This window comes from Nomascus leucogenys, chromosome 19 (genome assembly GCF_006542625.1).
Source record: "Nomascus leucogenys isolate Asia chromosome 19, Asia_NLE_v1, whole genome shotgun sequence".
Taxonomy (NCBI): domain Eukaryota; kingdom Metazoa; phylum Chordata; class Mammalia; order Primates; family Hylobatidae; genus Nomascus; species Nomascus leucogenys.
In genome coordinates, this window is record NC_044399.1 from 25,263,820 (window position 1) to 25,552,177 (window position 288,358).

At 43.3% G+C, this 288,358-nt stretch overlaps 2 protein-coding genes and 5 pseudogenes across 3 annotated transcripts; 4 read left to right on the forward strand and 3 right to left on the reverse strand.

Moving 5' to 3' along the window:
* Positions 1–5,590: 5,590 nt before the first annotated feature.
* ASXL2 (ASXL transcriptional regulator 2) lies at positions 5,591–151,851 on the reverse strand. Its single transcript, XM_030799482.1, has 13 exons — positions 151,502–151,851; positions 116,209–116,291; positions 115,584–115,586; positions 75,037–75,145; positions 68,169–68,319; positions 39,558–39,658; positions 36,539–36,665; positions 35,383–35,526; positions 27,317–27,480; positions 23,912–24,008; positions 21,444–21,549; positions 17,656–18,373; positions 5,591–12,369 (listed from the first exon to the last, which is right to left on the reverse strand). Exons 1-13 carry the CDS (start codon positions 151,556–151,558, stop codon positions 9,916–9,918), a joined length of 4,314 nt encoding a protein of 1,437 aa, XP_030655342.1. The 5' UTR covers positions 151,559–151,851; the 3' UTR covers positions 5,591–9,915.
* LOC115831666 lies at positions 36,817–36,987 on the forward strand (annotated as a pseudogene).
* On the reverse strand, positions 79,895–80,666 carry LOC100591119 (annotated as a pseudogene).
* On the forward strand, positions 92,260–93,051 carry LOC100595309 (annotated as a pseudogene). The gene has a single exon (XR_179861.3). The product of XR_179861.3 is annotated as a prostaglandin E synthase 3 pseudogene (transcript).
* LOC115831589 lies at positions 128,061–128,160 on the forward strand (annotated as a pseudogene).
* Positions 151,852–196,934: 45,083 nt separating the features above from the next.
* On the reverse strand, positions 196,935–249,461 carry KIF3C (kinesin family member 3C). The gene is made up of 8 exons (XM_030799913.1): positions 247,337–249,461; positions 223,575–223,676; positions 222,775–222,897; positions 221,503–221,621; positions 219,031–219,147; positions 200,296–200,404; positions 199,648–199,820; positions 196,935–199,414 (listed from the first exon to the last, which is right to left on the reverse strand). Exons 1-8 carry the CDS (start codon positions 248,879–248,881, stop codon positions 199,321–199,323), a joined length of 2,382 nt encoding a protein of 793 aa, XP_030655773.1. The 5' UTR covers positions 248,882–249,461; the 3' UTR covers positions 196,935–199,320.
* Positions 249,462–261,794: 12,333 nt separating this feature from the next.
* On the forward strand, positions 261,795–262,052 carry LOC100595999 (annotated as a pseudogene).
* Positions 262,053–288,358: the final 26,306 nt, after the last annotated feature.

The following is a 288,358-nucleotide window of genomic DNA, read 5'->3' on the forward strand; positions in this document are numbered from 1 at the left end:
GTTCAGAGAAGAAAACGTTTTCTCTATCCACTTGGTTTTCTTTTAAAAAAAAAAAAGGTGGTAAAATACACCTAAAACTTATTAACAATTTTTAAAGCATACAGGTCTGCGGCATTAAGTACATTCACAATGTTGTGCATCCATCACCAGTGTCCGTCTCCAGAACTTTTTCATCTTTCTCAATGGAAATTCTGCACTCATTAAACATTAACTCCCCAATCCTTCCTGCCTCCCCAGCCCCTGATAATCGCATTCTAGTGTCTCCAAGAATTTGGCTAGATACCTGATATAAATGGAATCATACAATGTTTGTCCTTCTGTCTATTTCACTTAGCATGCGTTCAAGGCTTATCCATGTTGTAGCATGACAGCATTTTTGTATAAGGCTAATATTCCATTGTGTATACACACACACACATTTTGTTTATCCATTCATCTGTCAATGAACATTTGAGTTGCTTCTACCTTATGACTGTGAACAATGCTAAAAACATTGACATACAAATGTGTTCAGGTCCCTGCTTCCACTTCTTTGAGGTGTATACCTAGAAATGGAATTGCTGGATCGCATAATTTTTTGAGTATGGTTTAACCACCATACTGTTATCCAAAATGGCTGTATTTAACATTTTCACCAGCAATGCACAAGGCCCTTTGTGCAATTCCAGTCTTTTGCCCATTTTTTGAGTTCTTTATATATTTTCAATATTATCAGATAAATGACTTGCAAATATATATATCCTCCCATTCTGTGGGTTGCTTTTTCACTGTTGATAATGTCCTTTGAAGCACAATTTAAAAATCGTTTATCTATTTTTCTTTTGCTGTCCATGCTTTTGGCATAACATTCAAGAAATCATTGTCAAATCCAATTGTGAAACTCTGTTTTCTTCTAAGACTTTTATAATTTTCCCCGAGTTAATTTTTGTATATTGTGTAAGGGTCCAACTTCATTCTTTTGCATGTGGATATCACATTTTCCCAACACCACTTGTTGAAGACTGCCCCTTTCCCATTGACTGAGCTTGGCGCTCATGTTGAAAATCACTTGGCCATGTATGTGAGCAGTTATTTCTGGGTTATTGTATTCCATTGGTTTATGTCTGTCTTTATGGCAGGACCACACCTTTGTGATGACTGCAGCTTTGTAGTATGGGTTTCCTTTTCATTTCTGAAAGATACACACTGTCTGGTTCATGTTGAATTCTTAAACCCCCTTTGTTTTCTGACAAGATTAGCACTCTCTCTAATACCAACTTTAGTTAGGACCCAGGGACAGCTGTGCACAGAGGACTAGATAACAAGCAGGTAAGCCATTCCACATGGTGTCTGCTTTCTTTGGAAAAGAAAAGGCACAGTCGCTAGAGTAAAACTGTATGCCTTTATTCAACATAGAATGAGTCAGTAAAATACGGTTTGTCTATGTGCAGAAACATACATTCAACTTCGAAGAAGGCAGTTTTTATACGACCAATGAAAGAACAGCCTAAAAGTGAGAGGAAAAAAGACAATAGCGAGGAGCTAAAAGGCAGAGTTTATTTGTCAAAGTGCTAAGGCCTATGCGCACAAAGATTTTGAGTGAATAAGAATTACATAGGGTCATTTCTCCCATTCCGACTTCTCTTAGTGCTGGTGAAGGGTGCGATGCAGTCATAGAATTAAGACAGGTTTTTTTTTTTAAAAAATAGGTCAAAGCACTTAGACAGCTGGGGTTTTTTTTTTTTCCAAATTTCTAGAGTTTCATCTGTTATGTTCTCTAGATCTTTCATGGATTCTAGAAATTTTGTGAATTCTCTGAGAACAAACTTGCTCTTTAATCAGTACTTTATTATTAGAGAATAAATTAAGATGTTTGTCCCAACCTAGAATCTGTCTCCTTATCTAACAAAAGGGTAACCAAATCCAAGACTCTGGAAGCATCTGATTAACTTAAAATGTGTGCAAAGTGATTATATGTAGGTTAGGCTGGGGTCACTACTAAAGAAGTCTCCAAACTACTGAAACTCGCCTGAAAATCTAAAATGAAAAGAACTACTGACTTAGGGTCAAAGCCCAACTCTATTGTAATTTCCAAGCTCTAGGTATCTGAAGATACTAGATTCTGTTTTTTAAAAGAATGTAAAATTTTATGTACGATACTTTCCATAGGAAAGACATAAGCTTTGTGTAAAGTAGTTCTAAAGTATCTTCAGATATTTTGGTAACATTTAATGCACTGCTTTCTATTGGGCTAATTTGAATCTTAAATATTTAAATATTTTGAGAATCCCTGATTAAACTTAACAAAAGTATTGACTCAAGTTGGTCTAATATAGTGTTTAGGAAGCCAAGTTCCATTTCACTTAACAGATGGAGGTGCACAGCCCTAAATCCTGATTAGTGGCAAAAGCCACCATAGTTCAATAGAAAACTATTCCTTATCCCACAGAATGTCTCAAATCAAACTCCAGGTTACACTCATGGCAATTCAACATTACATTAAGTGAATCTAAAATCTTAAAAAGAAATCTTTCAAAAATGGAATAAGCTACTTAATTCAAAGTTTACTTAAATCCATTTAAAACCAAATTCCAGATTATCTTTCTTCTCCCTAAGGCATCCTCTAGGTTTTACAATTAAGAAGAAAATCAGGATTCTTAAAAATTCCCTTTAGGTTCTTTCAGGTTTGAAGAAGCACGAAAAGTGAGGTTGAAGTCACTCTTCAGGAAAACCCACTATTTAGCCACAGCCCATCTCCAAGTTGATCATTTCTGGCTCTTTTCCTGGTTTCGCTTTTCCTTCCTGTTACAAGATCTCCTTCCAGGGAATCCCCTTTTAGGTTAAGACAGAAAGTTACATGGAAGTACAGAGTCTATACAGTCTCTATGAAAAACAAAAACAAAAACAACCCAATCTATTGTTAAAGGTTCCCAAGTATTAGGAAAACTGAGGACACTCATCCTCCTGGTTCCTGGACAGAGTTGAGACTACATTACATAGTAGAATACACCAAATTCTTCTTTGAAAAGCGCTAGAGTCCTGCTGAAGCCCTTTTTAATTCAAGTTGTGACTTAAGAAAAAAAAGGAGCAGCCACTTCTACGTTAGAATAGAAAAGGACACGAAAGTAATTTTATCCATTATGGAGAAAAACTGGGATGCAACAATTCCAAATGAAGAGATACAGTTACTTATCATCTATAAGATGAAAATCATGTTTTAAGAAAAATTCCCTTTAGCTTCTTTAGGTTTGAACAGTGACAGGAAAGCTGCATTATTTACCCAACTGTATTTGAAAGGGTTAGTTTAACAAAACGCTAACTTACTGACCTAAATTAACTACTGACAGAGATTGCTGTTGGTCTGCTTCTAATTTAGATGTTAGAGATTTCTTGAAATTTCTACAGACAACTTTAGCTATTCCAACAACAGTTCTCAAAAAAGGTGCATTTTATTAATATGGCTCCTCATTTCCACACTTTTTTCATCTAGGGACCTTCTTTCTTCATGTATTTGCCACTACTGTGTCCAGTGTCTCAAACACTTCCATTTCGTAACTCATTGAAATTTTCAACACATCTTGGGAAAAAGGTAGTAATACTCCTTGAGCCTAGAACTAGAAACATGCTGTATAGTCACTACTTTAGGAAAACCTTTCTGCAACTTACATGACTATTTTTACCTTTGCATAACCAGCACTTTAGTGCTTAGTGCACAGTAGGTGCTCTATAAATACTTGAATTAGTAAATAACATGATTTGTACATAAAAAGTTAAGACTTCTAAAGACCAGCTGAGGTCAGTCTCAGAAGCAATGAACACGGGTTTCTGACTCTGTCAAGTAAATAAAGGGTAGCTGGGGATCCAGGTTGAAGCTGTCTTGTCTTCCGGTATGTTGCTCTTTCTCCCTCAGCTGCAGACCAACTCTACTTGCAGGCACCATGTCATCACCTGAATATAAATTTATCTTCCCATGAGATAGGAGACCCATCTAAATAATGATAAATATGTACCAGAAATGGGGAGTCAATCTTTGTAAACGGTCATTATGGATTAGTTTGTACACATTTAAACATTTTACCTTCATTCTTATTATATATGGAAATTATGAAGATGCTGATGTCCCCTGAGACTTAAGAAGTTTCCTTTAGAAATAGCACATTTTCGGCCGGGCGCGGTGGCTCATGCTTGTAATCCCAGCACTTTGGGAGGCCGAGGCGGGCGGATCACGAGGTCAGGAGGTCGAGACCACGGTGAAACCCCGTCTCTACTAAAAATACAAAAAAAAAAAATTAGCCGGGCGTGGTGGCGGGCGCCTGTAGTCCCAGCTGCTCGGAGAGGCTGAGGCAGGAGAATGGCGGGAACCCGGGAGGCGGAGCTTGCAGTGAGCCGAGATTGCGCCACTGCACTCCAGCCTGGGCGACAGAGCGAGACTCCGTCTCCAAAAAGAAATAGCACATTTTCAGCTAAGATCTAGACTGCTGTTCTCTTGGAAGGCTGAATTATCTCCAACATCTTGGGATAACCCAGATATTTGACATTCCAGTATTTGAAAAATAAAAACTGTCTTTTAAAAAGCCAATGTAAAGAAAAAAAAAAGCCAGTGTGTCCTTACATTAACTTCCAAAATATATTTTTTCTTTTCAGTGAAAATAACCACAGCTGGGCAATTATGGGAACTAGTGAACTACAATAAAAAGTCAGTTTTATGGGTCATCAAGATACATTCTCAAAAATCTGACCTTAACAATTTTTCTTTTAGGTCATCAATGATTCGATATATTATTCACTTGTTAAAAAATGGGCTATATATTTTTCTTTATAAAGACGATGTAGGCACCAGTTTGCTATCATATCCTAAAATCAAGTATTTACTTTGCAGCCACAAAAAGAGTTCTCGTGGATTAGACAGCAATCTCGGTATCGGCATATAGACAACCTTTCCTACCAACTGGCTCAGACCTCATTTCCATAGCTACCCTTCCTGATCCAGGGGAGTTCAAAATTCAAGTGTCAAATGCTGAAATAGAACCTAATCAAGGCACAGGTGTTCCTCTTCACACTATTCTCCTTGCTCTTTGACCTCTCCAGATTAGACAAGCAGGAAGGACATGACTGGCTATGAAAATCACTTCTGACAGAACTGGGAAACAGAAAAAAAATTTTTTTCTATCATCTTCAAGAAACTATTTCTTCACACTCCCCTAAGGCCTGGAAAGTGGTGGCAGTAAATGTCAACCACTGTGGAGAAAGGAAAACTATTTTTTCCCCCGAGATATTTCCTTACCATTCTTTGATTTAGGAGCAAACAATGGGCACATTCATTAAGCTGCACCGCATTTCTTCATTTTTCCAGTAATGTTAGGGGGTTAGGAGACAAAACAGATTAAGGGAGAAAACATGGAGACAGACAGATAAGGAAAATTTAATCAGTTTTACTTAAATTCCAAAAGAAATACACTACCCTAATTTATCACCAAGTTCCTCATTTTACTCTCTTCCATACAATCTGTGGTAACCATCCCATAGTAGTATAAGGCAGTAACTGAGGACCCTTACCCATGCCACTCTCAGATGTACGTCAAACCTCAAGATTCACCAAAAAACTCCAAGGTTTTTATTTTCACTTTTAATGATCTTTTACTTAATAATAAAATGAAAAATAAGAATATAGGAATACATACAATCTATATACATATATTTATTGCAAATACTTAAAATTCTTATGTAAAATGATTTTCTATATTTGTGAAAAAATATGACTTTTTAAATGGTGTTGACACCAACTTCTCTGTACATACCCTCAATTCCAATGTTAACAATTCCTTTAAAAAGGCAAAAGACACAAAAGTTTAGCATTTACCAAACCAGTCTGTACAAACCTTATAGCCAGAAGGGAAAAAAATAGCTTGTGGTAAATAAGTCAATTTTCTTTTAAAATAAAAAATAAATCCCAAAACTATTCCCCTTATTGCATTTTTCTGAAATAATCTGAGTGTCTTTAGAGTAACTTCCTTTGAAATAATTTGTGCCTTAACAGTGAGGTCCTACATCAAACATACCATATATGAGAAATTCAAAGTCTTCCACTGTCACTTTTTACAGATATTAAAATATATATTACTTAAAATATATTACTGGAAAGCTATTTTTAAAATTGATCTTCAATAGTTGTATCAAATGTAAAGCATTAAAAAAAATAAAGTAACCAAGAATCTACGAAGCTATTGCTTCAACTTTAGGAAATGTTCTACCTACTGTTCTCTTTCAATAGGTTTGTAGGTATTGAAACATGGTAGGAAAGGCCCCTGCCTATCACCATGTTTCTCAAAGTCTCTTTGGACTATTCTATAAATTGAGCTGAAAACTACCCTTGGCCAAGTTACTTACTTAGCACACTGTTGTAATGAGATGGGGAGACTTTTCCCTCCTTGCTATGATGTGAAACCTCTAGGTCAGAGAAAACACTCTGGCACTGCTCACTGATAGTGAATTCTAGAAATAAATAGCAGTGTAATGACCAGACAAGTCTCCCCACTCCTCACCCCGATTATAGCAAATCACTTCACCAGAGAGTTATTTATGGCTCTCTAAGGTGGAGAAAGGCAATAATAAGCAACAGAATGTTAACTGTCAGGTCATTAATATGTATGACTTTGCACCTTCACCTGGAAGGCAATGAGGTCTTCCTTTGGCTATTTAAATCTGAGATAAGCTCTAAAACATGTACATCTGTATGCCTTCACAGCCCAATAAGTATACTCTCTCCACCCCAAGTTTCCCATTTGCCAGCTCTTATTCTTAGAAATGTTACATGAAATACCACAGATAGCTTCAGTATCTTGAGCATAGGGGTTATGGAACAGAAGTAGGACAAACAACTCCAGGCTATTTGGCTTTACTTTCTGTTTAATAGGATGGAGAATTCTAATTCTCCAAAATTATTTAAGATTCAGGGAGACTTCTTTACCAGACAACTTAGAATCTTCATAAACAAGACTGAGGCTATATTATTGATGCTATCTCCTGGGGTGACCTGCAGTACAGGACATCCGAAGGCTGGATAAGGGTGCACGGGAGGCATATGCATCAGGCATAATGCCTGACTAGTCACTGGAAATAATGCCAGGTCATACCCTAAGAATAAGCTCAGCATTTATTAAAACTTTTCAGATTGGGCTGAAAGGTAAAACAACTCAAAAACCTAAGGTAAAGATTGTTTTAAAGGTGCTGCTGGAGTACCATACTAATAAAGGTTTTATTTCTACTGCTTTGTTTTCTAAAAGGCCAGATTTTAATGTGTTTTTTTTTTTTAATTTTTCTGTTCAGCTTTTAAGATGAATGGCTTTCTACTTGAAACCTCTGTGTTGAAACAAACTGATAAATAGACTGGTATTCAAGTTACTACCCAACTAAGAGAATTTAACTGTTCTCTCGTCTGGTCAAGATTGAGGCAGTGTGTCTAGTTGGCAATATCTGTTTTAGGAGTATTCCTAAATGCAAATATTTAGCTGAGTATTATTTGTTAAGATAATCAGTAATGTTTAGGACCTATCTATAAGAGCCTGGGTCAAGATGAAGAGGCACAATATGGTTTGCTCTCTAAACGGACTTAAAAATCTCTGATACCTTTCCTCCTTTCCTAGTTATAGTCTGTTCGTCCTTAAGTTAAGGGAAGCACAGAGGAAAACCTTTCTGACAGGAAAAGGGTAAAGCAGAAAAATCACTTTCATCAATCCAAATTGGTAACTGACATTTAGCATGGAGTCAATTCCAAAACTCTCAACCTCTTCCAGCACGCAGACCAGCCCTCAGCCCTGGCACTAAGGTGGAGTGAAGGGGTAGGGCAGGGAGAGTTCTATTCAGCAACAGGTCTCTTTAAACCCTTCTTGGATTGCCCAACGTATTGAATGTTTGGGAGCACCATTATTTCTGTTTTCTACTGGTTCTTGGCTTGAAAATATACTCCTTATCCCCAATCCTTGTAGCCTTCTTATCTCTTAGCTGTGTGTGTGCTGGAAGAAAGGGGGAAAGATGGACAGACATATTGTTCTGGCTGAAGCTGGAACACAGATATTAATCCTATATTGGCCTTGGGCCACAAAAAAGCCAGAAGTGAAAAGTGAAAAACAGTGAAGCGAGTTTCTTATGGAGCGGAGCAGGGGCTGTGGGAAAGCATCAAAGAGTGTGTGATGTGGGGGTGGGGTGGGCAGTGGTGGGTAGTAGAATGGGGGCAAAACAGAGATTATTATTGCCCATTTTCTCCTAATCTGGAATGTGACTTAACAAGTTTAAACTGTTCTGCATTTTGTAAACATCACATCCTGAATATGAAGGACAAATACAACTGTACTATGTTGCATTAACATTTGTACTTTACATATTCCAAATTAGGAGACTTGAAATCAATATGCAAATGATGCAAATTGACACTCCCCCATTTAATACAAAATTCTGTTAAACTGCAGATTTTAATGTTCCTTAACCATGACCTAAATATTATGTACTCACAAATTCTTCAGTCACTACAGAAGGATTTAAAAACAAAAAAGGAAACAAAAAAGAAAAAGAAACAAAAACAAGCAACCAAAAAACCTTTAGGGCTCATTTTCCTTCCTTTCCCGATGTTCCCTTAGCCATTCACTGAGGCCCCTTTCCATTAGAAATTTCTAGTGCTCAGACAGCAGTAATCCAAACAAGGGCTATATTTTCTAAAACAGGAAAAGTGTCTTGTGTATGTGTGTGCACATACTCGTATGTGTATAGTAAGATATAAGATGATGTCATCCTGTTCAGATGCCTGGGAGGTCAAAAGAGGTTGAACAGAAGGAACAAATGTGGCATTGGTGAGCTTTTCTACCTGCAACAACAGCTGACTATCTAGCACTAGGTTAACAGGTTGGGAGAGAAGAGGAAAAGAGAGGCGACCTTGTTCTAGTGTCAAAATTGTTTTCCAAAGTTCCTTACATTCAATTTAACAGTTTCTGTGGTTTCACTCCCCTTGCTCAGCAAGATGTAGCTCAAATCACCCAATCACTAACACTTTCCTGTTCATTTTATATGAGTATTTCAAAATTGTTAGTTACCACGAATGACTAAGTGTGGGGATAAGGTATTTTTGCTGGAATTGTTGCACTGCACAGCCTGTAACAACACAGGGGGTCCCAGAGAGGCACTCCTTTCACGGACTACATTCACCGTCTCAGGGCAGGGGGTGGGATTAGGGAACAGCAGGGATCCACAAATTCCAAGCAGATTGCTTGGCAACAGTACTAGTAACTAGTAACTAGTACAGTAGAAGCCAAGAACCAAGTCAGGGCTTTCAGAGTCTGAAACACTACCTGTGAAATGAATTCCTTACCAAAAATTTCAATTTAATAAGATTCCATCTAAGGTAAAGGGACTGAGTAAAACCCTGAATCCAAGTCCTGCAAAGGCTGAATAATCTATGAATAACCTGCAGCCAGACTGTCCAGACAAAATCAGTGTGAATGGTCATTTCTTTAGACCATTCCTTCACTTTCCTTTTCCTAGCTTCCTAGGAAATGTCAGAAGGGAGACAGCTTCCTTTTACCATGCTGGCATTAAACTTTTCTCAGTCACAAGTAGTAGAACATAAATCTGAATTCAAAGTAATACATTATTACCTAAACACTTGGAAAAATAATGTTAAACAAAATGTGACATATTTACATGATTTTGTAAGTGCAAACTTGTCACAAATTCACAAAGTCTTGCTTGACTTAGACTTACTATACAAGGTGCTCTTCCTCTAAAATGTAAAAAATCTGTACTTTGTATTCCTGATTAAGTAACATTTGTCTCTGAAGACAACTGAAACCTACTTGTTTATTTCTGTGATTCCAAAAGGACACAAAAAACCCAACTGGTCAACCCTTCCCTTCCCCCTCCTTTACAGTGTATCTCTTTCTAGTCTCATTACCGAACGACAAGGCAGGAGACACACAGTTTGGAGGGGCCAATGCAATCATCATGGCAGAAAGCGCCACAGCCTTTGCACATGATCATGGCTTTTAAGCGGCAGTAACATTTCGAAGGCGTGCCCTCTATGCTGTTCTCTTCAGGGAAGGCCTGAACAGGAATGGTCTGGCCATGGCTGCTGGGATTCATAGCTTGGCTAGCAGGGATGGTAGTGACAGTCACTGAAAATGACATGACATCACCTACATTGCTAGATACCTGGCTACCTGGTACAGCAGAGTTATGGTCCATGTCAGATGAGGTGGAGACATTGATCATGCCTCTGTAGCTTGGCCCTATCTGGGTGGGGCTTCCATACAACTTCGGGGTTTGCAGGGGTGGAAGGAGTAGGGGCTGGTGGGTGGGGCTGTCTGCAGGCAGAGGAAGAATAGTAGAATTGAAAAGCTCGGGGCTGCTACGGATTGTCTTACCTCTCACTGCATGAGCCATCTGCTTCTGTGCTGCCTGAATTAAATCTCTGGCTAGGGTCTTTTCATCAAATGTTTGGCCTCTAGTGAACAGGTAATTCTCCTTACTTAAAGTGGTTTGCTCACTCACTGGTATCTCAGCCTTCACATTCTTGCTAGCTAAGCAATCATTGGTAGACAGAGTTTCCCTGCTGTGGGGTCCTGAACTTGTGTCACCCTTGCCAGCACTCTGGGAAACCTGGGGCTCCTCTTTCACCATGACAGATTCCTGCTCATCACCAGTACTTTCCTCATCAGTGTCATCTTCTTTGCTGCTGCTACTCTCTCCTGTTGCATTTTTACAGTCTGTATATCCCATTTTCAAGGCTTCAGTGGGGCTGCTTAGACAAAAACGGTCTTCAGGGTTTAAAGAATGGGTCCTCCTAAAGCTCTCTGAGCCCCGGCCGTAGGTAGAAATATTCAGTAAGTAGTGCCCTGCCATTGCAGGTTTGGATGTCCTTCTGCCAGCAAAACCCAGCATGAACCTCTGGCTTGTGGAGATGTCTTCCAGCTGGAAACCTGAGTGAGCGAAGTTGAACTGCGAGGGCGGCACAACTGAGAGAAGATTCTGCCTCCGAACCCTCTGAATGAGAGTCTGAAGGATCTGATCTTGGGTTGCTTTACTTAGTCCTTCTTGGTATTGGTGTGCGTCAATGCTGGAGTCCCTCAGCTCCTTAGCTGAAAAGAGCTGAAGGGGCCTTGGAACCTGGGGGAGCTGCTTACTTTGCAAGGTTTTGCCCAGCTGCTGCTGTGTAGCTGGATGGGACTGTCTCTCATTAACTTCCTCTCTGGTGCTATTTTCTGTTGTGTTGGTACCTATGAGCACTCCCATCCCCCTTTCCTCTTTTGTAGTCAGTGGAACCGTTTTCATTTCAACTTTGGTGAGAGGTTTAGGCAGAATTTGCTCCATGGGAACATCTTTGCCTTGAAGCAGCTGAGTCACTAAAGGATTATTAGCAGGGATACTAGAGGTTGGTCTTAAAGTGGGTCCATTCATGTTTAAAGAAGTTCCTGGGGTTTTAAGGCTAGAAGCTGAAGCTGCTGGCAAAATGCTCGAGGGTGGAGCTGATCCAGCAGGTGCTGTAGTTGCACTGACCTGGGGTACAGGAAGCTTTTCTAAAGTGGCTGTGGTCAATAAAGATGTTAAAGGGGAGGGAGTTACAGCCACTGGCACACTAGCATCTGTCTTTGATGAGGCTGAAAGGTTAGGTATATTCTTACTAGGACCTGCTTTGAGCTCAACTGTGCCATCAGCTGCAAAATGAACAGGTGAGGCACCTGAGATTAGAGCAGGACCTGTTGGAGAAGGTGCTTTCTCCTGTCTGCAACTACTGGGCCCTTGTGGATGGCTGAGAGAGGCCACTGTGGCTGTTGCTCTGGTGGGGTTCAGTTTTTCATTATCCAATTTCTCTATGTGGGCTGGTGATGGGACACTTGTGCATGCTCCACTGATGGCAGGTGTTGGAGGCACTGGGGGGGTTTGCTGTAGTTGTGCTCCAGAGACACTATGAGGCTGTGCCTGTCCTGGGGTGGTCTTGGTCTCAGACTGGGGCTGAGTCTCTGGACCACAGGGTAAAAGCTCTCTCGTACCTCCCCTGCTTCCAGTTCCTGCCAGTTCCAGTGTGGGGCCCTTTCCAGTTTCACTGACTCTGTCTGAGCCTGGACTGCCTCCTCTAGCAGTCTGCCCTTCACCACCCTCTCCTGGACCTTGTCCACCCCCTGGGCCAGGTCCTGGAATGGTCCCTCCAACTGAGGCGGCTGCAGCAGCTGCGGCGGCAGCGGCGGCTGCTGCCCTCTGTGCTTTGACCAGTTGGGCTTTTGCTTTGATGTCTGCAAGAGTTCTGGCTCCTGTTCTGTTAGGACTAGTGATGGAGACTGGAAAACGAGCCCTGGGAGAGACCTGCGATGGATGAAACGGCATGGGGGAGATTCTGGAGACCGGGATCTGAAAGAAGTAGAGGGGAAAAAAACAACAGAGCTTAGTTTTCATTTGTAAGAATAACAAAACTTCATTAGCCCTCACATTTTAAAAACAGATGAACACTACAGTACCTGTGACAAACATGGGTAGTCTAAGGCCGAGAGGCCAAACCTTGGAGACAGCAACACTAGTTTGTCTCTAGGGTCCTTACATCCGCTTTTTCTACTGATGCCAAAGACGACTGCTTCCACTCTCACCCCAAATCCCCACACCTCTTTTCCTATCTCAACTCCCTCCTAAGGTCACTATTACAAGTGCTTATTATGATACAAAGCTTTCTATGGTATTTGCCTTTTTAAAAAGTGTATTTATGTTTGAGAAAGAAGAGAAAAGCAAGCAAGCCAGCCACCCATATCACTACTGTCTTTTAGTTCTTAGCTTTACTAGCAAGGTCCAGGGGGAAATACTTGCTCTTCTCTGTTCTACACACACACACACTTGGGCTGGATTATCTCAAATTACACAGGCTTCTAGATAGCACTGGAAGGAAGACAATGTGTGATCTATAGGAGCCCCACCATGCCCATACACATAAAGGAGTATGTACATAATGTTTGCCAGCCATTCTCATCTCTGGCTGGTATTATATTTACTTGTGGAACTTTTAAAATATATATGCTCTGGGTCCTATCCCAAAAAATTACAAATCAGAACCCCCAAGACCCTAGAAATTTTTTTTTTTTTTTAGATAGGGTCTTGCTCTGTCTTCCAGGCTGGAGTGCAGTGGTGTGATCTCAGCTCACTGCAACCTCAGTTCCTGGGTTCAAGTGATTCTTGTGCCTCTGCCACCCGAGTAGCTGGGATTACAGGTGTGGGCCACCACGTCTGGCTAACTTTTGTATTTTTAGTAGAGATAGGGTTTCACCATGTTGGCCAGGCTAGTCTTGAACTCCTGACCTCATGTGATACACCTGCCTCGGCCTCCCAAAGTGCTGGGATTACAGGCATGCGCCACTGCACCCAGCCTGAAAAAGCCTGGCCAACACGGTGACTCCAGAGGGAGCCTTCAGCTCAAAAAAAAAAAAAAAAAAAAAAAAAAGGTTTCTAAAAAGCTACTTGTGAGATTCTGATGTCTATCAGGATTGAAACCATTGATTTTCATCTTTTTTTTTTTTGAGACAGAGTCTCACTCTGTCACCCACGCTGGAGTGCAGTGGCACAATCTCAGCTCACTGCAACCTCTGCCTCCTGGGTTCAAGTGATTCTTGTGGCTCAGCCTCCTGAGTAGCTGGGATTACAGGCGCCTGCCACCAGGCCCAGCTAATTTTTTTGTATTTTTAGTAGAGATGGGGTTTCACCATGTTGGCCAGGATGGTCTCGAACTCCTGACTTCAAGTGATCCACCCACCTCAGCCTCCCAAAGTGCTGGGATTATAGGCGTGGGCCACCACACCTGGCTGAAACCAATGATTTTCATACCATAAAATCATCATGTCTGAAACAAATCTGCCTTCTGTCCTGAACAATACTTTGAAAGCTATTAGAGTTACTAATAATGCAACAAGATGTGGACTCTTCTAGTAACTGGTTGAGTTTAAAGGAGCAAATAACTGTTAAGACGTTCTAAAGCATTTAATTAAAAAAAAAATTAACCCACTAAACCCTAAGAAAATGCATGCCATTTTTCTTAATGTTCTTAAATTAAGAATAATAAAGTCACTAAACATTTTTCATTATTTGCAATACTCATTTCTCAAAAGGTCAGTAGTCCTCAAAAATTGATTCTCTATAATTCAGAAGTTAGAGCCATGGGACTTCGTAACAGGTGTCACAGAGTATATATTTTACATCAGGAAATCTACTTAATCTCTCTAAGAGCTAAATCTATTTCACATCCAATTCGAACAAGCCTAGATAGTATATTTACTCAGCACACAGTATTTTAGAGGCTGCCTACAGTAAGAAAGAAGCAGTTATTGTCCCTTATTTATATCATACGAAAGAAACTGCAGGGGAAAAAAAACGAAAAAAAAAAAAAAGATAAAACTAAAAAAGTAAATACAAGAAAGGTGTTTAGGGGAATTTATATAGGGACAAACAACTTTACATAAGAATACTCATGAGAGTAACACTATACCTAGCATAATACATGGTATCTATCATAATAACACAATCATTAATAACATGTTGAAATCAAATAAGAACAACCATTATAAGTGGTTAAAATGAAAGGTTTCGATATCTAAAAATAAGTTTCAGTTACTTATGTAAATAGCCCTATTACCTGATTATGCAAAATAAATCATATTTCTTTTTAAGTGCAAAACCACTCCAAGTTGTCCAGGCACTGATAACAATTTAATTTACTGAGAAGCCCTACCCTGGGAGAGCAGAGAGATTCAATCCTTTTGTTTTTAAGTGTACAGTCATCCCTTGGTATCCACAGGGGACTGGTTCTAGGACCCCGGAGGACATAAAAATCTGAGGATGCTCAAGTCCTTTATATAAAATGGCACAGTATTTGCAGATAACCTCCACACATCTTCCCATATATTTTAAGTCATCTCTAGATTATTTATAACACCTAACATAATGGAAATGCTATATAAATTGTTACACTTATTCTTAATTTGTATTTAATTTTCTTTTCCAAATATTGCGATAGGTGGTTGGTTGCAAGTATTGCATTAACCTTGAGGATGCGGAACTTGCTGATACAGAGGGCTGACTGTATATGGAATGCATGTGCATGTGTGTGTATATAATTTTTATATACATTTGTATGTATATAAAAGTTGTAACTAAGTTATGACATTTATACTACATTGCAAATTTTGTTTTCTACTACTACACTGTGAATTTTGTTTTCTACTTAAATTTTGTTTAAAAGGTTTTGTTCTGTTATAAATTACATTAAGCTTTGTCTAAGAAAGCAGTATTTGAGATAGGGTCCAAGAGAAGAGAGTTACTAAAGACACTTCTGGAGAAGTCTTTTTTGAAGGAGATGAAGAGGGAGAAGAAAGGAAAAGAATTGAAAAAAGTAAAATTATATTAACTTGGTCACAGTGGATTAAAGTTTCTGTGTAATCCCTCTGGACTAGCAGAAAGCAGACAGAATATGATGTAACCCAGCCTGTTTACAGGTGAGGAAAAAGAAATGATGGGTCTTAGCAACATTTATAGCAAAACCTAAACAGTTACTCAGCTCTCAGGTCTGGAGATAAGCTGTGAATGACATTAAAGAAAAGTTTCTAATATTTTTATAAGAAAGAATAATAAAAGTGATTATAACAAAAATCAGAATCTCTTGTAATGCATGTTAATGGTAGGAAAAAAAAATAAGAAAAAACCCCCATAGATTCTTAAGTGCTGAAATCACCAATCTTAAAGAGCAATGAATTGGCCAGGCTTGGTGGCTCACACCTATAACCCTAGCACTTTGGGAGGCCGAGGCGGGTGGATCTTGAGGTCAGGAGTTCAAGACCAGCCTGGCCAACATGGTGAAACCCCTTTACAAATACTTATTTTAATTATTTGTAAACATATGAAAACTAGCCGGGCGTCGTGGCTTAACATCTGTAATCCTAGCTACTTGGGAGGCTGAGACAGGAGAATCCCTTGAATCCGGGAGGCGGAGGCTGCAGTGAGCCAAGATTGCATCACTGCACTCCAGCCTGGACGACAGAACAAGACTCCATCTTGGGGGGCAAAAAACAAGCAATGAATAAAAAAGTAATAGGAAGTACAGACGGTGGCCCATGCCTGTAATCCCAGCACTGTGGGAGGCAGAGGAGGGCAGATGACTTGAGGTCAGGAGTTTGGGACCAGCCTGACCAACATGGTGAAACCCCATCTCTACTAAAAAATAAAATTACAAAAATTAGCCAGGTGTGGTGGTGCATGCCTGTAATCCCAGCTACTCAGGACGCTGAGGCAGGAGAATCGCTTGAATCTGGGAGGTGGAGACTGCAGTGAGCCAAGATTGTGCCACTGCACTCCAGTCTGGACAACAGAACGAGACTACGTTTAAAAAAAAAAAAAAAATACAATGAGAATGGGTCAAGTTCTGGTAAGTGAATCTTTCCAAGGAATACTTCCTGACAGAACTAATTTTGGTTCACCTAAGTTAAATAAAAAGGGGGAAAAAAGTACTTTTACTAGGCTTATTTTTCCATTTATATCCTAATGAGTAATATTCAGTGCCTTGCCTCTTAAATTCCTTGGTAAGAAAAATAAACACTATTTATTAAATGAATGAACTGCAAGCTGATATTAAGCACAAGCCCAAGTATTAATAAACCTTTAAGATCAGAAGTAAAAATGTGTTTGGGTTTTAAAGGGCATTATATATTAAGACAGTCAAAGATACTACCTGGAAGAATTTGAAAGATTTGACATGCAGCAATACAAGGCTAACTGGAAGTTAATCACATGCTAAGCAGTAGAGCTTACCAAGACTATTCCATCTTACTAGTGTCCCTCAAGTAACCAGTAATGACAGAAGACAGCTACACATATTTCCTCTAACAGGAGGGAGCTAAAGGCAGTTCCTGATTCACAGAACATCAAGTCAGTTATGGTAGCAAGGAAAGGGTAAACTCAAATACCATGGCTCTTGGTACAAAGATAGGATCCTTTGATTACACCAATAGTCTTCTCATGCTTAGTCTCACATTTCTTATTTTGTCATATCAGACAATAATTTTCATGATGGTTATAAGATTTCCATAACTGTCTTAAGCTCAATAATGGTGGTTATTGTTATTACTTTTGCTTATAAAGGGGCCACATTTCCTGGAGGCATGCATTACAGACTACCTGTAAGGGAAATGAAGGAAGCCCAAGACTCTTCTACCCTGGGATTGTGATCAACTCTTCTCTGCAATATCTGCGCAAACCCTGGCCCAAAAAATCTAAGAGGTCCTGAGGAGACAGTAGGACAGCTGGCTGTCAATGTTCTATAGAGGCTGAGAATTATAACTAAGTTTTTGGAAGTCCATTTAAATTATATTTGGTCTAAGATTCTGAGATCAGGTGCCTCTGAGCTCGACTAGTGAGCACAGGAGTGGTTTACATTAGATGCCCAGGTACCTTCCTTATGCAAACATCAGTAAAGACCTGTATGTAGGACTGCAGTTCTAAATGCCCGTCTATCATTTTATTTGTGTAAGACCATAGTTACGTACTTATCAAATATATCCAACTGCTTCTGCATTAAGAACTACCACAATTTACTTGAGATTTAGTAGGTATGACCGAAAACATAGGGTTCAGACCATCTCTGCTTTTCAATTCTCTCCAGTCTCTTACCTTGAGAGGTGGTACTTTTCGCACCTGGACTCTGTCCCCTCTATTGAGAAAGGGCTGTGGTGAGACCTGAAATGGCTGCTGGTGCTGGCGATTCTCAGTGACACGTGGCCTCTTCTCCCAGCTCACAGGGGCCTCTTCTTGGGTTAGGGAAGACTTCCTCTTGAGGCTTTCTGGGCTCTGATCAACAACAGTTGCTAGAGGTTCTTTCATAGTAGTCTCCTGTGGACCCGCTTCTGCTGTGGACTTCACTATTGGTTTTTCAACCCCAGGACTCTTGGGTTTGCTTGGCGATGTAACTAAAGATTCTTGGCTTTCACTTTTGTTATAATTAGAAGCTGTGGTGAGATGGTTCTTCTCAGATTCCTGCTCAGCAGAGGCGACTGGCTTCTGCTCCAAGAGATCCTCATCCTTTGGGCACTTGATGGGAAGAATGCTGCTAAGCTCATGTGTATTGAGAGCTGAGGAGAGCAGGGGCTCTGAAGATGTGGAGAAGTTCGGCTGCACTTCACCTTGGCTTTCACACTCTTCTTTTCTGCCTGGTGATGACATTTGCAATGCTTCTTCTTTACACTCCGACTGGGGGACTACTGGAACTATTCTGATAAGAGAGGCCTCTGATGCAGGCATGGATTTTGGTTGTTCAGCTGGGGTTTTCTTTACTTTGGGATCGCTGGGAGAAGCTGTCAATTTCTTAGAATCTTCAAGGCTCAGGCCAGAACTAAAAAGGGGAAAAAAGAAATATTCCAGTTGAAAAATAGCCCATGTTGTTGAAAGCATTCATTAATAGAGATAATGGAAGATAACAATGCCTAGGAGAACCCCTGACATAGCAGGTATTCATGTATGATCTTCACTATTAGTAGTAGTGAAAGTTCTGGAGTCAGAGCGCCCGGATTCAAATTCTGGCTCTGATACCTACCGTCCGTGTGATATTAAGTAAATGACTAGCCTTCTTTACTTCAGTTTCTTCAATTGTACACTGGGTTTAATTACTTCATAGTGTTGCTATGATAATTAAGTTAATCCATATAAAGTGCTTGCCTAACACATAATGAAAGCTCAGTAATAGTAGTTATTATTACTTTTGTTTATAAAGAGGCCACATTGTCTGGAGGCATGCATCATAGACTACCTGCAAGGGAACTGAAGGAAGCCCAAGACTCTTCCACCCTGGGATTGTGATCAACTCTTTTCTGCAATATCTGTGCAAACCCTGGCCCAAAAAATCTAAGAGGACCTAAGGAGACAGCTGGCTGTCAATGTTCTATAGAGGCTGAGAATTATAGCTGAGTTTTTGGAAAGCCCATTTAAATCCCACTTGGTTTAGCTCTACAATTCTGAGATCGAGTGTCTCTAAGCTATTCTGAGGGTATAGTTCCATTGAGATATCCATAATGTGGCGTGGCTAAAAGCTAGGCTAATCTGTAAAGGTCATTAGTGACTCTTCTTAATGTTTTAGAATACTATACAACATGTAAAATCAATGAGCCTTCTTTGGTGACTTCAAAGAGTCAGTACTGTGCTTCTGAGATGGACTGGCTAGGGACAAAACTGGGCAATAATCAAAAACAGTCTTTCTATAAAAGCTGACAAAAAGTAATAGTTGAAAATAGACCCACAAACTGTTGTAACACTCTATCTGCTTAAGAAGGAGGGAATGGGCCAGGCACAGTGGCTCATGCCTGTAATCCCAGCACTTTGGGAGGTGGGCAGGTCGCTTGAGCACAGGAGTTTGAGACCAGCCTGTGCAACAGGGCAAAACCCCACTTCTACAAAAAATACAATAATTAGCTGGGTGTGGTGGCATGCACCTGGAGTCCCAGCTACTTGGGAGGCTGAGGTGGAAGGACTGCCTAAGCCCAAGAGATTAAGGCTACAGTGAACCGTGATTGTGCCACTGCACTCCAGCCTGGGGGACAGAGTGAGACCCTGTCTTTAAAAAAAAAAAAAAAGAAAGAAAAAAAAAGGAGGGAATGAACAAATATTTGTAGAATTACTGCTACCTGCAATAACAGTCTAAATGTACCAAACATCACTTCTATAGCTCAATGCTCATAACAAAAATATAGAAAAATCAGTTTATAGAACTCTTTTTTTTTCTTGAGACAAGGTCTTGCTTCGTCGCCCAGGCTGGAGTGCAATGGCATAATCTTGGCCACTGCAACCCCTGCCTCCCAGGTTTACACGATTCTCCCACCTGAGCCTGGGTCTACAGGCACGCACCACTAAATCCAGCTAATTTTTTGGTATTTTTTCTAGAGATGTGGTTTTGCCATGTTGCCCAAGTTGGTCTCGAATTCCTGGGCTCAAGTGATCTGCCCACCTTAGCCTCCCAAAGCACTGAGATTACAGGTGTGAGCCACCGCACCTGGCCACAGTTTATGGAACTCTTAATCTCAATAGGAATATTTCCTAAATGACCGTGAAGGAGATGGATAAATACCACTTGGAGACAAGGAAAAGGAGCACTTAGTTTTCAAGCTGTGGTTACGGGTCTCCTTCAGGGCTGCCACTGGTGTGCAGAAGGAAGGAAGGGAGACTAACAAGTAGAAGTCCAGGTGTTCAATCCTATTTCAAACAAAACATCTCCATTACCATCTATTTAAATGTCCCATTACAATTTCATTGTTGGATCTTTCGTTGGGGGGAAGAACTGATTTAGGCTACAGCCTCTTTTAAGCAGAATTTGTATCTTGATTCAGCTATGTACATCTCCCAGAGTGCCTTTTACAGAGGAGACGCTGTTTAATTACAGGTTGGTTCTAATAGTCCACATTACAAAATTCCTAATATTCCTTAGTGATTCAGGATAGCTACATTTTGGGATAATTAACTACTATAAAAAGTGGACAGAACCTCAGTATTCTGGCCGGGAGTGGTGGCTCACACCTGTAATCCCAGCACTTTGGGAGGCCGAGGAGGGCAGATCACCTGAAGTCAGGAGTTCGAGACCAGCCTGGCCAACATGGTGAAACCCCAACTCCACTAAAAATACAAAATTTGTCAGGTGTGGTGGTACATGCCTGTAATCCCAGCTACTCGGGAGGGTGAGGCAGAATTGCTTGAAACCAGGAGGCGGAGGTTGCAGTGAGCCTGAGATTGCGCCACTGTACTAAAGCCTGGGTGACAAGAGTGAAACTCTGTCTCAAAAAAAAAAAAAAGAACTTCAATATTCTTTTATCTTATAAAGTAACCAGAAGAAAAACCAATCTTTTCAAAGAAAGGGACTCTTAATTCAAGGTTTTTTTTAAAAATGTATTTTTTTTTTTTTTTTTGAGATGGAATTTTGCTCTTTTTGCCCAGGCTGGAGTGCAATGGTGCCATCTTGGCTCACCACAACCTCCACCTCCCAAGTAGCTGGGATTACAGGCATGCGCCACCATGCCCAACTAATTTTGTATTTTTTTAGTACAGACGGGGTTTCACCATGTTGGTCAGGCTGGTCTTGAACTCCTGACCTCAGGAGTTCGCCTCGGCCTCCCAAAGTGCTGGGATTATAGGCGTGAACCACCGTGCCCAGCTAAAAAATTTATTTTTAAAGAAGCCATTTCACCTACAATGACAGTTTTAAGGGTAAAGTATGATGAGTAATCTAATTCTGTGAACCCGTGATTCATAATAAGAAAAAAACTTCTTCCTAAAGAAGAATCAGTGAGACAAAAAAACAAAGCAAAACAAAACAGAAGGAAACTGGGGCCTAGATTTTCTGTGAGGGTAATGAGATAAAGCACTACATGACATATATGTAGGAATTAATATTTGGTTTATAGAACCTGTCCTAATATTACCTCTGCCCATAGTAGCTTTCAAAGAATTGTTCTTTCCATGGCTCCACTTTTTTCTCCTTCTCAATCTCTTGTCGAATTCTCACCTGCATCTCAGGTGTAAACTCACCTGCAATGTACCCAAAAAAGGATATTCAATAGAAAAATGCTATTTGCAACACGTAACTATTTATAAATCATGAAAGACTCATGCAGGAATCAGAATACTATCATGTGAAAGTAACAGAAACTCTCTGAACCTCTTCACTGTAAAGGAGGACCTAAATGCCACTAGGTGAAATAAAAATATGTTTGCACACCACTCCAGGTAGCTTTCAGTACTCAGCTGAGGCTGACAGAGCCTTTTCTCTGGGCTTCCCTGTGGTACCTTCCTCACGCTCCAAGCATCACATTCCATACAAATTTATTTTTTCTCTTACCTAGAACTTCCAATTTATTTTCCACTAAAAGAAAAAGTGATGTGCTTTCAATAAACTGTGCCACTGGGCATTTTTACTATTTTAAAGATCAGTTTCTCCAAGGCAACTTAATTTTAGGCTTTTTACCTCTAACTGCATAAATAAAAGCTATGGCCCTAGCATTCGAGATTCCAGTAGAAAGGTAGGGAGTTATTCTGGAGTTGTCAGTTTTCTAACTGTTCCACAAATTGTACCAGGCTAATGCTCTAGCAAGAAGATACTCAACATGCCAAAGACCCAGCTGCTCTGAATATGCCATTTATTTGCATATACTACCAACCACCTCAATCCTTCCCACTCCATCAGCAGAGAACAGTGAATGTGCTTGGTAGGCCATCTTCAAACTTGTGGCTCAGATAGGCTGCTCCCTTTTATACTCTAATACCCAGGACATCAAGGAATAAGAGGTAGAAATGGCAGAATTTGAAGTTTAAGACCTCCTGGGGGTGAGAAGAAGGAGAGGAAAAGTGTTAGAGGACCGTGGACATCACAGTCGTGGGCAAAGGATTGGGAAAAGAGGGATTTGGCTGTCAGAATCCAACCCAGAACTCCTGCTGTTGAGTCTACTGTGTATCTGAAAATGAGGAATAAAATGTACTGAACTCTGTTCACATATATACAGTGTTCCAAGTTGTTGTTCATAAAATATGATCACATGACTATAGGTACAGCAGTCACTTACTTGCATGTTAAAAAAAAAAAAGTAACACTTATAATAATCGCAGTTATCATTGCTGACAGTACCTAGTTACAAAAAAGTGGGGGCTGAGGAAGTAAATCCTTTACCAATTTATTCTTAAAGAAAGGTACCAGTAGAACTGGTATGTTTTAATCTTTCTGGGAAAAAAAAAAAGGAAAGAGAAAAGACCAAAGTAATCAGAGCAAGAGATCCCTTCTACATAGAATTTCTTCTAAAAGAAGAGGATGGGAAAAGCCAACAATTTCAAGAAACAATCTAGATTATATATTAGCTGTTCACTTAACTCTAACTGGTAGGGATCTGACAGAAAATAAACAATGAATAGCATTCCTAATGTGTTCCTTACAAAAGTATATATTTTAAAGTCTCTCACAGTTGTTTTAGGCTATTCTTTGGTATACGACTTTTCAAGTGCTATTTTTTATTCCACGTATACTGAAAAACAGATGTAATAAAAATAATTCAGCCAGTGGTTTTACTTATGTCTGCATATTAGAATCATTTGGGAAAACTTTGAAACAAACAAACAAACAAAACTAACAAAGGTCTGACACTAACCCAGAGCAATAAAAACAAAATCATTGACACTGGTGTCTGCACATCAGGATTTTTAAAAACACCACAGGTGTTTTTCAGCTGTAGAGGTGAAGAACTGCTAGTACTGACAGATACTATATGCAGTGCCCACACACAATCAGTCATTAGAAGCATGGCACACATGGCAGACCAGTGATCATAGTCAGTAATTCTCGGTCATGATCCATACTTACTACAGTGTTCTGACTGCCAATTAACTGTCCATTTCAAATGGCTGAATTTTATATTATATGAAATATACCTTAATGAAGTGATCTTTTAAAAAGCTCTCACTGATTGTTTTTACTGTTAGTTTTATTGAAGCTAGGCAGTAATAAACAGATTATCTCACTGCTTACCAAACTGGGATGCAGAGCACCATAAAGTGACTAATTCTGTACTTTTATTAGGGAGCCTAATACAATTTCAATTCCTAGGCATTAATGTAGAATTGCTGAATCAGAATCTTTAGGAGCAGGGCCCAAAAATCTGTATTTTTTAATTTCTTGGAAGCTTTATGTCACTAAAGAAACATATTGCTGGACTCCATCTGGTGTTAACCTGGTAACATAGGCTCTAGATAAAAGTCTAACAACGTGTTCCACACATGATAGTTAATTCTATCCTATGGAAACATCCTGTCCTTTACCTTCCAAAACTGCTTAATTACCTGATGAGGAAGAGAGGTGCTCCGAGTGCAAACATCACCTGGGAGACACATTAAGTAGAGCACTTACCTTCTGAGAGTCTTTCCTTCCAGCCTTGGGCTGCTGAAGTGAAGAATTCATTGTTAAGGGCTGAGCCATTTAACTTCATTAAACCATCTGGACCAACCTGGGTCAAAGAATAAGCCAAGGAAAGCTTACAAAGAAAGTGAAAGGTATCATGTGGTATTTGACTTTCATTTTATAAAAGAATGTATATATATTTATTTTAATAGAAATATAACTATCTCATACTATGTGCTTATCCAACTCTGTTATTTAATGTAGTATCACTTTGTTCTAAAATATTGCTTTCCTATTTACCTCTCCTCACTCCTTTCTCTCCATTCACATCCATTCCCTAATAATTAAAAATCTACTCACAGAACCACACATATAGTGCTGGAATAACTTGCTATCCACCCAGTAGAAAATAAAGCTGAATCCCAGATTCAGATAATGACCAAAAAAAAAAAAAAAAAAAAAAAAAAAAAAAAAAGAAGGATGGACTAAAAATCTAAATGTAAATTTTAAGTCAAAAACAGTTTTTTGAAGAAAATTAAGAAAATGATTTGGACATCCTTGAGATTGAGGAACTCTTCTTAACCCACTTTACTTTCCACATCCATGTGGTCGACATCATTTCCCCCTGGCTCTACAGCAGAAATTGGTAAACTTTCTGTAAAGGGCTAGACCACAAATACTTTAACTTTGCAGGCCATATGGCTTGATTTCAGCTACTTAACTCCGCCACTGTAGCACAAAAGTAGTTACGGACAATACGAAAACTAACAGGAGTGGCTTTAAGCCAATAAAACTTTATTAATTAGGCAGTCAGCTGGAAATTGCCTAGTGGGCTGTAGTTTGCTGACTGCTGATTCATACTCTAGAGAACTGGTACAAGGGTAATGGTGCTCCTATAAGAGCAGTTTATCCAGTCTCTACTTGAGTATTAACAGTGATAAGCAAGTTACTCCACCAGAAGCCAATCTACTCTGCAGTTTAATCCTCCAACTGTGAAAAAGTTTTTTTAACCCCAAATCTGCTTTCTGTATAACAAAGTGTACCTCTTCCATATCATGGGCCTTCAAATGGGAGAGGTGTTTTGATCCAAACCTATGTTTTTCTCTGGTCTAAATATTTTTCTACTCATCTACTGGATACTCCACACAGTCAAGTACGGCTTCCAACTTTTCATTCTTTAAACACTCTAAATTTCATCTGACAGTAGTCTGTATTTCACTTAATCAAAATTCTATATTCTCTACACATAAGGACAATGTTATTCAGATTACTGTCGGCTCCAACCATGTTAACAACTGAAAAAGACTAGCCAAGTAACCTCCTATTAAGAATACCCCGGCTGGGCGCGGTGGCTCACATCTGTAATCCCAGCACTTTGGGAGGCCGAGGCAGGTGGATCACGAGGTCAGGAGATCGAAAGCACCCTGGCTAACACGGTGAAACCCCGTCTCTACTAAAAATACAAAAAAACACAAAAAACAAAAAACAAAAAACACACACACATACAAAAACTAGCTGGGCGTGGTGGCACACTCCTGTAATCCCAGCCACTCAGGAGGCTGAGGCAGGAGAATTGTTTGAACCCAGGAGGCGGAGGTTGCAGTGAGCCGAGATCGAGCCAATGCACTCCAGCTTGGGTGACAGAGCAAGACTCCATCTCAAAAAAAAAAAAAAAAAAAAGAATACCCCCCAGGATTGCACTCTATGGGAAAATGGACTAGATAACCTCTAAGATCCTTTTTAATTCTAAAATTGTATGTGGCAATCCTCCAGATTTAGAACTTGACAAAGGACATCAGTCAAAAGATAGTTCTGAGGAACCAGCATTAGAATTCCATAAACAGGCCCTCAGTTACGTCCTGTACTAGTATTCCCAGCCTAACAACCCTGAGTCTTTAAAAAAAAAAAAAAAAAAAAAAAAAGATGAGAGCAATCTCCAAGAACTTCAGTCTCCTAACTTGTTCTAACCAAGGACTGGCATCCTCAAAGCTATAATTTCTCCAAGAGTTATGTAGGGAGAGCAGTCACCAAGAAGGACCGGTTTTACTTCTTTGTCCCCACTGCTGTAAGAATACCTCATTTATTTGGGCTCTCTGGACAATGGACTCTGAACTACTTTGACATGTTCTGATTCATAACACTATGAAATTGGTATCAATGCAGTCTAGTAGAAAGATATTTTCAGAATTAGAAAGATTTATTTCAATAAGTCAATTAGCTAGTAATGAATTCTGTAGCTTACTCATTCTGTTATCCTCTTACTACGAACAAGAGAGTATAACTAGTTCTTTTACTGTGTAAACTAAGGAAAACATCTCCCTCTCATCATTTTAATAAACATTCTTAAAGGTTGGGGGTTGGGGAAACCTATCGCATTACTTAGAACACAGTTGAGATTTTTAAAAATCTCAGAAGTGAAGAAAGCTTAAAAAATTGTAATTGTTCTATCTTCCCTTTACAGAGGGAGGAAACAGAAGACCAGAGGGGGAGTGACTTGGTACACTGTTTTCCTTGATGGAAGCCAAAGTCTCAGACCTTTACTTTATTCCTGACCAAGGTAAATCACTAAAGCTCTCTGGTCCCTGCCTTGATGCTTGCCAAACCTTTGGCATTTCTTTTTGCTACTTTTGTTTTTTAAGTATAACTTACATTGGGTTTTAAGTTCTTTATTATGAAAGTAATAAATGTTTCTCTTAGAAAAATGTAACAAAAGAATGCAAACTGCAAACATTCTCAAGTCCACCACTGTTCATATCATGTTGTATTGTCTTTCCAGATGTATTTATCTAGACCCATGTTTTTGGCTTATTCCTGACATTTTCCACTCCACTGAGGCACTGGCCCACATCCTGTTGATACTGGACCAAGACAACTCTTCCTCCTGAAGTTTATGTATTTTTTTTTTTTTTTTTGAGATGGAGTTTCACTCTGTCACTCAGGCTGGTGTCCAGTGGCACCATCTTGGCTCACTGCAATCTCCGCCTCCCAGGTTCAAGTGATTCTCCTGGCTCAGCCTCCCGAGTAGCTGGGATTACAGGCGCCCGCCACCACGCGTGGCTAATTTTTGTATTTTTAGTAGAGATGGGGTTTTGCCATGTTGGCCAGGCTGGTCTTGAACTCCTGACCTCAGGTGATTCGCCCTCCTTGGCCGCCCAAAGTGCTGGGATTACAGGTGTAAGCCACCATGCCTGGCCTCCTCCTCAACTTCATTCTATGGATTCCTACATCCTAATGCAGTCAAAATAATTCTGTAATCTTGAAATTCTGGTAGGAGAATTTTTTTTCTAAGCCTTAAAAAGCCCGCCTATTAAGAAACTTATGTAAAAATATTCTTCTCACTTAGTACCATTAATACCACTTTACAAGTATACATAAACAGCTATTTTTAAAATCTTAAGGAGTTCAGTGACACACCTGTCGATCTACCTCTGGGAGTAGTAAAAGCAGTCGTTGCTGGCAATCTCCAGGAAGGACTGAAAACGTGTGCTTGTTGATCAGGGCTCGCAGATTTGTATTAACCAGAATGGAGTCCGGTGTCTCAACGTCAATGTCGGCACATTTAGTTCTTTTCATCTGTCCTACAAAAACGGAAAAGAATCGTTTGGGCCTCCCTCACAAGTCCTGTTTCTATATAAACTGTAGCTTTCTGTGCAGTATAAAAAATCCACAATTGTAAGCATTTAAATGTCACACTATGAAGAAGGTAACACTTAAGATCCTAGGATTTTCTTCTAAGACTAACAAAACAAGTTTTGTTCATTTATAGAGGATAATACAATGTATCTTCTCTGCATAAATAGAACAAAGTCTGTAAAAATGGGTCTTCTACCATATTAAAACTGCATTTTATGTTTGAGACTAGATTATTTCCCCCTAAAAACTGAGAAAGTTTATGATAAATGATACGAAGAATGTCTAAGAAAGAAAACCCAAATCTACAAATCATACTGACATCCTTTGCCTCTTCTCATGACATTTTTTTTCACTGATTTTAATTTGCATTGGCTAAAAATGTTATGATTTAATAGCCTAGCAGTTTCAGGAAATCTGTCCACAACCAGAAGGTTACAATCTTTCAAAAAACTGAGTACCCAAAGATTAAAATGTAAATAAAAATTTATATATATATATATGAAAGACCAACCTGGAAAAAATATTTGGAAGCCATGACAAAAGGTTGCTATTCTTCATATGAAAACTGCAATTACAAATCAGTAAGAAAAAGACAAATACCACCAAGAGAAAAATAAGCAAAGGAAATTAAAAGGTAATTCAGTTCACTAACCTTAAGTAGATGCTAAGATATTAATATTTTTTAAAATGCAAATTAAACCAATGAACATATTTGTCTATGAAAACGGCAAAATATTGTAATATGGTAATGGGAATATGCAGGGGGAAAAAGCAAAAAGCACTTTCAAATACTGCTGATGGGGCTGAATCACCATAATCTTACAAAAGAAAATCTGACAATATCTAGCAAAATGTTAATATACATAAAACTACAGGACCCAGAAATTCTACATTTTGAATTACTCTCACAAAGCTATACAACCTTTGATGTGGGTACACCCTCTGCCTCCTGGCAGAAGCACAAACAAAAACAAAGGATTTCCCTCAAATTAATCCCACTGGATTCCTACAAACTAAAATCTGGCATTACTACTTCAGAAAGATTACCTGACCAATGAGAAGTTATGCCACTACAAGACAGAATCATTAGAAACTAGAAATAACAGATGGAGACCTAGAAGTACTGAAGCTATCAGATATACAGAATACAGAAGTGCTACGTACAAAATGTTTAAGGAAATAAAGAATGTAATTACAAAAATAAGGACAAAATAATTAGGAATTAATAGACTTAAGAAAATGCGACATCTAGAAATGTAGAATAAAAATTGATGAAATTGATTAAACAGTAGTTTCACAATATTAAAGAGGGTCTACACTATATAGCCAAACAATTTACCCTCAATTTACCCAATTTATACTCTCAGAATATGAGAGAGAAGATAAAATATTTTTAGAGGTTTAGCAAAAACATAAATGACAGAATGAGAGGGTCTAACAAATACCCGACTGAAGATCAAGAATGAGAAAATGAAGAGAATGGAAAAAAGGCAATATTCAAAGAACTGACAGTTGTACATTTACAGCAACTGATGAAAACTACAAACCTAAAGCTCTAGAAGTGGAACATATTCCAAAGAGGACAGAAAGAAATTCACGCATAGACCCAGCATAGTAAAAGTGTTTATCAAAGACAAAGAGAATAGCTTGAAAGCATCCATGAGGAAGGGAACGATCACAAAAAGGAATGTAAGAGGCTGGGCACGGTGGCTCATGCCTGTAATACCAGCACTCTGGGAGGCCGAGGGCGGGCAGATCACAAGGTCAGGAGATCGAGACCATCCTGGCTAACACGGTGAAACACCGTCTCTACTAAAAATAGAAAAATCAGCTGGGCATGGTGGTGCGCGCCTGTAATCCCAGCTACTCGGGAGGCTGAGGCAGGAGAATGGCGTGAACCTGGGAGGCAGAGCTTGCAGTGAGCCGAGATCGCACCATTGCACTCCAGCCTGGGCGACAGAGCCAGACTCCGTCTCAAAAAAAAAAAAAAAAAGAACGAAAGAACAGCAGTAAACTTCTTAACAAAATGGAATTTGGAATAAGGTAGATAATATCTGTAAAATGCTGAGAGAAAATAATCACTAATCTATAAAGGCATGTCCACCAAACTATCCTTCAAAAATGAACATGAAAGGACATTTATAAACAAAAACCGAAGGCGTTCACTACTCAGAAACCTGATATAAATACAGTTCTTATTGTACTTCAGGAAAGAAAATCATTGCAGAATGGGTTGAAATACAATACAGAAAGGTAAACATGTAGATAAATATATGTCCACATTGTTTATATAATAGTATTCTAGTGTCTGATTTGTGAGGTTAAAAACAAAATACAAAAAAAAAAGACAATAATATTTATTTAAGTCCAGATAGAAAAGATTAGCACTGAATTGTTGTATTTCCACTGTTCTGGAGGAAAATCAAGATGGTTACTTTTAAGAATTAAAGACATATCACATGTAACTGAAAAATATATAGAACTATGATATATCAATTTTTTAAAAGTGTGGTACCATTTAAGGAATCACTAACCACTAAAAGAGAAATTGAGTGCATACCAAACTCAGTAGAGAGAAAAAAAAGGCTACAAGAGAATTAATATGAACGTACCAAAAAAAAAAAAATCAGTAAAGCTAAAAAACCTTTTCAGAAGTTTAAAAGAAGAGTAAGAAAGAGGCTGGGAGTGGTGGCCCATGCCTGTAATCCCAGCACTTTGGGAGGCCAAGGAAAGGCGAACAACTTGAGGGCAGGAGCTCAAGACCAGCCTGGCCAACATGGTGAAACCCCATTTCCACTAAAAGTAAAAAATTAGCCGGGCATGGTGGCAGGTCCTTGTAATCCCAGCTACTCAGGAGGCTGAGGCAGAAGAATCACTTGAACCTGGGAGGCAGAGGTTGCAGTGACCCGAGATCGCGCCACTGCACTCCAGCCTGGGTGACAGAGCGAGACTCTTTCTCGAAAAAAAAGAAAAAAAAGAATAAGAAAGGAAACAAGAAACATAGCAATAGGATAAAAAACTATGACTGAGAAACAAGTCCAAATATTAACAAACACAGTAAATGTAAATAAATAAAACTCATCAAATGAGAGCTTGTCATTGGGTTGAAACTAAAACAAAGAAATTTCAGCTAGTTATATGCTATTTAGAGAGAGATTATGTAAAGCACAAGGACACAGAAATGAAGTTATACACCAGGCAAAAAATAACCATAGGGGAGCTGCTATACATTTATTAACATCGAATGAGATACTTTTAGTAAAAACACTTGATGATCGATAAAGGTAAATAAATATTCAATCCATCAGAAAGATTTTAAACATGAAAACATCTAATATAAAATAACTTCAAAACATGTGAAATAAAAACTGAAAGAACAGGGAGAACTGGACAAACCCCCCATTTGGATAGGAGATTTCAACACATCTCTCTCAATTATTAACAAATCAAGCAAACCAGAAACAGCTATTACTCACTAAAAAAGCTGATTTCAGGCTGGGCGCAGTGGCTCAGGCCTGTAATCCCAGCTCAGCACTTTGGGAGGCTGAGGCGGGCAGTATCACGAGGTCAGGAGTTGGAGACCAGCCTGACCAACATGGTGAAACGCTGTCTCTACTAAAAATACAAAAATTAGCCAGGAGTCTTGACGTGCACCTGTAATCCCAGCTACTCAGGAGGCTAAGGCAGGAGAATCGCTTGAACCTGGGAGGCGGAGGTTGCAGTGAGCCAAGATCATACCACTGCACTCCAGCCTGGGTGAAAGAGCAAGACTCCATGTAAAAAAAAAAAGCTGATTTCAGATTAACAAGGTTGATCTAACAAGCCCAGAACTCTGCGTTGAACAACTAGAGTATATTTATAAAATTCAGAATCATTAGGTCAAAAAAAGGAGGTCTCAGTAAATTTTGAGTAATAGTTGTGCAGTAAGAGCAACAACAGCAGCAGCAACTTATATAGGGCTTCCTAAGTGCCAGACACTGTTCTAAGCATTTACATATATTCACTCATTTATTTTTCACACAACCCTATGAAGTAGGTTAACTATTACCACCCCATTTCACAGATGAAGAAAGTGAGGCCCAGATATAACTTGCCCAAATCACATTGTTAAGTTAGTGTAGGAATTTAAACCCAGGCGATTTGATTTTAAAGTCTGTTGTTCATCAGTATGCCACATAGGCATAAGCATCACACAGTCCATGATACCTGACCAGAGGCTTCATAACAAAAAGATAAACAAAAATCCCTACATATTTGGAAATTAACAACAACAAACCAAAAAAACTTCAAAATAACTCCTGGGACAAAGAATAAATTACAATAAAATTTTAAATCTTTTCAAAGTGAATAATAAAAACAGTGTCTAAGAGGTAAATGTTATCTATAAATTCAAATAGTACCTAAAGATACAAAGTAAAAACAAAGGTTTCTACATTCAAACCCAACCTTCCTGTCAGAAATGACATTTTAAATTGGATAACATGAAATCACAATGTACATGTTAATCATACTTGGTTTTTAATTTCACTGAATATCTTGAACATTTTTCAAATTATCACCTACAAATTCATCTTCTTTCTTTTAAAAAAAGCTGCATCACATTCCAATGTATACACCAGGGGTGTCCAATTTTCTGGCTTCCATGGGCCACATTGGAAGAAGAACTGTCGTGGGCCACACATAAAATACACTAACACTAACTAATGAGCTATAACAAAAAGGTAAATAAATAAAAATCACCAAAAAAAAATCTCATAATGTTTTAAGAAAGTTTATAAATTTGTGTTGAGCAGCATTCAAAGCCATCCTGGGCCACATGCAGCCTGTGGTGGGTTGGGCAAACTTGCTATATACCATGATTAATTTAAATGGAATACCACTGATGATAAAGGTAGGTGGCTACCAGTTTTTTAATATAAACAATGTTTGTATTAATATAAACAATGTTGCAATGCCTCTATAAACTTTTGAGAAGCAACAGCTTTGTTTGCTTTTCCCATATAATTAATGGAATTGGACTGTCAGCCTTCCTTGAAAAATTTTTACTATTTATGCATTCATTGTACCTGCACATTGCAGTCAAACTTCAGTTAAAATGTTCACTTCTTAAAAGACTGGGAAGTAGTTGTGAATTATTTTCTACTACTGATTGAACTATGTACCTTAAAGATACTTTTGTGCCTCAAAGTGGTCAGTTTAAGTCCTCTAATTTTAGTAAAGATGACTTACCCAAGTTTTTTCAATTTAGGTTGCCTTAATCTATTATATTATACTTGAAATCTGAGGTATGTTTATTCTTCTGACTGAATCTGGGATGTAAAAATATTTATTATCAATTTTACTGAAGTTAATAAAAATGATACCAATGTCAGCTAGAAAGTATTTTATATAAATTAGCTAATTTAGTTTTATCATTCATGTTTTACACAACTTCTTCCATGTGTTTTGAAAATAGTCATTGTGTGGCTGGGCACGGTGGCTCCTGCCTGTAATCCCAGCACTTTGGGAGGCCGAGGCGGGCAGATCACGAGGTCAGGAGATCAAGACCATCCTGGCTAACGCAGTGAAACCCCGTCTCTACTGAAAATACACAAAAATTAGTCAGGCGTGGTGGCAGGCGCCTGTAGTCCCAGCTACTCGGGAGGCTGAGGCAGGAGAATGGCGTGAACCTGGGAGGCAGAGCTTGCAGTGAGCCGAGATCACGCCACTGCACTCCCTGGGCAACAGAGCGAGACTCCGTCTCAAAAAAAAAAAAAAAAAAGAAAAGAAAATAGTCATTGTGGCTATGTTACAAAAATTTCCACACTATTTCCCTTAATGCTCATTCGCTTGAAAGAAGATGGACTTTTGCTTATTTCTTGGCCATTAGGTCAAACTTAAATAAACAGAAATGGTGCTTTCTTTTTTTATGGTTAATTTTTCCTAGTTTTCCATGGAAGTTAAAAATTCCTGGTCCATAATTTGTCAATTTTGTACCTCTACATTTCTTTTGCAATTTACTAAAATTTTCAATTTTAACTGATTTTAAGTAGAATATGGGCTCCATGAGGAAGAAATATTGCTCTGTTCATCATCATAGCCCTAGGACTCTAAATCTGTGTTTGGCTTATTAGCATTTCTTCTATAGATATTTAATAAATATTTTTATTCTTAGCAGTGAAACTAATGATCAAAGGGCACATTCGGTTTAAATATGTGATATACTACATTAAGAAAAATGTACAATCCCCTCTAGAATCAAACTAAGGTTTTTTGATTTTCTTTTTACAAAGTATTGTTTAAATTAAATTATTGTTAATTCTTTTCTCACACGTAATAGTTTAGATCAGTCTGGAATATGTAAATGAATAAAGAATAAATTTCCCTCAGAATGTGTCAGCACTGCTGCACTTTTAGTTTCCATGTTGCTGCTAAGGATGTCTGTACTCTCAATTCTTGAATCTTTCTATGTGAAGTATTTTTCTTCTTTCTGGAGGCTTTTTGTTACCTTTTCATGACCCTATATGTTTTGAGATCTTTAAAAAAAAACATCCCTTGGCATAGGTTTCTTTTCACTCATATTTCTTAATGCCTGTTACACACTTTTAATCTGGAATTCTGTGGCTTTTTATTCTAAATAATGTTCTTATATTGTTTTTTATCACACTCTGTTCTTCCTTTCTGATAGTCCTACTATGTGAGACATTGTACAACCTAGATTGGTGTTCCAAGTTTCTTACTTTTTCTCTCCTACTGAACCTCTTTTTCACTTTGACAGATTTTTCTAAGAAATTTCTTCAACTTTACTGAAACGTTATCAAGGTGATCTCTGCTTAGCTGGGAACCTATACATTTGCCTGCAGACTTTTTTCTAAGACTATTCAATGTCTTTAGGTACCAATCCACCAATCTCAAGCTGCAACATGATGGGAGGAAGAAGGAAGTAGTGGTGTTAGAAATATGCCTTGTTAGTAGCATTTTGAAAACCAAGGAGGAGAACCCCTATTCAGTATTTACATTTTACTTGATTTTCCAGATTTCAGTACAGTGCCTCCTCATCTGACCCCAGCTATGTTTGATATCCTTGAATTTGGAGTTTCTCTGGTTCAAATTTCACCTCAAAATAAACCACCTGTCTCCTGCTGGGGTAAGGCATCAAACTGCTTCTTACTAACTTTCAAACAAAATTCCCCCCTTCTCTTCTGTAATACATCATATCTTCAATTCTTCAGCCTTCCTGGTGTTCTGCAGCCTTATGTGGCTGGTTTATCCCTGGCAACTGCTCTTCAGCTCAGCGAAAAATTCTATCCAGTTTTCAACTCTCAAAATTTGCTGACACCTCTTGCCCAGCTGTGGTCTCCTTGTTTTCTTCACCTGTATGGATTTGATCTTTTGTATTTCCATATTATCATTTCAGTGGGATTTCAAAAGGAACAGAGAGAAGAAATTTCAGTCTGTCATATATATTTAATTATAAGCCCTTCTATCTTCCTTTACGCAGAAATAAAACACGAATAATGCTGGACAAAGCAACCTGTTGGCAGAAAGGGAAATAAACCACAAAATGACTGATAATAGATCTTTCTCTGAAATAAAATTTGTTAAGAGGAAGACAGGAAGAACATGAATAGTCAAGAGCTCAAAGGTAAACAGGGGATAGCAGAAGAAAGACATACTAAATCAATTCTGTTCCTGTTACTTTTCATTTCTTAACAGTAATTATGTTAGCAACAACAAAACTTATGTCTAATCTTTGCTATGTAACTCAAATCTAAGTTATAAGTACCTAAGCCAGTAGCTGATGAATTTCAAACACGTAGCTGATAAATCATGGCAATAAATACTGAAGTCTTTGTAAGCAAACTTACTGGTATGGAGTCTCTCAGATCTCTGGAATGACTTCTTCCCCAAGCCTAGTAAAGTATTTTCCACTTTAACTGAAGAAGAAAAGCTGGAGTTTGAGTTTTGAGGGCTGCTTGTCTGTCCATCAGATTGCTTTCCTTCCCATGTTGCTAGGAGAAAAAAATACGTAAAGACTGGTAGCACTGAGATTATAGACAGAATCAATTAATCAATCATTCAACATTCACTAAATGAAGTTATGTATGAGGCAGTGTGACCCTCCCTAATGTGTTTTGAGTTTGAAAATTAAAATCAAAGAGTAAAATAAAACCCTGTTTTTCCTCCCAGCATACTATTTGCTTCTAGTGGTAAATTTCCTTTCTCATAAAAATGCAGTTCTGTAAGATTCAGATTGAGTCTGGCAGGCCCATAGAATCAGCTTATGGTATCAAACTGAATTATGTAACACAATACAGAGTCTGTGTCTAGAAAGTTTAGAGTAGAAACAAACAAGCAACCACAACAAAAGATTCAGAGGCCCTACAGACATGTCCAAAAGAAACTCAAAGGTTTTATGTATTCTTAGGAAAACCTGTTATTTTTACAGAAAACTGGCTAAGAGTTTAGTTTGAGCCTCTTGGAAACATCAGATTTTAAGGTTGCTGATTACAGGTTTCCAAACATTTATTAGATTAGACCATCTTGAAAGTCGGTCATTTATTTCCTTCTTATATGCAAATCCCAGTGCTAACATTTTTTTTGGAAACAGTGTCTCACTGTGTCATCCAGGCTGCAGTGCAGTGGTGAGATCAGGGCTAATGGCAGTCTTGACTTTCAGAGCTCAACCAATCTCCTACCTCAGCTTCCCGAGTGGCTGGGGCTACAGGTGTGCACCACATCTGGCTAATTTTGTGTGTTGTTGTTGAGACAGGGTCTCACTATTTTGCCCAGGCTGGTCTTGAACTCCTGGGCTCTGAGTTATTTTTTAATAACTGCATGATTATTTTGCATACAACTTTTCCCATTTATCCTGGAAGGATTTATATTGATGTTTTGGCAGTACAAGGATTGTGTAAGTAAATATAATTTAAAAATAAATGATGTCATAAACAAATTGGGAAAACCAACACAAAAATACTAGGAAAAAGAAACTTCCATTGAAAAACTGCCCAAACTGCCTACCAGGTTTGGCAGGTACAGAGTCACTGGCTGCTTTGACAGTCTTTAGAGAGAGATGCTGGTTGGAGGAGATGGATATGCTTGGCCTGCATTGCTGCTGCTGCTTCTTCTGCTGTTGCTGCTTTAGCGCCTATAAAGATAAAACAGACTATAAGAAACAAAACAAATCAGTTTTTTAGTAATAATATAAATTACTTCTTTTTTAAATGGGAAGAAGCATGCTGATCGTTCAATTTCTTTGAAATCTATCAAAGCAAACAAAAACCTAAATTAAGCTAACTCTCGCTTCTTGGCCTTTTGGCTAAGATCAAGTGTAGTATCTGTTCTTATCAATTTAAATTAAGCCAACTAAACACAAGGCCTAAATGATTCTTAGAGTTTGGATAGTTTTTGCCAGTATCATTCCTTTATATAAATGTGAAAAATAGTCATCAGCATTTTTTGGAACTTAAAAAAATCACTAGGTAAGCCAAAAACTTCCCAGTCTTGTAAAGTAGAGACAGTACATTTTCAATCATTTCTAGAAATGAAATTCTAAGCCTTATAACAAAAAGAGCCCTATCTGCATCAAACCTATGTAGAAATGTAAATATTCAGTTTACACAGGCTTCAGAGGTACAATATTTTTACAAAAGTTTGTAAATAACTACATCAGTTGTCTTGGGTGACAGCAATGAGATCTGTCTCAATTATCAAATTTCAGCAATTTACAGCAATGCAGTAAACAGAGGGGGAAGACTAGACAATACTGGTTCTAATAACAGTGTGGTTCCTTCTGTCTACTTCAGAATATTTTGATTTCTATGAGGTTCTTAATTTATAGGATATACTTGATAATACTATTTAAAATGAACAGAAAAAAAACCAAAAAATACCCAAATTTTAATCACAAAAACACTATGAAGGCAACTTTTAACTTAAGGTTTTCTTTTTTTTAAAAAAAGAAACCATGAAAGTAATTTCAGGAAAAAAACTGAAGTTTGACTTTGCTAGGTTGCCAGTTTCAAGCTTTTAAGACCGTGTAGAAAAGTGTGGAATAACTGGCTACTTCTGGTTTCCTATTCTCTTTTCCCAATACAGTTTCCTCCTGCTTAACGTTTCACACGTATCTCTGGCTATGCTACAGGCACAGTGGCAACAAATGATCTCCTCACTCTAAGTTGCCAATGCAGAAAAGCAACTGAGAGAGCTCTATGTCTCGCTTAGCCTCACCTACATTTATAATAGATGAGGCAGAAGCAAAAGTACATAAAATGGCAGTATTGACTGACCACTGATTATGGCTTATTCTCTCATTCTTTGCAATTAGATCAGAAGATGTTCATAAATTCCTGCAGGTGCAGTCACCAGTATTCATTCCTTGCTTCTCATAGGACCCGTGTAATTTCAGGTTAATGTAAAATTTAATAGAACCACTTGATTGCATCTATTTCTGCTGTGATCGCATACATTCATTTATTTTTTATTATTTAATTTTTGTTTGAGACGGGGTCTTGCTCTGTTGCCCAGGCTGGAGTGCAGTGGCACGATCTCAGCTCACTGCAATCTCCACGTCCTGGGTTCAAATGATTCTCTCATCTCATCCTCCAAAGTAGCTGGGATTACAGGAGGTCTCTGCACTCCTGACCTCAGGTGATCCGCCTGCCTTGGCCTCCCAAAGTGCTAGGATTACAGGCGTGAGTCACTGCACCCAACCAAGTTAAGTATAGTGTAATATTAAAAAATCTAGGCCAGGTGTAGTGGCTCACGCCTGTAATCTCAGCACTTTGGGAGGTCGAGGCAGTTGAATCACTTGAGGTCAGGCGTTCAAGACCAGCCTGACCAACATGGTGAAACCCCGTCTCTGCTAAAAACACAAAAATTAGCCAGGCATGGTGACGGGTGCCTGTAATCCCAGCTACTCGGGAGGCTGAGGCAGGAGAATTGCTTGAACCTGGGAGGCAGAGGTTGCACTAGGCAACAAGAGCGAAACTCCATCTCAAAAAAAAAAAAAAAAAAAAGAAAGAAAAAAGAAAAGAAAATCTAGCTGTGTGTTAGTAGATTAAAAGAGAAAAATCTATGTGATCATCTCAATAAATCCCAAAGAAAACAAACCTGAAAAATTCAATACCTATTCATGAATTTAAAACACATACAAACAAACAAAAGATTCTGAGCAAACTATGAACAAATTAGACACTTTAAAAATGTGATAAAGGGCCGGGCGCGGTGGCTCAAGCCTGTAATCCCAGCACTTTGGGAGGCCGAGGTGGGCAGATCACGAGGTCAGGAGATCGAGACCATCCTGGCTAACACGGTGAAACCCCGTCTCTACTAAAAATACAAAAAATTAGCCGGGCGTGTGGCGGGCACCTGTAGTCTCAGCTACTCGGGAGGCTGAGGCAGGAGAATGGCGTGAACCCAGGAGGCGACGCTTGCAGTGAGCCGAGATCGCGCCACTGCACTCCAGCCCGGGTGACAGAGCAAGACTCCGTCTCAAAAAAAAAAAAAAAAAAAAAAAAAAAAGTGATGAAAAGAGTATCTACCGGCCAGGTGCGGTGGCACACGCCTGTAATCCTAGCACCTTGGGAAGCCAAGGTGGACATATCACAACGTCAAGAGATTGAGACCATCCTGGCCAACATGGTGAAACCCTGTCTCTACTAAAAATACAAAAATTAGCTGGGCGTGGTGGCAGGTGCTTGTAGTCCCAGCTACTTGGGAGGCTGAGGCAGGAGAATCGCTTGAACCTGGGAAGCAGAGGTTGCAGTGAGCTGAGATTGCACCACCATACTCCAGCCTGGCAACTGAGACTCCATCTCAAAAAAAAAAAAAGAAAAAAAAAAGTATCTACCAAAAACTTATATAACATGTGTTACAAAGAGGTGCATAAATTACTAAAACCACATTGGGCTACTGCATGAAAGTTCCACTGGCAAGGGCCCAATGTAAAAAATTTTCAAAAAATATCCGATGACTGCCAGAGGTATGCGTTTTAAATACAGGAAATTCTACTTGATAAATACAGACTAGCAATGCTTACCTGCTTTAGGGCCTTCTTGCTGTGCTTCTGTGATGGAGAAATGACTTTACCTGCTGGAATGGTGGGTGACGGGCAGCCTGACTGCGGGGAGGATGACGATACTAGGGAAAAAAAAATGACAATAAAAGATTTTTGTTAACAGAGATATCAAGCACCATTCCTTCCCCAATCATATGCTGCTACCTGGAGACCTGGAGTAAGAACTATGACCAAACACTTTTGGGAACGATGTACTTTTTGGAGTTTTACTGCAAACAGCCTCCCTTTTCAGTTTTTTTCCTCAGAAAGTTCTAGTGAAGGATGATAGGATGGGGAAGGGATGAGTGTTAGTATTCATTACTTTTCATTTATTACTTTTTCAATAGAATTGACTGAAGAATGACTCATCAAATCAGATAAAATTTAGAAAAGATTCTAGGGCCTTTAAGACAGTATCTATGGTCTCACAGTAAATCTAATGACAACATGATACAGTGGAAGGGCCTTGGGTTGGCAGTTTAAAATAAAGACATTAAGGCCATTCGACCTCAAAACTCTACCATAGTTTTAATCCTTACATTCCTTCATCCTTTAAATCAATAGTTACAGGCTTACCAATGTGAGAGGGCATTTTAAGATTTCTCTATGGAAGCAATTTGAATTTGCATAAGATGTAACCACTCTCTACTTCATCACTAGCTGTTTTATATTGTCTGGCAGAGCTTCGCCAGACCTCAGTGGGTCTTATGTGAACGAGGGTTCTTTAAGAATCTATACCTCTTAAACAGCAAGTAGACATTTATGTTCTATAAAATTAAACAATATGGGAGTAGTGTTTACGATACAGAAATTGCTGATTCAGTACCCTTATTAAAAAAAAAATTATAATCACTACTGCTAGTGATGACTCTTGAAGAATGAATGTTTACTAAAGTCTTCCTCTATTCATAGTAGTTGGACTGAAAAGGCCCAAATAGCAAAATGATATCCCAAGGTAAGGGCAATAAGCTTTAAGATGTCATAAAAGTACATACAAGGCCGTGTGCAGTGGCTCACGCCTCCAATCCCAGCACTTTGGGAGGCCAAGGCAGGCGGATGACCTGAGGTCAGAGTTCAAGAACAGCCTGACCAACATGGAGAAACCACATCTCTACTAAAAATACAAAATTAGCCGGGTGTGGTGGCGTATGCCTGTAATCCCAGCTACTCAGGAGGCTGAGGGAGGAGAATCGCTTGAACCTGGAAGGCAGAAGTTGTGGTGAGGAGATCGTGCCACTGCACTCCAGCCTGGGCAACAAGAGTGAAACTCGGTCTCAAAAAAAAAAAAAAAAAAAAAAAAAGTACATATGTACTGGTAGGTAGCTAGCTACTGGACATAAAAATGTAGAAGCACAGTTCATTGCAGTATGCAAGTTTCGGACTATAGTATTTCAATTTACTTAGATGTCCTAAGAAAGGAATGCACAGTAGATGCATTTAAAGAAGACAGCAGCAAACAATTAAGATGATGACTTGGATGGGCATGGTGGCTAACGCCTGTAATTCCAGTGCTTTGGGAGGCTGAGGCAGGCGGATCAACTGAGGTCAGGGAGTTCAAGACCAGCCTGACCAATATGGTGAAACCCCATCTCTCCTAAAAATACAAAAGTTAGCCGGGTTTGGTGGCACGTGCCTGTAATCCCAGGCTGAGGCAGGAGAATCCCTTGAACCCTGGAGGCGGAGGTTGCAGTGAGCCGAGATCGCACCGTTGCACTCCAGCCTGGGTGACAGAGCAAGAGTCCATCTCAAAAAAAAAAAAAAGATGCTGACATATAGTCATACTTAGTTTAGTTCTGTATCCCAACCTTTATGAAAAAGTATATAATTTATATATGGAAAAGAGCTGATGTACAAAAAGCTTGATGTTTAAAAATGGAGTTGAATAATTCGAGACAGTTCAGCTGCAGAAAGAAATCATAGCCTTGGCTGGGCGCGGTGGCTCACGCCTGTAATCCCAGCACTTTGGGAGGCCGAGGTGGGCAGATTACGAGGTCAGGAGATCGAGACCATCCTGGCTAACACGGTGAAACCCCATCTCTACTAAAAATACAAAAAAATTAGCTGGGTGTGGTGGCGGGCGCTTGTAGTCCCAGCTACTCAGGAGGCTGAAGCAGGAGAATGGCATGAACCTGGGAGGCAGAGCTTTCAGTGAGCCGAGATCACGCCACTGCACTCCAGCCTGGGCGACAGAGACAGACTCCATCTCAAAAAAAAAAAAAAAAAAAATCATAGCCTCAGTATACTTTGATACTGACCAATTTTTTAAAAATAGCTTAAGATAAAATTTATATACTATGCAGCTGGGCATGGTGGCTCACATCTGTAATGCTAGAACTTTGGGAGGCCGAGGCAGGTGGAACACTTGAAGTCAGGAGTTCAAGACCAGCCTGGCCAACATGATGAAACCCCGCCTCTACTAAAATACAAAAATTAGCTGGGTGTGGTGGCACACACCTGTAGTCCCAGCTACTCAGGAGGCTGAGGCAGGAGAATCACTTGAACCTGGGAGGCAGAGGCTGCAGTGAGCTGAGATCATGCCACTGTACTCTAGCCTGGGCAACAGAGTGAGACTCCACCACAAAAGAAAAAAAAAAAAAAATATATATATATATATATATATTTCATATACTATATATCTTGCCTAAAGTATAAAATTTGAGGCCTACTTGAGGGTGGAGGTGGAAGGAGGGTGAGGATCAAAAAACTACCTATCAGGTACTATGCTTATTTCCTGGGTGACAAAGTATTCTGTACACCAAGCCCCCATGACATATAATTTACCTATACAAACAACCTGCACATGTACCCTGAACCTAAAAGTTAAAAAAAAAAAAATATTTAAACATATGTACACAAATCACAAGTGGGTAGCACAAAGAGGCTTTTTATATTTAAATTTTTTTAAAAAGGATATTTTAAGCCCACAGCTACCTTTTTGTGATCCCAGCCGGTCACAATCCTCAAGGATGAGCACTACACTGACATCTAACAACAGAGGTTACTTTTACCTCTTTTACACTTTATATAAATATTGTGCAGCAGGAACTCTTTTGTACATGTCTTTTTACATTCTGTAGGCTGTTTTGAATTTATATGTAGTTTTAATGTTGTGAATCATTCATTAGCATTGAATTCTGTTGTGAAAATATCACACAATTATTCCACTGCTTATGTACATGTGAGTGTTTTTCATCTGTGAATATTAGGAATAGTACTAGTATGTAATTTCTAGAAAATGCATTGGTAACACATAAAAATTTGGGGGTATATATATATAGTAGTGGAATTGTGTTTTATGTTTACATCTCTTCAGTTTTAGGTGATACTGCCAGTTTTCCAAAATGTTTGTACAAAATTTTGAAGCCACTAGCAGTGTATGTTTTCTACATCCTTGCCAACACTTGGTATTTTCTGTCATTTTCGTTTCAATCTCCTGGTTGCTGTGTTTATATCAGGCTTTTCTCAGATTGCTAAGAAAGTTGAACACTTGTTAACATTTTTTTAGTCATTGAATAACCTCTATTTTGAAGACTGTTATTTTATTTTGCGTATCTTCTCGTGGTTTTATTAATAGCTGTCTTTTTCTTGTTGACTTGTGGTAGTTCTTTATATATGCTAGATAGACGTCCTTTTTTAGTTAGTCTTCTGATATGGTTTGGCTCTGTGTCCCCACCCAAATATCATCTTTTTTTTGTTGTTTTGACACGGAGTTTCACTCTTGTCACCCAGACTAGAGTGCAATGGCATGATCTCAGCTCACTACAACCTCTGCTTCCCAGGTTCAAGTGATTCTCCTGCCTCAGCCTCCTGAGTAGCTAGGATTACAGGTGCCCACCACCACGCCCAGCTAATTTTTGTATTTTTAGTAGAGACGGGGTTTCACCATGTTGGCCAGGCTGGTCTCAAACTCCTGACCTCAGGTGATCCACCCACCTCAGCCTCCCAAAGTGCTGGGATTACAGGCACGAGCCACTTCGCTGGGCCCCAAATCTCATCTTGAATTGTAATCCCCACGTGTCAGCGGAGGGACCTGTAATCCCCCGCTTGTTGAAGTAGGAAGGTGACTGGATCATGGGAGCAGCTTCTCCCACATTGTTCTCGTGATAGTGAGTTCTCATGAGATCTGATGGTTTTTTAAAGGCAGTTTTCCCTGCTCCTTCTCGCTTCTCTCTCCTGCTACCATGTGAAGTTGGTTGCTTCCCCTTCGCCTTCTGCCATGATTGTTGTTTCCTGAGGCCTCCCCAGCCATGTGGTACTAACTATGAGTCAATTAAACCTTTTTCCTTTATAAATTACCCAGTCTCAGGTATTTATAGCAGTGTGAAAACAACCTAATACACCCTCTCTCAGTCTCTTTCTCCTCTTTCTGAGAAATACTTAAAATATATTTAAATAATCTCATTTGTTATTTCCCCACTATATTAAATATCTTTTGTTTTATTTAAGGAATCATTCTCTATCTTAAGACCACAAAGATGTTACTCTGTTTTCTTTTAAAAGCATCAAGATTTAGGTTTAAACTTTGGTTTTGCAATCCAGAGTCAATTTGTTGTGTGACTAGTGATTTAATTTTCCCTGGTAAGCTAACAAAATTAAATTTATTCTGAAAATGTTGGGGAAAAAACCATAAAATTCAATGGCTTTCAGTATATTCACGAAGTTGTACAATCATCACCCGTCAAAAAACACCATACATGTTAACTGTTACTTATCTTTTACCCCATCTATGTCCGTGGTCCTAGGTAACCAGTAATCTACTTTCTGTCTCTATAAATTTGCCTCTTAAGGATATTTCATATAATGAAATCATACATTAGTGCTCGTTTATGAATGACTTTTTCAACAAAGAGCTTACTTTTGAAGGCTCATCCATGTTTCAATATGTATGAATACTTTATTCTTTATTGTAAAATAATATTGCATGCCTACGTCACATTTTGTCTATTCATCAGCTGATGAACATTTGGATTATTTCTACTTTTTGGCTATTATGAACAATGTTATGAAGAACATTTGTGTGCAGATCTTTTATGTATGTGCTTTTAGTCTCTTGGGTTCATTCCTAGGAGTGGAATTGCTGGGTCTTACTATAACTCTATGTTTAACTTGAGGAATTGCCAAGCTGTTTTCCAAAATGGATGCACTATTTTTACAATTCCACCAGAAATGTATAAGGCCACTTTCTCCATATCCTTGCCAATGCTTATTATTGTCTGTCTTTTTCACTTGGCCAATGTTTTTAAAGAGACAAAAGTAAAAGTTAAAACTATTAATATTTTCTTAACGTCTTGCAGAAATCTCGAGACTATACATTTCCTCGCCTACCTCAAATACTGCCTGATTACAAACAGAAAATATAAAGCCAGAATAACTCCACTAGAAAATATAATAATTCTACTTTGCAGCCCAGAAAAGTGACAATAAAGCTATCTGCAATTTCCAGGACAAACTGCTTAGAATGTTTACCTTTAAGCCAAACACCCTTTTTAACAAATTAAACCATGGCATTTAACTAAGCCAACCAAAATAAATCGTGAAAATTACAGGACCCACCAGTATAAACATCTCCCAGAGTTGACTTAATGCTAAGTACTGCTCTATGAAACTTAAATACTACTCTAACTTTTAAAATTATTATTATTTTTGAGACAGGGTCTCACTCTGTTGCCCAGGCTGGAGTGCAGTGTCATGATCGCAGTCCACTGCAGCCTTGACTTCCCAGGCTCAAGCAATCTCCTACCTTTGCCTCCTGAGTAGCTGGGACACAGGTATGTGTTATCACATCCAGGTAATTTTTTTTTTAAGTTTTTTTAAAAAGACGGGGTCTTGCTATGTTGTCCAGGCTTGTTCTAACTTTTAAAATATTAAAGACTCAGTATTACAATCAGCAAATAAGACTTAAACATAGGCCTGGCACAGTGGCTCACACCTATAATCCTGGCACTTTGGGAGTCTGAGATGGGAGGATCACTTGAGGCCAGGAGTTCAACACTAGCCTAGGCAACATAGTGAGACCCTGTCTCTAGAAAAAAAAATTTTCTTTTTTTAAATTTATTATTATACTTTAGGTTTTAGGGTACATGTGCACAATGTGCAGGTTTGTTACATATGTATCCATGTGCCACTTTGATTTCCTGCACCCATTAACTCGTCATTTAGCATTAGGTTAATTAGCTGGGCATGGTGGCATAAACTTGTAGTCCCAGCTACTTGGGAGGTTGCACTCGAGCCTAGGGGGTGACAGTATGAGACCCTATCGTTTTTAAAAAAAAAAAAAAAAAAGACTTAAAGATTTAAACTTATTTCTGTTGAGAAACTTATCTCTTATAATTCCTTTTAGTGACTATACTATCTTCAAAGACATATAATTTTATTATTAATAACAGCAGACAAGTATCTTCTATGTGCCTAACACCGTACTAGGTTCATTTTAACAGGAGTTCATTGAACTCTCATAATTACTCTCTCTTAGGGTAGTTTTCTTTCTACCCCTACCTAAACTCCTCAAATTATACTTCTAGAAATAACTAAATAAGACAGTTTGATTGGCATCCTTATGATATTTTTCTATGCAAATAAAAATACAAAGATTTTAAGGCTATATATATTTATATACAAAAATAAATTTCAAAGATACATCTTCATCTGCATATGATGATGGTATTATCTAAGTTTTACATATCAGGAAATTTAATTAGTTTGCCAAAAGATATATAGCCAGTAAGGCGCACAGCCAAGATCTGAACTTCATTTTCAGAGTAATGAATAGGTAACCTATAGCTGGCTGATAATGGTGGCAACCAAAAAGATATGTCCACATTGTAAGCTCCAGAATCTGTGAATGTTACTTTATTTGGGAAAAGAGCCTTGGTAGGTGTAACTGAGTTAAGGATCTTCAGACAAGATCATCCTGGATTATCCAAAGGGATCCTAAAGCCAATGACAAGTCTCTTCATAAGAGACGCATAAGGGAAGACAGATAAAGATGAGAAGGCAATGTGAAGACAGAGGAGAGACCAGAGTAATGTGTTCATAAGGCAAGGAAGTCAGCAAGAAAAAGGCTAGAGAAAGCAAGGAGCAGATTCTCCCCCAGAGCCTCTGTAGGGAGTGCAGACACGCCAGCATCTTGCTTTCAGACTTCTGGCATTCAGAACTGTGAGAATAAATTTGTTTGCTTACGACTCCCACTTTGTGATAACCTGCAACTTCAGAAAACTCATACAATACCTAAAACCAACAAGTTCTCATAGATGTTTATATATGTGAAATATTTAAATCAAATGCAATTATCAAAGATTTGATACTGTACATCAAACTACATATAATGTTTTAAAATATATACTTAGCACCCAAATCATCCCATTTTGACCTAGTGGGAGCTCCTTCAAGTTGTAAACTGTCTTGGGGACATGGCTCCACCCATATGTGACAGCTTTTTTACTACCTGTCACAGAAAGTTGTCCCAGGCAAATCTTGCATAATTTTTGGCCAGACCTGGATCAACTACTTCTCCAACAAGCTCTGACATCTTTAAATTGTAAATGGTATTAAAAGACCACAGTGTGCACACCACACCAGGAGTGCTCACTGTCAATAGGTTACCACTAGTTCTAGAACTTTTCAGTGGCTAGAACAAGAAAAGAAGTCATCGTTTAGAAAAATAAAATGAAATTCATGCTTGGATACCAAATTTGAATTGAAGATCACAGAGCTGTCACTTAACTTTTCTGATTTTTTTTTTTTTTTTTTTGAGATGGAGTCTCCTTCAGTTGCTCAGGCTGGAGTGCAGTGGTGCAATCTTGGCTCACTGTAACCTCTGCCTCCTGGGTTCAATCAATTCTCCTGTCTCAGCCTCCTGAGTAGCTGGGATTACAGGCTCCCGCCACCATGCCCAGCTAATTTTTTTGTATTTTTAGTAGAGACGAGGTTTCGCCATGTTGGCCAGGCTGGTCTTGAACTCCAGACGTCAAGTAATCCACCTGCTTCAGCCTCTCAAAGTGCTGGGATTACAGGCATGAGCCACCATGACCAGCCTGATTTTGTATTTTTATCCTGTTTCTTCCCGCCTAACAATTCTGGTTGCTAATAATATTACTATAAATTATTAATTTGCTTAGTATTATATAGTTTCAAAGACACCATACCAATATAATTATTGAAATTAAGACTACTGAATGCAGTTTAAGATTTGTCTCCTTCAACACCTGTGAAAAGGGGGAAAAAAAAAGGTTTATGTCTTGTCTCCCATACCTAAGCTACATCCCACAATAACTTACCTACGTCATTATGCCACAAATTTGACATACTTGTTTGCTTTCTTATTTCTAGGAAGTACATTAAAAATTTTAAGGCCGGGTGCGGTGGCTCACACTTGTAATCCCAGCACTTTGGGAGGCCGAGGCGGGCGGATCACGAGGTCAGGAGATTGAGACCACGGTGAAACCCCGTCTCTACTAAAAATACAAAAAATTAGCCGGGCGTGGTGGCGGGCGCCTGTAGTCCCAGCTACTTGGAGAGGCTGAGGCAGGAGAATGGCGTGAACCCAGGAGGTGGAGCTTGCAGTGAGCCGAGATCGTGCCACTGCACTCCAGCCTGGGCGACAGAGCGAGACTCCATCTCAAAAAAAAAAAAAAAAAAAAAAAATTTAAATTATGCAACGTTACAAAACATATTACTTTCATATAAGTCTAGCTCTCTTCCTTAACTATATTACTCTATAGAAAATCATTTTAATAGGTTTTTGTTTGTCCTTTCATTTTTATTCATATTTTTCATTTTGTGAAAATACAGTATATATGTTTTAATACTTTTTTTTCCTTTTTAAGACAGTTTCGTTCTTGTTGCCAAGGCTGGAGTGCAATGGCACGATCTTGGCTCGCTGTGACCTCTGCCTCCCAGGTTCAAGCAATTCTTGTGCCTCAGCCTCCTGAGTAGCTGGGATTACAGGTGCCCACCACCACACCCAGCTAACTGTATTTTTAGTAGAGATGGGGTTTCACCATGTTGGCCAGGCTGGTCTGGAACTCCTGATCTCAGGTGATTCGCGAGCATCGGCCTCCCAAACTGCTGGGATTACAGGTGTGAGCCAACATGCCTGGTCTGTTTTAATAATTTTCCTTATTTCTTTAAACAAAAGATCATATACCACTAACTGTCTAGCACTTTGATTTTTTTTTTTTTTTTTTTTAATACAAGGTCTTACTCTGTTGCCCAGGCTGGAGCCACTTTGAGCGAAAAAACTCAATGCATCCTGGAGGATATCCTAGAAGAGAACATGGAACTCTTCTGCATTCCTTTTAATAGTTGCACAGAATTCCACTGTGCATATCGACCGTGATTTCTTCCACCAGATTTTCTTGGTGGGTATATTTTGGGTTGTTTCTGGTCTTTTGTTCTCATGACTACATCTTAACCAGTGGTTCTAAGATGTGGTACCCAGAACAACATCATTACTACCTAAAAATCTATTAGAAATGAAAATTACTGGGTGCAAGCCCAGATCTACTGAATCAGATACTCTGAAGTGAGGCCCAGGAATCTGCACCATACGTTCTCTAGGTGATTCTGATGCAAGCTCGAGTTTGAGAATCATTGATCTTAATCTCTGCCATTTTGTATTTTTGACAGTTTATCTCTGAGGTTGATTCTTAGAAGTGAGTTTGCTAGACTAAAAGATAAACATGTACGCTTCAAGAAGCATCAGAGAAAAAAATTTCTTTATTCTCAGGTTTTAAAAGAAATTCACCCATGTTTGGCCGGGCGTGGTGGCTCATGCCTGTAATCCCAGCACTTTGGGAGGCCGAGGCAGGCGGATCACGAGGTCAGGAGATCTAGACCATCCTGGCTAACACGGTGAAACCCCATCTCTCCTAAAAATACAAAATAGCCTGGGGTGGTGGCGGGCGCCTGTAGTCCCAGCTACTCGGGAGGCTGAGGCAGGAGAATGGTGTGAACTCGGAAGGAGGAGCTTGCAGTGAGCTGAGATGGTGCCACTGCATTCCATCTCAAAAAAAAAGAAAGAAAAGAAAAGAAAAGAAAAAGAAAGAAAGAAAGAAAGAAAGAAAGAAAGAAAGAAAGAAAGAGAAAAAAAGAAATAAAGAAAGAGAAAGAAAGAAAGAAAATTAATTCACCCATGTTTTCCTGTAGTACTTGGTTTCATATTTTACATTTATTATAACTCTAATTTCTTTGGAATTTGTCCTGGAGTGTGAGAAATGAATGCAATTTCATCTTTTTGGGTATTGAGTTGTTTCACCATTTTGTACATATCTTAAAAAAGTAATGCTCGGCCAGGCACGGTGGCTCACGCCTGTAATCCCAACACTTTGAGAGGCCAAGGCGGGTGGAACACCTGAGGTCAGGAGTTTGAGACCAGCCTAGCCAACATGGTGAAACCCCTTCTCTACTAAAAACACAAAATTAACTGGGTATGGTGGTGCATGCCTGTAATCCCAGCTACTTAGGAAGCTGAGGGAGGAGAATCGCTTGAACCCGGGAGGCAGAGGTTGCAGGGAGCCGTGATGGTGCCATTGCACTCCAGCCTGGGCAACAAGAGCAAAACTCTGTCTCAAAAAGAAAAGAAAAAAATAGTGATGCTCAGAATTTTTTTGTTGTTGATGTTGTTACCGCAAATATATTCTTTTTTCATTACTATTTATGCACATGGTGGCTGTTACATATTAATTTTATTTACATCTATTTTTTTACAATCCCAAATTCTCTCTTTTTTTTTTTTAGACACAGGTTCTCATTCTGTCACCCAGCCTTGAATTCCTGGGCTCAAGGTATCCCCGTCTAAGTAACTGGGACTACAGGTACACGCCTGGCTTTTTTTTTTTTTTTTTGAGACAGAGTCATCGCTCTGTCACCTAGGCTGGAGTGCAGTGGCACTATCTCGGCTCATGCAGCCTCCGCCTCCTGGGTTCAAGCGATTCTTCTGCTTCAGCCTCCTGAGCAGCTGGGACTATAGGCGCGTGCCACCATGCCCGGCTAATTTATATTTTTAGTAGAGACGGGGTTTTGCCATATCGGCCAGGCTGTTCTTGAACTCCTGACCTCGTGATCTGCCCTCCTCGGTCTCCCAAAGTGCTAGGATAACAGGCATGAGCCACTGCGCCCAGGCTTATTTTTTTTTTATTTTTTATTTTTTGTAGAGACAGAGTCCTGCTATGTTTGTCCAGGTTGGTCTCAAACTCCTGGCCTCAAGTGATCCTCCTGCCCCACCCTCCCAAAGTGCTGGGACTACGAGCATGGACCACCAGTTCTTTTTAATCAATATTTATCTCCACTGATTCTTTTGTGTTTGTCAGATGCAAAATCATATCATCTGAAAAAAAGAAGTAGTTTTACCTAATCCTTCCTGACTCTTGTCGTCGCTTACTCAAACTAATTTCTCTTGCTTACCTGTGTTGACATAAACAACTCTAGGCCAGGCGCGGTGGCTCACGCCTGTAATCCCAGCACTTTGGGAGGCTGAGACGGGTGGATCATCTGAGGTCACGAGTTTCAGACCAGCCTGGCCAACATGGTGAAGCCCCATCTCTACTAAAAATACAGAAAATTAGCCAGGCGTGGTGACATGCACCTGTAATCCCACCTACTCAGGAAGCTGAGGCAGGAGAATTGCTTGAACCTGGGAGGTGGAGGTTGCAGTGAGCCGAGACGGTGTTGCAGTGTTGCCCACTGCTCTCTAGCCTGGGCAACAGAGGAAGACTCCATCTCAGAAAAAAAAGAAAAGAAAAGAAAACAAAACAAAACACCTCTAACATAATGTTAAATAAGAATGGAGATAGTGGACATCTTGTTCTTGACTCGTTCCGGCTAAAGGATAAGCCACCAGTGTTCCCCCTTAAGACACTGGTTTCTCAACTAAGTTATAATGTTAAAGAGGAATCCACCAATTCTCAATTTTATTGAGCCTAAAATTTATTCAAAGACCTTTTCAGCGAGCACAGAAATATGTTTTTTATTCTAGCTCTGTAACAGTGTTTAAAACATTAAGATTATTATCTTTAAACATATTGGTTGAATTCTGGCTGGGCACGGTGGCTCACGCCTGTAACCCCAGCACTTTGGGAAGCCAAGGTGGGCGGATCACTTGAGGTCAGGAGCTCGAGATTAGCCTGGCCAACATGGTGAAACCCTGTATCTACTAAAAATACAAAAAATTAGCCAGGCATGGTGGTGCACACCTGTAATCCCAGCCACTCGGGAGGCTGAGACAGGAGAATCGCTTGAACCCAGGAGGCGGAAGCTGCAGTGAGCCAAGATTGTACCACTGCACTCCAGCCTGGGGGACAGAATGAGACTCTGTCTCAAAATAAATAAATAAATAAAAATTAAAAAATAAACATATGATTGAATTCCCCTGAAGAACATGTGGGTATAGTGTTCTTTTGAAGGGGAGTTCTAATACAGGTCTACTTCTATGGAAATGTATTTATACTTTCTATCTCTACTGGGTTCAATTTTTGTGCACTGTATTTTCCTAGAAAAGTATCCCATTTCATCTACAAAGTACTGTGAAAAAGTCTAATGGTTTTTTAATTCTGTTTTGAAATTTCAACCTGAATTTATATACTCATGGATTTTTCCTTTAAAAAAAAAAGCAGGTTAACAAAGTTTGTCTATATATTGATTCATTTAAAAACCAACCTTTTCTACCATTTTTCTCTTCTAATTTAGTAATTTCCATTATTTATTTTTATTATAAATTATTTTCTTCAGCTATCTATTAGTTTACTTTATTATTCTTTTTTTTCTAATTTTTAGAGTAGTTTGCTTCTTTTAGTTTGTCCTTACTGACAGGAAGTATTAAGTATTATAAACTGCCTTCCAGACTGGACGCAGTGGCTCACGCCTGTAATCCCAGCACTTTGGGAGGCCAAGGCGGGTGGGATCACTTGAGTTCGAGACCAGCCTGGGCAACATGGCAAAATCTTGTCTACGTAAAACAAAATACATGGCTGGGTGCGGTGGCTCACGACTGTAATCCCAGCACTTTGTGGGGCTGAGGTGGGAGGATCACGAGGTCAAGAGTTCAAGACCAGCCTGGCCAACATGGTGAAACTCTGACTCTACTAAAAATACAGAAATTAGTCGGGCGTGGTGGTGCATGCCTGTAATCCCAGCTACTTGGGAGGCTGAGGCAGGAAAATCACTTGAAACCGGAAGGCAGAGGTTGCAGTGAGCTGAGATCACGCCACTGCACTCCAGCCTGGGCGAAAGAGTGAAACTCCATCTCTAAATAAATAAATAAATACAAAGTTAGCCAGGTGTGGTGGCGTGCTGTAGTCCCAGCTACTTGGGGGGTCTGAGGTAGGAGGATCACCTGAGCCTAAGAAGTTGAGACTGCACTTGAGTTGTGATCACGCCACTGCCTCCAGCCTGGGTGACAGAGTAAGACCCTGTCTCCCAACTAAAAAAAGAAATTAAGAAAGTAGGTGGCATCAAACCCTTGTATATGTAAGCCTCCTTCAGCTTGGGCTGCAAGTCTCACTTAAGGATGATGATTAAAATGTTAACAGAAAGATTATGGCAGCAGAGATGATGACTATACAATATTTTAAAAGATTTCATGGGAATATAATATATTAAATACATTGTATAATGAAGAATGAACTTTACTCCCTGTATTAATTCCCCAGGACTGTCATTTTAAAAAGTACATAACCTAGGTGGCATAAAATAAGACGCTTATTCCTTCACAGTTCTGGAGGCTGAAAATCCAAAACTGATGTGTCAGCAAGGATGGTTCCTTCTGTGAGATAAGCTATTCCATCCCTTTCTCTTAGTTTCTGGTAACATCCAGCAATCTTCGGCATTCCTTGGCTTACAGCAGCATCATTTCAACCTCTTGTCTCCATCGTCACACGGCACTCTCTTCATGTCTCCACATCTTCATATGACCCATCTTATAAAGTCAACAATCTTAGTGGACTAACGACCCACCCTACTACAGTATGACTTCATCTTCACTAATTAACTCTACAATAACTCTGTTTCCCAATAAGCACACATTCTGGGGTACCAGAGGTTATGATTTCAATATATCTTTTTGAAGGGGACACAATTTGAAGCCTAACACTTGCTTTTATTTAGCCTATTTTCCAGAGCTATACAGATGGTGTGAACTTAACACTGTCATTCATTGAATATAAGCTATTATAGTGCTGCCCAGGCTAATAGAATTTTTCCCCAAGTCAAGGAATTATAAGTATTCTCATTTATTCTAACTCATATTCCCATTCATGTACGTGAATTATAGACTTGTGATCTGTATGTTTTACCATATTTATGTTAAATTTAATTAAAAGTAAAATATCCCTGAAAAGGAATATTTCAGCCCAGGTTTCTATCAGGAAATTCTCCCTAACTTTTTTATTTATTTATTTATTTATTTATTTTTTGAGACAGAGTCTCGCTCTGTCTCCCTGGCTGGAGCACAGTGGCACAATCTCAGCTCACTGCAACCTGCGCCTCCCAGCTTCAAGTGATTCTCCTGCCTTGGCCTCTGGAGTAGCTGGGATTACAGGCACCCGCCTCCACATCAGGCTAATTTCTTTATTTTTAGTAGAGATGGGGTTTCACCATGGTGGCCAGGCTGGTCTCAAACTCCTGACCTCAAGTGACTGGCACACTTCCATTTCCCAAAGTGCTGGGATTACAGGAATGAGTCACTGTGCCCAGCCCCCAAACCTTTTAAGGAAGAAAAACAATCTTTTTTTTTTTTTTTTTTTTTTTTTTGAGACAGAGTCTCACTCTGTCCCCAGGCTGGAGTGCAATGATGCAATCTTGGCTCACTGCAACCTCCACCTTCCAGGTTCAAGCAATTCTCCTGCCTCAGCCTCCCAAGTAGCTGGGATTACAGGTGCCCACCACCACGCCTGGCTCATTTTTATAATTTTAGTAGAGATGGGATTTCACCATGTTGGCCAGGCTGAGTCTCAAACTCATAACCTTAGGTGATCCACCCGCCTCAGCCTCCCAAAGTGCTGGGATTATAGGTGTGAGCCACTGCGCCCGGCCTACAAAAACGATCTTAAACAAATTATTTCAGAGAACCAAAACCCAATTACCAATTTTTTTATGATACCAAATTTTAACAGGGACATTATATGGGGAAAACATGCAGGCAAACCTTAAAGTTAAATGCAAACTATGAGCAAATAAAATCTATGATATAGACGATTAATAATATATCACAACTGAGTTGGTTTATCCAAGGAACACAAGGTTGGTTTAACATTTGATACGTAAAATCAATATAATTCACTACAGGAATTATGTACACGAAGGAAAAGCAACTGATAAAATGCAACATCTGTGTATTACAAAATCTCTTAGCAAATTACAAATAAAAGGAAACTAACTTCATATACTAAAAAGTATCTACAAACAACCTACTACTCCACATCATTTTTTTTTTTGAGATGGAGTCTTGCTCTGTCACCAGGCTAGAGTGCAGTAGTGCGATTTTGGCTCACTGGAACCTCCGCCTCCCAGGTTCAAGTGATTCTTCTGCCTCAGCCTCCCAGGTAGCTGGGACTACAGGTGCATGCCACCACGCCCGGCTAATTTTTGTATTTTTAGTAGAGATGGGGTTTCACCGTGTTAGCCAGGATGGTCTTGATCTCCTGATCTTGTGATCCACCTGTCTTGGCCTCTTGAAGTGCTGGGAATACAGGTGTGAGCCACTGCGCCTGGCCCACATCATTCTTAAAACATTATAATATTAAAAGGCTGGGCACTGGTGGCTCACACCTGTAATCCCAGCACTTTGAGAGGCTAAGGCAGGTGGATCACTTGAGGCCAGGAGTTTGAGACCAGCCTGACCAAAATGGTGAAACCCCATCTCTACTAAAAATACAAAAATTAGCTGGGCGTGGTGGCACACACCTGTAATCACAGCTACTCAGGAGGCCAAGGCATGAGAATTTGCTTGAACCCTGGAGGTGGAGGTTGCAGTGAGCCGAGATCACACCACTGCACTTCAGCCTAAGTGACAGAGAGAGACCCTGTCTCAAAAACAAACAAACAAATAAAAATTATAATATTAAAAGCTTTACCTTAAAGGTAGAGAATGAAAAGGATAATTGATAGTACCATGTCTGTTCCACTATTTTCTGTAAGTCCTGGCTGGTACAAAATGGCAAAAAAAAAAAAAAAAAAAAAAAAAAAAAAAAAAAAAAAGAAAAAGAAAATTGCCATTATTCATAAATTACATATTTGTACAAGTAGACAATCCTAAAAATAAAACTATGTATAAACTAACAGATTTTAAAAATTAATTTTGCAATGTTGTTACATCCAGTGTCAATATTCAGAGAGGCAATCCACCACAGGCCCCGAGTGCTGTCGTGTATACACGCGAGGAATGCAAACAACGTTTTAAGTCCCAGAACACTCTTCACCTGAGCCATCTTTCAGGGTTATGTTTGCAGTTGCAGAGCAACCATGAGATGAGGCAATGTCTCTTCCCAGGCAAAATATGCTTGCTTCTGCTAAAAGCAGTGAATCCCTCAAACTAATGTTTCTTGGCTGAGATGCAAACCCACTGCATGAATAGGATACACCTGGGCCTGTATCTCATCACCTGTGAGTTTTGGGGTAAGGGAAAGCTGACACGAAAAGTATGCTGATAGTCATATTGCTTACTCTATCATGGGTAATACAGTACTTTTTCTATGACCCAGGATTCTTGTTTCTTCTGTTAAAATCCATGAGAGGCTAATCTCTTTGTTCACTTACAAATCAGGTAAAATCCTAGACACTTCAAAGACACAGTCAATTTATAAAAACTGTATTTCTATATATCAGCAACACACAATTATAAAGTAAAAAAAAGTTAAAGCCATTCACAACAGAATAAAAAATGTCAAGGAATAAATCTAATAAGAAGCGTGCAAAGACCTGTAAGACAGAAAATACTATGGATAGCATTAATGAACAAAACTGAACTGCAAAAAATGCAGTAATATATTTTTTTAAAAGTCAACAGAACTAAAACTGATCTATAGATTCAACGCAATCCTAACCAAAATCATAGCAGGTTGAGGTGAGAGGGGACATGTGGAAACTGACAAGCTGCTTCTAAAATTTACATGTAGATGAGATCAGTCAGAAAAGCCAAGAAAATATTAAAGAACAAAATGGAAAGAATTAAACTATTAGATACCAGGATTAATAATAAAGCAAAAGTAATTAAAACAGGGTGGTACTGTTACAAGGAAAGATAAAACACAACAGAACAAAGGAAAGTCCAGAAACCAAACCATAACTATATGGTCAATTGACTTATGACATAGAGAACACTGCAATAAAGTAAACGAAGGAAGTCTTCAAAAAAGGGTGCTAGGTGATTAAGATATCCCTACAGGGTGAAAGGAATAAAATGATGATCCTCATCTCACATAATACAAAAAAATTCCACATGGTTTATAGATATAAATGTAAAAGATAAAAGAATAAAGCTATCATTAAAATGTGCACACGCACATGCATATACAGGAAGATAGTTTCCTCTCTGTGTGTATATAGTATTTTCATTGCATAAACATCCACCAGTACCCAAATTCATTTATCCTATCTTTAATGAACATTTAGGTTATTTTTATTTTTTGCCTATTACGATTAATTCTACTTTTTAAAAAAATTTTTTTGTACTCCTTTCTGTTGGGTATATATTCCAGAGTAGAATTAGCTATACTACAGACAGCCAAGCAGTTTTCCAAAGTAGTTGTACTAGTTGTACTAGTTTAAATTCTCACCACCAGTGTATAAGAATCCCGTTATCTCACATGATCACTAGCAGTTGGTACCATCAGTCTTTTTAATTTTGGACTTTGGTGGGTGTGTAATAATATCGCATGTGGTTATAAGTTAGTTGCCTTTCTGTGGTCGCTAATGGAATTGGACTCCTTTTCATTATTAATCATTTTGATATCATCTTTGTGCAACGCTTGTTCTAGTCTTTGCCCATTTTTCTACGAATTCTCTTTTTCTTAGTAACTTGTAGGAGTTCTTCATATATTCCTTTGTTGCATATATTTATTCCAAATAACTTCTCTGTGGCTTGCCTTTTCACTCTCTTAAAGTTATGTTTTGATGAATGCAACTTCTTAATGTACCCAGTATGTTTTTTTCTTTAGAAAATTGCCTAGCTTTATGACTAATCCTGATATATAATAATTCTTTCCATTTTGTTCTTCAATATTTTCTTGGCTTTTCTGACTGATCTCATCTTTATGTAAATTTTAGAAGCAACTTGTCAGTTTCCACATGTCCCCTCTCCCATCAACCTACTATGATTTTGGTTAGGATTGCATTGAATCTATAGATCTATTTTAGTTCTATTGACTTTTTTAAAAAAAATATATTACTGCATTTTCTGCAGGTCAATTTTGTTCATTAATGCTATGGATTTTTCTGAGCTCCCTTCTGGTCACACCCATTGCCCCAAAATAACCACTCTACATAGTTTTAAGAATCTGATATATTTCTACACACCAGAAGATGAATGATTTTTACACACATGCAAATAATGTAATAGCAAAAAATTATTTAAGTATGACTTGATTATATAAGTTTAAAAATTTCTCTGGACATTAGTCTGTTGCAGACATGTCTTGTTTATGCTATTGGAAGTTGTTAAGAGTGGTTATTTTGGAGCAGTGGGTGTGACCAGAAGAGAGCTCAGGGAGAGATACCAGGGCAATATTTTGCTCCTTAGTCTGGTTGATAGTTCATAGTACTGTTCTGTTTGTGAAAATCCAACAAGCTGCATACTTATGTGTACTTTAATGAATACAAGCTGATCATTCCAAATCAGAAAACATGAAATGCCCAAAATAAGAAAATTTTTGAGTGCCAACATGATGCTCAAAGGAAATGTTCATTGGAGGATTCTGGATTTTGAACTTTCTGAATTCGGGATGCTCAACCCAAATAATGCAAATGTTTCAAAATCTGAAAAAATCCAAACTCCAAAACACTTCTGGTTCCAAGCATTTCAGAGAAAAAGTACTTAATCCATATATATTATAATCTAATTTAAAATTTTAAAAATAGGCAAAGTGACCCAAATTGACAGAAATCAGGACGGTGGTTACTTTTGAGAAAGGACCAGTAGTGATTTGGAGATGACAGGATGTTTTCGCAATGCTGATGAAGCATCGTAATAGTTAATTATTTACTAGGGAGATGGGGTTATTTTCTGTTCTGAATTTTAAAAAAAGGGACAAGATCATTTCGTATAGTTTCTCCTTTAAAGATAAAATTTGGCACCCTCTCCCCCTTTTTTAAAGTAAAGCTGAAAAATCATCTAAACTATTGCTGTTCAAATGTCCACAGACTGGTCTGTGACAAGATAAAGTATGAAAGCAAGAACATTTAGGTACTTTCATAGAAATTTGACATTGCTGGGTCATTCCGAGTCCACAATGGACTTGAGGAAAAAAATTGGTCCTTGATGATGAATAATTTGAGAATAAACTAGCTAACTGAGGTGGTGGTGATATGAGTCGCGGTTGCGGGGCGGGGGGGTGGGGGGGCGTGTGAGAAGCGCACGAGCAAGGTTTCCTAGGACTACATCTTAAAAAAAAAAAACAAAAACAGAACTATTAAAAATAAGACCTTGTTTAAAAAGTAAACATAAAAAAAGAAAAAAAGCTGCATTTTAACTATATCAAGACCCTGTTTATAATCTTTTCTCACAAAGTGGCACTTATAGAAAAATAATCCCTCAGACTTCTCTATTACCAGTTTTACTTCAAATGCAACTAATTAATGTCACCAATTAATGTCATCCTACACCAAGGAAGTATTCTACCTTCAACAAATGGTTTTCAAAAGCAAAACAAAAATAAATTTTAGCTTATATACCAGCGATAAGAAATAAATTGAGCTAACTTAAACACTAGTGAGCAGAAAAACAAAAGAAGCTAGTTTATTAACTCAGAAACTTAATGAACAAAAATATGAAACAAATAAAAAAGGGTCAATAAACAGTCTTTTGTCTTTTTTTTTTTTTTTTTGAGACAGGGTCTCTCTCTGTCACTCAGGCTGGAATGCAGTGGCATCATCATAGCTCACTGTGGTCTCAGACTTCTAGGCTTAAGTGATCTTCCTACCTTGGCCTCCCAAAGTGCTGGGACTACAGGTGTGCACCACCAAAACCGGCTGTTTTTTATTTAGAGACAAAGTCCCACCATGTTGCCCAAGGTGGTCTTGAACTACGGGGCTCAAGTCATACTCCTGCCTCGGCCTCCCAAAGTAATGGGATTACAGGTGTGAGCCACCACACCCAGCCTATAAACAGTCTTGATCTTCCTGGTGTCTGGCTATGAAAATTTGGAAGAGTCATTAGTGTCTCCATTCTCTCTCTTATCTATACCTTAATTTTCCTAAGAAACTTTGTGAGGCTGGGTGTGGTGGCCCACACCTGTAATTCCAGCCCTTTGGGAGGCCGAGGCAAGCAGATCACAAGGTCAGGAGTTCGAGACCAGTCTGGCCAACATGGCAAAACCCCGTCTCTACTAAAAATATAAAAATTAGCCAGGCATGGTGGCGGGTGCCTATAATCCCAGCTACTCAGGAGGCTTAGGCAGGAGAATAGCTTGAACCCACAATGGGGAGGTTGCAGTGAGCCGAGATCATGCCATTGCACTCCAGCCTGGGCGACAAGAGCAAGACTCTGTCTCAAAAAAAAAAAAAAAAAAAAAAAAAGAAACTTTGTGCATACCATTATCTTGTAAATAATAAGACTATCACTAAAGGTTAACCATATGATCCAAATTTCTTTCCCTCCACAAATCCCCTCTCCCAGCCACATTTATCTTCTTATGGCTTCCTGAAAACACTATACACATTCCCATCTTCTTGCCTTTATATATGTTTTCTTTCCATAATACACCGTCTTCCCTAGTGATTAAACTCTAGAGAAGAATAGTGTCTTAGAACTTTTATAGCTAATACTTAGTAGTAACCCAGGCAAAGTTAACTTAGTATCCCTTCTCTAATGTGGTCATAACATGATAAATATAAACACATGTGATTTATGAAGTCATGTGCTAGTTATCTACTTACTTTTCTATCCCTCTAGATATGTTGAGACAACTTTAAGGGTGGGGTGACACCTCATTCAAATTTGTTTCCCAAATACCTGGCAAATAATACAAACTGGAGAAGGCATGAGTGTAACAAGTAGTTTCTTTGCTTGTTTATTCATTCATTTCTTGAGACAGGGTCTCGCTCTGTCACCTAGGCTGGAATGCAGTGGTCCCATTATAGAACACTGTAGCCTTGAACTCCTGGGCTTAAGCAATCCTCCTGCCTCAGTCTACCAAGTAGCTGGGACTACAGGCACACACCATCACACTCGGCTAATTTTACTTTTTATTTTTTGTAGAGACAGGAGTCTCACCATATTGCCCAGGCTGGTCTCAAACTCCTGGGCTCAAGTGATTCTCCCACCTTGGCCTCCCAAAGTGCTGGGATTATAGGTGTGAGCCACCACAGCCTGCCTAACAAGTAGTTTAACAGAGATATTACTTTGGTTGTTATAAATAAACTAATGGCTTAAACAACACCTTTCAGGATAACTTTATCCTCCAATATGGACTGCTCAACAGATTAAAACAATTCTTAACAACACATTTTTTTGTCTAGTTAGAAACAAAAATGCTTGCTTCTATATAAACATATAGAAATAAAAGATTAACAAATTCTGATCAAAAGATCAAGTTACTATTATTTGATTTAAAAACAAAAAAACAAAAATCATCACATAAAAGAAACCCAAAGAGTAATCTAGTAAATAATTTTTTTCTTTTTTTTCTTGAGACAGTGTCTCACTTTGTTGCCCAGGCTAGAGTGCAGTGGCGTGATCTTGGCTCACTGCAGCCTCCGAGGCCTCCTGGGTTCAAGTGATTCTCTTGCCTCAGCCTCCCGAGTAGCTGTGATTACAGGCGTGTGCCACCACACCTGGCTAATTTTTGTATTTTTAGTAGAGAAGGGGTTTCACCATGTTGACCAGGCTGGTCTTGAACTCCTTAACTCAGGTGATCCACCCTCCTCGGCCTACCAAAGTACTGGGATTACAGGTGTGAAACACCGCACCCGGCTGATAAATTTTTTTTTTAAGCTTAATATTATTAAGTGTTTTCAGAAAAAACATTTAAAACAAATTTTAGGCCAGGCGTGGTGGCTCACACCTGTAATCCCAGCACTTTGGGAAGCTGAGGCGGGCAGATCACTTGAAGCCAGGAGTTTGAGACCAGCCTGCCCAACATGGCGAAATTCTGGCTTTACTGGTATGGTGGTGCACGCCTGTAGTCCCAGCTACTGGGGAGGCTGTGGCAGGAGAATCGCTTGAACCCGGGAGGCGAGGTTGCAGTGATCCGAGATCATGCCACTGCACTCCAGCCTGGGCGACAGAGCAAGTTTCTGTCTCAAAAAGTAAATAAAATAAATACAACAAAACAAATTTTGGAACTTGAGGCTTATCAGTCAGTTTTACATAGTTCACTGCAGCAGCTTCTCGTTGCTGGATATTTACATACTGCTCACTGAGTTTAAGTCAAAAGGTACATACATACATTATTACAGCATTGAGAATTTTCCATTTCGACGGATGATTATAATGTCGAACAAGGTCAAAAAGATACAGACTATTAATAGTAGATGCATTTGAGTTAAAAGCTTTAGTAAATAATCTCTGACTTAAATTTTTATTTTCTCCCAAAGACATTTAATGGGCCCCTATGAAGTATTAGGGATATATCAGACACTGAAGGATTGATAACAAAATTGAAACTTAAGAACTATATATAGTTGAAGAATTGATTGTTGAAGGATTGATAATAATCAACGTTTCCTAAATGATTTTGATCTTTAGAAACAGTTATGTTTCTCTTGAGGGAGAGTTTTTATTCTAGCAGGTCTTTCTTTAGAGGTAATAGATCCTTTTTAGTTCTAAGTCCCTTCCTCCGACACCAAGTGCAATATACTCCAAACTAGGCAGGCGGTGTTTCCTGATTATATTCAGAGTCCCCTGGCCTAAACGGGAAAGGCCACACCTCAACACTTTCCTTGCTTCTGGGTACTCTAACTATCCAAAGCCCTAACAGTGTAGCCATCTTTAACACAACACAGAGCTAACACCTCCAACTCAGCCACCAATAATAACCTCAGAGGAAAAGAGAAAATCTCCTAAAGGTCTCTCTCCATCTAAGTTAACTTGCCAAAAAAAGTTTTGCCTCCAGTATACTTTTAAAAGGAGACATAATCATACCCATTCAGTAACTTAACACACATATAAATGTTAGAAGGTAGATAGGTTTATGGTATTTTAAATAACTCCAGACACAATATATATCAAATTCCTGATTTAAAGTAGTTCTGAACAAGCAGTAAAATTAACATTAGTTCACACTAGAGGAAACAGTGATTCCTTACAGAGAAAAGGTATACTTTATGTAATTAATTTCATTCTTAAGACACTTTGAAGGCAGACCAAAATCTAACAAAACTTTTTCTATCAGAAGATAAAAATAATAGTCCCACAGTTGCTTCATAATGCAATATTTTATTTTGGGGAAAAAGCAGAGATTTCACTTAGCTATGATCATAAAAAAGCAATATAAATAGTTGATTTTAGTATTCGTTTTTCTGAAGTTATTATTCCATCTTACCTTTATTTGGAATTCCATAAAACTCTTCTCTGAACATTGTGTTTCCTGTCTGAAAACTAGGAACCAAAACTACAAACTTTTAAGTTCTTCCACTTTACATAGAAATCAATAAACTAGTTTTAATATTGGACTGAATTTCAAAGTTCTATTCTCTGTTCCTATTTGGCTAAAAGGTATACATATATCAAGAAAGTTTCTATCGATTTTCAACTAGAAGTATCAGTTTTGCTGTCAGAGCTCTTTATTTTTGTACATAAAAGGAAGTGGGTTTTGATACTATCTCAGTGTTCTTCCTGTCTTACAATGCATTTGAAATAAAGTGATGTCAGATTGAGAGTAAAGGCCTGAAATAAGAAAAAGTAATAGGCACAATTAGCTTGCTTTACCTTTATGGATAATTAAGATTTAGAACTGCTTTGCTGCATGCTCACTGCTGGCTACATGTCTGTCACTTTAATTTGCACTGGACTACAAAAACATCCACAAATACATAATATATACCTACAAATTATATGGTATCTATACCACATGTATGACCCATGAATGACAGATGCATATTCTATGAGAGACTAAATCATTCTCCATAATTGGTAGCTTGGCATTCATTTCTTGAGAATATCAGAGCTGCTTAAACATGAATCACATATGACATCATGCGCACCTCTCACCTCACCTTCCAGACACCACATACCGCCCATTTTCCTCTAGGCTTTATTATAGACTACCTGCAACCAGAAAAGAGCTTTATAGAGCATCTCATCTTATTGTAAACTGAGGACAAATAATCAATATTATAATGATTTCTAGAAAACGAATAAATGGAAAGCAGCTCAAAAACAATTGGACCCAACATTCAATTTGATATTACCTTACTGTTCATGTCCTCTATTATTATGCAGAGTGTGGGGCAAGGTTACGTTATTCATATCTACCTATTCGGCTACTGACAATAGGGTTCTATGGTTATTTCTCGGATCTTCCTACAGCTTAACACATTCACCTCAAATTCTTAGAGACAGCCATTAATAATCATACGTTCAGAGCAAAAGAAACACAGATACAACAGCCACTATTCAAAGAGCAGCATATGTGGCTCTTGAAAAGCAAGGGCCCCAAGTATATTCCCATTTTACAAGACTTGCTTTAATATTGATTTCCCTGTCCCAATCCCATCCAGAAAACATGAATCTCGCTAATTGCTTCCCTTACCTGATGACCTGGCTCGGTTCCTAATCTTAGATCTACAATTCCAAACTTAAAAGGAAAAGCTTAAAATGAGGAGAATCAACACTTGTGAAAAGAAGGGAAAAAATTAAAATTAAAAAAATAAAATGAGGAGAAGCAGGGGATAGACAGAGAGAGCCCTTTCCACTTTTGGCTTCACTTTTTCAAAAATAGGTGCTTAGTGGACCCCAGGGAATGGACGGCCCTGGAATACACCTCCTTTCACTACTGACAGGGATTATTTTAAAACCACATATCAACAATACTAGTCAGAAGCACCCTCTTTGTTTTACTTTCATTCCATTTATTCCTAACAACTGAGGTCTGGGTAGCTCTCTAAGTGGTTATCAACTTAAAGCTAAGATTCTCTGATTACAAAGTTCGCTCAAATTATGTATGTAGTAGCTATAGCAGAGAACAGATGAGGCCATTAATTATCTCAATTCTCTCCAGGAGTAGCAAAAATATTAACAGAGGGATGGTAGTGAATTAGAACTATTTTTCTAATATAGGCATAGTAACCATTCTGAAGGGACTTAAATGAATGAGTCTAGTATTCCAACATAACCTGAGCTTCTAGCTCCAAAGACAACTCACCTATCATTACTCAAATCTAAAAGGATATTCAAGTTAGAAAAAATCTTGAATGTCTGTTTTGCTCTGGAACATAACTATGTCAGTCCTTGCAAAGGAATCATCAAGAGTTGGTTTAAAATTTGCCTTGCCATGTACAGCTAAATTATAAATACTGGGATAAAAAAGATTTGCCCTCTTTGAATAGACTCTGACAACAAGCTACAGAATAATCAGCAGTAATTAGGCAATAATTCATATCCTTAACTGGAAAATCCATTCCAGGGAAGCTGCAGCAACAGACATTATTCCCTAAAGAAAGCTTTTCAGGTGAGCTACGAAGTAGACACCAAACGGAATAAGAGCAAAGACCAGCAGACTAAATTCAGTGTTTGCTAGTAGAAATGAAATGCATACTTTTCCTAAGGAGGGTTGTTAGAGCATTAAATGCTCCAAGTTTAGGCAAGTAAAATAAAAGCACCCTAAAAGGCTATGAATGACTTAAGACCTTAAGAACAAATCCAGGTAAAACCTAGAATGTTGTCTGGTATGGTAGCCACTATCCTCATGTGGCTATTTAAAGTTAAAATAAAATCAAAATTAAATTCCTAATTAGAACTCCACATGTAAATAAGAAAAGAAATCCAGATACAGGTCTCATACCTTTCACAAAAAATTAACTCAAAATGGATCACAGACCTAAACAAAAATGAAAATTTCTAAAACTCTCAGAACACAACATAGAAGAAAATCTAGGGGTTTTAGATACAAGACCAAAGACACAGTTCACAAAAGAAAAAAATTGTACACTAGACTTCATTAAAAATTTCTGATCTGAGAAAGAAACTGCCAAGAAAATAAAAAGACAAGACAGGTGCGGTGGGCTGGACAGGCGCAGTGGCTCATACCTGTAATCCCAGCACTTTGGGAGGCGAAGGCGGGTGGATCACGAGGTCAGGAGTTCAAGACCAGCCTGGCCAACATGGTGAAACCCCCGCCTCTACTAAAAATACAAAAATTAGCTGGGCGTGGTGGCGGGCACCTGTAATCCCAGCAACTCGGGAGGCCAAGGCAGGAGAATCCTTTGAACCCAGGAGGCGGAGGTTGCAGTGAGCCAAGATCGCACCACTGCACTCCAGCCTGGGCAACAGTGTGAGACTATGTCTCAGAACAAAAAAAGACAAGACACAGAAAATATTTGCAAAAGACATACGATAAAGGATTGTTACTCAAAATATACAAAGAACTCTTAAAGCTCAACAATAAGAAAACACACAACCTGATTTTAAAATAAGCCAAACAGCTGATGAGACATCTCACCAAAGAAGATAATGTAGATGGCAAATAAGCAAATGAAAAGGTGCTCCACAACATATGTCATTACGGAAATGCAAATTAAAACAACGAGATACTACTACACACCTATCAGAAAGGCCAAAATCCACAACAATAACCACACTAAATGCTGATGAGGACAAGAAGCAACAGGAACTCTCATCCACTGCTGGTACAAATGCAAAACGCAAAATGATACAGTCACTTTGGTAGATGGTTTGGAAGTTTCTATAAAACTAAACATACTCTTAATCATATGATCCAGCAATCACACTCCTTAGTATTTACCCAAAGGTGCTGAAAACTTATGCACATACAAAATCCGCACATAGATGTTTAAAGCAGCTTTATTCATAATTGCCAAAACTTGGAAGCAACCAAGATGTCCTTCAGTAGGTGAATGGATAAACAAACCATGGCACACCCAGACAATGGAAAGAAATGACCTATTGCAAATGAATACCAGAACAGAAAACCAAATACAGCATGTTCTCACTTATAAGTGGGAGCTAAATGATGAGAATACATGACACACAGAGGGGAACAACACACACTGGGTCCTTTCAGAGGGTGGTGTGGGGGAGGAGGGAGAGAATCAGGAAAAATAACTAGTGGGTACTAGGCTTAATTCCTGGGTGATGAAATAGTCTGCATAACAAACACCCATGGCACAAGTTTACCTATGTAACAAACCTGAACTTGTACCCCTGAACTTAAAATAAAAGTTCAAACAAAAAAGAAATGACTTATCAAGCCATGAAGACACAGAGGAACCTTAAATGCATATTACTGAAGAAAAGCCAATCTGAAAAGGTTCCAACTATATGACATTTTGGAAAAGGTCAAACTATGGAAACAGTAAAAAATCAATGGTTGTCAGGCCAGGCACAGTAGCTCACGCCTGTAATCCCAGCATTTTGGGAGGCCGAGGCGGGTAGATCACCTGAGATAAGGAGTTCGAGACCAGCCTGACCAACATGGTGAAACCCCATCTCTACTAAAAATACAAAATTAGCTGGGCATGGTGGCAGGCGCCTGTAATCCCAGCTACTTAGGAGGCTGAGTCAGGATAATTGCTTGAACCCAGGAGGCAGAAGTTGCAATGAGCTGAGATCACGCCATTGCACTCCAGCCAGGCCACAAGAGTAGAACTCCGTCTCAAAAAAAGTCAGTGGTTGTCAGGGGTTAGGAGGCAGGAAGAGATGAAGAGCTGGGGCACAGAAGACTTGAGGGCAATGAAACTATTCTGATACTATAATGGTGAATACGCGTCATTATACATTTGTTCAAAGCCATAGAATGTACTCTCCCAAGAGTAAATTCTAATGTAAACCAGGGACTATGGGTGATGATGTGTCAATGTAGGTTCATCAGCTGTAACAAATATAGCACTCTGGTGGAGAATGTGGCTAGTGGGGAAGGCTGTGCATGTGGTGGGGGAGGGGTACATGAGAAATCTCTGTACCTTCCTCTCAATTTTGTTGTGAACCTGAAACAGCTCTAAAACAGAAAGCATTTTTATTTTTTAAACTCCTTGGTCATAATAACCATATTTCAAGTGTTCAATAGGCCCATGTAGCTAGTGGCTATTGTGTTGTGCTGGACAGTAAAGATACAAACATCTCCATCATTGCAGAAAACTCTCCTTGACAGGACTGTTATAGAGGGTAAGGGAAAGTGACTGACCTGGAGTCTGGGGAAAGATGAACTACTAACAAGGGCATTTGTCCTACAGCATTTAGTACTTTATTGAAGGATCAGGTGGATTTACCTTTCCTTTTCCACCTGCTCTTTTTTCCCTCCTTGTTGCTGCCACCATCACTGCTGCTGCTGCTGTTCTCAGAACTCTGGGAATCTGACTGACCATCACTGCTTTCTTCTGAACCTTCTGACAGCTCTTTCACCCCATCCGGCACATCTTTCTGAAAATGTAGGCATCCAATTAGGATTAATCATTACCATTTCAGCAAATAGAAATTAAACTTCTGATATGCAATGTTGCAACTTGATTGCACTAAATTTTGTTACTATAGGATTCAGTAGCAGAATCAGCAATATTTTCTGAATTCCTGTCATCTCTTTGAGGCAAATAAGCTAAAGTTTCCAACTACATCCGAAGATAAAAATTATATACAACATTCGTATGCAGGCACAACACAGGCTTAAATTAGACAAAAATTGGGTAGATATGAGTCCAGGTAAATGATTAAATACTCTACATTTTTAAAACTACATAATAATTTTATTGGTTGGGCGTGGTGGCTCATGCCTGTAATGCTAACACTTTGGGTGGCTAAGGCAGTTAGAATGTTTGAGACCAGGAGTTCAAGACCAGCCTGGAAAACATGGTGAAACCCGTCTTTACAAAAAAAAATGCAAAAAAAAAAAAAAATTAGCTGGGCATGGTGGAACAAACACTCCTGTAGTCACAGCTACCTGGGAGGCCAAGGTGGGAGGACTAAGCCCAGGAGTTCGAGACCAACCTGGGCAACATGGTGAAACCCCATCTCTATAAAAAAAAAAATACAAAAATTAGCCAGGTATAGTGGTGTGCACCTGTGGTCCCAGCTACTTAGGAGGCTGAGTTGGGAGGATCACCTGAACCCAGGGAGTTTGAGGCTGCACTGAGCTGTGATTGCACTACTGCACTCCAACATGGGTGATAGAGTGAGATCCTGTCTCAAAAAACTAAATAAAATAATTTCATTAAATACATGTATGTCCATGTGTGTATGTAAGTACCATTATGTACTCCGAATTCAATTACAGAGTAAGAGTCTAGACAGTAAGAGATAGTGCATTATTTCAATCTAATTGGTTCCTGAATATTGGTTAAAGTAGCAAGAATTAAATAAAAAAGAATCTTTTTTTTTTTTTTAAATGAAGGTTCTTCCTGAGACAGAAAAAAAGAAAAAGAAATCATTTAACAAATCATATGAAACTCTTTGGTTTCTGCACTGAGAGCGAATGCTAATCAGAAAGGATAACTACATCAGCTTAGTATGTGAGAGATATAACAGGATAGTTCCAAGACCAAAGACTAGAAAACAAGACTTCCTGGCTTTACTGTCTCCTAATTGTGCAGCCTTGGTTAAAATCTTAACCTTTCATGCTTCAGTTTCCCCATCTATAAGGTGGGGATAATAGTACCTACCTTAAAAGATCATTCTTCAATTAAAAGTTAAATGAGCTGATAAATGTAAAATGCTTAGAATCATGCCCAACATAAGAGGTCAAAAAATATCAGCTACTATGTGTTTACATAATATGTGAAAATACACATGTATGGCTAAACACACTAGTGAGTGTTTGTGGTTTTTTGTTATTTCGGGAGACAGGGTCTCACTCTGTCACCCAGGCTGGAATGCAATAGCACGATCACAGCTCACTGTAGCCTCGACCTCCCAGGCTCAAGCGATCTTCCCACCTCAGCCTCTGGAGTAGCTGGGACTACAGGTGTGTGCCACCATACCCGACTAATTTTTTAAATTTTTTTATAAAGCCGGGGTCCTACTATGTTGCCCAGGCTGGTCCTGGACTTGAACTCCTGAGCTTAAGCAATCCTCTTGCCTTAACCTCCCAAAGTGCTGGGATTACAGGCATGCGCCACTGCGCCTAGCCTGTGAATGTTATTTCTAAGCTATAAAACTATCAGTGGTTCTTTTTACCTCCAATATTTTATTTTCCCACATCGTTTTAATAATCAGATAAAAAATAATTCTGACAGACACGAAAATGTGGCCCTCCTACACAAAACTGACATCCATATGACATTATAGCCAAGACTATAAACTTTGATCTAGTTAAGTTAGCTATTTTTCATTTAAATTTATGTCCTAGTGCCATTTCTCTCTGAGCCGTCTCTTATGTTATACACTTTCTTAAAATACACACCCCATATTTTTCTATTCTTTCCTTCAAAATGCAGGACAGCTTTTATAGAGTTAGTTGTCAGCCAGATATCTTGACTTGTAGGTTCAACAAGTATCTGAAATATAAATATAATTATCTTCTTTTCTTAAAATTTGTGATCCGTACAGGATCAACTGCTCATGCCCCAAATTCTAGAATCATTTCAGCCCCTTTTACCCACTCTAAATGCTACATATTCTATTTATTCCTCTAATGTCCTTTGTCTCCATCTCTTTTACTAGTTTCTTAATTCAGGCCCTGAGTATTTCTTCCAAACAACCATAATCACCTTTCTGACAAATTTTCCTGCTTCACTCTTAAATCTATCCTACCTGAGTTATTCTCTTAAACTTGGAGTTGATTATGCTTTTCTCCTGAAAAACCTGTGACATCTACCACCCCACAACCCATACACAAACTGCTCAGTCAGGTTTTCAAAGGCCTCCAATGTTTGATCTCTACCTAACGTTTACTGCACTGGAATCTTTACCACTTAAGCCCACGCAAAGATTATGGTCTAATCACTCCAATTTACCCTACTTTCAAGTCCACTCTGAATCTTCCCAACTGTGCCCTTGCTTAAGCTATTCCTATGTCCTGGAAGGCCCTTCTTCTTACTACTTATCTGACAAAGTCCAGCTCAACTCTTACAAGTTAACAACAACAAAAAACTTCTACATTCCTTTATTGAAAATTAACTCTTATTTCTCTATATTATCACATTTTTTTAAAAGCAAAGAACATTTTGAGAGTATGCAATTATTTTATGAACTATAATGTGAGCTTCAAGAGATCAGGCGCCACAGCTTAACCCTCTTTACAGTCTCTATAGTGTCCAGCACAGAGGTAATATTGTGATATAGTATGAAATATATATTTGGTTCCTGACTACAGTTCCTGGCCTAGAGCTCTTTTTAGCTGTTATAATTTCCTAAGCAATAGTGTTACTAGTAGAATCTTTTGCTCTTATATTTGGTCTTTGACCCCAGCTTCCGACACAGAGCTCCTAAGACCTCTGCAATTTCCTGAGTAAAAGGAGCATCTGACACAGCTCCTATGTCCGTTGGAATTTCCTGGGTGATAGGAGCATCTTTTCTTCCTCTTGGTGAGCTACTGCATAATCTCAGGATGGGGGTTAGTTTCCAGGGGAACCAACTATGTGACTAGAGGGTTGGAACTTTCACTCACTCCCCAATCTCAGGGAGGGAGGAGGCTGAAGGTGGAGCTGATCACCAATGGCCAATAATTTAATCAGTCGTATGTACTGAAGCTTTCATAAAAACCCGAAGGATTGGGTTCTGAGAGCTTTGAGATTTAGCTGATCACGGCTGGATGCAGTGGTTCACGCCTGCAATCCCAGCACTTTGAGAGGCCAAGGCAGGCAGATCACCTGAGGTCAGGGGTTCGAGACCAGCCTGGTCAACATGGTAAAACCCCATCTCTACTAAAAATACAAAAAAATTGTACCTATAATCCCAGCTACTCCGGAGGCAGAGACAGGAGAATTGCTTGAACCCGGGCGGCAGAGGTTGCAGTGAGCTGAGATTGCACCACTGCAATCCAGCCTGGGCGACAAAGCGAGACTCCATCTCAAAATGAATGAATGAATGAATGAATGATTTAGCTGATCACATGGAGGTTCCTGGAGGGTGGCAAGCCTGGGGAGGGCACACAAGTTCTGTGTACCTTCCTACAAACCTCACACTAAGCATCTTATCCATCTGGCCATTCATCTGTATCTTTTGTAATATCCTTTATAAACATGGGTAAATGTAAGTAAAGCATTTTCCTGAGTTCAGTGAGTCATTCTAGCAAATTAATCAAACCCAAGGAGGGAACCCCAATTATAACCAGACAGTCAGAAGTACAGGTCACAACCTGGGACTTGCGACAGCTGGCATCTGAAGGGGATGGGAGGGTACCAAGCCCTCAACCTGTGGAATCTGACACTGTCTCCAGACAGATAGATAGATATCATCAGAATGGAGTTGAATTACAGCAGTGGTCCCCAACCTTTCTGCATCAGGGACTGGTGTTGTGGAAGACAATTTTTTTCACTGAAGGGTCAGGGAGTGGGGGTAAGGAATGGTTTCAGATGAAACTATTCCACCTCAAATCATCAGGCATTAGATTCTCATACAGAGTGCACGACCTAGATCCCTCACACGTGCAGTTCACAATAGAGTATGCACTCCTATGAGAATCTAATGCCGCCACTGATCCGACAGGAGGCAGAACTCAGGCAGCCATGCTTGCTTGCCCACCAATCACCTCCAGCTATGCAGCCGGGTTCGTTAACGGGCCACAGACTGGAACTCTAATTGTTAAAGGACATCCAGCTGATGTCTGCTGGAGACTTGCTTGGTATGTGAGGAGAAACCTCCACATATCTGGTGTTAGAAGTATTGTACTTAATGGTGTATGAGAATAGGGAAAACACTTTGGGTTTTTTTCCCCCAATCTCTACAATAGAATAGGCATTTAATAAATTTTTTAAACAGTATGGAAGGTCTAGAACAGCTAAAACCAAAAAGAAATACAGAAAAGTTCCATGTGAGAATAAAGCCCTGTAACCCTAGGAAGTTCAACAAAGTATATAAAAAGGAGGCAGGTGGGTAGGTAGGTTAGATCTTTCTAATGTTAGGCTCCACACAACCACTGGGCACAGTGATGACTACAGCTCAAAGCTAAAAAGGTAACACATATATACATGGACACAGTCACTGCCTACCAAGCATTCATTCCCCTTCAGCTGATAAATTTCCTTTGGGGAAAACTCTCTCCTCAACTCACCCGGCTTGAGCAAGCTTAATCTCAACCACATCTACAACTGGCCCATCATTTGACAAGCGTGATAATTCACGTATACTCATGTGGGCGAAACCAAACCAATTAAGCCAAATCAGAATAAAGTCAGAGGCTCATGCTTTAGTTCTTATCTCTCTTCAGACTTACAGCTTGCAGAGTGCAGGTTGGGGGTGAAGTTATATATGACGAGGAGAGACTCTGACTGAGAACGAAGCCAAAAGAAAGTGGAGACACCAAACTCTGATGATGTCAGCTGAACTCCTGGATCCAGCCTGGGTTTCCTTAGAATTTTCAGTTACATAAACTAATAAACTGTCTTACTCAAACTCATTTGAGTTGGTTTTCCTGTTCGTAAGTGAAAAGTTATTGATAAGTAAAGGTCCCTTCTCAGTGCAGGAATTTGAAATTAGCAAGCTTGAAGGCTGGCCACAGTGGCTCACGTCTGTAATCCCATCACTTTGGGAGGCCGAGGCGGGCGGATCACCTGAGGTCAGGAGTTTGAGACCAGCCTGGCCAATATGGTGAAACCCCATCTCTACTAAAAATACAAAAATTAGCTGGGCGTGGTGGTGGGCACCTGTAATCCTAGCTTCTTGAGAGGCTGAGACAGGAGAATCGCTTGAACCCAGGAAGCAGAGGTTGTAGTGAACCAAGACTGCGCCACTGCACTCCAGCCTGGGCAACAGAGCGAGACGGTCAAAAAAAAAAAAAAAAAAAAAGGGAGGGAGGGAGGGAGGGAAGGAAGGAAGGAAGGAAGGAAGGAAGGAAGGAAGGAAGGAAGGAAGGAATTAGCAAGCTTGTTATGTTAGAAAGAATACGGGCTTGGGAATTCAGTCAGATCTGGGTTCCTATACCAGTTCTGATACTATATGGGCAACACTGGGCAAGAAAATCCAATCTTCTGAACTTTGACTTTCTCCATTATAAAAAAGGAATAATAACCACAACTGTGAATTGTGGTAAGAATGAAATGAGAATGTAATGTAAAGCATCTAGGCAGAATGCTCCAAAGAAATAATTATTATACAAATGTTGTGGGGCTCTCCATCATAAAAAAGGAATATTTATCATTTTTACTAGAATTTCAGGTATATAATAGTCTATAGAAAAATATACATGTATTATTTTCCTAATTGTAATCATATTTATTTTTCCTTTTTGTACTTATCTAACAAAACAAACAGCAATAAAAAATTATTAAATGGTATTCACCCCAACTGTGAATTGTGGTAGAGAATGAAATGAGAATGTAATGTAAAGCATCTAGGCAGAATGCTCCAAAGAAACAATTATTATACAAATGTTGTGGGGCTCCTTAAAACACTAGAAGTCATTTTATTTATTTTTTATTTTATTTTATTTTTTTTTATTTTATTTCATTTTTTGAGACAAAGTCTCACTCTGTTGCCCAGGCTGGAGTGCAGTGGCGTGATCTTGGCTCACTGCAACTTCCGCCTCCCGGGTTCAAGCAATTCTCTTGCCTCAGCTCCCGAGTAGCTGGGACTACAGGCACGCGCCGCTACGCCCTGGCTAATTTTTTGCATTTTAGTAGAGGTGGGGTTTCACTGTGTTGCCCAGGCTGGTCACAAACTCCTGAGCTCAGGCAATTTGCCCACCTCGGCCTCCTAAAATGTTGGGATTACAGGCGTGAGCCACCACGCCTGGCCAGAAGTCATTTTAATTTCATTCTTTCAAGATAAGATTATCATCAAGAATAAAAAATAAAGTCACTTCTCTGATCTACCTATAGTTAGTTATAGGTTAGTTTTTAAAAAATGTATTGGTTACAGGTTTCAAAATATTACCTCTTCCTGAAAATAAGCTCTTCAAGAACAGAATTCTGTCCCTATGAGTCAGATATTTATATGTGGTCACTTCCTGTTTTTTCTTTCTAAATGACTTCCCAACAAAATATTTACCTTCAAAGTATATACTCCCATTCTACCTGGAACCTTATAGAAGATGCCCTCTTCACCTCTGGAGTTTGTATGAAGCATAGCATTCAGGCATGCAAGAGGAGAAGTCCCACTGCAAAACAAAGAAGAGATGTGATGAGGAACACAACGATTAATTTCTGTCTCTGAATATCCTAGGTAATACTTACTCAAAATAAATTTAATTAGTCAATACTCCTTTAACTTAAACATATCTTATAAACTATAAAAAGTCTACCAATATAGAAAGGGGCTGCCATGGAGAAAATGGATGTGAAAATCATTCCCATGTATCTACAAAATAGTAATTCCTTAATGCTGATCCAGTATCTAACATTTAAGTCAAGAAAAATACAGAAGTATTACAAACATATTTCGTACACATTCTATTTAGCACAAGCTTTACAAATGTCCAGAGGTAAAATGAAAAGAAAGAACACACACAAACACACACACAGATTCAAATAAACAGTAATAACTCCATTGCATACTGCTGCACCAGACTGAATCTTAATTGTGAAACACACTGCCATTGTCTCTTGTATTCAAACCTATCATGAGATCACTTAAAAAGTTATTAAGTAGGCTTCTGAATATTTATTTTATATGTAGCAACTTGGTTAAATGTTTATTAATTCTAATATATATTTATCATCTTTACTAGAATTTCAGGTATATAATAATCTATAGAAAAATATACATGTATTATTTTCCTAATTGCAATCATATTTCATTTTCTGTTTTTCACTTATCTAACAAACAGCAATAAAAAATTATTAAATGGGTATTCTTGATTTGTCCCTCTGCCTTTTTTTTTTTTTTTTTTTTTTTAAGACAGGGTCTCACTCTGTCACCCAGGATGGAGGACAGTGGCATGAACGTGGCTCACTGCAGCCTCAACCTCTTGGGCTCAAGTATCCTCCCACCTTGGCCTCCCAAAGCGACTGGATTACAGGCGTGAGGCACCATGCCTAGCCTGTGCCTTTCTTAAGAGAACAGCACCAATATTTCACCACTGAGCCTGATGTTGGCTTTTTGTTTAAAATAATTAGTCACATATTAAGAAAGAAAGAGAACTATAAATTAGATGCATGCTTTTTTACATACACCAAATGGAATCATACGCATTAAAGAGTTAGTATAGGCCAGGCGCAGTGACTCACGCCTGTAATCCCAACAGTTTGGGAGGCTGAGGCGGTGGATCACCTGAGGCCAGGAGTTCGAGACCAGCCTGGCCAACATGGCGAAACCCCGTCTCTACTACAAATACAAAAATTAGCCAGGGGTGGTGGCGTGCCTATAATCCTGGCTACTTAGAAGGCTGAGGCAGGAGAATCACTTAAACCTGGAAGGCGGAGGTTGCAACGAGGCAAGATCGCGCCACTGCACTCCAGCCTGGGTGACAGAAGGAGACTCGGTCTCAAAAAAAAAAAAAAAAAAAAAAAAAAAAAAAAAAAAAATTCAGTATAAAATATCAAATTATAAATTGACTAGCATAAAATTAAATAAAATGTTTATCTCTGATAATTAACCTTAATTTTTATATAACAGGAATTATAAAAAGACCAAGAAGTTGGCCCGGACAGCCCAGGGGACACAGTGAAACTCGATTAAAAAAATAAATAAGTAAAAAAAAAAAAAAAACTAGAAGTTGGATAATATTTAAATAAGAGCTTTGAAATAAGAACAGTATTAAAATACAGAACACAAAAGTACAGTAGTAGGAAAAATACTGTTAAAAATCAAATATTAGCAGAAGATTAAGAGCTGTAGTATCAGGTTGGTGCAAAACCACAATTAATTTTGCACCAACCAAATATTTTAAAATAGTGCAATAATACTTGAAGACAATGTTTCTACATCTAAGGAAAATAACAAAATCATTAGATAAAATATCATACTTCACATAGAAAAAATTAGGTAGCAAGCAAACACATAGAAAGTTCATATGGAAGCAATTAAATGGAAACAGTGGTCTGGAGTCTCTGGAGATGTGTGGCATCCTTAAATGGTTTTTAAAAATTTATCACAATACCTGAGGTTTAAGGCAGCTTAACCCCACATTTCCAGCTCTTTTCCCTCTCAGTTATCTGTTGATGCTACTCACTAACCAAAAATAAGCCTACTAGAAGAGGCTGTTGGATTCTTAGTCTATCTAAAGAGTTATCTGCTGGGAAGAGCTGGGACATGAGTCTGCTGTCTCTTGGTACTGTGAAAGTGTCCAGGGTCAAAAATACAGAGAAGGTTTTCACCCCTCAAAACACTGGTGAACAATAACAAAGGAAAGAAAAGCCTTTTGCAGAAGAAACTGTTGAGCATTTCCAAGTTGATTTCCATAGTTACGTTTATCTAATTTGGATTTCCGTTTAAAAATGTATATAATGTAATTCCAATCAGGATCCCAAAGTTTGTATCAAATAAATATATAAAAATTGCCAAGAAATGTCCAGGAAAAAAATGATGGGAGACTTGCTTAAAAAGATATTAACACGTACTCTTAGCCACTATTGTTGAAGTAGTATATTTCTGAGAGAAAAAAAAATCACCAAATGAATACCCTCATAGACTGTTGGTGGAAGAAAACAGAAAATGCCGAAACAGATCATAATTTAAAAGGTATCATTTTATGTTTAGTAGGAAAAACATGAGGTCATGCCATAGTCCTCTGCAGTTTGACTACCTGGCTTCTGTTCCCTCTTCTTTGGAGACAGTACCCAAAAATTTCCTGTGAAACAAAACTTTTCTCACTTTCAGTCATGTGGTTGAGAGGGACTTAATCCCATGCCCAGCCCAGGGGTAAATCCTAACTGGTTTAAATTAATCAGCTTTTACACACACACACACACAACACTCTCCACCCCAAAGAACAGATACACACACACACACACACACCACTCTCCACCCCAAAGAACAGATACACACACACCACTCTCCACCCCAAAGAACAGATACATGACTTAGGGCCAAAAATCTACGGAGCTATTTACTTGGGTATAAGGGGGAAAAAAAACAACCAAAACTTGTTCTCCAGGGAATCTTCAGAAAGGGATCCTTTCTCTTCCCTTGTGTGGTATTAGGAAGCAAGGCCTAAAACATTCAGTCATTGTGTGATCACAAAGGAAAAATCTGGAATTAGAATGGCACAACATACAAGACAGACTGAGGAGTGACACAGCTCGAATCATAAGGAGAAATCCAACACCAAAAGGGGCAGAACTGAGAAAAGTCAGGAAGCAAATTTGTTTTTTTGTTTTTGAGACAGAGTCTCACTCTATCCCCCAGGCTGGAGTGCAATGGTGCAATCTCGGCTCACTGCAACCTTCATCTCCTGGGTTCAAGAGATTCTCATGCTCAGCCTCCCATGTAGCTGGGATTACAGATGCCTGCCACCTCACCCTGGTAATTTTTGTATTTTTAGTAGAGATTGGGTTTTACCATGTCGGCCAGGCTGGTCTTGAACTCCTGACCTCAGGTGATCTGCCCACCTCAGCTTCCCAGTGTGCTGGGATTACAGGTGTGAGCCACTGCGCCTGGCCAAAATTTTTAAAGTAGTATTACTTTTGCCTGTATGCAGCCTTTTTTGTTTTGTTTTTTGGAGGGACCTGTTCTTTATTTCAAAAAGACAGTTGTGTCAATATTTGGTTATCAAAAGAGTTGCACTATTGATTTGTCTTTCTCCCAATTGGCCCCAAAGAGACCACATCGAAGAAGTGTACATTTTAAGCCAATAAGCTGCAGGATGTACACCTAACAGACCTCACTGAAACCTTACCAGAAAATGGGGATTGGGTAGGGAAAGAAACTTTAGAAGATCAGAAAACTGCCAGCCCACACACTGTACAGGCTGTCACAGCCAGACAGGGTGGCCAGGGTGCCGCAAACCCAAAGAAGCAAAGCTTCAAAATAATAAAAAATTTTAAAAGTTTTGTACATAAGCTATTCAAGATTTCTCCGATACAAAGTACAATGAGATAGCACTTTTAGAGAGAGCAGCTTCAAACCCAGAAAAGGATAATGAGATGACTTTCACATGGCTAAATCAGTGGCAAAACATAATCTTTCAGGGAGGGAGGATAGCAATTAAGTGGTCACCTCAACATAAGCGACACACGATCCATTCTGTAGGCAGTTGAGAGGAGGTAGAGATGGGACAAAAACTTAGTTTCAGAGGTCTTACCATTTTAATTTGGTCACTTCTAATGAAAAAAAAAATAGAAATAACGTTGTCCAAAGATATCTTAAAGCTGAAAACCTGAAAAGCACATTTTTGTTTTGTCTTTGTTGTTGTTTGGCTAACTCCTGAAATCACCTTTCTGGTTTGGGGGGTACTTTTTACAGAGCAATGAGGTTTCCCATAGTGGATTCTTTCCCTGGGCTCTGTTTGGCTCTCAGTTAGGCAGGCCTATACCTTTTCCTCTTCTCTATGGAAAGGGCAATATGCATTAAGCTGAAAAGTCACCTTCCAGAAGTGAAAAAGGAATGGATTGCTGCTTCAGAGCTGTGGAATTATTTGGAATGTTTTACAAATGGTTGCTACAAAACAACAAAAAAGGTATTACAAAATGTGTACATCATATCATGCTTTTAAAGGCATTATGCATTGTGCTCACATTCCCTTAAGTGTTGTTCCCAAAGGTGCGCAGCCTCTAGCTCAGCTGGAATCTCCGGGAAGAGGCAGAGACAGTTTAGCGAAAAAGACACACGGGAGGTGGGGGCAGCAAAAGGAGAAAGCAGCCTTCCAGTTAAAGATCAGCCCTCAGTGAAAGGTCAGCTTCGGGCAGGCTGGCCTCAGATGGAATCAGGGTCAGAGGGAGGAGCAGCAGCAGGGTGAGACTGGGGTGCTCTACACCTCATTCAGGTCAAGCAGAGTCTGGTCCAGCATCCTTTGTGTACAGAGTGCTCCCCTTTGGTACATTTTCGGTTTATCTTCCAAGTCATCAGTTGTCTTTTCCAGCTTGGCTACCGATCTCTCAGCAAACTCAGCACAGGTCTCTGCCTCCTTGAGTTTATCAGTAAGACTCTTGATCTCTTCCACATATTTGTCTTCTTTTTGAGAGTACTTTTCTTCAGCATCACTCAGACACTTCAGGTTCTGGTCCATCAGTCTGATCTGGTCATCCATCTCTCGGCAATGGGACTCTGCCAGCTCAGCTCGTTCCTCTGTGAGTTCCAAGTCTCCTTCAATGATCACCAACTTACGAGCCACCTCTTCATACTTCCTATTCTGCAGTGTGTTTAGCTTCTTTGAGTTGGATTTCCTGGAATTCCATCTTTTAAGGTCCAGTTTTCAATAACCTTCCTATCTCTCTCATTCTCATCAGTAGCTTTTTCCACTTCTTCCAGCTTTTGCAGGGCAGTGGCCACATGCTCCTGAGCACAGTCCAGCTCCTCTTCAACCAGCTGGATCCTATGGTTCAAGGAGGCCACCTCAGCCTCAGCCTGTTCCCGGGCGTGCCTTTCTCCCTCAACTTCTCACTGGAGGCACTCAGCTCTCTCCTCTGCATCATCTGCCTGCTGCTGCAGAACCTGGATCTTGTGCTTCACTGCCTCAATAGTGGTGATCCCAGCCATGGTGCCCACCCAGCTACTGCTCACACTCCAGGTCCTGCCTACTCTGCTCAGCGCTGCAGCCGCTTCTCACCATTGTATCAAGTCTTGCCTTGAGCCAGTACTATCTTTGGAATTTTGTTGAGATTTAAGTCACAAGAAGCTGAAAAAGTCCTAAATAAAACAGTTTAATAGTGCTAGAATATCTCATACATCTGGGGGGGGATGTGCACAGAGTATATACAAAAACATATTCCAAATGAATTAAAGGCCAAAGGCAAAATATAAAAGATTAAAAGAAAACAGTATAATCCTCTAGGCACTGTGGCTCATGCCTGTAATCCAAGCACTTTGGGAGGCTGAGGCGGGTGGATCTCTCGAGCCTAGCCTGAGCAACCCGCCTCTACAAAAAATACAAAAATACAAAAAAAAAAAAAAAAAAAAAAAAAAATCAGCCATGCATTGTGGCACACACCTGTAGTACCAGCTACTTTGGAGGCTGAGGCGGGAAGATCACCTGAGCCCAGGAAGTTGAAGCTGCAGTGAGCCACGATCACACCACTGCACTCTAGCCTGGGCAACAGAGTGAGACCATGGCTTAATAAATAAATAAATAAATAACAAAAGAAAACAGTATCACCTAGAAGACAGAGAAAGCTTTCCACAAGAGAGAAAAACCCAAAAACCACCAAAGAAAGAAACATATTGACTGTATAAAATAAAAATTTCTACACAGGAAAAAAAAGCAACAAAACCACAGAAAATATATGAAGCTAGAATAATTAACTGCAAAACATATGGCAGACAAAAGATTAATAGTCCTAAGAAGATATTCTTTTAGGAAAACAAACAGCTCATTAGAAAAAAATGGAAAAAGGACATGAACAAATGATTCATAAACCATAAATGTAAATTACCAATAAAATGTATATAAGAAGCTCAAACTTAATAGTGGTTATAAAAAGGCAAATTAAATCAAGATGCCATTGGTCAGATGGAAAGAAATAAAATGACCCAAGCCATAGTTAACAGTTTTATGCCAATGTCAATTTCCTGGTTTGATATAATATGTATTTATATTTATATTTGTATTTATTTATATTTTTTTGAGATGGAGTCTCACTGTCACCAAGGCTGGAGTACAGTGGTGCGATCTTGGCTCACTGTAACCTCCGCCTCCCGAGTTCAAGCGATTCTCCTGCCTCAGCCTCCCGAGTAGCTGGGATTAGAGGCACACACCACCACACCCAGCTAATTTTTGTATTTTTGGTAGATAGGGTTTCACCATGTTGGCTAGGCTGGTCTTGAACTCCTCCTGACCTCAAGTGATCCACACGCCTCAGCCTCCCAAAGTGCTGGGATTACAGGTGTCAGCCACCACACCTGGCCTGATATTGTACTATATTTACGTAAGATATTACCATTAAAGGAAACCGGATGAAGTGTACATGGGACCCTAGTTACTATTTTTGCAATTTCCTGTGAGTCTATAATTATTAAAAAAAAAAAAAAAAAAAAAAAAAGGCTGGGTGCAGTGGCTCATGTCTGTAATCCCAGCACTTTGAGAGGCCGAGGCAGGTGGATTACCTGAAGGTCAGGAGTTCAAGACCAGCCTGGCCAACATGGTGAAACCCCATTTCTACTAAAAATATAAAAAATTAGCTGGGTATGGTGGCGGGCGCCTGTAATCCCAGCTACTCGGGAGGCTGAGGTAGGAGAATCTCTTGAAACTGGGAGGTGGAAGTTGCAGTGAGCCGAGACCGTGCCATTGCACTCCAGCCTGGGCAAGAACAGTGAAAATTAATCTCCAAACAACAACAACAATAACAAAAAATGGACTGATAAAATCCATTGCTGACAAAGTTATGGGCAAATAGGCACTCTTGTAGACTGTTGAGAGGACAGAAAACTGCTGCCTTTTCCCACATTACTCAATTCTGCCTTAGGAAAGTAATACGGAAATATCCATTAAAACTAAATATATTTGGGACCACTGATGCAACAATCCCACTTGAATCTGTCCTACAAAATCAAGGCCAAAGGACTTAGGGACAAATGTGCAAGGATTTACTCCATCATTGAAAGCATTAGAGCACTGAAAAATGACCTCAAACTCCATTAAGAAGAGAATGTTGACTATGATAATAAAGTAACCAATAGGATAGAAATCAACAACAGCCATGTTGGCAGCTAAAAGAGTGCTAAGTTCCAGGAAGCATTTTGTTTAGTCCTCACAACAATCTATGAGGTGAGCAAAATTATTACACCGTTTTCACAAATGCAGAAACTACAGGTTTTCAATAAGCTGTTCAAGATCATATTATCAATAAATGGTGAAGTCAAGATTCCAGTAACAAGAAGGAAAAGAGAAACAGAACTAGAAAGAGATTACTTTAAAAAGGACATAAAACCAAGAAAAAAAAAAACATCTTCAATAAGCTACCTGGTAAATTTACCCCAATTAATGGTATTCAGTTCCAATATTAAGTAACTACTCTGTTTAGGGCAGTAAACTAGGATTAGTGGATCCACAGAGGGAAGCTTTCTTAGCTCAGAATCTAATAGAGAAGATAGGCAAGGGAGCAAACAGCCACACCACACTGTGACCAGTGCTATTAATATAAACACAGGTCCACAGTCCCTGATCTAAAACACTTAGGCCAAATGTTTCATACATAAGAATTTTTTGGATTTTAAAAAGGTAACATGATATGCCATAAATGATGACACTGCCATGGAGATTAGGGACAGCATCCCATAACCAAACACAATGCAACATATGAATACTCACACTAAGAGGAATAAATAAAGATTATATACAGTCTCATGTCAGTTCAAGAGAACTGTTGTCAAGTGAGTTTGCTGCTAAATGTATGAGGAAACTTAGTTTTTCAACCACTGCGGATACTATAATTATGGGTAAGAGACTGCAAAAGTGTGTACATAAAGTGCTCTAAGTCAGAGAGAAAAAAAAACAGTCTAGTCTGGCTTAGTACTCATAAGAGTAACAACAACAAATAACAACAAAACAATCATTAAAGTGAAACCTATAAAATGAAAGTAAATGGCACACACATCTGGTGAAAAGATGTAGTGAGAATAACTACAAACTGTCGGCCGGGCGCAGTGGCTCACGCCTGTAATCCCAGCACTTTGGGAGGCCGAGGCAGGTAGATCATGAGGTCAGGAGATCGAGACCATCCTGGCTAACACGGTGAAACCCCGTCTCTAGAAAAATACCAAAAATTAGCCGGGTGTGGTGGCGGGTGCCTGTAGTCTCAGCTACTCAGGAGGCTGAGGCAAGAGAATGGCGTGAACCTGGGAGGCGGAGGTTGCAGTGAGCCGAAATCGCGCCACTGCACTCCAGCCTGGGTGACAGAGCGAAGACTCTGTCTCAAAAAAAAAAAAAAAAAAAGAATAACTATAAACTGTCATAATATTTTCCTTGCAAATCTGGATATAATTTTCTTTGAAGGAAACAAAGTTTTGAAAAACCTACAAGATATACAGGACACAGTACCATTTAAAACAAAATTTAGACATGATCTCAGGAAAATACAAAAAGTCAAAGAATCCAGGCAGTTTATTTTTATGAATAATAAAGCAATAGCAGAGAAGCAAAATAGGACACACTACCCATGATGGCTGGAATATGTCTTCATGGGAAGGTAGAGCTCCAGAATTCTATAATTAAATAAAAATGAATGACTTGAAGAAATAAGACATCATCTGCATGGGTGATAAAACCACAGTACTGAGATCAATACAAACTTAAAAGTTCAAGTAAATTCAATAGGGTAAGTACTAACACCCGAAGCAGCTGTAGTAAGAACCACCTTAAAGATTATGTAACTATCACACAACAAGTCAGCTTCTAATTTTTCTTGTCCATGCTCAAGAGATTGGGGTTGAAGAGGTAGGCGTTCTTTCAAGGAAAGGAACAAGTGCAGTGCTATAATTTTATGCGGTAAGCATGTAAGCAAACATACTAATATGTTTTGTACAAAAGGTCCAAAGAACTAAAGTGACTTTGGTCATATTGCCAATGGCCCTTTTTAGTTCTCTCTCTAACAAAAGCTAGCAATAGCTAGTAAGGCTAAGAGAGCAGAAGTCAATAATTGCACTGCTTAGATGAAGCAAATATAGCAATTAATGCAAGGAGTCATCACTGCATGGTAAAAGAGCCAGATTTAATGATTCATACCAATCTGAATACAGACCTGACTGTAGCCTGGGCAAGTCATTTTAAACACGCCTAATTTACTCATCTGCAAAATAGAGGTAATACTGCCTACTGTGTAACTCGATTGTGCAGATCACAGATAATGTACATAAAAAGTATATGTCACAGAGTCAAGATTCAGTAACTACAGCAGTTACTTTACCAACTTACTATCCTACCCTAGTCTGGCAGTGTTCCAGTGTTCCCTATCTCAAGTGATAGGAATCTCACCCTCACATACAACTATTCTCCACTCTGAAGCCATGGTAACCTTTTAAATATAAATATGATCATACTATCTCCTGTCCAGCTTAAAATTCATCCATGATATCATAATGTTCTTAGGATAAAGTACAAAATTATCAAAATAATCTGACCTTGACCAAAATAATCTGACCTTGACCATTCTGCTACACATCCTCTCTGCCAGCCTACTCTACCTTTCTTTTCATTTGGTAATTTAAAATTCTTCTGACTACCTGGCCCAACACTTCTGCTTGCAATGATAACCCTCACCTCCTTTTCTCCTAGCAACCTCCAATTCAACTTTTCGGATTTTAGCCTTAATGTCTCTGGCTAAAAGAAGCCACTTCTATGTTCTATAGAATCCTATACTTCTCTGAAACACATATTTATAACTACATATACTCAAAGGAAAAAATCTGACTCAATTGTGAGCCAGCCAGACTCAGTGATGAGTGATTTTAATGTCTCTGAAAAGTAGAATCTTCCTTCTCTTCTACAATTCAACCCAAAATATCCAGCTCTAAGGCCTGTGAGCAGTCATCTTGCAATTATGACGGATGAGCCTACTGAGAATGGAACAAAATCGAAGGAAGCAGAGCTGAGATACTGATGAAACTGACTGGAGAACTTGGATAAAGTTTTGCCTGTTTTTTTCACTTGCATTAAATGATGAGTTTCCTTCAATGTTTAACCAGTTTACATTGTGTTTCCTGTCATTTACAGCTGGAAGTATCTTAATAGATACAAAGCACCTACATAAAAGCAATCAAATTTACAGAGATAGGAAAGGGAAACAGAAGAACAATACAGGAGAATATTCACAGGTAAACCACTCTCTTCTGTTAACGAGAAAAGATTACCCTTATGAATCAATAATGTATATTACATGATAATGTAAGAGGCAAGATGCTACCCAAATCTGTACAGACTAACCCCAAGTACTCAGATACTCAGCAACATCTAAATTTTTCCTAAATCTTGGCTGGGTGCGGTGGCTCACACCTGTAATCCCAGCACTTTGGAATACCAAGGTGGGCTGATCACTTGAACCCAAGAGGTGGAGGTTTCAGTGAGCCACTGCACTCCACGCTGTGCGACAAAGCAAGCTTCCATCTCAAAAAAAAAAAAAAAAAAAAAAAAAAAAAAAAAAAAAAAAAAAAAAAAGTTAGTATTTTCCTAAATCTTAAGCATCAAGGGTAAAGAAAGAATCGAACCAGGTTCCAGGCGTTAAAAGCCAAAGTGGCAGCTTGAATTAGTGTTTCTATTTCATCATTCACACCATCGTGTAATCTTGGAGTACATTAGAGTAAGTGAAATACATTTCCCTGCCACAATGATGTTGGTCTTGGCCACAAGGCTTGATTTGATCAATGAAATAAGAGACGTGACGGAAGCAGAGGCTAAAATTTCCTTGTTTGGCTGACTCCTGTGATTGCCAAGACAGCCAGATTCCAGCAGAAGAAGAGAACAATCCACAGCCTACAACAAAGTCTAGCTAACAATAACTAAGTCCCAGTTAACCTAAAGACATGAGGAAGAAAAAAAGTATTTGTTGTTAAAAGCCACTGAAATTTTAAGATTATGCAGCAAAATATTAACCAAGAAAGCAAGCACTGTATAATGAAGGAAACATTTGCTTTCTTTGCAATACTCACTGCCAAAAGACAGCAAAAAAAGTTCTTAAGAGTATGAATGAAAAATTTTATATCTAGCCTAGATGGCATTCAAACAAAGAGGCAATAGAAAACATTCTTGGCTGGGTGTGGTGGCTCACGCCTGTAATCCCAACACTTCGGGAGGCCGAGGTTGGCGGATCACCTGAGGTCAGATGTTCGAGGCCAGCCTGGCCAACATGGTGAAATCCAGTCTCTACTAAAAATACAAAAATTAGCCAAGCATGGTGGTAGGCGCCTGTAATCCCAGCTATTTAGGAGGCTAAGGCATGAGAATCACTTGAACCCAGGAGACGGAGGTTGCATTGAGTCAAGATTGCGCCACTGCACTCCAGCCCGGGTGGCAGAGCAAGACTGTCTCAAAACAAACAAACAAAAAAAATTCTTAAGCCCACAAGAACTCAGGGAAAAGATCATTCATAAATGTAAAAATTCTATCTGATGATGAAATCCAGCCAAAAAGAAATGCACCAAAGTAAACAAGGAATGGAGAAACTATTTTTTGGAAAAAAGTGGAATACATTTGCAATTAGGTAACATATAAGAAATGTAAATGTTTTCTACTTTTTTCAACTTTCATTTTTAAAATGACAATACACTTTCATAATTTTTCTATTTTGTTTTTCCTCAACTTCAGAGATCATTTAGGAATTAAAATTACCTCACAGTGAAGAAACTAAAGCCTAGCAACTTCCTTGGTTTCTTCAATTAAATGCAATACACAACGGTTATTCCTACTTAGAAGTTTTTCAGGATATGTTCTTCAGTGTACTTTTTTTTTCACTGATTAATTTAATTTGGGTGGGGGTTATCAGGCATCATTTCTACAAGAAATATTGAAGTAAATAGTCCGGAAATATACAAATAAACTATTAAAACAAGGAAACTTCTGGAAGACAATAGAGCTCTTTTTGAAAATCACTTTGTCACAGGGCATGCTATTAAAAACAAAACAAAAACTAGAACAGCAGGTAAGAGGGGAAATTGAATACAGATGGAAATGAAAGACTTTCACTTAAAAAGACACACTGAATAGCAAGGTACTTGTTCACCAAGTACAAGATGATATACTGACAGAGAGTGAGAACCCCAGATGCCCACAAATACAAAGAAGGGGATGCCTATACATAACATTCAAAGATCAAGAGACAAGCCAAAGATGAAGCTGAGAAAACTAGTGGTTTTAGAATGAGTATATTTAGATCACATCACCAAAACTTTTAATCATTTAAATTACATGGTAATGATTTTTAGGGGGAAAATTAGCTCTTCACTTAAAAAACATTAATATAAAAGCATTTTCAGCATTTTGATGGTAACTTGAAAGTTTGCTACATCAAAGTATATTTTCAAATAGAATTTCAAAGGCTTTGCAAACCTATGATAGAATGGCTCACCTGTTAAAATTTATCTTTCATCTAGAGTATATTTGACAAATGACTTACTATACCTCAAATCCTGTTTAAAAATCCATGCTGGGCCACGCAGTGGCTCACGCCTGTAATCCCAGCACTTTGGGAGGTCGAGACAGGCGGATCACTTGATGTCAGGAGATCGAGATCAGCCTGGCCAAAATGGCGAAACCCCGTCTCTACTAAAAATACAAAAAACTTAGCTGGGCATGGTGGTGGGCACTTGTAATCCCAGCTACTCGGGAGGCTGAGGCAGGAGAATTGCTTGAACCTGGGAGGCAGAGGTTGCAGTAAGCCGAGATCATGTCACTATACTCCAGCCTGGGCAACCGAGTGAGAGCTCATCTCAAAAAAAGGGAAGCCCATGCTAAAGACTTCTCTAAATGCTGTTCTTGGAGGGATTAAATTGCTACTTACCCTAAAGCAATAAATGACTATAGCAGAAATAACCCAAAGAATACGAATCCATGAGGTCATGCTGATAAGAATAAATGAACAAATCAACGAGTGGGGGAGAATTCCTCGCAGTAAAATTCCAACAAAAAAAAAATATATACCAAGAAAGACAGAATTAGAGAATCACCATATGTAGCAACAGTGATAGGAAGTTTCAGGTAAGATTAGTGGATGCTGTGGTAGACAGACCTAAAACAGCTTCCAGTAATCTCTGCTTTGTGGTACTCATGGCCCTACATAATTCCTTCCCCTGTAGTGTAGGTAGGGCCTGTAATCTGCTTCTAATAATCAAAAAAGAACAAAGGTAAAGGGTCTCACATAAGTGACTATTTCACATATGACTGCAGTGTCCTCGCTTGGTGACTCTTTCTTGCTGGCTTTGAGGAAGCATGTGGCCATGATGGGGAAGGCCAGAGAACTCATGACAGCCGCTAGCCAAATGCCAGCTAGGAATCCAGACCCTCAATCTGATAACCCACAAGGATTAAATCTTTCCAACAACCACATGAACTTGGAAGCTGATCATTCCCCAATCAAGTCTTCAGGTAAAAACTCAGCCCTGACCAACGCTCTGCAGCATTGCTGAGGATCAGGTAAAGCCACGCTCAGACTCCTGACACATAGAAACTGAGATAATAAATGCACTGTTTTAAGCTGCTAAATCTGTGATAACATTGTTAAGCAGCAATGGATTAATAACAACATGCTAAAATTAGTGGGCAAAGGTACAATGAGAAACAAGATGTTTACAGAGTCTCAGAGTATCTTTGCCCCAAAATACTTATTAATTACCAAGGGGAAAAATGGTATCTTTACAGTGAAGAAACTTAATAGACATTGCATAAACCGAGTAATCACAGTTAACATCACTAATACTGTGGTACACTGAAATCATGGAATCCAGATATACTGTGGTAAAAATGTCCTATCAATCCTGTGACACTCCTGCCAAAACTGCACAACTTAAATCTAATCATAATTAAACACCAGAAATAAAAATTGAGAAACAATCTGCAAAACAGCTGGCCTGCACTCAAAAAATGTCTAGTCATGAAAGATAAAGACTGAAGTACAATTCTAGATTAAAGAAGAGTAAAGATACATGAAAACTAAATGTGAATACAACATGTGATCCTGGATTAGGACATCAGCGGGAGAATTACCAAATTTGGATAAAGTCTGATTAGATAATATTGTGCCAATGTAGATTTCCTATTAACTATTTCACCCTGTAGTTATATAAAAGAATGTACTTGCCTTTAGATAATATATTCTGAAGTTTGCTTGCTTGACTGACTGACTGACTTATTTATTTATTTAGAGACAGGGTCTTGCTCTGTCCCCCAGGCTAGAGTGCAGTGGTGCAATCATAGCTCACTGCAGCCTTGAACTCCTGGGCTCAAATTTAATTTTCCTGCCTCTGCCTCTAGAGTAGTTGGGACTACAAATGTGTGCCACGACACCTGGCTAATTATTTTATTATTGTATAGAGACGGGCTCGCTTTGTTGCCCAGGCTGGTCTTGAACTCCTGCACTCAAGCAATCCCCCCACCTCAGCTCCCAAAGTGCTGAGATTATAGGTGTGAACCACTGCACCCAGCCTACTCTGAAGTATTTAAAAGTGAATGGGGCATTATGTCTACAATTTATTCTCAGACATCTCAGAAACACAAATTAGATAGATGTTAACATCAGGAGAATCCAGGTAAAGTTTATATAAAAATTCTTTGTACTACCTTTGCAACTTTTCTAAAAGTCTGCAATATATCATATACATAAAATTAGAAGTTAAATAAATGTATATGATTTTTTAAAAAGTAAGTATACGAGAAAAGTCTATACAACAATTTGGACCAATGAAAAGAAAGAAGTACTGATCAATGCTACAAACATGAACTAACCTTAAAATACCACATATTATATGATTCCATTTATATGAATGTCCAGATATGGCCAAACTACAGAGACAGAAAGTAGATTACAGGCTGTCAGGAGGAGCCAGCATTACCCGTATCCAGTATGAGAGATCTCACCGGAGTGATGAAAATATTCTAAAACCGGATTATGGTGATAGTAGCACAACTTAGTAAATTTACTAAAAACCATTAAATTGCATTGAAAATGGGTGGAGTTTCTGGCCTGGTGTGGTGATTCACGCCCAAAATCCTAACACTTTGGGAGGCTAAGGCGGGAGGATCCCTTGAGCCTGGGAATTTGAGACCAGCCTAGGAAACATATGGAGTACTTGTCTCTACAAAAAATGTAAAAATTAAGAAATCAGGCCGGGTGCAGTGGCTCACGCCTGTAATCCTAGCACATTGGGAGGCCTAGGCGGACTGATCACCTGAGGTCAGGGGTTTGAGACCAGCCTGACCAACATGGAGAAATCCCATGGAGAAACCCCGTCTCTACTGAAAATACAAAATTAGCCGGGCATGGTGGCGTATGCCTGTAATCCCAGCTACTCGGGAGGCTGAGGCAGGAGAAGAGCTTGAACCCGGGAGGTGGAGGTTGCAGTGAGCCAAGATCGCGCCATTGCACTCCAGTCTGGGAAACAAGAGCAAGACTCCATCTCAAAAAGAAAAAATCAAAATAAATAAATAAATAAATAGCCAGGTGTAGTGGTGTGTGCCCATATTCCCAACTACTCCAGAAGCTGAGGTGAGAGGATCGCTTGTGCCCAGGAGTTCAAGGCTGCAGTGAGCTATGATTGTACCACTGCACTCCAGCCTGGGTGACAGAGCAAGACCCTGTCAGGAAAGAAAGAAAAAAAGGGGAAAGGGAAAGGAAAGGAAGGAAAAAAAAAAAAAAAAAAAGAAAATGAGGTGGAGTTTGGAGTTTATGGCATGTAAACTACACCTCAATAAAGTTGTTTTTAAAAAAATATGGGGGGCTGGACACGGTGGCTCATGCCTGTAATCCCAGCACTTTGGGAGGCCAAAGGGAGCAGATCACTTGAGGTCAGGAGTTGGAAACCAGCCTGACCAACATGGTGAAACCCCGTTGAAACGTGAGCCACTGCGCCTGGCCTGTTCCCATATTTTCTATGAACACGTATATATTCTCCCAGGGTCAAATAAAACAAAATGTATCCAGAAAACAAAGCACTTGATCACTTGACTAACCAAAGGAAAAGAAAATCATTCCAAACCAAGCACCATAAATATCCACTTATCAAATAAGAAGCAGCAAGAAAATGAAAACACTGGGACAACTTAAGTCTCTCTGCTTTATTTAGAGTGTTCATCTTTCTTCTGTTTCTGGACCTGCACTATGATGGACAGACACTAATGAATGGATTCAATATGGCACAAACTGATCTACCACGTAAAGAGTACAGTAATGCCACTGACACTCCTAGAACATCTCCTGCTTATGATGCAATGAGTTGCAAGTAATTCAGGTTATCTGGCGAACTAAAGATTTAATGGACCGAATCTCACTGGCAAGAAGCCTATCAACATTAATACTAAAAATAGAGTTGGGGAGAAGAATTCATCTTCCACCTTCACACAGAAATTTTGAAAGCCCAAAAATGATAATAAAAGGTAAAAGAAACTTGTAGTTAACTCTTTACTCTGCAAGGTTTTCTCTACATAAAAATATAACAATATGTCCTCGGGCCCCTTTTCCTACACTTTCCTCTTCTCCCCGACCAGAGGGGCGCTCTTTCTGCGCGGTGCATTCTGGGGACCGAGGTGGAGCCCGCCGCTGCCGTCATCGCCTGAGGGGAACGAGAAGAGGCCGCGACCAGGGAGAAAACGCAGAGTCGTCACCGGAGAGAAGTCGACTCCCTAGCAGCAGCCCACGCCAGAGGGCCGCCCACCTACCTGTTCGCCCGTCCCCCTGCCCTGTTCACAATGCAGCCTGCTTCTGCAAAGTGGTACGATCGAAGGGACTATGTCTTCACTGAATTTTGTGTTGAAGACAGTAAGGATGTTAATGTAAATTTTGAAAAATCCAAACTTAAATTCAGTTGTCTCAGAGGAAGTGATAATTTTAAGTATTTAAATGAAGTTGATCTTTTTCACAGTATTGATCCAAATGATTCCAAGCATTAAAAAAACGGACAGATCAATTGTATGCTATTTACAAAAAGGAGAATCTGGCCAGTCATGGCCAAGGTTAACAAAAGGAAGGGCAAAGCTCAACTGGCTTAGTGTGGACTTCAATAATTGGAAAGACTGGGAAGATGATTCAGATGAAGACAGGTCTAATTTTGATCGTTTCTCTGAGATGATGAACAACATGGGTGGTGACGAGGATGCAGATTCACCAGAAGCAGATGGAGCAGGTGATGATTCACAAGACAGTGATGATGAAAAAATGCCAGATCGGGAGTAAGGAATATTGTCATCACCTGGATTTTGGGAAAGAAAAATAACTTCTCTGCAAGATTTCACAATTGAGAGAATTCCTGAGTTGACAGCTCTAAAGGCAGATGCTGTATTTGCCTTTTCAGCCTGTTTGTTTTTTAAAAGACTTCACTAAGGGTTGATATGTACCACTGTATGGGGCAATTTTAAGTCAGCTAAGGCAATAACCTTATGCATGAACATTTCCTAGATTTTCATGAAGCTGTTGAGTGAGGTCCTAGGCAATTGATGCAGCAGTTGTGATAAATTAAAAACATCTCACCTAAGTCTCCTTTTCTTCATAACATAGATACTGACATGATAGGAAGCTCTCAGCTTATGGAAAGAGAACTAAATTTTAGATTATAGAACATGGATTCAAAAATGGCTGGAACAAATTGGCTGACACCTTACTGGTAACCTGCTATTCCTCTGGTGTTATCCTTCAGGATTGTTCCAAGTTTATTTTTCAGGAAATTTACTTCACATTATTCTATGTAAGTGATTACTTGTCAGTATTCCACATGTATCTTAGCTAAAACTAGAGAATGCCCTAATTTAGAAGGTTTTTGAAGCCTATATATTTGGTATTGTTTGACCCTTAGGTGTTTTTACATCTCTTAGCATGGAAGATGAAGAAAGCTGTACATTGTTGTTTAAGAGTCTGTACATTTAGACCAGATTTGTATCTGCACTGTCAGTATGGCAAATGAGTGAAAAATGTTTAATACAGTATTGGATTTATTTCTTTTTTTGATTCAGCTTATACTAGGGCTTAAAACCTCAATTTATGTTCATGACAGTGGGGATTTTTTTTAATATCCACATTCTTTCTAATAAACTGTTGGAAGACTTCTTGGCTGTCCTTTTAAGTGTCTGGCTTACTGTAATTTTTATGTATTTACCACTTACTGGAATGGAGTTTTTATTTTTAATTGAGGAAAAATTTGGGATTATTCCTGTTTGAAAAAAGAGGCTTGCTGTAATGTCACAGGAAACCTTTTTAAAGTGGATCTGTAACAGAATACTGTAGATGCACTTTGCAGCAATTGGAAAAGTGTTGTGATTTGATTGAAATAAAACTAAATGTGTTGTCCTCCTCTAAAATATATATATATAGCAATAATTAGTAGTTATGCTAAAATTAATAATTTGAAACTATGTTTATGTACTGAAAGGATACATTTATAATGCTGTTTTGAACCAAGGGTTTCAATGTAAGAGAAAAAAGATACAAATATAAAATCAAATAATACTAAAACTCCATAAACTCAGGAAAAAAAAATATGGAAAAGAAGCTGTCTTGATTTCTCATTCATTTAATATTTACAAAGGACCTATCATATAGCAACACAGTAGTATGTGCAGGTGATATAAAAGATGAAGTGGAAGTTTCCATAAGAAAGAAGTACTCATTCTTACATTTTAATGTAAAAATAACTGAACTGGAGCTGAGCTGAGCCAAATCACAGTCTCTTTACTAGTGTGCACGTACACACACACACACACACACACACACACACACACTTGCCTCCAGAAAAATACAGCAAATAGGTAGAAGTTTAAAATGTACACTATCTAAAAACTGTTAGCCATATTTGCAATTTTGCTATCAATTCAAGAATCGAACAAAATCAGAAACTCAGGTTTACAGCTTATGTTTTCTAATTTGTCAGTCTCCAACCCTATGGTTTACAAATAACAGTATATTCAACTGTAAATGCAGTAGCACTTGCAGCAAAATTATGACTCTTAATGTTTCCTAATTATGTATTTTTTTAAAAAGAGATCTCTTCCCAAAATTAACTGGTAACTTTTCCTGTAACTAATGATGTCTAATTTCCCCACTGAACATCATGACATTTTCACTATTCTTTCTTTCATTCTTAGTTTCTTTCTGGGGCTCGGAGACACATGTAAATGAAGTCCAGAGTAAAGTTCATTAAGTATACGTGGCCCATCAACTTTCAAAGTTAAAAGTCTCAGCTTTAGCTTGCTTCGTCTTGTCTATAACCCTCCTCATTCTAAAAGCTCTTGCCAAAACTCTAAAACAAGTAAGTTTTACCATTCTGAATCATCACATTGTGAGCAGAAGTTAATAAAAATCATTCTTATCCTTCACTTTCTTAACCACCCATCACTGTCTAGATTTTTAAATTTAACAAGGTAAAATGAACATTAACCTTCCTGAAAAAGTTAAAGGCATACCTCTGCTCATTCTCTTTATCTTAGGCAAATGTTCTCTATTTGTTCTACTAATATAACATGATGGCTGTTTCTCCTACATTAAATTGTGCCCCATTCAAATAAATGCAAAATCCTACAACTTTTTTATTGTGGTAAAATATACATAAAATTTACCATCTTACCTTTCTAAGTGTACAGGTTCAGTAGTGTTAAGTACAGTCACCCTGTTGAGCAACCTTTTCATCTTACAAAATGGAAACTCTACACCCACTAAACAACAACCATCTTCCCCTGCCCACCAGCTCCTGGCAACCACCATTCTCTTTGTCTCTATGAAGTTGATTACTCTAGGTATCTTATATAAGTGGAATCATACAGTATTTTTTATTTTTTGTCTGGCTTATTTCACTTAGTACAATGTCTTCAAGATTCATCCATGCTGCAGCAGGTGTCATTTTCCTTTCTTTTTAAAGCTGAATATTCCATTGAATATATATGCTACATTTTGTTCATCCACCCATCAATGGATATTTGGGTTGTTTTTCCCCTTTGGCTACTGTGAATCATGCTGCTATGAACACTAGTGCTAAAACTATCTGTTAAGTCTCTGCTTTCAATTCTTTTGTGCATATAGGCAGAAGAGGAATTGCTGGGTAAAATAAAATCCTACAACTTTTGATCATTCTTTACTTAATTCTCAGTTTACACAACTCTCTCTCTGTTTTCAACACCTACTAACAAGAATCAGATAAGATATAGGTTGACAAGGGAGCTCCATAGGTGACCTAGTCCATTTACCTACAAGTACTTGTACCCCCTCTAAAGTATCTAAACAGGTAATCCTCCAATGTCTTATACAAGCATACAATGTGGTGGGCAGGCACTATGTCCTCAAGCATTTCCAATTATTCACAAATTCCTTCGTAAGCTAAGCTAAATACTCTTCCTATATGTCTATTTATAAGTCTACCTTTATGATGGAAATCAGTAGTATAATGCTGGGAAAATCTGGGGGGCTCTTTGTTTTCCTCTGCAATGTTTGAATTTTGAAACTGATTTTGCAACAAATTATCTTTGAAAGCGGAGGGGAAAAGTTTGACATTTTTTTATCATTCCAATGACAGTTGTTCGAGTATTTTAAGACTTCATGAAATCCTGAAGTCTACTCCTTTCCAGATTATTTTTGGTGTCCTCACTGGCATTCCGTGCTGCACCCAATCCAAAGAATCTTTAATACAATAAGCTTATATCATCCATCCTCAAAATTCATCAGTGTCTGCCAATATTTGTTATCCCCATTTCAAACCTTTGATAAACAGGTTTAAGGGACATCATTAATTCAACTTATTTGATCCTAGAGATATTCTCCCTTGCAATAACAAGTTACTGCCTAATTCCTACTTTAATCCCCAATCTCTTGTCCATTTTTCCCGTACTCCTTCCTATAAAATAACGGTTGTCAAAACTTGGCCTTAAGGCCACAATGATTAATCATCTTCCCTATTCCTGGCTGAACTATACACAATCTATATTTATCCTTCAAAGCTCAATCCCTTGAACTTCAATAGGATTAAATAATAGACTTTCAAGGTTAAAAAAAAAAAAAGTCATCTAGACCAGACGCTTAAATGCCCTCACTTCAAGTCGATTTTATTTTATTTATTTGTTCATTTATTTAGAGACAGGGTCTCACTCTGTAACGCAGGCTGGCTCAATCATACGGCAGCCTTGAACTCCTAAGCTCAAATGCTCCTTCCACCTCAGCCTCTTGAGTAGCTGAACCACATCTGCATCACCACGAACAGCTAATAATTTTTTTTTTTTTTGGTAGAGATGGGGTCTCCCTATGCTGCCCAAGCTAGTCTCAAACTCCTGGGCTCAAGCAATCATCCCGCTTCACCACCCAAAGTGATTACAGGCATAAGCCACCACACCTGGCCTAAAGTCAATTTTAAATGTAAAGATATAATAAATTTATAGTCAATGTATCTACAATCTTTCATTCACATGATATCCACATAGACATATATCTGTAAACACACACCCACAATCATTATTCACATATGAACTCTCAAAATTTAATACTACATAACTTTAAGATCAAAAATATATTTTTATGGCATACTTACATGCCTTTACAAACAGAACACACAGAACAAAACTGACCTCAATGGCTCACTTACATTGGAAATTTCTAAATTACATTTGGTAATTTAGAAATTACCGAATTAATAAATAGTCTTGGTAGATTTTAGATTTAAATTTAAATTTTTGTATTCCTATACACCTTCAGTAAAACATTTTCCCTTCCCTTGATCATATTACCTGCAATTCCACCAATGATTGATTCATTCAGATTAACAACTAATCTGCTTTTTAAAAAGAAATAATATAAATGTAGCTTTTAACTTTGATTTAAAAAGTAAACATTTGATTCATCCACACTTCAATGAATTTGTTTCTTCATACTGTTTTCCTCCCCAAAACACACCATCAAACAAATGGGAATAAAAGCACTAAAGACATAAGGGAAAGGGTGTGTAGGAAAACTTTTAAACAAGCATCTTGGGGTAAGTAGATCTAGTTGGGGCCCCAAAATGAGAGGTTCTAGGTCAACAGAGCAGCAGATGGGCATAGAACAAATGAGAGTGATCTAGGAATCGCCTAGAGAGGGAGGTCATAGCAATAAAAGATTCCTCGGAAATTTTTTGTTGTTGTTTGCTTTATCTTACCCTTAACACCTAACTATAAACCTTCACTCTATCATCCCATTATTGTCTTCCACTAACATCTTCTAAAATGCATGGCTTTGTCCACTAGCAGTAACAAGTGGGCAAAACAGTTTCAAATGAAAAAAAAAAAAAAAGAAGGAGTCCGGTAATTCTATGTTCTATTTTTAGTAAACAAATGAAATAACAAGGTTCAATATTATCAATATTATTTAGATTAGATAATTACAAACTCCTGGTATAGAAGGGCCTTAGAGAACAATCCAACTTTTCACCTAAAAAGAAATAAAAAACCGTTCATTAAGATCCTTGTCCAGGCCAGCTGGGTGCGGTGGCTCATGCCTGAAATCCCAGCACTTTGGGAGGCCGAGGTGGGCGGATCACCTGAGTCAGGAGTTCGAGACCAGCCTGACCAACATGGAGAGACCCCCGTTTCCACTAAAAATACAAAAAATTAGCCAGGCATGGTGGCGCATGCCTGTAATCCCAGTTGCTCGGGAGGCTGAGGCAAGAGAATCACTTGAACCCAGGAGGTGGAGGTTGCAGTGAGCCAAGATCGCACCATTGCACTCCCTGGGCAACAAAGAGCAAAACTCCATCTCCAAAAAAAAAAAAAAAAAAAGATCCTTGTCTAGGCCAGGCACAGTAGCTCACGCCTATAATCCCAGCACTTTGGGAGACCAAGGTGGGCAGATCACGAGGTCAGGAGTTCAAGACCATCTTGGCTAACATAGTGAAACCCCATCTCTACTAAAAATACAAAAAATTAGCCGGGAGTGGTGGCAGGCACCTGTAATCCCAGCTACTGGGGAGGCTGAGGCAGGAGAACTGCTTGAATCCTGGAGGCGGAGGTTGCAGTGAGCTGAGATCGCGCCACTGCACTCCAGCCCAGGCGACAGTGCGAGACTGTGCCTCAAAAAAAAAAAAAAAAAAAAAAAAAATCCTTGTCCAATCTCCTGAGTGCAGCAGAAACAGCATTTATATTTTAGACTCACAGATGTGGGTTCAAGTTCTATCACTAATTAGATATGTAATTTCTCACTGATTTTATGTGTTTATCTATGAGATAATGATTTCACAAGGCTTATTAAAGATTAAATAGACCATGTGAAATAGACCATCTTAGTCGAGGCCATTTCACTACTGGTTTATTACAGCATCAGGCTTTTCAATCTTGAGAGGAATAGGTAATAAAAAGTAGGCCAGATGTGGCAGTGTACACCTGTAGTACCACCTACTACAGAAGGTATGGTGGGAGAATCACCTGAGCCCAGAAGGTCGACGCTCCAGTGAGCTATGATCACACCACTGCACTCCTGCCTGAGACAAACAGAGAGACAGAGACAGAGACACAGAAAGGGACACACACACACACACACACACACACACACACACACACACAGGAGAGTTTATTATCTGAGGTAAAAGGAGTATTAGTGAGGAAAATAAAATACTTATGAATGAATATAAACTATGGGCATGCTTCTAAAAGAACTCAGCTGGAGAGAGAGAATAAAAATCAACAGATTCAATTAAGTAAACCAAAAGACAGAAATTTTGCAATTTTATACTTTTGTCCTACTTGGTATTCTTGTTGATTTAGCAAACAGAGCTTGGATATCTAAACAGCTAACACTACTTATTACAGTTATTTTCTACTTTGAACCAGAGTTACCAGTCCTGATGTAGCCATTTATACTGAGATTCAGAGTTTTGAAGTAGTTGGTTGACCCATTAATTTTACCAATTCCTGGCATTTCCCAACTAAGAGAAGTAACTTAGTTATAGATCTTAGGAGATTATTAAATGACTTTTGTGGCAAGTTTATGTTCCCTCAAGTCTCAAAAATAAAGACTAGAATAGGGGAGGCCAAATGGCACCAGCAAGTGGGAGAAGATCACAAAAACAGCCCAGCCCAGGAAGCCTCTTTGTCCTTGTGGGCCTGAGACTACAACACCTCCCCCTCTCACAAGATGCTGAGCAGCCAAGTAGCTCAAGCAAAGGGGATCCTGCCAGGAAGCCTGTCTGTCCCCACAGGCTGAAGACTCCCTTTTGTCCACATCTACAGGCAACAGGCAACCTAGCCTGTGAAAATTTCCACCCCCTCAGACAGAAGCCACAGAGATCAATAAGAAGCAGCAGAGGTCAATGGGAGCCTCCGTGGCACCAGGTAAAACAAGCAGACCCAAATACCACTGCAAAGGATCTGAAAATTAAACTGTTATTGGAACCACAATCCACTAAAACAGTCCAGGACCTGCATGGTAAACCTATGTAAGCACAGAGAATGCCAGCTTAAATAAGACTGGACATCTCCTAACATGATAGCCAAAATATCCAGGGTTCAATGGAAAATCGCTATCTGAATCAAAGAAGACAATTAAAGGACGCCAACACTGAGACAGATGTTAAAATTCTAAGAAAAATTTCAGAGTAGGCCGAATGCGGTGGCTCACGCCTATAATCCCAGCACTTTGGGAGGCCGAGGCGGGTGTATCACCTGAGGTCAGGAGTTTGAGGCCAGTCTGACCAGTATGGTGAAACCCCGTCTCTACTAAAAGTACAAAAATTAGCTGGGCATGGTGGCGCATGCCTGTAGTCCCAGCTACTTGGGAGGCTGAGGCAGGATAATTGCTTGAACTCGGGAAGCAGAGGATGCAGTGAGCCGAGATCGCATCATTGCTCTCCAGCCTGGGCGACGGAGCAAGACTCTGCCTCAAAAAAAAAAAAGAAAAAAAAAAGTAACAAATAAAAATTGGAATAGCTCTCAGGAGATCAAGACCACGGTGAAACCCCGTCTCTACTAAAAATACAAAAAATTAGCCGGGCGTGGTGGCGGGCGCCTGTAGTCCCAGCTACTCGGAGAGGCTGAGGCAGGAGAATGGTGTGAACCCAGGAGGCGGAGCTTGCAACGAGCCGAGATTGCGCCACTGCACTCCAGCCTGGGCGACAGAGCGAGACTCCATCTCGGAAAAAAAAAAAAAAAAAAAAAAAAAAATTGGAATAGCTCTCATAAAAATGCTTCAAGAACTACTTAAAATTCTCTTGAAACAAACATATAGAAAATATCAGCAAAGACAGAACTTATAAAAAGAAATCAAATAGAAATTATAAAAACAAAAAATACGTTAAGAAATTTAAAAACTCACCAGATGAAATCAGTAAGAGAGTGGAGACAACAGAGGACAGAATCAGTGAGCTTAAGAACAGGTCAATACAATTTACTCAATGTGAAGAGATGGAAAAAAATAACACCAAAAAAAATTAACAGAATCTCAAGGCATTGTGGGATAATAACAGAAGATTCAACGTTCATATCATCAGCATTCCAGAAAGAAAAGAGAAAGAGAATAGGGTAGAAAGAGTATTCAAAGAATTGGCCAGGCACGGTAGCTCACATTTGTAATCCCAGCACTTTGGAAGGCCAAGGTGGTTGAATCGCTTGAGGTCAGGAGTTCGAGACCAGCCTGGCCAATGCAGTGAAACCCTGTCTCTACTAAATTAGCTGGCTTGGTGGCGCACACCTGTAATCCCAGCTACTCGGGAGGCTGAGGCAGGAGAATTGCTGGATCCTGGGAGGCAGAGGTTGCAGTGAGTAGAGATCACATCACTGCACTCCAGCCTGGATGACAGAGACTCCATCCCAAAAAAAAAAAAAAAAAAAAAAAGAGTATTCAAAGAATTAACAGCCGAAAACTTCTCTTATTTGGTTAAAGAAATAAACACAGGCCGGGCACAATGGCACAGGCCTGTAATCCCAGCACTTTGGGAGGGCAAGGCAGGCAAACTGCTTGAGCTCAGGCATTGTGCTGGGCAACATGGTGAAACCCTGCCTCTACAAAAAATGCAAAAATTAGATAGGCATGGTGGTGCACACCTGTGGTCCCAGCTACTCAGGAGGCTAAGGTGGGAGGACTGCTTGAGCCCAGGAGGCTGAGGCTACAGTGAGCTGAGATCACACCACTGCACTCCAGCCTGGGCAACAAAGTGAGACCCTGTCTCAAAAAACAAAAAACCTGAAGATGTAACAGGATTTAAAAAGAAAAAGAAAAAGTAATAAAGAAAAATGTAGAAATAAACCTACAGATTCAAGAAAACTCAGTGAATCTAAATAGGATAAATCTAAATAAGCCCACCAAGATACATCATAATTAAACTTCTGAAAACTAAATCCAAAGAAAAAGTCCTGAAAGCAGTCAGAGAGAAACAACACATTACTATAGGGAAACATCAATTCAAATGACAATAGATTTCTCACCTAAAACCACATAGGCCAGAAGGAAGTGGCATGACATTTCACTAGTGCTGAATGAAAAGAACTGTCAACTGTGAATTCTGTATCTGATGAACTAGCTTCAGACTAAGTAAAACTAAAAGTAGTTTACTAAGAGAAGTAAAGAACTATTCTTAAAGAATGACTAAAGGAAGTCATTCAACAGAATGGAAATGATAAAAGAAGCAATCCTGTAGCACCAGGAAGAAAAAACAGAAAGAACAGGAATAGGTATATACCACAGACTATGCTTTTCATAAATTTTATAAATCACATTTGATGACTGGAACACAAATGTTAATACCATCTCATACTCAAGAATCTAAATGGAAGTACAGTTTCCACACTTCACTTAGAGTGGTAAAATTATATCAGCAGACTGTGATAAATCACATGTATATATTGTAATACCCAGTTGAAACAGTTAAGAAAGGTATGTAAAGACATACAAAGAAATACAATACTATAAATAAATCAAGACAGAATCCTAAAATACGATCCATGAGGAAGAAAAGCGAAACAGAGGAATGAGAAATAGAGGAAACAAACAGGAAACAAAAAACAAAAAAAAAGGCAAACTCACCTATCAATAATTAAACATAAATGGTGTAAACACACAAATTAAAAGGCAAGGATTGGCAGCATGGGCCAAAAAAAAAATTCTAAACTATATGCAGTTTACAAGAAATTCATTTACAGTTTCAAGGTGTCTTTAAAATTAAACATGCATTTACCACACAACCCAGCAACAGCACTTTCTGTACATTTATCCCAGAGAATGGAAAATGTATGCCCATACAAAAATATTTACACAGATGTTCATAGTTTTATTTTTAATAGCCAAAGCCTGGAAACAATTCAGATATCATGCAATGGATAGTTAGAAACAGTCATACATCCATGTCAAAGACTACTACTCGGCAATAAAAAAGAATGAACTATGAACACAGTAACTTGGAGGACTCTCCAGAGACATACAATGAATGCGGGTTGTGGGGGAGCCAATCCCAGTTGGTTACATACTCTATGATTCCATTAAACACTTGAAATGACAAAATTATAGAAATGTAGGACAGACTAGTATAAGGAAGGCGGGCAAGAGGTACTAGGGAAGTACATGTGATTTTAAAAGGGGAACACAAGGGATATTCGTTGAAAGTATTCTGTATCTTGATTGTGGTGGTAGGTACATGAATCTATACACGTGATAAAACCACATAGCACCCCATACACATACACACACCCGGGTACCAGTAAAACCAGGTGGATTATATCAGAAACAATATTCTGGCTGTGACACTATACTATGGTTTTGTACAATGTTACCATTAGGAGAATCTGCATAAAAGGTTACTTCTTACAACTGCTTATGGCTTACATTTTTCTGTTGTACTTTAATTTTCTATAGTGAGCAATGGACAGCTGTTATTTATTCCTGGCCAATATCCATTCCCTCTTCTTCTGTAAAGAATGCTCAATTTTGGCTGGGCATGGTGGCTCACGCCTGTAATCCCAGCACTTTGGAAGGCTGAGGTGGGCGGATCACTTGAGGCCAGGAGTTTGAGATCGGCCTGACCAACACAGTGAAACCCCATCTCTGCTAAAAATACAAAAAATTAGCTGGGTGTGGTAGCGTGCACCTGTAATCTCAGTTACTCAGGTGGCTGAGGCAGAAAATTGTTTGAACTCAGGAGGCAGAGGTTGCAGTGAGCCGAGATTGCACCACTGCACTCCAGCCTGGGCAACAGAGCAACAGACTCTGTCTCAAAAAAAAAAAAAAAAAAAAATGCTTAATTTTGCTTTGGGGAGCTACGCCCTATCCTACTGGAAATAGTCTTGGTAAGACTGTCCATCAAGATATCTCACCATTCCTGGGCACTGGGCCAACCAAGTTCACTCTTCCCTTAAAGTTTAACCTTGAGCAGAGTAGACAATGACTAATTTAGCCCAGCTGCAGTGTCTTGATGAGACTATGCATTAGTTCTATCTACCTGATCTCTGAAGCTGCCTTCCTTCTAATTTCAGAGCCTGTTTCTTGCCTTGGAGTCTGAGTCTTGCCTCTGCCCCCATATTCTTTAAATCTCATTTTGCTTAAGTTATTCACGTTTGGTTCCTATCATTTGCACTTAAAGAACCCAACCAATGATCAGGCGCGGTGGCTCACGCTTGTAATCCCAGCACTTTGGGAGGCCAAGGCAGGCAGATCACTTGAGGTCAGGAGGTCAAGACCAGCCTGGCCAACATGGTGAAACCCCGTCTCTACTAAAAATACAAAAATTAGCCGGGGGTGGTGGCAGGCGCCTGTAATCCCAGTTACAAGGGAGGCTGAGGCAGAAGAATCACTTGAACCTGGGAGGCAGAGGTTGCAGTGAGCCGAGACCATGCCACTCCACTCCAGCTTGGGTGACAGAGTGAGACTCTGCCTCCAAAAAATAAATAAATAAATAAATAAATAAGAACAAATCAAATATATGCTCCCTTCAAACAAACCTAACACAAAACAAAATTTACCTAGTTTTTTATTTTTTAATTATAATTTTTACTTTGTAAGACCTTAATTAAGCTTTCATCCACAAACTCTTGCTTACAATAAATAGGTTCTTTTTTTCTTTTTTTTTTTTTTTTTTTTTTTTTTTTTTTTTTTTTTTTTGAGACGGAGTCTTGCTCTGTGCCCCAGGCTGGAGTGCAGTGGCGCGATCTCGGCTCACTGCAAGCTCCGCCTCCCGGGTTCACGCCATTCTCCTGCCTCAGCCTCCCGAGTAGCTGGGACTACAGGCGCCCGCCAACACGCCCGGCTAATTTTTTGTATTTTTAGTAGAGACGGGGTTTCACTGTGTTAGCCAGGATGGTCTCGATCTCCTGACCTCGTGATCCGCCCGCCTCGGCCTCCCAAAGTGCTGGGATTACAGGCTTGAGCCACCGCGCCCGGCTCAATAAATAGGTTCTTACAAATGAACTTAATGGACTACAAATATAACTAGAGTTAAAAAGACTAATTAATTAAGCTCTAATTATAACCCAAGCATGCCATGTCCAAGTAACACGAAAATACATGGACATGACTGTTGCCCAAGTCTCACGGGCAATACGACTGTTGCCCTCAGGTCTCACAGGCATGTAACATGGGAACTGCTATAGTGCAGGTGAATCTAAAAGGCCATGCCCACACACAAAAAGCCAATTTAGTAAAGGATCCAGACTAAGATTTTTAACCCATTCTGCCCTGGTTTTAAGTATCATGCCCCTAAAGGATTTACCAATTTTTTTTTTTTTTTTTTTTAGATGGAGTCTTGCTGTGTTGCCCAGGCTAGAGTGCAGGGGCATGATCTTGGCTCACTGCAACCTCCACCTCGCAGGTTCAAGCAATTCTCCTGTCTCAGCCTCCCGAGTAGCTGGGATTACAGGCGCCAGCCACCACACCCAGCTAATTTTTGTATTTTTTAGTAGAGATGCGGTTTCACCATATTGGTCAGGCTAGTCTCGAACTCCTGACTTCAAGTGATCCACCCACCTCGGCCTCCCAAAGTGCTGGGAGTACAGGCGTGAGCCACCATGCCCAGCCGATTTACCAATATTTTATCTAAATTAAGAGCATAGCCGGGAGCAGTGGCTCACGCCTGTAATCCCAGCACTTTGGGAGGCCGAGGCGGGTGGATCACGAGGTCAGGAGATTGAGACCATTCTAGCTAACACTGTGAAACCCCATCTCTACTAAAAATACAAAAAATTAGCTGGGCGTGGTGGTGGGCACCTGTAGTCCCAGCTACTCGGGAGGCTGAGGGAGGAGAAAGGCATGAACCTGGGAGGCGGAGGTTGCAGTGAGCCGAGATCGTGCCACTGCACTCCAGCCTGGGCAACAGAGCAAGACTCCGTCTCAAAAAAAAAAAAAAAAAAAAAAAAAAAGAGCATAAACATACATTTCCAATCTTATAGCCATAAAGCAAATGTTAATATACATGTTTCCAGTCTACTAAATATTTTCATTATTACTCTACAGAATACTTGGCATCCCAATGCTTTTATAAGTCAAATGCTGATTTTAATAAACCTTAATGTAGATTGGATTTCTAAACTTATGATCAAACAATAATTACAAACTGCAAGAACCAAAAAAAGCAACACTTAATGAATAAACATTAACATAGTAATATCGATATTACTTAATTTCCGGACTATTTATTTAGTTTTATAAAGTAAAACTCATGCACCCAAAGGTAAGTTCAATTAAATTTATAAAAGTGTGCTTTATAATTGCATAATACTTCTTTAGAATAAAGTAATACTTCTTACCTTCTGGAGTCAGAATGCAGTTCAGGAAAATGAAAGAAGGAAAAAAAAGCTTTTAATTTTTCTTACAAAGCAACAATACAACCAAAAATTAAACTGTCCCTTCCCATCCCAGCAATATCCGCAATTCCCCAAATTAGCAACCCCCTCATTAATTTCTTCATTAAAATTTACAAATTAGCCAAAAATATCATATCAAAATATGTCTAAAGATACATAAATTTAGCTAAACAGTCTAAACTACTTCAGAAAACAGTTGCAATAATTTGACTATGTAACAGAGTAAAACTGTTAGGGCAGTTAAATGTCGATACAATTAATACTTCCCATTCTTTAATATTCTTCCCATGCATTTCAATTTCAAGGAGCCATCATAATGCCATCAGCTATGGACTTAAGGTTTATTAGCTTCCCTGTGATCCATAATGGAGCTCTTATGGATCTGAATTACAATGGATAAGAATACTCTTTTCTGTCAATATCCAAGCATTTTGTTGTCATTCTTTTCCTTACTAATCCTTCTTGACATCCCTACCAGGTTTGTGGGCTTGAAAGCAGATTGCAACTAACAGATAGGGAAGATGGCTGGGCACAGTGGCTCATGCCGAAGCCAAAGCAGGAGGACTGCTTGAGCCCAAGAGTTCAAGATGAGCCTGAGCAACAAAGTGAGACCTCATTTCTACAAAAAATATTTTTAAAATGTTTAAAAAGAAGAGGAGGAAGATGCAAGCTTAACCACAAAGGTATCCTCCAACCTTAGATATTGTATCAATACAAATAATGTTCTTCATTCTAAAACTAAGCTCTTTCTAATGAAATCACTTCAAGGCAATTCAGCTTAGTAAATAATCAAATGATCTACTCTGCAGGGATAAGGATTTCTGCTGAAAAGTAGTAGAGAATATTGACTTTATTTCCCTTGTTATACAATTTTGCATGTGGAGAGATATGGGAAAAAAATAGGTGCTCTAATTGGTTTTTAGTATAAAGTAAGCTAAGACATATAACCTTAAATACTGTATGAAAGAGATTATCTTCTTCATAAACAAATTAGTACTAATCAGATGTCATTAGGACTCCCCCAGACAAAGAGGTAAAATCTCAGTCTCTAAAATGTTTATTGAGCATAATCTTTGCTGGGTGGTTCCCAGAGTTCTTTACAATCTAGGCAGTTGGCCACACTCATTCATTAGCTATATAACTTACTCACCTATATTAATCTTATAGTGTGAAAGATTCAAACTCACCAAAATTACTAATTATATATCATGAACCCTTGGGATCACTCACGAATGGTCTAATTCATAAAATGCCCAATTTGTGGATAATAAATTCATGAACAAATAATCTTCCTAATTTATTTCCCCTCTTCTATTCATGAATGGAAAGACAAGAAAAACTAGTCAGAGAATAGGGTCTCAAGAACTGAATATTTTACTATTTTTCTCTTCTTTCCTAAAAACTCTATTTCTCTATTAGCTGATAGAAGAGTCAAGATAATACAGTTAATAAGATGAGCAAAGCAGGTTAAGGAAACTCCAAAGAGGGGTGGGGGGGGGCGTGGGAAGCACTAAAGGCAATAGCTACTTCAGAAGGAAGGCATTAAGCCCGACACTTAACGCTATAAAAGCACATCTGTAAACACTAATGGCAGCCACAGCTGATGGAAGGGAAAAACCTATTGCATATCTAGCCTAAGTGTAGTAGTAGTAATGAGTAGTAACAGTAAAGAATTAATAGGCATGGTTTCAAAGAATATTCAGGGTGTGTACTCTGTCAACAGTGTGTAGGCTTAATGTGTAGATTTAATTGTTCTATTTTTTGTAAGCCAGAATATCCAAATTGCACACAACTAGTCTCAAGTTCTTATCTGTTAGATATAAAGTGACATATTCATGCGATAAAATGACTGCAATTTATTTCAGAACAGCCCAGGGTGTAAATACTTTTTATAGTTTATGATGGAGGATGTATACTTTTGTTTTTAGAATTTTTGAAAAGTAAAAATTTATATTTTAAAAAAGCATCTTCAGGCCAGGTACTATGGCTCACATCTGTAATCCCAGCAGTTTGGGAGGCCAAGGTGGGAGGATCCATTAAGCCCAGGAGTTTGAGACCAGCCTGGGCAACATAGAGACCCTGTCTCTACAAAAAATTTAAAAATTAGCCAGGCATGGTGGTGTGTGCCTGTGGTTCCAGCTACTCAGGAGGCTGAGGTGGGAGAATCACTTGAGGCTGGGAGGCTGAGGCTGCAGTGAGCCATGATTAAAAAACAAAACAAAACAAAACAAAACCAAGAGGCGGCCAGGTGCAGTGGCTCATGCCTGTAAACTCAGCACTTTGGGAGGCCGAAGCAGGAGGACCACTTGAGTCCAGGAGTTCAAGACCAGCCTGGGCAACATGGCAAAACGCTGTCTCTACAAAAAAAAAAAAAAAAATTAGCCAAGCACAGTGGCGCACACCTGTGGTCCCAGCTACTTAGGAAGTCAAGGCTGAGGTGAGCCATGATCGTGCCACTGCACTCCAGTCTGGGTGACAGTGAGACTATCTCAAAAAGAAAGAAAGAAAAAGAAAGAAGTTACATTCACTCATGTGTTTAGCTGTACCTGTATATTTGTATGTATTACACAAATATATAATAGCTAATATTTATTCCCCAAAAGGTGGGACAGATTCCCCAGCAGAGGGCTTTTCAGCAAAGCTCTTCTAGTACCTAGTAGGCAGTTTCCTGCGGCCACCTCAGGCTGTGGCACCAATGAACTTTGTCATCCACTGAACTAGACCCCTGCTTTCTTTTTACCTTTGAATAGTTAATCCCTGGTTAATCTGTTAATAACTTCCAGTTAATAACTTTCCTGTTCAAATTACTGTGTACTTTCTGGTCTTCTGATCAGACCCTAAGAACTATAGAAGTGTATAACTCAGAGACTTACACAGAACTCTTAACTTATCAATGCCCAAAATCCCAGAAACGGTTCCATTAAGCTGTGTGTGAGTAGCCATGTGAGCATATTTGGGAGGCTGGAGTTTGAATCACCTCTGACACTCCTGACAAATGGCATAGTTTGTAATGACAAGAAGAAATATGGGCTCAAGTCAGGAGAAACTTAAAAACAAACTGGGGCACTAGGTGCTCTTTGTTTCTCTGCAAATTGTAAAATCGGCATCATCAGACAAAAAGGAAAGCGCTTTTTTAAAAAGGCTATTTTATATACTGATGGCTAATGACAACCATTTTGCCATAACTGTTACTTTGATTCAAGGTAAAATAAAATTCTGAATCATTTCCCTTAGTAACTGAAGTATACCGTCAAAATGTACACAAAAATGGACACATCTCTCTGAATCTTTGGTTTTATTTCTAGCGTCTCAGGAGGGAAACAAAATACCTAACCATTCCTTCAATATTTAGATTCATACAAATGCACAGTATAATCCAGAATCAACACATGAGCTGTAATAATGAGAACAGAGGTTCTTTAAACAAACCCAATAAACAAAATCTCTACCCAATGAATAATATAGATTTTTAAAAAGCAAACTGTCTACAGAAAAACAAATGAGTAAAAGCTTACAAAATTGTTTTAAAGGTTCTAACAGTACTTCAAATTTGGAACAAGCAATTCTGTGTTGAAGAGCTCAACCCTAGGAAACCACTGCCACATTATCATTGGTATTTATGTAACAAACAGAAATTAGGTTATATTTTAGCCACAGAAAATTGAACAAGGAGGTGAGACGTCTCTCAACAAAATTCTTTTTACTATTTTTTATTTTATGAAATAACTGTTTATTGGTAAACAGTATAGGAATTAACTCTTCTCTACTTACAAATGACCAGATATCACAGCTACAGCATTTATCTATAGTATCAATAACTTTTCATGTCTTCTTGTTTTAACTGTTACAAAAAAACTAAGCTAATTTAAAGAACTCCACAATGCCTTTGCTATCGACTCTGACTACTAAGTATAACAGAAACAGTTCTTAACCTCTCCTGGCCTAAGTCGTGTCCTCCCATTTCACCTGAAACATCAAAACTTCTGTCTTTTTTCTTCCCTATTACTCCTATGGGAAATTCTATCTTTTTTTTTTTTTTTTTTTTTTTTAAGAGGCAGGGTCTTGCTTTGTTGCCCAGGGCTGGAGTGCAGTGGCACGATCACGGCTCACTGCAGCCTTGACCTCCTGGGCTCAAGTGATCCTCCTGCCTCAGCCTCCCAGCATATTTGGGAGGCTGGAGTTTGAATCACCTCTGACACTTCCTGAGGTGATTATTATTAATATACGAGGTACTAATAATACCTCATGTATTCATAGGACATCTATTCATGGGACTATAGGCCTGCACTACCATGTTCTCGCTATCTTGTTCAGGCTGGTCTCAAACCCCAGGCCCCAAGTCCCTCAAGTGATCCTCTCGTCTCAGCTTCCCAAAGTGTTGCAGTTACAGGCATGAGCCACCATGCCCAGCTTAAACTATCTTTAAAATTAGTGCATTAATGCATAAAAACAACATAATGGAATACAAAAAGTCACAGATACTGGTGGGGGAAAAATTTAAGGACCTTTTTCTTCCTATATTTTCTAAAATGCTGCTATGCTTTATAGTTATAAACAGGCATTTAATTTAAATATTATAATGCTTTTGTAAAAAAATAAAAAAGGAATTCATGTTTCTAATTAATTCTCAGAGTTCCATACTTCGGGTAGATGATTTCCAATCTTACTTACCACCTAACTTCTTAAAGGGGCTAGTACCTGAATCTTTCACAGCTAGGAGCCAACCACTTCTTTTTAAGTATTTTATTGGTTGGTTGAGGTAAAACCCATGTAACATAAAAGTTACCATTTTAACCGTTTTTAATCAGTGGCATTAAGTACATTAACAATGCTGTGCAACTGTCACCATCATCCATCTTCAGAACGTTTTCAACGTCTCTAACAGAAATTCTGTACTCATTTAACAGAAACTCACTATTCCCCACTACTCCAGTCTGTGGTAACCTCTATTCTACTTTCTCTCTATGAACTTACCTATTTTAGGTATCTCATGGAACTGGAGTCATATATTTGTCTTTTTGGGTCTGGCTTACTTCACTTAGCATAATGTTTTCAAGGTTCATCCATACTATACATGTATCAGAATTTTATACCTTCTTAAGACTGAATAATATTCCACTGTATGCATATATCTTATTTTGTTTATTCATTAATCTGTTCATAAATATTTCAGTTGTTACCACTTTAATAAATTTTAAAATCAAACAAAAATGGTATTGAATAATCTAGGCAAAATTCTTCAAAATGTAGGAGCCAACGGAAAAATATAAAGGGAGAAGAGCTCAAAGTCATGTATTGAGGTCCGAGGAATGAAAATAAAACAGTAAGTAGTCACACACCTTTGAGAAGCTTAGTATGTGTTTCATTCTGTAATCTTTCTAAAAACTTTTAAGAGTGTAAGACTACCAGCCGGGCATGGTGGCTCACGCCTGTAATCCCAGCACTTTGGGAGCCCAAGGCAGGAGGATCACCTGAGTCCAAGAGTTCGAGACCGGCCTGGGCAACATGGCGAAACCCTTGCCTCTACAAAAAAAATACAAAAATTAGCTGGGCATAGTGGCACATGCACCTCTCATCCCAGCTACTCAGGAGGCTGAGGTCATGGGACTGCTTGATCCCAAAAGGACAAGGCTGCAGTAAGGTGAGATTGCACCACTGCACTCCAGCCTAGGTGACAGAGTGAGACCCTGTCTCAGAAAAAAAAGACTACCATTTGCTACATCACAGCAGCAAGAGAATAATCTATAATTATATATGAATATGATCTTCCAACCAATAATACCTCATATACTCATTAACAAGTAGGTTTTAAATACTTGTTATGCATCATATGCTGAGGAGTGGGGAAAGATAATGTCACTGCCTCTGGAGCTACCTTAACATAACGTATAGAGAAACTGTATGATTTTTTTATAACCACAAACATATATAATTTCAAACCTTAGTGCTATGAAGAACACAGAACATGCCAGGCATGGTGGCTCATGCCTGTAATCCCTGCACTTTGGGAGGCCGAGGAGGGAAGATCATTTGAGGTCAGGAGTTCGAGACCAGCCTGGCCAACTTGGTGAAACCCTGTCTCTACTAAAAATACAAAAATTAGCTTTGGGAGGCCGAGGCGGGTGGATCACGAGGTCAGGAGATCGAGACCATCTTGGCTAACACAGTGAAACCCCATCTCTACTAAAAATACAAAAAATTAGCCGGGTGTGGTGGCAGGTGCCTGTAGTCCCAAGTACTTGGGAGGCTGAGGCAGAAGAATGGCGTGAACCCAGGAGGCAGAGCTTGCAGTGAGCCGAGATAGCGTCACTGCACTCCAGCCTGGAGGACAGAGCAAGACCGTCTCAAAAAAAAAAAAAAAAAAAAAAAAAAAATTAGCCAGGCATTGTGGCACGTGCCTGTAGTCCCAGCTACTCCGGAGGCTGAGGCAGAAGAATCACTTGAACCCGGGAGAAAGAGGTTGCAATGAGCTGAGATTGCGCCACTGCCCTCCAGCCTGGGCGACAAGAGCAAAACTCTGTCTCAAAAAAAAAAAAAAAAAGAAAAGAAAAGAACAAAGAACACTACAACAAACTAAAATAGGAAGATATGATCAAGACCAGTAAGCCAATCAAAATTGTCTCTGAAAAAGAGGTACCCAAATGGAGACCTAAAAGACTTAACTGTCCAATAGCTGAGTGAAAGCACATTCCCTGCTAAGGGTGGGTGGTCAGCATGTACTGCTTTGTTGTGCTGTAACTGCATTACCACAACATAGTTTAACCAGGAAAAGCTACTTTCAATTGTCACTATGTAAACCAGAAGCTATCTGATGATTCACATACTTTACTACCTTTTGAAAAAAAACTCTCCCGTTTTTTCCTGCTGTTTTTGTTTTTAATAATCTTTATTTATTTACTATTCCTGCTTGCTCCCTGGAAATGATCATGGTAAGTTTAAAGTCCCAGAGCCTTACTATGTTATAGCTGGATGATACTGACATTAAGACCTCCTGGCCTCAAGTGATCTGCCTGCCTCAGCCTCCTAAAATGCTGGGATTACAGGCGTAAGCCACTGTGCCTAGCCCACAAAAGGTACTTTTAAAAGCTAATTCTTCAAATGTGTGTAGCTAGATAGATAGACAGATAGATGTATATATCTATATATAAGCATATGTGTGTGTGTATGTGTGTGTGTGTATATATATATATATGTTTTTTTTTTTTTTTTTTTTTTGAGACGAAGTCTCGCTCTGTTGCCCAGGCTGGAATACACTGGTGCAATCTCAGCTCACTGCAACCTCCACCTCCCGGGTTCCAGCTATTCTCCTGCATCAGCCATCCAAGTAGCTGGGATTACACGCACACGTCACCACGCCTGGCTAATTTTTTTTTTTTTTTAATAGAGACGGGGTTTTGGCTGGGCACGGTGGCTCACACCTGTAATCCCAGCACTTTGGGAGGCCAAGGTGGGCGGATCACAAGGTCAGGAGATCAAGACCATCTTGGCTAACACGGTGAAACCACGTCTCTAATAAAAATACAAAAAACATTAGCCAGGCATGGTGGCAGGTGCCTGTAGTCCCAGCTACTCGGGAGGCTAAGGCAGGAGAATGGCGTGAACCTGGGAAGCGGAGATTGCAGTGAGCCAAGATGGCACCACTGCACTCCAGCCTGGGTGACACAGTGAGACTCCGTCTCAAAAAAAAAAAAAAAAAAATAGAGACGGGTTTTAACCATGTTGCCCAGGCTGGTCTCAAACTCCCGACCTCAGATGATCCGCCTGCCTCGGCCTCCCAAAGTGCTGGGATTACAGGCGTGAGCCACTGCACCTGGCCTTCAAATGCATTTTAGTGTTTTAATTTTAAAATGTTTACACTCAATTTTTCAGGGATGTGTTATATAAAGTAAGGTAAACTAACAAATTTTACTTTTTCATATCAATGAAGCAAACCTAATTTATTTCAACCTACTGAAGTTTGACTATAAATCAACAAAGAATTTAAACTGCTTTAGAAAGGGAGAGCCAATAAAAAAACTCAACTAGAATTTCACGTCAAAGAAAAGAAAACGAGTGCCCATAGTCCCAGCTTCAAGAGGCAGAGATGGGAGAATCACTTAAGGCCAGGAGTTGAAGGCTGCAGTACACCATGATCATGGCTGTGAACAGCTACTGCACTCGAGGCTGGGCAACACAATGAGACTCCATCTCTTTAAAAAAAAAAAAAAAAGAAAGAAAGAAAAAATGAGAAATAAAATCTAGAACATGCGATGGCTATTCATCAAGAAATACACTGTCCGTTTACAAATATTTGGGCATAGCTTACTGTTTCTCAATGGGAACACTATTGGCACCTGAGATGAAAAACTATTCAATGTGAAGCAACATCCAGCACAATGCAAGACATTTGGCATTCCTGTTACCTGCCCACTAAATGCCATTGTGTTCCCCTACCCCAATCACTGTGATAATCAAAAATAGCCCCCCAAAATTTTAACTCTTTCTCCAAGAGTGTTACACAATGCCACCTATAGTTGAAAACCAGCAGTAGTTTGAAAGCACTGCAAACTTTTCCTATCTTAATGAAAATCTAACATAGACTCCCAAATTTCTGTCTTAATATACAGAGCATAGTTAACATAATTTTAACATTTCTTGATGATAGAGAGTCTTGATTAAGAACATTTACGATTGGCCAGGCATGGTGGCTCACGCCTGCAATTCGAGCACTTTGGGAGGACAAAGCAGGCGGACTGCCTGAGCTCAGGGGTCCGAGAACAGCCTGGGCAAAATGGTGAAACCCTGTCTCTACTAAAAGTACAAAAATTAGGCATGGTGGTGTGTGCCTGTAATCCCAGCTACTCAGGAGGCTGAGGCAGCAGAATTGCTTGAACCCGGGAGGCAGAGTTGCAGTGAGCCAAGATCGTGCCACTGCACTCCAGCTTGGGCAAGAGTCAGACTCTGTCTCAAAAAAAAAAAAAAAAAAAACCACACACACACACACACACACACACACACACATTGACTATTAAGTATTACTGCAAATTTTTTTTTTTTTTTTAAGACAGCATCTTGCTCTGTCACCAAGGCTGGGGTACCATAGCACCTTCTTAGCACTCTGCAGCCTCGAACTCCTGGACTCAAGCAATCCTCCCACCTCAGCCTCCCAAAGAGCTGCGATCACGAGCATGAGCCACCATGCCTGGCCTGCTATTGTAATATAATAAGGTTCTTGGAAATTAAAGTCTATGTTATCTTTGATCCTGTATTAATGGCCCAAGTCTATCATATTTGAACCTGTTAAGACTATTATTTGACATATATACTGCTTTACAGTTCTTTTTTCATTTTATCCTTTTTAGCCAGCATTATTTCTTCTGGGACTATCTGTCCACCTCTAGGACTCTCCCGGTATGAGAGTAATTTTTATCACTAATGACCAAGTTTATTAAATCAAAAAGCCTGAAGTGATAGATGAAAGCTTGAAGATGGCTCCAGGTCTTCCTAAAAATTGAAGTGCATGGGCTTAAAGATAGCTACCCTCTAAGAATTGAACTTACTTCTGGTTTTAAAACTATGTAATGACTTAAAAAATGCCAAAGATCTGACAGCTGATCAGAACAAAGCATTTATTATTAAGTAATTAATCTTCAGGACTAAAGTATACTATTATATACTACCAAATACTCTGATCAAGTATTATAATTATTACTAATAATTAAATAACTCACCTGATTTCTTTTAGTCCTTCTCTCTGGATAACTTGAAGAATTTCTTTATGACTCATGGGTGTATTGGGGTATTTTTCTAAGACCTGAAAAACAAGTATATAATAATAAATTATTTCTTATTTCAAGTTACTATAATTCTATATATATATTTCTTATAATTATGTCTTAAAAGCTAAAATTAATAACCCAATTATTCACTATTAATACATATGCAATTGTTTACTTTCTACCTCCATCCCCACATCCCTTCACTATCTGTGATCTATTGCAAGCACATTAAGATTATCCATTTCCTGGTAAATGTATAGCAAAGCCTAGTAAATCATAGGTGCACAATAAATTCTTAACCAAAACAAGTAAACAATATGATTATAATAAAATTAAAGTAATATATGTGTTCTGGTTCTGGTAAAGACAGAGTAGGCAAAGTCCATTCTGTCTCTCCCACTGAATGCAACTAAAAACCTGGACAGAATGCATGAAGCAGCTATTTGAGGACTCCGAAAATGGTAGCAGGTGGCCTGGGGAGGAAAGCATAACTAGGAGTACCACACTAGTCCAGCAGTGAGTTTCCTGATTTTGTTTCCCTCTGGTAGCTCCTCTGAGCCTGGACTTAAAGGCAGCCCAAAACCCGGAACTGCAGACTAAGTGCAGGCAGAAAGTGCTCCAAGAGAAAAATATTTTTTGGTCTGAGGCATAGTAAAGAGGGCATTTCTAAAGGTTGGATAGAGGGAGAGAAAATTATCTGGGTTTTTCCCCCCTTTTCTTTTTCTCTGCCCTTGCCCCAGGCAATCCCTGGGAGCAGCTGTGGTAATACCAGCAGTGGCTAACCTTGCAAGGGGTCCTACAAGCAGGGGAGGAATTCCCATAATACATCTCGGCCAGGCACAGTGGTTCACGCCTGTAATCTCGGCACTTTGGGAGGCCGAGGTGGACAGATGACTTGAGGTCAGAAGTTCAAGACCAGCCTAGCCAATATGGTGAAACCCCATCTCTACTAAAAATACAAAAATTAGTCAGGCGTGGTGGTGAGTGCCTATAATCCCAGCTACTCAGGAGGCTGAGGCAGGAGAATCACCTGAACCTGGGAGACAGAGGTTGCAGTGAGCTGAGATCATGCCACTGCACTCCATCCTGGGCAACAGAGCAAGACTCCATCTCAAAAAAAGAAAAAAAAAAATTAGCAGGGCATGGTGGTGCAGGCCTGTAATTTTAGCTACTCGGGAGGCTGAGATGTGAGAATAGCTTGAACCTGGGAGGCAGAGGTTGCAGTAAGCTGAGATTGTGCCCCTGCACTACAGCCTGGGCAACAGAGCCTGTCTCAAAAATAGAAATAATGTCTAATATACAATTCTAACTTACTCAACACAGTTAGAGTAAGGAAATCAGCAACTCACAAGAGAAAAAACAAGCTATATACAACAATAAACCCAATGTGACACAGATGTTGGAATTATCAGGCAAAAGTAGCTATTATAACTATGCTTCAAGATGTCTGGTGAATATTCTTGAAACAAATAGCTAAGAGTCTCAACAGATACATATGTATATTTCATATATGTTTTATTTTGTTGTTTACACTTACATTTATATATGAAACAAAAATACAATAACCAGTAATATTTCCAAACATAATACAGCAAGATAAGTGGCAGCCAAAATTCAAATCCAAGTCTTGCACCACTATAGCACACTGTGTCCTGTGTTTGTAACTATTTTCTCATTTGGTCAGTCAGAAAATCCAACACATATTTCTGTGTATCATCTTCCTTGATCTCTCTGCTACATCTGACATTATTAAACTGTTCCCTTTGCAGACATCACCTCCTAGACTTTTCTTTTTCCCCAAAATATTTTTCTCAGTTTTCTTTGTAGATGTCTTTTTCTATGCCCATCCCTCAAATATTTTATAAACATCCATTTACCCCTTTTACTTTTCACTCCACCAAAATTTCCCTGAATAACATTAACTGCACCAAGCTTTCACCAATCACTCACATTTTGATGAATGAAGCGGCAGTCTGTTAAAAAACTATTAAAACCCTGTAAAACTTGGATATCCCATATGCATTTCAAACTTCAGATGTCCAAAGTTAAACTTACTGCCTTCATCCAAGGCCCATACAGAAAACTTTTATTTATTTATTGTCTATATACTAAAACTGTATTAAAGTACTGAAAATAAAAATACACCATGGACCTGGACAAATAGTTCACAAAAGGGTTAATATAACTGGATAATAACTATATGAAAAAGCATTTGCACACTGAAGTACTTACAGATGAAATCACATGATGTCTCGGACTTCAAAAAATATACAAGAAGTTGCGGGTTTAAATATAGCAAGATTGACCACAAACTGATAATTATAGAAGGTAAATGATAAACACAAAGATATTCACTATATTATTGTCCACTTTTGTGTACATATTCAATATCCTATAAACATTTATGAAGCAAATGAAATACAGTATTTGACTTTACTAGCAATCAAATATAATACATTTTAATGTGGGTTTTTTCCTGCCAATTTAAATGGCAAAAACATGGTAATAATAAACACCATGAAATGGCTATGTATGCACACATACATCTGTCCAAGGAGCTAGAAAACTGAAATTAATAAATATTTCTAGAGTGTCATTTCTCTGGCATATCAAATCTTAACTGAAAGGGGACTATTAAATCAATGTCGGAATGAGCCACATTCAACTGAAAATATTTATATTATCCATGGTAATGGTAAAAATTAATACTTTCTAATATATTCTGCAAAACAAGGAATTAAGTTATTTTAATATTTTAATGTGTTTTAAACATCATAAGATGTTAAGATATTAGAAGTGGAGACTGGCTGGGTGCAGTGGCTCACACCTGTAATCCCAGCACTTTGGGAGGCCGAGATGGGTGGATCACAAGGTCAGGAGATGGAGACCATCCTGGCTAACATGGTAAAACCCCGTCTCTACTAAAAATACAAAAAAATTAGCCGGGCGTGGTGGCAGGCGCCTGTAGTCCCAGCTACTCGAGAGGCTGAGGCAGGGAAATGGCGTGAACCCTGGAGGCGGAGCTTGCAGTGAGCCGAGATTGGGCCACGGCACTCCAGCCTGGGCGACAAGAGCAAGACTCCATCTCAAAAATAAACAAATAAATAAATAAATAAAGCGGAGACCAAAAATTATGTCATTTTAATAAGGATTTCACTGATTTCCAAGATGCTCCGTACTTTAATCAAACACAGTAAACCAGTTGGTTAAAACTACTTAAGGAGGCCAGGCACGGTGACTCAGGCCTGTAATCCCAGTACTTTCGTAGGCCAAGGCAGGCAGATCACCTGAAGCCAAGAGTTCAAGACCAGCCTGGCCAACGTGGTGAAACACCGTCTCTACTAAAAATACAAAAATTAACTGAGCATGGTGGCAGGTGCCTGTAGTCCCGGCTACTACGGAGGCTGAGGCAGGAAAACCGTTAGGACCAGGAGGCGGAGGTTACAGTGAGATGAGATCGTGCCACTGCGCTCCAACCTGGATGACAAGAGCGAAACTCCGTCTCAAAAAAAAAAAAAATTTATATATATATATATGGAATATGTATTTTCTTTTAAAAAGTGTTTATCACAAGTTCCTTTAAATGCTAGGCATTTAGAATTAGTTTTTTTTTAGGCCAGGTACAGTGGTTCACACCTGTAATCCCAGCACTTTGGGAGGCCAAGGGGGGCAGATCACTTGAGGCCAGAAGTTCAAGACCAGCCTGGCCAACATGGAGAAACCCTGCCTCTGCTAAAAACACACACAAAAAGCTAGCTGGGTGTGGTGGTGGGTGGGCACCTGTAATCCCAGTTACTCAGGAGGCTGGTTCAAGAATTCAAGAATCGCTTGAACCCAGGAGGCAGAAAAAAAAAGTTTTTTTTTTTGGTTTTTTTTTTTTTTGAGACAGGGTCTCACTGTATTGCCCAGGCTGGAGTGCGGTGGTGCAATCACAGCTCACTGCAACCTCCACCTCCCAGGCTCAAGGTATCCTCCCACCTCAGTCTCTTGAGTAGCTAGGACTATAGGCATGTGCCACCACACCTGGCTAATTTTTGTATTTTTTTGTAGAGACAGGGTTTAGCCATGTTGCCCAGGCCGGTCTCGAACTCCCAGGTTTTTGTACTTTTTGTAGAGATGGGGTTTTGCCATGTTGTCCAGGCTGGTCTCAAATTCCTGGGCTCAACATTCCACCTGCCTCAGCCTCCCAAAGTGCCAGGATTACAGGTGTGAGCTACCATGCCTGGCTTAGAATTAGTTTTAATTTAGAAAAGTATTACACTAAATTTTTTCAGACTACTTAAAGCTATAGTTTGGGGCAGAAAAAAATGTTTTTCAATTAAAGACTTAAATATTACACTTTTAAAACTTTTTATTATGGAAATCTAAAAACATTCACCAAATGAGAGAGAATATTACAATGAACCACCACATACCCATCACCCATTTTCAACAATTATCAACACATGGCCTATCTTGTTTCCTCCGTACCTTCAGCCACCCTCCGTCCACAAACTGGGTTATTCTGAAGCAAGCCTCAGACATTTCATTCATTATTATGGTAGTATACATCCCTGACAACAAGGACTTAAAATTTTTTTTTACACCTCAGAAAATGACTATAATTCCTTAATATCAAATTATTTAGTCAATGTCCCAAATTTACAGGGAAAAACCACTTTTTTAAAACGGTTTGTTCAAATCAATAGACCCACATATACTGCATTTGGCTAACACATGTCTTAAAGTATCTTTTAATCTATGGGTTTCTCTCACTTTTTCTCCCAATTTACTTACAGAAAAAAACTAGTAAACTGTATTGTAGTTACACACATTCTGTATTTTGCTAATCGTATGGTCCTCTGTCCCTTGCATTTCCTGAAAATTAGAATCGAAACCTAGAGGCTTGCTCAGATTCAGATTTTATTTTAGCAAGAAAACTTCATAGGCTTATGGTATACTTCCTACCACACCACATCAGAACACACAAAATATCTATGATCTCTTTTTTGAGATGCTAAGATATATCAGTGGGATAGATGTGGTCTATCTGATCCACTTATTATAAAGTTTCCCATCAGCATTTCAATCTAATTGTCTTAGCAGCCACCGATGATCACTATCTCCATCATTTTATTTACGGGCTGGGAAGTGCTGATAGTCCATTGTTCCTTTTTCATTTATAAGCCAGAGTCCTTTTAAAAATAAATGTTTTCCACTATCTATTTGGTTACCCGAGGTACAATTCATATTTAAAAAGCAGGATAAGGCTGCATGCGGTGGCTCACGCCTGTAATCCCAGCAGGCCAAGGCGGGTGGATCACCTGAGGTCAGGAGTTCGAGACCAGCCTGGCCAACATGGTGAAACCTCATCTCTACTAAAAATACAAAAATTAGCCGGGTGTGGGGGCACAAGTCTGTAATCCCAGCTACTCGGAAGGCTAAGGCAGGAGAATTGCTTGAACCCAGGAGGCGAAAGTTGTAGTGAGACAAGATTGCGCCACTGCACTCCAGCCTGGGCAACAAGAGCAAAACTCCTCCAAAAAAAAAGAAAAGGGCAGGATAAGCAACTTATTTTTGTATTTACTGTTTTCAGAATAATTAGCTGGTTTTCTGGCATGCTCCAAAGGTGATTTGGTTTCTGTTTCAAATACCACTATTAATATTATGAGTATCATTTTACAAAGTAGCATTATGGATTTAAATATATTTTTGTGCTTTAATTACTGTATTTCCTCACTTGTGAATTGGCTATTCATTGGCTATTGTCCACTTATATACCATTTGTGAGAGCTCTCTAATTTACATTAAATATATTAAAACATTTACTGTCACATTTACTATAAACCCTTTCTTCCAGTTTATTCTTCATCTTTTTATCACTATTGATTTTCCATGAAAGTTTTTATTAATTTTATGTATTGTAACTGACTGGTCTTTTCTATTTCTTTAAGTATGTTTACATTTACATGTAGCTTCCCTCCCTTTGATAGCTTAATACTTTTTCTGTATTCGTTTACATTTAACTCTTATAAATTCACATAAGAAAAAGTGCATGGGCCGGGCTCAGTCATGACCAGCCTGGCCAACATGACCAAACCCTGGTTCTACTAAAAATACAAAAATTAGCTGGGTGTGGTGGCACACGCCTGTTATCCCAGCTACGTGGGAGGCTGAGGCACGAGAATCGCTTGACCCTGGGAGGTGGGGGTTGCCATGAGCCAAGATCGTGCCACTGGACTCCAGCCACGGTGACAGAGTGAGACTCTGTCTCCCCCACCAAAAAAAGAAAGAAAATGTGCATGGATAGAAATGAGAAAAATGTGCAGACACACTAGGAAAAAACCAAGAGGGAGAGAATGAGGGAAAAAAACCCTTTCTTGGCCACATATATTACTGAGCAAACATGCTGTATGAACCATTACATTATCTTACCACAAGTGGAAAAGACTACAGTAGTTTTGCAAAACTGTTAGCTTACGTTAACCACAGGAGGGCAGTGTTTACCAAACAAAACCTCATTCCACTGAACTGCTCATGGAACTTTAAAGGACAATTTTTAGAAACTACTTTATGACAATATGAATAACCACTCAGAATAACTAAAATCAACACTACATAGATTTAAAGCTAGATTTTTAAAGGGTGCTTAACATATTTACTTCTTAGCTTGTAGATTCCCAATTCAGTTAATAAAAAGGATTTAAAAATTATATTTTCTGAACACTCAAGAATAACTGAGTTGCCTCTAAGATTCAAGTTTGATTCTAGACTAAATAAGGGGAATATTTCAATTATTGTTACATTATGAGTTCATTCCAGATATACAGATGTGCAGAGTCTGAATTTCGTATAATGTATATGACTGCTACATTTTAAATGTCCAAATAAGTAACATAGTGATCTTTATATAGAGTTCTATCAGTGTTATAAGGCTCATTTACTGCCCAAAAGCTTTAATTAGGGTAACTTGTGCCATACCAGTAAATCAGATCAGCCAATATAGAGTGAGAAGAGATGAGGGCTTCTGCTATAGAACAATATATCAACGTTTAACAGCCAGAGGAAAAAAACTAGGAAATAAACTAAGTGACCAGAGAGATAAGAAGAAAACCAGAAAACACTGGTGTTTCAGAAAAGACAAAAGTATTCTAAGGTTTAGGTGGTCAACAATGTCAAATGCTGCCTAGAAGCTAACACAAATGTATCCCCTGTATTTGTCAACAAAGGGATGTTTAATTAGCTCTGTAAATTCCGATTCCACTTAATGCAGAGGGAAGAAATCAGACGTGAGGGGATTTAGCACTGACTGGGAGTCTAAAGGTAGTAATAGGGGATTAAAACAACTCTTTCTAGGACAATAAAGGAAACAGAAAATGTGGAATTGAGGAATAATTGTTCTGTCAAATGAAGTTTCACTGAACCAGGATAAGGGAGACCCAAATATCCCTGCATATTCCATCTTCCCCCTTTCCACCATGAGAGGCAAGTAATTTCAGATACAGTTTTTGACAAATCCCTCACTATCTGATCCTGAGGTACTAGTTCTGATTTGACACTCAAGAACAAAATGAATTCAGAGGATGTGGTTTCCCTCAGCTACCAGACTCACTATACAAACACTAACCTGAGTTCAGGAGCTCAACACATGAGAGTAACAAGGAACAGGGTATTTAGACAGAAATGTTATCTAACAGAGCCTTTGGAGGAAAGAGGGAAAAAGTCCTTACCTGACTGTTTAGCAGTTATCTATTGATCACTACCTGTGTCCTGAGATGCACTTTTCTGTTCAGCTTCTGTCACGCTAGACTCTCGTGGTTCACTCTACTCTACCTCTCTACTAGCAACTTCCTCATTCTCCACAGTCTTTTAATGTTGGTCTTCTTCAGGATTCTTTTCTCCTCAATGTCTGCTCTCCTTGGACATTTTCATCCTCCCATGCCTTCAAAAATAGCTATGCTCCTATAGCAGCACCCTATACATCCCCAGTACTGCTTATCACAGTGCACTGGTTTTTTGTTTTTGAGACAGGGACTCACTCTGTCGCCCAAGGTGGTGTGCAGTTTCATAGCTGGAGTACATGATCATAGCTCACTGCAGCCTCGAACTCCTGGGCTCATGCAATCCTCCTGCCTCAGCCTCCCAAATAGCTAGGACTACAAGTGTGAGCCACCATGCCCAGCCTTATTCATCTAGTATTACTAGTGCCTATGATATGACACATCTAAAACACTTAATGGTTGGCTGATGGAATTAGGAACATATGTGGCAAGATTAGCTTCAGACACTAGTAAAAATGCCTCTTTTAAAAGGTGAGGGAAAATGCAAATAAATTTACAGATTTGGGCGCAGAAACTTGAGCGTAAAAGTAGCTGAGAATACTTAAATACCAAATCTATGCAGAGAGGCACCTACAGATATACAGAGATTACAGAAGCTGACTTTGTAAGCTCATGGGCATAGTTTACCTAGGGGTCCCTCAATTCTGAACAGCTCTATCAAGTCACTTGGGTTTAGTCTTTCCTAGCTTGGACTCTTTTAATTATCCAAAAAGTCTGGAGGTTATACACACTCCCTAGTTCAAGAAAAAAAGCTCTCAACCAAACTCTCTTCAAACTCTGAAGAGTTAATAACACTAACAGTTAATACTTATCTAGCATTTAACTGCCAAGCACTATTGTAAGTGATTTAGATATATTAGCTTATTTAACCTTTACAATAAACCTAAGAGGTAGATACTATTAGCCCATTTTCTTCAGATGTGAAAACTGAGGTGCAGAGAAATTAAATAACTTGCCTAAGGTTTTGTCAGCTAATTAATGAAAAGAGCCACTGCTGCTGCTGAGTTGTCCAACTTGTCATCAGCAGAATCCAACTCTCAGAACCCTGTTATAATTCCTCAAAAAGAAGAGCCAATCATTTCAGTGGCTCTGAAGGTGACAGCAATTTGTAGCTTAACCTAGCAGGTGCTCCTCGGTGCTTCCACATCTAACGATAAAAGGCAAGTACGGCATATGGCAAAGGCACGATATGGAAAAGAGAAATAGGGGCTTCGATTCCTCAGGAATGATGGCTTCAGGCAAGCAACCTTGATCAGCTGCAGTCTGGCCATGAGTGATGCAAATCTAGACTAGGCAGTGGCAGAGAGAGATGATGAATATCAACATGGCCTTGGAACCAGCTACTGCAGCAGAGACTATGACCTATTCCACTAATCCTCTATAGTAAGCCATTTTAAGAGACAGCTGCCAGCGTCTGTCTTGAGGAATTGATGTCAAGAACAGGCTTACTGTGGAGCACAAGCCATTAAGAAACACACCCAAATAGAAACTTCCAGTGTCCTGCAACATGCATATCCCTCAAGAACCTCCTCAGCTCTGGCAGACAGTGTTTCTCACACACTGCCAGCATGCCACCTTCACTCATGCTGCTCTGTATCTGACATACCTTCCCTACTCCTTTTGACAGCTACCTCAAAGTTTATCTACCACTTAACAAAATAACAAAGACTTTTAAACTGGTAATATTAAATTCTTCAAGAGTTGAGTAAGACAGGCACATACACACTAAACAGTGGAGAGGGTAAAATGATACACCTTTATAGATAGTAATTTGGTAACACGCCAGGCGCAGTGGCTCACATCTGTAATCCCAGCACTTCTTGCAAGGCCGAGGTGGGTGGATTGGTTTGAGCCCAGGAGTTAGAGACCAGCCTGGGAAACATGGTGAAACCCTATCCCTACTAAAAATATAAAAATTAAGCTCACATCTGTAATCTCAGCACTTTGGAAGGCCAAGGCGGGCAGATTCCCTGAGGTCAAGAGTTCGAGACCAGCCTGGCCAACATGACAAAACCCCGTCTCTACTAAAAACACAAAAATAAGCTGGGCGTGGTGGTGCATGCCTGTAATCTCAACTTGGGAAGCTGAGGCAGGAGAATCGCTTGAATCCAGGAGGTGGAGGTTGCAATGAGCTGAGATAATGCCACTGCACTCCAGGCTGGGCGACAGAGTGAGACTCTGTCTCAAATAAATAAATAAAAATATAAAAATTAGCCGGGCATGCTGGCACACACCTGTGGTCCCAGCTACTCAATAGGCTGAGTGGGAGGATTGCTTGATCCCGGGAGGCAGAGGTTGCAGTGAGCCAAGATCGTGCCACTACACTCTAGCCTGGGTGACACAGTGAGACCCTGTCTCAAAAAAAGAAAAAAAAAATTGGTATTAATTTCAAGAGCCTTTCAAAGACTGACACCCTCTTCCCCAGTAACCCTTCTTCTATCAAAGCAAAGTAATAGAAATACATGAGGCCTAGGCACAAAAATGTTACTGCAGTATTATTTGTAACGAAGTTAAAAAAATAATCTAAATAATACCGAATTAAGTTTAAAAAAAATCTAAATAATACCGAATACTAAGATAATCAAGTAATTTAACTCCCCTTCCAAAGAGATCCTTAGTACATGAGCAAAAAGAGAGCACAGCCCTCTTTATCTTTGGGCTCCTCAAATTGGACAATACCCAAAACGTAAGAGAAACCCAGTAAATTATTCCTAAATTGAAAATATATTGTTATTAAAAATGCTTTTAAGGAGCATTTCCAAAGATAAGGAAATGCTTATGAATGCAAAATTGAATACACAATAAGATTTTGATTAAATTTTAAAAACAGACAAGATTAGAAATAAATATACAAATATTAATAACATGACATTAGATCAGAGTGTTAATTTATAATTCAGGCCCACAGTATAAACAGGATTCAGGATTCCATGAACCCCTTTGGAATCAGATATAGTATTTAGTGTTTATATCTTTTTCTGGGGAGAAGATCCATAGTTTTCATCAAGTTCTAAAGGGACGGTGGCGCCTGTAGTCCCAACTACTTGGGAGGCTGAGGCAGGAGAATCGCTTGAACCCGGGAGGCAGAGGTTGCAGTGGGCTGAGATCCCGCCATTGCACTCCAGCCTGGGCAACAAGAGTGAAACTTCATCTAAAAAAAAAAAAAAAAAAAAAAAAAAAAAAAAAAAAAAAAAAAACAAAGAAAAAAGAAAACCTCAAAAACCACAAAGTGTCCCAACTTACTTTCTGATTAAAATGCAAGAAGAGCGGTGGGGTGCGGTGGCTCACGCCTGTAATCCCAGCACTTTGGGAGAGAGCAGTGGGCGGATCACCTGAGGTCAGGAGTTAGAGACCAGCCTGGCCAACATGGTGAAACCTAGTGTCTACTAAAAGTACAAAAATTACCCAGGCGTGGTGGCACGTCCTTGTAGTCCCAGCTACTCGGGAGGCTGAGGCATGAGAATCGCTTGAACCTAGGAGGAGGAGGTTGCAGCGAGCTGAAATTGCGCCACTGAACTCCAGCCTAGGCGACAGTGCGAGACTCTGTCTCAAAAAAAAAAAAAAAAAAAAAAAAAAGGGCAAGAAAACCATAAAAAAAATCCCTTATAATCATTTTTTATCTCTAACCCTAAAAAGTCTTGGATCAAGAAGGAAATCACAATTATGATATCTACCTAAGAGAAGTAAAAGAAAGGTATAATTATGGAAAAGGAAACAATTTATTATTTGTAGATGTCTGATACTCTTAAAATAATTGATCTTTTTACTATAGTTGATTTGAACAAATATCTAAGCACCTACTACAGCTGCATTTCCTAATAAGTCATCCAAAATACGGCTGTACTATGACTACCCAAACTTATACTCTACTATCCTCAATATATGAGCTCCACAAGATTAAGTTAGTCCAATTCCAAGGTCCCTCAAAAATACTTCTCACATATGCCTTTGGTAATGAAGCTATCCTGTTAAAATGCCATTTTTGTGCTCCCTTCTGCAGCACACATACTAAGAACATGCAGAGAAGATCAGCAGGCCCCTGCACAAGGATGACATGCAAATTCATGAAGCATTTTGTATTTTTAAAAATAATAAAAATTTAAAAAATAAAATGCCGTTTTCTCCCCAAACCCATTATTAATGTATAATCTTTTTTAAGGGTCCAGAATGACAGCTATGTCCAGAATGACTGTTCTAAGAGAAAGGCATAATTTTTACTGTTAGTTGTTGTGGGTCCATGGACTCCATAAAGCCTAAGGTAAATTTGTTTTTAGGAGTTTACCTACCATTCAACATTCTTCTGCTAAAAAGGCCCTGATTTCCTTTTGGAGATCCATCCCCTACTCCATTCTCAATCCATACAGTGGAAAGCAACACTAGCAGTAACACATGAAACCCAATTAGCACTTCCCATCCTCTTGACCACAGTAAATAATTTACTAATGGGAAGAAGTCTTAAGTCAAGGGTAAAGGGCAGAATAAGAGAAAAATTAAAACTTTGTTCACTCCAGCAACCACTGGAGTTAAATCTCCATGACGTGAGGCTATTTAGCTAACAGCTTTCTTGCTCCACACAGAGTTTGAGGATCAAATTAACACCCCAAACAAAAAGAGACAGAAACAAGGCCGGGCGCGGTGGCTCACACCTGTAATCCCAGCACTTTGGGAGGCCGAGGCAGGCAGATTGCGAGGTCAGATCGAGACCATTCTGGCTAACACGGTGAGACCCCGTCTCTACTAAAAATACAAAAAATTAGCTGGGCGTGGTGGTGGGCGCCTATAGTCGCAGCTACTCGCGAGGCTGAGGCAGGGAACGGCGTGAACCTGGGAGGAAGAGGTTGCAGTGAGCCAAGATCGTACCACTGCACTCCAGCCTGGTGATGGGGCAAGACTCGGTCTCAAAAAAAAAAAAAAAGAGAGACAAACACAATTTTGATAATGCATTTATTTATTTATTTATTTAGAGACAGAGTCTCGCTCTGTCGGCCAGGCTGCAGTGCAGTGGCGTAATCTCAGCTCACTGCAGTGGCATGATCTCAGCTCACTGCAGCCTCCGTCTCTCAGGTTCAAGCAATTCTCCGACCTCAGCCTCCCACTCGAGTAGCTGGGATTACAGGCATGCGCCACCATACCTAATTTTTGTTTTTTGAGACAGAGTCTCACTTTGTCGCCAGGCTGCAGTGCAGTGGTGCAATCTCGGCTCACTGCAACCCCCGCCTCCTGGGTTCAAGCGATTCTCCTGCCTCAGCCTCCCAAGTAGCTGGGACTACAGGTGCGTGCCACCATGCCCAGCTAATTTTTGTATTTTTATTAGAGATGGGGTTTCACCATGTTAGCCAGACTGGTCTCAAACTCCTAACCTCAGGTGATCCGCCCACCTCAGCCTCCCAAAGTGCTGGGATTACAGGTGTGAGCCACTGCACACCTGGCCTATACTTTTTTTTTTTGACACCAGTGTTTATTTCAGGAAGCAGGTCTGGAAGACCTGGGTCTGTCCAGTGGAGTCCTGGAGCCTCCAGCTTCTCACTTGGCCTTCGGGTTACAGAACTTGTATCCAGCAAAGACAGCCTTGTCCCCAAGAGCCTCCTCGATCCTCAAATGAATTGGCTGTATTTGGCCAGATGCTCCAAGGGGTAGGGGGCGCCAGTCTTGATCTGTCCTGTGCAGAGCCCCACCACAAGGTCAGCAATGAAAATGTCCTCAGTCTCCCCAGAGTGGTGGCTCACCATCACCCCTCAGCCGTTAGAGTGAGCCAGTTTGCATACCTGGATCAATTCGGTCACCGAGCCAATCTGGTTGACCTTCAGCAGCAGACAGCTGCAGGCCTTCTTCTCAAAGGACTGGGCAATCCTCTTGGGGTTGGTGACTGTCAGGTCATCCCCCACAATCTGGATGTCCACCCCTGAGAGGAAGGAGGTCCAAGTGGCCCAGTCATTCTGGTCAAAGGGGTCCTCGATGGAGACGAGTCTAGGTGGCAGCTGGGACAGTGTCCTATACCTCATTTTTAATACTACATAGGCTACAAGTTCTAGAATAATGCCAAATAACAGTAATGATAGCAAGTTTCTTCATCACATGTCTAATTTTTTCATATACTTGTCTCTAGCAATTTACCATCATTGTGTTATTGGCTGTTAGTTTGATTTTTTTGGGGGGGGGTGGGGGGAGATGGGCAGCTTTTCTCAATAAAGCAATTCAAAAAACAAGGCTCTTTCCAATATGTGGTAAGCCATGTGGTGAGCCATGTGGTGAGCCATGGAGTTCTTCTGTATCTAACCCGAAAAGAGAACACATAGAAAAAGCACACCCTATTCTTGAGTACCTTGGCTAGGAAGTGACACGTATTACTTCTGCTCACATTCTACTACAAAAATAGTCACTTGGCACTATCTAGACACAAGAGAGTCTAGAAAATAAAATCTTCATCTGGGTAGCTGGGACAAGGATTGTACCTATACGTACCCATCTTTACATACAGTTTTCATCACTGACCTAGTAATTTAATGAATCAATAATTTTCTAATAACAAAGTAGCTTTGCATTCATGGAATAAACTTCCAATTAATCATGGAGCTACACTGGCTACCTCATCATTCCTAGACTAAGGCAGGCACTCTCCTGCTTCAGAATCTTTGCACTATCTACTCCATCCATGTAGAATGCTCTTTTCCTGGATGTATGCAAAGCTTCACTGCCTTCACATGTTTGGTCAAATGTCAGCTTCTCAGTGAAGCATTCCCTGACTGTTCTATTTAAATTATGAACTACTTCAAAACCAGCCCAGCATTCCCCAGTCATCCAGCTTTCCCTTTCCCCACAGGACTTACCACTAACATACTATACACTGTAATTTACTTATTTACCATGTTGTCCATCTTTCACCCCTACCTACGAATCTGTTAAATTCCATGCAGGCAGGGATTTTTATTTTACTTTATTTATTTATTTTTTTTTTGAGACAGAGTCTGTCTCTGTCACCCAGGCTGAAGTGCAGTGGCGCGGTCTCAGCTTACTGCAATCTCTACCTCCTGGGTTCAAGCAGTTCTGTAGGCAAGGATTTTACTTTTCCTCATTTGTTCACGGCTACATCTACAGATCCTAGAGCAGTGCCTGGCATATAGTAAGTGCTCAATAAATATTTAACTACATTCAATGCTGAATACAATGAATCTCCACATACATGACACTGAGATTTAGTGTTTGCAAATTGATCCTACCCTAAGCCAACCTAAGACAATTACCAAAGAACTGCTCCCTCCATTTGCTTACAGATACAAACAACTGATTCTTTTAAATTGATAATATTTATAATATTTCCCTTGGTCTCGGCCTAAATCTCTTATCCTATATAGCGAAAGCCAGAAAAGGTTTCAGAACAAAATGACAAAATGGCCTCTCCATCACAAACCAGGGTATATTAATTTGGTGCCTTCCTTTATTCCATAGCGGCCATGTCCTCCTCATCTCCATTGTGTCTACATTCCAAAAAAAAAAAAATTTTTTTTTGGACAGGCACAATGGCTCATGCCTGTAATCCCAGCACTTTGGGAGGCCGAGGTGGGCGGATCATGAGGTCAAGAGATGGAGACCATTCTGGCCAACATGGTGAAACCCCATCTCTACTAAAAATATAACAATTAGCCGGGCGTGGTAGTACATGCCTGTACTCTCAGCTACTCATGAGGCTGAGGCAGGAGAATTGCTTGAACCCAGGAGGTGGAGGCTGCAGTGAGCCAAGAACACGCCACTGCACTCCAGCCTGGCGACAGAGCGAGACCCCACCTCAAAAAAAAAAAAAAATTTTAAAGCCTAATATAAAGAGGGAAATTGATAAAGGGAAGAAATGGTGACAAAGTGAACATAAGTAGAAATCTAATTTTTTTTTTTTTTTTTTTGAGATGGAGTTTTGCTCTTTGTTACCCAGGCTAGAGTGCAGTGGTGTGATCGCAGCTCACTGGAACCTCCGTGTCCTGGATTCAAGCGATTCTCCTGTCTCAGCCTCCCGAGTAACTGGGATTACAGGCACCTGCCACCACACCCAACTAATTTTTGTATTTTTAGTAGAGATGGGGTTTCACCATGTTGGCCAGGCTGGTCTCGAACTCCTGACCTCAGGTGATCTGCCTGCCTCGGCCTCCTGTAGTGCTGGGATTACAGGCGTGAGCCACCGTGCCTGGCCTTTTCTTTTTGAGATAGGGTTTTGCTATGTTGCCCAGACTGGTCTTGAATTGCTAGGCTCAAGTGATTCTCCCACCCTAGCCTCCCAAGTAGCTGGGACTGCAGGCACACACCACCACACTCAGCTAAAAAACCTGAATTTTACATGAAAAACTTCAGACTGAAATATATATTTAATTACTTATATTTTATACTTTTCTAACCATTTAAGGCAATATTATTTAATTATAGCTGAACTTCCCAGCTGTCTTATAACTTTTAAGCAAAAAGTGTTAACCTTAAAATATATCCCTTATGTGGCGAAACTGGTGATTTCATACATTGCTGGTGGCATTACAAATAGGTATATACCTTAAATAAAGCAACGTATCAAAGAAGCAAATTACAAGTAACCATATTTCTAATCTCTCCAAAAGAAATACCACAAAATATAGGGATGAGTTCCAATTCTTAAAATGGACTAAGCATATTCCACCCTGTCACTCCCACTGAATGTAGCTATACAACCTGGACAAAACGCAGAGAGGAGCTGAAGACTCTGCAAAGTAAACAGACTTTTCTTAAGCTCACATGGAATATTCACCAAGATGGACTACATTCTGAGCCATAAAACACACCGTAACAAATTAAAAAAAACAAATCATTTAATGTCTGTTCTCAGACTACAGTGGAATTTAACCAGAAATCATTAAGATAGTTGGAAAATCCCTAAATATTTGGAAATTAAACAGTACACTTCTAAATAACACATGGGTCAAATAAGAAATCTCAAAATAAGTTTCAAATATTTTGCCGGGCACGGTGGCTCACCTCTAATCCCAGTACTATGGAAGACCAAAGTGTGCAGATTGCTTGAGCTCAAGAGTTTGAGACCAGCCTGGGCAACATAGCAAAACATTGTCTCTTAAAAATAAAAATAAAAAATGCTCAGGCATGGTGGCTCATACCTGTAATCCCAGCACTTTGGGAGGCCGAGGCAGCCAGATCACCTGAGGTCGGGAGTACTGACCAACATGGAGAAACCCCATCTCTACTAAAAATACAAAATTAGCCGGGGGTTGTGGCGCATGCCTGTAATCCCAGCTACTCCAGAGGCTGAGGCAGAAGAATCACTTGAACCCGGGAGGCAGAGGTTGCAGTGGGCCAAGGTCGCGCCATTGCACTCCAGCCTGGGCAACAAGAGCGAAACTCTGCCTCAAAAATAAAAAAATAAAAAAAAATTGAAATAAATAAAAATATATATGTAACATCAAAGCTTGTGGGATATAGCAAAAGCAGTGCTTAGAGGGAAATTTAAAGACTGAATGCATGTATTAGAAAAAGAGATCTGGCTGGGTGCGGTGGCTCACGCCTGTAATCCCAGCACTTTGGGAAGCCAAGGTGGGCGGATCATGAGGTCAGGAGTTCCGGACCAGCCTGGCCAACATGGTGAAACCCTGTTCCTATTAAAAATACAAAAATGCCAGGCGTGGTGGCACACGCCTGTAATGGTAGCTACTCAGGAGGCTGAGGCAAGAGAATTGCTTGAACCCGGGTGGCAGAGGTTGCAGTGAGCCGAGATCATGCCACTGCACTCCAGCCTGGGTGACAGAGAGAGACTCCATCTCAGAGGAAAAAAAAAAAGATCTATGCTGGGTGTGGTGGCTTATGCCTGTAATCCCAGCACTTTGGGAGGCAAAGGCTGGTGATCACTTGAGCTCAGGAGTTCGAGACCAGCCTGGGCAACGTGGTGAAATCCCGTCCCTACAAAAAAATACAAAAATTAGTCGGGCATGGTGGTGCATGCCTGTAGTCCCAGCTACTTGGGAGGCTGAGGTGGGAGGATTGCTTGAGCCCAGGAGGCAGAGGTTGTAGTGAGCTGAGATCATAACACTGCACTCCAGCCTGGGCGACAGAGAGCTAGACCCTGCCTCCAAAAAAACAAAACACAAAAAGAACTAAAATCAAAACTTAAGCTTCCATTTTTAAAAACTAGAAAAGCAAATTAAATCCAAAGTAACAAATAAGAGAATAAAAATTATAACAGAAAACAATGAAATTGAAAATAAGAAATCAATACAAAAAACTAACAAAACCAAATGCTGCTTCCTGGAAAGACCAATAAAATCAGTAAGCCTCTAGCCAGGCTAAGTAAAAAAGAGAGAAGACACAAATCAGTAGTACCACAAATGAAAGAAGAAATATCACTACAGTTCCCATGAACATTAAAAAAATAAAGAAACTCTGAACAATTCTATGCCCACATACTTAATAACATAGAAGAAAAGGCCAATTCCTTGAAAGACACGATCTGACAAAACTCACACAAGAAAAAACATAATCTGAATAGGCCTATCATCTATTAAAGAAACTGAATTAATCATTAACAACCTTTCAAAACAGAAAGCCTCAGGCCCAGATGGGTTTACTAGTGAACTCTACAAAACACTTAAAGAACTATACCAATTCTCTATAATATCTTCCAGAAAACAGAAACAGAAGGAAGACAAAAAGTACCCAATTACAGTGATTTGATTTTTCAAGTTTATGTTGCTGCAAAAGCCATCCACATTCAGTAGAAACCATACTTGTGATGCTGGGCAGCAGCAGCGAAACCAAGCTACTAGTCAGCCACGTATTTTCAACTTAGGAGATCTTCAATTTACAATAGGCCTCTGGGGACATAACCCTATTATAAATCAAGAAGCATCTGTACTCACTAACTCATTCTATCACGCCAGTATTAAAAGAACGCAAACTACAGACCCATATCTCTCATGAACATAGATGCAAAAATCCTCAACAAAACCCAACAAATCAAACTGAACAAAGTAAATGATAGCAGGCAGACTGGGGAAGATCAGATTCCAAAGTACTGTACTGTATCAGATGGCAGAATGATGAGGGATTTTTTTCCATTTTCCAGCTAATTTAATGTCATATTATTCCCATATTTAAAAAATTCATTTAACTTTTGTGAAACAGAGGAAACTTATGTTACACATTCTCCTAACCAAATTTTAAATATCAGTATTAATAGAGTGAAAAAATGCATTAATCCTAACTTAGAACCAAGTTTCACAAACACTAAAGTGAAGTAAATCTATGTATGTCTAGGACATCAATAAGGAGAGCTAACAAAATGTTTGATTGAATATAATTAAGAAAATACCTAAAACTGATACAAAGTCAAACAAAGAAATTTAGAAATTACAGTGTTTTAAGGCACCGAAAAACCAACGAGCTTCACTTACATTACAATGGCATATATCAGGATATAAACAATTACAAAAGTATGATGGTACATATGATTCCTGATTCCATTCTCCAACCACTTAATCCATCTTTAATACATTAGACTGCCAAGATCTAAATATCCAGTTCCACAAGGGGAAAAATTAGTCAAAAAATACATTTCAAATTAATTTGACAAGTATTTATTAAATGCCTATTATGTGCACATTACACAACAGGTATTAAGGATAAAGAATAATTTGTGGTTTTGTTTGTTTGTTTGTTTTTTGAGACAGAATCCCGCTCTGCCGGCCAGGCTGGAGTGCAGTGGCATGATCTCAGCTCACTGCAACCTCTGCCTCTCAGGTTCAAGTGATTCTCCTGCCTCAGCCTCCCAAGTAGCTGGGATTACAGGTACAAACCACCATGCCCTGCTAATTTTTTTTTTACTTTCAGTAGAGATAGGGTTTCACCGTGTTGGCTACGCTGGTCTCGAACTCCTGACCTCAGGTGATCCGCCTGCCTCAGCCTCCCAAAGTGCTAGGATTACAGGTGTGAGCCATCACGCCCAGCCAAAACATAAGATGTTTAGAAGACATTAATTCTTGCCCTCAAAAAAGCTCTTATTTTGGTAGGAAAGACAGATGGACAAATTCATTACAATACAATATTTTTAAATACAACCAAATTTTAAAATGCAAAGTAAAGCAGCTCACGGACGGGCACAGTGGCTCACGGCTTTAATCCCAGCACTTTGGAAGGCCGAAGCACGCGGATCACAAGGTCAGGAGATCGAGACCATCCTGGCTAACACGGTGAAACCCCATCTCTACTAAAAAATACAAAAAATTAGCCAGACATGGTGGTACGCCCCTGTAGTCCCATCTACTCAGGAGGCTAAGGCAGGAGAATCGCTTGAACCCAGGAGGCAGAGGTTGTAGTGAGCCAAGATCACGCCACTGCACTCCAGCCTGGCAACAGAGCGAGACTCCATCTCCAAAAAAAAAAAAATCTCAGAACAGGAAGTAATTAACTTACCCGGACATGAGTTCTCTGGAACTTAAAATAAAAATAGGGGCCAGGCGCAGTGGCTCACGCCTGTAATCCCAGCACTTTGGGAGGCCGAGGCAGGTGGATCACGAGGTCAGGAGATCAAGACCGTCCTGGCTAACACGGCGAAACCCTGTCTCTACTAAAATATACAAAAAATTAGCCGGGCGTGGTGGCAGGCACCTCTAGTCCCAGCTACTTGGGAGGCTGAGGGAAGAGAATGGCCTGAATCCAGAAGGTGGAGCTTGCAGAGAGCCGAGATCGGGCCACTGTACTCCAGCCTTGGGGACAGAGTGAGACTCTGTCTCAAAAACAAAAACAAAACAAAACAAAAAAACAGGTCGGGTGCAGTGGCTCACACCTGTAATCTCAACACTTTGGGAGGCCGAAGAAAGCAGATCACTTGAGGTCGGGAGTTCGAGACCAGCCTGGCCAACATGGTGAAACTCCATCTCTAATAAAAGTATAAAAATTAGCTGGGTATGGTGGCAGGGGACTGTAATCCCAGCTACTCGGAAGGGAGTGGGGGTTGCAGTGAGCTGAGATCACACCACTGCACGCCAGCCTGGGTGACAGAGCAAGACTCCATCTCAAAAAAAAAAATAAATAAATAAAATAAAATAAAATAAAATAAAAATAGAAGTGAACTCAATTAAGTGAAGAAAGGTGTGGGAATTTCAGAAAAAGTAAGCAACAAAACAGGTATGTCCAGAAGAAATGGCATGTTTCATGAACCACTCGTTAACGGTGGAGCACTGGGCACAAAAGCAGCAACAGTAAAAAAGAACTGAACAGAGGCAAGGGCAAGATCATAATAAAACACTCTTAATGCCAGGCGATACGCCTTCAATTTACCTTACTGGCAGGTGAGGAGTTAGCAAAAAACTAAGAAAGAAACATTACAACGAGACTCGCATTTTAAGATTATTCTAACAAAAACAGGGTGGTCGGATGGATTGGAGAGAGCTTTAATAGACAGGTAATGAAATCCAGTTTTGCAAACTACAGCAACTAAGGCACAGGAATTTGAAACGGAAATGAGAAAAGAGATTTCAAAAATCCATTAAGACTTTTAGGCCGGGCGCAGTGGCTCACGCTTGTAATCCCAGCACTTTGGGAGGCCGAGGTGGGCGAATCACGAGGTCAGGAGATCGAGACCACGGTGAAACCCCGTCTCTACTAAAAATACAAAAAATTAGCCGGGCGTGGTGGCGGGCGCCTGTAGTCCCAGCTACTCGGAGAGGCTGAGGCAGGAGAATGGCGTGAACCCGGGAGGCGGAGCTTGCAGTGAGCTGAGATTGTGCCACTGCACTCCAGCCTGGGTGACAGTGGGAGACTCCGTCTCAAGAAAAAAAAAAAAAAAAAAAAAAAGACTTTTAGTGGCAGGTGACCTTAAAAACACAGATGATGACTCTAGGTTTTTAAATTTTGATAAAAGAAAGGAAAATGAAAGATAAAAGGAAGCACGTGTTTTCAAAAGTTAGATTTAGTTCTGGGCACAGGGTAATCTTTTACTTAATCACAGAAAACAAGTTAAAGTAGTATATCTCAAACTTTAGTACTATTTAAAAGAAAAAAAATCTCAGGGCTTATACTGTACCAGGTTAAGTTACAACATTTTACATTTTATATGAACATACACACAAATGATACTAAATTATACTAGGTATAAATCTCTTAGGCTTATTGCTCTTACACAATTACAAAAATAAAACATTTACAATTTACAATTTTTTTTTTTTTTTGAGACGGAGTTTCGCTCTCATTGCCCAGGCTGGAGTACAATAGTGCGATCTCAGCTCACTGCAACCTCCAACTCCTGGATTCGAGCAATTCTCCTGCCTCAGCCTCCCGAGTACAGGCGCCTGCCACTGCACCTAGCTAATTTTTTGTATTTTGATTAGAGGAGGGGTTTTGCCATGTTGGCCAGGTTGGTCTCGAACTCCTGACCTCAGGTGACCCACTCACCTCAGCCTATAAAAGTGCTGAGATTACAGGTGTGAGCCACCGCACTGGGCTAAAATTTACAATTTAAATCCAATTTAGGCCAGGCATGGTGGCTCATGCTTGTAATGTCAGCACTTTGGGAGGCTGAAGTGGGTGGCTCACTTGAGGCCAGGAGTTCGAGACCAGCCTAGCCAACATGGCAAAACCCCGTCTCCACTAAAATACAAAAAATTGTCCTGGTGTGGTGGCACGCACCTGTAAGTCCCAGCTACTTGGGAGGTAGAAGCACAAAAATTGCTTGAACCCGGGAGGCAGAGATTGCAGTGAGCTGAGATCATGCCACCGCACTCCAGCCTGGATGACAGAGCAAGACTCTGTCTCAAAAACAAAATAAAAATAAAAATGATATAAAAAAAATTTTTTTAATCGAAACATAGGCTGGGCGCAGTGGCTCACGCCTGTAATCCCAGCACTTTGGGAGGTCAAGGCAGGCGGATCACGAGGTCAGGAGATTGAGACCATCCTGGCTAACACGGTGAGACCCCGTCTCTATTAAAAATACAAAAAAAATTAGCCAGGTGTGGTGGCGGGTGCCTGTAGTCCCAGCTACTTGGGAGGCTGAGGCAGGAGAATGGCATGAACCCAGGATGCAGAGCTTGCAGTGAGCCGAGATTGCACCACTGGACTCCAGCCTCGGTGACAGAGTGAGACTCCGTCTCAAAAAAAAAAAAAAAAAATCCAAATACAAAACAATGAGCTTCCATTTTAACTAAAAATTAAACTAACGTTGGACTGTTAACTACATCACAATGGTCTTAACTCCAACTACATGAGACCTGAGATGTGCTCTGTGGACACATGTAACCACATTTTCTTATTCAAACTATGGTGAAACCTTCATTCCATTAATGCACCATGATGACAGCTGTGACCTTTACTTGGTACAAACGCATCATTTCCCTATTGTCTGCCTACTCCATTAAATATGGATACCAAAATCATACAGCAAGTTAAAAATAGACAATTTTTAAGATTGTCATTAAAGCTTAAGACTTCAATTTTCTTTTTCTTTTCTTTTTTTGAGGTGGAGTCTCGCTCTGTCGCCCAGGCTGGAGTTCAGTGGCGCAATCCTGGCTCACTGCAAGCTCCGCCTCCCGGATTCACGCCATTCTCCTGCCTCAGCCTCTCCGAGTAGCTGGGACTACAGGCGCCCGCCACCACGCTCGGCTAATTTTTTATATTTTTAGTAGAGACGGGGTTTCACCGTGGTCTCGATCTCCTGACCTCGTGATTCGCCCGCCTCGGCCTCCCAAAGTGCTGGGATTACAAGCGTGAGCCACCATGCCCGGCCAGTGGCGCCATCTTGACTCACTGCAACCTCCACCTCCCGGGTTCAAGCGATTCTCCTGCCTTAGCCTCCCAAGTAGCTGGGATTACAGATGCATGCCACCACGCCCAGCTTAGTTTTGTATTTTTAGTAGAGACAAGGTTTCACCATGTTGGCCAGGATGGTCTCCGTCTCTTGACCTCGTGAGTCACCCGCCTTGGCCTCGCAAACTGCTGGGATTACAGGCATGAGCCACTGCGCCTGACAAAACTTCAGTTTTCATAGACAATTTTCAGAATCAGCAAATTCCCTATGGGAGGTTTATAAAAAATCTAGTTTGAAAAATCATTTTCATTAAAACTTTGTCATTTACTACCTTTTATCTGCTAGAAAACAGAGCTGAGAAATACATATGAAGCAATACAATACTAAGACTAGGAAATGGTTGCCCCTCTTGTCCCCCACATCTGGTCTCAAGGTATGACTTTCATATTCCAAACCAGTAACAGACAGCTTTTCACCTGGCAAAGTATCCTTAATTTTTATCAGAAATAAATATATGAATATTTACTTTTTTAAAAGAATGTGAGACAGAGTCTTGCTCTGTTGCCCAGGCTGGAGTGCACAGGCGTGATCTCGGCTCACTGCAACCTCCACCACCCAGGTTCAAGTGATTCTCCTGCCTCAACCTCTTGAGTAGCTGGGATTATAGGCACGCGCCACCATGTCCAGCTAATTTTTTTTTTTTTTTTTTTTTTTTTGAGACAGAGTTTCGCTCTTGTTGCCCAGGCTGGAGTGCAATGGCGCAATTTCAGCTCACCGCAACCTCTGCCTCCCAGGTTCAAGCGATTCTCCTGCCTCAGCCTCCCAAGTAGCTGGGATTACAGGCATGCGCCACACCATGCCCGACTAATTTTGTATTTTTAGTAGAGACGGGGTTTCTCCATGTTGGTCAGGCTGGTCTCGAACTACCAACCTCAGGTGATCCGCCCGCCTTGGCCTCCCAAAGAGCTGGGATTACAGGCGTGATCCACCATGCCTGGCCCTAATTTTCGTATTTTTAGTAGAGACAGGTTCTATCCAAAAAAAAAAGAATGAGAATTGTATTGTGCTGTAGAGTATTCCAAGACCTCTTTTATGTGTGGAAGCTTCAGGAGGCTGGCAGAAAAGTAGAAGGCCAGGCGCAGTGGCTCACACTTGTAATCCCAGTGTTTTGGGAGGCCAAAGAACAACAATAGATTGAGGCCTGGAGTTTGAGACCAGCCTGGGCAACATAGTGAGACCCTGCCTCTACAAAAAACAAAACAAAAAAATCTTAAGTAAAGGTGTTGAAAAGCTGCAAGTGGGGTAAGTATAGGTAAAAAAAGGTATGAAATGAGAATGTGAAATGTGAAAGATGACAAAAGAAAGTTATATCTCCTCCCATCAGTCTTTCCTGCCCTCTATAATAAATCCCACAAATGCCTCAATCTGCTTAAAACAGATACATTATTATCTCCTGCCTAAAAATTCTCTATTACTCCTAGAAAATACTTGTCAGCCCAACTTCTATAACCCTCCACATTTTGCCCCAACCGACCTTTTCTGGTTTTGTCTTCCATTATGCTACACAACACTCACAGGTTAATTAGCCATGCATCAAACATAACCTGCATTTTTCAGTCTTTCCTCTTTTCAGCTCTTCCCTCTGCCTGGAATGCCCTTGCCTATCATTCACTTGTAAATACTTTATCCAACATCCTAGAGTACTCAAGTCAAACCTTCTTTGAGACAACCCTGCTCCACCATACTCCCAAATTTTAGTATTACTATTAGATTGCTATTATGCAGCTTCAACAACACAGATTCATTTTATTTATAAGTTTTATTATCATACAGAATAAAACAATACAAATTTATCTCACACTCCCAAGTGTATCAGGATTGTGGGTACAGGTTAGCTGGGTCCTCTACTTAGGATATCATGGTTACATCCGTTTCTTACAAAATTTGTCAGAACCTCTCAAATCAGACAGGAAACTAGTCACTATAAATCAATAGCAAAACATTTAAAATGTTGTGTATCATTTAGAAATAAGTAACTAACACCATTGAACACTTATTTGAAATTCAATATGGCTAAGCCAGCTACTGAATAATTCAAACATCAGTGAGTTAAAGATTAAAGACGACGTGGGCCATCCCAGGCTGTGAACGCCATGAAAGTCCATTCTAGTATCAACTACTAATTAAAGTCAGTAGCCAAGAAATTTTCAAATGAAAAGTCTCTCACAACATAATTTTTGCCAAAAGATGGAACAACTTACTCAGAGGATACTATAATTAGCAAGTTTTACAATGCCCTCTGATGCCCAAGATAAACTAACTACATTCGCATTTACCGTTAACCAATTTTAGTTCTGTCAAGCAAGGTCAGACTTAAGAATTATCACAGATATTTCCCAAGGTCCAAATGTAACTCAAAAGAATCTTTGGAGGCAAATATCTTGGTGTGTCTTAGCATAATTTTCTTTCACAAAGAAAGAGATACTCAACCAGTTTTCATGGCATAATATATTTGACTAGCTTTATTCAAATTATCCTCTCTTAAAAGTAAGAACAGGCTGGCAGCAATGGCTCACACCTGTAATCCCGGCATTTTAGGAGGCCAAGACGAGAGGACTGCTTGAGCCCAGGAATTCAAGACCAGCATGAGCAACATGCTGAAACCTTATCTCTACAAAAAATAGAAAAATTGGCCAGGTGCACTGGCTCACGCCTGTAATCCCAACACTTTGGGAAGCCGAGGTGGGTGGATCACCTCAGGTCAGGAGTTCGAGACCAGCCTGACCAATATTCACCCATCTCTACTAAAATTACAAAAATTAGCAGGGCATGGTGGCGTGTGCCTGTAGTCCCAGCTACTCGGGAGGCTGAGGCGGGAGAATTGCTTGAACCTGGGAGGTGGAGGCTGCAGTGAGCCGAGATTACGCCAGCCTGGGCGACAGAGCAAGACCCTGTTTCAAATAAAAAAGTGAAAAAAATTGTAAATGACCTGTATGTTAAATAATCATGGACCAATTTTTTTTAATGATGGTATATCCAACAACAATAAAATACTAAAAAAAAAAAAAAAAAACCTTGACAAGAATAAGGCATTAGCCTGGCGTGGTGATGCATGTCTGTGGTCCCAGCCACTTGGGAGGCTGAGGTGGACGATAGCTTAAGCCCAGGAGTTTGATGCTGTAGTGCACTATATAGTCTTTAAGATGAAAGAAGCATTCGTTAACTCATAGAAGGTCTTTATTACAGAATCTCCACTCAAGCCACAGTTCACCATGAAAGCTAACAACTCAGATGCATCTTCAGAAGATGTAATACAGCCTGGGTGGGGAACATAGTGAGACCCCATCTGTACAAAAAATAAAAATTTTTATTAATAACCTGGCGGCCAGCGCAGTGGCTCACACCTGTAATCCCAGCACTTCGGGAGGCCAAGGTGGGCGGATCAAGAGGTCAAGAGATTGAGACCATCCTGGCCAACATGGTGAAACCCCATCTCTACTAAAAATACAAAAATTAGCTGGGCATGGTGGTGCATGCCTATAGTCCCAGCTACTCGGGAGGACTGAGGCAGGAGAATCACTTGAACCCAGGAGGCGGAGGTTGCAGTGAGCCAACATTGCGCCAGTGCAGTCTCGCTCTGCCGCCAGCCTCCATTTAAAAAAAAAAAAAAATTAACCTGGCCTGGTGGCACATCCCTGTCGTCCTGGCTACTAAGGAAGCTGAGGCAGGAGGATTGTTTGAGCCCAGGAGGTCAAGGCTTCAGTAAGCCGTGATTGAATGCCACTGCACTCCAGCCTGAGTAGCAGAGCAAGACCCCACCTCAAAAAAGAAAAAAAAGAATAAGGCAGATATTAAATATACAAGTAATGACATGAAAAGATATCCATGATATTCATAAAATACAGAATTTCATGTAAAATAAAGGTATACCTGTTTGTATATACGAGGTAAAAAAATCCAGAAAGCCATATGTAACTATCAACCAGAGTTAATTTCGGTATGGTAAGTAAATATTTTCAATATTTCAGTATGCAGACTTTCACTTAATTCCCATTTTCAGTATACTGACTCATCTAGGATTAACTCTTTACATTTCTACTTGTTTGTTGTTTTTGCAAAAAATAATGAGCCTATATAACTTGAATAGGAAATAAATTTAAAGCAAATAACACTGTTTCTAAATCATATTTAGAGTTCTAAAATTTAGCTCATTCAATAACCTTTTAATAGTAAAAACATAATAAATCACACTGTACTAAAAATACTAAATTAAAAAATATCAAAAACTATGAGGATGGCCTCTATGAGATGTAAAAAGAAAGAATAAAGAAGTAGAGGGGTATTCAGAGTTCTTTTGTAAACAGGACAAAGATAGCAAGTTTAGTTATATCTTCCACACACTGGCTTCCTTGCAGACAGCTTTTGTAGAGGGGGGAAAAAAAATGTCCCACAGCAAAATTGTCCAGCCTTTCAAGAGTAGATAGAATCTGTGGATGGGGAAGCAGAAAGGACTTTTGCAAACCTGAGGTTATTTTCTCAACGCCTTTCAGAATTCTACAAGAGATGCAGGAGTAGCAGCAGCAGCAGCACCACCTTTCATAGAAATTTTTAATTTAAGTGTTCAAAAAAGATTCTGCTTTTCTCCCCCCTTTCAACAAACTAGGAGGCTTGTGGGCTTTCAGGATAGAGGCATAAAAACAGGTCAGAAAAAATTATGAAATTAACACAAAATTTTATTTATTTTGGTTTTTGAGACGGAGTTTCACTCTTGTTGCCCAGGCTGGAGTGCAATGGCATGATCTCGGCTCACTGCAACCTCCGCCTCCCGGGTTCAAGTGATTCTCCTGCCTCAGCCTCCTGAGTAGCTGAGATTACAGGCATGCGCCACCCACACCTGGCTAATTTGAAATTAACACAAAATTTATGCAGGAGAACTTTAAATAATATGGCAAGAAAGAAAGATCAGTCAAGCAAAAAGTGTTACATCAAGTCACCTTGTACTAACAGACTTGCAGAAAGTAACTTCATGAATGTAAATACACAGCTGTTTTGAAAATTATGCATCAGAGCAGTTCCTCAATTTTTTTTGAAAATTAAAGAACTTTTTATTAAACTCTTGGGTGAAAGGAGAAATAAATTATAGAATTTCAGAAAAACAGTGAGTGAAAATTTTGCATAACAGATCTATGGGATAAATGTAAAGCAGAGATCAGAGGAAAATTCACAAGACCAAAGAGCTACATAAATTAAAAATTAGCAGGGTACAGTGGCTCACGCCTGTAATCCCAACACTTTGGGTCCACTGCGAGAGCCCAAGAATTTGAGACCAGGCTGGGCAGCATGGCAAAACCCCATCTCTACAAAAAATACAAAAATAAGCCAGGCATGGTAGTGCGTGCTTGTGGTCCCAGCTACTTGGGAGGCTGAGGCAAGAGGATCCCTTGAGCCTGGGAGGCGGAAGCTGCAGTGAGCTGAGATCGCACCACCGCACTCCAGTCTGGGCAACAGAGCGAGACCCTGTCTCAAGGAAAAAAAAAAAAAATTAAAACTTAAATAAATTCCCAACTCAAATAGTTAGAAAGCTAACAAAGGAAACCAAAACAAAGTCTAAGAGTAAAATTGCAAAGGTATAAGTGAAAACTAATAAGGTCAGAGAACAGAAAAACAATTCATAAACAAAATCTGTTTATTTGGGGGAAAACAAAAGCACCCAACAAAACAGATAAATCACTAGCAAAATTAATAAAGAAGATAGTAATACAAATATACAAAGTAAGCATTAATAAGGGAGAAATAACTATAGAGAGGAAAAATTTTAAATTCTAAGAGATTATTTTCCATAGCTTTAGGCAAATAAATTTGAGAATCTCTATTATATGGATAATTGTTAATGAAAATACAGTTTACTAAAATTGACCCTAGTAGAGAGAGGATGCTTAAGCAAACTAAGTTCCACAGAATAAATAGGCAAAATTATCAAGGAATTAGCTCACCAAAAAGCACTGAGCCCAGACGGTTTCTCAGGAGAATTTTTTTTCCCAGAGGTCTCTATTTATTGGCTCTTGGGGGGTTGTAAGTTCTTTTTTTGTTTTTTTCCCCAACAGTTTCTGGGGAACAGGTGGTGTTTGGTATACATGGGTAAGTTTAATGGTAATTTCTGAGATTTTGGTGCACCCATCACCCAAACAGTGTACACTGTACCCAATGTGTAGCCTTTTATCCCTCATCACCCTCCCACCCTTTCCCCGCCCAGAGTCCCCAAAGTCCATTCCATTATTCTTATTCCTTTGCATCCTCATAGCTTAGCTGTCACAGTTTCTCAATTTTTAGCCCATGCCAGTGCTTTCTCACTAATTTTTATATAATCCATGAGCCAAGAATCTACCCAGTTTTACTTTCTATAATTTGTATTATAAAAATTGGCCAGGTGCAGTAATCTCAACTACTAGGAAGGCTGAGGTGGGAGAATCACTTGAACCCAGGAGGCAGAGGTTGCAGTGAGCCGAGATTGCACCACTGCTCTCCAGAGTGGCAACAGAGTGAGACTCTGTCTCAAAAAATAATAATATTTCCATTTTCTACACTTCCTATATCAAAGTAATTAGCCTTTCTTTAATAGAAATTTTCTATCTTCCATCTTATTTTCTAAAGTTAAATAAAGATAATTAATATTTGATGACATCCTGAGGATTTTAGCAGTGACAAAAGTGACAAAAGTTTTAAGTGACAAAAACTAAAATCTTGTGTACATTCAAAATAATTAACCAATGAATGAAGTCTACATATTAAAAAAAAAAAAAAAAACTTCTTCAGTCTACAAATTATATTCCAAAGATCTACACTACAGGTTATGTTCCTCATCTCTAACACCCACACCTTGCTTCTCCTATTTTTTTTTTTTTTTTTTTTTTTTTTTTACCATTTTCCTCCCAAAAACACACCCAATGTCCCTTAAGTGTATAATCTCTAAAGTCTGCCTCTCCATCCCTCCCACCTACAATCACACACACATTTGTCCTTTCGGGACTCTTTCGCCTTTTAATGCCTTTCTAGCCATGGGTAAGGAGAGAAAAGTCAAAAGGCAAACAAGATCAATAAGATTGCTATTTTCAAAGTTCTGCTTTGCAAAAACTGCCAAAATCCTCAGGATGTCATCAAATATTTAGATGATTCATCTTTTTAATGAGCCTAATTCTGAACATAGTTCTAAAGTCAATGCAGGCAGGGTGCAGTGGCCCACATCTGTAATCCTAATACTTTGGGAGGCCGAGGCAGGCAGATTACTTGAGTCCAGGAGTTCAAGACCAGCCTGGGAATCTTGGTGAGACCCTGTCTCTACAAAAAGTTTAAAAATTAGCTGTGGGTAGGGCCGGGCGCGGTGGCTCACGCCTGTAATCTCAGCACTTTGGGAGGCCGAGGCGGGCGGATCACAAGGTCAGGAGATCGAGACCATCCTGGCTAACACGGTGAAACCCCGTCTCTACTAAAAATACAAAAAATTAGCCGGGTGAGGTGGCGGGCGCCTGTAGTCCCAGCTACGCGGGAGGCTGAGGCAGGAGAATGGCGTGAACCCCGGGGGGCGGAGCCTGCAGTGAGCCAAGATCGCGCCACTGCACTCCAGTGTGGGTGAAAGAGCGAGACTCCTTCTCAAAAAAATAAAAATAAAAATAAAAAATTAGCTGTGGGCCCGGTGCAGTGGCTCACGCTGGTAATCCCATCATGCTGGGAGGCAGAGGTGGGCGGATCACTTGAGTCCAGGTGTTTGAGATCAGCCTGGGCAACATGGCTGGCAAAACCCCATCTCTACAAAAAATTTAAAAATCAGCCAGGTATGGCAGCACATGCCTGTAGTCTCAGCTACTTGGGAAGCTGAGCCAGGATGCTTGAGCCTGGCAGGCAGAAGTTGCAGTGAGCCAAGATCACGCCACTGCATTCCAGCCTGGGCAACCAAATGAGACCCCATCTCACACACAAAAAAAATTAGCTGGGCATGGTGGCACATGTGTGTGGTACTAGCTACTCCATAGGCTAAGGAGGAAGGAGCCCTTGAGCCCAGGAGATGGAAGTTGTAGTGAGCCACGATCACAAGACTGCACTTTATCCTTGCTGACAAAGTGAGTCCCTGGTTCAAAAAATAAAGTCAATGTAAAGGTTCTCAATATCCCTGGTTAGCTACAAGTTTTCAAATTTAAATTGTACTAAACACTACACTACTTATCTCTTGCTCAAATCATTCATTACCACCATCACTACTGCCCTTAAAATTTAAAACATGCAGCTGAGTATGGTGGACCACGCCTATAGTATCAGCACTTTGACAGGCTGAGGCAGGAGGATCACTTGAGCCCAGGAGTTTGAGACCAGCCTGAGCAACACTGGGAGACCCTCTCTCTACAAAAAAAAATCGTTTTAATTAGCTGGGAGTGGTGGCGCACACCTGCAGTCCCAGCTGCTCAGGAGGCTGAGGCGGGAGGATCACTTGAGGGGTTGGCTGAGGTTGCCATGAGCCGCCATCATGGCAGTACACTCCAGCTTGGGCAACAGAGCAAGATCCTGTCTCAAAAAAAGAAAAAGTAAAACATATGAAACTGTTAACTAAATACTAGAATGCTTTTTATAACTAGCATATTTAAATAAGACAAATTTAAGATCAACAGGGAGGCAGTCCAGTGTAGTGAATGCACATTCAAGATCAGGTGAATCACAGCTCCATCACCTTTCTCTGGTGTCCTTAGTTACTGGAGCCAGTGTATACATTTAAGTTCATTTTATCAGCCTTTTGGCATAATCTACTATTATATAATAATTATGAAGCCAAGCACAGTGGCACATGCCTATAGTCCCAGCTACTTGGGAAGCTAGGGCAGGATGATCACTTGAGCCCAGAAGTTCAAGGTTTTAGTGCACCATGATCATACCTGTGAAGCCATTGCACTCTAGCCTGGGCAGCATAGCAAAACGATTCTAAATAAATAAATAAAATTATAATAATAATGATAATAATTATGACTCTATTTTGCTTATAGTAACCTCACTATTTTGCTGATAGTAACCTCACATCAAACCATGTAGCTCTCCCACATAAACACACACACCCCGTATCATCCCAGTATCACATATCTACATTAAATGTGTTGAATATATCTATTGGTATATTATTGGTCAGGAAAACAACCTTATTTTAATAGTACTCTCTAAAACATGATAGCTCTACAATGGAGGTATCAAAAACACATGAAATAAGAAACAGACACTTGCTTCCTTGATGAAACTGTTCCTCGAACACTTGATATCCTAATGCCTAAGAAATAAGTTTAAGCCTTAAAACCTCTTTTCCTATTCCTCTCGATCTAAATACTAGCATTCTTATTTAGGTCAAAGTTACTTTCATTTGTCAACTCACTAATTTTCTGATTTCATTATTCTGCAGTCTGAAATATTACAAATGTACCTTTGCCGGGTCCTTCTTTTATTTTCATCTATTTATCCTAAAAACAAAAATATTTTGGACACCGAGATTTAGTTTAATCCCCTCACTTATAGGTAATAAAATAACCCCCCAAAATTAAGAGTGTTTTCTAGATTTTGGCTACTAGAAAAAGAAAAACTTTACTGTCATCATTCTCTTTCTAAAACACATTTTCACTGAGACTGGGGCTTTATGTATTTGCCAGAATCAAAGAAAAATACCAAGCTACTAATATACTGGTCCCCTCAGGAACTCTACTGATCAAAGTAGTCTCTCCATCTTTTAAATACTATTTTTCACATAGCTAGCTAGGGCATGAAATGAGCTAATATACTAACATAGGAAAAGCTAAGTAGATGCAGACTAATTTTTCCTATTTGTCACAATCTCCCAATGACTATTTCATCAAAGGGATCATAATTCACAAAACACTCCTAAGATTCTAGAAACTTGTGTAATTAGTGCTTTGAGAGGCCAAGGGCAGGAGGACTGCTTGAGCCCAGGAGTGCAAGACTAGCCTAGCCTGGGCAACATAGCAAGACCCTGTCTCTACAAAATATTTTTAATTAAAAAAACAATTTTAAAGACCTTAGGAACTTAAAATTAATTAGCATAAATTAGGGTCCAGGTCTGCTTACCTATAATTAAAATTCATCATGCTTCTTTTATTAACAGAAAGAGGTCTTGAGGTATCCACCAAGTAGAGAGTAAAACAGCCCTCTGTGGGGAAGCAACCTCTACACCTTCAAAAAAAGTATAGGAGTCTTATCTTTTAGAGGGAAACTACTAGTACAGGAAGATATACGAAGATATATTGTAAGTGAAAACACCCAGTAAGTAAAATGTGCTATTATTTCTTAACTTTTTTACATTTCCAACTAAGAGAAATACAAATTGAAGACTCATCAACATCCTAATGCATAAAGTTTACAAAACAAATGCACAAGACTGAATAAACAGTATGACCTAGATTTGGGGAAATAAAGAGACTAGACGGTAATATACCAAATGTTAGCAGATACAGCCGAGGGGTGAAAGAAATGTGATTTTTTTTTTAATGTTCTTCTTTATACTTTTTTATAATTTTCCATATTTCCCCACAGTGAACGTTACTTTTATATTAAAAAACTCATTAAAAAATAAACCATATGGCATCTAATAAGGGTTCACTAAGAAGGGCTACACTGTCGAAGTATTACTGGCATTACTCACCATTAAAGGGGTGAACACCTCTCACTTTCCACTATTAAAATGCCGCTGTTTAATGCCCTATTACTTTTCTGCTGCACCCTCAACGATGGTATGAACTTCACTATCTCCTACCATTTCATTTCTGCATACAACATGCTTTTAATTTTTTCTTCTTAAAATATGGTAAAAGTTTTCACTAATCCTCAATATTCCACTTCTTAAAATCTACCTCTAAATTTCGTCATAACAGAATTAGGGGGAAAAATTGTTTTACCCACTAATTACAACTTCATTAGGCCACCATCACTTTGGCTAGGGTAACGTGAAGGCCGGGTAAACTACACGTCCCACCATGCATTGCTGCCTTGTTCAGAGTAGGTCTCTACGGAAACAGGAAAAAAAAATTCTACAAGTCCCACCTGTTACTTCGTTTCTAAACACCTCCTGCACTTTCGGCTCCAACACCAAACAAAAACAAAAGCCTCGTGATCTCACGTCTGCTCCGGGAGCCAGACAAGCAGGGGGCCCGGGGTCACAGGCACGTCCGCTGTAACGGGTAAATTCTATCCAGCTCCAGCGCTCCCCTCTCCTTTCCGGGGCTGGATGCACGCACAAGCCTTCTCCTATCTGCATCCAATGAGGGCTCTCCAGCCGCACAAGGGAGAAGAACCAGTTACCGTGCAAGCACCACAGACTTCCCCGTGCCGGGGCGGGGGCTACCACAGAGCGGAGTTGATATCGACTCGACCCCAAGAGACAGCCTCAAAACACTGAGAGGACTCGCCGCAGACGCCGAGAGACGCCACGGCCCCGCGGCTATCACGTTCCGCCGGGCGCCTCCATTCCCACAGGGATCGCAACCCCGACACTAACCGCCGCCCTCTCCGCGTGGTTTTGTGCCCCTTCAGCCGGGTCGCTGGGCCAGCGACCTCCCTTTCCCTGCGACTGGCGGGCGACAAGGGAACAAAATCCTCCCGGCCTTCCCCTTCGCTCCCTCCCCCTTACCGTCTTGGCGGCCTCCGCCCAGGTCCTGCCCTTCTTCCTACGTCCCTTTTCCCTCATGTCGGGTCTTGAACTGACTGGGAGGCTCCCGTGTCCGGGCTCCGGCCGCCCTCCCTGCCTGCTGTGCCCTGCGCTGCTTTTCCCGCGGTGCCGGGAAAGTGGGAGAAAAGGGAAGTCAGGCCGGGGGGGCACCCAAGCAGAGGAAGCGGTGGGGGTGGTGCGCGGGGGGGTCTATGGGGCGGCCGGTCCTCCTGCTGCCGTTGCCACTGCTACCGCCGCTGCCATATTGGGTTCTTACTGTACAGGCTGCCGCTACGGTCATGTGACCGCTCCCGCGCGGCCGTCACTACTGTACGCAGCCGGCCGCGCGAACGAGCGCGGGCGCGCCCCCGCCTCCCAAGCCCGGCCGCTGAGCTATCGAGCCGGTGGTTTGCGGTACCTCGCCACGCCCCCACCCTTCCGGTCTCCGCCTCTCCGCAGGAGCATGCGCTCGAAGGAGGCCCCGGCAGTAGCTGGAGTCTGACGCCCGGCGCTCACACCTACAGCGAATATCTGCCTGCGGAAGCGGAACCTGTTCCATCCGGGAGAGCTTACTGAGCGGATCCCGCCTCGTGCGAGGCGCTGCACAGGCTGTGTAGACCTGGGGAGCTGACCTCTTCCGTCAGTGGGTAGCTCCGCCAACTATCACTTTAGATAAGCCCTGCGTTTGTGTTTTCTGATTTATTTGCATCTTTACAGAGGTTATCTTTTTGAAGATAGGCAACAGTTCTCGTCTGCCTATTAACCCCATTCGATAGGCGAAGCAACTGAGATTGAGTGACTTGCCCAGCTCACAAGTCTGGGATGTAGAGAAACCAAAAATCAAATTGCCAGCTCAGAGCCCTTTCCATCTCCCCAGAATGCCTCAAACTTAGCTGACTTTGTTTTTAAGGCCACCAGTAACTGCATCCACGCTTTTACATGTGAAGCTACTCAACAATGACAGAAATGGTGTTTTCTTTATTTCGGTGACCTCAGTCCCTAGCATAGTGCCTGTACATATCAGGGGTCCAGTAAATATTTGCTGAATGATTCACCTATTTCTGTGGTCAGAGACCATGATTTGTAGTATCCATAACAGCCTTCTGAAAGATCCAGAATGTGGCATCTTCTCTTAACATCATCTACGCCTTGATACCTTGCAAAGTAAGAAGAATGTAGTAACACCTGCTGATCTCCCAAATCCACCTGCTTCCAGAAGCTGCTTCCAAACAATCTAGTAAATTTACTATAGTGTGAAATAGGACTGAGGATTGGATTGCCTCTTCGGAGGAAAGACAGGTGAGAGCAATACTTAAAGTTTATGGATGCATTTCAGAAGTTCATGGATTCCCTAAAATTATGAACTATATTTTGTGTGTTATATGTGAATTTTTAAAGAGGATTCATAACTTTTCCTCCATTTTTCAAAAAGGATCTGTTGTGCCAAAAAAAAAAAAAGATATTAAAGGGAGTTTGAGAGTCCATCTAGAAGTATCTAGATACTTATATTTCCGTTCAGTCATGGATCAAACAGCCCATTTCAGCAATTGATATGGATATATTTTCCCAAATGTCTTTGGTAATTCATAGCCCTATGCATTACACAGGTATGTACCACCTCCCGCCAAAGTTTATGTCTGTAGTCTAAGAAGGCCTTCTCGCCGGGTCTGGTGGCTCACGCCTGTAATCCCAGCATTTTTGGAGGCTGAGGTGGTCAGATCACTTATGGCCAAGAGTTCAAGACCAGCCTGGCCAACATGGAGAAACCCCATCTCTACTAAAAATACAAAAATTAGCTGGGCATGGTGGCATGCGCCTGTAATCCCATCTACTTGGGAGGCTGAGGCAGGAAAACCGCTTGAACCTGGGAGGCAGAGGTTGCAGTGAGCCCAGAGATCGTGCCATTACACTCCAGCCTGGGCAACAGAGCAAGACTCTGTCTCAAAAAAGAGAGAGAAAGAAAGAGAGAAGAGAAAAGAAGGTCTTCTCCATCCCTGGCTGTTGAGCTGAGTACAGCTTATCCAGTCCTGTTGTTTGGTCCTGGAGCCCCAGCTGGTTTTCAGACCCTGCTAGGGTCATTATTTTGCATTTCCGGAGCTCTATCCCCAGGTTTGAATTTCAAGGGTGGGGATTGTGATGTTGTGGTTCCTACTTCTTAATATTCCACAGATACAGATAGTTTATTATTATTATAAAAGTATAATTCCCCAGAAAGTATTTTGTCCCCATGTCTATTGATTGAATTTGTTATGTGTATTTGCATCTCTCTCATTATCCCCACCCTCCTTCTGGATTTCCTTAGATAGTCTGTTTCTATTCTCACCCTACTCAAGCCCATCCTACAGGGAATGCCAAATCTATCTTCTTAAAACTCCACCCACTACCCTACTAAGATGTCCTCCCTAAGATATACTCTTGATTGAGTCACAGTTTCTTAGCTTTACAGATACAGTTTCTATAATCAACTTAGTCATCCTTTGATTTATCTCTGGTTACTTCCATCAGCATTTGCCACTCCCCTGAAGACCCCACCTCTACTTTTGCCTCTTCATTTAACTAATAACATTGCTTCATATATCATGTAAAAATTATTGGCCACCAGTTGCAGTCTCACCTTGTCTTCAATCCCTAAATTTACCCATAAGTTCGCGCATTCTAACCTCCTCCTCCTTACCATAGCCTAATCCCTCCTTTAATATACCGTATACGGGACACTATCCCTTCTCATCTTCCTTGGAATGTTATTCCATTTTTTTCATTATTTTCTAGTTCTGATACCCCTCCACCTCCTTTTACAAGCATATTCAAGACACTTCCAGCTTAAAGAAGTCTCTTTACCCTACCACCCTACCATACCAAATTATTTTTCCTCTCTTTCTTGCCCATAAATATCTTGAATGTGTGACCTACACTCACCATCTCCACTTTCACAACTTCCACCCACTCCTCTGCCCTACTAAGTGTAACAATGCTTTACATCTACAAATCAAGGTCTGACTCTTTTGTGGTAAAGTGAATGACCTGCTTTGACAAACTTTAGCTTAGTGTACTGCAGAAAATGAAATCAAGGATTTTTAGACTACAGATATTCAGCCCCAACCCCTTCAAATGCTTTATCTTGGAATCCACATGAGATTTTTATTTTCACAATAAAATTAACTTTGTTTCATCTTTACCAAACTGCTCATTGTAAAAATTCTACAGATCTTCGTTTTGTCTGTGGAAGCAGAGACTGAGCCTTGACTCCTTGTGCAAGTTATGTATTGGAGTGCTCTCAGAAGAAACCTGTAATGGTGTGAGGGAAGCATCATAGAGAAGGGAAGAAGCTGGCCAGGCACAGTGTCTCATGCCTGTAATCTCAGCACTTTGGGAGGCCAAGGTGGGCAGATCACTTGAGGTCAGGAGTTGGAGATCAGCCTGGCCAACGTGGTGAAACATGGTCTCTACCAAAAAATACAAAAGTTAGCCGGGTGTGGTGGCTCAAGGCAGTAGTCCCAGATACTTAGGAGGCTGAGATGGGAGAATCACTGGAACTTGGGAGGTGGAGGTTGCAGTGAGCCGAGATCACACCACCCCACTCCAGCCTGGGCAATAGAGTGAAACCCTGTCTCAAAAAAAAAAAAAAAAAAAAAAAAGAGAGAGAAAGGAAGAAGCTAAGGAAAACCTTGCCTCAGCCTCACAACTTGGTTGAGCATGAATGGCCCCTCGTTAAGTATGTCTCCTCTGTAGAACCAAACTTTTCACTCAGATAAGATATCATCAGGTCTAGACTTGGCAAAGTTTGGGACAGGAAGCGCTAGCAAGCCCATTTGGCCCTCACACAGAAGCTGTTTTATCTTCAACAGTTTTATTATGAATGTGGTATTTTTATCTCCATCTGCTTGTCTCCTCTAGATATCTTTCCATTTTTTGTGAAACTTGGGCAAATTGACACCCTCAAACTCTAACATATAGCATAATTTTAAATAGTTACATAGCATTCGATTGTTTGGATTATGTACAATAATTTTATCTAGTCTCCTATAGTTAACATTTCAGTGCTATTATAAATAATCCTTGTATACAAGGATTGCTACTCAGTTGTGGAAAGAGATCTAAGGAATATTAATTAAAGTGAAAAAGGCAAGGTACAGAATCACATGTATAATAGCGTTCCTTTTGATGAAAAAAATGGGGGAGTAAGATAGACTTTTTTTTTCTTTTTTTTTTTTTTGGCTACAAGTATACAAGCCCCCTTCCCATATTTGGAAATTTCCCACCCACTATAGAAATTGAAAATACCTACCCTCCCTTTTGGGTAGGGCATAGGAACGTGCCCTAGGCTCCACCAATCATTTACTTCTGCCCTAGACATTGAATCGGACATTAGTAATATTCAGGATCAGTGATGTCAGTGATACAAGTTGCAGAGTCTTCAAAAGGCCAACTCTGCAGTGGTATTTTGGCCACTATTACCATTAGTGGTAATTTCCAGGCTAGGATCACTAGATATCCTACAGATTCTGTAAGCCATCTAGTTTTTCTTGTTTGTTTGTTTTGAGGTTGAGTTTCGCTCTTGTCGCCCAGACTAGAGTGCAGTGGTGCAATCTCAGTTCACTGCAACCTCTGCCTCCCGGGTCCAAGTGATTCTCCTGCCTCAGCCTCCTGAGTAGCTGGGATTACAGGCACCCACCACCATGCCTGGCTAGTTGTTTTGTATTTTTAGTAAAGATAAAGAGTTTCACCATGTTGGCCAGGCAGTTCCCGAACTCCTGACCTCAGGTGATCCACCTGCCTTGGCCTCCTAAAGTGCTGGGATTACAAGCGTGAGCTGCCACTGTGCCCGGCCTAAGCCATCTAGTATTAAAAAAAAATTTTTTTTTTGCCTGTTTAAATTAGCCAGAATTGGTTTCTTTTTTCTGTCTTTTTTTCTTTAGCAACTAAGTACCTGGAATAATATATATGGGGGGTGGGGTGTGTGTGTGTACGTGTGTGTATGTGTATCTGTAGTAGATGCTGTGATGTGCCACCTAGCTGCCCTTTCAAGACTGAAGGACTTATTTCCCTAGCTTCTAGGGGTACTGTTGAAGAAAACTACGTTATCCAAGGCCATGCTGCATTCCTGGGACAGCCTGTGTCCAATGACTGATGGATATGGAGAATATAAAGGCCTGGCCCCTCTGCCCCACTGTAGGACAATAACAGTGAGCCATCCCAGTTTCAGAGCTCTCATTGGGGAAGAATGAGGCCTTTGTTGATACTGCATCAGACCTCAAATTCCCCTTCTGCCCAAATTTACTTCCTTCTTCCCCCACAAGTGTTGCTCCTGAGAGAACTCTCCAGTAAGTTTCCTGTACACTGACCTTCATTTTAGAGTCTGCTTCTTGAAAACCCAGTATGTCATCATGGCTTTTATTAGAGTGGGGGCATATGTTGGTCATATGGAGTCCTGGTCCAGCTCTGACTCATAGTAAGTCCATAATTGGGTCCACCTAGTAACTATTTCTCCTGCAGCAGCCAAAAGAGTAAATCAAAACAATATCCCAACTCAGGGAAAATGGCATCCCTAAAGACCTAAAGTATTCAGGGGTCTAGTCCTCACCATGTTTCCATTTAATTCATTCATCTTGCCCCTACAAAAGCCCAGTGGATGCTGAAAGATGACAGTAGACTACCTCGAATTGTATTTTTAGTAGAGACAGGGTTTCACTATGTTGGCCAGGCTGGTCTCAAACTCCTGACCTCAGGTGACCTGCCTGCATCGGCTTCCCAAAGTGCTGGGATTACAGGTGTGAGCCACCACTCCTGGCCATAAAGAGCCCATTTTATTTATTTATTTATTTATTTATTTATTTATTTATGATTAGTAGACTATTTAGGCAGGAATACATATAGTCATTATTGCCAGACTTAAATGTTAAATGTTCCATCCAATTTTCCTTCCCAGATAAGTTTTTCTTTCCTATCTCTGTCAGTTTTGAAAACATAATACCAGAAGAAGAGGGGCCTAAATCCACACAGAGTTCCCAAGAGTGAATTTTTAGGAGTGGGTCTGTAATTAGGATAGACATTTGCTGATCTTGGATAGGGCCAATGAATTAAGGCAGGATCTTCAATGACCCCTCGGCAGTTGCGTTCGTTGTACTGAAGCAGGTATTCTCATTTCAGCCGGGAAAGAGCCCATTTTATAACAAAGAAGATATGACAGTGGACACATGACTTTGGGATCTTCTGGTCCCAGGGGCTTTATTTTTCAAAAAGTATATAATTCTTCAAGTCATATAGCTATCGAAGATACTAATTGAATTTACAGTAGTCAACTGTCATCCTAACTACGCAGAAACTTTTGGCCTGATTGAGCAATGCCATGGCCCACTCATGGCGCACTGAGAAACCAGGGCAGAGATGTACCCTGTGAGGATAGACACCACCCTCAAAAACACATTTAGCCACTCTAAATCAATGACCAACATATGGTGTTTTGTCCCTAATAGGTAGAATACATGGGTCTGGAAACAAAGGGGTGGAAAAAGAAATGGCTCAGCTTTATGCATCCCATCCCCTCAGCTCTGGGCTCTGTGAGTTTAGAAATTCTGATTTCCAAGGGGACTGTTTCCACCAAGAGGCAAAGCAAGAGTCCCACTGAACTTTATGGTTGCTGCCTGAGCACTTCAGACTCCTGTGTCAAAGGACCAGACAACATAAAGAGAAGTCACCACGTTGTCGGAGTAATTGATCCTGATCATCAAGAGGAAGTAGGGGCCATGCATGGTGACTCATCCATGTAATCCCAGAACTTTGGGAGGCCAAGGTGGGCAGATCACTTGAAGTCAGGAGTTCAAGACCTCATGGCCAACATAGTGAAACTCCATCTCTACCAAAAATACAAAAACTAGCCAAGCATGGTGATACATGCCTGTAGTCCTAGCTAGTCAGGAGGCTGAGGTGGGAGGATCACTTCAGCACAGGAGGCAGAGGTTGCAGTGAGCTGAGATTGTGCTACTGCCCTCCCGCCTGGGCAACAGAGCAAGACCCTGTCTCAATACAGAACAAAACAAAAAAACAACAAACGAGGAAGTTCAGATGCTGTTACACAATGGAAGCTGAAAGGACCCTGTTAGCTGTCCTGAAGGGATCCCCTGAAGGGATCCACTTAGCTGTCCCTTAGTACTATCTTACCCAATTTTGTTAGTAAATGGTACATCAGCCATAGCTTTAACAAGGATTGTTGACCAGGCACGGTGGCTCACACCTGTAATCCCAGCACTTTGGGAGGCTGAGGTGGGTGGATTGCTCGAGGTCAGGAGTTCGAGACCAGCCTGGCCAACCTGGTGAAACCCCATCTCTACTAAAAATACAAAAATTAGCTGGGCGTGGTGGCAAGCGCCAGCTAGTTGGGAGGCTGAGGCAAGATAATTGCTTGAGCCCAGGAGGCAGAGGTTGCAGTGAGCCGAGATCGTGCCACTGCACTCCGTGATTGTTAGCAGGTGCTTAGACCCTTTGGGCATGAAAGTCTCGGCTGCATCACCAAGTAGGCCGCCTAGACCAGCAGAGGCACTAACAGGGGAAGAGGAATCTGCATTTGGATAGTAGAGGAGGGAGACAATGAGTAGAGTTGCAACCTTGAGATCAACTGCAGTGGTGGAGGCTGTCTTTCCCCCACTCTCCTCTCCTTATAAACTTCCCTCAGGGGAAGAGGCCCACCAGAATCCAGGAAGAGCTGCTCCCAGAACCCACGCAATAAGTGCTTCCAAGTGGACTATATGTAAAACTCGGATTCACTTCCCATCCTCCCCTTCAGGACTGAAATACTTACTCCCCCAGCTGTTGGGAATTTTCTCTGAGACGTTCCTCAGCTGAAGAGAGCCATTCTGCTCAGGATCACTTCTCAGGGCAGCTTGTATCCAATATGTTGGGGTATAAAGGCCTGGCCACCTCACCTTGACTCAGGATGACCCTGAGGTGCTAGCCTGGCTTCAGAGCTCCCATGGAGTTGGCTGAAACATTTGCTGAAAATGTAGCAGAGTCCAGCTTCTCCATCTGCCCAATCCTGCTTCCTTCACTTCTTCCACAGGTGTTGATCCTGAAGGCACCTCTAATGAACTTCCCACATGCTAGCGTACTCTGCAACCATGCTGGTAGGTACAAATAAAATTTCTGGAAGGATACACAAAATAATATTAAAAGTAAGTATCTAAGGGTAGTGGGACTGGAGTTTGGAATTATGAAAAGAAGACTCTTTCTTTTTTTTTTTTTGATACGGAGTCTCACTCTGTCCCCCAGGCTAGAGTGCAGTTGCACAATCTCTGCTCACTGAAAACTCCACCTCCTGAGTTCAAGTGATTCTTCTGCCTCAGCCTCCCAAGTAGCTGGGGCTACAGGCGCATGCCACCACACCCGGCTAATTTTTTTTGTATTGTTAGTAGAGACGGGGTTTCACCATCTTGGTCAGGTTGGTCTTGAACTCCTGACCTCGTGATCCACCCACCTTGGCCTCCCAAAGTGCTGGGATTACAGGCATGAGCCACCACACCCGACAGTGATGGTCAATTTTGTTATATACTTTTCACCACAATTAAAGGTTTTTTTTAAAAAAAAAAAAAAAAGAAAAAAAACTTTTTAAAGGCCAGATGCAGTGGCTCACGCCTGTAATCCCAGCACTTTGGAAGCCCGAGGTGGGTGGATCACCTGAGGTCAGGAGTTCGAGACCAGCCTGACCAACATGGACAAACCCCATTTCAACTAAAAATACAAAAAATTAGACAGGCGTGGTGGCACATGCCTGTAATCCCAGCTAGTAGTGAGGCTGAGACAGGAGAATCACTTGAACTGGGAGGCAGAGGTTGTGGTAAGTTGAGATCGTGCCATTGTACTCTAGCCTGGGCAACAGGAGTGAAACTCCATCTCAAAACAACAACAACAACAACAAAAACCTTTTTAAACTTTTTTTTTTTTTTTGAGACGGAGTCTCGCTCTGTTGCCCAGGCTGGAGTGCAGTGGCGCAATCTCAGCTCACTGCAAGCTCCGCCTCCCGGGTTCACGCCATTCTCCTGCCTCAGCCTCTCCGAGTAGCTGGGACTACAGGCGCCCGCCACCACGCCCAGCTAATTTTTTTGTATTTTTAGTAGAGACGGGGTTTCACCGTGGTCTCGATCTCTTGACCTCGAGATCCGCCCGCCTCGGCCTCCCAAAGTGCTGGGATTACAAGCGTGAGCCACTGCGCCCAGCCAACATTTTTAAGTATACAGTTGAATAGCATGAAGTATATTCACATTGTTGTACAAAAGATCTCCGGAAGTTTTTCATTTTGCAAAACTGAAACTCTGTATCCATTAAAGAACAACTTTCCATCTTCCCCTCTCCCCAGCCCCTGGTAACTTATATCATTCTATTTTCCATTCCATGAGCAATTTTTTGATCAGTGATTAGTAATGCTTACTTGAGACCTTGACAGTCTTAGAGCCTATTTTGTGAGGGCAACATAGCTCCCATAGAAGTCCATTTTCTCACATTCACAATCAAGATGAAGCACAGTACCTGTTTTGTAGTCTGGCTCCCGTTTGGATTCAAGGCTGGTATCCATTGCCAACATTCAAGATTAGGATGCTATATTACTCACCATTGTCTTTTTAGGTCAGTGAAGAATACCTGGCACAGTGGTCCACAAACTTCTGGATGTCATGGACTAATTAATTCTTTTTTTTTTTTAGTCAGTAGTAGTAATGTGTGCCTGGAGGCCCAGCTACTCAGGAGGCTGAGGTGGGAGGATCTCTTGGGGCTAGGAGTCTGAGGCTGTAGTGCATTATAATCATGGCTGTGAATAGCCACTGCACTCTAGCCTGGGCAACATAGCAAGACTCTGGCTCTAAAAAAAAAAAAGTACACACAAACACAGTTTTTTTTATTTTTTTTATTTTTATTTTTTTGAGATGGAGTCTTGCTCTGTAGCCCAGGCTGGAGTACAGTGGCGCAATCTCGGCTCACTGCAAGCTCTGCCTCCTGGGTTCAGGCCATTCTCCTGCCTCAGCCTCCTGAGTAGCTGGGACTACAGGTGCCCGCCACCACACCCGGCTCATTTTTTGTACTTTTAGTAGAAACGGGGTTTCACCGTGTTAGCCAGGATGGTCTCGATCTCCTGACCTCATGATCCGCCCGCCTCAGCCTCCCAAAGTGCTAGGATTACAGGCGTGAGCCACCGCGCCCGGCCCACAATTTTTTTTAACAGATGGATGACTGACATAAGATGTTCAACTCTTTATTTATATAAGTAAGCATATTTTTTGTTTGGTTTGTTTCATTTTGAGACAGGGTCTCACTCTGTCACCCAGACTGGAATGCAGTAACGTGATCAGAGCTCACTGAAGCCTCGAACTTCTGGGCTAAAGTCATTCTCCCACCTCAGCCTCCCGAGTAGCTGGGACTACAGGTGCATGCCACCACACCCAGCTAATTTTCTAATTTTTTTTGTAGAGATGGAGTCTCACCGTGTTGCCCAGGCTGGTCTCAAAATCCTGGCCTCAAGTGATCCTCCTGCCTCAACCTCCCAAAGTACTGGGATTATAGGTGTGAACTACAGCACCTAGCCAGTAAACACGTTTTAAAAAATTGACTCCTATCTGTGATCTTCATAATTTTAGGAAAGGAAAGACATTTAACAGCAACAAGCTAGAATAAAAGTTAGAAGAACATAAGCTCAGACCAAAAGACAATATGTTGTTTTTTCTCCCCGTCTCTCTCCAATTCTGTCTCATGGCATTGCAAAGACAATTTCTTTTTTAAGGAAAATTCTGTACCCTCACAGATAGTAGAACCAGTATCAATTCCAGGGGGACATTGATTGTTTTAAAAATGTGATATTGGGCTGGGCGCAATGGCTCACACCTGTAATCCCAGCTCTCAGGGAGGCAAGAGGTGGGAGGATAGCTTGAGCCCAGGAGTTTGAGACCTCCCTGGGCAATATAGTGAGACCCCATTCTCCAGAAAATGGAAAAAACAAACAAACAAACAAACGACAAAAATGCGATATTGGACAGGCATGGTGGCTCAAGCCAGTAATCTCAGCACTTTGGGAGGCCGAGGCGGGCAGATCTCCTGATGTCGGGAGTTCGAGACCAGCCTGGCCAGCATGGTAAAACCCTGTCTCTACTAAAAATATAAAAATTAGCCAGGCATGGTGGCAGGCACCTGTAATCCCAGCTACTCGAGAAGCTGAGACAGGAGAATCGCTTGAACCAGGGAGGCAGAGGTTGCAGTGAGCCGAGATCGCGCCACTACACTCCAGCCTGGGCAACAGAGGGAGACTCCATCTTGAAAAAAAAAAAAAAACCAAAAATGCAATATTGGATGTGTGCAATGGCTCACACCAGTAATCTTAGCACTTTGGGAGGGTGAGGCAGACGAATTGCTTGAGCTCAGGAGTTTGAGACTAGCCTCCTATTTAATAATAAATAAATAAGCAATATTAAGTGGCATAGTATGAATATGCCAGAGCACAGGGCTGCTGAGGCCCTCATTAACTCTGCCCTGGCCACAGACTTTAGCTTTGACCAGTTTACCATCTCACTCCCGCCTTAAGTTATGTCATGACCAGGAGACAGGCTGTAGGTGGGCCCCATTCAAAGTCCTTGTATCTGTTCCCCTATGGGTCAATAGCAGTGACCACACAGAGTAAGAGGTGCTAGAATCCAACTTCCTGGGCTGGAATTCCTCCACATGAGTATATTCTACCTACAAAAACTTGGGCAAGCCACTTCTTTCTTCCTTTCTTTTATTTTATTTTATACAGGGTCTCACTCTGTTGCCCAGGCTGGAGTGCTGTGGTGTGAACACAGCTTACTGCAGCCTCGACCTCCTGGCCTCAAGTAATTCTCCCACTTCATAGAGTAGCTATGACCACAGGTGCATGCTACCACACCTGGCTAATTTTTAAATTTTTTGTAGAGACAAGGTCTCATCATGTTGTCCAGGGTGGTCTCAAACTCCTGGGCTCAAGTGATCCTCCCATTTTGGCCTCCCAAAGCACTGAGGTTACAGGCATAAGCCACCACACGTGGCCTTACTTAACTTCTTTAAATCTCAGTTTCTGGCCGGGCGTGGTGGCTCACGCTTGTAATCCCAGCACTTTGAGAGGCCGAGGCGGGCGGATCACCTGAGGTCAGGAGTTCGAGACCAGCCTGGCTAACATGGAGAAACCCCGTCTCTACTAAAACTACAAAATTAGCCGGGCACAGTGGCACATACCTATAATCCCAGCTACTAGGGAGGCTGAGGAAGGAGAATCACTTGAACCTGGGAGGCAGAGGTTGCGGTGAGCCGAGATCGTGCCATTGCACTCCAGCCTGGGCAAAAAAAATAATAAAAATAAATAAATCTCAGTTTCCTCTGCTAAGTTTATTATGACGTCTGGATGAGGTAGTACATGTAAAGTGCCTGGAATAGTGCCTGGTATATTGTACGCCATTGATAAATGTTTGCTATTGTATTTTTGTTGTGGTTGTTGTTGTTTGTTTGTTTTTTGAGACAGAGTCTTGTTCTGTCACCCATGCTAGAGTGCAGTGGCACAGTCTCAGCTCACTGCAACCTCTGCCTCCTGAGTTCAAGCAATTCTCGTGCCTCAGCCTCCCAAGTAGCTGGGATTACAGGCAAGTGCCACCACGCCCAGCTAATTTTTGTATTTTTAGTAGAGATGGAGTTTTGCCATAATGACCAGGCTGGTCTCGAACTCTTGACCTCAGGTGATCTGCCTGCCTCGGCCTTCCAAAGTGCTGGGATTACAGACATGAGCTACTGCGTCCGGCCTGCTATTGTATTTTATACATTATACATGGACGGAAAAGAAGGCAAAAGTAGACCTTCTCTTCTTCTCTCCTGCAGAATGTTTGAATACCTGGCTGTCACCATTTCTCTACTAAACTGTTATCATTCCTCTACTTTTTAATTTTGTATTAATTTTTTCTTTTTAGAGATGGAGTCTTGCTGTGTTGCCCAGACTGGTCTGAAACCTCTGGGCCCAAGCATGCTCCTGCTTCAGCCTGTTGAATACCTGAGATTACAGGCATGTGCCACCAAACCTGGCCATTTTTGTACTAAATGCAACAAGATTTAGCTTACTTGGTGACCTGGCCAGCAGAAGCCTAGAGGAAAAGAGAAGAAAGCAATTAACTACTGAATGCCTGTCATATACCAGACAATTTATATGAGGACATGAAAATTGAGGAACTTCTCAAGAAACATTTCCTTTAGGGACAATTTCTCCCAACTAGTACGATGACCTTGAAATAATCAAATCAAGTCAATTAAACAGATTAATTTAGTATCTTTCAACCTTGAGCCAAATACCAAAGACCAGAAAGGAGTATAAGACTGCAAAGCATTGGCCGGGTGCAGTGGCTCACACCTGTAATCCCAGCACTTTGGGAGGCCAAGGCAGGCGGATCATGAGGTCAGGAGTTCAAGACCAGCCTGACCAACATGGTGAAACCCTGTCTCTACTAAAAATACAAAAATTAGCCAGGCATGGCAGCACGTGCCTATAATCCCAGCTACTCAGGAGGCTGAGGCAGGAGAATGGCTTGAACCCGGGAAGTGCAGGTTGCAGTGAACCAAGATTGTGCCACTGCACTCCAGTCTGGGCAACAGAGTGAGACTCCATCTAAAAAAAAAAAAAAAAAAAAGACTGCAAAGCAGAAGCAGTAGGTGTAGGGACAGTGTCTGCCATGTTCATTATTATATTTGCAGTGCATCTTGTGATACTTGCTTTTTTTTTTTTTTTGAGATCAGTCTCTCCAGCCTGGGCGACAGAGCAGACAAAACCTCTTCTCTACCAAAAACACAAAAATTATCCAAGCATGGTGGCGCATACCTGTAATCCCAGCTACTCGGGTGGCTGAAGCTGGAGAATCGCTTGAACGAGGGAATTAGAGGTTGAGTGAGCTGAGATCACGCCACTGTACTCCAGCCTGGGTGACAAGAGTGAGACTCCATCTCCAAAAAAAAAGAAAAAACAAAAAAAACAAGGTCTCCCTCTGTTGCCCAGGCTGTAGTGCAATCTTGGCTCACTGCAGCCTTGACCTCCCAGGTTCAAGCAACCCTTCCACCTCAGCCTCCCAAGTAGCTTGGGACTACAGGTGTGCACCACCATGCTGGGCTAATTATTGTATTTTTTATAGAAATCTTGTCTCCTTATGTTGCCCAGACCAATCTCGAATTCCTGGGCTCAAGCAGTTGGCCTGCCTCGGCCTCCCAAACAAAGCTCAGGGATTACAGGCGTGAGCCACCACGCCTGGCCTCCTGCATTCTCATTGAATGCTATTGGCAGGCACGAACTAGTCTGCGTCATGGGCATGAAGGGAAAATCAGAGGCTGTCTGAAACTGTACTGTAGTGCAGGTGGCCAAAGTTTCAGAGACTACAGGAAACAGGAGGGAAGGCAGAGGAGTTGGAGGCCAGCCAGGAGCAAGCTGGGAACAGCCAGGCCGTGCTGCTCCTTAGTTACCGCGGGCTTTGTCCTGCCAGATGTTCTCAGCATCTCCTTGGTTTTTGGCCTGCGGAATTTGACTATTCATCCTGAAATTGTCTTACATGCTCTTCACATTCACAAATACTCCTCAGAGGCCAAATCCATTTTAATATAAATGGGGATATAGCCTGGACCTAAATAGAGTTAGGTTTAGCTGAGTGAACTTAAGCAATTTATTTGGATTCTCTGATCTTCAGTTTGGGAATAATTTACTTAATAAACCTTTTTTTTTTTTTTTTTTTTTTTTTTTGAGATGGAGTTGCCCTCTGCAACCTCTGCCTCCCAGGGTTAGGCAATTCTTGTGCTTCAGCTTCCAGGGTAGCTGGAACTACGAACACATGCCACCATGCCTAGCTACTTTTTGTATTTTTAGTAGAGATGGGGGTTTCACCATGTTGGCCAGGCTGGTTTCCACCTCCTGACTCAGGTGATCCACCTTCTCCACCTCCTGACTCAGGTGATCCACCTTCTTCAGCTTCCCAGAGTGCTAGGATTACAGGCATGAGCCACCATGCCTGGCCAATAAATCTTTATTCTTGTATGCCTATTATGTGACAGACTCAGACTTGGGTGTTGAGAATACAGCATTAAATCGGGTAATGGAGGCCCTGCTGTCACGGAGCTTGTTTTTTGGGTTTTTTTTTCTTTTTTTTTTTTTGAGACAGGGTATTGCCCTGTTGCCCAGGCTGGTCTCAAACTCCTGGGCTCAAGTGATCCTCCCCACCTTGGCCTCCCAAAGTGCTAGGATTATAGGCATGAGCCACTGTGCCCAGCCTGTCATGGAGCTTTATTCAAGTAGAGATGAGAGAGAAATAAATAGACAAGACAATATGGGATATTTATAAATGCTAGGAAGACAGTAAAACAAGCTGATGTGAAAGACAATGACTGGGTGGAGGCATCGTTAGATGACAAGAAAAGCCTCTCCGAGAATTTGATATTTGAGCTGAGACAGAAGTAGAGAAGACAAAAAGCAACTAGCCCTGTGAGGATCAGGGTGTGGAGCATTCCAATGAGAGGGAAGGGGAGTTTCAAAAGCCATAAGGCAGAGGAGAGAGTTTGGAATGTCAACAGAACCTAATGAAGATCTAGAATGGAGTGAAGTGGAGAAGGATCTGGGAAGATGTGGGAGAGGTAGGCAGGACTGAGGAAGTGGAGGAGGAGGTGGGAGATTTGCAGAGAGAGAGAATGTGTGAAAAAGTTGCTTTGGAGAATGGAGGAAAGAATGTATTGGGGAAGTGTAGAGGGACTGCTTGGCAGCGTTGACAGTCCTTTTGAGATGTGTGGTCCTGAATTTAAACTAGAACTAATTGGCATAGTAGATGTTCTGAGGATTAGGTAAAATGAACGGGAGGTTTGGATTCATAGTTGATGCTCAAAAATGTTAACTATCATAAGATGTAGAAAATATTAGAATGAAGGAGAGGAAACCAACCCATTTATTTTTGCTACCATTTGCAACTCGGGAAAGGTAGATAACACACTCTGTGTTCTGATCTTAGATTTAAGACTAATGTTTTCTTCTAAAGTAAGATTTTTGCTTCTGGATTTTTATTTTATTTTATTGATTTTTTTTTTTTTTACAGAATCTTGCTCTGTCACCCAGGCTGGAGTGCAGTGATGCAATCTCGGCTTACTGCAATCTCCGCCTCCTGGGTTCAAGCAATTCTCATGCCTCAGCCTCCCAAGTAGTTGGGACCACAGGCACACACTGCTACACCCAGCTTATTTATTTATTTATTTATTTATTTATTTGTTTTTTTAATTTTTGAGACAGAGTCTTGCTCTGTCACCCAGGCTGGAGTGCTGGAGTGCAATGGCACGATCTCAGCTCACTGCAACCTCCACTCACTTGAACCTCCCGGGTTCAAGCACTTTTCCTGCCTCAGCCTCGGACTAGCTGGGATTACAGGCATGTACCACCACGCCCAGGTAATTTTTGTAGTTTTAGTAGAGACGGGGTTTCCCCATGTTAGCCAAGCTTGTCTCAAACTCCTGACCTTGTGATCTGCCCGCCTTGGCCTCCCAAAGTGCTGGGATTGCAGGCATGAGCCACCGCGCCCGGCCTAATTTTTTTGTTGTTGTTTGTTTCTGAAGATGGAGTCTTGCTCTGTCGCCCAGGCTGGAGTGCAGTGGTGTGATCTCGGCTCACTGCAACCTCCACCACCCGGGTTCAAGCAATTCTCCTGCCTCAGCCTCCTGAGTAGCTGGAACTACAGGCGCGTGCCACCATGCCCAGCTAATTTTTGTATTTTTAGTAGAGACGGGGTTTCGCCATATTGGTCATGCTGGTCTCAAACTCCTGACCTCGTGATCCACCCGCCTCGGCCTCCCAAAGTGCTGGGATTACAGGCATGAGCCACTGTGCCCGGCCTTAATTTTTGTATTTTTAGTAGAGACAGGTTTTTGTCATGTTGGCCAGGCTGGTCTTGAACTCCTGGCCTCAAGCAATCCACCCACTTCGGCCTCCCAAAATGCTGGGACTACAGGAGTGAGCCACCTCACCCTGCCTGCTTCTGGATATTTTTAACCTGAGTGTTTTTACATACCTAATGCAAAATGCTGTGATTTTTGTTCTTGTGGTCTTAATAAACTGGAAGTGAATGTCTTTTTTTTCTTTTTTTTTTTTTGAAATAGGGTCTCTCTATGTCACCCAGGCTGGAGTGCAGTGTTGTAACCTTGACTCACGACAACCTCAAAGTCCTAATCTCAAGAGATCCTCCCACTTCAGCCTCCTGAGTAGTTGGGACTACAGTCGTGCACCACCATGCCTGCTAATTTTTCTTTTTTTGAGACGGACTCTCGCTTTGTCTCCCAAGCTAGAGTGCAGTGGCACGATCTCAGCTCACTGCAACTTCTGCCTCCCATGTTTAAGCAATTCTCCTGCATCAGCATCCTGAGTAGCTGGGACTACTGGCGTCCGCCACCACGCCCAGCTAAATTTTGTATTTTTAGTAGAGACAGGGTTTCACCATACTGGCCAGGCTGGTCTTGAACTCCTGACCTTGTGATCCACCTGCCTCGGCCTCCCAAAATGGTGGGATTACAGGCGTGAGCCACCGTGCCCGGCCTTAATTTTTTATAATTTTTGTAGAGACAAGGCATTACTTTGTTGCCCAGACTGGTCTCAAGTTCCCGAGCTCAAGGGATCCTCCCACCTCAGCCTCCCAAAGTGCTGGGATTACAGGCATGAGCCACTGCACCCAGCTTGGAAGTGAATTTCTTTGATCAGTCCTTTGTAGAACTAGTTCCTTGTATTCCAAATATAGGAACTTGTTTCATTTTAGTATATACACAAAATTTGCTTCTCTTTAGCTTTTTCAGTGCTCAGACAAAATAAAGATGTCTGCTGGTAAATTTCTAAGATGTTTTGAAATGTTAATTCACAACATTCGGTACCTGGGAACAACTCTGCAGCCTAGGATATCCCATCTATTACAACTTTAAATATAATCTCCTTCACAATGCAGTAATGGAAAAAAATCACACCTGAGATTTCCTGTAATTTCATCTCACCAATGAGATCTTTTTAGACAAACCCCTTTTTGAACCTCCCTAAGGTTTAATAGCTGTGATATCAGAAAAGCACTTCTTATGGAGCAGAAAAGCAGAATGAATGAGAATTGAACAGAACAGGATCTAGAGAAAGGCTTAAGGATAGGATGTTTTATCACTGGGGACCTGGGGAAGAGGGGCTGGGAGACAGCTAGGTGCTGAGAGGTGAGAATGACAACTGGTTGGCAGGAGGCTAGTGAGGAGTTCAGCAAGGGATAAGTGGGTACGCCAACCAGAGGGCAACAGGCAATGGCAAGGAACCTGAGAGCAAGCAATGCGTGGGATTCTAGGCACAGAGTCTGACAGCAGCGCTTAGACAGTTCCAGAGGTTGAAATGAATAAGGAAGGCCCCCACTGGGCATGGTGGCTCACGCCTGTAATTCCTAGCACTTTGGGAGGCCGAGGCGGGTAAATCACCTGAGGCCAGGAGTTCAAGACCAGCCTGACCAACATGGTGAAACCCTGTGTCTACTAAAAATATAAAAATTAGCTGCCCGTGGTGGCACACGTCGGTAATCCTGGCTACTCAGGAGGCTGAGGCACAAGAATTGCTTGAACCCAGGAGGCAGAGGTTGCAATGAGCCAAGATTGTGCCACTGCACTCCAGCCTGAATGACAAAGGGAGACTCAGTCCCCCCAAAAAAAAAGGTAGGCTCCCAATTTCAGAGTCTCTGATAGCCCCACCTCTGTGTTCTGCAAACTGTTCCCCTAGGTGGTATTGTCTCTCAGAGGCACCATCCACTCCAAAATTCTTGCTTCCTCGCAAAAACCTCCTCTCCATCTCCCCCACCTCCATCCCACATAATATTTATAAATCGGAGAAAAAGAGGTTCTGACGTTGTAGCAAATGCTGCTGTGCCCTGTCGTATCCGCCCAGCACTCGCTGTTTCTATATATGCTGACAGCTTCTTCCTGCAAGTGTCTGGGACTCTCTGCCTGGGAGTTTTCCCGGATCACTGGAGCAGCCTTGACTCATGAGCAGGGCAGACCAGAAAAGCTAGGGTGTTCACGTCCCCAGGAGCGACTGCCAAACAATGATTGACTGGAGTTGGTGTATATTATTAATATATGCATTTCAGTTGCCTATTGCTGGTAACAAACCACTCCAAGATCCTGTGGCTTAAGACACCAACGATTTGTTATTTCTCATGATTCTGTGGGTGGGCTGGGTGGTTCCCCTTTGGTCTTGTCTTGGCTCACTCACGGAGCTGTTGCATTCAACTGCAGAGTGGCTATGCAGAGAGGTCCAAGCTGGTATTGCTCGCATGTCTTGCAGTTGATGCTGGCTGTTGGCTTGGGACTCTTTTTTTTTTCAGACAGAGTCTCGCTCTGTTGCCCAGGCTGGAGTGCAGTGGCACAATCTCGGCTCACAGCAACCTCTAACTCCAGGGTTCAAATGATTCTCCTGTCTCAGCCTCCCAAGTAGCTGGGATTATAGACACATGCCATCACGCCCAGCTAATTTTTGTATTTTTAGGAGAGATAGGGTTTTCCCATGTTGGCCAGGCTGATCTCGAACTCCTGGCCTCCTGGCCTCAAGTGATCCTCCTACCTTGGCCTCCCAAAGTACTGGGATTACAGGCATGAGCCACCACACCCAGCCCACTTTGGTATTCCACCACATTGCCTTTTATCCTTTATGAGGCTAGTCCTGCTTCTTTATGTGGAGATCTGCACATTATCCTTATGTAGAGGCTGCAAGGCATCTCAAGGCCCAGGCTCTGAAGCTGTTAGGATATCACTTCTGCCATTTTTACTGGTGAGAGCAAGTCACAAGAGCATCCCAGAGACTACTTCCATTAACTCACCTCTAGTAATTTTGCTTAGGTATTGTCACTGGCTACCAATTTGAAGAGTCAGTAACAGAATGGACTTAATGTGGGATACAAGTAGATCAGAGTGGAACAAGGTATATTGTACCTTGCACACCTTCCCTTGGCATAGGACTCCTCACTCTCATGCCTTTTTCCTGCCAGCACCTGTAATCCTTTGCCTGTGGCTTTCTATGGCCATAGGTACATTTTTTTTTTTTTTTTTTTTGAGACAGAGTTTTACTCTTGTTGCCCAGGCTGGAGTGCAATGGCACAATCTCGGTTCACCACAACCTCCGCCTCCTGTGATTCTCCTGCCTCAGTCTACCGAGTAGCTGGGACTACAGGCATGCGCCACCATGGCCGGCTGATTTTGCATTTTTAGTAGAGATGGGGTTTCTCCATGTTGGTCAGGCTGGTCTCTAACTCCCAACCTCAGGTGATCCACCTGCCTCGGCCTCCCAAAGTGTTGGGATTACAGGCGTGAGCCACTGCGCCCAGCCAGCCATAGGTACACTTGAGGCAGACTGCAATCACCAAGATGTTAATGTACTCAGAAGGAACTTTCCACCAATAACTAAAAGGAGTTGGTATATAGTAAATACCCCAACTTATTTATTTATTTATTTTTTGAGACAGTGTCTCACTCTGTCCCCCAGTGTAGAGTGCAGTGGCACAATATCAGTTCACTGCAACCTCTGTATCCTGGGTTCAAGCAATTCTCCTGCCTCAGCCTCCTGAGTAGCTGGGATTACAGGTGTGCACCACCACGCCCAGCTAATTTTTTGTATTTTTAGTAGACATGGGGTTTTGCCATGTTGGCCAGGCTGGTCTCGAACTCCTGGTCTCAGGTTATCTGCCCGCCTCAGCTTCCCAAAGTGCTGGGATTACAGGCATGAACCACTGTGCCCAGCCTATATATTTTTTACAGTTTTTAAAAATCCTGTTCTATTTCTTTAGTGATGTAGATTATTAAAAATGGCTCCTAGTAATTTGAACAATAAAATAAATAACTCAAAGTATAAAATAAATATCCACGAGTCCATACTGATATAAATGACTGAATAATAAATAAATGGGAGAAGAGATAAATTTCCTGTGAAAAATAATTCTAGATAATTTATTAGATGATCCTTCACCCTTAAGGAGGTGGAGCATATCTCCCACTGCTTGCGTGGTCTCCTCATAGTGGCTTCTTTCCAAAGAGCACAGTAAAGAAAGTAAAAAAGAATAACTTTCGGCCAGGCACAGTGGCTCACGCCTATAATCTAAGCACTTTGGGAGGCCGAGGCAGGTGAATCACGAGGTCAGGAGTTCGAGACCAGCCTGACCACATGGTGAAACCCCATTTCTACTAAAAATTAGCCGGGCGTGGTGGCAGGTGCCTGTAATTCCAGCTACTCGGAAGGCTGAGGCAGGAGAATTGCTTGAATCTGGGAGGCAGAGATTGCAGTGAGCTGAGATTGCAGCACTGTACTCCAGCCTAGGTGACAGAGCGACATTCTGTCTCAAAAAAAAAAATTACAGTGGAGAAACCTAACAATCACTACCTCAGACAGGTGCCCAAGGTCAACATCAACAGTGGTAAGTCATGTTGATAGTATGTATGTGATGTGATGAAAATGGCACTTTGGGGAAGAAGACCACAGAGGTCTTCTTCCCAAAAACCTATAATGTAATCATGAAAAAAACATCAGCTAAAGCCCAATAGGAAGAACTCTTTTTTTTTTTTTTTTTTTTCCTGGAGTCTCACTCTCTCTCCCAGGCTAGAGGGCAGTTGTGGGGTCTCAGCTCACTGCAACCTCCACCTCCCAAGTTCAAGCAATTCTCCTGCCTCACCCTCCCAAGTAGTTGTGATTACAGGTGCATGCCACCACACCTGGCTAATTTTTTGTATTTTTAGTAGAGATGGGGTTTCACCATGTTGGCCAGGCTGGTCTTGAATTCCTAACCTCAGATGATCCACCCACCTCAGCCTCCCAAAGTGCTGGGATTGTAGGCATGAGCCACCACACCCGGCCAGAAAGATATCTGGCCAGTACCCCTCAAAACTGTGAAGGTCATCAAAAACAAAGAAAGTCTGAGAAACTGTGATAGTCAAAAAGAGCCCAAGGAGATGTGCCAACTATATGGAATGGAATATTCTGAATGGGATCCTGCAACACAAAAATGACATTAGGTAAAATCTAAGGAAATTTGAATAAAGTATGGCCTTTAGTTAATCACAATGTGGTTCATTCATTGTGACAGATACACCATACTAATATAATATGTTAATATAGGGGGACTGAATGTGGCATATGGGAACTATCTGAACTATCTGCACAATTGTTCTGAATATCTAAAACTGTTTAATACATGTATGTTATATATACATATATACATATACATACATTTATTATATATATTTATATTTATATGTTTATATATATATAAAGGATATATATCCTTTTTTTTTTTTCAAGAGATGGGTCTCACTATGTTGCTCAGGCTAGACTCAAACTCCTGGGCTTAAGTGATCCTCACACCTCAACCTCCCAAGTAGCTCAGCCTCATCACTACACCCAGCCTTAAAGTTTTTTTAGAAAGAAAGAAAAATGGCTCCCTGTGTTCGTACTTCTTTATATCTTGCCCTCCTCTCATCAAAAGAGAATCTGTTTTTCTCACTGCTTAAATATAAGCTGGCCTTGTGAATTGGTTTAGCCAATAGAATGTGGTGGAATTGATGTTCTGAGACTCCTAAGTCCGGGTCTTAAAAGGCTTTATAGCTTCCAGTTTCATTCTTGGAAGCCTGCTGCTATGTAAGAAGTCCAGCTAACCTAAGATCACCATGCTGTGAGGAAGTCCAAGCAAGCCGGAGGCAGAGGCCATGGGGAAGCGAGGCACCCCAGCATGTGGCTGAATGTAGTTGTCTGAGTGACTCCAGACAAGACAAGAACCACCTAGGCAACCTACAGAACCATGAGAACTAATGAAGTTTTGGGGGTAGCCTGTCATGCAGCAATAGTTCACTGAAACATTTAGGGAGGAACTTTATTCTGGGAGTTAAAAAGCCTAAATTCAAGCCCCAGAGTAGCTATTAGACCTTGGTGGGTCGGTGGGGGAGGAATGAAAAAAATACTAATCACTAATGTAGAGGTTTGTTATGAGGACTGAATGTGATAAGGCAAATGAAAATGTTTTGTAAACTTCCAAATGTCACACAAATTTAACAGACATTATGGCTGGGCGTGGTGGCTCACGCCTGTAATGCTAGCACTTTGGGAGGCCGAGAGGGTAGATCACCTGAGGTCAGGAGTTCCAGACCAGCCTGGCCAGCATGCTGAAAACCCATCTCTATTAAAAATACAAAAATTAGCCTCGTGTGGTGGTAAACACCTGTAGTCCCAGCTACTTGGGAAGCTGGAGCACAAGAATAGCTTGAACCCGAGAGGCAGAAGTTGTAGTCAGCCAAGATTGTGCCACTGCACTCCAGCCTGGGTGACAGAGCAAGACTCGGTCTCAAAAAAAAAAAAAAAAAAAAAAGAGAGAGAGAGAGACATTAGTAGCAGAAAAGTGTTAATAGTAATTGACCAGGCACTGTGGCTCATGCCTGTTATCCCAGCACTTTGGGAGGCCAAGAGGGTGGATCACTTCAGGCCAGGAATTCGAGACCAGCCTGGCCAACATGGTGAAACACCGTCTCTACTAAAAATAATACAAAAATTAGCTGGGCATGGTGGCTTGTGCCTGTAATCCCAGCTACTCAGGAGGCTCAAGAGGAGAATCGCTTGAACCAGGAGGCAGACGTTGCAGTGAGCCCAGATTGCACCACTGCACTCCAACCTGGGAGACAGAGCAAAACTCTGTCTCAAAAACAAACAAAAAAATGTAATTGAGTCTGGGTGTGGTGGCTCACACCTGTAATCCCAGCACTTTGGGAGGCTGAAGCAGGCAGATCACTGGAGGTCAGGAGTTTGAGACCAGCCTGGCCAGCATGGTGAAACCCCATCTCTACTAAAAATACAAAAATTGGCTGGGCAAAGGCCGGGCATGGTGGCTCACATTTGTAATCCCAGCACTTTGGGAGGCCGAGGCGGGTGGATCACGAGGTCAGGAGATCGAGACCACGGTGAAACCCCGTCTCTACTAAAAATACAAAAAATTAACCGGGCATGGTGGCAGGCGCCTGTAGTCCCAGCTACTTGGAAAGGCTGAGGCAGGATAATGGCATGAACCCGGGAGGCGGAGCTTGCAGTGAGCCGAGATTGCACCACTGCACTCCAGCCTGGGAGACAGAGCAAGACTCCGTCTCAAAAAAAAAAAAAAAAAAAAAATTAGCTGGGCGAAGCAGGAGTATCACTTGAACCTGGGAGGCTGAGGTTGCAGTGAGCCAAGATTGCACCACTACACTCCAGCCTGGGCGACAGAGTGAGACTCTGTCTCAAAGGAAAAAAAAGGTAACTGAGCCAGGCGCGGTGGCTCAGCCTGTATAATCCCAGCACTTTGGGAGGCTGAAGCGGGTGGATCACGAGGTCAGGAGATCGAGACCATCCTGGCTAACACGGTGAAACCCCATCTCTACTAAAAATACAAAAAATTAGCTGGGAGTGGTGGTGGGCACCTGTAGTCCCAGCTACTCAGGAGGCTGAGGCAGGAGAATGGCATGAACCCAGGAGGCGGAGCTTGCAGTGAGCCGAGATTGCGCCACTGCACTCCAGCCTGGGCAACTGAGCAAGACTCTGTCTAAAAAAAAAAAAAAAGGTAATTGATAAGAGAACATTGTATTTCCCCTCTTGTGACTTTTTTTTTTTTTTTTTTTTTTTTTGAGATGGAGTCTCGCTCTGTCGCCAGGCTGGAGTGCAGTGGCGCAATCTCGGCTCACTGCAACCTCCACCTCCCAAGTTCAAGCAATTCTCCTGCCTCAGCCTCCTGAGTAGCTGGGACTACAGGTGCGTGCCACCACACCCGGCTAATTTTTTTGTATTTTTAGTAGAGACGGGGTTTCACCGTGTTAGCCAGGATGGTCTCGATCTCCTGACCTCGTGATCTGCCCGCCTCGGCCTCCCAAAGTGCTGGGATTATAGGTGTGAGCCACCATACCCGGCCACTCCCAGCTAATTTTTTGTATTTTTAGTAGAGACAGGGTTTCACCATATTGGCCAGGATGGTCTCAATCTCTTGACCTCGTGATCCGTCTGACTTGGCCTCCCAAAGTGCTGGGATTACAGGCATGAGCCACCGTGCCTGGCCCCCTCTTGTGACTTTTAACACCAAAGAGATACTCTCTAATGGTGATATTTCCAGTCTCTATGGTGTTAAAGGAAGCTATTTTGGTAGAGAGGGTCTATTCAGAGGCCCCTCAAATTAGCCAAGAGAGGATCATCTATTCTATCTCTAAAGAGCTATCTAATCTATTAGAACTATCTAATAGAACTGTCTAACATTCAGCCTTGCTTACATATTACAGTTTTCCACTGAGGCTTCTTTTGGAGAGAAGCAATGATTATAGTCTATATTCACCTCCTTCCACAGTCCTTTCTTGTTTTGCCTAAATGGTACATCCTAGGCCTAAGAATCAGGAATAAGGAGTTTCCACTCCTCTGTGCTCCACTAGAATTTCCCTGAGGATCCTTCTCTCACTTAGGGCCTATGTCCTAACTATACCTATGTTTGGAAGACCCCCTAGAGATGCTGCTTGCTGGCCTGCCTGAATTCAGTCCTTGTATAGGAATGCCTTGGTTTGATATATGTGTCCCTTCAACATTCATCTATTGGGCCAGGTGTGGTGGCCTACACCTGCAATCCCAGCACTTTGAGAGGCCCAGGTGGGCATATCACTTGAGGTCAGGAGTTTAAGACCAGGCTGGCCAACATGGTGAAACCCTGTCTCTACTAAAAATACAAAAATTAGCCAAGCATGGTGGCACATGCTTGTAGTCCCAGCTACTCAGGAGGCTGAGGCAGGAGAATCGCTTGAACCGGGAAGTGGAGGTCTCAGTGAGTCTAGATTGTGCCCCTGCACTTTAGCCTGGACAACTGAGTGAGACTCTGTTCCCCCCAACACACACACACAAAATTCATATATTGGAACTTAAACCAGTCTGTACTCATTACCCAGTTCCAAAGCTACTCCACTTTTTTAGGTATTTGTTATACTAATGCCCCACTTCTGGAACTGATTTCTGTCTTAGTTCATTTGTGCAGCTAAGACAAAATACTTTAGACTGGGTACTTTATAAAGAACAGAAATTGGCCGGGCGTGGTGGCTCACGCTTGTAATCCCAGCACTTTGGGAGGCCGAGGCGGGCGGATCACGAGGTCAGGAGATCGAGACCACAGTGAAACCCTGTCTCTACTAAAAATACAAAAAAAAAAAAATTAGCCGGGCGTGGTGGCGGGCGCCTGTAGTCCCAGCTACTCGGAGAGGCTGAGGCAGGAGAATGGCGTGAACCCGGGAGGCGGAGCTTGCAGTGAGCCGAGATCGGGCCACTGCACTCCAGCCTGGGTGATAGAGCAAGACTCCGTCTCAAAAAAAAAAAAAAAAAAAGAACAGAAATTTATTTCTTGCAGTTCCAGAGGCTGGGAAGTCCAATGTCAAGGTGTGGCAGGTGTGGCAGGTTCAGTGCCAGGTGAAATCTTCTCTCTCTGCTTTCGATATGGCACCTTGTTGCTGTATCCTCATACAGTAGAAGGTGGAAAGGCAAAAGGGCCTAGGTAGTTCCCGTCAGCCCCTTCATAAGGGTACTAATGGGGCCACCTTAATCACTTCCTATAGGCCTCACCTTTTAATACTATCACATTGAGGTTTAAGGAAACTTTGCACTTCTGCATTTCATCATGCAAGGAGAAAGCAACAAGGCACCATCTTAGGGGCAGAGATTGGGCTCTCACCAAACACTGAACCAGCGGGTGCCTTCATCTTAGACTTCCCAGCCTCCAGAACTGTGAGCAATACATTTCTTTTTTTTTTTTTTCTGAGATGGACTTTCGCTCTTGTTGCCCAGGCTGGAGCGCAATGGCATGATCTCAGCTCACTGCAACCTCTGCCTCCGGGTTCAAACGATTCTCCTGCCTCAGCCTCCCAAGTAGCTGGGATTACAGGCATGTGTCACCACGCCCAGCTAATTCTGTATTTTTAGTAGAGATGGGGTTTCTCCATGTTGGTCAGGCTGGTCTCGAACTCCTGACCTCAGGTGATCCGCCCGCCTCTGCCTCCCAAAGTGCTGGGATACAGGCGTGAGCCACCGTGCCCAGCCTACATTTCTATTATTATTATTATCATCATCATCATCATTATTTGAGACAGGGTCTCTGTTACCCAGGCTGGAGTGCAGTGGTGTTATCTCGGCTTACTGCAACCTCCACTTCCTGGGCTCAAGCCATCCTCTGGAGTACCTGGGACTACAGACACACACGGCACCATGCCCAGCTAATCTTTTGCATTTTTTTGTAGAGATAGGGTTTTTCCATGTTGCCTGAAATTAATAGAAATAGTAATTTCTATTATTTGTAAATTACCCAGTTGATGGTATTTTATTATAACAGCAGGAACAGACTAAGACAGAGAAAGGTCAACCCTGAGGAGGCTGAATTTTATGCCCTCTGTGAGTCTAGGGGTTGGAGCCACAGCTCAGCCCTTATCAAGTATATCTCATCTCTCAGGCTGGCCTTCAGGATTCCTGGGAGATAAACTGGTGCACATTTTGGGGGCCAAGAGCCCCTCCCGTGCAAATCAATAGTGAAAGGCTACTCTTGTGTCTTTGCTTCAAACTGTGGGTAACGCAGTACCCACCAGGAAGCGGGGCTCAGCCTAGGAAAAGCATCAGGTAGCTCACTCAGCTTTTCCCTCCAGCTTGTGTCTGTGAGTGGTGTGATGATCAAATCTAATGACACATCAAAGAAAGCCAGAAAAAAAAAAATGAATGCTTGTTATAATGGTAGCTACTGTTCTAAGCAGTGTTTCTCTTTCTCTTTCTCTCTCAACCCTTTCTTGTTAAAAATTCCAAATATAGGCTGAGCGCGGTGGCTCACACCTATAATCCCAGCACTTTGGGAGGTCAAGGCAGATGGATCACGAGGTCAGCTGTTCGAGACCAGCCTGACCAACATGATGAAATCCCATCTTTACTAAAAATAACAAAAATTAGCCAGGAATGGTGGTGCATGCCTGTAATCTCAGCTACTCAGGAAGCTGAGGCAGGAGAATCGCCTGAACCCGGGAGGCGGAGGTTGCAGTGGGCCGAGATCATACCACTGCACTCCAGCCTGAACAACAGAGTGAGACTCCGTCTCAAAAAAAAAAAAAAAAAAAAAAAAATCCCAACTATATACAGAAGTATAAAAAGTAGTATAATGGACCAGGCACAGTGGCTCACGTCTGTAATCCCACCACTTTGGGAGGTCAAGGCAGGTGGATCACCTGAGGTCAGGAGTTCGAGACCAACCTGGCCAACCCATCTCTACTAAAAATACAAAAATTACCCAGGTGTGGTGGCACGTGCCTGTAGTCCCAGCTACTAGGGAGACTGAAGCAGGAGAATTGCTTGAACCTGGGAGGCAGAAGTTGCAGTGAGCCGAGATTGCACTACCGCACTCCAGCCTAGGCAACAGAGCGAGACTCCATCTCAAAAAAAAAAAAAAAAAATGGTATAGTGACTTCCCATATATCACTACCCAGTTTCTTTTTTTATTTTTTATTTTTAATTAAAAAGTAAACTTTAATGTCAAAAATGCAAACTTGGGGAAGGCAGAAAGATCACACACAAGGCTGTCACTTCACACCTGGATGGCATTACCCAGTTTCAACAAGTATTCATATATTCATGACCACCCTGATTTTATTTTTATCTCTGCCCTCTCCTGCCCCCTCTATATTATATATATGTATGTGTGTATATATATATATTTTTTAGATGGAGTCTCACTCCGTTGCTCAGGGTAGAGTATATATTCTCTGCCTCAGCTTCTCAAGTAGCTGGGATTACAGGCACACACCCAGCTAATTTTGTATTTTTAGTAGAGACAGGGGTTCACCATGTTGACCAGGCTGGTCTCAAACGCCTGACCTCTGGTGATCTGCCTGTCTCAGCCTCCCAAACTGCTGGGATTACAGGAGTGAGCCACCACGCCTGGCCCCCCTCCATATGATATTGAAGCAAATTCCAGATAATCATCATTTTACCCAGAAATAATATTTCAGTATGTATCTCCAAAAGATAAGGACTCTTACAACATAACCACAATGTCATTAACATATCTATTAAAACTAACAATAATTCCTTAATCTCATCAAATAGCCAGTCAGTATTCAAATTTTCCTAATGTGTATATATATAGCTATATATACTATATATATGTGTGTGTGTATGTGTGTATATAAATTCTTCACTTCTCTTAACCATTTTTTGAACCCATCCTTACCCTTTTACATCTCTGTGCTTTTCTTTTCTTTTTTTTTTTTTTTGAGATGGAGTTTTGCTCTTGTTGTCCAGGCTGGAGTGCAATGGCACGATCTCGGCTCACCTCTGCCTCCCAGGTTCAAGCGATTCTCCTGCCTTAGCCCCCCGAGAAGCTGGGATTACAGGCACGCACCACCACGCCCCGCTAATTTTGTATTTTTAGTAGAGATGAGGTTTCTCCATGTTAGTCAGGCTGGTCTTGAACTCCCAACCTCAGGTGATCCGCCCACCTCGGCCTCCCAAAGTGCTGGGATTACAGGCGTGAGCCACTGCGCCCGGCCTATCTCTGTGCTTTTCAATTTGTCATCCCTTCTGCCTAGATTGTCCTTCCTTTCATGCCTAACACAAGACACAGCCTTCCAGATCTGTTCAAGTATCACCTCCTCCAGGAATCTTTCCCTGGCAAAACCCAGGAGTTAGTCATTCCTACAACACTAGCACTCTGCACTCTGCGCTGGGTATTTGTGTACGTGTTTATCTGTTCTCCAGATTGTGAGCTCCTTGGAGACTTGAGCCATATTCTTGTGGCCTTTGAGAACCCCAGGTACCTAGCATGGTGCCTGGCCCACACTATTTGCTTCAAGCCAGTATATTATTTCTAAGGAGGGGCTCCCACAGCCTCTTCCATTGTTCTTGGTGTTGATTTATCCTTTTCTAAAATTCAATGTCTTTTGCAAAGATAATGTCCTCTCCACTTTTCCCATTTGAGCTGGGAGTTGACCCAATGTTTTCAATCTGAAAGCTTTTAGAAGCCACTGGAGGCAGAATTAATTGGTTCAGAGGTGGTGTTTTTGTTGTTGTTTTTTCCTTTTTTAAGATCCCAGGACTGATATAAAGCAGAAAGACTGAGAAAGAGAAAGCCACTTTGTCAGTCAGCAGTCACTCTGGGATTAATGTAGTAAGAGCTGTCCAGAATTTAAAAGAAAAAAAAAATTGTCCTTATCCTGTAATTGAATACAATCCACAAACCTTCTGGTTCTCTGAGGAGGACCTTGGAATGTGCTTGCAGTTTCCAAACTTTAATTAATAACAGTTTAAATCATAGTTTTCAAGTGTTTCTTTTACCTCAGAACCCCTTCCTCAGTTTTATCTGCCTGGAAAATCTGTTATACAGATAAAAGCTCTGGTGGGGCCAGTGGCACATGCCTGTGGTCTCTGCTATTTTTTTTTTTTTTTTTTTTTTTTTTGAGGCAGGGTCTTGCTCTGTCATCCAGGCTGGAGTGCAGTGGGGCCATCTTGGCTCACTGCAACCTCCACCTCCCGGGTTCAAGCGATTCTCCTGCCTCAGCCTCCTGAGTAGCTGGGATTACCGGCGTGAGCCACCACACCTGACAAATGTTTGTGTGTTTGGTAGAGACGGGGTTTCACCATGTTGGCCAGGCTGGTCTCAAACTCCTGACCTTAGGTGATTCGCCCACCTTGGCCTCCCAAAGTGCTGGGATTACCGGTCTGAGCCACCACGCCTGGCCTAGTCTCTGCTATTTCACAGGCTAAGGTGGGAGGATTGCTTGAGCCCAGGAGTTCAAGTTTGAGGCTACAGTGCACTCTGATTGTGCCTGTCAATAACCATTGTACTCCATCCTAGGCAACACAGCCGGACTGTGGTGGAAAGGTGGTAGACAGGTCTCTAGGACTCAGTTTTTTTTTTTTTTTTTTTTTTTGAGACGGAGTCTCGCTCTGTCGCCCAGGCTGGAGTGCACTGGCGCGATCTTGGCTCACTGCAAGCTCCGCCTCCCGGGTTCACGCCATTCTCCTGCCTCAGCCTCTCCGAGTAGCTGGGACTACAGGCGCCCGCCACCACGCCCGGCTAATTTTTTTTGTATTTTTAGTAGAGACGGGGTTTCACCGTGGTCTTGATCTGCTGACCTCGTGATCCACCCGCCTCGGCCTCCCAAAGTGCTGGGATTACACCGTGCCCGGCCGGGACTCAGTTTTATTGGACTGTCTGACAGAGATCCCAGAGCAGTTGCTCAATCATGCATCGGTCTCTCAATTTTCCACCATACAACAATTTATAGAGTGCCTGCTATGTGTGGTGTTGGAGGGACTGTACTGAACAAGACAGATGACTTCAATTTTCTTGGAGTTTACATTCTAGGGCAGCCATGACAGAGAGAAGAAATAATCACTGTAAACCAGTGCTATGGTTTGAATGTGTCTTCCAAAAGTTCGTATGTTGAAAACTTAATTATTATTGTAACAATATTAAGAGGTAGGGCCTTTCAGAGGTGATTATCAGGCCACGAGTGCTCTCCCCTCATGCATGAATTAATGCTATTATTGAGGAAGTGGGTTACTTATCACGGGAGTGGACTCTTGATAAAAAGGAAAAGTTTAGGCCGGGCACGGTGGCTCACGCTTGTAATCCCAGCACTTTGGGAGGCCGAGGCGGGCGGATCATGAGGTCAGGAGATCGAGACCACGGTGAAACCCTGTCTCTACTAAAAATACAAAAAAAAATTAGCCGGGTGTGGTGGTGGGTGCCTGTAGTCCCAGCTACTCGGAGAGGCTGAGGCAGGAGAATGGCGTGGACCTGGGAGGCGGAGCTTGCAGTGAGCCGAGATTGCGCCACTGCACTCCAGCCTAGGCGACAGAGCGAGACTCTGTCTCAAAAAAAAAAAAAAAAAAAAGGTAAAGTTTGGCCCAATTTCTGCACTGTCTGTTTCACATGTTCACTTGCCCTTCTGCCTTCTGCCATGGGGTGACCCTCTTCAAATGCCAGTGCCATGCTTTTGGACTTCCCAGTCTCTAGAACTGTGAGCCACATAAACATCTATTTTTTATAAATTACCCAGTCTGTGGTATTCTGATGTCACAGCAGAAAATGGACTAAGAGTGGCTCATGGCTGTAATCCTAGCACTTGGGGAGGCTGAGGCAGGCAGATCACAAGGTCAGGAGATTGATATCAGCCATGGCCAATATGGTGAAACCCCGTCTCTACTAAAAATACAAAAATTAGGCTGGGCACAGTGGCTCATGCCTGTAATCCCAGCACTTTGGGAAGCCGAGGCGGGCAGATCACGAACGAGGTCAGGAGATCAAGACCATCCTGGTTAACACGGTGAAATCCCGTCTCTACTAAAAATACCAAAAATTAGCCCGGCATGGTGGTGACTACCATGTAGTTCCAGCTACTCAGGAGGCTGAGGCAGGAGAATGGCGTGAACCCGGGAGGCGGAGCTTGCAGTAAGCTGGGATTGCGCCACTGCACTCCCGCCTGGGTGACACAGCGAGACTCCGTCCCCCCCAAAAAAAAAAATTAGCTGGGCGTGGTGGTGTGTGCCTGTAATCCCAGCTACTCGGGAGGCTGAGGCAGCAGAATAGCTTGAACCCAGGAGGCAAAGGTTGCAGGGAGAGAGATCGCACCACTGCACTCCAGCCTGGGCGACCGAGTGAGACTCTGTCTCAAAAAAAAAAAGAAAAGAAAAGAAAAAAGAAAATGGACTAAGAGTGCCAGTGGTTGCCAAACTTTAATTTCCATCAACATCATGTGGAGAGTTTGTTACATACAGATCTTTGGATCCCATGCTCACAATTTCTGATTCAATAGGTCTAGAGTAGGGCCTGAGAATACGCAGTTAGAACAAGTTCCCAGGTGATGCTAATACTGCTGGTCCCAGGACCACACATTGAGAGCTACTAAGGTAAACAATCAAGTAAGTAAAATATCTTCAGACACAGGTAAGTGCTATGCTTTTAGAAAATCAAATAGGGTAACAGAATAGGAAGTGATCTGCTGGTGGATAGCTACTTTAGGTTGGGTAGCCAGGGAAAGACTCTCTGAGAAGGTGACATTTGATCTGAGCAGGCCACCTAAAAATCTGAGGGAAGGGCATTCTATGAAAAGGACATAGCAAGTGGCCGAAGTGTGGTGGCTCACGCCTGTAATCTCAACACTTTGGGAGGCTGAGGCAGGCAGATCACCTGAGGCCAGGAGTTCGAGACTAGCCTGACTAACATGGCAAAACCCCATCTCTACTAAAAATACAAAAATTAGCTGGGCTTGGTGGTGCACGCCTGTAGTCCCAGCTACTCAGGAGGCCGAGGCAGGAGAATCGCTTGAACCCAGGAGGCGGAGGTTGCAGTGAGCTGAGATCATGCCACTGCACTCCAGCCTGAGTGACAGAGCGAGACTCTGTCTCAGAAAAAAAAAAAAGAAAAAAGAAAAAAAAAAAAGCTGGGTGCAGTGGCTCACACCTGTAATCCCAGCACTTTGGAGGCCAGGCAGGCAGATCACAAGGTCAGGAGTTCCAGACCAGCCTGGCCAACATAGTGAAACCCCATCTCTACTAAAAACACAAAAAATTAGCTGGGCATGGTGGCAGGTGCCTGTAATCCCAGATACTCAGGAGGCTGAGGCAGGAGAATTGCTTGAACTTGGGAGGCAGAGGGTGCAGTGAGCCGAGATCTCATCACTGCACTTCAGCCTGGGCAACAGTGTGAGACTCCGTCTCAAAAAAAAAAAAAAAAAAAAAAAGGAAAAGACATAGCAAATGCAAAGGCCCTAAGCAGAAAACAAGCACAGCATATTTAAGAAACAAAATAAGACATTCAAAGTGCCAGGACAGCTGCAGAGGCTTTGATTTGTTTTGTTTTGTTTTTGAGACAGAGTTTTGCTCTTGTTGCCCAGGCTGAAGTACAATGGTACAATCTCGGCTCACTGCAACTTCTACCTCCCGGGTTCAAGCAATTCTCCTGCCTCAGCCTCCTAAGTAGCTGGGATTACAGGCATGTACCACCATACCTAGCTAATTTTGTATTTTTAGTAGAGATGGGGTTTCACCACATTGGTCAGGCTGTTCTCGAACTTCTGACCTCAGGTGATCCATCCGCCTTGGCCTCCCAAGGTGCTGGGATTACAGGCACGAGCCACTGCGCCCAACCACATATTCTGAAGAGCAAAGGGTAACACAAGATTGTCATAGAAAAAGAAAAGGGCCAGGTATGGTGGCTGACACCTGTAATCCCAGCAATTTGGGAGGCCAAGAGAGGAGGGTTGCTTGAAGCCAGGAGTTTGAAGCCAGCCTGGGCAACATAGAGAGACTCTCATCTCTTTTTTCTCTTTTAGATGGAGTTTCACTCTTGTTGCCCAGGCTGGAGTGCAATGGCGCAATCTCAGCTCACTGCAACCTCCAAGAGAGGCAACCCCATCTCTACAAAAGAAAAATTTAAAAATTAGCTGGGTATGATGGCACATGCCTGTAGTCCCAGCTACTTGGGGACTGAAGCAGGAGGATCACTGGAGCCTCCTTGAGCCCAGGAGTTGGGGGCTGCAGTGAGCCGCCATTGCACCACAGCACTCCAGCCTGGGTGACAGAGTGAGACCCTGTCTAAAAGGAAAAAAAAAAAGTAGAAAGAAATCTGATCATGGAAAATCTTGCAGGCCACTATAAAAATTGAGCTTTTAAGGTACAATGTAAGACCACTGGAGGGTTTTAAGCAGGGCACACATATGACCTTATTTTACATTTTATTTATTTATTATTAATTTATTTACTTTTGAGGCAAGGTCTTGCTCTGTTGCCCAGGCTGGAGTAGGGTGGCATAATCACAGCTCACTGTAGCCTCTATCTCCTGGGCTCAAGTGATCCTCCCACCACAGCCTCCTGAGTATCTGGGAATACAGGCACATGCCACCATGCCTGGCTAATTGTTTGTATTTTTTTGTAGAGACAGGGTCTCGCCATGTTGTCCAGGCTGGTCTTGAACTCCTGGGCTCAAGCAATCCTCCTGCCTTGGCCTCCCAAAATGCTCAGATTACAGGCATGAACCATTGTGTTCTTATTTTACTTTTTTTTTTTTTTTTTTTGAAACAGAGTCTTGCTCTGTTGCCCAGGCTAGAGTTCAGTGGCCTGATCTCAGCTCACTGCAACCTCTACCTTCCGGGTTCAAGTGATTCTCCTGCCTCAACCTCCTGAGTAGCTGGGATTACAGGGCCCCCCTCCCCCACCCCAACTGGCTAAGTTTTGTATTTTTTGCAGAGATGGGGTTTCGCCATGTTGGCCAGGCTGGTTTCCAACTCCTGACCTCAAGTGATCCGCCCGCCTCGGCCTTCCAAAGTGCTGAGATTACAGGCATGAGCCACTACACCCGGCTTTATTTTACATTTTAAATATGAATTCTTTGCTATAAAATATCTTTCTGGCTATTGCGTGGAGAGTGTACCATGGAGGATGGTGGTGTTGAGGGTGGCAGGGTGTATGTGAAAACAACCAGAGAAACTGAGAGACCAGTTAGGAGGCTCTTGCAGTGTCCTGGGCAAGATTTGATGAGGGGAGGGGAAGTAGCAATGGACACGGTGAGAAATGGTCAGTTACGCAGCAGTGAGGACTTGCTGATGAAAACAACATTTAGCATAACGTCTTGCACATTGTAGGTATTCAGCTAACAGTCATTGAATGAATGAATGAATGAAGCCCCCTTCCTTTCTGAAATGCATGATTATAATCCTTCACTTTACTGATAAAGTGAAGAATATTGTCAATTATTCTCCAAACTGGATTCCATTGTCTCGTTGGTAACAGTGGTTTTGTATAGATGTGGGTGGGTGGGTGTGCCTGTGTTACTTGAATTTTTTGGGATATAATATTCCCCTCCACCCTCTAGTTCACTTATTAAATACTTCACTCCTACCCTTTCCCTTTTTTTCAGATACAATGCAGGTTTCCAACAGCTTGCTAAGAATTATTTTCCCTTTGTAAAGCAAATTGAGTGGGGGTGGCTCCAGAGCTCGGCAATTCTCTTGGGAGGTGGCAAGGGTTGGTTGGTCTCCAGGGGCTCTGGTTGCTGGGAGAGGTGAATTGTGAGTGCTGGGAGTGACGAGCAACTCTTCCTAGTGCACTGAAGGCTATAAGCAAGTTATTCCTTTAAGACTATTTCAGGGAAGTGTTTTTATTGTTTCCACGGTATTTCATCCCTACTGCAACCAAAGGCAATCAACATATGTGTTTAATTTGACAAGGGGAAAGGGCCACAAACAACTGTAAATTGTCAAAACTGTGGCAGATGACAGTTCTGATCTCTGCAGTAACAAAGATGAGCCAAGCAGCCTGCTTTTGCACATCAAAGGGAGCTGTCACACTGCTCAACTGATGACGCTGGTTAGGTGTGGAAGAAAATATTTCAAACACAAGTCATCTCATCGAAGGCTAGCAAGACGTTTAGAATTCCCTCAGGGAAATAAACCATTGTTTTAGCACAAGTTTCAAAAATTAAACAATAATAAAAGCAGAAAATCTGTTTTTCCTTTGCAGAGATGACATTGAAATCCTTCCACCAGCAGAGATGACATTGAAATCCTTCCACCAGCCAAGAGAGTTCCAAGGTCGGTTTTAACTTGCTTTCCTGCCGGGGCCCTGGAGGTCTGTGGAGCGTAATGAGCCTCCTGCTGAGCCTCTTCTCGGTCTCTCTCAGCCACTGTATTTCTCCCTGCGCATTTCCTTTCTGAATACTGTTTTCTTTCTTTCTTCCTTTCTTTCACAGGGTCTTGCTCTGTCGCCCAGGCTGAAGTGTGGAGGTGCAGTACTGAGGGACCACAGGCGCATGCGCCACCACGTCCGGCTAATTTACTTTTATGTTTTTATAGAGATGGGGGTCTTACCGTGTTGCCCAGTGGTCTCAAACTCCTGGGGCTCATGTGATCCGCCCGCCTCAGCCTCTCAAAGTGCTGGGATTACAGGGGTGAGCCACCGCGCCCGGCCTCGGAATGCCATTTTCTAGGTGATGTCTCAGGATAGGTTTCTCACGTCTTTCTTTATCGCTTTCGTGCAAACCCATTTATTCTCTCTCCCTCTTGTATGTGTATGCTTTATATATCTTAAATAGCACAATATAAACTAGCCAAGTTGCACAACTGAAGTTTTGTGGGTTTTTTTGTCTGTTTTTTTGAGATGGAGTCTTGCTCGCTCTGTTGCCCAGGTTGGAGTGCAAGTGGTGTGATCTCGGCTCACTTCAACCTCTGCCTTCCTGGTTCAAGCAATTCTCCCACCTCAGCCTCCCAAGTAGCTGGAACTATAGGTGCGCACCACTGCGCCCAGCTAATTTTTGTTGTTTTTATTGTTGTTGTTTGAGACGGAGTCTTGCTCTGTCGCCTGGGGTGGAGTGCAGTGGCACCATCTCAGCTCACTGCAACCTCCGCCTCCTGGGTTCAAGTGATTCTCCTGCCTCAGCCTCCTGAGTAGCTGGAATTACAGGTGCACACCACCATTCCCGGCTAATTTCTGTATTTTTAGTAGAGATGGGGTTTCACCATGTTGGTCAGGCTGGTCTCAAACTCCTGACCTCAGGTGATCTGCCCGCCTCGGCCTCCCAAAGTGCTGGGATTACAGCCATGAGCCACTGTGCCTGGCCTAATTTTTTGTATTTTTAGTAGAGGCAGGGTTTCACCATGTTGGCCAGGCTGGACTCGAACTCCTGACCTCAAGTGATCTAAGTGCTGGTGTGAGCCACCGTGCCTGGCCCATAAATTCTTTAACAAATAAGGAGAAGAGAAAGTTGTTGCCAGGCGCTGTGGCTCATGCCTGTAATCCCAACAATTTGGGAGGCTGAGGTGGGCGGAATACCTGAGGCCAGGAGTTCAAGATCAGCCTGGCCAACATGGCAAAACCCTGTCTCTACTAAAAATACAAACTTAGCCAGGTGTGGTGGCCGGTGCCTGTAGTCCCAGCCAGTTGGGAGGCTGAGGCAGGAGAATTGCTTGAACCAGGAGGCAGAGGTTGCAGTGAGCAGAGATCGTGCCACTGCACTCCAGCCTGGGCAACAGAGGGAAACTGTCACTCAAAAAAAAAAAAAAAAAAGAAAGAAAAGAAAAAGTTGTTTCTCACAAGTTAATGCCAATGAATATGTGTAGAAAAAATAATGGAATTTAAAAGCCACCATTTGGCAATCATCATGGCAGTAATTAATTCATGCAAGAAACATCAATGAACGTTAAAACTAGTGGGTGAAATTCAGAGGATGAGTGGGGATATTTACATAGTTTCATAGTATCTCCTCACAAAATGCTTATTAATTAAAAGAGACAAATAGTAACTGTATAATAGGGAATCCTGGCAGACACCATCTTAATCAGGTGCTGAAAGTTAACATTGCCAGTAATGGTTCAAGGCCATGTCATCATGGGCACCTGATGGGATACCATGAAAAGACCACAGCATTAGTTCTGTGCACCACCTGAATCTAATCATAAGGAGACAGTAGACAAACCTGGATTGAAGGATTGTCTACAGGTTAACTAGCCTGTAATACTAAAGAATGTTAAGAGCATTAAGGTCATGAATGGATTGCAGAACTTTATATAGGAGACTAAAGAGATATGACAATTAAGTGCAACCTATGATCCTGGGTTGGATCATTTTGCTGTAAAGGTCATTCTTAGGATAGTTGGCAAAACTTGAATGAGGTCTCTAGATGAAGAGTATATGCAAGTTCTTAGTGCAGTATGATTGTTGCAACTGTTTTGTGAGTTTTATTTATTTATTTATTTGTTCGTTTTTGAGATGGAGTCTCACTCTGTCGCCCAGGCTAGAGTACAGTGGCACGATCTCGGCTCACTGCAACCTCCACCTCCCAGGTTCAAGCGATTCTCCTGCCTCACTCTCCCCAGTAGCTGGGATTACAGGCACGTGCCACCACGCCCAGCTAATTTTTGTATTTTTAGCAGAGACAGGGTTTCACCATGTTGGCCAGGCTGGTCTTGAACTCTTGACCTTGTGATCTGCCCGCCGCAGCCTCCCAAAGTGCTAGGATTACAGGCATGAGCCACTGCACCCAGCCCTGTTCTGTGAGTTTTAAATTATTTTAAAAATAAAATAAACACTCGGCCAGGCGCGGTGGCTCATACCTGGAATCCTAGCACTTTGGGAGGCTGAGGCGGGTGGATTGCCTGAGGTCGGGAGTTTGAGACCAGCCTGGCCAATATGGTAAAACGCAGTCTCTACTAAAAATACAAAAATTATCCGGGTGTGGTGGCAGGAGCCTGTAATCTAAACTACTCCGGAAGCTGAGGCAGGAGAATCGCTTGAACCCGGGAGGTGGAAATTGCAGTGCGCTGAGATTGCGCCATTGCACTCCAGCCTGGGCAACAGAGTGAGACTTCATCTCAGAAAGAATAACAATAAAGTAAAATAAAATAAACACACAACAAAAACCATAAACAGTGTGTCTGACTCATCAGTCCTCATGCCTTCCAGGCCCATCTTGCCTGCTAACCATTTGTGTGACTTTTCAGAATCACTTTCCTTTTCTTGGCCTACTTTTCCTTATTGCAAAATAAAAGCTTTGGATATTAACAAATAATCACTTTAGGCCAGCATGGTAGCTCATGCCTGTCATCCCAGCATTTTGGGAGGCTGAGATGGGCAGATTGCTTGAAGTGAGGAGTTTGAGACCAGCCTGGGCAACATAGCAAGACCCCATCTTTACAAAAAATACAAAAATTAGTTGGGCATGGTGGCATGAACCTCAGTCCCAGCTACTTGGGAGGCTGAGGTAGGAGGATCGCTTGAGCACAGGAGTTGGAGGTTATAGCTATGATCCCTCCACTGCACTCCAGCCTGGGTAACAGAGGGAGACCTTGTCTCAAAATTAATAACAATAATAATCATCATCATCACTTTGGTTTCCTGGCCCAAAGAGGGAAGCACCCCGCCCCTCCCCCCGCCCTGTTGTGAAGAAAGGAAAAGTGGCTGAGCACTGGGGTGACTTAGAGCGGCTTTGTGCCCTCTTTGTGCTCTACTACCCGGGAGCCCAATCCTGCTGTCACACAAACAGCCGGCCCCAGCGCTGGGCCTGTGGAAGAGCAGGCCCGCTGTGAGGATGGCTCTGAATAACCGCTTCCTCGGTTCAAGGGATTCTCCTACCTCAGGGCTGGGACTGAGATTCTCACAGGTTAGTGAGTGTTCATAGAAATCATCTGGAGGGGGTTGGCTGCGGTGGCTCGCGCCTTTAATCCCAGCACTTTGGGAGGCCGAGGCAGACAGTTCACTTTGAGGTCAGGAGTTCGAGACCAGCCTGGCCAACATTGTGAAACCCTGTCTCTACTTAAAAAAATACAAAAATTAGCTGCGCACGGTGTCGCATGCCTGTAATCCTAGCTACTCGGGAGGCTGAGGTAGGAGAATCCCTTGAACCGAGGAAGCGGAGGTTGCAGTGAGCCAAGATCTTACCACTACACTCCAGCCTGTGCAACAAGAGCGAAACTCCATCTCAAAAAAAAAAAAAAAAAAAAGAAATTACCAGCCAGGCGTGGTGGCTCATGCCTGTAATCCCAGCTACCTGGGAGGCTGAGGCTCCTCATGAAGTCAGGAGTTTGAGACCAGCCTGGCCAATATGGTGAAACCCCATCTCTACTAAAAATACAAAAATTAGCCAGGCATGGTAAGGTGAGCCTGTAATCCCAGCTACCGGGGAGGCTGAGGCAGGAGAATTGCTTGACCCCAGGAAGTGGAGGTTGGAGTGAGCCAAGATCGCACGCTGCACTCCAGCCTGGGCAACAGAGTGAGACTACGTCTCAAATAAAAAAAAAAGAAAGAAACAAAAAAAGAAGTCACCTGGAGGTGCTCATTTAAGTTCAAGGTTGCAGTGAGCTATGATTGCACTACTGCACTCCAGTAGTGCACACACAAAAAAGCACTTATCATTATCCAACATGCAATATGTTTTCTTGATTAAAGTCTTTCTCCCAACCCTAGAATGTAGGCACCATGAGGACAGGGACTTTTTTTTTTTTTTTTTTTTTTGAGACAGTCTCAGTCTGTCACCCAGGCTAGAATGTAGCGATCTTGGCTCACTGCAACCTCTGCCTCCTGGGTTCAAGTGATTCTCCTGCCTCAAGCCCCCAAAGTAGCTGGGATTACAGGTGCACGCCACCATGCCCAGCTAATATTTTTGGTATTTTTAGTAGGGATGACGTTTCGTCATGTTGGCTAAGCTGGTCTTGAACTGCTAGCCTCAAGTGATCCACCTGCCTAAGCCTCCCAAAGTGCTGGGATTACAGACATGAGTCACCACACCCAGTCACGGATTGTCTTTTCTGTTCATTGCTGTATTCCCAGCACTTAGAACATTACCTGGAACATATAGGTAGCAAGTGCTTAATAAGTACTTGTCGAATGAATGAATGAATGTGCTTGCAAGAGGTGCGTTTGAGTTCCAGGCAGGAAGAAGAAAACAGAAGAGGAGAAAAGGATGATATCTATATCAGGAAAGCAAAAACTTTTCCAGAAATCCCTAGCAGATTTCTACTTACATCTCCTAGCCAAAACCATGTCACATGGCAACCCATTGCTGTAAAAGAGTCTGGGAATATGAGTATTTTTACCTGGGCACACTGCCCTTCTTGAACAAAATTATCTTTTAAGCAAGGAGGAAGGGAAGAATGGATATTGGAAAGGCAACCTGTAGTGTCTACCAGTGGGTTTATCCTGGACCTGATCAAGCAGAATCTGAGGATGGTAATTTTTTTTTTTTTTTTTGAGATGGAGTTTCACCCTTGTCGCCCAGGCTGGAGTGCAGTGGCACAATCTAGGCTCACTGCAACCTCTGCCTCCTGTATTCAAGCTATTTCCCTGCTTGTAGCTGGGATTATAGGTGCCCACTACCACGTCCGTCTAATTTTTGTATTTTTAATAGAGACCGGGATTTCACCATGTTATCCAGGCTGGTCTCGAACTCCTGATCTCAGGTGATCTGCCTGCCTTGGCCTCCCGAAGTGCTGGGATTACAAGTATGAGCTACCATGCCCAGCCAAGGATAGTAATTTTGATCCAGGTAACTCTTGGACCACATTGTAAGAAAAATGGCCAGGGTAGACTGGGCGCGGTGGCTCACGCCTGTAATCCCAGCACTTTGAGAGGCTGAGGCAGGTGGATCACCTGAGATCAGGAGTTCAAGACCAGCCGGGCCAAAATGGTAAAACTCTGTCTCTACTGAAAAAATACAAAAATTAGCTGGGCGTGGTGGTGGGCACCTGTGATCCTAGCTACTCGGGAGGCTGAGGCAGGAGAATTGCTTGAACCTGGGAGGTGGAGGTTGCAGCAAGCCAAGATAGCACCACTGAACTCCAGCCTGGGTGACAGAGCGAGACTCTTGTCTCAAAAAAGAAAATGAGAAAAGAAAAGAAAAAAGAAAAAAAATGGCCGGGGTAATAAAATGAGCCCAGGTTGAAATTTTCTTTCTTTTTTACTTTTTCTCTCCCTTTTTTGAGATGGTGTCTCGTTATGTTGCCCAGGCTGATCTTGAATTCATGGGCTCAAGTGATCCTCCTGCCTTTAGCCTCCCGAGTAGCTAGGATTTCAGGCGTGTGCCACCATGCCCGGCTTCAGATTAAAATTTTCTAAAGCCATCCTCCTGGGTGATGGACACACTGGCAAAGAACATCTGTTGTGCTGGCTGCCCAGAGCCCATTCGACTCCACTCCTACTTCCATCATCTCTTTTGAGAAATACTTTTATTTCCACCTCATCCCTCCCCCCACATCTGCATGGTTACAGCCTTGGGACTCTTGGAGGTTTTGTTCGTACATCATATTCCCACCCACCTGACCCAAACTGCTAAATCAGAGTCCCATTCCCATAAATTTGGCGTTAGGACCAAGATGCTAACTCTCTCCGGATGGCTGGATCATGTACCCAGAGAGCTGCTAGCAGATGTGTTTCCTACATCACGAACTGGAGCAGCTGAGGACAGAGTGCGAACCCCACACAGAAAGAAGTGTGGTGAAACAGAGAGGGTCTTTGTGGTGTTTGAGTCCCTGGTACTAGGTCATTCCTGAGGCCTGGGTCTGTCCTTGCCTTTGCGTGCCACAGCACGCCTCTGGATCAGGCCAGCTTAAATGATTTTTTGGTGGTGGCCAAGAGTTCTAACTCACACTCACCCCATCCATCCTAAGCCAAGGGGACCAAAGGGTAGTGTTTTCTACACCCCAGCTCTAGGTTCTGAGAACAAAAAGAAGTACCTCTGTGGAGAGCAGGTGTCCAGTTTTGGAGGAAGAAGTGAAACATGGCAGTTTCCTTATCAACGAACTGTCTGTCAACAAAAGACCAAGAGGCCTGGGTCAAGGGAGAGTTTCTACCCCCTGGCTGTTTCTGTGGGGCTCAAGAAAGCCACCTGCAGTACAGGCGATCCCACTGCTAAAGGAGGAGTGAGCGGTTTTGTGTTGTTGTTGTTTTTTTGAGATGGAGTCTCACTCTGTTGCCGAGGCTGGAGTGCAGTGGCACCATGTCAGCTCACTTTTACCTCCGTCTTCTGGTTCAAGCAATTCTCCTGCCTCAGCCTCCCGAGTAGCTGGGATTACAGGCACCCACCACCGTGCCCGGCTAGTTTTTAAAATATTTTTAGTAGAGATGGGGTTTCACCATGTTTGTCAGTCTGGTCTTGAACTCCTGACCTCAGGTGATCCACCCGCCTCAGTCTCCCAAAGTGCCAGGATTACAGGCGTGAACCACTGCGCCTGGCCTGAATGGGTGGTTTTACAATAGGACCTCTAGGCAAGGGTGTGCAGATCTGGTCTAATGCCCAACCTTGCCCATTGAGATAAATCACTCTGTCCTCTGTCCCTGGCTGTCACCACTTGGGAACCATGTATAGTGCCTGTCAGTTTTCCTGAAGTACACATGGGCTAGAGAAGTCGTGTGGCAAAGAGGGCAAAACATGGGTTCTAGAGCCTGCAAGTCCAGCTTCATCACGTACTGGGTCTTTATCCAGTTAGTTAATTTCGCTTACTTCCATCTCTCAGTCACCATAATCTTCTCACTAGGAGAATGAAATGAGTGAGTGTGAGTGTGTGTCTGTGTGTGTAAAGCACCTTACACAATACCTAGCAAATGCCCCCGAAGCAGCAGAGCCACTCCAGCCCTGGAACCCTGTTAGAGATCAGGGCGAGGGCCTGGCACAGAGACAGGACATCCCTCCAAGAAAACTGTCAGTGCCAAAATAGTTGGTTTACTGCCCGATTTTTGCAGCAGACAAACTTCAGTGCTCCCCTAGGAGTCAGGGTTCAAAGCTTTGTGTTTGTTTGTGTTTTTTAGCAGTAACTAATTTTCATTTCCTGTAAGACCTCCACACTACAGAGAGCTAGTGGCTAGAACCCAGCAGGAGGGAAAATAGGTCCTGAGAAGAGAGGATAAGAGAAGCTAGTCTTTCTTTTCTTTTTCTTTTTTTTTTCTGAGACAGAGTTTCGCTCCTGTTGGCCAGGCTGGAGTGCAATGCCACAATCTCAGCTCACCGCAACTTCCGCCTCCTGTGTTCAAGCGATTCTCCTGCCTCAGCCTCCCGAGTAGCTGGGACTACAGGCGTGCGCCACCACGCCTGGCTAATTTTTATATTTTTAGTAGAGACAGAGTTTCACCTTGTTGGCCAGGCTGGTCTCGAACTCCTGACCTCAGGGATCCAACTGCCTCAGTCTCCCAAAGTGCTGGGATTACAGGCATGAGCCACTGCACCCAGCCTAGACTTTCAAGTTACTGTAATTCAGCACCCACCAGGGGCCAGGCACATGTATGTGGTTTACATGCATTCTTTCCTCCTTTAACCCCTTTGGTGGATCAATGAGGGCACAGGAAGTATGACAGTGACAGCTAATCTGGACACCACCGAGGCAGTTCTGAAATCTGCTAGTCGCTCAGAATTAACTGGATGGGGACAATCAGCCTAGAACACAAACAGCTGCTGCCATAGCCCCGGCACAGACTTCCGACTAGTGCCTGGGACCTGCTCCCCAGCCCTATTGGGCAAACAGATCTCCATTTATTAAGCAACCAGTTCTTTTCAAAGTGCTGATAACTGCAGCTGGAATCCATATGCTCTTCTCCTAACTCAGCCTCCAGAGTAGCTGAGATTACAGGTGTGTGCCACCACACCAGGCTAATTTTTGTATATTTAGTAGAGATGGGGTTTCACCATGTTGGCCAGGGTGGTCTCAAACTCCTGACCTCAGGAGATCTGCCCACCTGGGCCTCCCAAAGTGCTGGGATTACATGCGTGAGCCACCACGTCTGGCTGATATACTCTTGAGCCCCTGATGGAAAAACAAGGAAGAGAGAGAAAGGAGAATATGAAAAAGGGAGGGAGTAAAAGTAGGAAGAAACAAAGGGAAGAGAAGTAAGGCAGTCAACTCCGTGACGATACTCATTCCTTTATTGTCAACTGTGTTGATTGGAACAGGGCTGGGGCCTGCAAGCTGCTGGCAGCACCCAGCTGCAGGTGCATTTCAGCTCAACAGAGAGGCCTCCATCCTAAGCCAAGGGGACAGAGGGGAATGTTTTATATATATATATTTATATATTACATATGTCCCGTATAGTCATATGTGTAGAGTGACAAGAATGGGCCACTGCATTGTTAACTGTTGTCCTAAATAAAGACCATAGCAACACACGAGAATTTGGTCCTAATCAAGGCCCTTACTTTGTCAATCAAATATTTGATACACCAAAAGGAAAAGGAGAGAAAGAGAGACAGAGAGACTGAGATCCAGCCACCCCTGGTGGCCCTGTTCCCAGCAGATCTTACGCTGAGTGTAGAGTGTCCCCTGTGGAGGTAAACACGCACACAAACACGCACACACATACACACGTACACAAAACTGCAGGCAGGAGCTCCTCCTCCGACCATACCTTGGGCCCAGCCCTCGGACTGGGGGTGCTGATTTGGGTATATTGTGCTATAAGACTGTGAGGCAGGAGTGACAAGACAATGCAAAGGCGATGTGTCCAAGTGATGAATGGGGTGATACGTGCTGCTTCGTCCACAAACGAGAAAGAGGTCAGTGGGAGAGGCTGCTCAACGCAGCCCTGGAGGTCCCCCTGCGCTCAGGCCACCTGGTGAATTTCTACACACAACTCCTGTCCCAGCCACAGTTGAACCTCTGATCTGAATCCTGAGTCTCAAATAATCTCTTGGGCTCTGATGAAAATTGTGATTTCCTGGAAGGACAGGAGCAAATGGCAACTGGGTGGCTCAACCCTCTAGTCCAGTAATGAAGCAGAAATGACAGTGTCGCTGAGTTAAATCAGACCCAAGCTTGATCCTCAGAGCAGAACTTGAACGATGTAAGAAGGGTTCATTTCCTGAAGGAAAGATAATAACCCCCGCCACCATCTCCCACACCCCCCATTTCAGGCAGATCGGTCAGTCTCACGGTTTCACCCCAACAACAGCACTCTTCATATTCTAGGAACTGGAGACTCGCACTATTAGGGCACTTTGAAATCCTAATTCACTTGCTTGCTTTCATTATTACCTCTTCACCCCTCCACCAAAATATACACTTAAAAAGCCAGTCAATGAACATTACCCATTTTTTTTTTTTTGTAGAAATTTACTTATCACTCGAGATACCTGGAGACATTTTGGGCCATGACAAAGGAAAGTAAAGATTATCCCCCTAGGAACCAATTTGCGTAACTAGTGAATAAAGGATCTATTTTTAACAAAATAACACCTTAAAGATGCGATTCAGAAACAGGGGTAACAGGCAAAGCTGGAAAAGATTGTGCCTGGGCTTCTGTTTCCTGTGACAGATGAAGGGAAAAAGCAATAGATGTTAATATCTTCATTTAGCCAGGGGTAGAATGACAATGACTCCTCCCACTGTGAACGGGGTCTAGGCAGCTGCAGGGAGAAATGATCAAAGCAGGCAGGAGCAGCCTCTTGAAAATTGGGAGTTGCCTTGAGGGCCTGTCGACCAAAATGACCCCTTGGAGGGGACAGAAACAAAGGGATCTGGTGGAGGGACTTCCGTTGATGACTGTTCAAGTTGTCTCAATTGCTGTTCCATTTCCTGCAGGTTCCAAGGTGATGGTAACTAGTTGGTCCACAGTTCCCATCCAAGGTGGACAGGAAGCAGAGTTTGGGAAGCCGTGAGTTCTTGTCAAAGCTGAAGGGCATGAGCTATGTTGGTGAGGTTATTAATGTCCTTGAAAAGGAGCCCAATAGGCTGAATGAGGTTGTCTGAGGCTCAGAAAGTGGAGAGTGGGGCTGTGTCCACAGGGAGCAGATGCCCAACACTGTGAGGATGTCTCTTGTCCTCAGGGAACACCAAGCAGTCTCCTAGTCCCAGAAAGTGCTCAGGGGCTGCTCGCCATCAGTGTGGGAGAAGATGGAGGTTATGCAGTGCGGTGGGTAGAAAAGGGACTGTCTTCTCAGGCACTGGCTACCTTCCCTTCTGGAGGCAGCTGACAGGGGGACAAGCCTGAGATCTGACTGGGGGAGCTCTCAAGTCAGAAGAAAAAGAGGCTATGCAGTGACCACGGTAGGCCCAGACGGCTCAGGCGAGGGCATCTCCCCAACACGAACTGAGCTCCGCGAATAAATAACATGAATTAAATAAAGGAGGCGAAGAAGAGCAGGCAGAGGCACCGTCTGCCAGATTCTCACCCCTGCACACACGCACACGCACATGCACGCACACGCACACGCACCAAGCGGCAGATGAGATGAGCCAGGGTTGGCTGCCCCATCCCAGGAGTCTATTGGATGGGCAGCCTGACGTGATGGTTGTCACTCATGGTCCGCCACTGTTGCAGGGCGCAGAGAAGCAGAGGCCAGGGAGGCATGTGTGGTGGAAGGTGGAGGCCGCTGAGGACTCTGGCACCTGCAGGGGAGATGAGGCAGGCGAAAGAGGAGGTTAGGGAAATGCAGGAGACAGGAAAGTGAGTCCTCTCCTTTGCCCCATCCTGTTGCTGCAGGAAGCCCTCCGACATCCCCAGTCACCCCTTGCCCTTCCTGCCCTTTGGGCACCAGCAAAACCCTCTTTAGCATCCCCCAGCCCCTGCAGTTCCCCTGCCTCCTGGGTCCAGTGCTGCCTTGGACCATGGAGGTACTGACCAGGATCTGGACTTTCGGACTTTAGACGTGGAAGGTCTTTCCAGAAAGCTGTCCAACCGCATGAGCCTCTCCATGTGTAGCGCACGAGGGTCTTGTTCTTGGTCGTGAGAGAATTCCATCTCAAAGACAGCTGGAGGGGACACGTCCAACTCCAGAAACATTATGTTTTCAGCCTGTGGTGGGAATACGATGCCAGGCTTGAGCAGTGCCCGGTCGCTGTGCCTTCTAGGGACTCAGCCAGTCTTGGGTGTAGCAGGGCTGATGAGGTGGTTAGGGGAAGCAGAGGCTGTGAGCATCCCCTCCCATAGGCTCTTTTTTTTTTCTTCCGAGACGGAGTCTCGCTCTGTCGCCCAGGCTGGAGTACAGTGGCGCAATCTCGGCTCACTGCAACCTCCGCCTCCCAGGTTCAAGCAATTCTCCTGCCTCAGCCTCCCAAGTAGCTGGGACTATAGGCACCCATCACCACGCCCGGCTAATTTTTTTATTTTCAGTAGAGCTGGGGATTCACCATGTTGACCAGGCTGGTCTCGAACTCCTGACCTCAGGTGATCCACCCGCCTCGGCCTCCCACAGTGCTGGGATTACAGGTGTGAGCCACCTCGCCCGGCCTCCCTCCCATAGGCTCTTTCTTCCCTCTCCGCTTCTTACCCTGTACCTGGGGTGGGACCCCATTGCCATGGCAACCCGAGCATACTGGCTGATAGGCCTCTTGTAGCCCACTGCAGATGTTGGCCGCTTCTTCATCTGGCTGTTATTGCTGTAGGGAAGAGGCTATATTAGAAAGGATTTCTGTGGAACATGAACAGCAAATGACATCATGAGGACCTAAATATCATTCAGGTAGCCAGGAGGCCCTGCAGAATGCAAGTTCTGGAATTTTCTTCTCCTTGCTCTAATACAGCTTGACAACTGAAGCTAGTGCAGTTGTCCCCCTCATCCGTGGTTTCGCTTTCCACAGCTTCAGTTACTGTGGTCTGAAAATAGGCAAGTACAGTACAATCAGATGTTTCGAGAGACAGACACCACACCTGCATCACTTCTATTAGAGTATATTGTGTTTTTGTTGTTGTTTTGAGATGGAGTCTCACTCTGTCACCCAGGCTGGAGTGCAGTGGCACAATCTCAGCTCGCTGCAGCCTCCACCTCCCAGGTTCAAGCAATTCTCCTGCATCAGCCTCCCGAGTAGCTGGGATTACAGGCGTGCACCACCACACCTGGCTAATTTTACTTTATTTTTTCTTTTTTTTGAGACGAAGTTTTGCTCTTATTGCCCAGGCTGGAGTGCAATGGCATGATCTTGGCTCACCACAACCTCTGCCTCCCGGGTTCAAGTGATTCTTCTGTCTCAGCCTCCCGAGTAGCTCGGATTATAGGCATGTGGCACCACGCCTGGCTGATTTTTTGTATTTTTAGTAGAGACGGGGTTTCTCCATGTTGGTCAGGCTGGTCTCGAACTCCCGACCTCAGGTGATCCACCCACCTCAGCCTCCTAATGTACTGGAATTACAGGTGTGAGCCACTGCGCCTGGCCTAACACCCGGCTAATTTTTGTATTTTTAGTAGAGACGGGGTTTTACCACGTTGGCCAAGCTGGTCTCGAACTCCTGACCTCAAGTGATCTTCCTGCCTTGGCCTCCCAAAGATCTGAGATTATAGGCATGAGCCACTGCACCCGGCCTTATTAGAGTATATTGTTATAATTGTTTTGTCTTATACATCTCATGTACCCCATAAACATACACACCTACTATGTACCCACAACAATTTTAAAAAATTGATAAAATTTAAAATAAACCTCATAGCATATATAGGGTTTGGTACTATCTGCAGTTTCAGGCATCCACTAGAGGTCTTAAAACATATCCCCTGCCAGGTGTGGTGGCTCACACCTGTAATCCCAGCACTTTGGGAGGCCGAGACGGGTATATCACCTGAGGTCAGGAGTTCGAGACCAGCCTGACCAACATGAAGACACCCCATCTCTACTAAAAATACAAAAAATTAGCCGGGCGTGGTGGTGCATGCCTGTAATCCCATCTACTCAGGTGAGTGAGGCAGGAGAATTGCTTGAACCTGGGAGGCGGAGGTTGTGGTGAGCCAAGATCGCGCCATTGCACTCCAGCCTGGGCAACAAGAGCAAAACTCCGTCTCAAAAACAAACAAACAGGCTGGGCGCAGTGGCTCACGCTTGTAATCCCAGCACTTTGGGAGGCCGAGGCGGGCAGATCACGAGGTCAGGAGATCGAGACCACGGTGAAACCCCGTCTCTACTAAAAATACAAAAAATTAGCCGGGCGTGGTGGCGGGCGCCTGTAGTCCCAGCTACTCGGAGAGGCTGAGGCAGGAGAATGGCGTGAACCCCGAAGGTGGAGCTTGCAGTGAGCCGAGATCGCGCCACTGCACTCCAGCCTGGGTGACAGAGCGAGACTCCGTCTGAAAAAACAAACAAACAAACAAACAAAAAACAAAACAAAAAAGTATCCCCCATGGATAAGTGGAGACTACTGTGTAACACAAAGAGGTACATATCAATATTTCTTCACTCCTGTTGCTTTAAATTGTTTCTGCAGTAGAAAGGACTGAAGTAGGATTGAAGGCTGAAATGAAATCCAGTCTCACTTTAGCTTGTAGCTTTATATACTTTTTTTTTTTCAGACAAAGTCTTGCTCTGTCACCCAGGCTGGAGTGCAGTGGTGCCATCTCAGTTCACTGCAACCTCTGCCTCCTGAGTTCAAGCGATTCTTGTGCCTCAGCCTCCTGAGCAGCTGAGATTACAGGCGAACACCACCACATCCTGCTAATTTTTGTATTTTTAGTAGAGGACAGGGTTTCACCATGTTGGCTGGTCTTGAACTCCTGACCTCAAGTGATCTCCCTGCCTTGGCCTCCCAAAGTACTGGGATTACAGACGTGAATCACTGTACCTGGCTGGTTTTTTTTTTTTTTTTTTTTTTGAGTCAGAGTCTCACTGTTACCCAGCCTTCATTGTGGTTTTTTTTTTTTTTTTTGGAAACAGAGTCTCACGCTCTGTCACCAGGCTGGAGTGCTGTGGCACAATCTCGGCTCACTGCAACTTCCAACCCCCTGGTTCAAGTGATTCTCCTGCCTCAGCCTCCCGAATAGCTGGTATTACAGGCGCGTGCCACCACATGCAGCTAATTTTTGTATTTTTAGTAGAGACGGGGTTTCACCATGTTGGCCAGGATGGTCTCGATCTCCTGACCTCGTGATCCGCCCACCTCAGCCTCCCAAAGTGCTGGGATTACAGACATAGGCCACTGCGCCTGGCCGGTAATTTTTAATTTTTAGTAGAGATGGGGGGTTTCACCGTCTTGGCTAGGCTGGTCTCAAACTCCTGACCTCAGGTAATCCTCCTGCCTTGGCCTCCCAAAGTACTGGGATTATAGGCATGAGCCACTCCACCCAGCCTATTTTTCTTCATAGGAGTTAGCATAATAAAATGGTTAAAAACTCAGGCTTGAAATGAAAAGGAACAAAGTTAGAAGCCTCACATTTCTCAGTTTCAAAACTTATTACAAAGCGCCAGGTGTGGTGGCTCATGCCTGTAATCCCAGCACCTTGGGAGACCGAGGCAGGTGGATCACCTGAGGTCAGGAGGTTGAGACCAGCTTGGCCAACATGGTGAAACCCTGTCTCTACTAAAAATACAAAAATTAGCTGGGCGTGGTGGCACACGCCTGTAGTCCCAGCTACTTGGGAGGCTGAGGCAGGAGAATTGCTTGAACCTGGGAGGCAGAGGTTGCAGTAAGCTGAGATCTGGCCACTGCACTCCAGCCTGGGTGACAGAGTGAGACTCCATCTCAAAAACAAAACAAAACTTATTACAAAGCTATAGTAACCAAGGTACTATAGAACTTGCATAAGACGAACATATAGATTAATGAAACAGAACTGAAACTCCAGGGCCAGGCACCATGGGTCACGCCTGTAATCCCAGCGCTTTGGGAGCCCAAGGCAGGTGGATTGCCTGAGCTCAGGAGTTTGAGACCAGCCTGGGCAACACGGTGAAACCCCATCTCTACTAAAATACAAAAAATTAGCCAGGCGTGGCAGCGTGTACCTGTAATTCCAGCTACTTGGGAGGCTGAGACAGGAGAATTGCTTGAATCCGGGAGGCAGAGGTTGCAGTAGGCCGAGATCACGCCATTGCACTCTAGCCTGGGTGACAGAGTGAGACTCTGCAAGACTCCGTCTCAAAAAAAAAAAAAAAAAAGGGCAAAGGATCTCAATAGATATTTCTCAGAAGATCACACCTGTGATCCCACCACTTTGGGAGGCTGAGTCATGTGGATCCCTTGAGCCCAGAAATTTGTGTACAGCCTGGGCAACATAGCAAGACCCTGTCTCTACAAAAAATACAAAAAAAAATTTAGCAGGGTATGGTAGCACACACCTGTAATCCCAGCTACTTGAGAGGCTGAGGTGGGAGGATCACCTGAACCTGGGAGGTCAAGGCTGCAGTGAGCCGTGATCACGTCACTGAACTCCAGCCTGGGTGACAGGGTAAGACCTTGTCTTAAAAGAAAAAAAAAAACCCACAATGGATACCAGTTCAGATCCACTAGGATGACTATAATTTAAAGATGGACAGTAACACATGTTGGTGAGGATGTAGAGAAACTGGAACCCTCATACGCCATTAGTGAGAATGTAAAAAAAAAAAAGTTAAACATAGACTTACCATAAAAACCAGCACTTCCACTACTAGGCATATACTCAAGAGAATTGAAAACGTATTCATATGAAAACTTGTACACAAATGATCATAGCAGCATTATTTATAATAGCCAAAAAGTGGAAATTACCGAAATGTCCACCAACTGATGTGTTGATAAACCAAATGTGGTATATTCATAGAGCGGAATATTACTCATCAATAAAAAGGAATGAAGTACTGATGAGTGTTCCAACATGGACGAACCTTGAAAACATTTTGCTAAGTGAAAGAACTCAGTCACAATGGACTACATATTGTGTGATTCCATTTATATAAGATATCTGGAATAGGTAAAGCCATAGAAACAGAAAGCAGATTGGCGGTTGTCTAGGTCTGGGGAAAGGGGTTTTGGGGAGAATGAGGAGTAACTGCTAATTGGTTCAGGGTTTCTTTTTGGAGTGATGAAAATGTTCTGGAATTAGGCTGGGCGTGGTGGCTCATGCCTATAAACCCAGCACTTCGGGAGGCCGAAGCGGGCAGATCATTTGAGGTCAGGAGTTCGAGACCAGCGTGACCAACATGGTGAAACCCTTTCCCTAATAAAAATACAAAAATTAGCCAGGGGTGGTGGTGCATGCCTGTAATTCCAGCTATTCAGGAGGCTGAGGCAGGAGAATTGCTTGAACCCGGGAGGCAGAGGTTGCAGTGAGCCGAGTCACACCACTGCACTCCAGCCTGGGGGAAAGAGCGAGACTCCATCTCAAAAAAAAAAAAAAGAAAGAAAGAAAATGTTCTGGAATTAGATAGCGGTGACGGTTGTACAACTCTGAATATACTAAAATCCATTATATTATTAAGCAGTAGAGCTAAAAAAAAAAAAATCCACTGAATTGTACACTTTAAAATGGTGAACTTATGATAGGTCAACTACATCTCAATAGAGCTGTTATTTAAACAATGAACAAACAGGCCAGCCTCAGAGACTCATGCTTGTAATCCCCACACTTTGGGAGGCTGAGATGGGAGGATCATTTGAGGCCAGGAGTCTGAGGCTGTAGTGTGCTATGATTGTGCCAATGAATAGCCACTGCACTCCAACCTGGGCTACAGAGCAAAGATCCCAGCTCTAATTAAAAAAAAAAAAAAAAAAAGTTTATGGCCAGGCGCAGGGGCTCATGCCTGTAATCCCAGCACTTTGGGAGGCCGAGGCGGGTGGATCACCTGAGGTCAGGAGTTCGAGACCAGCCTAGCCAACATGGTGAAACCCCGTCTCTACAGAAAATACAAAAATTAGCCGGGCATGGTGGCTCACACCTGTAGTCCCAGCTACTTGGGAAGCTGAGGCATGAGAATCACTTGAACCCGGGAGGCAGAGGTTGCAGTGAGCTGAGATCACACCACTGCACTCCAGCCTGGGCAACAGAGTGAGACTCAGTTTCAAAAAAAAAATTTTTTTTAAATGCATATTCTTTGACCCAAATTTCTCCTCCTAGGAACTTCACTAAGCAAATAATCAGAGGTAAAGATAAAAATTTACATGCAGGAGTATTTGCTGAAGATTTTTTTTTTTCTATAGACAGAGTCTTGCTCTGTCACCCAAGCTGCAGTGTGATGGCAACATCATAGCTCACTGCAGCCTCAAATTCCTGGGCTCAAATAGTCTTCCTGCCTCAGCTTCCTGAGTAGATAGGACTACAGGCAGGTGCCACCACACCTGGCTAATTTTGTTATTTTTTGACAGGGTCTCACTATGTTGCCCAGGCTGGTCTTGAACTCCTTGCCTCAAGCTATCCTTCCACCTCAGCCTCCCAAAGTGCTGGGACTTTAAGTGTGAGCCACTGTGCCTGGCCCTGAAGCATTATTTACAACTGCAAAAAATTAGAAACAACCAAAATGGGGTTGGTTAAATTATTAGGACCCAGTTACATTACTATTCAGTCCTATGAAGGAACTTTATGTAGTCAATAAAATTTTTGTGTGGCTCGGCCGGGTGCAGTGGCTTGGCTCACACCTGTAATCCCAGCACTTTGGGAGGCCAAGGTGGGTGGATCATGAGGTCAGGAGATTGAGACCGTCCTGGCTAACATGGTGAAACCCCGTCTCTACTAAAAAAAAAAAAAAAAAAAAAAAAATTAGCCAGGCATGGTGGCACGCACCTGTAGTCCCAGCTACTCGGGAGGCTGAGACTGCAGAATCGCTTGAACCCAGGAGGCAGAGGTTGCAGTGAGCCAAGATCACACCACTACACTCCAGCCTGGGTGACAGAGTGAGACTCTGTCTCAAAAAACAAAAACAAAAACAAAAAAACCAAACCAAAACAAAAAAATTTGTGTGTGGCTCTACGTAGATGCAGAAAGACTGCCACAATATATTAATAAAAGAGCAAATAAAAAGATGAAGTTTTTGTTTGTATTTTTAAATTTTTTGTAGAGATGGGGTCTCGCTATGCTGTCCAGGCTGGTCTCGAACTCCTGGCCTCAAGTGATCCCCCAGCCTCAGTGCCCCCAAGTGTTGGGATTACAGGCATAAGCCAGCACACCTGGGCAGTTTTAAGGAAACGCGTGTGTGTGTGTCTGCTTAGGAAAAAGTCTAGATATTCAACAAAATGTTGACAGTTGTAATCTTTGAATTGTGTGATTATGGGTGATTTTTATTTTCTCTCTGCCTTTCTGCAATATCTGAAAAAAATTTTTACAATGAATATGTATAACTTTATACTAATTAATTAGTTCAAACATCTACAGGAAATATATATCTGTATGCCTGCCATCCAGTTTTGTCAAGAATGCTGCTGTGAACATTTCTAAAGGTATTTTCATGCTTATATTTAACATTTTCCCTGGAGTATGGATCCAGGAATGGAAGTGTTGCGTTACAGGGTATGTGGATTTTCAGCTTTACTTGATATTGTCAATTGCTTTTCAAAGTGGTTATACTTATGAAAGTTTCCATTGGTCTACATCCTAGAGAGCTCATTGAGTGCTTTTTACTTTCAGCAATTTGGTGAGTGTGATGGATTATTAAAATACTTTTACTACTCTGAACAAAAACAGAAAAAAGAAAGGAAAGAAAACAAGAAAGCTACTTCCACTTTAAAAAATAAAAGAACACAGGTTTTGGAGTAAGGCAGACCTGGGTTTGAATGCTGGCTCTGCCCTTTCAAGCTCTTTCACTTGGGGAAGTGGCTTACTATCTATAAGCCTCAGATACATCATCCCTATCATACAGAATTTCTGAGATTAAACAAGACAAGCACTTAGCACAGTATGCCCGCCACAGGGCTTAACACATGGCAGCTGTGATTATGATTTATTTTCAATTCCACTTGCTAATTTCAAGTGGGGATACAAATAAAATGAGCAAGGATAAAAGTCAAAAGGCGACAGCTGGAAGAGGAGAAGAAACAGGCTGAGTAACTCAAAGCTTAGGACACTCTGTCCTTGAACAGCAGAACAAGCTGTGCAGGGGCCCACAGAACAATGGCTGCCTTCTGCAGCTGGCAGTGATGGGAAATAACCTTCTTGTGGTTTAGTTTATGATGCTGTACCCCATCAGTGGTCCCTGCTGACCCTCTCTATAGATGAAAACAAGGAAAGATAAGGCTCCAGAAGCCCCAGCTGGGTCTGCAGCTAAGCTTACAGGATGCCAGGAGGCGTGCCCGTGAGGAGAGGCAGCCTCAGTGGCAGTGGCAGCAAGGAGACAGTCCTGCTGCAGACGCTGCTGGAAATGCAGAGCCATCCCCTCTAAGAGGGGAGTGGGAAAATTAGGAAAACGGTAACTTATTTGCAACGTGCTTCTACACAGTTCATCTGAACTTAACAATCTCCGGAGGTGTGGATAGAGCAAAGAAGACTGAGGCTCAGGGAGGTGCAGCGCCTCTTGTGTCCAAGGTCATGCAATTAGGGAGAGACTAGGAATCTGAACCTTCCCATATACTCCTTTAAAAATTATTATTATTGGCCAGGAGTGGTGGCTCATGGCACACCTGTAATCCCACGGAGGCAGGTGGATAACCTGAGGTCAGGAGTTTGAGACCAGCCTGGCCAACATGGTGAAACCTTGCCTCTACTAAAAATACAAAAATTAGCTGGGTGGTGGCATGCGCCTGTAGTCCCAGCTATTCAGGATGCTGAGGTGAGAGAATCGCTTCAACCTGGGAGGCGGAGGTTGAGTGAACCAAGACCATGCCACTGCACTCCAGCCTGGGTGACAGAGCGAGACTCTGTCTCAAAAAAAAAATTATTATTATTTTGTGGCTAGGCACAGTGGCTCACACCTGTAATCCCAACACTTTAGGAGGACAAGACAGGTGGATCACCTGAGGTCAGGAGTTCAAGACCAGCCTGGCCAATTTGGTAAAACCCCTTCTCTACCAAAAATACAAAAATTAGCTGAGCATGGCACACACCTGTAACCCCAGCTACTGAGGAGGCTACTCAGAGAATTGCTTGAACCTGGGAGGTGGAGGTTTCGGTGAGCTGAGACCGTGCCACTGCATTTCAGCCTGGACAACAGAGTGAGTCTGAGTCTCAAAAAAAAAAAAAAATTATTTTGTGAAATTTTTGAAGCGGGCAACACCTCATTCTATGCTACAGGGTGGGTGTTCCCCCAATCATCTCTCAGGAGGACACTGGGCCAGAACAGATGGGCCAGTGAGTGCCTTTGAAAGCTCAGGCACTGGGAACAGGACAGAGGGACAGGGCTGGGTGAGCAGAGGATCAGCGCAAATTGGCAGCCTGACCCAATAAAGATGCCAGGGCTATTCTGGGTGGCATGTGGGAGAGAAGGGCTGGGGGAAGGGAGTCTGTAACTGGGGCACCGACCTTCCCATCGGCTCCCTCTTCTGCCCCAGGCCTACTTTCCATGATTGATCCTCTGTAGGAAGCAGGTTTTGGCAGCCCAGAGCTGAGGCCTGGGTCTGCATTTATGCACCCCTCCCTTTAAGCACCCCTCCCAGCAGGGCCCCACAACCACAGTTATCCTGCGTGCAGTACATTTGATGCGTTCTCCTAGGACCCTCCCTCCGTAATTGGCTTACTATCATTTTTTCTCCTTTAATATTAAAAAGTCATCTCTCAGCTCCATCTCAGGGGTTGACGCTATTCTCTTTCCTGGCTGTTTGATCACTTCCTTTCCCCTCTCCTTCCTCTCCTTCCTTCCTGCTTTCCCTCTCTCCTTCCCTTCCTCACTCTGTCACTCAGGCTGGAGTGCTGTGGCAAGATCTTGGCACACTGCAACCTCTGCCTCCCAGATTCAAGTAGCTAGGATTACAGGTAAGAGCCACCATACCTGGCTAATTTTTGTATTTTTAGTAGAGACGGGGTTTTGCCATGTTGGCCAGGCTGGTCTTGAACTCCTGGCCTGAAGTGATCCACCTGCCTTGGCCTCCCAAAGTGCTGGGATTACAGGTGTGAGCCAGCACGGCTGGCCTCCCCCTCTTTTTCTGAAAGCAGGCATCCAACATCATCGGGTGTGTTTCCTTCTAGTTCCTTCCTGTGCATTCAACACTGACAATCGGGCTTTCCTCTTCGATCTGGCTGCTTTGTCCTGGCATCTGTCCACCTTGTTCCACTGCCCTGCTTGTCTGAACTCTCAGCCTTCCCATTTCCCCTCCGTGCTGTCCCCGACCTGCCTGGGAAGCTGCAGCTGCTCCCTGCTTCACACCATCTTCAATTCTCACAGGTCTGTGAAGAAATCCAGGGACTCAACGCAGAGCTAGGAATGTTCTTACTGAGGTGAACTTTGCCTCTGTGACAAAACCAGTTTAACTTTCTTTCCTGATTCTATTTATAGCAAGAAACACTCTCTCTTTAAACCCAGAGGCAGAGCCTGGGTGAGGTGGCTTACACCTGTAAGCCCAGCACTTTTGGGAGGCCCAGGCAGATGGATTACCTGAGGTCAGGAGTTCAAGACCAGCCTGGCCTACATTGAAACCCCACCTCTACTAAAATACAAAAATTAGCTGGGCATGGCGGTGCACCCCTATAATCCCAGCTACTCAGGAGGCTGAGGCACAAGAATCGCTTGAACCTGTGAGGTGGAGGTTGCAGTGAGCCGAGATCATGCCACTGTACTCCAGCCTGGGTGACAGAGTGAAACTCTGTCTCAAAAAAAAAAAAAAAAAAGAAAATCAATCAATAAATAAACCCAGAGGCAGTTTAACAAAAAATCAACATCTAAAACAAAAACATAAAGTCAAACTGCCCTCGTAGGGCACTTCTAAGGGATAGAGGCAGGCCAGTTTCTCCAGAGGCCCCATAATTAGAATATTGGCTTATCAGTATGAGTGCAACTCTTCATTGATCATCTCCTCTGTACCAGGCACAGGCCTGGAACCTTACATTATTTCATTTCAACCTTGACAGTCCTGCAAGGTACATATTGTTATCCCCACTTTACAGATGAAGAAATTTGGGTTCAGAGAGGTTAAAAAAACTTAAGGCCAGGCGCGTGGTGGCTCACGCCTGTAATCCTAGCATTTTAGGAGACCGAGGTAGGCGGATAACCTGAGGTCAGGGGTTTGAGACCAGCCTGGCCAACATGTTGAAACCCCATCTCTACTAAAAATACAAAAATTAGCCAGGCATGGTGGTGTATGCCTGTAATCCCAGCTACTCTGGAGGCTGAGGCAGGAGAATCGCTTGAACCCAGGAGTGGGGGGTTGCAGTGAGCTGAGATCACACCACTGCACTCCAGCCTGGGCGACAGAGTGAGACTCTATCTCAAAAAACAAACAAACAAACAAAAAACAACAAAAAAAACTTACTCAAGGCCACTAGTAAGTGGCAGAGCAGGGGCTAGAATTCGGAATGTTCTTTTTTTTTTTTTTTTTTTGAGTCTTGCTCTCTTGCTCAATCTGGAGTGCAGTGGTGCGATCTCAGCTCACTGCAACCCCCACCTCCCAGGTTCAAGCGATTCTCCTCCTACCTCAGCCTCTGGGTAGCTGGGATTACAGGCACCCACTACCACACCCAGCTAGTTTTTGTATTTTTAGTAGAGATGGGGTTTCACCATGTTGGCCAGGCTGGTCTCAAACTCCTGACCGCAAGTGATCTGCCCGCCTCAGCCTCCCAAAGTGCTGGGATTACAGGCGTGGGCCACTATACCCGGCCAAATTCAGAATGTTCTAACTCCAAAGTCTAGTCTGTCTCTACTGCACCATGATGCCTTTAAAAAGAATCTAGGGGCTGGGCACAGTGGCTCACGCTTGTAACCCAGCACTTTGGGAGGAGTTCACTTGAGCTCAGGAGTTCAAGACCAGCCTATGCAACATAGTGAGACCCCCATCTCTACTAAAAATGAAAACAAATTAGCTGGGTATGCTGGTCCATGTCTGTGCTGTGGTCTAAGCTACTCAGGAAGTTGAAGAAGGAGGATCACTTGAGCCCAGAAGGTCAAGGCTGTAGTGAGCCATGATTGTGCCACTGCACTCCAGCCTGGGCAACAGAGTGAGACCCTGTCTCAAAAAAAGAAAGAAAAGAATCTAGGGTGGCTGGGGTTACAAAGGTCAAAGGGCTAAAGTTACAATGGCATTCTGTGTACCATATACCACAGGGTATGGATACTGTCACATATATAACCCTTTAGAAGACAATTTTGTGGGGCTGACTCACACCTGTAATCCCAGGCTGAGGTGGGTGAACTACTTGACGTCAGGAGTTTGAGACCAGCCTGGGCAACATAGTGAAACCCTGTCTCTATTTAAAAAAAAAAAGAAGAAGACAATTTTACCTAAACACAATTAAAAATAAAGTCTAGGCCAGGTGTGGTGGCTCACGCCTGTAATCTCAATACTTTGGGAGGCTGAGATGGGGGCATCACTTGAGTCCAGGAGTTCAAGACCAGCCTGGGCAATGTAGTGAGACCTCATCTCTAAAATAAATAAAAAATTAGTCAGGCATGGTGGCACAAGCCTGAGGTCCCAGCTACCCAGGAGGCTGAGGTGGGAGGATCACTTGAGCCAAGAAGGTGAGCCAAGATTGTGCCACTGCACTCTAGTCTGGGCAACAGAGTGAGACCTTGTCTCAAAAAATTAAATTAACTGGGTCTGGTGGCATGTACCAGTGGTCCCAGCTACTCAGGGGGCTGAGGTGGGAGGATTGCTTGAGCCTGGGAGGCAGAGGCTTCAGTGAGCCAAGATGATGCCATTGCACTCTAGCTTGGGTGACAGAGTGAGACCCTGTCTCAAAAAAATAGATAAAAATTAAATAAAAATTTAAAATCTAGGTTGGGCACAGTGGCTCATGCCTATAATCCCAGGACTTTGGGAGGCCGAGACAGGCAGATCACCTGTGGTCAGGAGTTCGAGACCAGCCTGGCCAACATGGAGAAACCCTGTCTCTACTAAAAATACAAAAATTAGCTGGGCATGTTGGCTCATGCCTATAATCCCAGCTACTCGGGAGGCTGAGGCAGGAGAATCGTTTGAGCCTGGGAGGCAGAGGTTGCAGTGAGCTGAGATCACGCCATTGCACTCCAGCCTAGGCGACAGTCTATTATGAGAAACTAAAAATTAAAGGTTGTACTTGTAAAATATTTATTGCTAGACCTAGTTGCAAAAAAAAAAATCTTTTTTGAGATGGAGTTTCACTCTTGTTGCCCAGGCTGGAGTGCAATGGCACGATCTTGCCTCACTGCAACCTCTGCCTCCTGGGTTCAAGCGATTCTCCTTCCTCAGCCTCCCGAGTAGCTGAAATTACAGGCATGTGCCACCACACCTGGCTAATTTAGTGTTTTTAGTAGAGACGGAGTTTCTCCATATTGGTCAGGCTGGTCTCGAACTCCCGACATCAGGTGATCTGCCCGCCTTGGCCTTCCAAAGTGCTGGGATTACAGGCGTGAGCCAGCGCGCCAGTGCAAAAATGTTTTTTAAAGTAACTTTAATATTATACAAGATTATGACTGTGGAAGGCACCTCACCTTATATTATTTTATATCCACTAATGGCTACATGGAGATGGTAGAGAAAAAAAAGAAAGGGCTAAACTTCCAAAATAAGTTGATTAGGGATACTTCTCAAGAGTTGCCTGACACCTCCTTATTTGAGAGAGAGGCACCAGTCAGAGGGTGGGGTGGATGCTTAGAGCTGGAGTAGGCGGAGGGAGAATGTTTTTCGAACAGAAGCTTTCTAATGGGACAGCGTGACTTTAGGTAATTTCTTACAAACAGTCTTTTTCCTCTCACTTTGAGCAGCTGTTAGTGTTCTCATCCCCAGAATACCACAGGCCGAAATAAAGCAAAATATTCCACGCTCGAGTTGAACAAATGGAACAACGCCCTGATTAGTTAAATATGCTTTGGAGAGAAATAACTTTTCTGTTTGTTTTTTAGCCCTAATTAAGTGATGTGGCAAGTGGTGGGATCCAATGCTGAAGAAAGGACCTTTTCTCTGGGGAGTGGAGAAGTTTGTTTCACAGCTGCAGCCTCAGACCCCATGGTTCCTGAAATGAGGAAAGCTGCCTTGTTCAAGGACCTCCCTGCCCTCAACCTTCCATGGTGAAATGAGGGACATGGGGCAGATGACCTCAGAGATCCAGGCCAGCAGCTCCCTGCCCCCTACTGTGCCCCACCAGGCTCTCTCTGCTAAGTTAGAATCACAACTGGGATTTCAATTACCGTGGAATTGTTTTTACTTTATTCTAACCATCTTGGCTTTAAAAAGAGTAATTTTACAGACTTGTTTCATATAAAAAATCCTAGAACTGGCCAGGCGTGGTGGCTCACGCCTGTAATACTAGCACTTTGGGAGGCTGAGGTGGGCAGATCACCTGAGGTCGGGAGTTCGAGACCAGCCTGGCCAACATGGAGAAACCCTGTCTCTACTAAAATTACAAAATTAGCCAGGCATGGTGGCACATGCCTGTAATCCCAGCTACTTGGGAGGCTGAGGCAAGAGAATCGCTTGAACCTGGGAGGCAGAGGTAGGGGTGAGCCAAGATCACGCCATTGCACTTTAGCATGGGCAACAAGAGCAAAATTCCATCTAAAAAAAAAAAAAATCCTAGAACCATTTTTTACTTGCCTTTTCTATTTTTGTATTTTTTAAAGTTCTGAAGTAAATATTAAATACTGCAAATTGCAGTCATCAGACATAGCAAAGTGGACAGCTACTCAGGAGGCTGAGGCAGGAGAATGGCTTGAACCCAGGAGGCGGAGCTTGCAGTGAGCCGAGATACCACCACTGCACTCCAGCCTGGGTGACAGAGCGAGACTCTGTCTCAAAAAAAAAAAAGTTATTATAGGTATTACTGTAAAAATTAATTAAAGTATGCTGTTGCTGGGCACGGTGGCTCACGCTTGTAATCCCAGCACTTTGGGAGGCCGAGGCAGGCAGATCACGAGGTCAGGAGATCGAGACCACGGTGAAACCCCATCTGTACTAAATACAAAAAAATTAGCCGGGCGTGGTGGCGGGCGCCTGTAGTCCCAGCTACTCGGAGAGGCTGAGGCAGGAGAATGGCGTGAACCCGGGAGGCGGAGCTTGCAGTGAGCCGAGATTGTGCCACTGCACTCCAGCCTGGGTGACAGAGCAAGACTCCGTCTCAAAAAAATAAAATAAAATAAAGTATGCTGTTTTAAGGTAGCTATTTTAATTTTTTAAATCTGTGAATGGTTTTTTTCAGCATATACAAACCATTTTAACTCTCAAAAAGGAGAAAAGTTTATGTATAAAAAAAGAAAAGATGGTGGAAAGTTCATATCCAATTGTTAGTAAACACTACTACTAGCTAGGTGGAATTTTCATTCTTTCTATGTTTATTTAAATTTTCCATAATGGAGACATTGTTTGCAATTGAAGTAAGGGTTACTTAAAAGGAAGAAAGTAAATTTAAAAAAATTTTTTTAGAGATGAGGTCTCATTCTGTCGCCCAGGCTAGAGTACAGTGGCATGATCCTAGCTTACAATAGCCTGGGCTCAAGCAATCTTTCTGCCTCAGCCCCCAGAGTAGCTGGGATTACAGGCATGAACACCTGGTGGAAGAAAGCAAACTTTTAAAAAACATTTAAGAAAGAATGAGCTGGCCATGGTGGCGACTGCCTGCTGGTTCAAGCTACTTGGGAGGCTGAGTGGGAGGATCACTTGAGCCCAGGAGCTCAAGGCTGCAGTGAGCTGTGATCACACCACTGCACTCTAGCCTGAGTGCAGACAGAGCTAGACTCTGTCTCAAAAATAATACAAATAAATAAATAACATAAATAAGGAGGGGAAGTCCAAGCTGGGTGGGGTGGCTCATGCCTGTGATCCCAACCCTGGGAGGCAGTGGGAGGAGGATCGCTTAAGCCCAGGACTTCACGACCAGCCTAGGCAACAAGGTGAGATCCTGTCTCTACAAAAGATAAAAAATTTAGCTGGTGTGGTGGTGCATGCCTGTGGCCCCAGCTACTCAGGAGGCTGAGGCAGGAGGATCACTTGAGCCCAGGAGCCCGAAGCTGCAGTGAGTTATATACTCCAGCCTGGGTGACAGAGTGAGATCTCAACTCAAGAAAAAAGAAAGCAAGAAAGCAAGCAAGGAAGTAAGGAAGAAAATAAAGAAAGGAAGAAAGAGAAAGAGAGAGAGAAAGAGAAAGAGAAAGGAAGGAAGGAAGGAAGGAAGGAAGGAAGGAAGGAAGGAAGGAAGGAAGGGAAAGAAAAAGGGAAGGAATGAAGGAAGGGAGGGAGGGAGGGGAGGAAATTCATAATCATTACGCAGAAAGCTCATTCTAACTTCAGGTAAAGCACCCGCCATGCTTTGAGTCTGGATCATGTGCTTGAGGCAGTCAAGTCAAAATTGCAGAGTGTTTTGAGAAATGAATAAATTCCTCTGAAGCAAGAAATTGCTAAACTCAAGTCAAAATCCCTTCTCAGTTCCACATTAAAGGAGACCAAAGGGTCATGACAATTAAATGAAATGCATGATTGCAGGTGGGAGGGAGGGAAATCATCATAAAGGACGTTGGCAAATATTTAATATTGCCTATATAATAATATTGTGGCAATACAAAATTTCCTGAATTTGATCATTGCACTGTGGAACACGAATGTTCTCACTCTTCGGAAGTACAGGTAAAAGGTCAAAATGTCTGCAACTTAACCTCAAATGGTTGGGGGAAAGTTAAAGCAAGATATGGCAAAATGTTAATAATCTGGTGAAGGGTATATGAGAATTCTTTATACTATTCTTGCAATTCTTGTTTTCAAAATAAAAAGCTGATGTGGCCAGGCGCAGTGGCTCACGCCTGTAATCCTAGAACTTTGAGAGGACAAGGCAGGCAGATCGCTTCAGCCCAGGAGTTTGAGATCAGCCTGGGTAACATGGCAAAACCCTGTCTCTACAAAAAATACCAAAAAAAGAAAAAAAATTAGCTGGGAGGAGGATCACATGAGCCCGGGGAGGCTGAGGTTGCACTGAGCTGTGATTACACCACTGCACTCCAGCCTGGGTGACAGAGTGAGACCCTGTCTCAAACAACAACAACAAAAGTTAATGCACACCTTCTCAAAGCCTCTCCCATCCCACAACTAGCTGAGCACATTGTTGGCACTACTACATCCAATGTAAAGAAATTCCTTCACCTGCAAACTTCAAACTCAAGAACTTTTCTAAGGACTGGTGTAGTGGCTCATGCCTATAATTCCAGCATTTTGGGAGGCTGAGGCAGGTGGATCACTTGAGCTCAAGAGTTCGAGACCAGCCTGGCCAACATGGTGAAACCCTGTTGAACTCGGGAGGTGGAGGTTGTAAAAATACCAAAAATTAGCCGGGAGTGGTAGCACACACCTGCAATCCCAGCTACTGGGGGCTGAGGCTCGAGAATCGTTTGAACCCAGGAAGCAGAGGTTGCAGTGAGCCAAGATCACACCATTGCACTCCAGCCTGGGCGAAAGAGCAAGTTTCACTGCAACCTCCGCCTCCTGGGTTCAAGTGATTCTCTTGCGTCAGCTTCCCCAAGAGCTGAGATTGCAGGTGCATGCCACCACACCCGGCTAATTTTTTGTATTTTTAGTAGAGATGGGGTTTCACCATGTTGGCCAGGCTGGTCTCGAACTCCTGTCGCCAAGTGATCTACCCGCCTTGGCCTCCCAAAGTGCTGGGATTACAGGCATGAGCCACCACGCCCAGCAGAAAGACCTTTTCTTTTCTTTTTTTTTTTTTTTTTTTGAGACGGAGTCTTGCTCTTGTTGCCCAGGCTGGAGCACAATGGCGTGATCTTGGCTCACTGCAACCTCCACCTCTTGAGTTCAAGCGATTCTCCTGCCTCAGCCTCCCTAGTAGCTGGGATTACAGATGCCTGCCACCACGCCCAGCTAAATTTTTTTGTATTTTTAGTAAAGATGGGGTTTCACTATGCTGGCCAGGCTGGTCTCAAATTCCTGACCTCAGGCCATCCACCTGCCTCAGCCTCCCAAAGTGCTGAGATTACAGACTTAAGCCACCAAGCCTGGCTAGAAAGAACTTTTCTAAGCATAAGATAACCCTTCAGAGTGAAGCCTCGCCAGCATCCAAATCCAGCAAATGTCACTGGAGCAGTGGTTTTCTAGCCTGGCTTCAAATGCAGAATCACAAAACCTAAGACCTGGGATCCTTTAAATCAGACTCTCTGAAGCCCAACTCATAGGTATTCTAGCTGCAGCCAGGGTGGAAAACCTCTGTGATAGCTGATGTACTCTTGAGAATCTCTACCTAGATTGGAAAGGTGGATTGTAGGTGCAAAGTGATACCATTGAAAAGTCCTCTATTCATGTGCTTGCCACTTACAAACTTATGTGGTATCACCTTAAGTAAAATCAGTCTTTAAGAAAGATCAAATAGGCATCTAAGCTATAGTTATTTAAAAAAAAAAAAAAAGAAGAAAAGAAAAGGAAGAAAGGAAAAAAAAAAAACCAAGTAGGCATCTGATGCTTCAGTGAGAAGCTGTAGACCTCTTGCTAGCTTCCCATCCCAGATTTAGGGAGACTCTTGCCCTATTTTAACATTAATATTCTAGAGAGAGCAAAGAATCTCCAGGAAGGTGCACTGGTGTCCAGCCTCCTAAGCACCTCTCTCTACATATTTGCAATTAAGGGCCCATGGTTCAGCCGGGCAAGGCCTCCCTCTGTTGGGATGTTCTTCGTGGCCACCAGCAGAGGGAGCCACACACCCAGCCAATGGCCGCAGCTGCACCCAAGGGCTAGGACGTGGAAACAGGTGGAAATGCTGAATCACCCGGATGAGCGAGCCCACTGAGATTGGATCACAGCTCTATCACATCATGATCTGATTACTTATTTCCCACTGGACTGTGAGCTCGGACCATGTCTAATTTATCTTCTGTCTCCTGAGTCTTGCACAGCCATCCGGCACACAGTAGTGCTTGGCAAATATTAACTGTGGTTGCTATTTCGGGCATCTGACAAATGAATATTCACCAGACCTGGCCAGATGTTAGTATTCGCTAGGATTGTCAAGAGGCTGAGATGCTCTTCCTCCCTCCTGAGATCCCTCACAAGGTATTTTCTGCATCCCAGGCCAATGAGACACTTTTTTTCCCAGAACACCCTTCCATCATAAGAGACCCCTACAAATTAGATCCTGAGAAATTCATCCCCCATCGGCATCCTCCCCATCTTTTCCCCAATCCACAAAACGTCTTGTCTCCCTGCAGGCAGGGCCTCAAGCCCCTCGCCAGCCCCAACCTGGAGTGGACCCACAAGTCCCCCAGCCCAGACAGCTGGGTAAGAGACTCACACGCCAGCTGGCACCAGTGGCTGGAACTTCCACTGCTCCTCCTCACAGTCCAGGAAAAGCCGGTTCATGATCTTGTTCTTCTCCTCCGGGGGGATGAAGTTCTCGATGATTAGGTACCTGGGAGCAGGAATGAAGGAGCGATGGGAAACTGGGTGAGCGAGAGACCACGCGGTGCATGTGAGGGTTGAAGGATTAGAAGCGACAAGCCAAGAGGCAGAGGGGGCCAGGCGAGGTGGCTCACGCCTGTAATCCAGCACTTTGGGAGGCCGAGGCGGGCGGATCACGAGGTCAGGAGATCGAGACCATCCTGGCTAACACGATGAAACACTATCTCTGTCTCTACTAAAAATACAAAAAAAAAATTAGCCGGGCATGGTGGTGGGCGCCTGTGGTCCCAAGCTACTCAGGAGGCTGAGGCAGGAGAATGGTGTGAACCCAGGAGGTGGAGCCTGCAGTGAGCCAAGATCACACCAGTGCACTCCAGACTGGGCGACAGAGCGAGACTCCGTCTCAAAAAAAAAATAAGTTAATTAATTAATGTATTTATTTATTTAAAAAAGAGGCAGAAGCAATGTGGAGGTGGGAAAATCAAAAAGTTAAGGGGAAAGGATCCCTACAGAAATACTGCAGCTTGAAAAATCACTGCTTCTAATAGGTACACAAAAATAGAAAAATGAATAAACACTATTATTTGATAGCACAATAGGCTGACTATAGTCAATAACTTAATTGTATATATATGTGTGTGTGTGTATATATATATATATATATATTTTTTTTTTTTTTTTTTTTTGAAACAGTTTTGCACTTGTTGCCCAGGCTGGAGTGCAGTGGCATGATCTCGGCTCACTGCAACTTCCACCTCCCAAGTTCAAGTGATTCTCCTGCCTCAGCCTCCTGAGTAGCTGGGATTACAGGCACACACCACCACGCCCGGCTAATTTTTGTATTTTTAGTAGAGATGGGGTTTCACCACGTTGGCCAGGCTGGTCTCAAACTCCTGACCTCAGGTGATCCCCCTGCCTCGGCCTCCCAAAGTGCTGGGATTACAGGTATGAGCCTGCCAACTGTATATTTTAAAATAACTTAAAGAGTGTAACTGGATTGTTTGTAACTTGAAGAATAGATGTTTGAGGGGATGGATACCCCATTCTCCATGATGTGCTTAGTTCACATTGCACGCCTGTATCAAAACATCTCATGTGGCCGGACGAGGTGGCTCATGCCTGTAATCCCAGCCCTTTGGGAGGCCGAGGTGGGCAGATCACCTGAGGTCAGGGGTTTGAGACCACCCTGGCCAACATGGCGAAACTCCATCTCTATTAAAAATGCAAACATTAGTCAGGTGTGGTGGCAGGCGCCTGTAGTCCCAGCTACTCAGGAGGCTGAGGCAGAAGGACTGCTTGAACTTGGGAGGTGGAGGTTGCAGTGAGCCAAGACTGCACCACTGCACTCCAGGGTGGATGACAGAGCAATATTCCATCTCCAAAAAAAAAAAAAAATCTAATGTATCCCATAAATATTAATATATACACCTACTATATACACACATTTTTAGAAATAATTTTTAAAACAAATTTTAACATAATTTTTTTTTTTTTTGAGAGGGAGTCCCCGTCTGTCATCTAGGCTGGAGTGCAGTGGCTCCATCTCAGCTCACTGCAAGCTCTGCCTCCCAGGTTGACACCATTCTCCTGCCTCAGCCTCCCGAGTAGCTGGGATTACAGGTGCCCGCCACCATGCCTGGCTAATTTTTTATATTTTTAGTAGAGGCGGGGTTTCTCCATGTTAGCCAGGATGGTCTTGATCTCCTGACCTCGTGATCCGCTGCCTCAGCCTCCCAAAGTGCTGGGATTACAGGCATGAGCCACTGCGCCTGGCCTTTTTTTTTTGAGACGTTGTCTTGCTCTGTCGCCCAGGCTGGAGTGCAGTGGCGCAATCTCGGCTCACTGCCACCTCCACCTCCCAGGTTCAAGCAATTCTGCCTCAGCCTCCTGAGTAGCTGGGATTACAGGCACGCGCCACCATGCCCAGCTAATTTTTGTATTTTTAGTAGAGACGGGGGTTTCACCATGTTGATCAGGCTGGTCTCGAACTCCTGACCTCAGGTGATCCACCCACCTCGGCCTCCCAAAGTGCTGGGATTACAGGTGTAAGCCACTGCGACCGGCCCTAAAAATAATTTAAAAAAAATTTAAAATCACTGCTTCTTATGCAAAGATGGTAGCCTCAGGGCCTTCGGAGTTACTTTTGGCCAGCACCTAGCGTCCATTTTGAGACATTGATCAAATATAGGCAGAGGAGGTAGAAGAAACTCCAGCATGTGGGCCCATCCCTCAGCCCTCAGACGCATTTTTTTCCTAAGGGACTCATGGAAGAGGAGACAGTCAGGATGAGGCCTTAGGGAAGGAGAGGCCTGAGTAATAATGGCTGGCTGTGGGGACCCGGGAGGAAAAGAGCTGCGGGCCCTACTTGAGCTTGAGTTCGCGGGTCTGCTCGTTCTGTGCCTCCTCCAGGTCCTGCCGCACGCGGATGTACTCATCATGCTGGTCCTGGATCTCCGCCTTCACCGCCTGCAGCTTGGCGTAGAGCTGGGTGGGGACAGGTGCCACTCAGAGGCTGCTTGGTGTGGCAGCGAGGCCCCAGTCACCCAGCCTGGGCCGCAGGGCTGCAGGCTCAGAGTCCACCGACTCAGCCCAGGATGAGGCTGGGGGTCCTTTTCTGAACTCCCCGCTGTGCCCAACCCACCACGAATTGGGCTGGGCTATTGAAAGGGGTGCCCCGCCCTCCTACACTGAGGCCTGTGGCCACTGCCTGCCCTTTCTCAGCTGCTATCAGCATCGTAGAATGTTCAAACGGGAGGGGACCCCAGGGACCTTTTGGTCCAATACCCTCCTTTCATTGATGAGGAAGCCAGGCACAGACTTGTTCAAGGTCACACAACCAGCCAATAGAAGAGCCGGAACTAGGACCCAGGGCTCATTTGGAGACCCAGCTCAGGGAGCAGGAAGCCTGAACGAGTTTGGAAGGTGACTCCTCCCACTCCAGTCTCTTCAGGGGCTCTCAAAAGTGGGCTGTGGAGGCAGCATGGCCATCCTGCTCCTCTCCAAAGCCACTGAGGGCTGGGTCCATGGTAACTGCCACAGTGGCAGTGCCTCTGCCAGGCCTGCCCCGGGGCAGCCACATCAGCCACCCCAAAGGGTCTCCAGGTTTTTCCCAGAATCCAAGCTGGAGCTTTGCCGCTTCCTGCCCTAGATCCCCCTCACATGTACATGTCTTTCCCTTGCCACAGGCTTTGCAGGGTCCTGGTGAGCGGCTATTCTCATCCCTTGACATGTCCTTGAGGGCCTTACGCTCCCCGCCTGAGCTTCCCGGGGTCCCAGTCTCCTCCTCAGCCTCCCTGTATTCCCCTGGCCCTGCTTCAGGCCCAGCTATCCCAACTGTGACTCACTGGTGACACTGAACGGGGAAATCACCCAGGACCATGAGGATGGTAACTGGATACTGCAAGCGACAGAGTTTGCAGCCTGTCACAGCCCACCCTGGCCCAGGAGAAAAGGCTCTACTCCACCCCCAGCCCCCGCCTCCTGTCTCCCCCTGTTGTTCACCCCCGAGGCCAAGCCATGTCACTTAGGGGTTCAGCAGTTCCAGCCAAATGGGGAGGAGTCCCTGAAGCACACACCCCTTGGGCAGAGACTGCTGGGCCTCCAGCACACCTTGACCGGTCCTGCTGCAGCGTCTCACCTTCTTGAGTTTCTTGGTTTTGACCTCCACCTCCTGCTGCAGGGACGTGTAGGTGCCCCGGAGCTCCATGGTCTCCTCGTCCCGGAGCATCATCTCCTGCTGCATCTCCCGCTCACGACGTTTCTAGGCCAAGGACGGGCAGTGTGGCTCAAAGGAGCAGTGCATACTCGGGAGGGCCAGGAAAGCTCTGGGGACTGGCTCACTCTGCCTGTCTCGGGACCTGGCTTCACCATGGCCCATGGCCCACATCCACTGCTCCCACCCAATCCTGCAGAGCCCCTGGGAACCCTCCTCTCAGTTCCCAGGGCCATGCCTTTGCCAGGCTCCGCCCCATGTGGATGGAGACTCCAGCCCTAAGAGCTGGCCTACTCCAGGGGCGTTAGTCACACAGATGGAGGCACATCACACTGCCTTCCAAGCTGCCTCACCCTCTCCCCAATAGTGTAATGGTTGATTGGTAAGACCAACAAATTGTGGTTCTTGATGATTTAGGGAACCAGTCATACAGCTGGCAAAGAACTCGCACCACCTTGTGGAAGGCCCAGGAATTAGTACCAGGTGGCTTGTGGAGGCTGATGTTATGGAGAGCTATCACGTCCTCTCGCCCACCAGCTAGCAGTGCCCCTGCCAAAGGGAAGACCCTGGGCTAGTAGACCTGTGGGACCCAGGATGGCATGTCTGAGATTCTCAGCACTGTAATTCCAGAGATCCAGAGTCCACCATGGTTTACGGCCCTGCACCTCCCAGACATGAGCTGCAGGCCACACTCTCCAAGGGGACCTGGCACCTGGAGGCCCTACCTGCTCGGCAATCTCCTGCCTCTTCAGTTCCAACATCTTCTGCTGTTCGTTGGTGTGATCCATGATGTTCCTGCCCCCGATGAGGAGCTTGCTCTCCATGGCCTGGGGACACAGGGGTTGGGAGGTGGGCTTTGCAAAGGGTCCACAACATTGCCAGCTGGAGAGATTTTGCTTCCCTGCTCTGTGGTCCTTCTGGGAGTGGACACAAGATGTGTCCCGGATGGGGCCTGTGGCTTTCAGGGAGAATGGAGTTTTCCCCTCCAGCGTCTCAGGTCCCAGCACAAGGCTCTTATTGTCAGCAGGAACACTAGGGAGGCAGAGAGGGTGCCCCTCGGGGAATCTAGGGCAACTGATCTGTTTGCTTTGGGTACACAGGAAAGGTTGGTTCACCAGGGCTGGGAGGAGGATGGGGGTGGCAACCTAATCCTGGCAACCAGGACCCAGCTGGTGTTGAGGATTAGGAAAGATAAGATACAGTCACCAGGTAGCCCAGCCTTTAGCTAACTGGCTTCCAACTCAGGAAGACAGTTCTCAACACAGGCAGCAGGAAAGGGTCTAAATCTTCAGCTGATGTGGAAAGCAGAAGAAAAGCCAAAGGGAGCAGACTGCACAGCAAGAAGGAACAGCACAGGCCCAGCACAGCAGGAGCTTTGGAGAGGGCCAGGAAGACTTGGTTCTACCCACTCACCTCGAGGCTTTGGGCAAATTATTCCCTTCAGGTCTGTCATCTACAATATTGGAACACCGCCTATGTTCCAGGATGGCTGGCAAACATTTGCTGAGTGCTAAGTATCTATTAGATGCTGAGCTAAGCCTTTAACACCATGGTTTCCATCCTCCCCTAACAGGGACTATTCTCCTCCCCATTTAACAAATGAAGACATTGAGAATGACCAGCCTAAGGCCATGCAGCTATTGAGTAGCAAAGAGGAGAGATTTGAACCTCGCACCCCCAGTCTCACTCTGTGAAAGTCCCTAGTCAGTGCTTTGGAATCTGAAGCTGAAATAATGTCAGATTTGTGTAAACTGTGACTACATAAAATGTATTTTCAAGACGGTGCTGTCGGCAGCCTCTCAAAACCTATTCTGGTTTGGGGGGTGCCTGATTTGAAATTTTAGAAAATGAAAATAAGAAGACGGTGCTGTCCCAGGGTACCCAGCTGTCCTCTGGCTTCATCACGGGCCTCCTGGAAGGTTGAAATCACCTTGAACCAGTGGAAAAAGCTGGCTGCTTCTCTGCTGGAATTGTTTCCAGTGGAAACAGCTGACCTGCCTGAGGGATCTCAAAGCAGGGGGTGTGGTCAGACTTGGGGAGCAGGAGACCACCTGTAAGAGCCACATCACTGGGAACGCAGCCAGACAGGGGTTAACAGTGACTTTCGGGAGGCCAGGGACTGGGCTGTGTGAGGCTTTGTCACCCAAAGACACTGAGCAAGTTGGGCCAGCCAGAGAGGCACGAGCCTCATTCCAGCCCCACACAGCCTCAGAGGCCAAGGCAGGAGGAAGAGGCCTTGAACCCTGGAGGCTGTCCATGCTGCCACTGCAGCCGCCGGCGCTCCTGGTTAATGATCTCCCCCCTTACCCCATCGCCTTGTCACAGAGCTAAACCCATCCTAGGCTCCTCCTTCACACTCCAGTTCAGCATTTGCAGGACCGTGAGAGGGAAGAATCCCTTACACTGCACCCTCAGCGACTCACCTGCCTCGCCTCATCCCTGCCCTGCCTCTCATCCGCTGAATCTGGCCAGTGAGTCGAGGCCATCAAACCTGCTCCTGGGTGTGGCTCCCACCATCCCCCATTTTTCATTCTCACTGATACCTGCTGGCTTCATTGCAGCCCCCACAACTCTTCTGGACCACTGCTGTGGTATCCTCACTGCCTCAGTGTCCCTTTCCACCCCTCTGCCACATGACACCCAGGCGGATCCACTAAAAACACAACTCTGGGCTGGGGACGGTGGCTCACGCCCGTAATCCCAACACTTTGGGAAGCCGAGGTGGGCGGATCACCCGAGGTCAGGAGTTCAAGATCACCCTGACCAACATGGTGAAACCCCAGCTCTACTAAAAATACAAAAATTAGCTGGGCTTGGTGGCATGCACCTGTAGTCCTAGCTACTCAGGAGGCTGAGGCAGGAGAATCGGTTGAACTAGGGAGGAGGAGGCTGCAGTGAGCCGAGATCATGCCATTGCACTCCAGCCTGGGTGACAGAGTGAGACTTCGTCACAAAACAAAACAAACAAAAAAAAAACCCCAGCACAACTCTGAATGCTTGCTCCTTGGCTTCAAACTACTGAATGGACCCTCCATTCCTTGCAGGATGAAACCCAAGGTCAGCTGCAGTGACAGGCCACGGGAGCTGGCCTGGCTTCCCGGTTCCTCTCGCCACTTATGCTCCCCGTGTGCTCTGTACTCCAGCCTCACCAAAAGAATTCCAGCTCCCTGGGGGCCTGGCGCGGTGGCTCATGCCTGTAATCCCGGCACTTTGGGAGGCCAAGGCAGGCGGATCACCTGAGATCGGAAGTTCAAGACCAGCCTGACCAACATGGAGAAACCCCATCTCTACTAAAAATACAAAATTAGCTGGGCATAGTGGCACATGCCTGTAATCCCAGCTACTCAGGAGGCTGAGGCAGGAGAATCGCTTGAACACGGGAGGCTGGAGGTTGTGGTGAGCCGAGATCACGCCATTGTACTCCAGCCTGGGCAACAAGAGCAAAACTCCATCTCAAAAAAGAAAAAAAGAATTCCAGCTCCCTCAATGTGCCATGGCATTTCACAAGCACCTGGGTTCCTCCTCCCACTCCACATCTAACTGGAAAACTGCTACTTATTCTGCAAGACACATCTTAACCATTGGGAAATTTTCCCTGATCCCCTTGAAATTGCTCTTTCGGGCCCCCTCAGTAACCAGGCCATATTCCTACTATTTCTCATAATAGAATTATTATTCATTTACATGCTGTCCACCCTGTGAGCTCCCGCAGGGCAGCAGTCATATCTTACTCATATCTCTGGGTGCCTGGACTTAGCTCAGTGCTTGGCAGATAACAAGTGCTAAAATACGTATTTGATGAACCAAACAGAATCCTTGGGGGTTGTCCCAGAGTGGGTTCCAGGTCCCTTCCTTGGGCTCTCTTTTTTTTTTTGGCAGTGGTGCAATCTTGGCTCACTGCAACCTTCACCTGCCAGGTTCAAGCAATTCTCCTGCCTCAGCCTCCCACGTAGCTGAGACTACAGGCACATGCCACCACACCCAGCTAATTTTTGTATTTTTAGTAGTGATGGGGTTTTGCCACGTTGGCCAGGCTGGTGTCAAACTCCTGACCTCAAGTGATCCGCCCGTCTCGGCCTCCCAAAGTGCTGGAATTACAGGTGTGAGCCACTGCACCGGGCCACCTTGGACTCTTTATCCCAGTTTCTCCTCCTCCCATTCATCAATCCACACTCACTGTCACGGGGCCCAATCATCTGGGCAACCTGGCAGGAGGGGTTGGGTGGGCGTGAGAGAAAAGAGAAGAACCACACGGAGGAGGCCCCTACTGTTGTGGACCATGGATACCTGATCCCCTAACTACTGGCTCACAGGTCTTCAGGAGCCTGCTGTCTGGCCTGGCCTCTGAATCTGGGACACGCTTGTCCATTTCAACCCTGAGACCTTTCATTTTCCCCAGCATTTTATGTGGCTCTAGCATTCTTTATTCTTTGACACCTATAATCAAAAGACACTTGTTCTCAAATTTCACTGCATGTTAGAATCACCTGGGGAGCTTTTTTAAAACTCCAGAGCCAGGTGTGCTGGCTCATGCCCGTGGTCCCCGTTGTTTGGGAGGCTGAGGCGGAGGATCGCTTGAGCCCAGGGGTTCAAGATCAGCTTGGGCAACATAGCAACGCCCCATCTCAAAAATAAATTAGCAAATCAAATAAGAAATTCAGACCTAGTGAATTGAGATCCATATCGTACTGAGATTCCCAGGTAATTTGGATGCACATAAATGTTTGAAAAGGTCTGCTGTAAGGAGCATGCATATTATTAGCACTATCATTTTTCCAGTGAAAGCTCACAGAGGTTATGTAACCCATCCAAGGTCACATCATGGCCCCCTCAGTAACCAGGCCATATTCCTACAATTTTTCACGATAGAATCATTATTCGTTTACATGCTCTCTCGCCTATAAGTTCCCTTAGGACAGCAATCATATCTTACTCATATCTCAGGGTGCCTGGACTTAGCACAGTGCTTGGCAGATAACCATCTGTGAGCTTTCACTGGAAAAATGATAGTTATATGCCTCTCATTAAATTTAAATGGAGATCCAGCTGAGCAGGATGGCTTATGCCTGTAATTGCAGCACTTTGGGAGGCTGAAGTGGTCGGATCCCTTGAGCCCAGGAGTTCAAGACCAGCCCAAGTAACATGGCAAAACCTATCTCTATAAAAAATATAAAAATGGGTCGGGCATGGTGGTGTGGGCCTGTGGTCCCAGCTACTCGGAAGGCTGTGGCAGAAGGATCACTTGAGCCTGGAAGGTTGAGGCTGCAGTGAGCTGAGATCGCGCCAATGCACTTTAGCTTGGGTGACAGTGAGACCCTGTCTCAGAAAAAGAAAGAAAATTAAAAACAAAAAACTTAAATGGAGACCCGGCCCAGGCCTGCCTGGCTCCAAAGCCCAAGCTCTTCTATTGCAGGGGCTGTGGTGACTCCTTTAGGAAGCAGAACCTGCTAAAGGAAATCAACATGTTTCCGGCAAGAGGAAATGGTGTCTGACTGATCTCTGAGAGTTCTTTCAGAATGGGACGGAATAGGTTATTACAGCACATGGGGAAGCCAATGACCAGAAGTCTGGAGGTTAAAGCGCTCCTGGTAAGGTTGCACATTAGAGGTTATTCAAAGTTACATGGGAAGTGAGGAGATGGAGAAAGGGGAAGTGAACTAGGGAAAGGAAACAGAAATAAACAGGTATTTCTCTGGATGGAAAGGTGCTCAAGTGTGAAACAACAGGACTAATCTCTGAAGCTGTGCAAGAAGGAGTGCAAGGGTGAAATATCCAACTTCACAGACACCCCCGAATCCTCCTAGGTGGTAAAGTACAAGAGAATTTCTAGCCTATGTGAGCTGACAAAAAATGGCAGATGAGTGTCAATTACAATTTTACATTTTGGGGAAAAGGAATCCTAACTCTACTAATTAAATGATAGCCATGGGCAATCAGTTATAAGCCCTAAAAAGGGGAGGAGAAGGAGGAGTAACACTCCATTGTTCCCAGAAGACACTGGCTGAATATGCTGCCACAGCTAAAAAAGTCAGTAGTATCTGCCCAGGCACCATCATGAAGGCTTTTTGGAAACAAAACATTATACCCTCATATAAAACCATGATGCGGCTGAATCGGGAGTACTGTGTGTAGTTCTCTTACTGCATCTCCAGAGACATAAAGGAGAGAGAAGATCAAGAGAAGGGAGGCTTAGGCCAGGCGCAGTGGCTCAAGCCTGTAATCCCAGCACTTTGGGAGGCCGAGGCAGGAGAATCGCTTGAACCCGAGGCGGAGGTTGCAGTGAGCTGAGATCGTGCCGCTGCACTCCTGCCTGGGTAACAGAACGAGACTCCATCTCAAAAAAAAAAAAAAGAAAAAAAGAAAAAAAAGGACTCTTTGTTCTGAAAAAGACAAAGAAATTTAAGAGGATACGTCTGGAAATGAAACAATCAAAAGTGGGGATAAAAAGGAAAGATCCAGGCCGGGCGCAGTGGCTCACACCTGTAATCCCAGCACTATGGGAGGCCAAGGCGGGTGGATCACGAGGTCAAGAGATCGAGACCATCCTGGCTAACACAGTGAAACCCCATCTCTACTAAAAACACAAAAAACATTAGCCGGGCGTGGTGGCGGGTGCCTGTAGTCCCAGCTACTCGGGAGGCTAAGGCAGGAGAATGGTGTGAACCTGGGAGGCGGAGCTTGCAGTGAACCGAGATCACGCCACTGCACTCCAGCCTGGGCGACAGAGCCAGACTCTGTCTCAAGAAAAAAAAAAAAAGGAAAGATCCAGGCTTTTCCAATCCATCCTGGCACATAGAGTAAGAGCTCACGCCTTGAGGTTTGACAGCAGCAGTTTTTAGGACAAACGAAAAGGAGTTTTACTGTTTATAGAAGGTAATACATTTGCAAAATTTGTTACTTCAAGAGTTAACCCTGGAGGAAATACTTACCAGTCTATTAAAGAATTCTGGGGACACATTTTTAACCCTTTATTGTCTCTCTCTCCTTTCAGAAAAAAAGAATTGCACAAACATCAAAATCACCATAGAAATAAAATGACAAATGCCACATATTCCCTACCATGGCTACCTGGTTTCTTTCATTTTCCTTGTTTTTGTTTGTTTGTTTGTTTGTTTTTATTTTTTGAGACAGAGTTTCGCTCTTGTTGCCCAGGAGTGCAATGGCATGATCTCGGCTCACCGCAACCTCCACCTCCCGGGTTCAAGTGATTCTCCTGTCTCAGCCTCCCAAGTAGCTGGGATTACAGGCACGCACCACCACACCTGGCTAATTTTGTGTTTTTGTAGAGACGGGGCTTCTCCATATTGGTCAGGCTGGTCTCGAACTCCTGAACTCAGGTGATCTGCCCACCTCAGCCTCCCAAAGTGCTGGGATTACAGGCATGAACCACCGTGCCCGGCCCTTTTTTCACCTCTATGGACATAGTATAAACACAAGCTTATGTCTTGCTATTTCCACTTTACCTAATATATATATACACATACACACACATATATATACACATATACATGTATCTATATACACATGTATATATACGTATATATGAGTATATAGATACATGTGTATATGTATATATACGTATAGATGTGTGTAGATACGCGTGTATATTATATATACATATATATCATATGTATATAGATACATGTATATGTATATATACGTATATATATGTGCGTGTGTGTGTGTGTGTATATATACATATATACTTTTTTTTTTTTTTTGAGACAGAGTCTCACTCTGTCACCCAGGCTGGAGTGCAGTGATGCAGTCTCAGCTCACTGAACCCTCCCGCCTCCCAGGTTCAAATGGTTCTCCTGCCTCGGCCTCCTGAGTAGCTGGGACCCACCACCATGCCTGGCTGATTTTTGTATTTTATTGTAGAGACAGGGTTTTGCCATGTTGCCCAGGCTGGACTCAAGGGATCCACCTGCCTCGGCCTCTCAAAGTGCTGTGATTACAGGTGTGAGCCACCACTCCCAGCCTAATTTTTTGCTTTTTTCGGTGACTTTCTTAGAAATTTCAGGAGAGGACGAAGGGTTATAAACATTTTGTGTATCTTGGAACATATTGTCAATTGTCATTCTAATGACTTAAACTACTGCAAGCAGTAAATAATGGAACCATTTTTATCACAGCATCATAGGCATGAAGTATTATTATTATTATTATTATTTTGAGACAGAGTCTCACTTCATTGCCCAGGCTGGAGTGCAGTGGCACCATCTCGGCTCACTGCAACCTCTGCCTCCCAGGTTCAAGCGATTCAAGTGCCTCAGCCTCCTGAGTAGCTGGGATTACAGACGTGTACCACCACACCTGGCTAATTTTTGTATTTTTAGTAGAGATGGAGTTTCACCATGTTGGCCAGGCTGGTCTCAAACTGCTGACCTTGTGATCCGCCCACCTCGGCCTCCCAAAGCACTGGGATTACAGGCGTGAGCCACCATGCCTGGCTCCGCATGAAGTATTGTTACTTTAAAAATTTGTTATGGCTAGACACAGTGGCTCATACCTGTAATCCCAACACTTTCGGAAACCGAGGCAGGTGCATTGTTTGAGACCAGGAGTTCGAGACTAGCCTGGCCAACATGGCAAACTCTCATCTCTACTAAAAAGACAGAAATTAGCTGGGCATGGTGGCGTGCACCTGTAATCCCAGCTACTCAGGGAGCTGAGGCACAGGAATCGCCAGAGGTTGCAGTGAGCCAAGATCGCACCACTGTACTCCAGCCTGGGCCACAGAGCAAGACTCTATCTCGAAAATAAAATAAATAAAATAAAATAAAAATAAACATTTGTTATAATAATAGATATAAAATCGAGCCTCTGCATTTATTTTATATTCTCCATACCTTTAAGGTGGTCTTGTGGAGGTCTGAGCTTTCCTTTCCCAACATACTCTATATTGTGTTTTTAAAACCTTTTTGGTGATTTTTCTTTTTCCATTAGAGACGGGGTCTTGCTCTGTTGCCCAGGCTGGAATGTAGTGGCATGATCAGAGCTCACTGCAGCCTCCAGCTCCTGGGCTCAAACGATCTTCCCACCTCAGCCTTCTGAGTAGCTGGAACTACAGGCATGTGCCAGCGTGCCCGGCTAATTTTTTTGGTGATTTTCAAGTGAAGAGATGGACCTCAGATTCAAAATGAAATTTTTTGTTTATTCAGCCCCCACCTTCCCCAGCTATCCACACCCAGGCCCAAGTCCTCCTCACTCAAAGGCTACCAACTCACCCAGTTCTTGAAGCCACCCGGACACTATCAGGCATAATTTGAGCTGCCAGTCAGGCCTGGGGTCTGATGTATTAGCCAAGCATGACTGCTGAGTCCCCAAGTTCCAGACCTCCTTCCTCCCTCTTTCCCATTACAGGAGTCTCAAGACCAGCTCCTGGGCTGGTTTCTGCTCATGTGCTTCCATGTTGGATCTCCTCTGTGGACCTAGAACTCTGCTTCACAATCTCTCCTGCGGGCTGGGCCCTGGGCTCCATAAAGAGAATCCCGGACGATGACTAACTGGCCACTATCACTCCACCCGTCTGTCCAATGCCCCTGTGTTTCTCTGCCAGTGCTGCCGGGACCCAGCACAGACGTGGTCTGAATGACAACTGAATTTGCCTTATCAGTCACTGGCCAAGTCTTGCCCACTTGCTCAAACCCACACTCTCAGCCAAGCCTGGCTGACAGACCAGTCTTGTGCTGAGAAGAGGGGGCTGGCTCTGGCATGAAATCTGTGGGTGGGCCTCAGTCCAGGTGCAGGGTCTCTGCTCCCTCCTTCTCCCCAGTCTCACCCCATGCTGTCTGCTTCACTCCCATGCTCGGAAATATGTCACGCATGAGATTCCTTTCTTGGCTTAGAAATAGATTTTTTTCCTTTACTTTTTTATTTCCACATTTGTCTGAGGATACCAGTGGCCATCTCCTCCTTTCTCTCAGAGATCTTGAGCCTTTTCTTTTCTTTTGAGACACTGGATCTCGCTCTGTTGTCCAGGCTGGAGTGCAGTGGTTCACTGCAGCCTGGATGTTCCGGACTCAACAGATCCTCCCACCTAAGCCTCCCAAATAGCCGGGACTACAGCGCATGAGCCACCACACCCGACTAATTTTTTTAGAGATCTCTATGCTTAACCATCACCTATGAGGGCAGGGAGGGACAGGGATGCCTGAAATCCCTGAGCCTAATTCAGTCTAGAATATACCAAGCAGAGGACATGAGAATGTGGAATTCCTAGTCTTCAAGAGAAGTTCCCTGAAGCTCTCAGCCATTCCAGTCAATGCTTCTTTTGTAATATCTCAGAGCAAAAGACTATAGGTGGGTGGGCCTGGGGACAGGACTGGGTTTGGTTCTGCTGATTCTAAACAAGTCCAGTGTAACTAAAAGGCCAGCACAGGCTGTGGGGGTGGAAAAGACAGGGCTGGGAGCTCCAGGGCACCATAGTCTCTCACTTGAGAGATGGATTTGAAGGGCAGGGTAACCAAGGGGACTTTGGGAATCATCAACCCCAACCCCCATGCTTTATGGATGGGAAACTAAGGCCTAGAGGTGGAGTCCTTGAAGCCTGAGTCTCCTAATTAAGGAATCTTTGTCTAGATGCCCTTTTTGTTTGTTTGTTTTTTTAAGACAGAGTTTCATTTTGTCACCCAGGCTGGAGTGCAGTGGCACAATCTCGGCTCATTGCAACCTCTGCCTCCTGGATTCAAGCAATTCTCCTGCCTCAGCCTCCTAAGTAACTGGAACTACAGGTGCCTGCCACCGCGCCCAGCTAGTTTTTGCATTTTTAGTAGAGATGGGGTTTCACCATGTTGGCCAGGCTGGTCTCGAACTCCTGACCTTAAGTGATCCACCCACCTTGGCCTTCCAAAGTGCTGGGATTACAGGCGTGTGCCACCATGCCCCACCTGTCTAGCTGCTCTTATATTGACTATGTGCTTTCCAAATAACTTCCCAATTTGATTAGGGCCCTGATTCCAGGTATCAGAGGCAGGTCAGCTGCTGTGACAACAGCCAGGTCACTACAGGGACAATGCCAGCTTGTAGACACAGCTGGGGATACTCAGAGGCTCACCTTTAACTATTCCAAGAGCAAATGGAGTGCAAAACCAGAGCGGGGAGAAAGGAGGCCCCAGTACTCATAAAGCACTGACGTGGATAGCTAGAATGGAGACAGCCAGGCCCAGCCAGCCACTCTTCTGGGAAGATAGCATCAAGTATGATTTTACAAGGACAGAGAAGCCAAACAGGCTCTGCCCTGCCACTGCCACCTATCTGTGACATTCCGCAGGAGACAGGAGTCTCAGATGCAACTGGCCATGTGCCTCGACGGGGTTAACTCCTTTTTACCTTAATCGTCCTATCTGATGCTCACAAGAACCTTATGAGATAACGGTTATGATCCCCATTTGACACAAAAGAAAACTAAGGCCCAGACAGGCGAAGTGATTTGCTCAAGGTTTGGAGCCAGTAAATGGCAGAGTGATATTTGACCACCACCGCCCTAACCCCAAGTCCAGTGTCCTTTTCTCTGTTCCATGGCTTTCTTCCAGGTTCAGACAGGAAGGCACCTTGGAGAGAAGCAGCATTTGGTATTTGTACCTTTGCCAAGTCAGGAACCATCAGGAAAGCTCAGAGCCTCCTTGCTTTCTCTTTTGGCTGAAATAGGCAGGGCTCTGCTGCTGCTGCTTCTGCCTGTGTGAGACTCTTATGGGGGTCTCTGAGATAAGTGGGTTAGAGCTCTTAACTGTGTGCTGGCAGGGAGGTTGTCAGGATCCCTAGAGTCCCAGAGAGAGGCTAAAAACTCTGGAAAAATATTTGTGGGAAGGGCCCCTGCACAAGTTCTGTGGTGGAATGATATAAAGGGTGGCCGGGTGTGGGAGTCAGGGTGCTCCAGTCCTGCTACACACTCTGCCACTCTCTTTGCTACAAAACCTAGCTCTTCAGCCCTCTGGACTTCCACTTTCTCATCTGTAAAATGGGGAGAATACCTGCTACCTTTCAGGCCTTGGGTAAGAACAGCAAGTTGGGCTGGGTGCAATGGCTCACGCCTGTAATCCCAGCACTTTGGGAGGCTGAAGCAGGCAGATCACTTGAGCCCAGGAGTTCAAGACCAGCCTGGGCAACATAGTGAGACCCCATCTCTACAAAAAATTTATTTTAAAAATTAGCCAGGCGTGGTGTCATGTGCCTGTAGTCCCATCTCTGTAATCCCATCTGCTTGGGAAGCTGAGGTGAAAGGATTCCTTGAGCCCGGGAGATTGAGACTGTAGTGAGCTGAGATTGCACTACTGCATTACTGCCTGGGTGACAGAGTGAGACCCTGTCTCAAAAAACAGAAACAAAACAAAACAACCAGTGAGTTTGAGAATAGATGTGAAAGTGTTGGTAAGTGATAAAGTACACGCAAATGTTAGTCGCTACTCACTGTTTCGGTATCTTACTAGTATTTTACCCACCACTTGCCACAAAGAGCAAAAAACAAAACAACAATCTCAACAGACCCCGCTTCCATCTCTTAGAAAATATAGCCACCCCTTCCTTCACAGACCTATTTCTCCTTTTCCAGCTCCCTGATTGTACATCTTGAGGAGTCAGCAGTAAGGGAAGAAGAAATGAAAGAGACAATGGGGAGGGGATGAAGAGTACCATTTTCAGATGAATAATGCTATTTTCAATGATTTCCTTCCCTGGGAGACAAAAATCAGGAGACTGAGTCTGAGTCTCCGCCTTGGATGGCTCAAAACACAACAAAAATGACGAATGGTTCAAGTGCTAGGAATTTCCTTATCAAGAAGGAAACAATTTGAGATCAGAAAAATATTGGCCAAGGGATGAGGTGAGCTGGACTCCAGTCCCAGCCTTGTACTGGACAAGGCAAGGATGCCCAGAAGTGCCTCAGCTCACCTTGAAGAAAATCAAGAAGGAAACTAATGAGCCCTTCTACTTTAGTGAGAAAACCACGAGCCCCTCAGATCAATGCTTATCTTCACCTTTCCGCCCTATTTCCCTCGCTTATTTGTGGCTTTCTAGAGGGTTTCTCTTCAGCAAATCCAGACAACAGAATGTTCCAGTGTCAGAACTGGATGAACCTAAGGATGTATATAGTGTAGTCTGAGCAGTTTACAGATCAGGTGCAGGGCCCAGAGGGGTTAGGTTCGTGGTCCTGGGTCACACAGACTCTAGGCTCCCAGTCAATGCTGGGTCATTCCTCTCTGTCCTTCACTGTCCTTCATTCAGGCTGGTTTCTAACCCTGGCCTGCTTCCAAGGTGAATCAGCAAATGGTACAGAAAGCAAGGAATCATCCTTTTTTTTTTCTTTTTTGAGATGGAGTCTTGCTCTGTCACCCAGGCTGGAGTGCAGTGGCGTGATCTCGGCTCACCGCAACATCCGCCTTCCGGGTTCAAGTGATTCTCCTGCCTCCGCCTCCTGAGTAGCTAGAATTACAGGCGTGTGCCACCACACCCAGCTAATTTTTGCATTTTTAGTAGAGACAGGGTTTCACCATGTTGGTCAGGCTGGTCTCGAACTCCTGACCTCAGGTGATCTGCCTGCCTCGGCCTCCCAAAGTGCTGGGATTACAGGTGTGAGCCACTGCGTCCAGCCAGGAATCATCTATTGGTCATTCCTTACAGCTCCTGGGAGGGAAAGTGACTTGTCCAAGGTCACAGGATTACCAATAACTGAGTATAATTGAGCATTATTATCAACCCTGGATTTTCCTCAATTATTCATTACCTTTAAGCAAATCTTCTAACTAGGCATTAACATATATCTTTTATATTTCTCCCCCGTCTTTTTTAAACCATAGAACCCTGACAAAGGGCTTTTTCCTTTAAAAAATTCAGATTAGTTTTTGTTTAATTTTTAAAAGTGGGTGATGGGTGCACCAAAATCTCAGAAATCACCTCTAAAGAACGTATCCATGTAACCAAACACCACCTGTTCCCCCAAAACTATTGAAAAAATAAAAAAATAAAGTCCCAGATGATTTTTTAAAGTATTATATGCTTACTGTGAAAAATAAAATAAAAAGGTATAAAGTGAAAAATAAAAATTCCCCTCCATATTAAAATCCCTAGCAATAACCATTATTGTGAGTTCTTATGACTCCTTCCACAAATTTAAAGAATTTAAAGATGAAGTTAACTATACCTACTGATTTATGTCCTTGGCCGTGGTTACTTAAAAAGATTTGTTGGGTTTTTTTTGAGACAGAGTCTCACTCTATCGCCCAGGCAAGTGCAGTGGCATGATCTTGGCTCACTGCAACCTCTGCCTCCTGGATTCGAGTGATCCTCCTGCCTCAGCTGGAGTAGCTGGGACTACAGGCACACGCCATCATGCCCAGCTAATTTTTGTATTTTTGGTAGAGACAGGGTTTCGCTATGTTGGCCAAGATAGTCTTGAATGCCTGGCCTGAAGTGATCTGCCCACCTCGGCCTCCCGAAGTGCTGGGATTACAGGCGTGAGCCACTGCACCCGGCCAAAGATTTGTTGATTATATGAACGAATGGTGCTGGGCTGAGGTTAAAAGCTGGGGGTTTGCATCATACAGAAGGACAAAGATGAGTTAAATATCCCAGGAGACAAGAGTTCCCACTGGGGCTTATTAGTCAGGAATCTGGCATAAATCCTTCCTGTCTGAGCTGGCATTACAGTGTGGAGGTGAAGATCATGGGTTAGGGAGGCAGGCAGACATGGGCTCGTGACTCTGGCCCTACCACTTTCTAGGTGTGGGATCTTGGAATGTTCATCCCTTAATGTGCCTCAGTATCCTCACTAGTCAGATGAAGATTCATGCTACTCTGAGGATGAAGCAAAATGATACACATAAAGAACACATCAGAACACATCAGGCCGGGCGTGGTGGCTCACGCCTGTAATCCCAGCACTTTGGGAGGCTGAGGCAGGTGGATCACCTGAGATCAGGAGTTTGGCGCCAGTCTGGTCAACATGGCAAAACCCTGTCTCTACTAAAAATACAAAAATTAGCCAGGTGTGGTGGTGGGCACCTGTAATCCCAGCTACTCGGGAGGCTGAGACAGAAGAATTGGTTGAACCCGGGAGGTGGAGGTTGCAGTGAGCCAAGATCACGCCATCACACTCCAGCCTGGGAAACAAGAGTGAAACTCTGTCTCAAAAAAAAAAAAAAAGAACACATCAGAGTGGTTGGCATTAAGCATGCATGGAAGAAATGGTAGCTACCATTATTACCATCACTGTTGTTATTTTTCTGCTGGCCCACCTGAAGAAAGGAGAAAGCCTGCATCTACATTAGCTAGTGCTATAGAAATAGCTCAGCCCGGCAGGGCATGGTGGCTCATGCCTGTAATCCCAGCTCTTTGGGAGGCCGAGGTAGGTGGATCACAAGGTCAGGAGATCGAGACCATCCTGGCTAACATGGTGAAATCCTGTCTCTACTAAAATGAAAAAAAAAAAAAGGGCCAGGCACAGTGGCTCATGCCTGTAATCCCAGCACTTTGAGAGGCCAAGGCGGGCAGATCACAAGGTCAGGAGATCGAGACCATCCTGGCTAACATGGTGGAACCCTGTCTCTATTAAAAATACAAAAAATTGGCCTGGCCTGGTGGCGGGCACCTGTAGTCTCAGCTACTCAGGAGTCTGAGGCAGGAGAATGGCCTGAACCCAGGAAGCGGAGCTTGCAGTGAGCTGAGATCGCGCCACTGCACTCCAGCCTGGGTGACAGAGCAAGACTCTGTCTCAAAAAAAAAAAAAAAAAAAATTAGCAGGATGTGGTGGCACACACCTGTAGTCCCAGCTACTTGGGAGGCTGAGGCAGGGGAATCGCTTGAACCCGGGAGGCAGAGCTTGCAGTGAGCTGAGATCATGCCACTGCACTCCAGCCTGGTGACAGAGCGAGACTACATCTCAAAAAAAAAAAAAAAGAAAAAAGAAATAGCTCAGCCCAGGGCCTGGGACTCTTCTGTTGAGTATATCTGGGAGGAAAGTGAGACAACTAGAAAGTAACTTTTTAGTATGAGGTGGAGTTAATGTCTAGGAATTTCTCAGGATATTAAAAATTCTAGATATACCAAACTCCAAGTGTGGGTGTCCTATAAGGTCTGAGCATGAGGGTGTGCCTTGTACAACCTCCAGAGCTGCAGAGCTGGATCTGTGGGAAGAGAGACCATTTTGTTTCATTTTCTTTTTTTGTGAGTTGGGGTCTCGCTCTGTTGTCCAGGCTGGAGTGCAGTGGCAAGATCAAGGCTCACTGAAACCTCGAACTCCTAGGCTCAAGCCATCATTCCATGTCAGCCTCCTGAGTAGCTAGGACTACAGGGTGCACTACCATGCCTAGCTTTTTTTTTTTTCTTTACTTTTTTGTAGAGATGGGGTCTGGCTGTTGTCCAGTCTGGTCTCAAACTCCTGGCCTCAAGCGATCCTCCCACCTCACCCTCCCAACATACTGGGATTTCAGGCATAAGCCACTGCACCTGGGGAAGCATTTCCTTCTTCATTCAAACATGCCACCTGGTTCAGCAGCTCCAGAAGAGGTGCCCCAGACTGGCCAGGCGCAGTGGTCTGGCAGGGAAAAGTGCCCCTCTCTATCTGAATTCCAGGCCTTTCTTCCTAGTCTTCAGAGCACAATGAGAATATTATCAAAGCCACTTCATCAATCTTGTGCTCTGTGGAGGCTGGAAATGACTCAGGGCAGTATGATAATACCCTCCTCCAGCCAACACATAGCATGAGAAACCTAACACTGGACCAAAAGGCCTGCTGAGCCTCTATGTCACTTGAAGCCCAGAATCTCATACAGAAATCCATTAGTGTCATATACTTCCACTATTCAAATCTTTATGTTACAAAATGCCCCCAGGATGCAACGATGCTGTTAACTGACCACACCCACCAGGGATGAGAAGCAACACAAGACACTGCTCTCACCAACACCAAGAGGTCACGGACTGTGACCTGGATCCAAACCCAGCCTGGAGTATGGGTCACTCGTTATCTCAAGGCTTCTTTCAAGGGTCTGATCATACAGGACTCAGCTGATCACGCAGCCCCACAAATCTCAGAGTGTCTGGCATGGGGCTGGTGTCCTTGGGGACATGCGGATGGAACCAGATCAGCTTTGTGGAAGTCTCTGGAGACTAGAGATATCCCTATCTGAAGACTAACATTAAGATCAGGACAGTGGAATGATGCACAGTATTTAACTCCCTCTACTATAGCACTTCCTCTCCCAATCGAGGTTTCTTCTCCCCAAAAACCGTCGTCCAAAGCTTTACCTGCTCTCCCTCCCCGCCTGTTTCTCTTTCCCCTCTTCATTGTCTGCCTCTATTTCTCCCTTGCTTTTCTCCTATTTTCTCTCTCTTTCTCTCTTTTCTTCTTCTCATTGTCTTTGACTCTTCTCTAACTGGTTATGACAGGGAGCTGAAAAACATCCTCTATTACATTATTGCTTGAATTCATACTATATTAAAATTTAAATATTCTGGTCTTAATTTTCAGAAAGCCAAATATTTTCTATTTTGCTGTTTAAAAAATACAATTTTAAACAATTAAGGGCCTTTAAGAGAAAGGGATTCTGAAGATCATCTGGTTCAATGGCTTTTCTGATACATCAAGCCCTTAGTGCACCACTGACATTCTGTCTCTCCTTGAACACTTCCAGGGATGGGAGCCCATGACTTTACTGGGGCATGATTGATGTGTAAAAAGCTGTACATATTTAGGTCAGGCACGGTGCTCATGCCTGTAATCCCAGCACTTTGGGAGGCCAAGGCAGGTGCATCACCTGAGGTCAGGAGCTCAAGACCAGCCCGGACAACATGGTGAAACCCCATCTCTACTGAAAATACAAAACTTAGCCAGGTGTGGTGGCACGCACCTGTAATCCCAGCTACTCGAGAGGCTGAAGCAGAAGAATTGCTTGAACCCGGGAAGCGGAGGTTGCAGTGAGCTAAGATCATCCCACTGTACTCCAGCCTGGGCAACACAGTGAGACTCTGTCTCAAAAAAAAAAAAAAAAAAAAAAAAAAAAGGCAGTACATATTTAATGTATACAACTCAATGAATTTAGGGACAGGTATACAACCGTGAAATCATCACCACCATCAAGGCCACCTATTTCTTCTTGAAACAGCTCAATTTTAACTGTTGAAGAGATCTTTAAATTAAGCTTAACCTGCTTCCGTAATTCCTACTCCCTGGTTACCAGGAACAACCCAGGACACAAAAACAGTGCAATCAGCAGAAGAATAGGGAGGCCCATGTTGGTTTCAAAGGAAGGGGTAGAACAGCTGGTGCAGGGTTTTCCTATTGGAGTAACCGGCTTGGGCAGGCAAGATAGAAGAGATGCATTGCAGTCAGACTCTGAAGGGCCTTGAATGCCAAGCTAAAATGTGATGTGTTTAATATATCAGGAAGGTGGCCAAGTGAAAACATCTATTAGGTGGTTTGACATAGCAATAATAATTATTTACTTAACACTTATGTGCCAGAAACTGTGCAAAGTGCTTTATGTTCATTCTCTTGTTTAATTCTCTTTTTTTTCTTTTTTGGGACGGAGTCTCACTCTATCGCCAGGCTGGAGTGCAGTGGTGTGATCTCGGCCCACTGCAACCTCTGCCTCCCGGGTTCAAGCGATTCTCCTGTGTCAGCCTCCTGAGCAGCTGGGACTACAGGCGCACACCAAGCCCACCTAATTTTTGTATTTTTAGTAGAGACGGGGTTTCACCATGTTGTCCAGGCTGGTCGCAATCTCCTGACCTCGTGATCCACCCGCCTCGGCCTCCCAAAGTGCTGGGATTACAGGCATGAGCCACCACGCCTGGCCTTTTCTTTTTTTTCCTAGAGGCAAGGTCTTGCTGTGTTGCCCAGACTGGTCTTGAATTCCTGGGCTCAAGTGATCCTCCTGCCTCAGTCTCCCAAAGTGCTGGGATTACAGGCATGAGCCACTGCGCCCGGCCCTTGTTTAATTCTTTCAATAGCACTGTAACAAAGATACTATTACTATCCCATTTTATAGCTAAGGAAACTGGTACTCAGAGGTCTCAGAACTGGTAAGTCACTAAATCCAGACCTGGCTGACTCTGATGCCCATGCCCTGAATACAGCACTTCATATAATAAGGCCAGCAGAGAGATCAGAGAGGAGACCTCGACCTGGGAGTCATTTACACAGAGGGAGAGAGTGTCAAAAATAGAGGGGCGGGGCTGGGCACGGTGGCTCATGCCTATAATCCCAGCACTTTGGGAGGCTGAGGCAGGTGGATCACCTGAGGTCGGGAGGTCGAGACCAGCCTGACCAACATGGAGAAACCCCATCTGTACTAAAAATATAAAATTAGCCGGGCATGGTGGTGCATGCCTGTAATCCCAGCTACTCGGGAGGCTGAGGCAGGAGAATTGCTTGAACCTGGCAGGCAGAGGTTGCAGTGAGCCAAGATCACACCATTCCACTCCAGCCTGGGCAACAAAAGTGAAACTCCATCTCAAAAAAAAAAAAAAAAAAAAAAAAAAAAAAAAAAAAGATGAGACCCAATCTCCATTTCCAGTCTTGGGCTTGCTTCTAAACTCCACTAGCCCAACTCCAGCTGCCCACTGGACTCTGTCACCTCAAATGTGACGCATCTACAACAGCTCCTATCGGTTTTCTTTTCTTTCCTTTTTGAGACAGAGTTCCTCTCTGTCACACAGGCTGGAGTGCAATGGTGCAATCAAGGCTCATTGCAGCCTCAACCTCCTGGGCTCAAGCAATCCTCCCACCTCAGCCTCCTGAGTTGCTGGGACTACAGGTGCACACCACCATGCCTGGCTAATTTTTTGTATTTTTTGTCAAGACAGGGTTTCTCCATGTTGCCCAGGCTGGTCTGGAACTCCTGGGCTCAAGGAATCCACCCACCTTGGCTTCCCAAATTGCTAGGATTACAGGTGTAAGCCACCATGCCCAGCCTACTCCTATAATTTTTCAGCACCTCCTCAGGAACCAGGAGTATCCCAACCTGATATTCCTAATTTTTTTAAGCCTAAAAGAGCATCAGATTTTGTGTTGAATCCAGCTGGGTTTACGTGGTTTTACTATACCAACCATGTGGCGTTGGGCGAGTTATTTCACCTCAATGGAGCTCCATTTTCTCATCTATAAAATGAGAACAATAACAGCACTTTCTTGGAGGGTGCTCGTGTGGAATAAACAAGATAATCTGTATATAGTATAGTACTTGGCACAAAGCAAGTCCTCAGTAAATGTCATTATTATTGCTGTTACTGTTGTCGCTCAGGCTTGATACATTCTTTCTTGCATTTATGATTAATCACCCTGCTGAGGGGTGGGAGAAAGCAGGACCCACAAAAGGGACAATACGATTTCAACACAGTTCGTGTTCCTCCTCATGACCACATCCCTCCGGCTTCGGGGGCTTCTTCTGCAGGTTCTCTTTTCTACATTCACCACAGAGATAGTGGGCTCCAGCCAAGACCCCCAGCTCTTCTCCCTCCAGACCTACTTATTGGGGATCACACCCGATGCTGTTGTTTCTGTCTTCAATTCGTGCCTGCATTCTGTATCATCTGTATACAAACACTCTTTTTTTCCTTTAAGTAGCTAAAATCAAAGTTTTAGGAATCATCTAGTCCAACTCCTTGAAAAAGTTAACTTTAAGCCGGACGCAGTGGCTCACGCCTGTAATCCCAGCACTTTGGAAGGCTGAGGCAGGCGAATCACGAGGTCAGGAGATCGAGACAAGCCTGGCTAACCTCATGAAACCCCGTCTCTACTAAAAATACAAAAAATTAGCTAGGCATGGTGGTGGGCACCTGTAATCCCAGCTACTAGGGAGGATGAGGCAGGAGAATCCCTTGAACCCGGGAGGCAGGGTTGCAATGAGCTGAGATCGGGCCATTGCACTCCAGCCTGAGCAACAAGAACAAAACTCCATCTCAAAAAAAAAGTTAATTTCAAAATTAAAGCAGTCATTTAAAAATTGTCTTGCATGATTACATTTGAGTAAAGTAGGCCTTCTCCCAACCAATCTACATGTGTTCACCTGTCCTCACTGCAGTATGTACACTGCGCACAAACATTTGGGTTTTCACTGCGCAGTACCAAATATTTGAGGTTTTCACTGTGCATTGTGGGTCTGTGATGTTACCTATTCCTCCTACCTCACAGGCCTATATGTTATCAAGCCCGCACCAGCATTCCCTGCCCACACCCTCCCTCCCCCAGACACTACATAAGTATAAATTGCTAATGATTACTGATAAACAGGACACTGATCACAATCACAAAGTCTCACACATTTGCACACCCGAACATCCCCTGAGGCCCACAGTAAACATGAAAGGAGGGATGAAAGGAGATTCCAAGGAGACAGGCATGGTGTTTGTGCACAGTGAGGGGAGAACAAAGAGAACAGGGAGCCTGGGAGGTGGCAGGCAGGGACTGCTGGCGAGACAGACTATGAGATGAGTCAGAGAGAGTGAATGAGGGCACTGGGTCGCATCAGCTACCGCTTAGCTGCCCCCAGAGGGTGGCATGAACTGGAAGAAGGGAATGGGAGCTGGTCGGGGAAGAAGCGGAGTTGATGCCATAACTCAGAAAGGGGGGACAGGAGTGAGCTGCAGATAGGGAGCCTGCCTTCTGAAATCTCCTAGACCTCCGCTGCCTGGCTCTACTCCCAGCAGCTGCAGGGTTATGGCAAGGCAGCTGGGATGGGAGGGTAAAGAAGTCAAGCTAACAACAAAGATGTCTGTCCTGGAGATCACTGGACCCCAGCTTGGTGGACAGAAGCCACCCCATGGCTGCTAATGCCCTCCATGTATTTGGTGCTTTCAACTTATTTTAAATGCCCTCGTGCTAACGATCTCATTTAATCCTAGGCACAACCCTGGGAAATAGGCAGGACTGGGATTGGTATCTCTAACGTGCTCCTCCCCTCTTTACCCTGTAGATTCCTCAAGAGCCCTCAAATTGTTTCCACCAGCCTAGAAACATCCGACACTGAACCAGGTGGTGCCTTGGGGCTATGGGGAACTTGGGTCCTCTGTCTAGGTTCCATTCTAGGTTGCTGGCTGCTGACTGTCCTAGGCTGAGTGTGATGAGAAGTCACAGGATATGGAATCATTCCTGTTGTGGAATTTCCCAGGCACTCCTCCCCCTTTGCTTCCATCTGAACACCTGGTACATAATGACTGTTTCACCCACTCCCCAGGGAGCAAGGTCAGGCTTCTCCTCCTCACTAGGTGAATGGAAGCCTGAGGGCTGGAGAGGGAAAGACCATTGCCCTGAGTCACACAGTGAGCAAACATGGAGGAATCTGAGATGCCTTGGAAAGAGCACAGGACTGGGGGCATCAGAAGACCTGGGTTCCAGTCCTGGCTCTGCTGCCTATCACCCAGGGTCACGAGCTGGTAAGACACTCACTCCACCTCCCCAGCCTTAGTTTTCATAACTGTTGAATGGAAATAATAGTACCCACCCCTTGGGGTTGTTGGGAGGATTGAATGAGATTAAGATGTCAAAGTGTTATATAAAAATGAATTACTCTGATTATCAAGTAGCACAGGTAACATTAGGACTCAAGCAGTGGAAAGAGGCTGGGCTCTTCCATATATAAAGAGGCTAGGCTCTCCTCAACTCACCTGTGTGGCCCTGGGCATGTCCAGGCCTCAGTTTTCTAAACCTCCTGCCAACTCTAAGACTGTAATATTTTGTGGGCTATGCCTCTGGTGCGAGAATTCTGGTGTTGGCCGCCCTGATCTCTTGGCCGTTCTATCATCTGTGCCCCACACTGCCTTAGATCCGAGGATCTCACTGAGTGAAACAGGTCAGTTCCCAACAATGGAAATCTTCACCTCATCCCTCAGGCAGCCAAAGTATGTTATTGCATTTTCCTCCCTTCTTAGGGAGGTGGGGAGTCTTCTTAGCAAAATCGATGGCAGATTGACCAGGTAAGCAAACACTGGATTCCCTCCCTCCTAGGGAGGGCTTCAATCTAACGGCCCTGCCTCTAATATCTTGCTTCTCTCAGGATGTCCCTAACGGTTCCAGGCCCCTGATCCTTTCCTTGAGGAAACAGCTCAGCATAACTCTTGCTGGGCTCAAAGAAGTGAATTAAATATTAAATATGTAAGGCCAGAGCCCCTGCTGCAGCAGCACATTCCCAAAACAGACAATGGCATACAGCTCATCTGTCACTCTCCCAGTGGCTGTAGGCTGGGCCCCCCTGCTCCCCAGCCCACATTCCTGAGAAGGAATAAGAAATGGCAATGTTTTGCTCTTCCCAGCAAGCTCATGGCTTCCTGTGTCCTTCCTTCAACCCCTAGTGTTGAAGGCTCCAGGGGCCTGGAAATGCCTGGAACATTGAGTTGTGGCATCCTCAGCAATGCAATTTAATAGGTCTATGACTTGACAGGGAGGGGCCTCTGTAGTTAGCCCCATTAGGGCCTGGAAGGTCCCGGGGGGAGGAAACAGCTCAGGAAGGATGCTGACGTCCTGACATCTCTCAGGGTTATGGGGAATTGGATATTAACTGTGATGAGGCCTCGGGGTGGGGGTCGGTTGGTTTGCTGCTCAGATTAATATAGGCCATAGAATTGTCAGATAGGTAGAGCCTCAGAGATCACTCAGGCCAACTCTCTATTTTACAGAAAGGTAAACTGAGGCCTGAGAAAAGAGAGAAGCAACTTACACAAGGCCACTCAATGAGCTGTAGAATAGCTAGGCCAGTCTCTTGGTCTCTGGTATAGAGTTTGGTGCTTTTTCCACCCTACCTCCCGCATAACCCCCAAATCTCTTTCCTAATGATAGCAAGCAATGGCTCCTGCACTGTAAGGCCCAGGGGACCATTTTCCCAGGAAGCAGAATCTGTTCATGGTCCCACTTTGCCCAGCTAAGAACTGAAACAGCATGAGGTCCATGGGTTCCAGCTCAGCTCTGCCACTTCATAGGATGGAACCTTGGTCATGTCACTTCTCCGAGCTTTAATTCCTCACCTCTGAAATGGGGATTTCAGAACTGTGACCCTGGATGGCCAAAGGATCAAATGAGATCGTGTATGGATCATATATGTGGGGCATTTTGCAAACTGAAGCACTAACCAAATGATATTATTAAAACGACGTGAGGTTTGAAGATGCTGCAGAGGGAGGAAGCCTCAGGGGAGGAGGCTGTGAAGGAACGAGAACCCACATTCACAAGAGGCTGCCTGGCCATCCCACAGACCTGACTGATCCTGAGGCCACCAGCAGGAAATGACCACAGCAGGTCAGACCACCCCAAGTTCACTGGCTTGAGAGACCACCTGTCCGCTTTGCTTCATGTGTGTGTGCCTGTGCATGTGCCTGGCAGTCCGGTATCACAGCAATTTGCCTGGCTGCTCTGAGGGCACATTTGGCAGGAGAGCAGTGTGCGGTGCTGAGGGAGAACCTCCACTTCAGGCCAGGTCACAGACTCTCAAAGAAGAGCCTCCCTGCCGGGATCCCCTGCGGGGACCTCTCGAGTGCCCAGCTCCTCTGGGGCCCTTACCTTGTACTTGGCCGCAAGCAGCTCTGTGGCCTGCTGTTCCCGCCGCAGGTCCTCCAGCATCTTCTCCTTCTCCTCCAGCAGCTTCTGCTTCTCCTCGCTCACCAGGCTGCGGTCATCCTGGATGGCTGCCTTCTCCTCCTCCAGCCGCTCCTTCTGTTCCTGCAGGTAATTCTCCATGTTCTTCTCCAAGGCTGACTCCAGGATGGGCTGGGGCGGGCGGTGGTTGTTGTTGTTGTCATCCTCCTCTTCTGCCACCCAGGCCTCAATCACTGGGCCCTCAGGGTACCCAGGCGGGGCGGACACGGCCTTCTTCCTGCGGCTGCTCTTCCTCCGGGGCCGCTTCCCCAGCATCCCCCTCTTCTCCAGCTGGGCCTTCAGGCGGGCAATCTCCTCTTGGAATTCCCGCAGCAGTGTGTCCTTGGGGTCCTCGTTCACCCGGGGCTTGTTCTTGATGTTCTTGGCTCGGTTGGCAAAGCGCAGGGTGGAGAGGCTCTCATCGTAGCTGTGAGAAGCTGGCCCCAATGTGGCTACCATGATGGTCTTGGCATTCCCCCCCAGGGAGTCCTGGAGCAGCCGGGTCAGCTTGGAGTCCCGGTAGGGAATGTGGGTGCTCCTGTTGCCCGCCAGGGCAGCAATCACGTTGCCCAGGGCAGATAATGAGAGATTGATTTTGGAGGCTTCCTTAGGCCTCTCTCCACCAGCACCGCCACCACTGCCTCCACCGCCACCACTGCCACCCGAGGATGGTGTGGCTGCCCCTCCCGCTGTGTTGGGGCCTGCCTTGTTCTGCCTCTCACTGCCAGCCAGGTCCACTAGGTTGAGCTTGCCCACTCGGATATGGTCCTGGCCATCAGAGCCACGCTCGCTGCACTCCACGGTGATGATGAAGATGGCATGGGAGCGGGAGCTGACCTCGTTCATGTGGGTGCTGCCCACAGCCCGGGTCTGGTTCCCCAGGTTCATCACATGCTCAATCTCCTTGACATTCTTGGTGACGAAGGAGGAGAGGTCCTTGATGTAGACGCCCGTCTCGGGGTTCTCTTTCAGCTCTAGCCTCTTGCCCGGCTCCTTGGAGAGCAGGTCTCGAATCTCTTCCTGGTAGATCTCCAAATAGGAGGCCCGGACTAGGTACTGTTGGTTCTGGGAGCGGGAGATGTGGGTGAAGATGTGCTCAAAGGCATTCGGGATGACCCCGCGCAGCTCGGGCTCCACCCAGGTCCCCTGCATGGTATAGGTCTTGCCAGTGCCCGTCTGGCCATAGGCAAACACCGTGCCATTGAAACCCTGGAGCACGGAGTCTATCAGGGGCCTCACGGTTTCGTCATACAGGTCGGCCTGCTTGGAGCTGGCATCATACACGGCGTCAAAGGTGAAGGTCTTGGGCAGCTCCCCTGGGGCAGCGCGGGGGTTCCGCAGGGTCACCTGGCCCAGTTTCACGTCCATGGTCAGGATCTGCTCGTGACCAGCAGCCTCCTCCTTCCTGCTGAGGGGGCGGCACCGAGCCACCACCTTGAGGGCCTCGCTGGCCTTGGTCTTACTGGCCATCTTGCTGCTCTGACCTTCCTGCCCCCAAGCCCCTCCGCAGCCTGGGCGGTCCTGCTGTCCTGCTCGCTAGGTCGCGATCAGCGGGGCCGGCCCAGCCCCCAGGTGCCGCTCTTCAATCCGCATGCAGCCTCCTAGGGTGGGGACGCTGGGAGGTGGCCCCAACGCTGCTGCAGTCCGGGCCTCCACCGCTCTCCGGTACTCTCTGCACCGGCTGGGAGGTGAATTAGGCAGAATCCCCCAGCCGCCGCGGGAGCAGCGCCTGCCGAGCAGCCGTGCCCGGAGCCCGCCCCATGCTGGAGCAGAGGGAGCGCCGCCGTAAACAGCTTCGGCAACAATGAGATAAAGGAAGAGGAAAATGGGATGGGGGTGGGCGGCGAGCTGTCTTCTCCTCCTTCCTCTAGGGATCCATAGCGTGGGCTGCCGGTCGTGGGCGGCCGGGGGTCCCGGGCCTCCCGAGGGCAGAGGCTCACCTGGAGTCCTCCCCCCAAGCTGGGGGATCATTCATTGCAGCCAGCGCGGCTGCTGCTGCCTCTGCCTCCGCCTTCCCCGCCGCCGCCACTGGAGAATGAGAGAGAAAAACAGAAGGGGATGGGGCGGAGCAGCGGCGGCGAGAGTGATGTTGCCGCCGCGCTGCGGCCCCAGCTAAGCCTCCCGGCTGGGGTGGGGCAGGGGGCGGGGCCGCGGGGCGGTAGGCGCGAGCCCGGCGCGGCCCGGGTGCGGGGGACAGGGGCGCATCGCCGTCTCTGCACCCCCGCCGACCGCTCCGGGATGACAGGCTCCGGTGCCGACCCAGGTCCTGCGCCCACCAGTCGGGTGCAGCGCAGCCACCGCCCGCCGTCACCCCACCGAGCCCGAGCATGCCGGGAATTGTAGTCCCGCCTTTGTTAACCGGGTTCTGGCAGGTTGCTAATGCCTTTCCCGGTCCCCCAGTCCGGGAGGCGCCTCCCTCATCGGCATGCCACCCCTTGAGTGACTGCTGAGCTTGCACCACCCATGCCTGGTCCCTCCGAGCCACCATCCTCGGACACCCCCCTGTTCCTGCCTTTCTGCCTGCAAATGGGTGCGCGTCACCCCTCCCCGTCAGAGTGTCGCCAGGCCTCCGGGAACCGAACTCCTAAATGTTCCTTGACTCTGTCCTTTCCTCCCCCTGTCCCAGTCTACTTCTGACCTTCCTCTTCTCTCTGCTGGAGCCACCTTCCAGCTGATTCTCTCGCACTTCATGTCCGCACATGCACCCGGGGGCCCCCTCGCTCCTCCTCCACCGCTTTCCTTGTGTGAAAGCCTCTCCATCTTCGGACTTCGCAGCCTCACCTCCACTACTCCTCTATAGAAAAATCTGTGTTCCAGACAGCCATTTCTTCAGTTATCCAGCGCCTGCTGAGCCCCAGGCCCCATTCTAGGATCTAGGTCCTTCCTGTCCTCAAGGAGTGCACATTCCCGGAACCGTGTTTTGTTTCTTTAACTGGCTTTGCTGTGCAGCATCTTTGTGCTTTTTCCCAGAGGCCTTGAGACCCTTCCGCACTTAGTGCCCTGCCACTTGGGCAGTTCAAGCACCTCCTCCTCCACGAAGCCTTCCCTTAGCAATTTTTTTTTCCTATAGTGAAAGAGGCACAGAATTTACCTAAGACAAAACCTGGATTGAGGTTCCAGTTCTGATGGCCATCCAACGGAGTGGCTTTGAGCAGTCACTCCCCTTGCTCCAGCCTTAGTTTCCTCATTTATTTTTTTAAAAATTCGAGGCAGGAAAGAAATAATTAACAACTAATTCATGGAGTGGTTGGGAGGCTCAAATGAAATAATGAATCATGAAGTACTGTACCATGAGAAGTCCTGCCCTGGCTTGGATTGCCTGACAGCTCCTGCTTCCTCGAGTATCCTGGATAGACCATGTCTGTGCTTGGTGTTCCTCTATGGGAGTCTGAATCTTTTTTTTTTTTTCTTGTAGGATACAAATCAAGAGTAATTCCACAAGGCCAAGGACCAAGCCAGAGTCCTATCCATGGTCCACTCTGCAGAGGGCAGTTGAGTCTGTGGACTGAGCCCAAGCTGTCCTTACTCTCCATATGAGATCCAGATTGAGAGGTGCTGTTATCTGAAACCTGGAGACCCTTCTTCACAGAGGCACCAGAAGAGGCTTTCCACAAAACATTTCTAAGCATGTTATCCTCTAGAGGACCCAATTGTTTAGTTTTCCAACTCAACAAAATTTACCTCCTTAACTCTTCCCCATCCCAGGACTTTAGTGTGAGCCGGACTAGAGGCTTGAGACTTAGCTGAGAGCTTGCCCGCTTCTGAAGTTCCCTGGCCTCCCTCCACCCTCTCCTTGATTAAGCTCCACTGCTTATGGTTAACTTGGCTTTTGGACCAGTTATGGGGTGGGGTTTTGGCTCTGTAGACTAACCCCTCTTGGCTCTCACAACATGATTTCTGGATGGAGCCTTTAGTTCTTCAACTATTTTCTGGTTGCATTCGGTTTTGGGTTTTGAATACCCTTTCTCTGCTTAGGCTAATGTATCTGACACTACAGTGCTGGATAAAAGGGATTCTCACCCTGTTCTCCCCACTTGATGTCACCACCTGGCAGGGGACTTACCCAGATCCTCTTGTGTGAGAGGGAGATTGGAATCGCACTGCTTACAAGATGTGTGATCCTAGGCCAGGCGCGGTGGCTCACACCTATAATCCCAGCACTTTGGGAGGCCGAGGCGGGTGGATTATGAGGTCAAGAGATCGAGACTATCTTGGCCAACATCATGAAACTTCATCTCTACTAAAAATACAAAAATTAGCTGGGCATGGTGGTGCACGCCTGTATTCCCAGCTACTCGAGAGGCTGAGACAGGAGAATAATTTGAACCCAGGAAGCAGAGATTGCAGTGAGGCGAGATGGCGCCTGGCGACAAAGCAAGACTCCGTCTCAAAAAAAAAAAAAAAAAAAAAAAAAGATGTGTGATCCTGGAGAAATTATTTAACTTCTCTGAACAGCTATTTTTTCAGTGGAATAAATGAGGATAAGAATGCTTACACTGGCCAGGTGTGGTGGCTCAAGCTGTAATCCCAGCTATTCAGGAGGCTGAGGTAGGAGGATCACTTAAGCCCATAAGTTCAGGGCTGCAGTGAGCGATGATTGTACCACTGCACTCTAGCCTAGGTAACAGAGTGAGAATCTGTCTCTGAAAAAAAAAAAGAATGCTTACCTTACACACCAGGATTAAGTGAGATAAGGTATGCAAAAACTCCTACGACACAGGAGGCACTCCAGAAATAGCAGTTTTCTTTTCTTTTGCATTCAAGGCTGTTCATTTCAGTGTCTCCATTTTCACCACTATCTTCATTTTTCCTTCCTCTTACACACTCAAGTCTCCAGCCACTCTGATTAGCTTAAGTCCCCCAAACACACCCCACTTTTTCGTGTCTCCTTGTCTTTGCTCATGCTGCTCCTCTGCCCGAAATGTCCTAACTTTGTTTTTATTTCAATTAATTTATTTGAGAAGGGGTCTCATTCTGTCACTCAGGCTGGAGTGCAGTGGTATGATTATGGCTCACTGCAGCCTCAAACTCCCGAGCTCAAGTGATCCTCCTGCCTCAGCCTCCCGAATAGCTGGGACTACAAGTGCATGCCACCACACCTGGATAATTAAAAACAATATTTTTTTAGGCCGGGCACAGTGGCTCACACCTGTAATCCCAGCACTTTGGGAGGCCAAGACAGGCAGATCACAAGGTCAGGAGTTCAAGACCAGCCTGACCAATATAATGAAACCCTGTCTCTAGTAAAAATACAAAAAATTAGCTGGGCATGGTGGCAGGCACCTGTAATCCCAGCTACTTGGGAGGCTGACGCAGGAGAATCCCTTGAACCCGGGAGGTGGAAGTTGCAGTGAGCCGAGATCGCACCAGCCTGGGTGACAGTGCAAGACTCTGTCTCAAAAAAAACAAAAACAAAAACAAACAAAAAACAATATTTTTAAAAATTAGCCAGGTCTCACTATGTTGCTGAGGTTGGTCTCAAATCCCTGGACTCACATGACTCTCACACCTTGGTCTTCCAAAGTGCTGGGATTGTAGACACGAACCACTGCACTCAGTCTTCCTAACTTTGTCTGTTTCTGTCTACATAGCCTCAGCTTCTATTCATTCCACTGCTTCATCTCACATGGCTGGCCCAGTGTGGCGGTTCACACTATAATCCCAGGACTTCGGGAGGCCGAGGTGGAAAGAGCATTTGAGGCCAGGCATTAGAGATCAGCCCCATCTCAATTAAAAAAACAAACTTATACGGCTTCTCCTCCCACTACGCAATAGAGACCTCTCTTACCAAGGACATCAGTGAGTTCCAGTGCCACCCTCTAGTGTCATTATAGCTTATGGTTTCCATTATTGTCTATATAGTTCCTGGATTTGTATCTCCAGTCCAGACCTCTCTTCTGAGTTCTAAACCTCTACATCCGACTCTGTAATGGACAGAGCCACTTTGATGGCCCTCCAGGTACCTGAAATTCTACTTGTTCACACTGAACTCATTATTCTCCCCTCCAAGAATATTACCTAGCTCTGTAAATAGCACTTCCTTCACTCTCAGTGTATCCATTTGAATACACTGAATCCATTTGAATACGAAATTCTGCCAACTTCCTGCGTATTTCTCAGATTTATCCATTTATTTTCTACTTCCATAGGGGCTATCATGACCAAGCCATCATATTCTCTGGCCTGACCTCCTACAGTAGCCTGCAATCTGGCCTCTCTGAATGGGGAGATTCAGAGTCTGCTCTTACCCCTATGTATTCATTCTTTAGAAAGCAATCTTTTTGACTGGGCGCGGTGGCTCACGCCTATAATCCCAGCACTCTGGGAGGCTGAGGTGGACGGATCACCTGAGGTCAGGAGTTCAAGACCAGCCTGGCTGATGTGGTGAAACCCCGTCTCTACTAAAAATACAAAAATTAACCTCGTCTCTATTAAAAATACAAAAATTAGCGCATGCCTGTAATCCCAGCTACTCAGGAGGCTGCGGCAGGAGAATCACTTGAACCCGGGAGGTGGAGGTTGCAATGAGCTGAGATCGTGCCATTGCACTCCAGACTGGGTGACAAAAGCGAAATTCCGTCTCAAAAAAAAAAAAAAAAAAAAAAAAGAAAGTAATCTTTTAAAAACATCTATCTGGCCAGGCACAGTGGCTCATGCCTGTAATCCCAGCACTTTGGGAGGCCAAGTTGGGAAGATGGCTTGAGGCCAAGAGCTCAAGACCAACCTGAGCAACATAGTAAGACCCTATCTCTAAAAAAAAATGTTTTTAAATAGCTGGATGTGGTGGTGCATGCCTGTAGTCTTAGCAGAGGTGGGAGGCAGAGGTGGGAGGACCCCTAGAGCCCAGGAATTCAGGGGTGCAGTGAACCATGATCACACCACTGCACTCCAGCCTGGGTGACAGAGCAATGCCCTGTCTCCAAAATAAATAAATAAATAAATAAGTGTAAAAATCAGCCGGGCACTATGGTTCATGCCTGTAATCCCAGCACTTTGGGAGGCTAAGGCAGGTGGATCACCTGAGGTCAGGAGTTTAAGACCAGCATGGCCAACACGGTGAAACGCCATCTCTACTAAAAATACAAAAAATTAGCCAGGCATGGTGGTGCAGGTCTGTAATCCCAGCTACTTGGGAGGCTGAGGCAGGAGAATTGCTTGAACCTGGGAGGCAGAGGTTGCAGTGAGCCAAGAACACACCATTGCACTCTAGCCTGGGAGACAAAGTGAAATTCTGTCTCAAAAAAAAAAAAAAAGCAAAAGTAAAAACACTTATCTGATCATGTCACCCCATGCTTAAAAAGCTTCCAGGCTGGGTGCGGTGGCTCACGCCTGTAATCCCAGCACTTTGGGAGGCAGAGGCTGGCGGATCATGAGGTCAGAAGATCGAGACCATCCTGGCCAACATGGTGAAACCCCATCTCTACTAAAAACACAAAAATGAACCAGGCGTGGTGGTGTGCGCCTGTAGTCTCGGCTACTCGGGAGGCTGAGGCAGGAGAATCGCTTGAACCCAGGAGGCAGAGGTTGCAGTGAGCCAAGATCGCGCCACTGCACTCCAGCCTGGGTGACACAGCAAGACTCTGTCAAAAACAGAAAAGAAAAAAAGCTTCCAATGCTTCTCACTGATTTTTTTTTTTTTTTTTTTTTTTTTTTTGAGATGGAGTCTCTCTCTGTCGCCAGGCTGGAGTGCAGTGGCATGATCTCGGCTCCCTATAACCTCTGCCTCCCGGGTTCAAGCAATTCTCCTGTCTCAGCCTCCTGAGTAGCTGGGACTACAGGTGCGCACCACCACGCTCAGCTAATTTTTGCATTTTTAGTAGAGATGAGGTTTCACCATGTTGGCCAGGATGGTCTCGATCTCCTGACCTGGTGATCCAGACACCCTGGCCTCCCAAAGTGCTGGGATCACAGGCGTGAGCTGCCGTGCCCGGCCAGTTCTTGCTGGTCTTAAGGTAAACTCCACATCATTAACGCAGTCAGTAACGCCCTGCACAACATGGTACCTGTGCACATCTCCCGTCACATCACATGCTACTCTCCATCTTGCCCCTCGTGCTCTAGTTACAATGACCTTCTTCAGCTCCCTTCCAACTTCCTGTCACAGGGCCTTTACACATTGTGTCTCTGCTTCTAGAATATTTATCCTCACCATCTTTGCCTAGATACCTCCTCTTCATCCTTCGGATTTCAGCTTGAATGTCCCTCCCTAAGGATACTTTTCTTGACTTACCAACCTAGGTATGTCCCTCCGTAATAGGTTCTCTTCCTTCCCTGTACTTTCCTTCATAGAAATTAGTACAAGTGTAATTAAATCATAATTTGTCCACCTTCCCTGGTCTGTGAGGTCATAACATGTCTGCTTATTTCATTTTTGTGATGACAATGACTAGTGCAGCTTCCGGCACATAGTATGTGCTCAATAAATATTTTTTCAACTAAATAAAGTCCCATATGAGCATCACCTCTTCTGGAAGACTTATTTGACTCCCCTGACTCTACCATAATTATTTTTCCTTTTGACCAGGTGCGATGGCTCATGCCTGTAATCCCAGCATTTGGGAGGTTGAGGCCAGTGGATCACTTAAGCACTGAAGTTCAAGATCAGCCTGGGCAACATACTGAAACCCCCATTTTTTAAAAAAATTAATTAATTTGTAAAAAAGAAAAAACAATATTTCCTCTCTTCATGATGCTATAGCTCTCTGTTTAGCTAGACCCCTAGTACTCATCACAGTTTGACTTGTACTGTGGCTGACTGAGTCTGTCTCTCTCATCATAAAGTGTTGAAGACAAGAGCCATAGTTTTTGTCTTTGTGTCTCCTTTTCCCATACCTAACACAGTTCTGGCTGCAATTAAGGTAGTTAGTATTTGCCCGAGGGCGGTGGCTCATGCCTGTAACCTCAGCACTTTGGGAGGCCAGGCCAGTGGATTGCTTGAGCTTGGGAGTTCGAGACCAGCCTGGCCAACATGTCAAAACCTCACCTCTACAAAAAATACAAAAATTAGTCAGATGTGGTGGCATGCACCTGTAGTCCCAGCTACTCAGGAAGCTGAGGTGGGAGGATGGCTTGAGCCCCGGAGGCAGAGGTTGCAGTGAGCCAAGATCGCATCATTGCACTCCAGCCTGGGCAACAGAGTGAGACCCTATCTCAAAAAAATATATATATATATAGTTAATATTGTTAATATAGTTATTATATAATATTGTTACATAGTTAATATAGTTAATATTGGCCATTAAGCAAGTGAATGAATTTTTTTTTTTTTTTTGAGACAGAGTTTTGCTCTTGTTGCCCAGGCTGGAGTGCAATGGCGCGATCTCGGCTCACTGCAACCTCCACCTCCCAGGTTCAAGTAATTCCCCTGCCTCAGCCTCCAGAGTAGCTGGGATTACAGGGATGCGCCACCCACACCCAGCTAATTTTTTGTGTGTGTTTTTAGTAGAGACAGGGTTTCTCCTTGTTGGTCAGGCTGGTCTCGAACTCCTGACCTTAGGTGATCCACCCGCCTCGGCCTCCCAAAGTGCTGGGATTACAGTCATGAGCCACCGCACCCGGCCATGAATGAATGTTTAAAGACCTTCGAGGCAAGAAAAAATGAACAAATAAATAAATAAAATTTAAAAAGGCCGGGCACGGTGGCTCACACCTGTAATCCCAGCACTTTGGGAGGCCGAGGTGGGCGGATAGCGAGGTCAGGAGTTCAAGACCAGCATGGCCAACACGGAGAAACCCTGTCTCTACTAAAAAATACAAAAATTAACCGGGTGCCTGTAATCCCAGCTACTCGGGAGGCTGAGGCAGGAGAATCGCTTCAACTCGGGAGGTGGAGGTTGCAGTGAGCTGAGATCGTGCCATTGCACTCCAGCCTGGGCAACAAGAGCGAAACTCTGTCTCAAAGAAAAGAAAAGAAAAAAAACCTTCGAGGCAAGAAAATGGAAAGGTGAGACCAAGAAATGACAGTAATAAACCCTTAGATTTGTAGAGTGATTAACAGTTAATAAAGTATTATCACATTTGTTACTCACTTGATCTTCACATAAATCCCATGAAAGGGATTAATATCCTCACATTATAAGGAGGACCCTAAGCTTCAGACTGATTAAGTGACTAAGAAAGGAAACGCAGCCAAGTGGCACAGTCTACAGACTCCAAACCTGCAGCCCTCCTAGTGTTTCCCCTGTGCCACGGGGTGAGCTTCCTATGATGGTAAGGTACAGATCAGTTGCTTCCCAGTCCTGATTTGAATGACAGCTTCATTGAATACAGACCCATCACTGGCTTGGCGGGAGGAAGAAGCTCCTTTGCTGCATTTCCTTTGATAATGAAAGTTCTTGGCAGGGCGCAGTGTCTCACGCCTGTATTTCCCTGCATTTTGGCAGGCCAAGGCGGGCAGATTGCTTGAGGTCAGGAGTTCAAGACCAGCCTGGGCAATATCGTGAAACCCTGTCTCTACCAAAAATACTTTAATTAGCCAGGTGTGGTGGTAGGTGCCTGTAGTCCCAGCTACTGGGGAGGCTGAGGCAGGAGAATCGCTTGAACCTGGGAGGCAGAGGTTGCAGTGAGCCAAGATTGCGCCCCTGCACTCCAGCCTGGGCAATAGAGGGAGACTCCATCTCAAAAAAAAAAAAAAAAATTATTTTTCCACAGGGGATTCCCGTTCCACCACCTTCTTCCAGTGTGGTCCCAGTGACAGCCACAGTAAGATTATCCAAAGAAGACAGAATTCACTCTTTGGTAATCCTGGGGTCTACAAATGTTCAAATACAAGTAATTCAGGTTTGGATTTACCCTACAAAAATCAAGTTCTGGCCAGGTGTAATGACTCACACCTGTAATCCTAGTACTTTGAGAGGCTGAGGCAAAAAGATCCCTTGAGCCTGGGAGTTTGAGACCAGCCTGGGCAACAGAGGGAGACCCTGTCTCTAAAAAAACAAAACAAAAAACAGGCCAGGCGCGGTGTCTCACGCCTGTAATCCCACCACTTAGGGAGGCTGAGGTGGGCGGTACATCAGCTGAAGTCAGGAGTTCAAGACCACCCCGGCCAACATTGCAAAACCCCGTCTCTACTAAAAATACAAAAATTAGCCGGGCATAGTGGCGCGAGCCTGTAATCCTAGCTACTCAGGAGGCTGAGGCAGGAGAATCACTTGAACCTGGGAGGTGGAGGTTGCAGTGAGCCGAGATAGTGCCACCGCACTGCAGCCTGGGCGACATCTCAAAAACAAAGCCAAAAACAAACAAACCAAGTTTTGCCAGCAGAGGGAGACATGACTATGTGACAGAATTACTGGATGAGCTCCAATTTCTGGGCTATCAATCATTATGCAATTACCTAACTATAAGAGTTATTACCTAACTATAGGAGTTTACCAAATGTGTCCAAGCTGGATTTCTCATTGCGCCTCTTTCCCCTACAGCTTCCTGTCTACAATCTCTGCTGTAATTTCTGGTGAACAGGATTTGTCAACCTAAATAAAGAAATCATAGAAAAATCTGAAAATTAAGACTGGATATTAGAAAAAGAACAGTTCATAGTTGTTCCCCTTTACTGAGAACCTAATGGGTGGGTCACAGATGCTTTATCTAATCTTCACATTCACTTACCTGGTAAGTGGCTGCACTGGAACTTGAGACTAATTCCTCCCATTCGAAAGCCAGTGTTTTTCCCACCACCCTGTCCTAAGCCCTGAGGCTCAGCCCTCAATCCGCCCCTACCTGGTCTAACTCTACCTTCCTCTTTCAACACACCCTGCCTCCTCAGTAAAGACCTGCCTCCTCCAGACCTAGGGGCCTCTTCCTTTCCTTACCTTCTGTGGCAATTTGTACGATGTGCAATTACCATCTGCTTTTTTAAATGGTGCTATCCATCCATCTATGAATATATTCTGTCTCCCCAACTCGATTTCTTCTAATTTGCTATAAGTAAGTTTCTTGTTCCAAAAGTAATTTAAGAACATTTTTAAAAGAGTTTTGACCAAACTATATATAGAATTGTCTCAATTTTGTTTTAAGACATCGTACATGTTGTTGACTCCTCTTCCTCTTACCTTAAATGCAATTCATCAACAAATCCTATCCCGGTTCTACTTAGAAAATCTGTTGATCATGATTCCAAAACTCTCCATGCTACCACCACTACCCTCTTAGTCCATGTCCCTTACATCTCTCACCTGGATGCTGCAGTAGTATTTTAACAGGAACCCCTGGTTCCACCCTTATCCTCCTACTCTCTCTCTGCGACAGAACAGCCAGAGTCTTCCTTTGGAACTACACATCAAATCATCCTACCTCCTCCTCTCCATCCTCCAATGACGTCTCATCACTCTCAGAAAGAAATCCAGGCTGGGTGCACTGACTCACGCCTGTAATCCCAGCACTTTGGAGGCTGAGGTGGGCGAATCACCTGAGGTCAGGAGTTCAAGACCAGCTTGGCCAACATGGCAAAACCCTGTCTCTATTACAAATACAAAAAATTAGCCGGGCATGGTAGTGCACGCCTGCAAGCCCAGCTACTTGGGAGGCTGAGGCAGAAGAATCACTTGAACCTGGAAGATGGAGGCATGATCATGAGCCAAGATCATGCCACTGCACTCCAGCCTGGGCGACAGAGAGAGACTCCGTCTCAAAAAAAAAAAAAAAAAAGAAAAGAAAAAAGAAAGAAAAGAATGAAATCCAAAGTCCTTGTTGGGGCACATACACGGTACTCGATCAAGCTCCTGGTCACTTCTCCTGTGTCATGTGTTCGTATTGCCCCCTTCCCTACTCTCATCCAACAACACTGGCCTCCTTGTTCCTCAGTCCTGCCAAGCACCTTCCAGCTTGAGGGCCTGCGCACTTGCTCTTTCCTCTGCCTGCAAGCTCTCTCTCCCAGCGTCTCACTCGGCTTCCCTCCTTCCTGTCATTCACTTGTATTTGCAAATGTCATCTCCTCAGAGAAGCTTTTTTGTCCATGCTTCCTAAAATACTTCTTTGTTACTCCCTATATCCTTACTCCCTTTTGTTTTTCTTCACAGCACTTACCACAATATGACATTCTAGATATTTCTTTATCTGTTTATGTTTTCTTCTTCCCATTAATGTGCAATGAGATAATTTCTCCCAGTGCCTAGAAATATGCCTGGTTCAGGCTGGGCACGGTGGCTCATGCATGTAATCCCAGCACTTTCAAAGGCTGAGGCAGGCAGATCATGAGGACAAGAGATTGAGACCATCCTGGCCAACATGGTGAAACCCTGTCTCTACTAAAAATACAAAAATTAGCCGGGTGTGGTGGTGAGCGCCTGTAGTCCCAGCTTGGGAGGCTGAGGCAGGAGAATCACTTGAACCCAGGAGGCGGAGGTTGCCATGAGTCGAGATGGCTCCTTTGCACTCCAGCCTGGGCGACAGAGCAAAACTCCGTCTTGGGAAAAAAAAAAAAAAAGAAATATGCTTGGTTCATGATAAGCCCCCAGAAGATATTTGCTTAATGAATAAATGGTGAATTAAGCTATTAATAGTTTACACAACCATCTTTTTTTCTTTTCTTTTTTTTTTTTTTTGAGACAGGCTCACACTCTGTCACCCAGACTAGAGTGCAGTGGTACAACCACGTGTCACTGCAGCCTTGACCTCCTAGGCTCAGGTAATCCTCCCACCTCAGCCTCCCAAGTAGCTGGGACTACAGCACCACTGCACCCTGCTAATTTTTTTATTTTTTATTTTTTGTAGAGATGGGGTTTCACTATGTTGCTCAGGCTGGTCTCAAACTCTTGGACTCAAGCAATTCGCCATCTTTGGCCTCTAAAAGTATTGGGATTACAGGTGTGAACCACTGTGCCCAGCCACAACCATCATTTTTAATGGTTGCTTAACTTAATGTATTTTTTTTTTTTTTTTGAGACAGAGTTTCGCTGTTGTTGTCCAGGCTAGAGTGCAATGGCATGATCTCGGCTCACCACAACCTCTGCCTTCCGGGTTCAAGAGATTCGCCTGTCTCAGCCTCCCTATTAGCTGGGATTACAGGCATGTGCCACCACGCCCAGCTAATTTTGTATTTTTAGTAGAGATGGGGTTCCTACATATTGGTCAGGCTGGTCTCGAACTCCTGACTTCAGGTGATCCACCCGCCTTGGCCTCCCTAAGTGCTGAGATTACAGGTGTGAGCCACTGTGCCCAGCCTTAGTAAATTATTTTTTGTGTGTGAAATACTGGGTTGAATCACATGAATTCTCATTTTGTTGGTTAATAATGACGGCATATTGACTTCGGACCAGATCGCCGGATATCCGCTGAGTGACTGTTACAAGTCCTTCTAGATCCTGAAGTGGATTAGGCGCCGCAGTTGCTGTTCATGTTGAATCCAGAACCGTAGCCAGACAGGTGACTGGAGGACAAGCAAAAGATGCTGACTGAGTCTGGAGATCCTAAGGAGGAGGAAGAAGAAGAGGGAGAGTTACTGTTTCTACATCAGGATCCCCTAACAACAGTGAGAGAGCAATGCCAGCAGTTGGAGAGATGTGTAAAGGCCCGGGAGCGGCTGGAGCTCTGTGATGAGCATGTATCCTCTCAATCACATACAGAAGAGGATTGCACGGAGGAGCTCTTTGACTTTTGCATGCAAGGGACCATTGTGTGCCCCACAAACTCTTTAACAGCTTGAAATAAATGTGTGGACTTATTCACCCCAGCCTTCATCACCTGGGCATCAGGATATTTCCTTATGGTTTTGGATATGCCATTTGTTTCTTATTTGTGTAACTGTAAGTTCACATGAACCTCATGGATTTTGGCTTAGTCTTGTAGCTTCTATGTAATTTGCAGTGATTTCATCTTAATAAAGTTCTGTGATCTGCGATCTGCAAAAAAAAAAAAATGAGTGCATGTTGGCAATTACACATAGTTTAATCAAATAAAACACATTCAGAAAGGTGCATGGTACATAAACACATGGCCTAAAATATTATTATTATTTGAGATGGCGTTTCACTTTTGTTGCCCAGGCTGGAATGCAATGGCTCAATCTCAGCTCACTGCAAACTCCGCCTCCCTAGTTCAAGCGATTCTCCTGCCTCAGCCTCCCAAGTGGCTGGGATTACAGGTGTGCGTCACCACACTCAGCCAATTTTGTATTTTTAGTAGAAATGGGGTTTCACCTTGTTGGTCAGGCTGGTATCGAACTCCTGACCTCGTGATCCTCCCACCTCGGCCTCCCAAAGTGCTGGGATTACAGGTATGAGCCACCACGCCTGGCTCAGAATTATTATAAGACAATATCCATGTGCCCACTATCCAGGCCAAAAATAGGATATTGCCACCATCCTAGAAGCTCCCTGCAGGATTTTCTGTTGTCAGGAATTCCCCCTTACTCGTTAAAGGTAACCACTATCCTAACTTTTCTGGTAATTCTTACCTTTTCTTTGTTCTTTTGTCACCTAAAGATTATGGTTTTGGTTTGCCTGCTTTTGAACTTTATATAAATTTATATAGTGTGTATTCTTTTCTACCTGGCTTTTTTCTTTTTATTTTTCCTTTTTTATTTATTTATTTTTTATTTTTAGTAGAGACGGGGTTTTACCATGTTGGCCAGGCTGATCTCGAACTCCTGGCCTCAAATGATCCACCCATCTTGGCCTCCCAAAGTGCTGGGATTACAGGTGTGAGCCACAGCACCCAGCCATGTACCTAACTTTTTTCTTTTCTTTCTCTTTTTTTTTCTTTTTATTTGAGAGATTTATCTGTGTTTGTTTTATCTATCTATAGTCCATTCATTATTACTATATAATATCCTATTTTATGAATATACTACCCATGATTGGCTCCTGATGGACATTTGGGTTGTTTCCACTTTGGGGTTATTATAAATTATGCTGCCATGAATATTCTTGTCCATGTCCCCTGTGTAAGTTGAACACATTTCTGTTCGGTATTGTCTTAGTTGGTTCTGGTTGCTGTAACAAAATACCATAGTCTGGGCAACTTATAAACAGCAAACATTTATTGCTCACAGTTCTGGAGGCTGGGAAGTCCAAAATCAAGGCACCAACAGATTTGGTGACAGGCGAGGTCCTGCTTCTTTCATAGATGGCACCTTCTTACTCTGTCATTATATGCTAGAACAAGCAAAGAAGCTCCTTCGGCCTCTTTTATTACAAGGGTGCTAATCCCATTCACGAGGGCTATGACTTCATGATCTAATCACCTTCCAAAGGCCCTACTTCTTAATACTGTCACCTTGGGGGTTAGGATTTCAACATATGAATTTTAGGGAGACACAAACATTCAGACCATTAACAAGTACATACCTAGGAACGGAATAGCTGGGCCACAGAGAACGCATTATTTTCAACTTCAGATGATAATGTCAAACTGTTTTCCAAAGTGGGCATAACAATTTGCACTCCCAGCAGTGCAAGAGGTCCAGTTGCTTCACATCAGCACCAATAGTTAGTAATGTCATTCTTAGTTTTAGATATTTGGTATCTCACTGTGCTTTTAATTTAGGTTTCCCTGATAACAAATAAAGTTGAGCACCCTTTCATATGCTTTTTGCCATTTCCATATTTTCTGTGAATTTCCTGTTCAAGTCATTGCTCATTTTTTGACTGAGTTGCCTGCCTTTCTTACTGCTTATTTTGGATTTCAGCCTTCTGTTGCTTATATGCATTCCAACCATCATCTCTGTGGCTTGACTTTTCATTCTGTTCATAGTTCCCTTTTATAGCTAGGATTTCTTAATTTTAATGTAGAAACATTTATCAATCTTTTATTTGGCTTGGCACTTTTTGGATCTTGCTTAAAAACTCTTCCTGTACCCCAAGGTCACAAAGATATTCTTGTGTATTGTTTTCTTTTCTTTTCTTTTCCTTCCTTTCTTTTCTTTTCTTTCTTTTTTTTTTTTTTTTTTTTTGAGACAGAGTCCCACTTTGTCACCCAGGCTGGAGTGCAGTGGCACATTCTTGGCTCACTGCAACCTCCACCTCCTGGGTTCAAGTGATTCTCCTGCCTCAGCCTCCCCAAGTAGCTGGGACTACAGGTGTGCGCCACCACGTCTGGCTAATTTCTGTATTTTTGGTAGAGATGGGGTTTTGTCATGTTGGCCAGGCTGGTCTCAAACTCCTGACCTCAGGTGATCCGACTGCCTCAGCCTCCCAAAGTGCTGGCATTACAGGCATGAGCCACTGCGCCCAGCCAAACTTTGCTTTTTCTTAAACATCGGAATGGGACTGCCAGTGCCAGCCCGGCATTCCCTCTTGAAATCATCACCTATTTCAGAGGAGGCTGCTACAGTGGGAAGTCAGGACAACCAGGTTGGAGCCAAACTCTGGTCTCCCAGGCATTTCACCTTGATAGGAAAAGTGCCTGAATTTGTCCTCCTTATTTGGCTCATGTGCAGAACAAGGCATAAAGCCCTGCGTCTCCTGGCTGCCTGTCCAGTGCCCTTTTCCCTGACTCACCATCAATCAGCAGTCAGACCAAGGTCCAGGTTCTTGCCTCCTGGAGTGTTGCAAGGGCGGTTTCCCGGTGTGATTCACAAACAGCAAGAATGTTTCAGGCTGACTTGGAGACCACTCGGGGGTGGTATCCTCAGCCAGGAAGCTTCCTCTGGGCCTCTGAGTCCCAGAGAGTTCTCTCGGTCTGTCTTTCTTTCTCTCTTTCTTTCTTTCTTTCTTTCTTTCTTTCTTTCTTTCTTTCTTTGTTTCTTTCTTCTTTCTTTCTTTCTTTCTTTCTCTCTCTCTCTTTCTTTCTCTTTCTTTCTTTCTTTGCCCTGCTTTTCTTTCTTCCTCTTTCTTTGCCTTGCTTTTCTGTCTTTTTCTTTGCCTTGCTTTTCTTTCTTCCTCTTTCTTTGCTTTGCTTTTCTTTCTTCCTCTTTCTTTGCCTTGCTTTTCTTTCTCTCTCTCTTTCTTTCTCTTTCTTTCTTTCCTCTTTCCCCCTCCCTCCCTTCCTTCCTTCTTTCCTTCCTTCCTTCCTTCCCTCCCTTATTTTTCTTTCTTCCTTTCTCTGTCTTTTTTTTTTTTTTTTTTGAGACAGAGTCTCACTCTGTCGCCCAGGCTGGAGTGCAGTGGCACGATCTTGGCTCACTACAAGCTCCGCCTCCCAGCTCACTGCAAGCTCACACCATTCTCCTGCCTCAGCCTCCCCAGTAGCCAGGACTACAGGCGCCTGCCACCACGCCCAGCTAATTTTTTGTGTTTTTAGTAGAGACGGGGTTTCACCGTGTTAGCCAGGATGGTCTTGATCTCCTGACCTCGTGATCCGCCCACCTCAGCCTCCCAAAGTGCTGGGATTACGGGCGTGAGCCACTGCGCCCGGCCTCTTTTTTTTTTTTTTTTTTGAGATGGAGTCTCATTCTGTCACCCAGGCTGGAGTGCAGTTGTGTGTTCTCAGCGCCCTGCAACCTCCGCCTCCTGTGTTCAAGTGATTCTCCGGCCTCAGCCTCCCATGTAGCTGGGACTACAGGCACATGCCACCATGCCTGGCTAATTTTTGCATTTTTAGTAGAAACAGGGTTTTGCCATGTTGGCCAGGCTGGTCTCAAACTCCTGACCTCAGGAGATCCACTTGCCTCGGCCTCCGAAAGTGCCAGGATTACAGGCGTGAGCCACTGCGCCCAGTCTCTTTCTTTTTCTTTTTGTCTCTCTTTCTTTTTTCTCTTTCTTCTTCTCTCTTTCTCTTTCTTTTCTTTCTTCTTTCTTTTCTTTCTCTCTTCCTTCCTTCCCTCTTTCCTTCTTCCTTCCCTCTTTCCTTCTTTCTTCTCTCTCTTTCTTTCTCTCTCTCTTCTTCTTTCTTTCTTTCTCTCTTTCTTTCTTTCTTTCTTTCTACTTTCTCTCTTTCTTTCTTTCTTCTTTCTCTTTCTTTCTTTCTTTTTCTGAGATGGAGTTTTGCCCTGATTGCCCAGGCTGTAGTGCAATGGCGCGATCTCAGCTTACTGCAACGTCTGCCTCCCACGATTCTCCTGCCTCAGCCTCCTGGGTTGGGATTACAGGCATGTGCCACAACACCTGGCTAATTTTGTATTTTTAATAGAAACAGGGTTTCTCCATGTTGGTTGGGTCGGTCTCAAACTCCTGACTTCAGGTGATCCTCCCGCCTCTGCCTCCCAAAGTGCTGGGATTACAGGCGTGAGCCATCACGCCCAGCCCTCTCTGTTTCTTTTTCTTTCTTTCTTTCTTTCTTGACTTTGGACGATCTTGTCACCCAGGCTGGAATGCAGTGATGCAATCATAGCTCACTGCAATCGCAAGCTCCTGGGCTCAAGTGATCCTCCTGCCTCCACCTCCCAAAGTGCCGGGATTACAGGTGTGAGCCCCATGCCCAGCCCCAATCTCTGCATTTCTGAGAGCTCGTATCTTTCATCCAGGGCCCTCGTACCACCTTCTTTGCTGTTATCTTCATGTGTGGTATTGTTTCTCCAACTGTGAGCAACTCCAGGTCAGGGAACACCCATGGATTTCCTTGCCTAGCCCTAACCCTGGATACCAATAACCCTCAGTAGCTGTGAGATTGAGCCATCAATTTTATGGAGTACTTAGGCATTCTGCAGCCTGTATGGTTAGAATCACACTTGGAGGAAGGCTTCCAAGATGGTCCAAAATGAACACGTGTGACCTGGCTGTTTGCTGACCACTATCACAAGGAGTGATAAAGGAGCCTGGCAAACTCACGAGCCTGGATTGAGTCGATTTTTAAAACCCAAACCTGGGCCAGGCGTGGTGGCTCATGCCTGTAATCTCAGCACTTTGGGAGGCCAAGGCAGGTGGATCACTTGAGGTCAAGAGTTCCAGACCAGCCTGGTCAACATGATGAAACCCCATCTCTACTAAAAATACAAAAATTAGCTGGGCGTGGTGGTGCACACCTGTAATCCCAGCTACTCGGGTGGCTGAGCCATGAGAATCGCTTGAACCTGGGAGGTGGAGGTTATAGTGAACTAGGATTGTGCCACTGCACTCCAACCTGGACAACAGAGTGAGACTGTCTCAACAAACAAACAAACAAACAAACAACACAAGCCTGTCTCACTGGCAAAGGCTCAAGTGTCCTCTGAATTAGCTGCACCCCAAGACCATGCTCACTGCTATGGAGAAGTGAATCCCCCTAAAGGAGATCCTGTCTGTGGGCCCTGAAGGTTTAGAATCTAAACAGAACAACAGCTGGTCAACGCTGGGAGCAGAGCAGCCCCAAGAGCTGGGAGCAGGTCCCCAGTTGGAGTCAGGAAACCCGAGCTCAGGCCTGGCTCAGCCACAATATGCCACGTGATGCTGGACCTCTCACGCCAGGACTCGTGGTGACTTCACCCCTCTGAGCCTGTGCCCTTATATGCCCAGCAAGGGGCAGCCCTGCCCAGCCACCCACACAGCGATGGTGTCAGGAGCAAATGACACAATACAAATAAAAGTACTTTGAAAAGCTTAAAGTGCAATAATGACATGAAGGGTTATTAGAAAGAGAAGCTCTGTGAGATGAAAGGGGCAGGTCTCTAACACTCGTCAAGGTAATTTACTCAGTAGTAGGAACAATGCCTTATTTGTTCGGTATTTGATAATTTACAAAGGGTTTCTAGATTCTTTATCTCCCCTGAGCCTCATAATAACCCAGTAAGGTAGGCAGGTCCGGATTGTTCTCCTTGACCACTGAACAGGGGAGGAAAACGAGGCTTAGAGAGGAGACATGATTGTCCTGAGGTCATGGAGCTGAGACTGAACGCCCCTCCCTTTTTTTTTTTTTTGAGTCTCACTCTTGTCACCCAGGCTGGAGTGCAGAGGTGCGATCTCTGCTCACTGCAACCTCCCCCTCCCAGGTTCAAATGATCCTCCCACCTCAGCCTCCCGAGTAGCTGGGATTACAGGCACGCACCACCACGTCTGGCTAATTTTTGTATTTTTAGTAGAGACGGGGTTTCACCATGTTGGCCAGGCTGCTCTCCAACTCCTGAGCTCAAGTGATCTGCCCGCCTCGGCCTCCCCACATGCTGGGATTACAGGTGTGAGCCACCACGACCAGCCCCCCACCCCCTTTTTGTAGTTCCCCCATGCTCCTTATCATGGGCCATTATGGTGCTACCTCTGTTTCAGCTGCTGCAACCCCATGGGGCAATTTCCCACAAGACCTGTGTGAACATATCCTACTAGGCCCTGGAACCCCAGTAAGGCCAGACCGGCAGGGAAGGAGGGGGAGAGGGGCTGATCTAAGGAGCAACAGGAAATTATCAAAAGGTTTTAAGCAGAGAAGTGATATGATCAGGGTTATGTTTTTAAAAAACTACTCTCCTCCACCTCCTTCTTCCTTTCCCACTCTTTCTTCTCTTCTCCTTTCCCCCTATTCTTTCTCCTTTTCCTCTTTATTGTTCACTTATGTTATATAATTCCCTAGGAAAGAAAGAAAGCAAGACTCTGGGACCTTCTATTGCCAGAACCCGTGGGCGTTCAGCCAGCTGGAGCCCTGACTGGTTGGCTCCTTACACTGTAGGAGGCCAGTGTTTTGCCCAGAATCCGGGGCCCTGCTCAGAGACTCCCCTCTCCAGGGGTAGTCCTGGGAGTGGCATGCTCCAGCATCAAAGCCAAGGACTCAGAAAAGGAGGATGAGGTGACAGGCATGTTCCTGGGGCTGCTTGCCCCTGGAAAGGCTGGCACCAGGCCCCTGGGGGCCTCTCTCACCCTTTGGGAAAGGCCTTGACTCAAGAACTGCCTGAAGTGGCCCAGAACCTGAGACCTTGGCAGGGTGCCCTTCTCTACTGGGTGCTTGCCATTCAGAGTTATGCACTCCTCGGGCCACTAGCAAATAAGCATGTCCTGGGGTGCCCCTTCTGGGCTGTCTGCCCCCTTTCCTCCCCAGTTTCCTTTGGCTCCCAGCCCAACTTCCTTCCCATTTGTATGTGTCCCACACAGATCGCATGCCTGGCAGCTGGGCCCCAAGTCAGAGGCTTTGGGGAGGATGTTAACAGAAAAAGTGAACATATATGCTTGCATGCGTATGCATGTGTGTGGCGCCTTGGGTGGGAGAAGTAGATGCTGCCTTTACAGAGAATCTTTAACTCATCAAACTTGTTCAATATTGTATCCCCAGTATTGGAGATACAATAAGTAGTCGGGACCTAACAAATATTTGTTGATGTTAATGAATGAATGAACAATGAATGAATGAAACAAGATTAGAACTGAAGAGTATCTGTTGTCTGGCTATAGCAACAAGAAAATCCTTGGAGACACTGCTAACCTGTTTCTAAGGCCTGTCGGCAGGGTGGGCCTGGTGTTGACGATGGAGGAGTGTATAGGAGGTGAGCTAGGGGGCACGGGCGGCTTTTAAGGAGTTTGGAGTGAGGAAAAGGAGTCTGGAGGGGCCAGGGCAGCGGAGAGGATGGCACAGCCTGTTTGAGCCTGAAAGGAGGAACCCCAAAGAGAATGCTGTTGGCCAGTAAGGCCTTCTATCATCCTCAGCCAGCATTGCTCATTCTCTGAACTTGACCTTGTTGTTTCCCCTTCCCAGATGAAAATCAGTCTCTTCTTTTGCTGTCCTTGAACACAGATCCTACGCCTTGCTGACCCCAGGCCGGGGGTGACCGGGGTCCTCCTTCACCCAGTTCATGGCCTGGAGACTCTTTGGATGCCCTGTCCAGCTGACATGCCCTGCTCAGCAGCTTCCCGCCCCACAGGATTCTCAGGGTACTCCAGCTTCTGCCAGGTCTGCCCTCCCCACAAGGAAGCAGAAGAAACAGATGCAGAGAAGAACAGAGCGAAGACCATGTGCCCTGAAGTTACAGAGGGAGGAGCTTCCAGTTTGGGCTTTCCAGTTCCCCATCTTGAGCTAGCATGAGTAGGCTTCTGCTGCTTCCAACCAGATGATGCCAGACCCACAGCTTGGACTTGATTTGATGTGAACAAATTCAAAATGTAGCCACCACCCACCTTAACACCCCTACCCTAGACCGGCCTCTCACTCCCAATTACCCTGTTTGTCACCATCACCAGGATTTGGAGTTACGTTTTCCTCACGTCCTTGTTCCCGTTCTCTGTGAGGCGCCTCTTACCTTCCCATCCCCCTCCCCGACAGTTCCCACTGTCCCACTCCATACCTTCCTCAGCCCAAGCTCTCATCTCAGCACCAGCTTCCTTTCCACGTCTGACTCCAGGGTCTCTCTTCTCCATCCCATTCAGCAGATCACCACCACTACATCATTTATTTTCTTTTTCATTTTTAAAAATTATGAACGACAACCAACCCACCCTGCCTATGTATAACAGTAAAAAAATAATAATAGGCCGGTGCGATGGCTCACCCCTGTAATCCCAGCGATTTGGAAGGCCGAAGTGTGCAGATTGCCTGAGGTCAGGAGTTCGAGACCAGCCTGGCTAACATGGTGAAACCCTGTCTCTACTAAAGTTGCAAAAATTAGCCAGGCATGGTGGTGCGTGCCTGTAATCCCAGCCACTCGGGAGGCTGAAGCAGGAGAATCGCTTGAACCTGGCAGGCGGAGGTTGCAGTGAGCTGAAATCGTGCACTCCAGCCTCGGCAACAAGAGCACAACTCCGTCTCAAAAAAATATAAATGGCTGGGCGCGGTGGCTCGCGCCTGTAATCCCAGCACTTTGGGAGGCTGAGGTGGGTGGATCACGAGGTCAGGAGATTGAGACCATCCTGGCCAACATGGTGAAACCCCGTCTCTACTACAAATACAAAAATTAGCCAGGCTTGGTGGTGGACGCCTGTAGTCCCAGCTACTTGGGAGGCTGAGGCAGGAGAATCACTTGAACCCAGGAGGCGGAGGTTGCAGTGAGCTGAGATTGCGCCACTGCACTCCAGCCTGGTGAGAGAGCGAGACTCCGTCTCAATAAATAAATTAATTAAATAAAATTAATAGTAATAATAATGTGAATGGCTGGGCGCAGTGGCTCATGCCTGTAATGCCAGGACTTTGGGAGGCTGAGGTGAACCAGCCTGGGCAACATGGCAAAACCTCATCTCTACCAAAAAATATATACATATACAAAAGTTAACTGGGTGTGGTTACACCTGTAGTCCCATCTACTCAGGAGACTGAGGTGGGAGGATTGCTTGAGCCAGGGATATGGAGGTTCCAGTGAGCCAGGATCACATCATTGCGTTCCAGCCTGCGTGACAGACTGAAACTCTGTCTCAAAAAAAAATAAATAAATAATGAATTACATCATGTATGTATCCAGAAGTACATACAAAACACATCAGCATAATTTAGAATGAATGTATGTGGGGAGCTAAAACCATCCCCCATATTAAGAAACAGAATACAAGGCTGGGCGCGGTGTCTCACTTCTGTAATCCCAGCACTTTGGGAGGCCAAGGCAGGTAGATCACAAGGTCAGGAGTTCAAGACCAGCCTGACCAACATGGTGAAACCCCGTCTCTACTAAAAAAATACAAAAAATTAGCTGGGCATGGTGGCACGCGCCTGTAGGCCCAGCTATTCAGGAGGCTAAGGCAGAAGAATCGCTTGAACCTGGGAGGCAGTGAGTGACAGAGCAAGACTCCGTCTCAAAAAAAAAAAAAAAAAAAAGTGCTGGGCACAGTGGCTCACGCCTGTAATCCCAGAACTTTGGGAGGCCGATGGGGGTGGATCACGAGGCCAGGAATTTGAGACCAGCCTGGCCAATATGGTGAAACCCCATCTCTACTAAAAATACAAAAATCAGCCAAGCATAGTGGCAGCGCCTGCAGTCCCAGCTACTCAGGAGACTGAGGCAGAAGAATCACTTGAACCCAGGAGGCAGATGTTGCAATGAGCTGAGATTGTGCCACTGCACTCCAGCCTGGGTGACAGAGTGAGACTCCGTCTCAAAAAAAAAAAAAAAAAAAAGAAAGAAAAAAGAAACAGAAGTAGTCATTATCTTCTTTAAATGTCTCATTTAAATTGTTCAAGCATGGCCAGGCATGGTGACTCACACCTGTAATCCCAGCACTTTGGGAGGCCAAGGCAGGCGGGTCCCTTAAGCTCAGGAGTCTGAGACTTGCCTGGGCAACATGGCAAAACCCCATCTCTTAAAAAAAAAAAACCACAAAGTGTTCAAGCATCTTTGGTGACTCCCTGTTTCCTATCCTAGCTTCCCCAGCCTGTTTTTCAGTCCGGCCCCATCACACTGGCCTTGGCCTTCTCCTCACTGCCTCTTCCACCCCACCTTCACTCTGGCCATTACACTTCATCTAAGAGCACAGGATCAGAAACATAAAATCTGTGTTCCAGGCCCCTCTTTGTCATTTATTAGCTGTCTGAATTCAAATAGATGGTTTAAGCTTTCTGAATTAGTCAGTACTCTTTTGGTAGCAAGTAATAGAAACCAAATTCAAACCGGCTGACATAAAGGAGGACATGTAATGGCTTATCTCAGACAAATTTTAGGAAAAAGCTTCAGGCACAGCTGGATCTAAGGACCCGAACGATGTCACCAGGAAATAGTCTCTTGGCTGTTTTCCTCTGGGTTGGTTTTATTATTATTATCATCCCCCATTGTTTCAGCAAAGGTTCCTTTTTTTTTTTTTTTTGAGATGGAGTCTTGCTCTGTCACTCTGTTGCCCAGGTTGGAGTGCAGTGGTGCTATCTCGGCTCACTGAAAGCCCCGGTTCATGCCATTCTCCTGCCTCAGCCTCCTAAGTAGCTGGGACTACAGGCGCCCTGCACCAGGCCCAGCTAATTTTTTGTATTTTTAGTAGAGACGGGGTTTCACCATATTAGCCAGGATGGTCTCAATCTCCTGATCCCCTGATCTGCCTGCCTCGGCCTCCCAAAGTGCTGGAATTACAGGCATGAGCCATCGCGCCCAGCCAGGTTCTTTTTTTGTTTGTTTTTTTTGTGTTTTTTTTTTTGAGATAGAGTTTCATTCTTGTCTCCCAGGCTGGAGTACAATGGTGTGATCTCAGCTCACTGCAACCTCTGCCTCCCATGTTCAAGCAATTCTCCTGCCTCAGCCTCCCAAGTAGCTGAGACTACAGGCGCATCCTACCACGCCTGGCTAATTTTTGTATTTTTAGTAGAGACAGGGGTTCACCATGTTAGCCAGGCTGGTCTCGAACTCCTGACCTCAGGTGATCCGCCCGCCTCGGCCTCCCAAAGTGCTGGGATTACAGCTGTGAGCCACCACGCCCAGCCTCAGCAAAGGTTCTGACTGTGAGTCTCATTGGCCTACTTGAGTCACATACCCATTTCTGGAGCCCCGGCCAGTGGTAGGCCAGGCCTGGTTATGCCTACCCTGGAGTTTGGATGGAGTCAGACCCTGGTTGGTGTGAGAGTGAAGAGAGAGGCTTTTCCAAGGAAAACCAGGGTTCTAATTGCAGAAAAAGGGAAAAGGGATGTTGAACAAACAGCATCAACAGATACTCTCAGTTCTCACTTTCCTTGTGAGTGGGAATCTCTGTTCTGCCAAATGTTCAAGCCTGCTGAGAAGATAAAAAAAAAAATTAGAGATATGAAGTTTCATTGAAAACTTTAAAGTTCAACAAAAATGGAAGTGATTTTGAAGAAGATAATGTCTTTGACTCGCCTCCAACTGTTTACCTGTCAGATGCCCTTTGTCTAGCCAAGCCTACCCTTCCTTCAGCCACCAGCCCAGTAGGAATTGGACTTTTTCCAGCACCTAGAGCCTCTTGGGTACCTGGACACCTTCTCAGCATTTAGATGGGCCACATAGTTTAGCATTTAATTAGATATGGACTGGGCATGGTGGCTCACGCCTGTAATCCCAGCACTTTGGGAAGGTGAGGTGGGTGGATCACTTGAGGTCAGGAGCTTGAGACCAGCCTGGCCAACATGGTAAAACCCCATCTCTACTAAAAATACAAAAATTAGCTGGGCATGGTGGTGCGTGCCTGTAATCCCAGCTACTCAAGAGGCTGAGGCAGGACAGTAGCTTGAACTCGGGAGGCAAAGGTTGCAGTGAGCTGAGATTGTGCCACTGCACACCAGCCTGGGTGACAGAGTGAGACCCCATCTCAATAATAATAATAATTAGATATGGTCTTTCATTGTCTAGGTTGTTTTTTAGGAATATTACAGTTGGGCCGGGCATGGTGGCTCACACCTGTAATCCCAGTACTTTGGGAGGTCAAGGCAGGAAGATCATTTGAGCCTAGGAGTTTAGGAGCAGCCTGGACAGCACAGTGAGACCTCATCTCTATTTCTTTTTCTTTTTTTTTTTTTTTTTGGTGACAGAGTCTTGCTCTGTCGCCCAGGCTGGAGTGCAGAGGTGCAATCTCAGCTCACTGCAACCTCCACCTACCTGGTTCAAGCAATTCTCCTGCCTCAGCCCCCCGAATAGCTGGGATTACAGGCGCACACTACCATGTCCAGCAAATTTTTTTGCATTTTTAGTAGGGATGGGGTTTCGCCATGTTGGCCAGACTGGTCTCGAACTCCGGACCTCAGGCAATCAGCCCACCTAGGCCTCCCAAAGTGCTGGGATTACAGGCGTGAGCCGCTGCGCCCAGCCCTCTTTTTTTTTTTTTTTTAAAGAATATTACAGTTTATTTGACAATTCTCTCATGGATCATCAACACTTACAGATGAACTGGAAGCAATGTTGAGTCTCAAGATAGCTCCTCCTCTCCTCCTGCCATGTTTAACACTCTCACTGCTCCCAGCTGGTGTCTGCTCAGGGAGTTCATGCTAATTTTAATTTTCTCCAGTTATTAGCTTCTCTGAGAGAAGAACTTGTGCCTATTGTTCTCTACTCCTTATAAGGGCCTAACCCACTATTGAACACATTTTAAGTCTGCAGTACATCTTTGTTGGTTGTTTTAAAAATGATCTTCTGCGCTGGGTGCAGTGTGCATACCTACAGTCCCAGCTACTCAGGAGGCCAAGGTGAGAGGATTGCTTGAGCCCAGGGGTTTTAGACCAGCAGGGCAACATAGCAAGACTCTGTCTCTAAAACAAAGTAACCAAAAGTAATCTTCTGGCTGGGCATGGTGGCTCATGCTTGTAATCCCAGCACTTTAAGAGGCTGAGGTGCGCAGATCACCTAAGGTCAGGAGTTCGAGACCAGCCTGCCCTTAACTCTGGCAGGCCATGAGGGTGATGCCTGGGAGCCCCAGGATTCTCCTGCTACTTTCTTGTGCCCTCAGAAACCACCCCGGTGACTCAGTAACACAAACCTAGGGTGTTGAGTGGGTAGAGCACTGCTTCCCATCCCAGTTTATCTGGTTTTCCCAGGCAGAATAGTGCACTGAAGCTGTAGGCAAAGAGGAAGCCCAAGATAGGGGAAGGCCAGGGTGTTGGTTCCTTAATTTGTTGAAATCAGAGTCATGAAGCAAGACAAGCCAGGGCTTGCTCAGCATTTCCCCTTCCTGGCACGGGTTCACCTCAGCCCCAATTCAGTGGTAGCTCTGTTGGTTCAGAGGGGTGAGGTATCCAAGAGGAGGAAGCTTGTACAATCCTGCTAGCAGGGGAGGGCTGATGGTGGGGTGGAGTTTCAAAGGAAGCCTCTGACATCTGACAAAGGCTGAGTCAGTTATATTGCCCCATCTCTGAATCTGGCTTCTCCTGCTCCTCTACCCTACCCATCCTGCCTTCCAGACACACCAAAGTTCTTTTTATCCCTGACCATGACAGGTATGGCTGCTGTGCGCAGCTTCATAGGTTGTGCACTGCACAATTCCAGGAGGTGCTATTCCCGTAGACAAAGGAGTGAATAACAACTCCAAGAATCATGCACAATTGTACCAGGCAGCCCTGAGCCAAGCCCTTTTATGACTTCCTTCCTTTCCACATATTGCTTCCTCTGTCACAAATGCCCTTGTTTGCGTTTCCTCCCCCCATTTCTTTATATGGTGCAACATCTAACACTTAGTTCTCAAATTCTGCCCAAATATAATCCTGGTGAACACAAACATAACAGAATGCATATGGAAGAACTGACATACAGGAGTCTCGAACTGGCACATTGCCAGCTCATTAAGCTTGGTAGTTTTATTATGCCTGTGGGGTGTTCTAAAAGGTAATGTAAGTAAAGTCCATTAGAATGGCTAAAATGAAAAAGACACAATACTAAGTGTTGGTGAAGATGTGGAGCAACTGGAACTCTCATACATTGCTAGTGGGAGTGTAAATTGGAATAGCTTCTTTGGGAAACTAGCGGTATCTACTAAAGTAGAAGAAATACCTAGTCATGTATGATCTAGCAGTTCCTAGAAATACATACACATGTACTCCTAGAAATATGCATACATACATAGGCTCCAAAAAAAGTGCAAAAGTGTTCACAGCAGCACTATTTATAATAGCCCCAAACTAGAAACAACTCAAATACCCATCAACCTTAGAATAGATGAATAATATGGTATATTAATAAAATGGGGATGGGCACAGTGGCTCATGCTTGTAATCTCAGCACTTTGGGAGGCCAAGGTGGGTGGATCACCTGAAGTCAGGAGTTCGAGACCAGCCTGACCAACATGGTGAAACCCCATCTCTACTAAAAATACAAAATTAGCCAGGTGTGGTGGCACATGCCTGTAATCACAGCTACTTGGGAGGCTGAGGCAGGAGAATTGCTTGAATCCAGGAGGTGGAGGTTGCAGTGAGCTGAGATTGTGCCATTGCCCTCCAGCCTGGGCAACAAGAGCACAACTCCGTCTCAAGAAAATATAAATGGCTGGGTGCGGTGGCTCATACCTGTAATCCCAGCACTTTGGGAGGCCAAGGCAGGCAGATCACGAGGTCAGGAGATCCAGACCATCCTGGCTAACACGGTGAAACCCCATCTCCACTAAAAATACAAAAAATTAGCCGGACGTGATGGGGGCACCTGTAGTCCCACCTACTTGGGAGGCCGAGGCAAGAGAATGGCGTGAACCGGGAAGTGGAGCTTGCAGTGAGCTAAGAACTCGCAAATGCACTCCAGCCTGGGTGACTGAGCAAGATTCCGTCTCAAAATAAATAAATAAATGAATAAAAATAAAATAAAATAAAATGAGATGTAGGCCAGGTGAGGTGGCTCATGCCTGTAATCCCAGCACTTTGGGAGGCCTAGCCAGGTGGATCACGTGAGGTCGGGAGTTTGAGACCAGCCTGACCAACATGAAGAAATCCCGTCTCTACAAAAAATACAAAATTAGCTGGGTGTGGTGGTGCACGCCTGTAATCCCAGCTACTTGGGAGGCTGAGGCAGGAGAATCGCTTGAACCCAGGAGGCGGAGGTTGCAGTGAGCCGAGATTGCGCCATTGCACTCCAGCCTGGGCAACAAGAGCGAAACTCCATCTCAAAAAATAAATAAAATAAAATAAAATAAAATGGGATGTTACATAGCAGTGAAAAGGAACTATTTCTTCACACAACACACAGAAAAGGTCAGACACAAAAGAATACATACTGCAAGTTCAAAAACAGTCACTATGGTGTTAAAAATTAGAAAAGTGGCTCCCCTGCGAGGATGGGTAGTGATTGGAAAGGAGCATGGCATTTCTGATGTGCTGGTAATATTCTATTTATTAATGTGTGAGGTGGTTGCACAGATGTGTTCATTTTGTGAAAGTTTATTGAGCTGTATACACTTAGGATTTGTGTGTTTTTGTGTATGTGTGTGATGCTTCAATAAAAACAATTACTTAACAGAAGAAGACAATGTCTACTTTTTGCCATGATGAAGGAATGGGGTCCAGATTTATTCTCTCCTTAATCAAGCAAAAAGTTGAATGAAATATGTGAAACAGTGATTTTAAGACACTGGTCATTGGTCAACAGGGAACTCAGGACAGTGATCCTTAAGAGAAAGGAAACCAATGAGGTGAGCAGAGCAGATGTCCCAGCTGGAGAGAGTGTCCAGGCTACAGCACAGAGAACGTGGGCTCCTGGAGACCTGCAGAGGAGTCCCCTGACTTTTTCTTTTTTGAGACAGGGTCTCACTTTGTCACCAAGGCTGGAGTGCAGTGGTGTGAACATGGCAGCCTCAACCTCCTGAGTAGCTGGGACTATAGGTGCAAGCCACCACTCCTGGCTAATTTTTGTATTTTTTGTAGAGACAGGATTTCATCATGTTGCCCAGGTTGGTCTCAAACTCCTGAGCTCAGGTTATCTGCCTGCCTCAGCCTCCCGGAGTGCTGGGATTACAGGCGTGAATTATTGCGCCCGGCTTCCTCTGATTCTTTGGGTTCCAATCAGCCATGTGTGTGAAGAAACTACTGACACACTGGGGAAAGGAACCCTGGAGACACAGGCTGGGAAGGGCTGGTGTTCCCATTAGCTAGAGTAGAAAGACCTTCCAACCCACTGGGCATAGAGTGTGCACACACTGAGGCCGTGAGGCTAGACCTGCAGCAGTGAGAGAAGTAGTGGGTCTTAAATCTAAACATAGCCTCTCAGGGGCCAGGTCAGACTAGAGGGAAATTTGATCTGCTAAATCCTCTGAGATTGAGCTAAAGCTTCTTAAGTCTTCCTGGTATGCATGAGACAGGGAGGGTCTTAGAACCTCCGGTACAGCTGAGCCTGTGTGCAGGAATTCAGTAATCCCAGGTGTGGACTATCAGTTTGAAGTTATTTATTGATATGTTTGTTTTTCTGTTATGTGTCACCCCCTCATCAGCGCGTGCACTCTGTGAGGATAGAGATCTTATCTGACTGTGTCACAAGGGCTCCGACCAATGCCTGGCACGTAAATGGCACTCAATAAATATTTGTTGAACTGATGTTGAATGAATAAACTTGCTCTAAACCAAACCCACGAGGGAGAAACCAGATGCAGCATTATTCATTCATTCTGTGAAATATAATTGACAATAGGCCCGAAGAAACCCCTGTCAGCACATTCCTTGCTTTGTGGAAGGCACACTTCAGAAGCTCAAAGTATATCTAAGAGTCGCTTTGTAAATACAGAGTAGGGCTAAGGGGACTTGAAAGATCTTAAGAGCCTGTGTCACTGAGCTATGGCACCCTGATGAGTCATGCTTTCCCACACAGGGACAGACATCCCTTGCCAAACAGGATCCTGCTTGCCCAGTGCTGGCCTCTCTTCCCTGTCACTGTGGGAGAAACACTGACAGTCTGTCCTCTCCCACTTCTCTTCTCGGTACTCCTTATCAATCATAATGCTTCGGTCCTTTCTACTTGACCTCACATAACAGTGTTTTAGATTACACAGCGTCCCTTACTCGTTACATTTTCCATGTGAATTTGGCCACAATTTCATACATCCTGCAAAAGACAAAATATCCCAGACATAGATCAAGACCTCTCACTATCTAAGTTGCAAAGTCCCTCAGTCACTGTCTCTCGATTTCCCTATCTTTAGAAAATGAAATCATGTACCTTTTCCATTTAGCCTACAGGGCTGTTAAGCAAAAACAAACAAACAAAAAAACAAAAAACTGAAGAACATGAATATGAGTGGCTCAGAAGTTGTGATTTAGGCCGGGCACGGTGGCTCACGTCTGTAATCCCAGCACTTTGGGAGGCCGAGGCGGGCGAATCATGAGGTCAGGAGTTCGAGACCAGCCTGGCCAACATGGCAAAACCCCATCTCTACTGAAAATACACAAAATTAGTTGGGCGTGGTGGCAGGTGCCTGTAGTCCCAGCTACTTGGGAGGCTGAGGCAGGAGAATCACTTGAACCCAGGAGGCGGAGGTTGCAGTGAGCTGAGATGGCACCACTACACTCCAGCCCGGGTGACAGTGGGAGCGAGACTCCGTCTCAAAAAAAAAAAAAAAAGTTGTGATTTTACCTTTTAATTAAAGTTCTATACTAGATTTGCCACTAATGAACTACATGACATGAAATCATTTTGTCAGATGCTTAGCCCAGCATCTTATTCTTAACAAGCATCCAGGAAATATTTATTATTGACATGGGCTCTATTGCCATGGAATGAACTGAGATACCTCCAACTTTCCCAAGGAGCATGCTTGAGGAAAAATAGTCAGTTGCTTTTTAGGTAACTATTGTGCTTTTGTTTTGTTGAGTGCAAATGATATGAGGGGATAAACTTGGGACCATAGCTGAATGGTTTGGAAGAAAAGAGGGAATTCAGAAGTTGTATACGGAAAGAGATGAAGGGAGGAAAGTTGGCAATGTGGTAACAAGAGAGAAAACTTTTGGAGGGAGAACAGGTTTAGCTAGTGGAGTGGAGGAATCGAATTGAGCTTTGCTTTATGGTGTGTGATGTAATCCTCCTCTGTCTTCCCATGAAGCCTTCAGTAAAATCTCCTTAATCATAGTATTTTTGAATTTGGATGTATTGGAGGGGATGTAAACAAAGTTCTCAGTTTGGACTTGAGTTGTATAAGGAGTGAGAGCAAAGACCAATCATCTCCTGGTTATATTATCAATTTTAAAATGAAGAGGTGAGGACGGGCCCGGTGGCTTATGCCTGTAATCTCAGCACTTTGGGAGGCCAAGGCGGGCAGATCACTTGAGGTCAGGAGTTCAAGACCAGCCTGGCTAACGTGGTGAAACCCCGTCTCTACTAAAAAATACAAAAATTATCCAGGTGTGGTGGCAGGTGCCTGTAATCCCAAATGCTCAGGAGCCTGAGGCAGGAGAATCACTTGAACCTGGGAGGTGGAGGTTGCAGTGAGCTGAGAATGCACAATTGCACTCCAGCCTAGGCATTGCAGTGAGACTCTGTCTCAAAATATATATATATATGTGTATATATATATATATGTGTGTGTGTGTATATATATACACATATATATATACACATATATATACACACACACACACACACACACATATATATATATATATATATATAGAGAGATATAGAGAGAGAGAGAGACAAGGTTTCCACCCAGGCTGGAGTGCAGTGGCACAGTCTTGGCACACTGCAACCTCTGCCTCCTGTTCTCAGGTAATCCTCCCACCTCAGCCTCCCAAATAGCTGGGACCACAGGCATGCACCACCATACCCAGCTGATTTTTTTGTATTATTAATTTTTGTGGAGATAAAGCTCACCACATTGCCCAGGCTGGTCTCAAACTCCTGGCCTCATGTGATCTGCCCACCTCGGCCTCCTAAAGTGCTGGGATTACAGGTGTGTGCCACCGCTCCCAGCCCACACATTGCAATTGGTTGAAAGTCTCTTATCTACAAATCACCCCTCTGACACTTTTTTTTTCCTCGCGATTTATTTGTTAAAGAACCAAAATGATTTATAATAGTGATAAATTGATGAATTATTAAAGTTAGGCTGGGTGTGGTGGCACATACCCGTAATCCCAGTACTTTGGGAGGCTGAGGCAGGAGGATTGTTTTAACTCAGGAGTTCAAAAACAGCCTGGGCAATATGGCAAAACCCTGTCTCTACAAAAAATACAAGTTAGCAGGGCGTGGTGGTGTGCTCCTTTAGTCCCAGCTACTTGAAGGGCTGAGGTGGGAGGATTGCTTGAGCCCAGGAGGTTGAGGCTACAGAGAGCCGAAACTGCGCCACTGTTCTCCAGCCTGGGCAACAGAGGGAGACCCTGCCTCAAAAAAATAAAAAAAAAATTTAAAGGAATTATTAAAGTTAGATATTATTAAGTCAGCTATATCAGTACAAAATGTGGAGACTTATCTGCAGTTTGTGAAAAAAGGCCTAGGATTTTTAGCTGGCCACAAACCTATTAGAGCAAACATCATGACATAGTTGCCAAAGTCCTAATATACACTTAGGTTACATTAACCCCAGTACATGTGTACAATGAAATATGTGGTTGTCTTTTCTACTATACCAGGTCAAACCATACCTGGCATATCATGCCTGACTGTGGCTCCCACATTTTAAGAGAGATGGAAAAACTGGAGTGATTACACAAAGTCCTGACGCTTGTAAGAGAGCTATAACATCCCTTCCCTGGCAGGGGAGCCTGGAGGAAAGAAGGGGAAGGGGTAGAGCTGGCTGTTTGCCTGCGGGAGACTCAAGACAGTGGGTCCTTAGCAATGAGAATACACAAAAGGCAGTGATGGGAGAAGGGGCCCTGGAAAACCCACCTTCAGGAGTTTTAAGGCTAAAGAAAAGGAGGAAGAAGGGAATGAGTTAATGAGGGAGTACACAGAAATTATCAGATCCAACTGTGTGGTAGTAGCCAGTGGGACAGACACAAATTAAGAGTGCATGGAATTATGAAGGGCTGGACGTGGTGGCTCACACCTGTAATTCCAGCATTTTAGGAGGCCAAAGCGGGCGATCACTTGAGGTCAGGAGTTTGAGATGAGCCTGGCCAGCATGGTGAAACCACGTCTCTAATAAAAATACAAAAGTCAGCCTGGCATGGATTACAGGTGAGTACCTGTAATCCCAGCTACTTGGGAGACTGAGGCAGGAGAATCGCTTGAATCCGTGAAGCGGAGGTTGCAGTGAGCCAAAATCGTGCCATTATGCTACAGCCTGGGATACAGGGTGAGACTCCATCTCAAAAAAAAAAAAAAAAAAATAGTGCATGGAATTATGGAGTCAGGACTGTGGTGTGGTCTGGGCTGGCAGACGATCAGAAAACAACTGGCCCATGTAGGTATAAACACAATTTATTGGAGACCATTGGTTTGGACTGAGCTCCTGCACTAGGTCCAACACACCAAACCAAAATGAAGTTACTCATGCTAAAGTTTCATGTCACCAAGCTGAAACTAAGTTTATCTGACCTTCTAAGAAATCAGGAGAATGAGAGATAATAGCCAAATTTCCAAAAAGGCCAGTTTTAGCCAGCGTGATAAGGAAGTCCCCTCTGCTTTAACCTTTATGAGAAAAGTAACTTTGAAATGATGAATCCACTTTTCGTTTTCTGTTTCTGCTTTCTGTCTCTAAAACCAACCTCCTCTGCTCTGCTCATGCGGACATTCATTCTGCCTTGTAGAATGAGATGTTGCCCAATTCTGGAATTTCAAATGAAAGCCAGTTAAAATGTTTAAACTAAATTTGTTGGAATTTTGTCTTTTGACGTGGGAATCAGTGGGAAGTTATTGGGACTCTGGTGGGAATGCCCAGTGGAGAGCTGGGCAGAGCTTGGTCTCAGGCCTAAAAGCTTTGATATCAGTACAGTTTGAATAAGAGCTGGTCCCAACGAACAAGGCAAAGTGAAAGACACTGATTTTTTTTTTTTTAGATGGAGTCTTGCTCTGTCGCCAGGCAGGAGTGCAGTGGCGCAATCTCAGCTCACTGCAACCTCCGACTCCTGGGTTCAAGTGATTCTCCTGCCTCAGCCTCCTGAGTAGCTGGGACTACAGGCACATGCCACCATGCCCAGCTAATTTTTTAAATTTTAATAGAGATGGGGTTTCACCATGTTGGCCAGGATGGTCTGGATCTCTTGTTGTGATCTGCCTGCCTCGGCCTCCCAAAGTGCTGGGATTACAGGCATGAGCCACTGCACCCAGCCTTTTTTTAAAACAAGGTCTTACTCTGTCGCCCGGGCTGGAATGCAGTGGTATGATCTCAGCTCACTGCAACCTCTGACTCCTGGGCTCAAGCAGTCCTCCCTCATCAGCCTCCTGAGTAGCTGAGACTACATGCGTGCACCACTGCACCTGCCATTTTTTTTGGATTTGTAGAGGGGGGTTTCGCCATGTTACCCAAGCTGGTCTCAAACTCCTGGGCTCAAGCCATCCTCTGGCCTCAGCATCCCAAAGTACTGGGATTATAGGCATTCACCACTGCACCCGGCAAGGACACAGATTTTTATTGTTCACCCACAAAGTGCTTCACATGCACTACTTTGTCTGACCCTCATGACAACCTGCAAGGTAGGTATTGTATTCCTACTGTACGGATGAGAAAAACTGAGACTCAGAAAGGTTAGTTACTAGCTCAAGGTCACGTATGCCTCAGTGGCAGGGCCAGGATTCAGAGCAGGGTGGCCTGGAGGTCTGAGGTTGGAAACAGGTGTCACCTTAATGACTTAGCAATGAGGTCAGTGTCTGTGTCCTCCAATTATGGTGCCAGGCTCGGTCCCCACCAACGCCTGGAGAATATGTCAGCACTTACTATAGCATCATGTTTAGACCAAGAAAAGGCTGAGATGAGACGATCCATAAGAGTTTTTCACAGAAACACAGACCAAACACAGAAGCAAAATCTTGGTCTCCATATTGCCCCAGCCTTGTTCTCTTCTGGGACTGAACCTAGTGTTAGAATCCTGCTCTGCAGGAATAGGGGGGTGTCTTTACATTTCATTCTGGTTTTTTGCCTAAAGCAAATCCCAGACATACCCAGAGAGAGAGGACTTTCCTCTGCAGATGGTGGAAGATGCTGGTGCCCAGGCCATCCTATGTCATGTATATCCAGATTCCAGATCCCTGTTCACGCCTCTGAGGACATGGAATGGGCCTTTTAGCTCTCTTCAGAGCTAGAGTTTCAGGCATATGGTTGCTGCCCTGGATGACAAGGGTAGCACATGGGTGGGAACTCCAGATGCATGTAAGGGAGCAAGAAGCTGCCCACTGAGGAGGATGCGGGGATAGCGCAGGGCTGGGCTGGCCCAACTAGTTCAGCCCAGCCAGGAAAGGGCAGGTCAGATCTAGCTCAGCAGGGGAGGCTCTGTAGGGGAGTGGTGCTGACTCAGGGCCCGGTGAGTCAGGTGACAACCAAGGACAGCTGTTGCCTGGGTGTTTTTAGAAAACTTTGGCTGCCAACCACTCTCTCATGGGTGCTTCTGCACCTACTCAGAAGCAGGCAGAAAAAAGGAGGGCATCTTCTGTATAAGAAGCTCTGGGTGAGGGGTATTAATATCTGGCTCTACTTGTGTTGATCCTTCCCATGAAGTACCTAGAAAACGGAGCAGAAATTAATTGAGAGGCTTCCAAATTCCTTCTGAATTCTCTGAAAATCACTTATCTTTTCTGCTTAGCTCTTTTTAGGCACCTTGCCAGGTATCCAGTGTAGAGGTTAAGAGAGCAGGCTCTGAAGTTAGGAGGGCCTGGGATCAAAACCTAATTTTATCATTTATAGTTGTATGACTTAGATCAGACTAAAAACAACTTTTAATTATGGAAAGCTTCAAATATATATGAATGACACACATTAGTATGATGAACTTCCATATACTCATTATCCAGCTTGAATAATCATTAACCCACTGTGACTTTATTTCATCTATACTCTATTTACCCCCCTTGCTCCCACTTATTTTGAAGGAAATACCAGGCATCATCACATTCCATCTCTTTTTTTTTTGAAACGGAGTCTTGCTCTGTTGCCCAGGCTGGAGTGCAGTGGTGCAATCTCAGCTCACTGCAGCCTCTGCCTCTTGGGTTCAGTGATTCTCCTGCCTCAGCCTCCCGAGTAGCTGAGATTACAGGTGCCCGCCACAATGCCTGGCTAATTTTTGTATTTTTAGTAGAGACGGCGTTTCACCGTATTGGCCAGGCTGGTCTGGAACTCCTGATGTCAGGTGATCCACTCACCTCAGCCTCCCAAAGTGCTGAAATTACAGGCACGAGCCACCACACCCCACATTCCATGTCTTTTAACATCTTTTTATTTCTTTTCTTTTCTTTTTTTTTTGAGATAGAGTCTCACTCTGTTGCCCAGGCTGGAGTGTGGTAGTGCAATCTCAGTTCACTGCAACTTCCGCCTCCCAGGCTCAAGCAATCCTCCCACCTCAGCCTCCCTACTAGCTGGGACTACAGGCGTGTACCACCGTGCCCTGCTAATTTTTGTATTTTTTGTAGAGACGGGATTTCACTATGTTGCCCAGTCTGGTCTTGAACCCTGGGCCTCAAGCGATGTGCCAGATTTGGCCTTCCAAAGTGCTGGGATTGCAGGTGTGAGACACCATGCCCGGCCTCTTTTAACCTATTTAAACACTTGTTTCTTCATCTGAAAATGGGGATGATCATAGTTCCTACATCAATGTATTATTGTGAAGTCATGACTCTAAAGGGCCAGAACAATGCAGGAGCTCCATAAATGGAAACTCATGTTGTTAGATAAAATATAAAAACACCGGCCGGGCGCGGTGGCTCACGCTTGTAATCCCAGCACTTTGGGAGTCCGAGGAGGGCGGATCACGAGGTCAGGAGATCCAGACCACGGTGAAACCCCGTCTCTACTAAAAATACAAAAATTTAGCCGGGCGTGGTGGTGGGTGCCTGTAGTCCCAGCTACTCGGAGAGGCTGAGGCAGGAGAATGGCGTGAACCCGGGAGGCGGAGCTTGCAGTGAGCTGAGATTGTGCCACTGCACTCCAGCCTGGGTGACAGAGCAAGACTCCGTCTCAAACAAACAAACAAACAAAAAAATACCCCAGGCATGGTGGCTCACACCTGTAATTCCAGAACTTTGGGAGGCTGAGGCAGGAGGACTGCTTGAGGCCAGGAGTTCAAGACCAGCCTGGGAAACATAGTGAGACCCCCATCTCCACTAAAAAAAAAAAAAAAAAAAAAAAATTAGCTGGGTGTAGTGACTCACACCTGTAATCTCAACTACTTGGGAGGCTGAGGCAGGATGATCACTTGAGCACAGGAGTTTGAGGCCACAGTTAGTTATGATTGAGCTATTATATTCCAGCCTGGGTGACAGAGTGAGATTCGCCTAAAAAAAAAAAAAATTAGCTGGGTGTGATGACACACACCTGTAATCCCAGCTACATGGGAGGCTGAGGCAGGAGAATCAGCTTGAACCCAGGAGGTGGAGGTTGCAGTGGGCCAAGATGGTGCCACTGCACTCCAGCCTGGACAGAGCAAGACTGCGTCTCAAAACAAACAAACAAACAAAAAAGGGAGCCTCTGCAACTTTCCTGTCTCTTTGCCTGTGTCCCTCTTTCCTCCTGGTGACCCTCCCGTCTAGCATCTGAGGACTCTGCCCTGCCAGCACGAGGCCCAGTGCTGACATCATGACAGGGTTAGGATGACTGCTCAACCTGTCTAGGCCTCAGGATGGGCTGAGAGCACAGGTCACCTGAACCTGGGGTAGGGGGGCTAGAAAGAGGCAGTGGAGACCCAGGAAAGAGGAACTGAGGCTGCAGCAGCCTTGGAGGGGAGGCTGGCAGGCAGGAGCCAAGTTTTAGCAGAGGTGCAGCACATTCAAGTGGCAAGGTCAGCAGAAGGTGGGAAAGAGGAAGTGGACGTGCACAAATGTCAGGTAGAGCTGGAGTCATCTTGGGAATTTTACCAGAAAGAAGTGTATCAGTCACGGGTTTTGGTTGCAACAGAAACTGATATTTGGCATTTAGAAGCAGAACATACATTTACTGAAAGGCTACTGGGAAGCTCTCAGAATTACTGGGAAGGCTAGAGAAACAGGCTCAGGGATCTGCAGAAAGAAACAGGCCACAAATTCAGTCTGTCAGGCCAAGCAGCGAGTTCATCACTGCCCCTGCCGGACGCCAAAGAGATTCTGCAGCCTGTAGCACCATGGTGGCCAGCACTGGACTTGGGATCCCATCCAGCTCTGGGGCCCAGAGGTGCCCCAGAAACCAAATGCTACTGCTCTCAGTCGCCCTCCCTGTGCCTGCTTCTTCGTGTAGCTGTACACCTGTAATCCCAGCTACTCAGAAGGCTGAGGCAGAAGAATGACTTGAACCCGGGAGGTGGAGGTTGCAGGAGCTGAGATTGTGCCACTGCACTCCAGACTGGGCGACTGGGTGAGACTCCATCTCAAAAAAGAAAGAAAGAAAGAAAGAAAGAAAGAAAGAAAGAAAGAAAGAAAGAAAGAAAGAAAGAAAGAAAGAAAGAAAGAAAGAAAGAAAGAAAGAAAGAAGGAAATAGCATCCCTATTTGGCCTTCAAGGACACAGGGCAGGTTTGCCCTGTGGACACCAGTGCCCTGAGGGAGGGCAAAAGGTAGTGGAACCCTGAATGCATAAGCTACATGGGCAAAAGTCTAGCTTCCTCTTGAGGGTATTTTTTCTTTTATTTTTATTTTTAATGTTTGTGGGTACATAGTAGGTGTATATATTTATAGGGTACATGAGATGTTTTGATATAGACATGCAATGTGAAAGAAGCACATCATGGAAAATGGGGTATCCATCCCCCCAAGCATTTATCCTTTGAGTTACAAACAGTAAAATTATACTCTTTTAAGTTTTTTTTTTTTTTT

What these genes read in the sequence shown, in the direction of transcription:
- ASXL2 (XM_030799482.1), bottom strand. Translation starts at nt 151,558, where the DNA reads ATGAGGGAAAAGGGACGTAGGAAGAAGGGCAGGACCTGGGCGGAGGCC. An exon ending in GCAAGAAGGCCCTAAAGCAG is followed by an intron (nt 36,666 to 39,557) that starts GTAAGCATTGCT and finishes TTATCTTTATAG; the next exon opens with GCGCTAAAGCAGCAACAGCA. An exon ending in GAAAGCTACTATGGGCAGAG is followed by an intron (nt 18,374 to 21,443) that starts GTAATATTAGGA and finishes TCCCCTTTTTAG; the next exon opens with TTCTGGCCTGAGCCTTGAAG.
- KIF3C (XM_030799913.1), bottom strand. Translation starts at nt 248,881, where the DNA reads ATGGCCAGTAAGACCAAGGCCAGCGAGGCCCTCAAGGTGGTGGCTCGG. An exon ending in GGCAGGAGATTGCCGAGCAG is followed by an intron (nt 222,898 to 223,574) that starts GTAGGGCCTCCA and finishes TCCTTGGCCTAG; the next exon opens with AAACGTCGTGAGCGGGAGAT. An exon ending in GTCCGAAAGTCCAGATCCTG is followed by an intron (nt 199,415 to 199,647) that starts GTCAGTACCTCC and finishes TCTCCCCTGCAG; the next exon opens with GTGCCAGAGTCCTCAGCGGC.